At 40.9% G+C, this 288,358-nt stretch overlaps 1 protein-coding gene and 5 pseudogenes across 3 annotated transcripts; 2 read left to right on the top strand and 4 right to left on the bottom strand.

Moving 5' to 3' along the window:
• Positions 1-156,342: 156,342 nt before the first annotated feature.
• Positions 156,343-157,733, bottom strand: LOC101594875 (annotated as a pseudogene).
• An 11,041-nt stretch (positions 157,734-168,774) lies between these two features.
• LOC101609111 lies at positions 168,775-169,066 on the top strand (annotated as a pseudogene).
• A 25,938-nt stretch (positions 169,067-195,004) lies between these two features.
• Positions 195,005-236,136, bottom strand: Snx19 (sorting nexin 19). 3 transcript variants are annotated; one of them, XM_004665458.3, is made up of 11 exons: positions 234,306-236,136; positions 231,146-231,284; positions 229,703-229,803; positions 229,411-229,530; positions 227,427-227,557; positions 226,077-226,173; positions 225,068-225,248; positions 221,835-221,964; positions 198,808-198,992; positions 197,835-197,922; positions 195,007-196,806 (listed from the first exon to the last, which is right to left on the bottom strand). In XM_004665458.3, the coding sequence occupies exons 1-11, from the start codon at positions 235,983-235,985 to the stop codon at positions 196,680-196,682; spliced, it is 2,979 nt and encodes a 992-aa protein (XP_004665515.2). In that variant the 5' UTR covers positions 235,986-236,136; the 3' UTR covers positions 195,007-196,679. The 3 variants fall into 3 exon arrangements, with proteins under 3 accessions (XP_045001495.1, XP_004665515.2, XP_045001494.1); XM_045145559.1 differs by having other exon boundaries at positions 234,510-236,136; XM_045145560.1 differs by lacking the exon at positions 198,808-198,992 and having other exon boundaries at positions 195,005-196,806.
• A 7,564-nt stretch (positions 236,137-243,700) lies between these two features.
• LOC101609406 lies at positions 243,701-244,446 on the bottom strand (annotated as a pseudogene).
• Positions 244,447-248,657: 4,211 nt separating this feature from the next.
• On the top strand, positions 248,658-255,903 carry LOC101595466 (annotated as a pseudogene).
• Positions 255,904-259,599: 3,696 nt separating this feature from the next.
• Positions 259,600-260,013, bottom strand: LOC123459241 (annotated as a pseudogene).
• Positions 260,014-288,358: the final 28,345 nt, after the last annotated feature.

Below are 288,358 nucleotides of genomic sequence, written 5' to 3'. Positions count from 1 at the left end.
TGAGATATGTTCCTTCTATTCCCAGTCTCTGTAGGACTTTTATCATGAAGGGATGTTGGATTTTCTTGAACGCTTTCTCTGCATCTCAAGAGATGATCATGTGATTTTTGTCCTTCAACCCGTTTATGTAATGTATTACATTTATAGATTTGCGTATGTTGAACCATCCCTGCATCTCTGGGATAAAGCCTACATGGTCAGGGTGAATGATCTTTTTTATATGCTCTTGTATTCTGTTTGCCAATATTTTGTTGAGAATTTTTGCATCTATGTTCATGAGGGAGATTGGTCTGTAATTTTCTTGTTTTGTTCTATCTTTGCCTGGTTTTGGTATCAGGGTGATGTTAGCCTCATAGAAGGAGTTTGGTAGAATTCCTTCTTTTTCTATTTCCCGGAAAAGCTTAAGAAGCAATGGTGTTAGCTCTTCCTTAAAAGTCTGGTAAAATTCAGCAGTGAATCCATCTGGGCCTGGGCTTTTTTTAGCTGGGAGATTATTGATAACTGTTCAGATCTCCATGTTTGTTATAGGTCTATTTAAGTGATTAACCTCATTTTGATTTAATTTAGGTACGTCAAATAAAACAAGGAAAACATCCATTTCTTTCAGATTTTCATACTTTGTGGAGTATATGCTTTTATAATATGTCCCTATGATATTTTGAATTTCTCTGGAATCTGTTGTGATGTTACCTTTTTCATCTCTGATTTTATTAATTTGTGTCTCTTCTCTCTTTCTTTTGGTCACATTTGCTAAGGGTTTATCAATCTTGTTTATCCTTTCAAAGAACCAACTCTTTGTTTCATTAATTCTTTGGATTTTTGTTTGTTTGTTTCTATTTCATTAATTTCTGCCCTAATCTTTATTATTTCTTCCTGCCTGCTGATTTTTGGTTTGCCTTGTTCTTCTATTTCCAAGGCTTTAAGGTGAAGCACAATGTCGTTTACTTGCTACCTTTCTAATTTCTTAGTATAGGCATTTATGGCTATAAATTTACCTCTTAGAACTGCCTTAATTGTGTCCCAGAGATTTTGATATGTTGTGTTCACATTATTGTTTGACTTTATAATTTTTTTGATTTCCTTTTTGATTTCTTCATTGACCCATTCATCATTTAGTAGTGTATTGTTTAATTTCCATGATTTTGTGTATGCTTTATAGCCTTTCTTGCTACTGATTTGTAGTTTAATTCCATTGTGGTCAGATAGAATGCAAAGAATTACTTCAATTTTCCTGAATTTGTTAAGATTTGCTTTGTGTCCTAATATATGGTCTATTTTAGAGAATATTCCATGTGCTGCTGAAAAGAATGTATATTTGGCAGCCTTTGGATGAAATGTCCTCTAAATATCTGTTAGGTCCATTCCTTCTATGCCCTCATTTAGTCGAGATACCTCTCTGTTTATTTTTTCCCAGGATGACCTGTCAATTGATGAGAGTGGGGTGTTAAAGTCACCCACCACCACTGTGTTTGGTGTTATCTGTGACCTTAGTTCTAATAGTGTTTGTTTGACGAATTTGGGAGCCCCCATGTTAGGTGCATATATGTTTAGGATTGTAATGTCCTCCTGTTGGAGTGTGCCTTTAATCAATATAAAGTGACCTTCTTTATCTTTCTTGACTAATGTCGGACTCAAGTCTACCTTGTCAGATATTAGGATAGCAACCCCTGCTTGTTTTCTAGGCCCATTTGCTTGAAACACCATCTTCAAACCTTTCACCCTAAGATAATGTCTATCCTTTGTAGAATGGTGAATTTCTTGGAGACAACAAATTGTAGGATCCTTCTTTTTAACCCAGTCTGGAAACCTGTCTTTTCGTTGGGGCATTGAGGCCGTTGATATTAAGAGATATTATTGAAAGGTGTGTATTTATGTTTGCCATTTTTGTGTGTATGTGGTTCCGGTTCTACCTGTGCTCTCTTGTGTTAACTAGTATTTGAGTATTGCTTGTTTTTTCTAGGTTTCTTATATGTGTGCTTTTCCTTTTCTTCAGCATGGAGGATTCTATCCAGTACTTTCTGTAGAGCTGGTTTTGTCTTCAAATACTCCTTTAACCTGCTTTTGTCATAGAATGTCCTTATTTCTCCGTGTATTTGAATGGATAACTTTGCAGGATAAAGTAACCTTGGTTGACAGTTGTTATCTTTCAGAACTTGGAATATATCACTCCAAGCCCTTCTGGCTTTAAAAGTTTGTGTTGAATAATCTGCTGTAATCCTGACGGGCTTGCTTTTTAGGTAACTTGATTTTTCTCTCTAACTGCTTTCAGTATTTTTTCCTTGGTTTTTGTGTTTGGTAGTTGATTATCATATGATGAGGAGAGGTTCTTTCCAGGTTTTGTCTGGCTGGGGTTCTAAAGGCTTCCTGTATCTGCATTGGCACTTCTTCCCCAATTTGGGGGAAATTTTCTTCTATGATTTTGTTGAAGACACCTACTATGCCTTTGGAGTGGAATTCTTCTTCTACTATGCCCTGAATTCTTATATTTGATCTTTTCATAGTGTCCTGAATATCTTGAAATTCCCACTCATACTTTTCTATAAGTTTGTCTTTCTCTTTGTTGGACTGTATTAGATCTGCCACCTGGTCTTCTAGCTTAGATATTCTGTCCTCTCCTTCATCCATTCTACTGGTGAGATTTTCTACAGAGTTTTTATTTTATTAACTGTGTTCTTCATTGCTGGTAATTCTGACTGGTTTTTCTTTATTATTTCTATTTCTTTATTTTTGTCTTGTATTGCCTTCTTTATTTCATTATATTGGTGTCCTGCATATTCTTTGATTCCTTTGATTTCCTCTTTCAGTTCCTCTTTGACTCCTTTGATTTGTTCTCTGACTTCTTTGAACATATTTACAATCATTCTTTTGAAATCTTTCTAGGCATTTCCTCTACCTCATTCTCACTGGAGGTTATTTCTGATGCATTAATACTTTTAGGTGTATTTATATCGTCTTGCTTTTTAGTGTTCCTTGTGTTATAATGTATATATTTTTGCATCTTGGATTAAGTTAATGCTTGCATTTTCTAGCTAGCTGGGTATTCTTAGCTGTATCAGTTGATTTAATGTTATATATTTTCAGGGTAGAAGCTTAAGGTGTTAGGTGTGGCTCTTAAGACTCTCAGAGTAACTACAAAGGTGATCCTAGGGGTTGAGTTTCCTTGCTATGGGAGTATTCAAGTAGGCTGAGTGGAATGAAATACAGGTAGATTCTAAAAGTTAACTAAACACTGTACCCATTCAATCAAAAACAGCCCCAAGTATGTATGCCAGAGTAGTTATTATTACATCCTGATCCTCTATCAACATAGAGGTTAAGATTTCTGGTCTGTTGAGGGATCCAAGTCAGCTTGTGACCAAGTGAGACCCTTCTCTGGTACAATCCCAGTTACCTTGGATGATTTTGGTCTCAGTCAAGTTGCTGCCTGGTCATCCGGCTGCTGTTCTGATTTCTGGAGCTGGGCACTGGCTTTTCCTGTGGGGCAAACCGAGTCTGGCAACTGTGGCCCTGCAAATCAGCACCCCCGGTGCTGGATCTGCTGCTGCTAAAGCTGCCTCTGCTGGGTCTGTCAGCATTTGAAGCTGCTGCTGCTGGGCCCACCACTGCTGCTTCCTCTGCTGCTGCTGCTGCTGCTGCTGTAGCTGCCACTTCTGGAGCCACTGCTGCTGCTGAAGCTGCTGCTGCTGGGTCTGCCACTCCTGGGGCCTCTGTTACCGGTACCGGAGCTGCTAGGTCCCGCTGTTGGCCCAAATTGGCATGGCCGGTCCTGGGACCGTTGCTCTGTTCACTGGAACTGGGCTCAGGCAGTGGGGGAGGGGAGGGAGCTGCAGCTGCTCTGGTTCTCTCGCTGTTCCACGTGTTCTTCTACCTTGTGGTCTGCTCTTGCATTGCTCACTGCCGCTCTCCCTTCACGTTTCCTGAGTTGCGGAGAGCACCGGTGTGAGTGGAAATCCCTGCACCTGGCTTTTCCTGCAGCTGGAGCCGAGTCTGGCGGCTTTCTGGTGCACTGCAGCTGCCATGGCAGTTGCTGCAGCTGCCGGGGCCGCTTTTGCTGGCCTGTGTGGGCTCTGGATCTCTTCTACTTCTCCGCTGCTGCTTCAATTTCCTATATACCTCACTTTTTAGTAAAAGTGTGTATTTTGCTGGGTTTTTTTTGGTCTTTTTTCCCCCCAGGCTGCTTTGGCGTGGTCCCTATGCCACCATCTTAACCAGAAGTCTCATTCACATATATGATGAAAAGAATATTCAACACATCCACAAATTTCAGCCAACTCTAAATAAGATAAGTGTAAAGATCTTCAGCTACATTCATCATAATAAAGCAGCTGAAAACCAAACATAAGCAGCAAAACCTTAAAAACAGTACTGTAAGAACCACATATCCCAATGTGAGGGACAACTCTAATTAATATCTTAATAATATAAATAATATAAATACATAAATACATAAATATAATCGTATCTACAACCACATTCAGCAGACCAATGAGTTAACAGAGCACGATAATGGGAGCACTGATTGTCAGAGGAGAAGAGAGATTCATTTAAATGCTGATTGATGAGCAGAAACACTTTAAATTCTAAGACACAACTAACTAGACTGAACTGTGATAATGAAAGAATATGTTATACAAATTATTACTATAGTAAATGGAGGGGTATATTAATAACAAACACAATAGATTTTTAGAAAATAAGCATTGCCAGAGAATAGCAAGGATGTTTCATAATTATAGAAAGGTTATCACAGCAGGAAGATATGATTTTAACTGCATGTGCACCTAACAACAGATTCTAAAATATTTAATGGAAAAGCTGAGAGAGTAGATAGACAATTTAGTAGTTCAATATAATTGAGAATATTGTGATTTTAATGTTAATATTGAAAGAAAAATCAGACAGTAAAGACATAGAAGACTCAAGAACACTTTCAAGCAACAAGTCCTAACTAATACACATAGGATACTTTACCATATAGCAGCATGCTATTTCTGCAAGTGCATGTGAAACATTCCCAGAATAGAAGATAGAGCATATAGAAGACCTTAAAACAAGTTTTCATAAATGTGAATGAGAGTATTTCAAAGTATATTCTTCAATAACAACAGAAGTAAACAAAGATCAAGAGTAAAAGTTAAAACCTTACAATATCCAGAAATGAGGTAATACATTTCTAAGAAACACAAAGTCAAAAAAGAAATTTCAAGGGAAGTTAGGAAATATTTTGCCTCTAAGTGAAACAAAAAGACAAGGTTTAGACAGATATGTTATGGCTGTAGGCATGTATGTGAAAAGTTGTAAAAATTGCTTTGAAAATTCACTCATAAATCAGAAAAATAATTGTATGACCAAATGTCAGACCTTGTTGGGTCAGTGTTGGTAACTCTGTCAAAGGTTTTAAGGACTCAAAATATATACAAACACATTTACTATGCATGCATGTTCATAAATGCATATAATATAAAATGTTTTATACAGAAAAATTTTGTAGATAATTGCACCATATATTCAGGCTCTAGCCATGTGTGAAACATAGGGCTATGCAAATTGTATGCATGTTCTCACTGAATATTCATAATCACTCTAGGCAGTAGTAGGAAAAAAGTGTATAAAGCTTGTACTTTTCTATATTATATCTCAAATACATTGCAAAGCTGACTTTAAACCCAAGTCTCTTGGAAGACAAAACTAGTGGGTATTCTTTATTTCTGTTTTAAATAAATACCTCCTAGAGCAGTTATATTCTTGTTGTTACATGACCTGAAGCAGTTTATAGGAGGAAACAGCTTTTTTCAGGCTTACAGTTTCAATGAAAACTTCATTGTGGCAGAAACTAGCTCACTTCTTCACACATTTGCAACAGAAAGCAGTAAGAACAAGCTAGCTTTCAACATCCAGTAGGCTAGACTAATCACCCCAAGGCTCACCTCCTTCAACACATTCAACTAGCCAGTCTCTACTGCTCAAAGGCTCAGACAGCTGGGGACTAAGCAGGAAGCTTAGTCACAAACAGTTGAGGCTATGGGGGATTTACATTCAAACCATCATACCTCCTTTTCCAAGCTCAGTGATCTTTGCCTTAATTCTTAAGCCTCTACATTTTATGTGTTCTTCAGCCCTAAAGATTTGCAAAGTCTGGAATAGTTTTAGATATCCTGTAGGTTATTTCCTTGTCAAATTTCCATTCCTCCACATGCATAGATTTGGATTTCTGGCTTAGTATAAAGCAGATAGCTTGCTTAGCCTAGACAATGTGTACTAAGTCACATACCCCTGGCTTTGTGTCTTCCATTCAGATTTTTGTGTGTTCTTTTTGATGTCTAAGTCAGTATACCTGATTTTGTTGTGATCTTCTTGTACTCAGAGACTGAAACAAATTCGTATTTTAGTTTGGAAAAAAGCGAGCACTGTAGGTAAATAGAGATCAGTCTTGGAGGTCTTTGAAGGGTGGACTCCCACCTCTTATTTCCCTGGTAACATTAGAAAGGGAAACATCACAGTCCTTCCACAGGATTTAAAATACCATATGACAGAGAGAAGGATGGCAGTATCAGGGCTTTTGTTGAGGGAAAGCTAATTTGAGTTTTACCTCTGACCCTGGGTGTATACATGTCATTCTAAGCTACCCAAAACAGAAGGTTATGGCCCCTCCCTTAAGAGTTAGTCCTACGGAGCCTGGCTAAGAGACTACTTCTCACCTAAAGACATGCTAAGGAGGTGGGAGGAATATTTATCCCTTAATAAGATAAGATCCTTGAATACACAGAAGCCTCTCCTTTGTGACAGTTACTTTCAGAGCCTCCCTGCTGAGCCTACCCACTTCTCTGAGCTCTAACTCCCAAAGTGTAACTTTTCCTTTGTTCCCCTTTTGTTCTCTTTGGATGCTGGCAAAAATCCTAGGTATGTTTGCCTGACACATTTTTTTTGGGGGGGGGGGGGGCTTTCTCACCTTTTCCTCCTTTGCCTTACTTATTTCTCATTGTCCACATGCCTAATATTTAATGGTTTAGAGACAAGGGATTTGACAGTGAAAATTTGCAACATTTTACCATTCATTACTGCAGGAAACGTTTTTTCCCCACTTCTTTTTATTTTTATTTATTTATTTGCAAGCAGAGAGAGACAGAAAGGAAACAGAGAATGGTAAACCATTCTCCAGTGCTGACCTCTAGTACTGCAAATGAACTCCAGATACACATGCCCCTTTTGTGTATCTGGCGTTATGTGGGTACTGAGGAAATGAACCCAGGTTATTAGGTTTTGTAGGCAAGCACTTTAACTGCTGAGCCATTTCTCCAGCCCCTACTTTCACTTCTTAGTAAAGCTTGCTTCCTTACCTCTTTTCCTGTTTGTCATTCTTCACATTTGTGAGACAATGAACATGGACCCAGAAAGTCATTATCAGTAGTAGAGCCATGTTATTTGTATCGTATAAGAAGAATGTGAATGTTATTAATTAATAATATTTATTAGGTACAAACGTGGGACCAAGAAATACCCTGGGACAACACAATGAAATCAGAGCATTTTTCAGATTTATAGGCTGTTGGTAAGTCAGAAGCTCATGTATATAATAACTTTCAAATGGCAAGTATATACTTCTAAACATTTCCATTTGGTAAGAATAACTAGCAAATAACTGAAACCATGGGTTTTCTTTTCTTTTCAAAAATTTAATTTAATTATTTTTATTTATTTATTTATTTATTTGTGAGTGTGTGTGTATGCGCACACACACTCATGTGCCAGGGTCTCTTGCCACTGTATGTAGGTGTTTAAGGCTGATGGTGGGCATCAGATACCTATGCTATGTCTAGCTTTACATGGGTGGCTGGGGAATTGAATGCAGACCATAATGCTTTGCAAGCGCCTTTAGCCACTGAACCATCTCTCCAGCCCCCTTATTTTCTCTCTGACAAGTGAAAATAGGGACAACAGGAGTACTTATTTCATATTGTCTTCCTGGGCTGGAAAGGTTGGTTTTGGAGCAATTTTGAATGCCTCCTGTCTAGTTCTCTTATCATACATATAAAATGGAGGGTCATAGACACCGAGGTCTCAAAAGCAAGAATAGAGCATCTCATTTACCTTTGAGTTTCCTGCATCAGTAGTGTAACAGCAAAACCGTGCCCCAGGAAGCCGATTTATGGTAAGTAGCAAAACAAGCCAGTTGAGAACCTAAAATAAAAACCCAAGTCTCAGATTTCTCAAGCTGGCTTGAGACTTTCACCTTAATAGAACTGTATACATTTGTATAGAAATAAAATCTTTTCGAGGGCCCAGCAAGGCCTTAGGCACTGTGAACAAAGTACTTGACTAAACCGAGTAGCGATGCTGGTTTTTTTCCACTTGGGTCTTCATTTGAGTTTTAAGTTCCCAGATACAAGGCACAAGAGCAGCTGCAGCCAATACCACAACTGAGCTACAGTGTGTCTCCTCTTCTTTCTCATGTGCAGGATGAACTGAAACAAAGATTTGAAAAGCCCTTCTACTGCCAGCCTGATTTTTCTTTTTACGTTCTCTTGAAAACAGACACTTTCTAAGGGTTACTGTTCCTGAAATAGATAGGTGGGAGGATGCAGTGGAACTAAGAGATATCACATCCCCAAGTGCTATCTCTGGGTTTTCTTCCTTGTTCCCTATGGCTCTTTCTTCCCTGGATCCCAGCTTGCTATTCTTGGTTATACCCAAGGCCCTGTTACTTTGCATTTCTATGGCTTATCTGCACTGAGAATATTCAATTTCTTCCCTTTCTCACCTCTGAGTATCTTTCTCTTCATTCCCTCATCATCTTTCTTTTACACAACTGACCCCCAAAGATGTCTCAGGTTATTCGGGCCTGAGCCAAAATACAAGGCCAGTTGTGTATAGCTGTTGAGTGAAATCCCAGATTGTGTGGGGTGAACGGAAAGGCTGTGAGGGCAAATAGGAGTAAGTACTTGCTGGTCAGGCCCAGTTTCAGAGTGGACATGGGTGTATAGGGCTGTCTATGGTTGCAGTTCCCTACCTCTGTCTACCTACATTGTTTTGCATGGAAACTCTTGAAAAGCCATTAGATCCTGAAGAAAGAGGAAGGCGATTCCCTGAAAACAGCAAAGGAAATAGTCTTTAGGAAAAGGGTACAGTGTGAGTAATATGAATTTGAGAGCATGAAGTCCAGATTCACTGTTGTAAGTAAGGCAGTGCCATTGTGGGTGTGTGGGGGGAGGCTGGCAAAGGCTCCAGGTATCAAAGGCATGGGCAAGACAAGAATGGGGGCAGGAGAAGGTACAGCAAGACCCATGGGTAGGGTCAGAGGCAGCACGGGACACATTCTGAGTCCTGAGCAAAGGTAAAGTTTGGAAACCAGGGTCATAAGCTGGAGGACCTTACCTGTGTCAGGTGTGTACGTCAGTATGGAGGATGTGGCTTTATGGAGGTGACCACACTTTTCTCTCCTTAGTTCCTATACAGGGTGTCATCAAGTAAAGCTGCTCTGAGAAAGGCTTCTCAGGAAGTCACCCTTCCACTGATGGCCAGATATCTCCTCAGTTGGCCTCAGATAGGAAACTGAGCTTGAGGTGGGGAGGTTTAAGATATTTGGTCAATGTGTTATTGTTGCCCACATTGTATACCTATTTTTTTGTGTAAAGGCTTTTGTCTTATCCTATGTTCAAACCACGTATTTTCATTATCTGATCTTTCAGGAAACTTTTAGTCATTAAACAGCTACAAAATCAAGATTAATGGAGACAAAAAGTTAATTTCACTCAAGCATATCCTGATATCATGGTATACATATCATGTATACCATGTAAACAGTGACCAACAAGGGAGATTACAGGCTGTACTCTGCTGTTAGATGGAAGCACTTTGTAACTGGGATTGCCATCCCATTTTGTGTGCGTGTGTGTGTGTTTCTCCCATGACACCAGTATATGCTCAGCAAACTTTGAGAGTTGGATTGCTCCCTAAGGAAAACCGGGGAGCCTTACATGGTCTGTTAGTGTGCCCTACCTGGCCAATTTCTGAACAGTCTGATTATTAAAAAAAAAAAAAATGCAGAAATGCTGAGCAATAGAAAGAGCAAGATAAAAGAAAAGAGTGAAAATGAAGGCGATGGAGAGCAGTTCTGCAGGGGAAATTAACAGAGACCATTCGAACGGTGAGCAGCCAACATCATTGCTTGAGGTACTCCCTCAGCAGAGAACACAAACCAGAGCTGTGGTCCAAGGGGACAGAAAGCTGTCATTGTGCTGTAGGTATATCAACAGCTCTCACATGTCCAGACACCATCTCCTGAAGGTAGCTGTTTGTTTGTATGTATGTTTGCAGTGCTGGTAAACTTTATATCATCTTATTAAGTCTCTACAAAGTCCTGAAGACAGGACACAGACAAAAACATATGATGGTGACTAGAACTATAGTACACTAAGTTCCTGCCCAGGGCCCCAGCAGACCAAGCTAAAAATCAAAAATGGAGTCACTTATTCTAACATTTCATTTCATGCAACTGGAACTAAGCTATTGAGCTGACATTTCAAAAGTAATCATAATTTGAGAGATGCTAGCCATTTTTTCCAAACAGGCCCATTTCAATTGGCCTTACATTGAAAGAAACCTAGAATACCTGATGTTAACCAATCTTTTCTTTCTTTTTTTAAATTTTTAAATTTTTTCTTTATTTTTATTTTTTTGCTATTGTTCTAGTTCTCTGGCTGCCTGTCCTTGATTTATAAGGGAGTAACTTTGAAATGACCAGACTGCTTTCTGGGTTTTGTTTCTGCTTTCTTTAACCTTATTCTATCCAGAAATCCAACCTCCTGTGCTTGACTCACCAGAAAAGTTATTCTATTTTATGGAATAAAGTATTGCCCAATTCTAGAATTAGAAATAAATCAATGAGGGCTGGAGAGATGGCTTGGCAGTTAAGCACTTGCCTGTGAAGCCTAAGGACCCTGGTTTGAGGCTCGATTCCCCAGGACCCACATTAGCCAGATGCACAAGGGGGCGCACGCGTCTGGAGTTTGTGTGCAGTGGCTGGAGGCCCTGGCGCGCCCATTTTCCTGCTCTCTCTGTATCTGCCTCTTTCTCTCTGCCTGTCGCTCTCAAATAAATAAAATAAACAAAAGCTATTTAAAAAACAAATAAATCAATGAAGAGGCTAGAGAGCTGGCTCATCAGTTAAAGGTGCTTGCTTACAAATTCTACTGGCCCTGGTTGAATTCCCCAGTACCCACACAAAGCCAGTGGCACATGTCTGGAGTTTGTTGACAGTGGCAAGAGGCCCAGAAGCACCCACTTTATTTTTTTTCTCTCTCTGTAAAAAGTTTAAAAACTACAATAAATCATGATGTTAAAATTACATTATTATAATTTTTCCTTTGACAACAATTTTTCCAAGCAAAATGAGAGTCACTCAACATATTCCAGGAAGCTGGGCACAGTGGCACATGCATTTGATCCAAGCTCTAGGGATGCATAGGTGGAGGATCACTGTGAGTTTGAAACCACCTTGAAACTACATAGTGAATTCCAGGTAGCCTGGGGTAGAGTAAGACCTTACCTCAGAAAAATAAAACAAAACAAAAAATTTCCAGGTACATGCAAAAAGTCATAGAGGGGCTGGAGAGAGAGCCCAGCCAGTAAAGCGCTTGCTTTGCAAGCATGAGGACCTGAGTTTGAATCCCAGTACTCAAGTAAAAATGCTATTCATGGCAGAATGTGCTTGTATCCCCAGCACAAGGGATATAAAGACAGAAGAATCCCTGGAGCTTGCTAGATAGCTAGTCTAACCTAATTAGGTTTCAGGACAATGAAAAACCCTATTTCAAAAATGATGTAAATATAAATAATGTTAGCAAAGAACTGGAATGACGCTAAGAGAGAGGGGTTGTCCTCTGTCCCCTGCATATACATGTACCCACATATGTATGAACACATACAGACATGAATGCATACAATTCACACATACACATGAGAAAGAAAGAAAGAAACCCATTAAACCATCCCAGAAGATCTGGACATAGAGTTTTTATTATGCATAATGTACTCATGCAAAAATACATGCTTAAGTTCTGATTGGCCCTGCTGCTGTGTACCCATAACCCTATCCTAGGACATTAGAGGAGTTCTGACTTATGGAGTCACCCAAGTGTTGCATGAAATGGAAGATGGGCAGAAGGAAACAAAAGTGCCACCATGATGTCTGCCTTCCTTGTTGAAGGCTTTTGTGATCTGAACCATCTGAGTATAAAAATATGATGGGCTAGGAGGGGCCAAGGCTTTGAATCTTAGCTCCCTTGGATATACACTTTTGGGAGCTAACCATTCTTATTTGTAAAATGGACTAATAAATAGTTCTATATAGTTCATGAAGACAATGGATGGAAAAAGTTGTATAACAAGGTAGAGAAGTATTGGAGGACATGTCTCCCTACTGTCCCTTGACTTGCAGAGGGTCCGGGGTCAGGCAAGAGACTCAAATGATTTGTTCTCTCCTACTTGCCCTGGCACTGTGGTGTCATTAACACCTACCCTGCACCCTGGGACCACCTCGCTCTCAGAAATGAACTCATTGAAGTATCCTGTCTGTGGTTCTGTTTTCACTCCTCCAGATCCTTCCTCTCCAGGGCAACCACACACACAATGCTGCCTTGCAATTTGTTTTCACTTTGCTGAGGAGACCCTTCCCTCTTCTTTCTGGCTGGGCATCCATGGACTGGCCATATTAGTTTTGGATGGCTGTGGGCTGCTTCTGCCTCAGAGCTGGCATGGCCTTGTTATGCCAGCTGGAGAAGGACAACACACCTGTGGGTGTGTGGGCTGGGTCTAGGAGGTGGCTGGGCAAGGGTCCTAATTACTTGAGAGTGACACCAGACTTGCCAGCATGACTTCATCCACTTCCTCTCTCCAGGCTCTCTGAGCTCTGGGGACAAGCTGGGTGTTTGTGCAGCTGCCCCAGCCCCTACTAGAAGGGCTTATCTTACCTATGCATCAACACCTCCAGGTGAGTATTTGGGTTCTAGTTCATGTCACTTTCGGCTGTCTTTTCTTTTATTCCTAAGGTTTGCCAAAGGTGCTGTTTTATACAAGAAAACTTGAAAACAGATGGATTGTGGTTTCCAGATGTCACATCTCCAAGAACATGATAGAAACCAGGAGTCAACCCATCTGAGTCCTTGGGACAAGATTTGACATTTCTGAAATTGGCAAGGCTCACACTTCGATGGAAGTGCTGAAGTTGCCATCTGGGGGAGGGCCATAGCTTCCTGTGAGAAGTGTGCCTCCCTCTTGCTGCTATTGTCACTCCAGAAGAGGACTTGGGACAGAGACTGACTAATTCTCATGTGCTGGCTGCTACAAGAAGATGCTGACCCACTGTCTGGAATATGTCCTTGGTTGTTTTTCTGGGGTGGAGGCAAGAGTGCCGAGTCAGCAGGGGCTTCTTGCTCAGCCTTCCTCTGAGGGAGCCCCAGCCCTTTCCTGGTATGTGAGACTCAGCTGTCTGCCATGTTGAAGTACATCACTCTCTGAGAGAAGTGTCACTTCCAAGACTGGACACTCATCTCAAGCCCAATTACCTCCTTTAATGGAAAGGGATAAAAAGTTTCCCCTTGGGCCCATCAGTTAAACTTGACATAAGGTAACATGCCAACAACATAGCACTGGGAACAGAACCCAAGAGACCAAACTCTGCATCCTCCTCATGTCCAAACAAGAGTTCTGGGTAGGAAGTAAGTCTTGTGACCACATGAAAATATATTTGGACAAAAAATAATGAATATTAGTCATAGACATTCTCATCATAAGGAAAACTTTTCATAATAGCATGGGGTTGCCAAGGGCCTGGATGTCTGGAAGCACTTTGAAGCACTTTCTTCTTAAGGATGCATGAGTGCACTCTGGAATTTTAGCCCCTAGCACAGTGCTCCCCGAAGTATGTTCCATGAGCACTGGTCTTGGAAGTCACTGTCATGAGGAAAAGCTTTGGTAGTCAAGTGAGGTTAAAAACACTGCATTCTCAAATAAATAAAAATAAAATATTTTTCAAAAAATGGGCTGGAGAGATGGCTTAGTGGTGAAGGCACTTGCCTGCAACGACAAAGGGCCTAAGTTCAGTTCCCCAGGACCTATGTAAGTATGCACATTCTCTCCCCCCGCCCCACCTCTTTCTCTCTCTCAAATAATTAAATAAAAACAAAATATTTTAAAAGAACACTGCATTTGAAAATGACTTTGACAAATTATAGCATCTCTTCATGATTAAAATGCTGAAAAGACTTGGGATAGGCAGATCATATCTCAACATAATAAGGGTGATATACAAAGCACCTAAAGTTCAGATCATAATAAATGGAGAGGGCTGGAGAGATGGCTTAGCGGTTAAGCACTTGCCTGTGAAGCCTAAGGACCCCAGTTCGAGGCCCGATTCCCCAGGACCCATGTTAGCCAGATGCACAAGGGGGCGCACGCGTCTGGAGTTTGTTTGCAGTGGCTGGAGGCCCTGGCACACTCATTCTCTCTCTCTATCTCTTTCTCTCTCTGTCTGTCTCTAAAATAAATAAAATAACAACATAATAAATGGGGAAAACTGCAAGCATTCCCATAGTTCTGGAACAATACAGGAATGCCCACTCTCACCACTGCTTTTCAATATAGCACTAGAGGTCTTAGCTCAAGCAATAAGACAAGAGAAAGCAATAAAAGTGATACATATTGAAAGGAAGAAGTAAAATTAGCTCTTTTTGCAGATAACACAACTCTACATATAAGAACTGAAAAAATTCACTAAAAATGTATAAAGGTGGTAAATGCTTTCAGCAAAGTGGTAGGATACAAAATCAATGCACGAAATCAATAGCCTATATGCCAAAGACAAACATGCAAGATAAAAATTAGGGACATTGTCCCATTTACAATAGCCACAAAAAATCAAATATCTTGGAATCTCACTAACTAAAGGAGTAAAATACCTATAAAATGAAAACATAACACTGAAGAAAGAAATTGAGGATGATACAAGAAGATGGAAAGACCTCCCATGCTAAAGGATTGGAACAATTAATATTGTGAAAATGGCCATCCTACAAAAAGTAATATACAGATTCAGTTCAATTTCAATAAAAATTCCAGCACCATCCTTTACAGAGTTAGAAAAACTAGTCTCAAAATCCATATGAAAGCACAAAAGGCCTCAGGTAGCCAAAAGTAACCTCAGCAGAAGAAATACTTCAGGTTGAGTCACCATACCTGTTTTCACTACATACTACAAATCCACAGCAATTACAACAGCATGGTACTAACATCAAAACAGTTTTGTAGACCAGTGGAATAGAATAGTAATTCCATCTCTCAATTCAAGCAACTACAGCTACCTCATGTTGAACAAAGGGGCCAAGAATGCACACTGGAGAAAAAACTGCATCTTCAACAAATGGTGGTAGAGAAATTTAATAAGCACATGCAGAAAACTGAATCTTGACTTACATCTCACCCTGTACAAAAGTCAACTCTAAATGGATTAAGGACCTCATTATAAGACCTGAAACTCAAAAATGTCTAGAAGAAAAGATAGGAAGAACACTCTGCGATAGAGATGTAGGGAAAGACCTTCTGAATATGACCCCAGTAGCACAGGAAATTAGACACACCACTGGGACCTCGTAAAACTAAAAAGCTATTTGCAGACAAACAAACCATCAACAGAGTCAATAGATAACCCACAGAATGGGAGAAAGTCTTCACCAGCTATACCTCCAGCAGAGGTCTAATATTTAGAATCTACAAAGAACTCAAAAAACTAAGCAATATAAAAACCAAACAATCCAATCAAAAAGGGGGTAGAGAACTAAGCAGAGAGTTCTCAAAGAAAGAAAAATAAATGGCTATTATACACTTAAGGATATGTTCAACATCTTAGTCATCAGAGAAATATAAATCAAAACAACTTGGAGATTCCATCTTACTTCAGTAGGGATGACATTCATCAAAAAAACTAATGAAACCAATGCTGGCAAGGAGGTAGGGGAAGAGGAACCCTCATTCACTGCTTGTGGGAGTTCAAACTTGTACAACCATTATGGAGAGTCCTGAAAAAGATGAAAACAGATCTACCATTTGATCCAGCTGCACCACTCCTGATATATACCATAAAGACTCCACTCTTTACTGCAGAGACACTTGCTCAGTGAACACAGCATGCTCTCTCTCATATGTGGTTCCTAACTGAGAGCAACTGGATATGAGTGTAAATGATAATGAGCATAAAACTAGAATAAGACCAGGAGAAAGAAGAAATAGGGCAGGAGGAGAGAAGAAGAGGAAATACTCAATAGACTAGGTGAGGGACAGAATAAGTGGGGAGGGCATTGAAGGAGTAGAGGGTAGGAAGGGTGGAGAAGATAATTACACATAACTGAAGGCAACATGAATCAGTTCCGTGGAAATCCTCCTTCTGCATACTATTCTATAGGACACAACCACCAATAAAGGAGGAGGGTGACAGTTCAGAAAGAAGTGCCCTGTAGAAGGTGGAAAAAGCTCAACCCTAAAACCATGGTCTCTGACTAGTTAATTCCAGGCTCAGAATTGAGCTAACTCTCCACAGTGAGCTATTGGCCAGGGAGACCTGTGAGGTCCCTAAAACAATGCAGGCCTTTGCCATAACACTTGATCACCTGCCAGAGCCAAAAGGTAAGATGACCCTATTGCTGAAGACACCACAGGCTGAAGTCATAGGATATCAAAATACCATGCTGGAACTGAGAAGGAAACAAATTCCCTCTTGACTAGGCCTCATAGTTCTGGAAAATGCTTTGAGAGTTGCTAAGCAACAATGGTCACCAACACCAGGAATAAGCAGGAGACCCTGCCAGCTACAAAATCCATCAGAATGGTAAGAAGTACAAACCTTTGTAATAGTGGCACACAACCTTTGCTGGTAACCACCTGTTCCCCTATTGGACATGAGGTCTACTCAGCAGGAGATAACTCATATCTAGTGCTGGGAACCAAGTCAGAATCCTATGGCCAGGAAACTCATAGCTCCCGCTCTTCTATGAATAAAAAGAGTGGGCTTACACACCAAGAACTCTCTCAAATAATGATGCATATCCCCTTTAGCCCAAGCTTCTCTCACTCTTGGTTGGAGAATCCATTTTATTTTATGTATGATAGAGACAACTGAGGAGATCCAAGATCCATCAATATGACAAGAAAAGATAGGTGACTGCCTACCATAAGATGTGCCACCTCTACCACATCTGCTGGACCCCATGAGAAATTTCAGAGGAAGCAGAGGACCCAGCTCCAGGGGAATGGAAACAGATACTGTGGCCAATAAAAACACATTGAATCAGAAATTCAGGGGCTACAGAGAACTCAACACTAAATCAGACTGCCAACAGGCCTGCCAGTGCTCAGGGACCATTGCAGAAGAGGGGTCAGAAATATTGGAAGAGCCACAGGATAGGTAGAAATATCCTTAGGCACAGTCACTCCAACCCATAGAGACTGACTGAGGCCTTAATTATCCAACAGTGAACACCAACAATCCCACTGAAGAGAGGGAAAGTGGGACTGAGGGAAGAAGGGGTGTAATACTACAACCTTTGTAAACAAAATAAAAACAAACAAACAAATCCACTGTATTCTCTGCTTGCAAATTCAGTGTATAGTAGAGTCTGAGAACATATGTCAAAGAAAATATTTACCCCCATTTCACTGTGTGATTCTGCATTACTCAGCTTTGTGTTACTATAATGAAACAATTGAAGCAAGTATGGTTCACAGGTGTAGTGGCTGCCTGGGCTCAGTTTTGAGCTCAGCACTATTCTGGGGACTGGGCTTTAAGTCACATTGGACCATGTTACCATTATGGTCCTAAACTTATTTGATAGTAGAATGCTAATTTTGTAAATTAGCTGTGAAGCACAATGCTTTCAACTTACACTCTCTTCTCTCTAGGCTGGGAAGTTTCTCCGGAGTTATAACCTTGGGTCATTTAAATGGATGAGTGGCTCATGCACTTAGGGCTGGGAGTCAAAGATCTTTTCTCTTGTCATTCCAAAAGGATTCTAGGCTTGTGCGCATAGTAGCCACTAGATTCTGTATTTGCTATACGGAATCCATTGGGCTTAGTTTCATATATGGTCATAGAAGAGCGAGTGTGTAGTCATTAGTCTGGGTCATTCTGGATTTTTTTTTTATGTCTTGTGTTTTCTAAGCGCGCGCACACACACACACACACACACACACACACACACACAAAATGTATGATGAGGTTTGGAAATGCTTACTCAGAGCCTCAGACTGTAGTCCTTCCAAGCTTCTCAGCCCTGGACTAACCGATGTTTCCTACTCAGCTCGTCACATGGGGTCATGTGGACACTGTTCCTTCTAGCACCTGTCTCAGTAGTCTCACTTCGCTCTTTTGATCATTAGTGTTGTGAACATTTTCAACTTTATCGTTTTATTTCTATCTCCTGCCTGGGTTTTGCTATGTCATATTTGCCCACAGTTAAGGTAGGCCTCCAAACCAGCTTTACAATTCTCATTAAGGATCCTGTCCCTTTTGGTTACACTTGAGAGTGTCTCTTAGTTAGCTTTAGTGTTAATTAAGACATCCTTGGTGTCGGTTCCAGGATATGAGATGTAGCTGGCCCAACCTTTCCTTCCTGTAACCCATTCCCTGCTTTAGTATCTGGTATAGATTTGCTTTCAAAGGGGATCCAGGTGAAAGGGGAGTGCAGATCGCATTCAGTCCTTCAATTGTTTCAATTCCTGAGCCTGGACAAATTTACAACTGTAAGAAAATGTTCCCTTGGAGCCATCTCTGCTGACCCTGCTGTAACCTCTGCAATGTGACAGCCAAATCAATGATGCCCAAGGTCAAAGAAGTTCTGGCTTCAAAGGGAACAAGTTCAGCATTGGTGCTTGTGCTGACTGGCATTCCCTCTCTTGTTACTTTTGATTGATTCTTATGCACAGAAGGAGCCAGAAGGGGGCCAGTCCTCCATGTCACCCATGCACACATGTGTAATCACAGGGTGTGTGTGGCAGATGCTTGAAGCTCCTCCATTACAGCCTCTTCCTGGAAGGCAGGTACAGTATCACATGCCTTGGATTAATTCCATAAAGGCCATTTTACAGGGTCTGCCTTGACATGATGTTAAACAAAGAAATGTTAACTCCATTAATTTTTCTGTGTACTTAAGGTCACTTATATTTAGCTAATCTCCCCTACCACTAAAATTTCCAGTCAGTTGGTACAGTGGAAATCCAATCTGAATTTGAAAGGTTCAGTCTGTTTATGGGAATTGTCCCTGTACTCATTTCTTAGATGAAAATTTTGTAAAGTGCCATTCTTCCAGGGTGCAGAAATGTCTCTAAACATTATGTTGCAAGGCCTGAAATAGGGTTAGATGGTGCTTAAAAGCAATCACCTAACTTCAGACACGTGTGCCACTTTGTATGCATGTGTGGCCTTGCATGCTTGCATCACCTTGTTAGCCTGGCTTATGTGAGACCTGGAGAATCAAACGTGAGTCCTCAGGCTTTGTAGGCAAGTACCTTAAAAACTAAGCCATCTCTCCAGCCCCCTGTTTGGTTTTTCTTTTTTTAAAATTAGTTATGAACATATTCAGTATGTAAACATACTTTCCCTCATCCCTGCGCCCCCTCCAAAGGGGCCCTCCTCATTGTGGATACAGGTCATCCCTATGGGGATTGTGGGTCATGCATTATGGGGGCAGCAGTCAGTTATGGGGAAGAGTCAATGTCTCTGTGCATAATGCCCTAACTTGTGGTTCTAACAAACTTTCTGCCTCCTCTTCTGCAAAGTTCCCTGAGCCATGTTGGGTGTGTTTTAAGTCTACTTCAGTGAAGGGCTCTTAGGAGCCTCTGGGTCTCTGGTTTGGTAGGTGTTGAGTGTCCTCAGTGTTTATCTCCTTCACCTTTGTACTGGTATCAGGTTCACTGAGAAAGCAGCACCCTTGTTCATTTCCCCAGTTCCTCTATGGTTTCAGCTGGGACCCTGGTGAAGTGTGATGGGTCATTTCTCTCCTCAGTCTCTCTCTTTCTCTCTCATGCTTGCCTCAAAAGAAAGAAAGAAATAAAGAAAGAGAGGGAGAGAGAGAAAGAGAGAGAAAAAAAGAAAGAAAGGAAGGAAGGAAGGAAGGAAGAAAGACAGACCAAACAGGGCCTGATAATCCTGTCTGAGCTTTGAAAATCATTCCTATAATGCCTTCTTTCTATAATGGTTTCTTTTCCATTTCCATTTTTTATTTTCCTCAAAAGAAGAAATCAAATGTGGTAAAACTACCATCATTGCTGATTTTGTTTTCAGTGGTAGTTGGGGATTAAATTCAGGACCTTGTGGATGTTAGACTAGTTTTTTTGTTTGTTTGTTTGCTAGTTTTTAATCACTGAGCTGCATCCCCAGTCTCTCCTGTTGACTATGTGTAAGATTTTTAAGATTTAACATTCAGCTTTTTAAAAAAATTATTTATTTATTTGATACAGATAAAGAGGGAGAGGGAGAGAGAGAGAGAGAGAGAGAGAGAATGGGCATGTCACGGCCTTCAGCCACTGTAAACGACCTCCAGATGCATGCGTCTACTTGTGCATCTGTCTTACATGGGTCCTGGAGAATCAAACTGGGATCCTTTGGCTTTGTAGACAAATGCCTTAACCACTAAGCAATCTTTCCAGCCCTCAGCTCTTTTTGGTTATGAAATAAATATTAAATATGATATAAGATTTTCCTTGTAAGAACTTTTTCCTCTTTTGCTTTCAAATAAGTAATTCAAAAAACATTGTTATTTTACAAAGTAGCAGTTGCATTTATAACCTCACAGTGGCTGTCACTACCTGCACAGGCCCTGCATAATATGAGGACGAAAAAAATAAGACATCAAAATATAAGAGAGACTTGTTGAAAAGAAGGAGGGGAGAAAAGAGAGAGGGTACAAGGAGAGTGGTAGGAAGGGATTATGATTAGGACACCTTATGTATACTTGTGGAGATTGTCAATAAAAAAGTTAAGAAATATTTTAAAAAAAGCAATCACCCAAAAGGATCTCTGTTGAAACCACAAAATAATCTGCAAGTTGCATAGAAAAACAGTTGCTTCAGATGTGCCCTAGGCACTCATACCCATTTAAACAGCTTTGAGAGTTTTGTTTCTTCCATGATGAACTCCATATGGTTCTAGCTTTCTGGTCTGTGCAGGCCACTTTGTTCCCTTGGACCCATCCTCTCCTCCTTTGTTTGCCCTGGTTTCATTTGCAGGTCACACATGTGTCTTGACTCTCTGGATGACACCTGAAGAAACAAACAGAAACCCACCCCAAAATAAGCTGGTAATGGAGAAACTAGGGGAAGTGAGCGGCAGAGGAGTGCTAGGGGAACCCAGAGACATTTCTCAATTTTAGAAAGCCTGCCATGCAAACTTAGAAACAAACAGGAAATTTAACTCTGACATTCACACCTTCTTAAAATCTTTTCTCAGGCTGATACTTCAAACTTGAGCATTGCTGTGGTAAGCAGAGTGTAAGCAGAATTTTAAAATAATTGTGTAATCAACCAACTGGATTTCATAACAATATCTAGCTCTAGACTTGTGTAAGAACTTAGGTAACTTTTTAACCTGGGTGGTATGGACTTGGAAGGCATTAAAATAAAGTGTTAGCTGAGCCTCCTGGAAATAAATTCTGACTCCATTTTGGACAGCAGTGATGGCAAGGAATATTGTGTAGTATGGCTTCATTGGACCCAACAGCTCATGGAATGTGATGCTGAAGGAGTGGTGCTGGAAGCTAGTGGATCATAACAGTAACTATCTTCATCTTCTTCAAAAAAAGTCTTTATTATTTTCCAAGCATATATATAGTCTGATGCCATTAGAAAGAAAAAAAAAAAACCAAAACCAAAACCTCATTCTTGGATGGTTTATCTCTCCTGAAGCCAGAACCTCCAGGTCCCTGCTCTGGTATGCCTTCTCCTACCCCAGCCTGACTTGGCTGGTATGCAGTGGAGCAGGTGGGACCCCTACTCCTACGTGGGCTCTCTGCACTACCTGCTCTTAATCTAATAAAATCTCTCTGAACCTTAAAAAACTCAACTCATGAGGAAATTACCATGATGATCATGCCACTAAGAAGCTGCAGAGCTGCTATTTGACCCTAGCTGACACTGAGTCAAGTCTGTCTCACTTGAGCCTTCTGCTAATCTATTTTCTGAATGCAATATATGGCAGGGTGAGAGTGGGACACCTGAGGTTCTTTGCTCTGAATTTGGACACAGAAAAGTAATGGGGTCAGACATCATCTCATTGGGATTGGATCCAGTTCTTTTTGCTAAGGAGAATTACCATGGTTGATCATAGCTGTGACTCTGAAGGTGGTCTGAACAGTTCTCAGATAGTAATGGCTAATGATTACAATGTCAAATGCTCATAAAATCATGACTTCTGTGTAGATTTTTCATTTATGTAAAGTTTTCAGACCATTTCACAAAATTGAGTTCTGGGTATTTGTGATGATAATTCCAAGTATTCGTGGAACAATGATTATGATTATAACAATAATTTCTACACATTTAGTGCTTAGTATGTGTTAATTTTTTGACATGCTTTTACTCTAAAACAATTTCATAAATATTATTTTAAGCACTTTAAATATTAGTAATGTGAACCAATTTCTCTAAGCAGTCATTGTCTGTTTTTTTTCTTGGTCAAAGATCACAGATGCATACCTCAAGTATGGGGATTTTATGGCCTATTCCCCTTCTCTTTTATAAGGGACAGTGTATTTATTGGCAACCATCTCCAAGCCCAGTATCTTCTGACCTTGGGAGGTCTCCTAAAATATTGCCACGTGATAATAACAGTCTTGTATCTGGTTGTCCTTAGACTCCCTCTACTCTCTGTTCTCCATAAAACAGTTCCCAGAATATCCCTCCCTCGACATTTCCTGCCCACTAGTACTGTCTGTCCATGACCTCTCACACTACAAAGCTTGTCCCCAGACAAGTCAGAAAAAAACACAAGAAACCATGGCACATGGTTTTGAAGGGCCAGTTTTGCTCCACAATAAGGCTATTAAAAGAGAAATAATTCCAACCAGTTACTTAACATATACAAAAATTATATCAAAACACTGTATGGAGTAGAAGGAAACATTTAAATATCTTTTTGTGCATCTATTTTGTCAGTGCTAGTGATGGAACCCAGGGCATGGTATATGCTAGGCAAATGCTCTATCTGTGAGCTACATCCCCAGAAACAGTTAGATATATATATTTTTTAAATAACACAATGAAGAATGCATTCTCAGACACCATTCTACACATGTGCTCAAGTACTTCTAGCAGGTCCATTAGTGGAAAAACATTAGGCTCTTGACCTTATTAGCACATTATGTAGTAGTCACATGATTTAGGGTAAAGACTATCTCTGAGTCCTGCCTCAGAGTAACTTTGCCAGTTGGTGTTATAGTGTAAAATGAAAATGAGGTGAATCTATGGGTGTCTGGACTAGTCTGCTGAAGCTACCATAGCAAAATGCCTCAGAGTGGGTAGCCTAATCAACAGAATTTATATTCTCTGTGCTCTGGAGCCTAGGAGTTGACAGGATTGGTTTCTCCTGAGGCTTCTCGCTTTCACTTGCATAAGTTTGCTTCCTTGCTAGTCCCTCACAGGGCCTTCCCTTCCTCTGGGCATGTTGTCCTTGTTGTCTCTTTGTATTTCATATTTCATCATTTAAAAATGTCTTTATTTATTTCAGAGAAAGAAAGATAGAGAGAAAGAGACAGAGAGACAGAGAGAGACAAAATGCGCATCTCAGGGCATCCATCCACTGCAAACAAACTCCAGACACATGCACCACTGTATCTGGCTCTATGTGAGTACTGGAAAATCAAACCTGGGTCATTAGCCTTTGCAGACAAGTGCCTTAACCACTAAGCAATGTCTCCGGATTTCAAATTTCCTCTTTTTATAGATCACCATTCAGACTGGACTAGGGTCCACCTGACTGGCCTTATCTAAGCTTGGTCACTCTTCAATCACACTGTGGATTACTGAGGTTAGGACTTCAACCTGTGAATATTTAGGACCACAATTCAGCCTCTAACAGTATTGAAGGAACCCTCACCAACAAGATGGCACTTCACATGGGTCTGTAAAAATACTATGAACTTACTGATCCCACAGCAATAAGAGGGTCAGGTATATGGGAAAGGAGCCATCCCAGAAAATAGGAGTATTGCCAGCATGAGACACCAGACAACGCTGTGTATGGTAAGGGAGAAGTCAGTATTCCTGGGGTCTGGAAAGTGGGGGAGGTGAAATTGAACCAGAATAGGGATGAACCCAGCAGGGGATTTGAATGTTACACTAGGAGCTGACAGCATGTCTTATAGAGAAATGGGTGGGAGAGGCCTGAAGAAGCCAGTGACAGATCTGCAATTTAGAAAGAAGATCTGGGGCTAGAAAGATTGTTTAGTGGTTAAGGCACTTGCCTGCAAAACCAAAGGACCCGGATTTGATTCTCCAGGACCCACATAAGCAAGTTGCACAAAGTGGCACATGCATCTGGAGTATGTTTGCAATGGCTGAAGGTCCTGGTGTGCCTATTCTCTCTCTCCCTCTCTCACTCCTCTGTCTCTCAACTAAATAAATAAATAAAGTAGAAAGATCTTGGAAATTCTGTGCAATGTGCATTGACTACAGCAAGGCTCCTTTCTCATATACATGACCCTCTTCTTGCCACTATGTACAGATGAGGAAGACAAATGTTTAAGGAATATACTCACATATCTTAGGAGAGATAGGATTTCACTCATTTATTCACTTGTTGATGACTCTCTACTTGTCAGGCAATGTATTAAGTGGTACAAGACTGACAAGTTGAACCATGAGTCAGTAATTTCTCACCTTCCCATGCACAGCCTGTGGTGAACCATTCAGTGTCATTCAGTTTCAGAGAACCTTTCATCTCTTTCTAGTATATAAGCTTGCTCAGAAGAAACCTTTAAACAGACTTGATTTTTACTTTTTGCCCATCAGTCAGTGAACCCTCTTAGTGCTAAATTCACAATAAACTATTTTAAGGAAAGTCTTTTATGGAATAAGGCTAGCACTGTCATTTTGCCTTGTTCCTCTTGTTTGAACAGTGTTGGCAGGAAAAGTGCACAAGAGCCATTGGGAAGGATAATTTCTGACATGCACTGCGGCCACCTTTATGTTATCTGGAGCATAGGAGTTCATTGCTATGGGTTTCATTTACAATCCTCCATCATTGCTATCATCACCAAGAAGCACACCAGTGGTGCTGTTTTTGGTACTCTTACACTCTGTTGACCAGATAATATCTCCCTCCTCTTTGTTTATAAGCTGAAGGAGGGAAACTCTAGGCAGACAGGAAGTGGAGACAATGAAGTGCAAACACTGGATAAACACAAATAGATAAGCATAAACATTGGCTTTGTGTACAAGTCAAGAGAGTAGTGCATTCTGTCATTCTACACAAAAGAACTTTGTTCCCGTAGGTAGAAAGCCACAGATAGTCCCAGCCTCCTGGACTCTGTGGAGACTGGAAGACCCTGAAGAAGCTGAGGTAATCTGGAATATGCCATATTGGAAAGGTTAGCAGGTGTGAAGTGCTTCCGGATCTTTACTCTGAAGTTGTAAAAGGAGGGCAGATAAGTGGGGAGGCAGCTGGGAGAGCTGCTGGTTTCTCCTCTACCCAGAAAGGTGGCTCCTTCCGAGGCCCTGGGCTGGAATTGTCACTTGCAAAATCTCTCCAATCTACAGGTCCACTGAGTCAGCATTTTAACGTATACCTTATGCAATGGAGACAGAAGTCACCAACCTCACTTTCCTCATTGCTCTGTCCTGGTGGAAGGGAAGATTCGGAATAACTGATTCACATTTCCCCAGAGAGAAGGAGGTGCACAGAAAAGCTGCCTCAGCCAAATATTCAGATGTTCACAAAGCAAAACATGCAGATATTTGGAAAGATCTAAATAATCACTGGACTTGATCCAGTTTTAATTTTCATGCCACAAGTGTCTTTTGTACAGAGCACACTAGGTTTGTGTGTTGGGTCACCAAGATTTGGCTAGAGACAAATGTGCATATATATGAGAATGCATGTTTGTGTGAATGCATGTGTGTGTGTACATGAGCAAGTGTATGAACCAATGAATGTATGGATGTGAGTTTGCATTGCAAATGTGTGCATTTATGTAAGTATTTGTGTGTTTGTATCAGTATATATGACACTATATATTATTACATATGTTTATGAATGAATGTCAAGTATGTGAATGTGTGACAGTGTGTGGGGGTATCATACATGTATGTACATAAACTTTTAAGTAAATGTATGTGAGGACTCTTGGATACTGGATTCCAGCTCGTGACAGGAGCAGCATTTCTCTAAACAGCTTCTGACTCACCACCTCTCTTAGACCAGTAAAAATAACACAGAACAATTCAACTCTATAGAAACTTGGGTTTACTTTGCTGGTTAGTTTACATAAGACAAATTGTTGGTGAAGGGATTTACCCAAAGGTTTCCTGAGCATAGTAGAGGCACAGTCTCTGGCCTGACTTGATGTGACCTTTTGCCTTCCTTCCTTCTGAACTCTATCGGGCTATGTTTGTCAGCTGCTGTCATAACTAATTTTGCTCAGAGTTCCAGGTTACAGAGCCATCTGCCTGACCTCACTGTGGGTTTTCATGCCATGGCATGAGCGTCTAATGGAAACCATACTGGGATGGAAGTCAGGAGTGTTCCTGTGATCTTGGAGAGGTCAGTGCAATAGTCAGGGCTGTAATCTGCTCCTGGATCAAGCTGGGATCAGCACCATCAGACTTCCTGCCTCTGAGTCTGGTGATGAAGACGAGACAAAGGTAGGGCATTGAAAGATAAAGGACTAACTTCATTACTTGGTGTCACTCTTTGATCCTAAGCAAGGAAGTCCAGTGCTCTGAAGTCAGCCTCTGTGGGCTCTGATGGCAAGTCCACATTTTTTGATATTTCCACTGCTCCTTCAACTGATGCAAAGAAAATGGATGTTCATTTATTGTCTGTCCCCATTCATCAATTTAATAAAAACCTTTAGGTCCCACAGTTTCTAAGTCAAATCTGATGTTCACAAAGCTTTGAACTTCTCTGTTAGTCCATCAACTCCTACCTCAGCTTCCTGTTGTACCTCAGGCACTAGCTTTGGCTTCTCCAGGGAGCAAGCTGCAGTCTTCCTACAGGAGCAAGAATAGCAACACAGGTCCTCATCCCTGCTACAATCCTTCCTGCCTCAATTCCACAGTCTGGGCAGTTTTCTCCTTTGAAGGGAGGGTGAGGCCTTGATCCCAGTCAGATGTGAGCAGACAGGAATGCCACAATACATGCCAATGAAGATTTCCTTTCTCCAAATGGTGTACACTTGGGCACACACCATTTCTTTGGCAGTTTAAATCAAAGAAATAAAGGTCAAAGATAAAAGTTGTCCTCTCATGTCTGTAATGAGAGCCACCAGAATCCCATTGTGACTTCCCTGATTCTTTGTACTTCAGCTGTGTCTGGGGAACTCTCCCTAATATGCAGTGACTACTAGTGGAGCACCTCTCTTGTCACCTACTGAGTTTGGCACTGGATGATATAGACAGCAAAGGAAATACCTGGGCCTACTTTCATGGGCTTCATGGGAACAGAAAGAGAAACAAGAAACCACTAATTACAGTAAAACATTATGTTACAAAAGTGTGCACAGGTGCTTTGAATAAGAAACACTGGAACTTAGCTGTCTGTAGTGTGTTAGTTTTTGTTATTGTGACAAACACCTAAGAAAAAGAGTTTAATCAGAGGAAGGATTTATTTTAGCCCATTGCTTCAGAGGTTTATTATCCTTGCTGTTCCTGGGTGCGTGGAGAGGAAGGGCGTGGTGGAGACGCTGGCCTCATGGCAGCTAGGAAACAGAAGTGCTAACATCTTTGAGCTCCACATACCATCTTTTGCTGCTGTGATGACACAGATGCACATACAAAAGCTAAATGTCTAATAAGGGCACATGTGCCCTTCCAAGTACCAAAAGTTTTTCTCTCGTTCCTGAGTGAATTTTCTAAAATGGAAGCACAGGACATACTAGACTCAAAGCCACCCCCCCCCCCCAGTGACATATTTCCTTAGGCTATGTCCTCTTTCACAGTCCTACCACTTCCCAATACTCTTTCAAATTTTGAATCCATAAATATATTAAACCATTAATTAAGTCAGAGTCCTCATATATTACTAGTCTCTAGAAATGTCTTCGTAGATGTCCAGAAGTGTGCTTTATTAAACTCCTAGGCATATCTTAATCCAATTAAGTTAATAAAAAATTAAACATCATATCTAGGATAGAGAAACCATCCTTGGTGGGAGAACTCCTAGGAAATGAAACCAGAGAGGGAGGCAGAGACTAGATGGCAGTGCCCTTTGAGTCTTGTTTAGGAGCTTGGGTTTATTCTGAAGTCACAAGGAGGTGATGAGGGCTGGGAGGTGCCATGACGTTCACAGAGGTGCTGTGCGCACTGTCCATCTCAGACTCTGGTGTGTAATGCAATCATGTGGGCATCTTGTTATCAAGACAGATTCTGACTCAGTAGGTGGAGACAGGGATTCTGCACCATCTCCAAGGGGATTGATGCTGCTGGTTCCAGAGATGTTACTGTGGATGGGAAAGGCATACAATGAGTAAGAGCCAACTTTCTGTTACCATAACAACACATATCCCTTTGTGATGAAGTACCTGTAAAGTCTGGTTGTTTATTTGATTGCACAGGATAATTAATTTCCAGAACTGAAACGGAGCATAAATCCAAGACAACTGACCTAAAGAACCTGCATCTCTAGCTAGGCCAGTTACCTGCCCATGTTAGCCCAGTTTAGTTGTAGTAGTGGGTCTGGATGCCATGTTTCTCTGAACATCAGCTCAGGATTCTTCCATTGTATTAAATCATCTCCATTTTTCATGTGGCCTTTTCCCTACTTTGTCCCATCAGGATATGGGTGGAGGCTGGCAGTGCATAGAAACAGGCATTCGGCCCATACTGGAGAGGATTCTGGACACCATCCGAGTCCTGGAGGATTAACTGCAGTGTTCTGTGGCCTTGGAGCTGGGCCAGCCCAGAAAGTTTCCCAAGCCCATATTAGCCCACAGCCAGAGATGTGCTTAGGATAACTGTATTATGGTCTTTCACTTTTCTGGATTTTAATGAGTTCTGGTAATTTGCCTCTGAGGCAGTGCCTCAGATTATGTACCCAGGTGTATGTGTATGCATGTACTTATATGTATGTATGTACCCAGGTACACACACATACACACACACATAGATAGATAGATAGATAGATAGATAGATAGATAGATAGATAGATAGATAGATAGATCCACTCCTATGCATGTACACATGTGATCTTATAGGTTATGTACTCATAGCACTGCTCTTAGCCACAATGTTTGGTTCTAAGAAAACCTATAGGTATCCACATACAAAATCATAGTTTGAGCTCCACAAAATTATGCAACTAAAATTTTAACTAAAAATATACTTTACTTGCTTGTCATTGTTGCTCACAATTAGGACCACTAGTTATTAATTCTCTTAGTTAATCATTCCCTCTTCTCCTACTCTTATAAATAAAATTTGAGAAAGTGTGTTGTTAACTTACCAACATCCACTAGCTTTTTCCCAGACCAAGGAAGTTGTCTTGTTTAATGAAGGCCCCAAGGCTAGCAGCAAGAGTATGGAAAAGCACAGAAAGGAGAAAATGCAGACATTAGACAAACCTGCTCACTTCACCATCGCCCAAGGCCAACTGTGGTCTTGACCTCCAGATGCTTCCTGTTTTTCATGGCTGCTAGTCAGAGCTGGTGGTGATGTAAGGCACTGGAGTAACACCAGACTTTCAGATCCAGGGTGGAGGTTACAATAAAGATATGAGTAAGACCTAAGGCTTGCCTGTGCCTCCCCATCCCACAGACAATATGAATCCTGAAAACTAGGTGTGACTCTAAGGTGGAGAGGGATGAGCTTAAAGTCCAGAAAAAATGGCACAGCATTTTTTACCAGGCATGAATAATGTACTAGGGTAAAATAATATTTACTACAACCCTTTCAAAGCACTATCACATGATGTCTTAACTTTATTGTAGCAACTACACATTTGGAGAGAAGACAAATACCCATCACTGAGAGGCTTCTTTCTCTGGAAACATCTATTTTGGGGCTTCACATTAGAGACTCCTGTGGTGGATTTGGGTGACACTTAGCTCAGATTTGCATGTATTATGACCTAGACAAATGATGGCAAATGCTTAATGGCCAGAAGTGGTGTCTGAGTAGACTGCATCAAAGGAGATAGGTTGGGGCAGGAGACAATCTAGAAAGAACTAAGAAAGGCAAGGACAAGAGATTACAGGAGACAAGAAAGTACACAAAGAACACTAAGAAATCAAACAATCCAATCAAAAATGGGCTATGGAACTGAACAGAAAGTTCTCAAAAGAACAAATACAAATGGCCAATAAAAGATTTCTTTTTAAAGTGTTTTATATACTCAGCCATCAGGGAAATGCAAATGAAAACCTCTCCGAAATTTCATCATATTCCAGTCAAAATGGCTAGCATCAAAAAAAATAAAAATAAGGGCTGGAGAGATGGTTTAGCGGTTAAGCTCTTGCCTGTGAAGCCTAAGGACCCCGGTTCGAGGCTCAATTCCCCAGGACCCACGTTAGCCAGATGCACAAGGGGGCACACGCGTCTGGAGTTTGTTTGCAGTGACTGGAGGCCCTGGTGCGCCCATTCTCGCTCTCTCTATCTCTATCTGCCTCTTTCTATCTCTGTCGCTCTCAAATAAATAAATAAAATAAACAAAAAAAAATTTAAAAAAATAAAAATAAAATAAATAAAATAAATGACAAATTCTGGCAAGAGTGTGGAAAAAAGGAACCCTTATTCACTGTTGATGGGAGTACAAACTAGGTGAGCCATTATGGAAATCAGTGTAGCTGTAAAGCACTATTTATTATCATTGTTTTTTAATATTTTATTTATTTATTTGAGAGATAGAGATAGATAGAGAGAGAGAGAGAATGGGTGTGCTGGGGAATCTAGCCACTGCAAATGACCTGCTAAGTCATGTGTCAGGCTTACATGGGTTCTGGGGAATTGAACCTGGGTCCTTAGGCTTTGCAGGCAAGCTCCTTAACCACTAAGCAAGCTCTCCAACCCTATTGTCAGTGTTTTTAATTAAATTATTGTAATTGTTGATAATAAATAAATGTCTTAAAGAGCTAAGAAAAAAACCTAGCATAAGACCCAGCTATATCTCTCCTGCACATAAATCCTGGTACTATAGAAATACTTGCTAATGCATGTGTATTGCTTCTCTGTTCATGAAAGATAGGATAAGTTAAAGTAAGAGTCAGTAGAGTTTAGAAAGTTAGAAAGGAGCCATGAGGTGGGGTGAGGGGTGAGGGCTTAGGGGGAAGGGACAGTATACTAGAAAGGTTGAAGTGAGGATAGGGTAGGCAGGTGACTGAGGGGAAGAGGGAGTGGGAGGCAAGGTTAACCAAAACTGAAGACATATGCAAAAGTCATAGGGGGGCTGAAGAGATGGCTTATCGGTTAAGCACTTGCCTGTGAAGCCTATGGACCCCGGTTCGAGGCTCAACTCCCCAGGACCCACGTTAGCCAGAAGCATAAGGGGGCTCACGCATCTGGAGTTCATTTGCAGTGGCTGGAGGCCCTGGCGCACCCATTCTCTCTCTCTCTCTCTCTCTCTCTACTTGCCTCTTTCTCTGTCTGTCACTCTCAAATAAATAAATAAAAATAATAAAAAAAAAATTAAAAAAAAAAAGAAAAAGTCATAGGAAAACCCATTTCTTTGTCATCAGTATGATCTTTTCCAGAGTCATCTATTTTTCTGCAAATTTCATAATTTCCTTTTTATTTACTGCTGAATTGAACTCCATTGTATAAAAGTTACATATTGTCATCATCATTATCATTATTAGTTGAGAGACATCTAGGCTGGCTCCATTTCCTAGCTATTGTGAATAGAACGGCAATAAACATGGATGTGCAATCATCTCTAAGGTAGTGAGATGAGTCCTTAGGATATATGCCTAGGAGTATTATAGCTTGGTCATAGGGTAAATCTATTTCCAGTGGTCTCAGGAACCAACACATTGATTTCCATAATGGCTGTGCCAATTTACATTCCCACCAACAGTGTAGAAGGGTTCCTCTTTTTCCATATCCTCACCAGCATTTATTGTCATTTGTTTTCTTGATGGTAGCTATTCTGACAGTAGTGAGATATAATTTCAAAATAGTTTTATTTTGCATTTCCCTGATGGCTAACAATGTAAAGCATTCTTTTAGATGTTTATAGGCCATCTGTATTTCTTTCTTTGAGAACACTCTATTTAGTCTTATCCTTTTTTATTTTACTTATTTTTTAAATTTTTATTTATTTTAGTTTTTGAGAGGGAAAGGGAGAGAGAGAGAATTGGTGTGCCAGGGCCTCAGCCACTGCAATCAAACTCCAGACACTTGCGCCACCTAGTGCACATGTGCAACCTTTCACTTCCTTCACCTTCGCATCGGGCTTACGTGAGATCTGGAGAGTCAAACATGGGCCCTGAGGCTTTGCAGACAAGAGCCTTAACTGCTAAGCCATCTCTCCAGCCCCCATAGCCCATTTTAATTGGTTTATTTGATTTCTATTATTTAGTTAAAGTTTTGAGTTCTTAGATGTATAGTAGGCAAATATTTTCTCCCATTCTTTGCTCTATTCACAGTGTCCTTTGCTATACAAAAACTTTGTAATTTCATGAGGTCCCTGAGATTGAGTAGTGGTTTTATTTCCTGAGCAACTGGGGTTATATTCAGAAAGTCATTGTTTATGATATGTTGAAGAACTGCCCCTACTTTTTTCTCTAGTAGTTTTAGTTTCAGGTCTAATATTAAGGTCTTTGTTCCATTTGGACATGGAAAGAGATAAGGATCTATTTTTATCCTTCTACATATAGATATCCAGTTTTCCCAGCACCATTTGTTGAAGAGGCTGTTTTTTCTCCAATGAGTGTTTTCGGCATTTTTGTTAAAATTCAGACAGCTGTAGCTGGCCAGACTTATATCTAGGTCCTCAACTCTGTTCCACTGATCTATGTGTCTGTCTTTGTGTCAGTACTATCCCATGGTAATTCCCTCCTTCCACTCACTTTCCCCTTTGAAATTCCATTCTCCATCATATCCCCTCCCCATCTAAAGTCTCTCTTGTATTTTGATGTCATGATCTCTTCCTCCTCTTATGATGGTCTTGTGTAGGTAGTGTCAGACACTATGAGGTCATGGATATCAAGGCCATTTTATATCTGGAGGGAACACGTTGTAAGCAGTCCTACCCTTCCTTTGGCTATTACATTCTTTCCACCACCTCTTCCGCATTAGACCCTGAGCCTTGGAAGGTGTGATCAAGATGTTACTCAGTACTCCAGTCACTTCTTTCCAGCACTGTGATACCTTCTGAGTGGTCCCAAGGTCATTGCCTTATGAAAAGAGAAGATTCTCTACCCAAAGTGAGAGTAGCATTAATATAAGGGCATGAATATTAAGGGAAGTGCTTACTGGGCAGTTTGATATGCATAGTATATACATTTATCCAGACATCAGCAGATGTTATATGCCTAGGCTCATGACTACCCCTGTTTTAAGTTTTCAGTATCAGGGATGTAATCCCTTCCATGGAGCTGGCCTCTAGTCCAATTGGAGGGAAGTTGGTTTCTACCATAACAGACATGCCACTATTGCACCCATTGGCTCATTTGGCCTGGCTGGCCAATTATAAGGCTTGCAGTGTCCACTGTTGAATATCTTCAGTGGTGGTATCTCTTTCTCCCATTGAACTGCATGTAGAATGACTTCTTCCAGCTTTCTGATTTCCACAATGGCTGGACCAGATTGCATTCCCACCAACAGTGTAGAAGGGTTCCTCTTTTTCCACATCCCCGCCAGCATTTATGATCATTTGTTTTCATGATGGTAGCCAATCTGACAGGAGTGAGATGGAATCTCAATGTAGTTTTAATCTTCATTTCTCTGATGACTAGGGATGTAGAACATTTTTTAGGTGCTATATGCCATCTGTATTTCATCTTTTGAGAACTCTCTATTTAGCTCCATAGCCCATATTTTAATTGGCTTGTTTGATTTCTTATTATTTAACTTTCTGAGTTCTTTGAATATCCTAGATATTAATCCTCTATCAGATATATACCTGGCAAAGATTTTTTCCCATTTTGTAGGTTGTCTCTTTGCTTTATTCACAGTGTGATTTCCTGTACAAAATCTTTGTAATTTCATGAGGTCCCAGTGGTTAATATGTGGTTGTATTGCCTGAGTAATTGGGGTTATATTCAGAAAGTCTTTGCCAAGACCAATATGTTGAAGGGTTTCCCCTACTTTTTCCTCTAGCAGTTTCAGAGTTTCAGGTCTGATGTTCAGGTCTTTAATACATGTGGACTTAATTCTTGTGCATGGAGAGAGAGAAGAATCTATTATCATCCTTCTCCAGATACATATCCAGTTTTCCCAGCACCATTTGCTGAAGAGGCTGTCTTTCCTCCAGTGAATATTTTTGGCATTTTCATCAAATATCAGGTGCCTATAGCTACCTGGACTTATATCTGGGTCCTCTATTGTGTTCCATCGATCTACATATTTGCTTTTGTGTCAGTACCATGCTATTTTTTTACTATGGCTCTGTAGTATAGGTTAAAATTAGGTATGGTGATGCCACCAGCCTTATTTTTGCTGCTCAGTATTATTTTACATATTTGAGGTTTTTTGTGATTCCAAATGAATTTTTGGATTGTTTTTCATATTTTGGTGAAAAATGCCATTGGAATTTTGATGGGGATTGCATTAAAGGTATAGATTGCTTTTGGTGAGATTGCCATTTTCAGAATATTGATTCTTCCAATCCAGGAACAAGGGATGTTTTTCCAATACCTAGTGTTTTCTGCAATTTGGTGCTTGAATGTTTTATACTTTTCATTGTAGAGATCCTTTACTTCCTTGGTTAGGTTTATTCAAAGGTACTTTATTTTCTTTGATGCAATTGTGAATGGGAGTGATTCTCTGATTTCATCCTCTGTGTGTTTGTTGTTTGCATATAGGAAGGCTACTGATTTCTGTGTAGTTTTTTGTATCCTGCTACATGGCTGTAGGTGTTTATCAGTTTACAACAGTTTAACAGTTTAACAGTTTAACAGTTTAACAGTTTGCTGGTTGAGTCCTTAGGGTCCTTTATATATAGAATTATGTCATCTGCAAATAATGATAACTTGATCTCTTCCTTTCCAATTTGTATCCCTTTTATGTGTGTCTCTTGCCATATGGCTATGGCTAAGACTTCCAATACTATGTTAAATAAAAGTGGGGACAGTGGACACCCTTGTCTTTTTTTCTGATTTCAGTGGAAAAGCTTCCAGTTTTTCCTCATTTACAAATATGTTGGCTGTAGGCTTATCATAAATACCCTTTATGATATTGAGATGTCTCTTCTATTCCCAGTCTCTGTAGGACTTATATCATGAAGGGATGCTTTCTCTGCATCTAATGAGATGATCATGGGTTTTTTGCCCTTCTATTTATATATTATATATTTATATAATGTATTACATTTATCAATTTGCGTGTGTTGAACCATCCCTGCATCTCTGAGATAAAGACTACGGGTCAGGGCAAATGATATTTCTGATATATTCTTGTATGCTGTTTGCCAATATTTTGTTGAGAATTTTTGCATCTATGTTCATGAGGGAGACTAGTCTATAATTTTCTTCTTCTTCTTCTTCTTTTTTTTTTTATCTTTGCCAGGCTTTGGTATCAGGGTGATGCTGACTTCATAGAAGAAGTTTGGTAGGATTTTGTCTTTTTCTATTTTATAGAAAAGCTTAAGAAGAAAAGGTGTTAGTTATTCCCTGAAGGTCTGGTAAAATTCAGTAGTGAATCCATCTGGACCAGGGCTTTTTTTAGTTGGGAGATTTTTGATAACTGCTTGGATCTCTATGCTTGTTATAGGCCCACTTAAGTGATTAATCTCATCTTGATTTAATTTAGGTAGGCCATATAAATCAAGGAAATCATCCATTTATTTCAGATTTTCATACTTTGTGGAGTATATGATTTCATAGTATCTCCCTATGATTTTTTGAATTTCTCTGGCATCAGTTGTGATGTTACCTTTTTCCTCTCTAGTTTTATTAATTTGTGTCTCTTCTCTCTTTCTTTTGGTCAGATTTGGTAAGGGTTTATCAATATTGTTTTATTGTTTTTCCTTTCAAAGAAACAACTCTTTGTTTCATTGATTCTTTGGATTTCTTTTTTTTTTTTTTTTTGGCTTCTATTTCATTAATTTCTGCACTAATCTTCATTATTTCTTCCATCTACTGATTTTTGGATTGCCTTGTTTTTCTTTTACCGAGGCTTTAAGGTGAAGCATTAGGTTGTTTACTTGTGACCTTTCTAATTTCTTAATATAGGCGATTAAAGCTATAAATTTATCTCTTAGGATTGCTTTCATTGTGTCCCAGAGATTTTGGTAAGTTATGTTCTCATTATCATTTGACTCTATAAATATTTTGATTTCCTTTTTGATTTCTTCATTGACCCACACATCATTTAGTAGTGTGTTGTTTAATTTCCATGATTTTGTGTATGCTCTATAGAATTTCTTACTATTGATTTGCAATTTGATTCCATTGTGGGTCAGATAGAATGCAAGGAATTATTTCAATTTTCCTCTATTTGTTAAGATTTGCTTTGTGTCCTAATATATGGTCTATTTTAGAGAATGTTCCATGTGCTGCTGAAAAGAATGTATATTCTGCAGCATTTGGATGAAATATCCTGTATATATCTGTTAGGCCCATTTCTTCTATGACCTCATTTAGTCCAGATGCCTCTCTGTTTATTTTTTCCTGGAATAACCTGTCAATTGTTGATAGTGGGGTGTTGAAGTAACCCACTACCACTCTGTTTGATATTCTCTGTGACCTTAGTTCTTAGCATTTGTTTGATGAATTTGGGGGCCCCCAGATTAGATGCATATATGTTTAGGATGGTAATGTCCTCCTGTTGGAGGGTGCCTTAAATCAATACAAAGTGGCCTTCCTTATCTTTCTTAATTAAGGTTGGACTGAAGTCTATCTTGTCAGATGTTAGGATAGCAACCCCTGTTTGTTTTTTAGGTCCATTTTCTTGAAACACTGTTTTCAAAACTTTCACCCTAAGATAGTGTCCATCCTTTGTAGAAAGGTGGGTTTCTTGGAGGCAACAAATTGAAGGATCCTGCTTTTTAACCCAATCTGCAAACCTATGTCTTTTGGTTGGCATTGAGGCCATTGCTATTAGGAGATATTATTGAAAGGTGTGAATTCATCTTTGCCATTTTTTTTTGGAGTTCTTCCAGTTTTGCCTTTGCTCTCTTGGGTTAAGTAGTATTTGAGTATTGTTTTTCTTTTCCTGATTCCTTATATGTGTGCTTTTCTTTTTCTTCAGCATAGAGGATTATTTCAAATATTTTCTGTAGATCTGGTTTTGTCTTCAAATACTTCTTTTGCTTGCTTTTGTCATGGAATGTCCTGATGTTCCCACCTATTTGAATGGACAGCTTTGCAGGATAAAGTAGCCTTGGTTGACAGTTGTTATCTTTCAGAACTTTCATGCCCTTCTGGCTTTTAAAGTTTGTGTTGAGTAATCTGCTGTAATCCTGAGAGGCTTGTCTTGGTAACTTGATTTTTCTCTCTGACTGCTTTCAATATTTTTTTTTTGGTTTGTGTGTTTCGTAGTTTGATGATAGCGTGGAGAGGAGATGTTTTTTCCAGGTTTTGTCTGGTTGGTGTTCTAAAGGCTTCCTGTATCTGCATTGGCACCTCTTTCCCAATTTGGGAGAAATTTTCTTCTATGATTTTGTTGAAGATGCCTGCTATGCCTTTGGAGTGAAATTCTCCTTCTACTATGCCCTGAATTCTTATGTTTGATATTTTCATAGTGTCCCAAATATCTTGAAATTCCCATTCATACTTTTCTATTAGTTTGTCTTTCTCTTTATTGGACTGTATTAGATCTGCTACCTGGTCTTCTAGCTTAGATATTCTGTCCTCTCCTTCATCCATTCTACTGGTGAGATTTTCTACAGTTTTTTATTTCATTAACTGTGTTTTTCATTGCTAGTAATTCGGACTGTTTTTTCTTTATTATTCCTATTTCTGTATTTATGTCTAGTATTGACCTCTTCATTTCATTAAATTGGTGTCCTGTGTTTTCTTTGATTCCTTTGATTTCCTCTTTCCTTCCTTTGATTTCTTCTTTGAGTTCTTTGAACATATTTATAATCATTCTTTTGAAATCTTTCTCAGGCATTTCCTATAACTTGTTCTCAGAGGTGGTCATTTTGATCCATTAATACTTTTTGGTGGATTTATATTGTCTTGATTTTTGGTGTTTCTTGTGTTATAATGTATGTATTTTTGCATCCTGGATTATTTGGTGATTGGATTTTCAAGTTAGCTGGGTTAGATGTATCAATCAATCTGATGTTATATATCTTCAGGGTAGGAGCTTATGGCGCTAGGTGTGGCTCTCAAGACTCTCAGAGTATGTACAAAAGTGGCCCTAGGTATTGGGTTTGCCTTCCATGAGAGTATTCAAGGAGGCTGAGTAGAACCAAATACAGATAGTTTCTAAAATTTAACTAAACAATGTACACTTTCAATGAAAAACATCACAAAATATTCATCCAAGAGTAGGTATTATGACAACAATATCCTCTGTCTGTCCCTTAGGCTGTGTGCTGTCCCACCCACTCCCTTAATCCTGACAACAATAAGGTTAAGATTTCTTTTCTGTTGAGTGTTTCAAGTCAGCTTGTGACCAGGTGAGACCGTTCCCTAATGTATTAACAGAAGAGGAAACAAAGCCATTATAAATCAAGAAGTAACAAATAACAAGCCCAAAATATAGCTTATTTAAGAATGGCAAATCTGACCATTGATCAGATTTAACATATAATTTATCTTGATATGGAAGGTGCAATTAGCACTTCTGGTTCAGACCTATATACCAGGTTTATTAGGCAGGTACTGACCTGGTGTAATCCCAGTTACTTTTTGGGATGATTTTGGTCTCAGTTATTCTGTTTATGCTTCAGCCCTGCTGTTGGTTCAGGTAGGCATGGCCGGGTTCCTGGACCGCTGTTCTGTTCGCTAGTGCTGGGCACTGGTGGTGGGGGAGGGGAGGCTGCTGATGCTGCTTAGTTCTCTTGCTGTTCACGTGTACTTCTCCCTTGTGATCTGCTCCTCCATTGTTCACTGCTGTTCTCCCTTCACATTTCTTGAGTTCGCGGAGAGTTCCGGTGTGAGTGGAAAATCCCCTCACCTGGCTTTTCCTGCATTTCAAGCCGAGCCTGGCGGCTGGCTGACATGCCACTGCTGTGGTCTGCAGACTTGCTGGAGCCTCGTCTGCCGGCCTATGTGGGCTCTGGATTCTCTGGTCTCTCCTACTTCTCCACTGCCATTTCAGTTTCCTATACACCTCACTTTTTAGTAAAAGTGTATATTTTGCTGTTTTTTTTTTTTTTTTGGCTTTTTCCCCCTAGGCTGCTTTGGTGTGGTACCTATGCTGCCATCTTAACTGGAAGTCCTCTAATTCTTAATATAGTCGCTTAAAGCTCTAAATTTCCCTCTTAGGACTGCTATCACTTTGTCCCAAATATTTTGGTATGTGGTGTTCTCATTATCATGAACTTCTATGAAGTTTTGGATTTCCTTGTTGACCCCTTGACCCATTCATCACTTAGTAGTGTACTGTTTAGTTTCTATGATTTTGTGTATGCTCTACATCTTTTCTTGCTGTTGATTTGTAGTTTAATCCCACTGTGATCAGATAGAGTGCAAGGAATTATTTCAATTTTCCTGTATTTGTTTAAGATTTGCTTTGTATCTTACTATATGGCCTATTTTAGAGAATGTTCCATGTGCAGCTAAAAAGAATGGTACTCTGCAGCATTTGGATGAAATGTTCTGTAGATATCCGTTAGGTCCATTTGTTCTATGACCTCATTTAATCCAGATGCTTCTCTTGTTCGTTTTTTGCCAGAAGTTGATTAGAGTGAGGTACTGAAGTCACCCTCTACAATTGTGTTTGCTGTTATCTGTGACCTTAATTCTATTAGTGTTTATTTGATGAAACTGGGAGAACCCATTAGGTATGTATATGTTTAGACTTATAATGTCCTCCTGTTGGAGTGTTCCTTTAATTGATATAAAGTGACCATCCTTATCTTTTCTAACTAATATTGGTTTTAAGTCTATCCTATCAGATATTAGGAAAGTGACACCTAACTGTTTTCTAGGCCCATTTTCTTGAAATACTGATTTCTATCCTTTCACCCTAAGATAGTATCCATTGTTTATGGAAAGGTGAATTTCTTGGAGGCAACAACAGAAGGATCCTGCTTTTTAACCCAGTCTGCAAGCCTGTGTCTTTTGGTTAGGGCATTGAGGCCATTGCTAGCCAGAATTATTATTGAAAGTTGTGCATTTATTCTTGCCATTCTTCTTCCTTTTTAATATAAATACTTTATTTTTTGTTTTTTATTAGTTATGTACACAGTGTGCATACAGTCATGTTGATATCATCGTTAGCCTCCTCCCTGTCCTCCCCCTCTGCACGGACCCTCCTTGTTGAAGAATATGGGTCGTGCATTTGGGGAATATGGGTCATGCATTGCCATTCTTCTTGTTTTATAGTCCTTCCTATTTTCCTTTACTGTCTTGTATTAACTATTATTTTATTTGAGTATGGTTTATTTTTTCCTGATTCTTTATGTGTGTGCTTTTCTTTCTTTTTAGCATGTAGGATCCTTTTAAGTATTTTATATAGTCCTAGTTTGGTTGTCATTTATTCCTTTAGCCTGTTTTTGTTGTGGAATGTCCTTATTTCTCCATCAATTTGGATGGATAGCTTTGCTGGGTAAAGTAATCTTGGTTGACAGTTGTTATCTTTCAGAACTTAGACTACATCATTCCAACCCTTTCTGGCTTTTAAAGCTTGTGTTGAGTAATCTGCTGTTATCCTGATTGGCTTGCCTTTGCATGTGACTTGATTTTTAACATGATAGCAAGGTTCTTTTCTGATTTTGTCTATTTGGCCTTCTAAAGGCTTCCTGTATCTGTATTGGCATTGCTTTCCCTATGTTAAGGAAATTTTCTTCTATGATTTTGTTGAAAATACTTACTATGCCTTTGGGATAAAATTCTTCTCCTGGTATGCCCTGAATTGTATTATCTGATCTCTTCATAGTGCCCCAAATGTCCATTCATGCCTTCCTATTAGTTTGTCTTTCTCTTTGTTGTACTGTATTAGATCTGTCATTTAGTCTTTTAGTTTAGATATTCTGTCTTCTCCTTGATCTATTCTACTGGTGAGACTTTCTACAGAGTTTTCGATTTGACTTACTCTGCTTTTTATTTCTAGTATTTCTGATTGGTATTTTTTCATTATTTCTATTACCTTAGTCATGTCTTATATTGACCTCCTTATTTCATTAAGTTGGTTTTCTGTGTTCTCTTCATAATCCTTCAGGAATTTTTTTTTCCTTTGATTTCTTTGAGACTAGATATAATCTGTCTTGTTTTTGAAATCTTTTTTCTGGCATTTTAACTAAAACAGTCTCACTGGAGGTCATTTCTGATGGATTTATAATTTTGGGTGGAATTGTATTGTCTTGAATTTTTTGGTTTTCTTGTATTTTTATGTAGAGGTTTTTTCTTTTTTTTTTTGCATCTTGAGTTAATTTGATGCTTGAGTTTTCTAATTATCTGCATTGTTCTTAGCCATTTAAATCTGGCATTATATTTCTTCATGGTAGAAATTTAAGGTGCCAGGTATTGAATTTACCTGCTATTCAAGTATTCTAGTGGGCTGGATAGAGCAAATTACTGGCAAATTTTAAAATTCAACTGAACAATATACACATTAAATCAGAGTATTTATGTAAGAGTGGGGATTAAAACAAACAGATAAGCTAATAAAGTCAAAGTCCCATAGGTTGCCCCACACCCTTAATCCTTTCAACTGGGAAGCTGAGATTTCTGGTCTGGAATCGGTTCCAGGTCAGACTGCGGCCAAGTGAGACCCTGCTCCCAATAATGACAGAAGAAAAAGACAAAGGACCTATAATTCAGGAAACATCAAAGGCAACAATAGCATTACCAAAATACAGCTTATCTGAGAAGGGTAAAGCTGACCAAGAATACATCAATCAAATCTAACCCATAAACTGCCCTGACAGTGTGGTTAGCACTCCCAGTGGAGGCCTATGTACTTTGTATAAGTAGGCACTGTTATCTTTTGGTATGGCTTCCAATGTCACCAATGCTGAGTGCCCTCCTCAGTCCCTCTCTATTGCCCTGTGGATTTGGCTAGGCTGCTTGGGTCCTTGGATGTAGTGTTCTGATTGGCTGGATGCTGTGTGACTGGGGGAGGAGGATAACTTCTCTAGTGGTTTGCAGCACTGGTGGATTGGGGAAGGGAGGCTGTGTAGGAGGTCTGGAGCTGTACTGGAGCTGCTCCGCTGATCAGCTTGGTGATCTCCTTGACCAGCTGCTATGCTAGTCCCTGCTGTCTTCCCCTTCAGGCTTCTTTAGTTTGTAACAAGACTAAGGTGAGTGGAAAATCACTTCACCTGGCTTCTGTTCCCGCTGTTCTACACTGCACCAGGATAGGCAGGTGAGCTTATCAGGGACACCAGCACCTCAGTGCAGCCATTTTTGGCTGGTTTCTTGGGCTGGTTTCTTGCTTGCTAGAAGTTCTAGGTCTGTCCTGGTTCTCTTCTGTAGTTGATAATTCATTATACACCTTCAATTTTTGGTAGAAGAGGTTTTTTTGCTGTCTTTGCTCATTTCCCCCACTTGGCTGCTTTGGCATGGCTACTATACTGCCATCTTACCTGAAAGTCCTCTTTTACCTTTCTTTTTTTTTTTTGAACCTAAGAACTATTTGCTTAGTAAAGGATACATAACAGTATTATCAACTACACTCACCATGCTACTTATGACATCTCCAGAACTTCATTTTGTTTAACTGAAATGTTGTATGTATGACCATCTCCCCATTTCTCTTCCCCTTCTGTGGCTAGCAATCACTCTTCTGCTCTTTACTTCTTTGAGTTTGGCTTTATTCAATGATACACATGAGTGAGATTATACAGTACTTTTATGCACATAAATCATTTCACTTCATGAGATGTTCTCCAGGTTCATCCACTTTCCTACAAACAGCAGAGTTTCCTTCTTTGAAAGGCAAATCTTGAAGAGATTCCCCACTCCTACATTCACTGCAACACTATTAAAATTAGTAAAAATATGACACAACCCAAATCTCCAATGAATGAATGGATAAAGAAAATGTGGGACTTCTAAAAACATTGAATTTGGGCTGGAGAGATGGCTTAGCGGTTAAGCGCTTGCCTGTGAAGCCCAAGGACCCCGGTTCAAGGCTCGGTTCCCCAGGTCCCACGTTAGCCAGATGCACAAGGGGGCGCACGCGTCTGGAGTTCGTTTGCAGAGGCTGGAAGCCCTGGCGCGCCCATTCTCTCTCTTTCCCTCTATCTGTCTTTCTCTCTGTGTCTGTCGCTCTCTAATAAATAAATAAATAAAAATGTTAAAAAAAATAAATAAATAAATAAAAACATTGAATTTACTGTAAGTCAAATCTACAGAAGTTGCTGAACAACATTCTAAAAGAATCGAACCACATGAGACAACAATAAGCTTAACCCTGTAGTGCAGTGACAAGTGAGTCAGGGAGGAGAACCTGAGATCAATTTGTTTTGATGGCTACCCACCTAGCTCCCTACAGGATGATAGCATCAAAGCAGCTGAATTCTGGAAGGAGGTGGCTGCACCTGATGATCTTAAAGCAGCATGAGAGGTCATGTAATATTTCTCTTGGGCCTCCCTCACTCCAATGGGACATTGGTAATCCAGAAATTCCTGTATGCTATAGCAGGGTGCTACAATTTGAATAGGGTTTTTTTCCTACCAAAACTTATGCTGGAGGTTGGTTCCTATTATGAGAGCATTGAGAGGTGTAGGAGCCTTTAGTGGGAACTTGAGAACATGAAGGATTTAGACTCCTGAGTGGATTACTGTTTTTCTTGTGGGAATTACCTATCATGAGATCTCAGCCCCTTATTTGTAAATTCTCATTCATCCTCCTGCAATGGAATGCTATCTGTCATGTTATGATGTATCAAGGGGCCCTTATCAAATGCAGCCAACATATCTTGAACTTTCCTGTCTCCAAAAGTAGGAGTTTAACTAAACATCTTTTTTAAAATATATAGTGTGTTAACTCTTGGGCACATAGTTATAGCAACCATCTAAGACACAGGGTCAGCTGGGTAGAAAAATGGGTGATGTGAGTGAGAATCAGAGGAGCAGCAGAGGCCAAGGTCAAGATGGATGGCAGGGGGAGATGGAGAATCTCTAGGCCCTCACTTTAAGTCAAATGAGTAATGCAGATTGTAGGACAGATGACAATGGCAAAAGGCCTCTGTGTGTGAAGGGGTCAGGTAGGTAAGTGATGCTATTAGAATTCACAGGAACACGGATCAATTCATGGGCAACCTAAACACCTAGACAACTTGCCTGGGAGAGGCAAAGAAATGATGAGGATCCATGAGAAGTTATGCCTTTTCTCAAAGGGTACATTTCCCCAGTGAGGCTGCTGGGGCTGGAACAAATCAAAACACCCTTAGTTGTAGCAGAATACTATTTGGCAGCTAAACGGATAAAGAAAATTTAAAAAAAATTCTCAGTATAAGAAATCAGTCACTGAAAACCATACATTGTATAAGCCCTTTCATATAAAGTGTCCAGAACAGGAAAGTAGGAAGTAGGCTTGGGGAGGGGTGGAAATATAAGGGGAGGATGTGTGAGGTTTTGGCTCATGATAAAAGTGTTGTAAACTGATGGCAGTGATGACTGCACAACTGCAAGACTATATTAAACTGTAATGAGCTGTAAATCTTATGTAACTTGTAAATTATTTTCAATAGTGTTTTCTTTTAAATATGCTTACCTAATAGGTATAGCCATTATGGAAATTAGTGTGGAGGGCTTTTTTGTTTGTTTTTAAAGGTAGGTTCTCAACCTGTCCCAGGCTGAACTGGAACTCACTATGTAGTCTTAAGCTGGCCTTGAATTCACAGCAATTCTTCTACCTCTACCTCTTGAGCACTGTGATCAAAGGCATGCACCATCATGCCTAGCCAGTGTGGAGGTTTTTGAGACAGCTAAAATTATATTGACCTTACAGTCCAGCTATACCACTTCTGGGCATAATACTTTAAGGGCTCTACTCATTACAATAGAGACACTTCTTTAACCATGTTTACTGTTATTCTATTCAATAGCTAGGGAATGGAGCCAGCCTATATGCCCATCAACTAATGAATGGATAATTAAGATGTACATTTATACAATGGAGTTTTATTCAGATGTAAAGAAAATTGAAACTAGCAGGGAAATGGATGGGTCTGGAAAGGATTACCCTGAGGTAACCCAGGCTCAGAAAGTCAAACGCAGCCTGTTTCTCTTATGTGCTTTCTACCTTCAAATGTTTAGATTTCTATGTGAGCTAAAGTAAGAGTCAGTAGTAGAAACAAGGAAGCTAGAACAAAGACCTGAGGGAATGGCCTAAAAGGAAGGGCCTAGGATGTATGTAAGTAGAGGACAGAATGCCAAGGTCAGGGAAAATGATGGGGGAGAAGAAGATGTGGAAAGAGGGTTAATCAGAATTAAAGATGTTATGAATAAGTCATATGTAAAGACAGAGTTTGGGTAGAAATACCCTGTGGAAGTGGAAAATGCTATGCCAAGAAGCCACAGATTGTCACAAGAAAATTTTAGTGTCAGGGTGGAATACATTCCAGCATGTTGTTGGTCAGAGAGGCCTCTGATGCCTCCAAAATATTACAAGCTATTGTTACTGGTATTGCTTGTCCATCAGAACTAAAAGGTATGACCTTATTGCTAAAGACACCATATGCTTGGACTATAGGTCACTGAGAAATCCGGTTGGCACTAAGCTAGAAGCTTCTACCTGCTGACTAGCTGTCATGGTGATAAAAAGAACCATGTAGCCTGTCTGGGAGGAAAAAGTCAACAATTAATTAACCAGCAGTGGACTCTGCAAGCTTTACAGTTAGGCAGCAAGGAAAAATTGTCAACTGATGCAATGTTGGCATGTCTGTTGTGGAGGAAACCAACTGCTCTCTGATTGGGTTGAGTTCCTTTTCATAGGAAGGAATTCATGTCTAGTACTGAAAAACTAATCAAAACCCTATGGTTTGGGGGGGGTCATAAGCCCTAGGAGGGAAACTATACCTGTTGATTGGCTACATGGATATTTTATGTCCATCTAACTGTCCTCTAAATGCTTATGCTTATGTCCATATATTACTAACATTACTATTAATCTTGGTTAGAGAAATTTCTCTTTTCAGATGTCAGTGACCACTAGGGAAACTCAAATTCATCAAAGTGACAGTGAAATGTTCAGCACTGAGACATCTCTATCACACCCTCAAAGCTCAGGAACCATTGAGAAAGAGGTAGTGGAAAGGAAGTAAAAGTCAAAGGAACAGGAGGGCTCTTCCAGACACAAAGGGTTTGTGGCATTCATGACCTCACAGTGGCTGATGCTACCTACACAAGACATGTATCATAGAAGGGGGAAAATGATGACATCAAAATAGAAGAGAGACTAGTTAGAAAGAAGAAGGTCTTCAATGGAGGGGTAGGAGAGGGAGAAAAGAGAGGGTGATAAGAGGGTTTATGATCATGCTATATTGTCTCTATGTATGGAGGTTGTCAATAAAAAACTTTAAAATAAACACCAGAAAAAAACATATAGTTACTTAGCAGTTAAGTGATTTTCTCATCCCCACTGCTGAGATGGAAAAGAACGTGTGAGGAGGATGAAATCAAGACCATGAGTAAGAAGCTGGGCCTTCAATTATGTGTGTGTACTAGCTTTAACTTCTGAGGTCTGACATAGCTCAATTACTACTTTTCTTAAATTTACTATATATGGTAGTTTGGATATATATCCTCTACAGTCTTATGTGTTTTATAAAAGCGTGTAACTAAAGTCTCCAGCTGCCTGGCTGGAGGAGGTGTCACTGGGGGCCAACCTGAATTCCAGACCAAAGGTATGCAGAGAGGTTTGAGCTTTATGGGTGTCATGGTCAGCTTCACTTTGCTGTCAGAAAACACCCAACCAAGAGCAACTTGTGAGGAGGAAGTGTTTTTGTTGTTGTTGTTTTTATTTTATTTTGTTTTGCATATAAAATCAAGGGGAAGCTCCATAATGGCAGAGAAAATGATAGCATGAACAGAGGGTGGACATTACTTCCTGGCCAACATGAGGGGTACAACAGCAGCAGGAGTGTGTGTGTCAAATGCTGGGAAGAGGAAGTTGGCTATAACACCCATAATTCTACCCCTTAACAATCCATTACCTCCAAGAAGCTCCAATTCCCAAACTGCCACCAGCTGGGGACCCAGCATCCAAAGCACATAAATTTACAGGGATACCTAAACTGAACCACCACATCAGGGGTCCTGCTTGTGCTTGTGCTTGGTGCTTTTGTTTTTTGCTGGCTGTTTGGTTAATTCTCTCTGTGTGGATATATGGTGGCAGCTTCTTCCACCACTGATGGAACTTCCCCCTGGTTCTGCACACTTGAAATTAACCCCTTCCTCCAATAAAATATTTCTGGTTTGGATATTCACTCCAGCAATGTGAACTTGCCTGCAATAGAAACTTGGTACCATGAGTGGGGTATTGTCATGTGATGAATCTGATCATGTGGATTTGGGTCTCTTAGAACTTATGTGCTGAAGGAGGAAATTGTATGGACTTGGTACTCGTGATTTCAGAAGGCTCACAGTGTGATAAGCCAAATTTTATGGGCTATTCTAGTGAGAGTTAGAAAATCCTAAGTGCACAGAGAATTATGTTAGTTGTGAACTTTCAAAGAGGAAGGAGAGACTACAGAGAACTTTGTTGGAACTGGGCTACTGACACAATGGCTAGATGTATCCTCCTGCCCATAACCAGAGAGTTTGACCAAAGATGAATTTAGAAGCAATGGACTAATGTGCTTGGTGGAAGATAAAAGGACTTAAAGATGTAAGATTTTAAAGTTGGAAAAATTCAAGGAAGTTTATGATTAGAGACACAGAAATAGGTTTTGTGTTGCTGAAGCTGCTATGTCAGGCAGATTCCATCATTAAGGATGGCCCAGCTATTTTACATTGAAACAATGGAAAGATGCCTGAGGTGATTAACCCAGGAAAGACTGAATGGTAGAAATGCAAATTTTTGAAAGGAGATGACAGAAGGGAAGAAACCTGATCTTCAAGATCAAGATTTATTTCTTCCCTGGATTAACATATTGCTGTGTCACTGCAGATGTGGTATTGGGCCAGAAGCATGAAAATGCATGGAAATGGGTCATGAAGTGCACAAGGATCCAGGAGCCATTGCTGAAATGCAATGACATATGAACAGGGCAATGTCCCTTATTTGAAGCCAGTGAGGCCATTTTAAGATGGACCATGGTTTGCAATGGAGACCCAAAGCTGTTTTGAATATACCAGGATTTTGCAAAGGCTACCATGGAGCACTGTTGGCTTGGGATAGAAGTTTCCCTGGCTACTCAGCCAAGCTGGAGGGATGGACATTGGAAATCCAGAGATTGTCATTACTGGTTATGGATGTTGGATTTGAAATGCAGATCTTTGATGTTTACCTGTTGGTTATTGATTTTGCATTGGTTCAGTCTCTTCTCATTATAATTGTAGCAATGGAAATGTTTAATATTTTCATTATATGCTGGCAGTATGTAACTTGTTGTGATTTTATAGGATTCACAGTTAAGAGACAGTTTTGAATCTCAGATGAGACTTGGGCCTTTGAAACAATCTTAAAATTGGTAAAGACTATGGGGACCTTTGAAATTGGACTGAATACAATTTACAGTGTGAGATAGTCATGAGTCTATTGGTGACCAGATGGGGGAAATGAGGTAGTTTGAATGTATGTCCCCCATATACTCAAGTGTTTTATTAAAGCCTGTAACATGGGTCTCCAGCCATCTGGATGGATGAGGTGTCACTGAGGGCAGACCTGAATTAAAGCCCAAAGACATGCAGAGAGGTGTGAACCCTGCTTGCTGCTGGGTTGTGGTTGCTGCTTTTGGTTTTTGCTGGCTGTTTGGTTGTTTCTTTCTACTTGAATGTATGGAAGCAACTTCTTCCACCCCTGAAGGATCTGTAAGCTTAATAACCAGCATCCCAGCAATGTGAAGCTGACTACAATACTGTCTTAGGTTGAATATTCATGATCACCATTTTAGGTCATTTTTCTTGCCATAAGGATAAACCTATTATGATTATTTACATTCTGTGAGTTGTCATTATGAGGACTCTGGACAGGTGCCTTTGGCTTTAGAGTTAGCTATCATGGTTCTTCCCAGGTATACCAGGCAAGCACTCTACCTCTGAACCATATCCCTAGGTCCTCAACCTCTCTCTTGGCTTTCATATAGTTATTCTCTGTCTTTTTCTTTTGAGGAACTCATTTGTCTAGATCCAGCGCCTCTGTGGACCCTGCTTGGACTCCTTTCTTCTGAAGCTCAAAGGTGTTACCTCTACTTTTCAATGACTGTCATCTTGTCCTCAGTGGCACTTTGGGGAAGGAACATTGCTCTACTCTTAATGTCACTGATGCTTAACAGTGTGTTTAGGTTATACTAGTGATTGTTGAATTAGTTTAAATATGTTATAGTTAGCAGCTTATAAATTATACTGCTTTTTCTGCCTTTATACTAAATTTTCAACAATGATAAACAAAAAAGAATGGGCCACTGTGTCAGCTTATTGCTGATAATGTCTGCAACATGGAGCAACAACAGCTGGCCTAAAGCAGGCTCTTGGTAGCTTTGCCAAAAACCACATGTTGGGATGTGTAGGTGGGGAAAATTTGGATTTATAGAGCACATACATGTTTATGGAGTCATTTCTGTATGCTCCTCAAGGAAAAGATAGCATCCTAGACTTGGGCACTGACCATAGTATCATCCTATGGAAGTTGGAGCCAGGCAGAATACAGAACCAATGTGGACAAAATGACCCCAACTGTAGGTTTTCATTTATAATTCACCCTTCACATACCACTCCTCCACAGGTTAGGCAGATAAAGAAGAGAAAGGATTATTTTCATTAATGTTTTCTATTTTATGGACCAACATGCACAAAGGCAGGGAGGAATCATGTTAAACAGGATCTCATGAGACAATTTCTTGTTGATGTTAGCATTACTGTTCATTCTATTAGATTAAAAAGTGATGATTGCATTAAAAATCCCATTATGAATTAGAAATGTACACTGAGGTCCTTCTAGGTGAAACTGTAAACTTTGGACTTACTTTAAAATACTTCAACTAGGGGCTGAGAAGATGATTTAGTTGTTAAAGGTGCTTGCTTGTAAAAATCTGCTTGCCCAAGTTCAATTACCAAGCCTCCCATGTAAGATGGGTACAAAAAATGGGTGGTCCAAGCACCTGGTGCTCATTTTCAATAGCAATAGACCATGGCATGTGCATGCATGCACATACACACATGTAAATAAGTAAATAAAAGTTTAAGAGTACTTTAATTGTAATAAAAATACAAATAAAGCGAAAATAAGGTGTACAATGGAGACAAAACAGGTGAATTCATTGACTACATGTTGATAACTGTTGAGATGGGTGATGACAGGCACCATGGGGTTCATCATGCTTTTCCCCTCAATGTTTTGTATGTTCAAAATGTTTTCATAATAAAGTTCTATTTATAAGGGTATTATTTAGCTCAAGAATTTCTGAGTTGTCTACAAAGCTGGGCTAAGGGTTAAGGGTGTCAGAAATAGTACCTCAAATCGTTTGGAGCCCAAAGGCATCACTGATACTTGATGCGCTGAACAAGGATGACACCTCTAGATCTGTGACCATCACTGTATCCAGAAACCAGATGTGCTGGGCTTTCTGTCTGCTGGGCATGTGCTGGCAATGAGAAGTGGAATGTGTTTCTTGTTGTAAAAGATTGCTTCAACTAAGGAAGGGCACCCAAGGAATGCTTGAAAAGAGGTACAAATATCCACTTCAAGGAAAAAATATTTTGAAGTGTGTTAATATTTTTCTTAGATTTTCACATTAGTCTGTGGCTATATGCATTCCCATCTAATTTTAATATTTACAACCTGTAAGTTAATTTCATGTGACCTTTCAACAATTTTTTGAGTCAAAATCATCTTTATATCAGAGATGAGAAGATCATGGGAAAGACAGGTTAAGTGACTGACACCCAATTCCCATAGCTTTTTAAGCAGTGACCTCAAAATCCAAACTTGAGGCTCATTTCCTAGTCTTACCCATGTCACTTCCACTAAGATGCTACCAAACTTCATTGTGACTTGCAGTCAGATTTAACATTTATTTTTCCATATCTTAGTCCAATCAAGAACACTTCCTAGATATTTATCCTCCTCTGCTAATGTACCTGGATATTTTTCTTCAGGGTTGTTTTTTTCCTCAAGAATGTTCTAAATGGATAAAAGGGCACAGTAACAGTTAATTTATAATTTCAGAAAGAGTTGTAAGACTTGTGTCCTCAGATTCTTGGGCAATACCCATCATAAGATCACACTAGCAGTACATGGGTGGGGGGGGGGGCAGTGGCTTCAAGAGAAGAGTGGAAAGCACACTGCCAAGGAATCCAAACTATGGAGTAGAGGTAAAGGCATTTAAACCTGGGAGGAATGTTGAGAAGGTTGGTAACACTGTGCACTATTAAGCACCAACTGTTACACACACAAAAGGAGCCATTACTAGAGACAGTTGCCTGGGACTGACTGTAGCCTCCCCCAAGAAATGTTTACACAAAGAAAAGCACCTGGAAAAGGGTGCAGATCTGCAAAGTGTCAGGGAGGAGTAGCTGCCCTGGATGCAAATAACTGGCCTCAGCACATTCCAAGAGCAAAAGTGGGAAAAGAAAAAAAGCAAAACAAAACAAAACACTGTGATGCTATGTCAAAAGAAGGCTCAGGCCCAGCTCTCCCCTGCTGCTTAATACAGGAAATATCTCCCGAACATCTCGGCTAATCTCCACCAATACAATGAGAAATGAGTGCCTCTGGCAGCCAAGCAGTTATTAAGCCAGGACAAAAAATATTCCCGCCCATAGCAACAGAGCCAAAGATAACAGCAGGAAATAACCAAGCTGCAGAGAAATGGCAGATATAGAACATTCAATCCTGGGAGCCCCCCAGAGTAACTGAAGTGTGAGAAAAAGAAAGGGCCTCATTTTTATCCAAGAAACTCAGCAACATATTGTAAACCTCAGGAAACAGTGTAGTGCTGGACCAGGCTGAATACAGCTTCGTGAATGAAAGTCACCGGTTGTGAGAAAGATGGCCATGACTGAAGCTGGGCATCCTGAGGCTTCCAAGCCTAAGCACACGCAAGAGGCAGAACACCAGAGCATCCCTCATTTGCGAAAGTGATTCTTGAACACTGTGCTTGGAAAAAACTTCATATGTAGACAGGGATTTGTTTTTCAGTTAACTATTTCTCCAAAGGACTCTTTCTTATCAAGGGCTCACTCTCCCAGTGTTTCCCCAAGGAGTCTTTTCATGCTAAGGGGGAGCTCTTCCTAGGCAGATAAGCTTTCTCCAGAATCCCATATAGCTATTGGTGGTCTCCATTTGGTGAAGAAGGAGGGTCCTGTTTGCGGCTTTGTAGCCAGCAAAAGCTAGTGAGAGTTAGAACCAAAGCCCTGTCCTCAAAGAAAAATTAACTTGAAGACTTCTTCTACAATCATTTTGTTACTTGACTTGTTTTGTGTATTCTTTGTAATAAACTTGTTGGAACCATAGAATACTACCACTGGAAGGGCCTTAGAGACAATACAAGAAATTATTTCACAGAAGGGAAACTGAGGCTGAAGTTTGGTGACATGACCTTGCCCTGTGCCTTTTGCGTCAGTGTACCTTTTCCTCCCTTACATCACGTGACCTAGGCCCTGCCTTCATCTAGAGAATACAGAATCCAGACTACTTTTTAAGATTTCTTTCAAAATCTTATTTATTTGCAATCCAGGCGGGAGGGGGAAGAATGGCTGTGACAGGGCCTCTTGTTACTGCAAATAAACTCAAGATGCATGTGCCACTTTGTGCATCTGGCTTTATGTGGATACTGGAGAATAGAGCCCAGGCCATCAGGCTTTGCAAGAAAGTTCCTTTAACCACCAAACATCTTTCTAGCCCCAAGATTATTATTATTATTATTTTTAATTTATTTATTTGAGAGCGACAGACACAGAGAGAAGGACAGATAGAGGGAGAGAGAGAGAATGGGCGCGCCAGGGCTTCTAGCCTCTGCAAATGAACTCCAGTCGCGTGCGCCCCCTTGTGCATCTGGCTAACATGGGACCTGGGGAACCGAGCCTCGAACCAGGGTCCTTAGGTTTCACAGGCAAGCGCTTAACCGCTAAGCCATCTCTCCAGCCCCCCAAGATTATTTTATAAAGAAAATTATAATCTTTATTTTGAAAAGTGTCCCCAGTTTGATAGCTTAAGTGGGTCATAGTAAAATTATCTATGCTTCTTTAATTCACCCAATGCAAGATTATTTCATTTTTATGAATTGTTGTTAATAAGAATTAACTCAGTGTACCTCTAGATGGAAGTGGGCAACTGGCCCCATAATGCCAAATCCATCCACTATTAATCCCATGTGAGTATGTTCCCTTCCATTATTCCTTTCTCCCCCTTCCCTAGAAAGGAATTGTCCATATGATGGCAAAGTTACAAAGTAATATAAATTGCTGATCAGCTGACAGATCACAAATGGCTCTCTTCAGACAACCTGACTGTACTCCTTACTTGTAAATGAAGACAAAGCTGACTGACTTGGTACCATGGGAAGGTCATATCAGGTCTTTCTTGGATATGTTGACCAGTACAAGCAGTGGAATCAGAAGGCTCTCAACCATTAGCAAATTCTGAACTTGGGACCTCCGTTTCCCCATTTGTAAAATAAGAGTGAAAAGATAATGAAAGCTAAGTGAAGATATGATGAGATGCATCTAAAAAAGAGGGCTCCGCAGTTAAAGGCACTTGCTTACAAAGCCTGCCGACACAAGTTCAATTGCCAAGAACATAAAGACAGGTACACAAAGTGACACATGCATTGAGAGTTAGTTTTCAGGGCAAAAGCCCTGATACACCCATTCTCTCTCTCTTTTTCTTTCTCTGCTCACAAATAAATACATAAATGTTTTTTAAATAAAGGATTTTAGAGTCAGAGAGATGGCTTAGCAACTAAGGTGTCTGTCAGCAGAGCCAAAGAACCCAGGTTTGATTCCCCAAGACCTACATAAGCCAGATGCACAAGGTAGTGCATGCATCTGGAGCTCATTTGCAGTGGCTGGAGACCCTGCTATGCACATTCTTTCTCCTTTTCTCTATTTGCCTTTCCTTCTCTAATAAATAAATATTTTTTAAAATAAAAAATTTTAGTAGACTGGCACATAGTAAATGCTACTTTTCATTCCTCTGAATATTGAATTGAAAAATCATAGGAAAAAAAGGAGGGCTATTTAACTTTTGCCAATAGCCTCCTGGTCTTTTCTTATCTTTAAGATTGTAAGTTTAGTTCAGATTTCAAATTATTAGGGACAATTTACAAACTTCATCTGTTGCTTTCCCTCAAATCGTGGCTTAAGTTTCATGTGCATGGAACGGGACTGGTATGGGTGCTGAGACAGTTTCTCTCTTGTGTAAGTGGTGCAAACCCCCAGATTTCTCCACCAATCCCTATCATTGTGTGGAAAAATCTCTTGGTCCTTAAATCTATGTTTAGGCAAGATCTCCATTAACATCTAAAAAGAAAACACACACATAGAAATAATCGAGCAAAAGCAGTCCAGGTTTCTTATGTTATAATCACTACTTAGTTATTGCCACCGCTTAGAAAGTACCCCATCCTTACCTTTTGTTCATGGCAAGTCGTGGGTAAATGGCAGTGAAAGGTATACACCTACAACAGGTTTGAGTTGGCTCAGCTCCTGAGTTGTGTAAGAATTCCATCCTGCGGGCACTTTCTCTGCAGCCTCTCACCAGCTGGGAGCTCTCCATCTCACCATCCAGATGGCCTGCCTCAGCTACCTTCTTCTGGTCCCTCAGGCGAGTGGGACAACTGATTGTGTCTGGGCTTTGGGCAAGCCTTTCTCTTTACCATTCTTCGGCAGTCTTCCATGGTTACAGAGCCTACCTCTTCCTTTGATCTTCTCTTCCTTATTTCTGTGAAGCTTTTGTTTGGCTGAAGCATGTATACCAGCCAGAAATGAAAATAGCCTCTACCCTTCTCCATATATATCCTATCTTCATCATCATCCGAATATGGCAGTTGAGTTTGGTCTCTATGACAGCCTTTGTCCAAGGTCCGCCTGCCTTACATCACCTTCTTTCAACCCTGGAACTTCCTGTAGGACCACCCTTTGAGGTCCTGTTTCCTGTGATCTAATTTGTTGTGATCTAACTTGCTGCCAGCTGGTTTGCTGGCAAAAATGATTGACAGTTTTTTTGCTCAATCACTGGTCAGGTTTCTCCTGCTTCAGTTTTTTGCACAGTCCTCTTCTTCAAGTTCCCTTTGTTGACTCATTCCTCTGGAGGCCATAAGGATCATCCCAAATTCTGACATCAGCTTTACAGTTGAATAATTATACATATGCCGTTTCACAGATATTATAGATGGAAAACCGTACTACTTCCAACTAAGGAATCATGGTCCTTGTGCCTTGGTAGAACACTTGACTGGAAAGAGCTGATTTGTTTACTCTTTCCATGTTTTTGGAGGCAATGGATAGGGACTGTCATGTTTTAAGCAATCCCAATCATTTTTTTTTTTCCCTTTTTTGATTCTAGATGTAACTGGCTGTTGAAAGGGCAATAAAAAGCTTCCCATATTGTTTAGGTCATGGCACACAGAGATGCACATGTTAACCCCCAGGGCTCTGCCTTCTGCAAATCCCACTCAGTTGCCCTGATAGCTGTGACATTTACAATCTGAACTTAACATACCCTGCTTAGGCCTAGAACTGGGGGAATCACTGCCCCATGTTCCAGAGGAAGTTCTTAATTTTATATTTATATTCTTGCCTTTCACACATTCTCTAGCCAACCTCATTTCCCAAACTTAGATAAAATATTCAGCAGATCCCTGAGTTCCCAAGCACTTTCAGGCATAGTGTTATCTAATTTAAATAAAAATGCAATCACTCATCCATTTCAAAACTTCTTCCAGTCACAACTTCTCAGAATCTTGGTTCATGTGGATACTTGTGGATACTTTCTCTCGGATTTCATTTTCCTTGCCCTCCTCACCCCACTGCTGCTACCTCCTCATATGAGAGTAAGGGAAGGTGGTGAGCTATAAAGGGAATTTGTTTCTGAGTAGCAGACATTCAATTGCTGTTCTTTGTCTTCTTTTGTCTCCTGGAATAGCAGTGTCCCTCACACAGTCTTTCTCACTTATTGTGAGCCCTACTCCTTCTGTGTGTACATACCCTCATCCAAAAGGAGAAGTTAGTCATAGTACCTCACTGTGGCAGAAATGCAAGTCAATCCCTAACTTTCCATCACAGGACTCCTGGATCTGGACATATAGGACAAGCTTATTAAGATCACTTAGGCCTTTGGTAGCACTGAGTGTGTGATTTCCATTCTCACAACCCCTGAGCCTACTCACAAACAATCTCAAGTGTTGCAATGAAGATGAGAAATTAGGGCTATAAGAAGGCTAACCACTTACAAAAGTCAATGAGCTCTTCTTGGTTTTTGTTTTAAACTTTTAAGGATCAAAACCAAACTCTTAAATTTTTAAAACCATTGACAATGTTTATTGGCAGGTCACAATTAATATTCACTGGTCTGTCATTGAGGAAATTGTATGGCTGCTCTGACATGGCTGTCTAAGTCTGCTTGGAACCTAGTTCATTCTCCCTGAAGTTTTGGGAGTCCCAGTGATTTCTTTCTTATAGAAAATATTTCCCAGAGTCCAGGCAAGGCCTTTCACTACAATATGTGCCCTAGATGCAGAAGTCTGTCTTATAACACATCATCAGAGTCCCTCAAGACTCCCAGATGATTACATTTCAAATGAGAGAATTTTAATGCCTTCCAGAAAATGTAGCTGTTTTTCTTTGACATGCTCAGCAAATCCCATGCACTATGCTGAATGAGTTGCATGAAGATATTGGGACGGGTGCATTTCCTCCAAGGGCAGACTGCCACATTCCTTACCTATGACAGAGCTTTATAGGTAGCAGGGAGGGGTAATGCCTGGCCTTCTGCCTCTGATGCCAAATTTTCTCCTGTTAATGCTCTGTTAACAGATGCTGGGAGTACATGTAGTGGGCCCAACTGACACTGAGGCTCAACTGATACCAATGTGCAGGGCATGGAGGAATAACTGTCATCTTCTCCTTAGCGCCCTGCCATGTGGCCCTTTTGAAAATGTTACAGAACCAGCTGACAATGTATACAGAAGAGAGGTAAAATGTAAAATCATAAAAACAGTGGGCTGGAGACAGAGCTTAGCAGCTAAGGGGTTTGCCTGAGAAGCCCAAGGACCTAGGTTTGATTCCCCAGTACCCATGTAAAACCAGATGCACAAGGTGGTGCATGCATCTGGAGTTTTTTGTTGTTGTTGCAGTGGCTGGAGACCCTGGCACACTCATTCTCTCTCTATATGCCCCCTCAAATAAATAAATAAATATTTTTTAAAACTAAACTAAATCAGGCTAGAGGGATTGCTCAGTGGTTAAGGTGTTTGCCTGCCAAGCCAAAGGTCCCAAGTTCAATTCCCCAAGACCCACATAAGCCAGATGCACAAGGGGGCGCACACATCTGGAGTTCATTTGCAGTGGCTGGAGGCCCTGGAGTGCCCATTCATTCTCTCTCTCCCCCTTTTTTCTGTCAAATAAATAAATAAGTAAATAAAAATAAAATATTTAAAAAACATTTTAAAAACGAAACAAAAACCATGACTCCCTGCAGTCCACACACTCTTGTCAACCATAACTAGTAAAACTCTTCAGCAAGTTCTACACTGAGTGATGTCAGAGTAGAATCATCAACTAGAGGCCATTAGAAACATTGAGACTGTTATAGGAATGGGAGGAGCCATACAACATATATCACTTCTGTTACCTCCAGAAGTGACAAAAGGTGAGGGCAGGTCCCAAGGACAGCTCATTTAGGCACCTTATCCTCTGTGCCATCAGAGCTTAGATCTTGGCCCACTTTAGATGCATGTCACTCTAATGGTGTCTCTCAATTGAATCAAAATGAGTTTCCCATGATTTAAAATATAAGTATTCTGGGCTGGAGAGATGGCTTAGCGGTTAAGCGCTTGCCTGTGAAGCCTAAGGACCCTGGTTCGAGGCTCGGTTCCCCAGGTCCCACGTTAGCCAGATGCACAAGGGGGCGCTCGCGTCTGGAGTTTGTTTGCAGAGGCTGGAAGCCCTGGTGCGCCCATTCTCTCTCTCTCCCTCTATCTGTCTTTCTCTCTGTGTCTGTCGCTCTCAAATAAATAAAAATTAAAAATTTAAAAAAAAATTTAAAAAGAAAATAAAATATAAGTATTCTCTCCATTTACTCTATCTATCCATGTCAGAGTTGCCTTCCTGTTGCCTTTATTGGTTGAGTTTCTAGGATCTCTAGGAATAGTCATGTGCTTTGCAGCTATAGCATAAGACTTCAAAGAGGCCATGTCCATGAGCTTGGGATCTACAAAGGTACTTGTGCCCCTGAATGACCTGTGCATATAGTCTCAAAAGGAGGTGCTAGCCCTGATGAAGAAGGTTTATTCCTGCTTCAGTCTGAGCATGCTTTTCCTTCAAAGAGGCTTCCTGTGGTTTGAATGTAAAATAACCCTCATAGAACCATGTATTTGAGCACTTGGTCCCCAGCTTGTGCAGTTTTGGAAAGTTATGGAACCTTTAGAAGGTGGAGCCTTACTGGAGGAAGTGGGATATTGTGGGTGGACCTTAAGATTTTATAGCCTAGCTTCACATTCTTGTTCATTTTCTGCTTCCTGACTGAATACAATGTGATCAGCTAGCCTCCCACTTCTTCCTACCATGCCTTGCCCTCCATGGTGGAATGTATACTCTCAAAATTAGAAGCCAGAATAAATACTTTTTTTCCTTAAGTTGCTTTTGTTCAGGTATTTGGTCACACACTTAAAAGAGTAACTAATATAGAAATTTGGTACCAAGAACTGGAGTCTTTGGCAGTAACAAATCAGACCATGTGGCTTATCAGCCTTTGGAACTGGTTTGTGAGAAGTATGTGGAAGAGTTTAGAACTGGGAGCAAGAAAAAGCCTTGAATACCATAAACAGAGCTTAAGGGGCCACTATAGTAGAAGTTTGGAAGGCTAGAATTCTGAGAGAAATGCAGACTGTGGAGACCCAACTCAAGGTTTGGGAAGGAACGAGTCTTATTAGAAGCTGGGTTACAAGCAGTTCGTGTGGTATGCTGCCAAAGAATGTGGCTGCATTCTGCCTGTGTCCTAAAGACCCAAATGAGGCTGAATTTAAAAGTAATGGATTGATGACTTTAATTTCCAGCACTTGGGAGGTAGAGATAGGATTGCTATGAGTTGGAGGCTACCCTGGATTCCAAGTCAGTCTGGGATAAAGCAAGTCCTTACCTCAAAAAATTAAAAAGAAAAAGTAATGGACTAATGTGCTTGGCAGAGAAAACTTCAAGCCTGAATAGCATTAAATCTATAGAATGGCTTCTGTTACCTGTTCCTATTCAGAAATACAGTGAAAGAGCAGAACAAAAATATGTAATAAGTATGCTATTTGTAAGGAAAGGAGTAATTTGGAATTTTCCACAATGAGCATGCTAGTGCTGAGAGAACAGCTAAAATTGTTAACATGATTAACAGTATTAAAGAGAAGCCTAATGCCTTGCATTGGATAAATGGAAAGATGCCCCAAAGGCAAGCCCAACCCATCGAAAGTTCTAGCTTTTGCTAACACAGATTCTTCTGAAAGGAGAAGGCTTTACAGAAAAATGCTGAAGAGTTCTCTGCTCCTGGAAAGCAATGGTCTAGGAAAGTGTTTTACCAAGGTCAGCCTGGAAGCCATATAGAGATTGCTGTAACTATGGTTGGAGGGGGCCAGACTCTATCATTAGCTAGAAGAAACAATAGAAGCAATGGCAGGCTGGTTCATGTGGTACTGGTAATTAAAAATGTAAGTAGTGAAAAATGCAAGATTGAGAACAGGAATGGTATCATGAAATTTTTCACTATAGTTCCAGAGAAGAGCTGAAGTGAGGCAATGTATAACAGGGTCAGAATCCTTGCAAATATCTCTACCACAACTGTGTGAAATGGTGAAAGTAATGCCTCAGTTGCCATGGAATTCCCAGAGGCTAAGATAGGACCATGTGACATTAGTTTAAAAAAAAAAAAAGCTGTAGGCTCAGAGTGGATCTGGTCCAATAGATAAACTATGTGTGCTATAGACAGCATAGTTTGAGGGGTAAGCCATCATGAAGTCATCACCAGCCCTGCTGGGAATGGAGCTGCAGGATTTGGTGGTAGCCCTGCTGGGTTTGGGTCATATTTTGTTCCTGTCTTTCCTTGCTATGTCTTCTGTCCTTTTTGGAATGGGGACATTTACTATATGTTGGATTGTGTGGTTTGCTTTTTATATTTTTACAAGGGATCTCAGTTGAGAGCTATAAGGCACTGATGCTTGTGGATGACTAAGTATAAGAATAACATTGTCAGAAACTACTACTGTTCTGATTTTTTTCTTTCCAGGTAACAAAGATGGTATCAGCTGTAGTCCAGTGGGAAAGTCTTGGATGTGACTAGATGCTATAGTGTAAAGATTCTTGGTCTTCCTTTCCTCTGGACCTCCTTAGCATTTATTTCAGTCAGTGATACTAGGAAGAAATATTGACTGTTTTTCTCTTATTGAAATTCCTTATGTTTTTCAGTGGGCTGGGCTGCTCTAGCAGACAGTCATCTAATTAGCAATGGAGACTTTCTTTGGTCAGGTGGGCTTAGTTTAGGGGTTAGAACACCAGGCATTCAAGGGTCACTAAAACTCCCCAAGCCAGTTGCCTTTAGAATTCATTGTCTTCTAATAAGGCATAACATTATACAAACACAGAAGGAGGGAGTGAAGGAAGTAAGTCCAGGCAATAAAGCCTCAAGTCTATCCCCTAATGACCTACTTATTCTAATAAAGCTTCACCTCCTGAAGGTGTTACAATCTTCTGAAATAGCCTCACCAGTTTGGGACCAAGTGTTGAAACACATGAGCCTATGGGAGGAGATTTTACATGGAAACCACAACTCCTACTAAATGCTTAATTAATATGGACAAGCAGAAAAATATTCTAGGGCAAGTGACCAAAAGTCTGGCCCAAATCATGAAAACACAGTCATGACCCCCCAGGCCCCAGACATGAGCCAGTTTACAGTCCCAGAGCCCTTTGGATAAAGAAGAGGTTGGGTCACTTTGAGAAAGGGTACAGTTATAGTACCAAACATTTATTAATCTTTTCCCCAAAGTGTTCTGGAGCTTTTTACAAAGTGACTGTGCATTGAGGGAAAGGAAATATTCAGATCTGTTGGGAATCATTAAACTGTGGCTCTAAAGTGCCATTACTTCAGAACCCAGCAAGTCACTGTAATCTATCAGAGTAGAGCTCATAGAAGTCAGGTGATGGATGGAAGTTTAGCTTCAGTCCATACTCTAATGGGCCAATGGAGCCTCTGAACTAATCCTGTGAAAACTGTTCAGTTTTGCTTTCTTCCTAGCTGGAAGAATGCTCATACTGATTCTTAGACTGCCTGTGGAGGGTATTGTGATGGAAAGTGCCAACTGGAACTGCCTCTAACACACAAGACAATAGACTCAAGAGTCACTGGCTTGGGGAGTTCTAGTGTCCATTGAGTGCCTGGCACTGTAATTTCTAAGCTAAGAACAACCAGAGCAAAGAAAGGCTACATTGCTTTCAAACTCTGTAACCAACCATATGTGTTGGTTTATCAGGAAAAATGCCTCTTTGGGTCCTGCAGAGATTTTTCAGTGGTTATGACACTTGCCTGTGAAGCCTAAGGACCCAGGTTAGGTTCCCTAGTACCCATGTAAGCCAGATGCACAAGGTGGCACATGCATCTGGAGGTTTTTTTTTCCCCCAGTGGCTAGAGGCCCTTGTGCACTCATATTCTCCCTCTCTCTTTCTCTTTCTCATAAATAAATAAATAAATAAAATAATATTTTAAAAAATGCTTCTTTCTCTATTACTGTTCAGAAAACCCATCAGAAATGGTTTGATTTTATCTGAGAAGGCCAGTAATGTGCTTTCACTGTCTTATTTCAGAGGTGTATCAACTATGTAGCACATGTAATGATTTAGTTCATGAAGATATTAATCATCTTCTCCTTCATGCCAGGTGGATGTAGTGAACAAGAAGTAGCAACCACTTTGGATTTTTTGGCAAGAAGAGTCTGGTTATTTTCATTCTAGAGTGTGGAAAAGAAATTTGATGTAATAAATATGATAAAATTTTAGGAACTTCTGTAAGATTTCTGGAGATCCATCAGTGTGAGGCATGTTGATATATTCTTTGTAAGGTGAGCAATATGTCCTTCTATGGGCCTCTCCTAAAACAAAAACAAAGACAGACCATAATTTCTACTGGGATACTTTTAATTTTGGAAGCACCTACCTTTCTCATTGGGGTATTTTATTCCTTCTCATTTACCTAGTAACGAAAAAGCTTTTAGTTTTTAATGGGACCCAGAATAAGAGAAGGAGTGGAACCAGAAAAGAGAGAGAGAAAGGAGTACGACCAGACTAAGAGAAGGGATGGAGTTTATGGCTATACCTCCCTTAACACATACTGTCTTATCTGATCTCAAAAGCTAAACACGATGGGGCCTGGTTAGTACTTAGGTGGGAGAGAAGGAGTAAAACGCAGAAGAAAGGAGAATGGGTAGGACCAGAGTAAGAGAATGAGTGGGACCCTGAGTAGGAGAAGGCTACAGTGGGTTAATGTATAAACAGCAGTGTTCTTGGGTGATATTATCCAGAAACTATAGAATACTTGAAATATTAGTGGCAGATAAAGATACTGTACCCCTAAGATTTTGTAGCCAAGCCCTTCCATCCTCTGCAGATATCTATTGTCTTTTTAAGAAATAGTTGTTGGCCTGCTGTTTGGCCTTAGAGACTTGACTATGGGTTGCCAAGTTACCATGCAGCCTGAACTGCACATCATGAACTGGATGATATCTGATCTGTCATACTATGAGTTGGGCCTACACTTAAAAGCATTGAAACATCAAGAGAAAGTTGATATAAGTAAATAGTATAAATTACTTATATAAATAAGTGGCTCAAATGACTGTGTTCTCACTCCTTCTGTTTACCATCTCTCTTGTAGTCCCCTGGTGAGGCATTGTGGGAAGAGTCCCATGATGGCTTGATAGAGGAATAGAAGACTCAGGCTTGGTTTATAGAGAGTTCTTTGTAAAATTTAGACAGCACTGAAAACTGGAGCACCATAGCCTATAGGTCATATAAAGTGAAGGGAAGTCTTCAGGTGTGTAGAACTCTGAGAATTGCTCTGGGATATTTATTTTGCTTTGAAGGAAAAATAAACAAGAAAGGGCTGTGTCTACTGGTTTGACTATATCGTCCATGATGTAGAAGGAAGAGAACTGAAGAAATGGTGAAAATGAATGCCAGGTGGTAGATGTATGAAAGAAAGCATATGAAAGAGCAAAAGCATGATAACTTTTTGTTGTTGTTTTATTCAAGGTAGAGTCTCACTATAGTCCAGGCTGATCTGGAATTCACTATGTAATTCAGAATGGCCTTGAACTCATGGCAATCCATCCACCTTTGCCTCCTGAGTGCTGGGATTAAAGGCATGTGCCACTGTGATGGTTAAGTTTATGTCAACTTGATCTGTTTAGAAATCCATAGACATTCCTCATATGTGGGATTAACTCAAGGAGGAATCCTTCCCCCAGGGTGAGCCCTTCTCCCAGAGTTGGTAGCCCCTCTCAGGGGGGGGGGGGGGGCTTTATCTAAAGAAGCTCTGGAAAGAAAAGTATTCTCCCCTCCCAACTGGCTGTCAGTGCTGCTTGCTGCTTGCTGTTTGCTGCTTTCCAGTGTGGACTGAAGAGCAGCACCTTTCCAGTATACATCCAGGCTTCCAGTGTCTGATTGGGACTGCTGAGGCATCCAGCCTCATGGACTGAGCAGCTACCAGGTTCCTTGACTCTCAAGCATGCAAAATGCAATTGTTGGACTGTTGTAAACTAATCCAATAAATTCTCTTTTAATACAATTCATTGTATGGTTCTGTTCCTCTAGAGAACCATGGCTAATAATAATTGTGGTACCAGGAGTGATTCAAGAGAAACAGAATTGTAAGGATGGATTTCCCTAGTGGGCTTGGTGCTCTCTGGAGTTGGTTCTCCAACTTCAGTGCTACTAAAGGCTCTACTGGCAATAGGAGAGTGCTTTTACTGGTAATAAGGAAGCTACTAATAATCCTTGGTGTGAACTATTTAAAGAATTCCATGAGATAGAGCTTATTTGGTGATCCTGAGTCATATCTTGTAAAGAGCAAGGAATTTAGTGACTCTGTATCTAGAACTTTTGAATTTTTGTGGAAAAGTAAGATGAATGATGATGCTGGATAGTTACTTTAGCATCTCTAGATAAACTATTGAGAGAAAAACAGAAGCTCAGAAAGGAAATTTCCAAGCTTAAGACCCATATTCATGATCTGAAGGTTTCTAAGAGTGCCTTAGAGTAGAGTCTTCTCTCTAGCCAGAACAAGTCTCAACATGCAGAAAACCAAACCCAAGCTCTCATTGTAAGACTGGCTAACTTGCAACGTAAACTCAAATCCCAGCCTCACAGGCCATCAGAAGTTAAAGTGAGGGCACTGATTGGAAAAGAGTGAGACCCCTTGACTTGGGATGGAGATGTGTGGGAATACCCTGAAGAATCTGGGGACACTGAGCTGTCAGATTCTGAAGAAGTTGTTTTGCATGAGAATGTGGCTTCCCCTCCTTTAGGGGCAGTTGCATCCTTGCCCCCACACTCTGAGGTCACGCCCTCTCCACAGTTTCCTGAGGGAATTAATCTTTATTTGTATGAGAAACTGGCAATGACCCCTCCCTGCAGGAGGTGCTGATGCTTCTCAGTGCCCACCCATCTTTGTTTCTAGGCCTATAACAAGGAAGAAGACTAGGCACGCCCCTAAAGGTGAGCTAGAAAGTGACTCAAGAGGAGGTGAGGTACACCCCTAAGGAACTTCAGGAGTTTTATAACTTGTACAGGGAGAAGCATGGGGAATATGTGTGTGAATGGACTTTAAGGGTGTGGAGTAACGGAGGAAGGAATATAAGACTAAATCAGGCTGAATTTATTGAAATGGGTCCATTGAGCTGAGATTTTAGATTTAACACTGCAGCTCATGCAGTTGGAAGAGGTGCCAAGCCTTCATTTGATTGGTTGGCTGACGTATGGATCCAACGATGGCCTACTGTGAATGAGTTTGAGTTGCCTGATATCCCTTGGCTTAATGTTGATGAAGGGATTAAACCTCTCAGAAAACTTGGAATTCTGGCATGGAATTGCCATGTAAACTCATCTTTGCCCTCACAATAGGAGCATCCAGATCATGTACCCTTCATTAAGAAACAGATTTGTGAGGGGAGCACCAGCATACTTAAAGTGCCCAATCACTGTTCTTTTATGTAAAGAAGACATCACAGTGGGAGCTGCACTTGCTGAATTAGGTGACTTAGATGCAATGGGTTTAACTGGATCTCAGAGTAACAAGATCCAAGTATCGGCACTGAATCGCCAAAGGCAAGGTGAGTGTGTTTACCATAATGGACAGTGGAGGCAAAACAATGCTCATAACAGTATGACTTGTATAGACCTTTGGTACTGGCTTATTAATCATGTTGTTCCCAGAAGTGAAATAAAAAGTCCACTGAGTTCCTGCTTGATCTGTCTAAGCAGAAAGTTCCAGAGCAAATGAACAACAGACCTCTTTGAATTATAGCAACAGAGAATCAAGGCCTCTTAATCAGTCTCCAGACTTGAGCCAGTTTACAGATCCTGAGCCCCATGATTAAAAGGGTGGCTGGGTCCCCTTTAGGAAGGACCCTTCTATAACCCCCAAAAGTTTCAATATTAAGCTTACACCTATCCTTCCTCATAGGGACCTGCAGCCTTTGCTAGAGTAACTACACTAAAAAAAGGGAATAATCAGATCTTTCAGGGCCTACTGGATACTGGCTCTGAACTGACGCTGATTCCAGGAGTCCCCAAACAGCACTGTGGCCCTCCAGTTAAAGTAGGTACTTACGTAGGTCAGGTGATCAATGGAGTTTTGGCAAATGTTATACTGACAGTGAGTCCAGTGGGTCCAAAAACTCACCCTGTGGTTATTTCCCCAGTCTCACAATGTATAATTAGGATAGTTATACTTAGGTGTTGGCAGAAACCCCACGTAGGTTCCCTGACTTGTGGAGTGTGGGATATTATGGTTGGAAAGGCCAAATGGGAGCCATTGAAGCTCCCTCCACCAGGGAAAATAGTGAACCAAAACAAGTATCACATCTGTGTTGGAATTGCAGAAATTAATGCCACTATAAAGGCTTTGAAGGATGCAGGGGTTGTGGTTCCCACCACGTCTCCCTTTAACTCTCCTATTTGGCCTGTTCATAAGGCAGATGGATCCTGCAGAATGATGGTGGATTATTGGAAACTTAATTAGGTGGTGACTCAAATTGCATCTGTTGTACCAGATGTGTTTTCTTTACTTGAGCAGACTAACACATCTCCTGGTACCTGGTATGCAACTATTGATCTTGCAAATGTCTTCTTCTCCATACCTTTCCATAAGAAACAGAAGCAATTTGCCTTCAGCAGGCAAGGCAAGCAGTATACATTCATTGTTTTACCTCAAGGCCCTGTATCATAGCTTAGTTGCAGGGATCTTGATTGCCTGTCCCTTCCACAAGGTGTCATGTTTGTCCATTATATCAATGATATTATGCTGATTGGAGCAAATGAGCAGGAGGTGACAGCCACTCTGTAGTTGCTGGTAGCATATGCATATCAAGGGATGGGAAATAAATCCATGCAAAATTCAAGGACCTTCTACCTCAGTGAAATTTCTAGGAGTTCACTGGTGTGGGAAATACAGAGATATTCCTTCTGAGGTGAAGGATAAATTGTTGCATTTGGCCCCTCCTACCAATAAGAAAGAAGCACAACATCTAGTGGTCCTATTTGGATTTTGGAGACAGCACATTCCTCACTTGGGTGTGTTACTCTGTCCCATATACCAAGTGACTTGGAAAGCTGCTAGTTTTTAGTGGGGTCCAGAATAAGAGATGACTCTTCAACAGAGTCTGTAGGTTACTCTGCCCCTTGGGCCATATGATCCAGCAGATCCTATGGTACTCAAGGTGTTGGTGGCAGATAGGGACACTGTTTGGAGCCTTTGGCAGGCCCCCATAGGTGACTCACAATGGAGGCCCTTGGGATTCTGGAGCAAGGTCTTGATGTCACTACAGACAATTATTCTACCTTTGAGAGACAGCTCTTGGCCTGCTATTGGGCCTTAATACAAACTGAATGCTTGACAATGGGCCATCAAGTTACTACACGACCTGAGCTGCCCCTTATGAGCTGGGTGTTATGTGACCCACCAGGCCATAAAGTTGGATGTGAACAGTAGCAGTCCATCACCATGTGGAAGTGGCATATATGTGATCAGGCTTGAGCAAGCCATGAAGGTACAAGTAAGTTATATGAGGAAGTTGCCCAAATGCCTATGGTTGCTACTCCTGTTACAGTGCTTTCTGTCTCCAAGCATGCACCTATGGCATCATGGGGTGTGCCCTATGATCAACTAAAGAGAAGAAGACTAGGGCATGGTTGACAGATGGTTCAGCATGTTATGCACACAACTCCCAGAAGTGGACAGCTGCAGCATTACAGCTCCTTTCTGGGACAACTCTGAAAGTGAAGGGAATTCTTCACAATGGGCAAAACTTCAGGCAGTACACATGGTTGTGCATTTTGCTTGGAAGGAAAAATGGCCAGATGTGTGGTTATACACTGATTCATGGACTGTGGCCAATGGTTTGGCTGGATGGTCTGGGACTTGGAAGGAGCACAATTGGAAAATTGATGAGAAGAACATTTGGGGAAGGTATATGTGAACAGAGCTCTCTGAATGGGCAAAGGATATAAAGATATTTGTGTTCCATGTTAATATTTATAAGAAGGGGTTTCATCAGAGGATGACTTTAGTAATCAAGTAGATAAGCTGACCCATCCTGTGGATAGTGGTCAACCTCTTTCCTCAGCCATCCCTGTCATTGCCCAATGGGCCCATGAACAAAGTGGCCATGGAGGCAGGGATGCAGGTTATACATGGGCCCAACAACATGGACTTCCACTAAGGCTGACCTGACTATGGCTGCTGCTGAGTGCCAAATCTTCCAGCAGCAGACACTGACTCTGAGCCCCTGATATAGCAGTATTCTTTGGGGTCACCAGCCAGCAACTTGGTGGCAAATGACTACATTGGACCTCTTCCATCATGGAAAGGGCAATGTTTTGTCCTTACTAGAATAGACACTTATTCTGGGTATGCATTTTCTTTTCCAGCACGTAGTGCTTCTGCCAAAACTACCATCTGTGGGCTTATAGAATGCCTTATCCACCATCATAATATTCCACACAGCATTGCTTCTGACCAAGAACTCACTTCACAAGCAAGGAAGTATGGCAGTGGCCTCATGACCAGGGAATTCACTGGTGCCTCACCACCCTGAAGCAGCTGGCTGGATAGAATAGTGGAATGACTTTTTAAAGAAACAGCAACTGTGCCAACTAGGTGGCAATAGCTTGGAGGGCTGGGGGAGTGTCCTCCAGCAGGCTGTATCAGCATCCTATATATGGTGCTATTTCTCCTATAGCCTGGATTCATGGGTCCAGGAATCAAGGGGTGGAAATGGAAATGGCCCAGCTTACCATCACCCCAAGTGACCCATTACCTAAATTTTTGCTTCCTGTTCCTGCAACCTTATTCTCTGCTGGCCTAGAGGACTTGGTTCCAGAGGGGGCAATGCTTTTGCCAGGAGGCACAAATAACATTCCATTGAACTGGAAGTTAAGACTTACCCCTTGCCACTTTGGGCTCCTGATGCCCTTGAGTGAACAGACTGAGAAAGGAGTTACAGTGGTAGCAGGGGTGATTGATCCAGACTACCAGGAGGAAATTGGACTGCTCCTCCACATTAGAGGTAAGGAAAAGTATGTCTAGAGTGCAGGAGATACTTTAGGGTGTCTCTTGGTGTTACCATGCCTTGTTATCAAAGTCAATGGACAATTGCAACAACCCAATCAGGAATGAAGGTATGGGTCACCCCTCCAGGTAAAGAACCAAGACCTGCTGAGGTTCTTGCTGAAGGTGGAGGAAATACAGAATGGGTAGTAGAAGAAGGAAGTTATGAAGGCCAGCTAAGGCCATGTGACAAGTTACAAAAACATGGACTGTAGTTGCCATGAGTGTTTCTGTCTTACCTTGTTAATAGTTTGTACATATCTATACCAGTATTAAGATGCTTCTGTTCTTCCATTATTTCTCTATTAGGTAGTTAATACTGATTAAGATCATCTCACTAGTTAACTGCTGTTAAGTTTATATTTGACTTACTGTATTAGAGACTAAGCATTCCTCAAGGAACCTTGCTTTGTGTTGGGGGGGAAGATTGTGCATTTCTGGGTGTACAAAGGATAGTTATATCATGTTAGGTGGAATTACGACCTTATTACTGTTTTCATTTGGAAATTAAGTATGATGTAAGGAAATATGCTTTGGTGTCAAGTTGACAAGGGGTGGAATTGTGATGGTTAAATTTGTGTCAATTTCCTCTGTTTAGGAATCCACAGGCATTCCTCATAAGAGGGTCTCTGAAGTTGCTTCCAGGAAGGATTAACTAAAAGAGGAATCCTTCTCCCAGGGTAAGCCCTTCCCTCAGAGTGGGCACCCCTCATGGAGGGGAGGCTTTATCTAAAGAAGCTCTGGGAAGAAAAGTATCCCCCCTTCTACCTGGCTGCTTGCTGTTTTCTGCTTTTCAGCATGAACTGAAGAGCAGTGGCTCTCCAGGACATCCACAGTGCCAGATTGGGACTGCTGAGGCATTCAGCCTCGTGGACTAAGCAGCTACCAGTTTCCTTGACTTTCAGGCTTGCAATCTGCTATTGTTGGACTGTCGTAAACTAATCCAATAAATTCTCTCTCTCTCTCTCTCTTTTTTTTTTTTTTTTTTTTTTTTTTTGGTTTTTCGAGGTAGGGTCTCACTCTAGCACAGGCTGACCTGGAATTCACTATGGGGTCTCAGGGTGGCCTCAAACTCATGGCAATCCTCCTACCTCTGCCTCCCAGTGCTGGGATTAAAGGTATGTGCCACCACGCCCGGCAATTCTCTTTTAATATAATTCATTCTATCAGTTCTTTTCCTCTAGAGAACCCTGAATAATACAGCCACCATACCCGACTTTTAATATTTTTGTTCTATAAGAATATTCACCAGTGACCTCAGCAGAGGAGATAGTTTAAAAATATTTTAATCTATTTATTTGAAAGAGAGAGCTATATACATATACACATGCAGAGAAAGCAAGAGAGAGAGAGAGAGAGAGTATGTGTCTGCATGGGCATGCTAGGGCTCCCTGCCATTATAAATGAACTACACACTCATGCACCACTTTGTGCATCTGGCTTCATGTGGGTAGTGGGGAATCAAACCCAGGCTGTCAGACTTTGCAAGCAAGTGCTTTTAACTCTCCAGTCCCCAGAGATGTTTTATAAGCAAGCAAGAGGACTGGCAATCCAGTTTGTAGATATCCATCTTTCCCAGCTACCTTTATCATTGTCCAACAGGTCCACGAACAAAGTGTCAGGGATAAAGGGTACACATGGGCTTAGCAATATAAACTTCTGCTTACCAAAGATTATGTCTGGCTTGTGTGTGTATGTGTGTGTGTGTTTTCTTCCCTCTCCTATTCTCTAACTTATACTATAAGACGTGTTGGCTTTATATGATGATATTTAAGTATTGATAACTTTACATAATGGTACTTAACATAAACATAGTAGTAACGAATGTCACCCTGGACCTTACAATGGGAAGCAGGTTAATGAATTTTCATTTGTATTCATGAGAATTGTATTATGCTAACTGAGAGTTTGCATCTTTATTGTAGATCAATTATAGTTTAATGGGATGTGTCAACTTGGCTGGGACACAGTGTCCAAACATTGGGTCAAGCATTAGTCTGGATTATTTCTGAGTGTGTTTTTGATTAGTTTGACTTTAATTGGAAGGCTTTGAGTAAGTAAGGCAGATTATTCTCCAAAATGTGGGTGTGCCTTGCCCAATCAGTTGAATCTTATTTTAAATATAGACTGAAAGTTTATGTTTCACCAAAATTACATTGAAACTATAATATCCATGTGATGGTATTGGGAAGTTGGCTTATGGGAAGTGATTACATCCAGATCATGGAGGTGGCTTTCCCAGTGCCTTCATAGAAAGGGGGAGATACAGAATTTCTTGTCCTTCTGTGTATTACAGAGCAAGAAAGCAGCTGTCTGCAAGGCAGAAAGAGGGTGCTTTCCAGAAGCTTGCCAGGTTAGCATCCAGATATCCCAGATTTCAGAACTATGAGAAATAATGTCCATTGTTCAAGCTACCCAGGCTGTGATATTGTATTATAGAAGCTTGAGCTGACTAAGATACTTGAGTAAGTAAGAGACTGACCTTCTACAAATGAGAAAGAATTCTACCAGCCTTTGAGCTTGAACTACAACATCAGGTTTAGCTTGGGTCTCTACCTGCATTTTGTCCCCTCTCTCTTTTTTAAAAAAAAATTATTTATTTACTTATTTATTTGACAGAGAAAGAAGGAGAGTGAGAGAATAGGTGTGTCTGGGCCACCAGTTACTGCAAATGAGCTCCAGATGCATGTGCCTCCTTCTGCCTCTGGCTAACGTGGGTCCTGGGGAATCGGACCTGGGTCCTTTGGCTTTTCAGGCAAATGCCTTAACCACTAAGCAATCCCTGCAGCCTCTCACTCTTTCTTTATTGGTTATGGTTCCCTGGAGAGCTGTGGTTAATATCATCATCATTTGGTGGCTCCTTAAAAGGCTTGTTGTAAAACCTGGACATGCTATTTACCCAACAGAAGTAAAGTATATGTTCATACAAAGTCTTGTCCATGCATTTTTCTTGTACCTTTATTTCTAAGTTTCAAACTGGAAATACTGCCGAATCATTCATTAATAAGTAAGTTGTGGAATATGTGCACAATGTGTGGTGCCCAGAAATCCAGAAGGAGATGCACCAAATGGATAATATGATGAATCACATATATGTGCTGAGTGAAAGAAGCTTCTAGGATCCAGAGCATATGGATTAGGAGCTTCTCTGGGTGGTGCACTGACTGGAAAGCAGCAAGGAAACAAAGAAAAGATGTGATTGCAAAAAGAAGTGAGGGAGAAGCTGCAGCACAGCATCTTCTATTTCATGTTGTTTAACCTGGTGCTAAGCCTGAAGTAGTCAAAGGTCACTGTAGGGATTTCCCTTATTTGTGTGCCAGCAGCCACTTCTTATCACCTTTTCCTTTGCAGCCCATGGGCCTGGCAGCTTCTTGCCCCCTCCATTAACTCCCCAGCTTGTACAACCTGGAGTGGCTAATGTTTAAGCCAAGGGGTTCCCCTGAGTGTGTTGGGTACGGAGGAGGCATGTGGAACACTGGCATCTGTTACTAAATGACCCATCTCAGTACTTTCTGACTGTGTTCAGTATCGAATAATGCAGGAGGGAGGAGGCTGTTGGGAGTACCGACCAGACCTGAACTTTGGAGTATTCAATCCTGCAAGTAGTACAGAACTTCATGGCAGGCATGATGCCACAGTTGGAGAGGTCTGCTAACCTCTCCCTCAGTGTTAGCCCACTCATTTTTCTCAGAAACTGCACAGTAGGGATATAGCCATGGAGTTTGAGCTACCCACTAGCCTCTGGCTTAGGGCTATCACTCTCCAAGTTTATTCTGCACCAACCATGGAGTCCTTCACCACCAGAGCCTCCTGCTCCCTGAGACTCTTAGTAAGCCTATGTTCAATCCCTGCCAATCTCATACAACTATCTCCTGCCCAGTAGCTATGACAGTTTAACTACACAGGTCCCCAGAGTATGTCATTCCTTAAATAATTGGTTCCATCTCAAGATGGTGCCCAGCCCTCTGAGATATGGGCAGTGAAAAAAGGGGCCTCCTCACCACTGCTGACCCTTCAGACCCAGGGAACTGCCTCAATGAAACTTGTGAGGATTGTGGGCTTTTATATGAACAGGACTGCCAGTTTCTTTTCACTGTGGTTTCCTGACTTACCTTGTAGATGAATCTTCCCCTTTCTTCTGCTTAGTTTTTCTAAGTTTGTCCACTTTGCTTATTTCTTGTAAAGAAACAACTCATCTCATTCTTTTGTTCTCCATTTCATTAATCTATGCTATGATCTTTATTATTTCCTTGTACTGCTTTTATGTTCGTCTTGTTCTTTTTTGTTGTTTTTTCAGAGCTTAGTATCTTTCCCCCTATCTTTACTTTTTTTTTAATCATTTTTATTTTATTTCTCTCTTTCTTTTTTTTTTTTTTTTTTTTTACTAGTTTCGTACTCAGTGAATACAGTCAAGTTGTTACCATTGTTAGCCTCCTCCCTGTCCTCCCCCATCCACAGTGACCCCTCTTGTTGGGGTATATGGGTCGTGCATTGTGGGGTTAGGCATCAGTTATGGGTAGGAGGAAAGGTCTCTACGTATCCATGACCCAGCGAGTGCCTCTAACATTCTTTCCACCCCCTCTTCCACAAATTTCCCTTAGCCATGTTGGGTTCATTTTAGGTCTGCTTCAGTGAGGAAGTCTTGGGAGCCTCTGTGTCTCTGTACATCTGGTTTGGTAGGAGTTGATTGTTCTCTGTGTCTATCTCCTTCACCCCTTGTGGGGTTACAAGGTTCATAAAGAAAACAGCACTCTTGCTTGTTTCCTCAATTATTCTTAGTTTCAGCTGGGGCCCTTTTGAGGTGTGATGGGGTAGTTCTCTCCTTAGGATCTGCGTGTATCTGAAAAAGAGAAGCAGATTCTCTGATGGAGAGTAAAGTTAGCACAAGATAAATGGGATAACTATTATTTCTTAGAGAGAGTTTAATAGCTGTAGGCCCTCTTCTAGCCCACGATTGGTGGAAGCTTGATAATGGAGAGCAGCCTCATTTATGGATATGGTTCTGACTTGTTTCCCAGCTCCAGCTATGGGTTCCATTCCACTGAACAGATCAGTTCTTGTTCTTACTTACCTAAGACCTTTAAGTACATTAATATCATTTGAGAGAGCCCTGATTTTTCAGACTAAGTTCATGATCTCAGCCAAAAGACTGAGGAGTGATGATTTTTTCAACATCAGCATTTATGTCTATAAACTTTACTCCTAGAACCACTTTTGCTGTATTGCAGAGATTTTGATAAGGTGTATTTTCATTTTCATTTGAGTCTCGATACTTTTAAGTTTCCAGCATAATTTCTTAAATTATCTACTACTCATTCAAGACTATATTGTTCAATTTGTATGCATTTATATATTCTGTCACTGCTCTTACAGAGTGTATTATTTTTGGGACTTTGGGAGCCTCCCTTACTAACCACTCACTGGAAAATATCCCACCCATGTTTCTAGGGTTTTCTTGTAAGAATCTATAGTTTTATAGAGTGACATTGTCCACTTCTACAGGGAGTTTTAAAAATCCTAGGATTAGGAGCTGCTGAGATGTCTTAATGTCTAAAGGTACTAGGTTCCAAGCCTGCCAGCCTGAGTTCAATTCCACAGCACCTATGCAAAATCAGATTCCATATGACACCTATAATCCCACTGTACCTAGAGTGATGGGAGGTGGAGCTAAGAGAATCTAGAAACTCACAGGCCAGTTAGATTGGCAGAGAGGAAGCAGCAGAAAGAAAAGAAAAGAAAAGAAAAGAAAAGAAAAGAAAAGAAAAGGCCAATAAGGAAGAACCTATATCAAAAAATAGTGGAAGGATAGGACAAACACCCCAAGGTTGTCCTCAGACCTGTATGTACATGCTGTGGCATGTGTATACACACACACACACACACACACACACACAAAACATATGATGCTGAATAAACCAGATATCCATATGTAGATGAATGAAACTATGTTCCTATTTCTAACTCTGTTCAAAACTCAATTTAAAATGGATTTAGACCTTAATGTAAGAAACAATGTAAGAAACTTAATGTAAGAGGAGCACATAGGCAAAACACTTCAAGATATAGATAGGCTTAGCAAGGATGTTCTGAAGAGACTTACACTAGCACAGACAATAAGTATAAGAGTTGGCAAATGGAATTTCATGAGATTTAAAGCTTCTGCACAGCAAAGAAATAAAGAGAGAAGCTTACAGGATGAGAGAATATATTCACCCATTATATATTTGACAGGGGTTAATTCTAGAATCTATAAATTTAAAAAATTTGAACACCAAATCTGTGGGTTTGAATGTAAAATGATCTGCAGAGCCTCATGTGTTTGAAAACTTGGTCCCCAGCAAAGTGTTTCTGTTTGGGAAGGCTATGAGTCCTTTAAAAGGTGGAACAGGGCTGGAGGAAGTATGTCACTGAGGGCGGGCCTTGAAGTTATAGCCAGGCCCTGCAAGCTCTTTTCACTTTCTACTTTCTTCCAGCTGATGTGATGATGTGACAGCAACTTCCTGCTCTTGCCATGCTTTCCCCACTGTGGTGGACTCTACCCTCTGGAATTTTAAGCTGAAATAAACTCCTTCTTTTTGTAAACTGCTTCTGGTCAGATATTTTGTCCCAACAATGAGAAAGTCACTGATACAAAATCTCTATTCAGTCAACCAATAAATGTGCAAATGAATTGAACATACAGTTCTCAAAAGAAGAAATCCAGGGCTTGGAGAGATAACTTAGTGATTAAGGCACTTACCTGCAAAGGCAGAGGACCCAGGTTCAATTCCCCAGTACCCAAGTTAAGCCAGAAGCACAAGGGTGATGCATGCATATGAAGTTTGTTTGCAGTGGCTAGAAGCCCTAGAGAGTCCGTTCTCTCTAATAACTAACTAACTAACTAACTAACTAACTAACTAAATAAATAAATAAATAAATAAAATGTTAAGGCTGGAGAGATTTCTCAGTGGTTAAGGCATTTGCCTGCAAGGTCTATCAACCCAAGTTTGATTCCCCAGTACTCACGTAGGGCCAGATGCAAAGGGTGGCACTTTCATCTGGAGTCTGTTTGCAGCAGCTAGAGGTCCTGGCATATCCATTCTCTCTGTCTGTCTTCTATCTCTCTCTATTTACAAATGAATGAATAAAAATAAAATAAATGTTACTAAAGGAAGAAATACAAATGGCAAATAAATATAAGAAGAGATGGTTGACATCCTAAAACAGTAAGGAAATGCTAATTAAAACAACATTGAGGTTCCATCTCACTCCAGTTAGAGAAAATATATGACAGCAAATTCTGGGTAGGATGTAGGGAAAAAGGAACCTTTCTATATTAGTGGTATAATATAAACTGGTGCAGTTGCTATGGAAATTAGTATGGAATTTCCTCAAAAAATTAAAAGTAAAATTACCATATAATACAGGTATGTCATCCTGGGTTTATGCTGAAGGGATCTAGTTCATCATACCACAGAGATACTTGTGCATCCATATCCATGCTTATTGTAGTACTGTTCACAATAGCCAAGCTGCACCACAGGTTAGATGCTCATCAGCAGATTAATAGATAAAGAGAAATGAACCTTTTCATTTGCAAGAAAATAGATGCAGCTGAACACCATGTTAAAGGCAATAAGCCAGACTCAGAGAAAGATCACACATTTTATCTCATATGCAAAATTTATATTTAAATAAGAAACACATACATACATATATTATATTATCTATCTATCTTACATTTTATTTCATATGCAGTATCTAGATTTAGCCATCTTGCATACACACATACATAGGAAATATTAAAGCAGAAGGGGACTACTTGGGTGCTTGGATGGAGAAAGGGATCCAGTAATAATGGGAAGGAAGGGCAAGACAGGTTGGAGGGGCAAATATAATTAAAGTCCATGTATATTGTTTACAACATATATATGCACAAAATATCATAATGACATTATAATAACTCGTTAAGTGTGCTAACTTAAAAATGAAAACCTCTTTAAAACTCCAAATAGTTGAAAAAAAGCCACAGTAAAGTAAATGCTCAGTATTTTTTTTAAAGTCACTAAAAAGCATGTAAAACATTTCTACTGTATAAATTGCAAACTTATCTGTAGGGTTGGAAAACAGATTGATAGCTTCCTAGGGATGTGACTGGGCACAGAGGTTATAAAAGAGAATGAAGAAATGTTTGGAAGTGATAGTGATGTTCATTATGTTGATTATGGCAATAATTTAAATGTGTCAAAATACATCAAGTTACATTTTTGAAATACAGAATTGGGGATTTAACTCAGTGATGAAATGCTTTGCTATCTCAAGACTGTGAATCTTCAACACCAAACCAACCAACCAATACAGATCATTGAAATAAAGCTATAAATACCACACATAACTGGGACAAGAAAGTCAGACCTTATTTCATGGTTCTCACTGTTTAGTGGGATGACTTGCTAATAATGTTCACTTATCAAATACTTCTTATGGTCAGGCAGCACCCTGAACATAGTACAGCCCATTTATTTAAACACATGGGCATAGATTACTACTTTCCTTGTTCTGAGAAAGAAGGTGAAAATAGAGTTTAGGTAAGTTGTCTGAACCCTTCTGATCTCCAGTCTCTAACCAGAGATTTTGACTTTTTTTTCGAGGTAGGGTCTCACTCTAGCCCAAGCTGACCTGGAATTCACTATGTAGTCTCAGGGTGGCCTTGAACTCACAGCAATCCACCTACCTCTGCCTCCTGAGTGCTGGGATTAAAGGCGTGCCCCACCACGCCTGGCTCTAACCAGAGATTTAAGTCTCTGCCCATATTCCATCTCTGACAGGCTCAGTGTAGGAAGAAAGGGAAGCATGAGCAGCAGCAGGAGATAGTGAGGCTGGGATGCAGAGGCTTGTGTTCCATCCTCATAAGCAAGCTGTCACCTTGCACAGCCATGTGTCTGTCAAGGGTTGCCATCCACCAGATAATATGAGAATCAATAAAGCTGATCAAGATAAGAGAAAGCATAAGAAGATGGGGATGTAAAAGAGAAGGAAGAAACAGAACAGTTCCTCCTATCCTGAGCTTTAAATGATGACTTGCACAGAAGAAAGCACAGTCCTGGCTGGGCCAGGGTAGAGTAGGCTGACAAAGCTATCTCAAGGCTCAAGGTCCTGATGGACGAGTCTGCTGGGAAAGGCTTGGACAGCTGGGTTTTGTCCTTTTATGTCTTCTATTTAGCAATTAATCCTTCCTAGTTTTTATGTCTGAGGGACAGTTGGGAAAATTGTAATTACACACTAAGTCAGTATGTAATTCTCATACTGGAGGTGATGGGCAGAGTGGGGGACATAGGAGGAAGCCAGTTCATGTGCCTTTGAACTTCTTTGGAAATACTGAATGATACCTTGGTAAGAAAACTTTGGATTCTATGACTATAACACATTTTCTACTTAGATTACCAATACTTAGCCACAATGGGTAATTCCAGAGATCTGGAGAGAAATTTAGTCATGTAGAGCCAAACAAAAGTATATTAGTCATAACATTTTATGACTTTTAGAGATTATAAATTGGTTTATGTATTAAAGGGTGATACTACAGTCCCCAGAAGTAATTCTTTTGTACTTTTATAATTTTTTGGAAATTTTTATGATTTTTTTCTAAAAAGACCAAGAAATGCAATCTATCATTGACTTAAGACAGAATTCTATGGCCTAAATGATTGTGTCCCCTTTAGATTCATAACTAAGGTCTTAACTTCCAGTGAGATGGTATTTGGATATGGGGCCTTTGGGAGACTATTGGACCATGAAGCTGGGTTCCTCACAGTGCTATTAGTGCCCTTATCAAGAAGATAAAGCAGGGCTGGAGAGATGGTTTAGCAGTTAAGCCACTTGCCTGTGAAGCCTAAGGACTTATGTATGACTTTCCAGGTCCCATGTAAGGCAGATGCACAAGGAGTGCAAGGTTGCATATGCTCACAAAGTGGTACATGTGTTTGGAATTCAACTGAAGTGGCTGAAGGTCCTGGTGCACCAATTCTGTCTCTTTTTCTTTCCCGCTCTCCTGTTCTCTCACATATAAAAGGACAGTCTGTCGGGCTTGCCTCACCAAGGGAAAAAAATAGAAGAGAAAGCAGATGGCTTGCTTACTCTGTCCATCATGTAAGCAAGTTACAAAAGGGATGAGGTAACAAAATCAGGGTTAGCTGCCTTACTAACTAACATAATGTGACCTTAATTGACACTTTATTTTCTGCATTTTATTGCCCTCCACTGAAAACCAAGGGGTTCAGTGTAAATGCCTTGCATTCCTAGGTGATCTACCAGACTTAATTTTATTGCTGATTGGGTTCTGATGAGCTCTATCATTACCCAGCTTAAATGGGTAACAAGGAAATTGAAAAATTGTCAATCTCTGTTTCCTGAAATTTCTCTCTCTGAAGATTTTATGTTATATTTGACTTAAACAACAGATTTTCCTGAACTTGGGTCTGACTAGAAAATGTTTACTTCTTCAGTACCTTAGGACACAATTCAGCACCAGACCTTGAGTTTTCAGTTGGTAAAGAACTGAAATACCAGGACCAGTTCAGCAACATCTGTTATCTGTTCTGTGATTTGGGGGTGTCTGTGGTGAGCTGGTGCCAGCAAAAGAAGTTGAGTCCTTGGTTGTCCTCATAGATAGGTGAGCAAGACCAACAAGGTAGTACAAACTCATTGTTGAGCGTGTGTGTGTGTTTGCACGCAGCTGATGTGAAAAGCAATAGATATCAAGGTTCTGACTGTCTGGGTGGGTGCAGGAAGGAGCGGGTGTTTTGTGGAATTTCACAGTCCCCTTGGCAGGCATAACAGAATCATTAGACTGACCTCATCCATTCTGATGTTATTTCTCTCAGCATGCAATAATAACCTCAGCTTTCCCTGGCTAGTGGTTTCTGAAACTGGGAACAAATTCCCTCACTTAGAGTGAAGGTGTCCAACTGGAAGTAGGAAGAAAAGACTTTAGCCCATAAATGCATTTTGTCATCAGGGAGGGGCCAAAATATAGGAGAGTCCCTTGGATAAAATCCCTTTGGATAGCAACAGGAACCAGAGGAGCTGTTAGTCAATCAGACATTTTCATAACCAACACTTATCAAGCACCTGTTGTATACCACAGCTAGATATTACAGACAATAGCCATGGTATTTATTTTCAAGGTATTCTCTATCAGCAATGTATGAGTACATAACTATGAGAGTTAGTCATATGGCATTATATGTATACAAGCACCCTGACCCATAAAACACAATCTCATATGGTACAAGTATGTGCTATTATATGTTAAGTTTAATTAATTGATTGATTGAAGGATGGGATCAAGTTAGGTGTTGAAAATTTAGAGGACAATCTTTACTGAGGAAATGACATTTAATTTTGGTCTAGAAAGGAGAGATTTTTTTTAAATTAAGAGCTTTGTTATATGAACATATTGCCTTAATAGTTATACTCCTATTGGGTTGTACTTGTGTTTTCTCTCTCCCAACCCCATTCCACTGAGGACCTTTCACAGTGGGGTTATCAGTATTCACTGCAAGGTCATGAATGTACCAGTTAAGGGGTGTGTGTGTGTAGGATAATGCCTCAGAGTAGACCTTACTACCCTGTGGCTCTTATATCCTTTCTATCTCTTTTTCTGAAAAATTTAAAAACATTTTAAAAGTCAATGTGGGGCTAAGGAAATGGCTCAGCAGTTCAAGCCATTTGCTTGCAAAGTCTGCTGACCTGAATTTGATTCCCTAGTGCCAACACAAAGCCAGATATACATGTATGTATGTGTACACACACACACACACACACACACACACACAAATTAACTTCCTTTCACATTAACTATATATAAATGCATTTTGTCATCAGGGAGGGGCCAAAATGTAGGAGAGTCCTTTGGATAAAATCCCTTTGGACAGCAACAGGAACCAGAGGAGCTGTTAGTCAATCAGATATTTTCAGGGCTAGTAAATATTCATTAAGTATCTCCTATGCTAGATGGTAGAAGTGCTTAAGCTACAGTATTCAGCTTATAGGGTTGGTATTTCCATCCTGTAAGTTTCCTTCCAGTCAAAGGAGGCAGATGCTAAAAGGTAAAAACCTGACTAATGACCTAAATACAATTCTTGAGGTGTCTCCAAGAAGTAAGACCTGCCATGACAACAGGTACCAGAGGCCAGACCTGGTCTAGATAGGGTCAGGATAAGTTTCAGCTGAATCCCCCAGAATAAGATGGAATTAAAAGAAAACATTCTCCAGACAACACTTAAGACAAATAAATGAGTGTACTCAAAGGTCCTGCATCAGCTTAAAGGAGCAATATTTTACCTTTTACTCATTAGATCGTGTTTCCAAGGGACCTGCCACTCATTATCCTATGCCTTCTGCTTCAAGGATTAAGCCAAATCACTAACTAGGTAATTTGGGTGTGTATATGTAAACAGAGTAACCATAAGCTGCTGTAAGCAGATCAGCCTTGAAGCAACTCATTGTTTTGATATCTTACTGATAGATATCCAAGAAAAGATTGCTCCGAACACCTAGATTGGAGTTTGCATTTGTCTTGAATGATCATTTTCAGGTCCTGATTGACATGGGTTGCTTTTCTGTGATTTAGTTTGACTCAGCAGGGTACAGCAGCTTCAGGAATGTGTGGGCTAACAAAGTTTGCTTTGGCTAGTGATGTCACTAGTGCTTCTGTGTTGTGCTCCAACATTTCTGCCCTTCACTTGCAGCTGAATGTCAAGTTGCTATCCTCTCAGGGCTCCCACTGTTGACCCTGGATCCTCAAAAGACCTCCAGAAACACTTGCTGGTCAGGAGGAGTGTATTGGCCTCACTTCTGTAAGCCAGAAGACTATTGTCAGCCTCAGCAGTATAACCAAAGGTGAAGTCATGGTGCTTAGCAGGGAAGTACCTGATTGAACAGTAACCACCTTCCCTTTCTTTAATAAACTCATACTTTTGTTGCTGTTCTGAGGAACTCAGGGCCTTGTACATCCTTTGACATGCAAGCACTGAACCATAGTCCTGGTTTGGGACTTCATTGTGATGAGCCAGGGTCTATGATAACATAGTTTTGCTTGCTGAGCTCAGTGATGAGAGATCTGAAGTCTTGAAGTAAGTTTTAATGAGTAAAAAAATTAATCTTAATAAGTAAGCTATTTACTATTTTACAGGTGTCTTGCTTTGTTTTTAGATAAAGTCTTTCTATGTAGCCCTAGGCTGGCCTTGAACTTGCCATGTAGCAAAGGCTAGCTTAGAACTTCTGATTTTTCTGCCTGTACCTCCTGAGTGCTGGTATAGTTTCACAGTCTTATTCACCAGGAACAAATACTACCTGGTGCAAATTGCTAAGTCATTCATGGCTAGACACAGTATTGTTCATCAGTAGAACAAGAAAATATATTTGGGCCTGGAATTGTTTAGCACAGGTGCAAGAAAGTAGGTTGCTTTCAATTTTCACAGTTACTTAGCTAAGGAAAACACACAAATCGCCATGTTAATGATAATAAAATGAAAACTGAACAAAAATGAATGCAGAGTAATTACAACACTGATTTCCTCTGAATGCTTAAGGAAGGTCAGTCTTTTAAGATTCTTGCTGAGTCTCCTTAGGCCTTCATCCAGGAGTTTCACTGAATGCATATTGGAGTTATGCAGGGCTGTGGACACACGTCCTTTGCACATGTATATGTGTACCCCTGTAGATCCATGTGGATCTCCTCTGGAAGTTCAGTGTGGTCTCGAGATGTCACTACCACATCAGTGAGAACACCGAGGATCATCAGTGAGGGCTGAGGCAGGCCTGGGCTGCTGGGAAAAGGGAGACAAGAGTGGTCAGAAGACTGAGGTCTGGGCTGGTATATCTGAAAGTCTCTCTCCCTCTTTCATGGTCTCCTTTCTGCCTCTCCTTTATGTCTAGGAACCTGTGGTGTTTTTTGATGTTGTCACCTTAGACATGAGATGGTTTCCCTCCATGGGTCATGGGAATGAGTCTTTCAAGGTCCAGAACAGTTGTCCTTCATAGATGGGTTATAACTATGAAATCTTTTATTACAAATTCTGTAGATTAGTGCATTGAACACCACTGAACACACTGGCACAGTCATTTACTTGTTAATATATTAATATGTTTTAAGTAACCAACTATGTGTGAGGCACTGGCATATAGCAGCATTCAAGTTATCCCTACTTCATGAATCTTACTGTCTCAAAGGTTACAGACAAGTCTGTAGCTGTGGTGAGAGGGATTGTTAAAATAAGCACAGATGTCAGGAACTCCCTAGAATAGCAATTGCCACAGGTTTAGGGGCCACTTTGAATTGGGATGGATGTTAAGAGTAGGTAATCTGAAGGGTGAGCAGGTGCGAGTACGGTAAAGCGGTAAGAACAGACAGCATGGGAAAAGACTCTGAGGTCTGAAACTAGCCTGGTGTGAGGGCCTGACCAGAGCACAGCTTTGGGTGTTGTTCCTCTCCTTCACCTTGTCTTCAGACAGTGTCTCTCATTGTTTCCTGCTCTGTTTGCCAGGGTGCCTGGTCTTTGAGTTTCCAGTGAGCTGTCCTTTCCCTGCCTCCCTTCTCACTGTGGGTGTGCTGGGACTGCAGATGCTTGCAACACCATCCTGCTTCTGGGTGGGTTCTGGGTTCTACACTCATGGCTTTGTTCACTGAGCTGTCTCTGCAGCTCAAAACATTATATTTTTAAGGTGGCATTTCCTTTTGTTGATGATTCACAAACAAGCTTTTTATTAATAAGTAGGCATTCCACAGAATCCTATTTTCTTCTTGAACTTGGGTTTCTATTAGACTATTCAGGCATAATTTTAATTCTAATTCTTTTCTTTGGTTTGAAAGTCTTTTAATGATCAAGTTTTTATTTATCTTTATAGCAAAAACAAGTAAATTTAAGTTTTCTTTCAAAGTTTTCTAATGCTATGAGATCACTGTTTAGAAAACTTCTTAATTGTTACAGTTGGTAGAACCAGCATTTAATTGATTAAAGCTACATAAATATACTAAACTGTTAATGGGTATTCGTTATTTAATGGGATTGGTGTATTGTTGCTGTGTTTAAAAAATATTTGGATAATACATGTATGATTAAATTTATTTGTTAATGGAATAAAGCAGGGTTTGGTACAAATTTTATTTTATTTTCATTTTTTATAAATTGCTTGTTCAAATAAATGGATAGTAATGGAAGGAAGTTTGACTATAAATGCCTCTCAACTCTAAACATTATCTGAATTGTTTGCAAAAATAGCAGTAATCTATAATTAAAGTGTGTTGCCATAATTTTGATGAGGGTGATATATTTTGTCAGCTGACTTTGGAATTTGTTTTGCATTTTTAAAACATATCTATATGGTATACTTCAGTCTTTCCAGAAATTGTCTTCATACATTTTATTTCTAACATTTTTTTTTTTTGAGGTAGGCTTTCACTCTAGCTCAGGCTGACTTGGATTTCACTAGTTTCAGGGTGGCTTCAAACTCACAGTGATCCTCCTACCTCTGCCTCCTGAGTGCTTGGGTTAAAAGTGTGTGCCACCATGCCCAGCTATTTCTACATGACTTGTAATATTAATTTTGCTTAGAACATTACTTTTTTTCCACTTACTTTCTTTCTTTTTTGGGGGGGGTTCAGGCTAGGGTCTTGCTCTAGCACAGACTGACATGGAATTCACTAAGTAGTCTCAGGGTGGCCTCAACTCAAACTCAAACTCAAGGCAATTCTCCTACCTCTGCCTCCCACATGCTGGGTGTGCACCATCAAGCCCAGCCTTTTTTTTTTTTTTTTTTTTTTTTTTTTGGAGTAGGGTCTTGCTCTAGGCCAGTCTGACCTGGAATTCACTATGTAGTCTCAGGGTGACTTGTAACTCACAGCAATTCTCCTACTTCTGTCTACTGAGTGCTATACATTTTATTGGTAGCTATATATAAACACATTACAAATTCCTATTGGGTTATCCTTTTTTGTCCCCTCTCCCTCCATTCCATTCCCCTGGGTCCCATTTTCAGTCAGGTATTGGTAATTACTGTAGGGTCATGGTTGCACCAGTCAGGTCCTATGGGGAGCTTCACAGTATACCCTCCTCAACCCTGTATTCTTTCTGCCTCATCTTCCATAATATTCTCTGAGCCTTGGAAGTTATGTTAAAGTTTACTTCAGTGTTGAGTTCTCAGATGTCTCTTATTTTCTACTTTGATAGGTTCTGAGTCTCCTCAGTTTCTAATGCCATTTCCTTGGAGAAGTTTCTTTGGCTAGCTATGAGAGCAGCATTCATGTTTAATCTGTCATTTTGTCTGCAATGTTTCCTGGGTCCTGGCAGGCATGCTAAGGGTGACTTATCTTGTACTAGGTACTCTGCTTTCTCTTCTTGTCATTTTGATGGGTCTTGTGTCTCCCCAGTATATGCTACCATCTATAAAAGTAGGTTCACTAACCAAGAGTGAGAGCAACATTGACTCAAGAAGATAAATATATATAATTAAGAGACTTTTTGAGGCATTTATCTCTCTATTTAGCCAGAGTATAGTGCAATCTTCCATTTGTGGTCTATGGCCTTCCAAACCATAGGCTCAGTACCAGGCATCCTACTGAGTGGGCCCCATGTCCAATCAATGAGCAGCTGATTACCCCCATAACTTCTGTGCCACTGTGTAGACTGATAGGAACATCTTGCCTGGCTGATTGATTTTGTAGTCTGCAGGATCTTCTGCTTGTCCATGATATCAGTGACTTTATCCCCTAGCAGCTTTGGTAGTGCCTTCCAGCACTATGACAGTTACCTGACTGGGATCTGGCTTCCATCTCAGTTACAACTTGATTTCTCCATGTCCTGTGATGGCAGCCTGGGGTGTATTCAGCAATAGGATTTTGCCATCTACTTCTGGTAAGTAACCAAAGGCTATGCTAATAGCCTATATTGTTTGTGGGGCTTCAGGGGCCTCCCTGACCCAACATTTCAATGTGGAGAGGTAACCCAATTCTGGCACTGGGATTCATCTACAACAGCCTATGGTTTTAGGATGAAGGCATATCCACCCCAGCAGGGAACTTCCACTTGAATGATCTCAACTATTTCTCTTTCCCACTCTATCTTTCAGAGCCATGTCTTTAATTACCTAATGAAGAAGAAAGCTTCTATAGTACTAATGTATACAGTCTTTAAATTTGTGAATCACCCCTCCCCTGCTTTACTCCTGTCCCTGCCTAAACCCTTCCATCTCCTGTACCCTGTCTCCCTATTGGCATGTCCATGACACCCTGCTCTAATCCTCCTTGCTTCTCCTCACTGTAGCTTCCTAACCAGTACTACTGTTTCTTACTGCTCATAAACAAATCAGACCAACTCTTATAAGTTTGTATCTGCATGAGAGCAGGACTGAGAAAGAGAAAGAGAACATGACATTTGTCTTTCTGAGTCTGAGTAACTGCATTTGGTATAATTTTTTCAGGTCTATCTATTTTCCTGTGAATGTCATTTTTTGGTGGGGGGAGGTTAGAGGTAGGATTTCACTTTAGCTCAGGCTGACCTGAAACTCACTATAGTCTCAGGGTGGCCTGTAACTCGTGACAATCCTACCTCTGCCTCCTGATCGCTGGGGTTAAAGGTGTGCACCACCATGTCTGGCAATTTCAATTTTTCTTACTGCTGATTACCACGTTTTCATTATCCTGTTGATGGGCTGATTCCATTTAGTAGCTATTGTGAATAGAGTAGCAACAAACATGGATGAGCAAGGATCTCTAATTTAAAATGTGGAGTCTTTACAGTATATGCCCAAGGGTGGTATGGCTGGGTCAAATGGTAGAATTATTTTAGGACTGCCTTCACTGTGTCACATAGATTTTGGAATGTAGTATTTTTGTTTACATTTAATTCTAGAATTATAAAAAAATTCTTGATTTCTTTAATGACCCATTCATTATGTGAAAGTGCATTGTTCAATCTCCAGGAATTTATGTATTTTCTGTTGTTTCTTTTATTAATATCTAGCTTTATTGCATTGTGGTCAAATATAATATAAGGAGTTAAGTCAATTATCCTAAAGTCGTGGAGACTGACTTTGTATACTAATATATGTTTTATTTTAGAAAAGGTTCCCTGAGCTTCTAGGAAGAATGTGTATTCTGTAAAGTTTGGGTGGAATGCTCTGTAGATATCTCTTAAGTCCATTTGATTTATGGTGTCATTTATTCTATTGCTTGTTTTTCTGCTTAGATAACCTGTATATTAATGGTAGTGGGGTAATAAAGTCACACACTATTATTATCTTCAAATTAATATCTGATTTACTACATATTAGTAGACTTTGCTTTATAAAATTTGGTTCCCTTTGTTTGGAGTATATATGTTTAGAATTGTAACATTGTCTAGTTGAATTATTCCCTTAATGAGTATAAAGTGACCTTCTTTTTATTTTATTTTATTTATCTGTGTGAGAGAGAGAGAGAGAGGAAGAGAGAGAGAGAGAACACCAGGGCCTCAGCCACTATAAACAAACTCCAGATGCATGTGCCCCCTTGTACATCTGGCTTACGTGGGTACTGAGGAATTGAACCTGGTTCCTTTGGCTTTGCAAGCAAGTGCCTTAATTGCTAAGCCATTTCAACAGACTTAAAGGGGCCTTCTTTGTCTATTTTGATTACTTTTTGTTTAAAGTCAATTTTATCAGATTTAATATAGCCGCACCCACTTGCTTCCTACTTCTGTTTGCTTGGAATATCTTTTTCCTTCCTTTACTCGAAGGTGGTGATTGGCTATAATGGTCAGGTGAGTATCTTGAAGATAGCAAATGGATGGATCTTTTTTTCTGATGTAGCCTTAACTTGTATCTTTTTTTTTTTTTATAATTTTTAAATTATTTATTTATTTATTTATTTGAGAGAGACAGACACAGAGAGAAAGACAGATAGAGGGAGAGAGAGAGAATGGGCGCGCCAGGGCTTCCAGCCTCTGCAAACGAACTCCAGACGTGTGCGCCCCCTTGTGCATCTGGCTAAAGTGGGACCTTGGGAACCAAGCCTTGAACCGGGGTCCTTAGGCTTCACAGGCAAGCACTTAACCGCTAAGCCATCTCTCCAGCCCCAACTTGTATCTTTTGATTAGGTAATCAAGTCCATTGTTATTGAGAGTTATAATTGATAGATGTGAGTTAATCCCTGTCATGTTGAAGATTTTGTGAAGTTTGATGTCATTTTGATCTTCATTTGCTTTAGCAACTGTTCTAATTCTGATTATTATTTTCCCTCTTGTATCCTGTTGAGTATGTTTATTCTTCTAATTGGCATAAAATATTCCATTCAGGATTCTCTTAGGACTTGATTAATGCTCATATACTCATATGAGCCAGGTTTTATCATGGAAACTTTCTTCTATTATGTGGTATAATTTTACTGGGTATAGAAGTTTAGGTTTTTAGCCTTTCTGGCTTTTCATGTTTCCATTGAAAAAGTGGATGTAATTCTGATAGGTTTACCTTTGTAAGTGGCAAACTGTTTCTCTCTTGCAACTTTTAGTGGTATTTCTTTGTTTTCTATGTTCAGTATTTTAGTTCTAATGTGATATGGGGAATTTGTTCTCTGGTTCTATCTGGCATTCTCTATGCCTCTTGTTTCTGGATGGGCTCCTTTTGTAAGGTTTAGAAATTGCTCTATAATTTTATTAAATATAATCTCTGTGCCCTTGGCCTGTAGTTAGTCCCCTTCTTATATGATCATGATTCAAATGTTTGGTCTTTTTAGGATGTACCAAATTTATCTCATTTTCTATTCATATTTCTTTTGCCTTATCCTCATGCCCTGATAGTCTGATAGTCTGTCTCCCACATGATCTATTCTTTTGTAGAGGCATTCTTGGGAGCCTTTTAATTGAGACATATCATGTTTGATTTCCATTTTATTTTTCTTCAAGGTCACCATCTCTTTATTGAGTCCCATTTTCATTTCCTGGTTTAATTTTCTTATTGCATTTAGTTGATCATCTGTACTTTCTTGGAATTCATTCAGGTGTTTGATCATGTCTTTTTTGCATTCTTTGAATTCATTTTTCTGTCTATTGAGTTCTTTTTGTTGATTCTTTTTCATTTCATTTAGCTGTTTATTCATGTTTTCATTAAGTTTGTTGAATATGCTTACCATCATTTTGTTTTGGAATTCTTTGTTATTTACTCTAAGTACTTCTCATTGGAGGTTTCACCTATGGGATCAGGCAATCTTGGTGGGGTATCTTACCTTAGCTTCACAAGATATGTGTTTTACATTGGAGTTTGCCCATCTGGAGTAAATCCCTTTGTCCTTCAGTGAATGCAGCAACAGGGAATCCACTGAGATCTGTGTCACATAGCCTAACGTGCCATGCTTTAGGCAGGTGTGCACAGGCTGTCTACAGATGGGTTTGGACAGGGAATATGTGTTAGTCTATGGCATGTTGCTTACTGGGGACCTGAGGGTCTAGACTTCCCTTCTCAGGGTTGGAGCATGCAAACAGTCTGAGCTAGGTGCACAGGGGTTTGGAGGAACATGAATGATTTGGGGGCAGGAAGTGGCTTACCTTTTGGGAAGAATTTGATATGTAGTAATAAAGCTACCTTGTCAGTTCTGAGGAACTATATCAGAAATATTTTTATGAAGACTAGTTAGGATAATTATTTCTGTTTTCTCTAGCCTCTTGTTTACCCATATATAGTCTGGATATGATTGAGAAAAGAAATCTTAATTACAACATACTTTTGCAAACAAAACATTTTGGAAAATGTTCTTTTATAATGCGCTTTAATATACATTTGTCAAGATTTTTCATCTGTAAATTTAGTGTATTATGGACAGGAGTCCCACATAACCAAATGATAGAACCTTCTCGTACCTACCACCCACATGAGACAACTCCTGTTGGAAAAAAAAATCTCTATATATTTCTGTGATAATGGTCTGACTTCTGAATCCAGATAAGGTAAGTAAGCCTTGTCTGAACTTCTTACCCATATTGAAGTTTGGTGCTTCTATTTCCATTATTTTCTAAAGACACTGTGCTATATCTTTGTCAGAGGATTCCTCCTCAGGGGATATAGTCTAGAACTGTGCTTGTATGGTATTTGGGAAGCTTCATGGAGGAAACAGAGGTCCATCTAAAGGTTTTGCTTTATAATAAAGTAGAAGAATATTGGGGAGGTGGATTTTGGGAAATGTGAATTTTAGAGGCAGGTAAGTAAGACAGGAATAATAGCATCAAAGTTAAAAATATGGAAATTATTTTTTTTAGTTATCCATGCCTGAATTTTCCTGGAAAAAATGCTTAAATAACTTTTGCTTATAAACTTTGCCAGCCAGCCCACAATTCTTCTGTAAATAGATTGTGGAGTCCTTCATGTTCTCAGTTTGTGGACCTCACGTCTTTCATTCTTAAAGATCACATACATTTAGCCAGCGGGTAGCCTGTGAGGAAAATGCCAGAACCCATGGCTGCATTCCTATTTCCCATACAGCTTCCCTCACCTGAGTTGCAGAACTTAGAAACAAGGAACATGGCCTTGAGGCCAGTCCTTTGGGGAAGTCAGCAAGGACTCCATTAGGAGCTTTGTCTGTCTCCTTGGCAACAAAACAAATGGTGTATTTTATAGAACCATGGTTTACAACAACTGAAGAAATTTCAACCTGCTTAACACTTACTTTATAGTTGTAGATATTGAAGCCAGAGAGATGAGTGATTGATATTCCTAAAGTTCACAGCTTATAAGTGGCAATGAATCAAGTTCCCAATTTGTAAACCAGGGCTATACCTGCACATTTGAAACATTGTTTTGCATCACACACAGACAAGAAATGAGTTGGCTGACCAGATTCACTCCTAACTTAGCTGCCCTAGTATCCTTTAGATACAGTTATTATTTCTGCATCTGGAAAGCCAGATGGCCTGACAGCATTCAGACATTTTCCAAGGAGCCATAGTTAGTGAACCTGGAAGCTTTTTATGATGACTGTCTCAAAAATGGGTTTTTCAGAACTTTGAGCACCCCTTTCCAAGAACTTCTAAATGTGGGGGGACAAGGCTTCTAATTGTCCCCATTACAGGGGCTTCAAAATAAAATGTTGAGTAAAGTCAACTTCAACCCGAGGGCTTTTCCCATTTAATTCAAACTTGGCTACTCATTCTCTATTTCACACCTGCTGAAAATTCCAGAGGATGGGAGCAGGCCATCCATGACCAGTTTCAATTCCAGACCCCAGCCAACCTCACTTGACTCAGATATGAAACAGCCTTTCCTGATTTGGGGAGAGACTGACAAAATACCAGTTATCTCAGTCCTTTCAGGCTGGTGTAATGATGACATGCCCTAAACAGGGCCATTTATAAACTATAAATAATTACTCACAACTATGGAAACAGCAAAGCTTAATATCAAGGAACTGGTAACTTCAGTGTCTGGTAATGACTTGGCCTCTTTTTCCAAGACAGCACATTGTTGCTGAATCTTCATAGAAGGGCAAAAAAATTCCCTCTAGCTTTGTATAAACTTAATCCCATTCATGAAAGCTCTGTCCTTATCACTTAATCACTTCCTAAAGGGCCCTACCTATTAATGTAATCACATTGGAGTTTATGTTTAAAAATGCATTTTGGAAGGAACATAAACATGCAAACCATAGAACTTGTGTTAAGTGGAACCCGTTATGATGTAAGTGTACAATGTACCACATACGCTTTTGTGCTTGAATACTTGGTCCCTAGCTGGTGGTGTTGTGTGGAAAGTTGTGCAACCTTTATCAAGTGGATCCTTGTTTGCCAGAAGAGGCAGGCCTTTTAGTTTTGTAGGCTAAGCCCCATTTCTGTTCATTCTCTGGTTCTTGACTCTGGCTATGATGTGGCAAGCTGGCTTCCCAGTCCTTCCTGGCCATGAAGCTTCCTGTCAAAATTGTAAACAACATTAAACCCTTTCTTTCCTTAAATTGCTTCTGGTGAGATTTTGCCTCACAGCGATGAGAAAGTAACAAACACAGGATGAAGAGATCACCATCACACTTAAAATTCTTTTTTGACATATTCCTGAGCTATGTTCACAGAAGTCAACATTGTGATGCATCTGAAACAGTCTATGAGGTATGAAGATGAGTCAGGCATACTGAGCTTGAGAAGGCAGAGCAATGAACAAATGGTGAATTTAGGGAAAACAGACAGATGATAGCTGCTCATATGTTAATGCGCTGTGTTTTATCAGCAACCAAAACTACATGCTGCCATACAAAAGAAAATTTCTTGTTTTTATTTTTATTTTTTTAATTTATTTGAGAGAGAGTGAAGGAAGCAGAGAGAAAGAGAGGGAGGCAGATAAAGGATGGACACACCAGGGCCTCCAGCCACTGCAAACGAACTCCAGATGCATGTGCCACCTTGTGCATCTGGCTTATGTGGATCCTAATAATCAAACCTAGGTCCTTTGGCTTTGCAGGCATGCGCCTTAACCTCTAAGCCATCTCTCCAGGCCAGAAAAGAAAGCTTTACTTATGCTATTTATGGAAAATGTCTTGAAAAGGAGATGAGTTATCACTGAAAATAAAAAAGGAATATAGATCTGCAGTGTAATCAGAAAGAGTTTTAACATCCAAATTAGCAACCTCATTTTCTGAATGCATTTGGTAATTTTGCCTCTTCATTTTAGAATTGCCTCTAAATAAATGCCTTTGGAAAGCAAACTCAAGTAATTTTGCAGAAAAATAGTAATTTAAATGAATGTGAAATAATTATCTAGACTCTAAAAATATTAGGATGAGGAGAGATTTTTTTGAAGTCATCTGTAAAATATGAGCAGTACACTTATGACGGAATGGTGATGATGAAAACTTAGAATGAGTGACATACTTCATCAGAGTCCTGTATACATTAATTACCAAATAGGGTTTAATTGTCTTACAGATATAGAATCTGAAGCTCAGGAAGTCTAACTTGTTTATTATTGTTAGAAAACTGCCAATGAACAGATCCAAGATACATATCTTTTAGATCAGTTGGTTCTCAGTATACAATTTTTTTCTACTTTATATCCTTCCAATACCCAACAAGTTTAACTCAACACAGTTTCATTCAGCCCCAAACTCAAGAAAATGATGACCAAGATTAGATGTTCTTAGTGTCTTTTGCTACATGCTGACTGCCTGAGGATGCTGGAGGCATCCAGAAACCTTCTTACTGGCTGGGGAGCTGTGTAGAACTTCAGAAGGAAAGTCTGATATGAGAGGTAATGATTTTAAAAAGGGAAGCTTTGGGGCCTTTTCTTTTACCTCAAACTTCCGGAAAACTCCCCTACAGTGGATATTTATTTTTGCATCTCAACTTTTGAAGCCTGTTTCATAATCAGAGTTATGAGGATCTGACTGTAGGCAGTGCTGGCTTGTCCTACTCCTTGGGTTTTTTTTTAGCAGAGAGAAGTAGAACTAGGCCCCTGGAATCATGCACCCAATTTTACACTATAAGACACTCATTCTCTGACCTTTCTTAACTTGAAGAAAGTCATTAATTATACTTACTGGGCTGGAGGGATGGCTTAGTGGTTAAGGTGTTTGCCTGCAAAGCCAAAGGAACCAGCTTCTATTCCCCAGGACCCACATTAGCCAGATGCACAAGGGGACACACATGTCTGGAGTTCGTTTACAGTGGCTAGAGGCCCTGGCATGTCCATTCTCTCTCTTTCTGTGTCAATAAATAAATAAATAAATAATTATACTTATTGATCCTCAGTATAATTTAAATATTTGTAAGTGACTTTCAGATTTCTTCCTGTATATACGGTTGCATCTATTGGTCTATAGAAATCCTCCTATTTTTGGTCTTGGCTAGTTTCATTGTTCTAGGACCTTTCTATTCTAGTGAATATTTAGCTCTTTTATTTTTATTAGCTATGTGCATAGTGTGTATATAGCCATGTTGGTACCATCGTTAGCTTCCTCCCTGTCCTCCCCCCCAAAGGAAGGGACCCTCCTCTTTGGGGATTGTGGGTCGTGCCTTGTGGGGTTTTAGCTCATATTTTAAAATGTTCTATTAGTTTTTTTATTTCTTCCTCCATCTGCATTATTAGTCAGGATTTTAAAGGGCATACTTGAGGGTGGTGTGCAGAGGCAAGGCTAAAGCATGGTTTTGTTTGGTCATAATTACCTAGTCATATAGTTATTTCTTCACAACATTCCATTACCCTCTTCTGGTGTGTGTGTGTGTAAGTTGAGCTATATTATAATTTTTTATAAATATATATTTTTTATTGACAACTTCTATATTTACAGACAACAAACCATGACATTTCCCTCTTCTCCCCCACTTTCCCCTTCATAACTCTGCTCTCCATCATATCCCCTCCCTCTCTCCATTAGTCTCTTTTTCAATTTGATGTCATCTTTTTCTCTCATTATGAGGGTCTTGTGTAGGTATTGCTAGGCACTGCGAGGTCTTAGATATTGAGGCCAAATTCTGTCCAGACAATTGTATGTAAGTGGTATCCTTCCTTTGACTCTTATATTCTTTCCACCACCTCTTTTTCAATGGACCCTGAGCCTTGGTGGGTGTGAGGTGTTTCAGTGCTGGACACTCCTCTGTCCCTTCTTCTCAGCACTGTGTTGCCTTTTTGGGTCATACCAGTGTCGTTGCTATCTTAAAAGAGAAGCTTCTCTAACCCTAAGTGGGAGTAGCATTAACATATACAGGGCAATTTGGTGAGAGTAATATATGCATTTATCCAGACAAGAGCATGTTTTATACCCCTAAGGCTCATGACCTCCCCTGCCATAGGCTTTTGATTAGGTTTTCAGTATCAGGCACATATTCCCTCCCATAGAGTGGGCCTTCGGTCCAATTAGAGAGCAGCTGGATTCCCCCTGAGCAGACATGCCACTACTGCACTCGCTCAGTCATTTGGCCTGTCTGGCCAAACTTGAGGCTTCCAGTGTCCACTGTTTACACTGCTGATGACTTCTGTCTCCCATAAGGCTGCATACAGTGCAGCTTTTCCCAGCTTCCAGTTGGCTGGGCTACAGGGAGAAAGTATTCTGCTCAGCACCAGCTTGATTTCTCAGTGACTCTGCTGCTCAGGCATGTGAAGTATTCAGCAATAGGTTCTTACCATCCCTTTCTCATAGGAACCAAGGGCCTTGGCAATAACCTATAACATTTTGGAGGCAACAGGGACTTCCCTGGCCAACAACTCACTGGAAGGTATCCTATCCCAGGCACTGAAAATATTTCTAATAACAATCTATGGATTCTAGATGTGCCATGATTCAAGAAAGTAGATTTTCATATGTCTTATTCAGAATATCTTGACTTTTGATTGACTCCCCCAACACCTTTCTGTTATACAATCTCTTCCCTGACCTCACTTAGGCCTTTCCTCTCCCTGTACTCTGTTCTACTTACATATATACAATACCAACCTCTTCAGGCCATCTCTCTCCTCCCTCCCTTATATTCCTTTTCTAGTCTATGGGCTTCTGCTACCGATTTTTGGTTCCAGATCACACACAAGTCTACACATTTGTAGCTAGAAGAAATGATGGGCAAATGATGAGCACTTATGATTTTCTTTTCTTCTCCATTTTTATTTTCTCTATGTCAGCAGATTTGAAAAAATGAGCAGGGAATTTCCACATACCTTTCAATGGATTTCCAAACTCTGAATTTCTAGGGTAGAGACAGAGTGGAGCTTGTGTGCTTAAGCATCTTCCTGGGTCTTGTTTGTCACTTAGGATCCATTTAAATCCCCCCCCCCACAACTCTACCCATTACATGGGCCAAAACAAACAATGAAACCAAGACGTGTGTGTGTGTGTGTGTGTGTGTGTGTGTGTGTGTGTATAACATACTTTTACTGTGTTGTCCAAAAGTTCATGTATGACACTTAGATTCATACATTAATATATTTGGGTGGTATGTGTGAAGCCCCAAAGATAGCATTAGTGACTTTACCATAGAAGAAAGAGACCCAAGCTATGTGACCACCCCCCCCCGCCACCTGCCCTGTATGATACAGCAGAAGATCTTTACTAGACATAAGCAAGGGCCAGAGTCATGCTCTTGAACTTCCTTGCCTTCAGAACTGAGTGAAATAAATATCCTTACTTCATAAATTGTGTTGTCTTGGGTATTTTGTTGTTGCAAAATAAAATGGACTAAGAAAATATTTCTAAAGTTTGGAAGAAAGGAACAGTATGTGCAATATCCAGGAAGAATAAAAAAATATTTAAGGAATCATTTAAGGAATAGCATCGTTGAAGCACTATAATTAAAGAAAAAAGCAGCCTGGGAGAAGATTGGAATGTGAAGTGGGACCTAACTGTGTAAACTCTTAGAGATAATTCTAAGTAAGGCTTTAACAGGGTCATGATATAATCTCCCCTATAATCTTTGTAATGTTCATTGCTGGAATGGAAATGGACTGTGAAGAGGTAAGAGTGCATATAGACAACAACTGGGATGCTTTTGAAACTGTAGTGGTGAGAAAGATTGTGGCTTGGATTATAGAAATGACTTAAAGTGAGGATCCATTGATGTATCTAAGATGCTTTTTTGGAGGTTAGATTGCTAAGCATCAGTGATAGATGGATATGAGAGGGTTTTGTGAGGGAGAAGGAAAGGTCTTTTGACAATTACTAACAAGCCTCAGGTACCCAGTTTACATGACAGTCATTATCTTTCATTGAGATAGGGTTCGGTTCTAGGCATTCTGTGTTGGTGATTACCCTGAGACATGATGTTTCATCATAATATTGTTGACAACAATCACAGGTTTGCACGTACATTTTGTATCCACATATATAAACTTAATTGAAAATAAATCTTTTTAAGGAGAAATTTTCAATGGGATTTTAAATAAGAAATGACCAATAGTCAATAGAAAGGGCTGGAGAGGGGCTCTATTCAGGAGACTGCATTTGCTCTAGGACTTGAAAGAGGAAATGGGGCAGATAGAACAATGGATATGAGGGATTGAGAACACTGAGGATGTTACAAGGGTGCTAAATGATCCAGGTAGATATATGAAGAGATGTGGCTGGAAAAGTAGGGCTTTGGATTTGCTTAAATATATGGGCAGAGGAGAGGGTCTTCAAGATCTCTGACCAGGGCAGTCATGATTCCTGAAGTCTCATTGAGCATAGGTACTCCAGTGGTGTGAGCATAGCAGCACGCTTACTGTCTCACCACAGAGACTGGTGATGATGAAGAGAGGGAGCAGATCTGGCTTTATTCTTCTAGAAGGAGAACTTCCTTCTAAAAGACCTTCTTCTCAATCATCAAGATTCTTAAAAATTCAAGATTGCTTCTCTCAATGTTATTTCTATGTTCTGCTCATTGCTTCCTTATAAGATTAAAAAAAAAAAAAAAGCTAATACTGGAATAAGCTACTGGCTAGCTGAGGTGACATTGTGAATTTCCCCAAATCTAACCCTTGGGTTGGACAATTCCTAGCTAAATGGGACCAGAAATGAAGATGTGCCATAAAGGAAAAGTGTAGTATGCCAGTTCCTTTACTCATTGCTGTGACCAAACTCATGATAGAGAGCAGCATAAGGAAGGTAAAGGTTTACTGTGGTTTCCAGTTTCTAGGGGAACATTCTCTAACGGTGGAGAAGGTATTGTCACAGGAACAGGAGACTGGCTACTTACATTGCAGCTCCAGTCAGAAAGCAGAGGTGAATAGGAAGTGGACTGGGGCTATAAAACCCCTAGGCCCACACCTAGAGAGCCATTTGCTCCAGCAAGGTTCTACCTCCTAAAGATTCTACAACCATTGCAAACAGTAGTAGCTGGGGAGCAATGAGCTGATGGGGGATGTTTCACATCCAAACCACAACATAAGGGTAGTATTCTCACATTCTCTCCTTTCTCCTTTCTGGAATGTGTACTCTGAAAAGTAATCCTTAACATAACAGTGAGCCAGCTGTCTGGAGTATAAAACTACTTTGGCATTTGAAAATATTTTTAACGTTTTGTATTTAAACTTTAGGATGGGCAGAAAAAAATTGAGTTTTTTATCCCCATATTCTTCATCAAAATATTCACATACTAACCTCTCTGTTAAAGATGTCACAATGAGTCTCTCAGCTATTTGTTTGTTTGTTTATTTTTGAAAGATGAGTGCTTGGTTAAGTAAGGCAAGGTCTTTCTATAGAGCTTAAGCTGGACTGGAACAAACTATATAGGTCAGATTTGCCATGAACCCAAGATCCTCGGCCTGTGCCTCCCAAGTACTCAGATTACCACCACTCCTGGCAGATAACTGTTTAGTTTTTGAATGGAGTTTAGTGTTGCAATGAATTTGGGAATCACACTCTGTTTATGGATATGTAAGACAGCCCTTTTATTACTCTGCAGATTGAGGAGTCCACAGAATGTTACTGTAAAAAAATGCCTAATAAAAATGGTCTTAGTCTGTTTCTGATATCATAACACAATTCCTTAGGCTCAGTAATTTCTAAATAGACGAAATGTATTCATCACTGGTCGGGGTGTTGAGAAGCCCAAGACTGAAGCACTAGCAGACATAGGGTATGGTGAGAACGGCTTCCAAGATGGCGCTTGTAGCTTTATCCTGATATAGTGGGAGGTGGAAGGGGAACGGGGACAAGATGGCTTCCACAAGATAAAAATCACAGATTCTCTCTCATATGTAGACCCTAACTTATAATGTTTGTACATGTTATGCCCAGTTCTCGGCACCCCCAGTGACCACCAAGGAGAACCAAACATGAATGCAAGGGCAAGGAGCTTTATTTTGGGCTTAAGCTCCATCTCTTGACTTCACCAATGCAGTGGATCTGTACCAGAGCCCCTAGTAGTGGGAGGGTAGGGTTTTTATAGGGATTTGAACATAGAAGAAGGGGATGGGTACATGATTGGTTGATTTAAACAGTGTACTCTTCTGGTTGGCTTAGGATTTTGGTGGGCAAAGTTGGTGGGCTGGGACTAGGGGAATTGAACTTATTTATGATTACAGGGCTGTGTGGTGTAATCAGTTTCCAGTAAGTGTTAAACCCAACCTTGCTGTAAGATAAAAACTTAGACCTTGCCAGGAAACAGAAACTTAGGCCTGCTGAGACTCTGAAGCCTGTCATGGTGTCCATCTGGTTCCTGAGTCATTCATTTCCACCTCTCTTTGTACCATGAGGAGCCAATCTTGGATCCTGATTGAGTCAGTGAGCAGAGTCTAGTGGTATATACTGTGTTCTTAAAACCATAAGCTGTACTGTATTAATGTGTTCCCTAACAAAAGCAACTATCTATTAATAATGCAAGGTTCTATTGTGATTAGCAACAAAAATAAAAGTAACAACCCAGCTAAAGCAGACAGCAGAGTTGTTAACCATGGAGAATGACTGAACCATGACTCAAACCATCCTCTATCAGCTTCTCTTTCTTTGGTTTTAACAATTTCTCTGGTACCTTCACCATTGAGTCTCTAATTATACCTGAATGGTTGATATAAAAACAACATTCTTCCCTTAAGGCCACACATAGTCCCCCTTGCTGGAGGAATAATAACTCCAACAACCGTCTTCCATAATACAACCTCAGCTAAGGAATCTACATTTTTCTCTAAGTGAGTAATTCAGCCTCTGAATGTCTAAGTCTATACTTGATGTTTTCCTTGAAGGGTGAGTGCTACAATGCCTGTTCTTGCCCCTACCAGGCCTGCATTGGGAAATGTTGTCACCAAGTGGACAGTAAATAAGGCACTGGGATTATACCCAGTAACATATAGTCTTATTCCCCAGGTCTTTCCATTATCCCTGGACACCTATCTCCCTTTTTCTGTAAACTTGAGAGAAGTGAAATTATAAGTTTCATTTCCTTTCAAGGGAGGGAGGTATCATGGTCCATTTTGGCCCCTGATCTGGTTCAATGTCATGGTGATAAGGTCCCCCCTAGTAGTTGGGTTTCAATATACCCTTCTGGTAGACACATTGCCAGCCAGCACAGTAGAAGGGTTCAGGTCCTATACACACCCCCTTTGATTCTTGCTTTCCCTAAGTGCCCAGGGCATACGTAGAAATAAGAAATTTCCTAATTCACCACAGAGTCCCATGAGTCACCTAGTAGTTGATGGAGGTTGAAGATCAAATCAGGAAACCAGGTTTCCCGTGGGGCAATATGTGATTTGGAGTAAGCAATTTCCCCCGTGTCAGTGTTGGTTATTATCCAGGTCAGATTATAAACTTGGTGGGGAGTAGCTGCCACAACACATACAGTTAGGAGCACAGTCAGGATCAGGAGCGTTTGAGTTGAGGCTTGAGTGGGGTGATGCATTTCCACTGTGGCAGATAGTCCTCAGGTTCAGCCAGTGGATCTGCCAGTCAGATGTGGGTGGGTGTGATGAATCCAAGTGGCAATTCCGTCCATTTTCACAGTGGTAGGTGTGGTCAGGATGAAGATGTAGGGTCCCTTCCAGTGGGGTTCCAGTGTCTCGCTGCACCCAGTCTCCAGGATTATTTACTTATTTTACATATTTACATATTTTAGATTTGAAGATAACTCATTGAACATATTTATTTGCTTTTCTTTATTATAGAATTAAAACTATGGGGAAAAGATGTCTTAATGTTTGTTTCCCCTCTTGAAAAGCTCTTGTGTTACTTAATAGGACATTCATACATATATGTAAGGTATTTTTTATCTTTGGTTATACATTTCTCTCTGAGTGTTTAAGACCATACAGATAACCACATTTAATTAAGGATTAGTTTTGGAGATCACTAATGGCTATGCAAAGAGACTTTAGGGACACAGGAGTAACCCCATAGCTTACTGGTGTCTTTTGTCTGCTAGGATGAGTCAGGGCCATGCTGGCCAAGTAGTTTTCCCTTCTTTGGGAAGTCAGAAGGACTGATTGCTCCTCAATTGTGACTCTCCTGTTTCACACTGTACACCAATTTTGTTTGGGTCTCCATATCCTCCCTGCTCAGAAGACAGGTGACTTACCAGGGGTCCAGTGTAGAAGTGTCCCATCATCTCCAGTGCCTCATGACCTGGGAGCACAGGTCAAAATATGGGCACCTCTTGCTCTGATGATTCCAGTTGGCTTTGGCTTCTACATAGGTAATTAACACACTTAGAAAGGAAGTTACACCAGCCTGGATGTATGTACATATAGGGCACATTTGGTTACTGAAATAGACTTAGTTAAAAAATGGCACAAGGGCTTCTGAAATCATTTTGTTCTATCTTTAAAATTTTAGTTGTACTATAGCAGCATAAGCCTTATATATGAGGTATAGAAAGTAGGCACATCCCATAGTTTAAACATCTAACATTTATAAATATCTCAAATTTTAAATATTTAATGTTTATAAATATTTCACATTTTAAATATTTAATATTTATAAATATCTCACATTTTAAATATCTAATATTTATAAATATAGGCAGAACCTGCTACCAGTCTTGAAAACAGTACCAATTGATTTACAGACTAACTCATTTAACCTAGAAATTGTCAGAAAAGGACAAGTAAGGCAGTATAAAGTCTTAGCACCTGTGTTTGAAAACATCTTTGATTAGTTCAGATACCTGTGTGGGTACAAATTACCCAGAGAACATTGGAAATAGAACCAGAGCTTGAAATTGTTTCTTTTTCTCTCAGATGAGGACCATTGTTTGAGCATGAGGCTGTACCCTAAAGTAGGAAATATGTCTTAAAGGTTAATTTTGTTATAAGCACTGGACTTCCATACAATAGAGCAGAATCTGGTCTTTTTTTAAAAACCGAAACAGCTAGCTAAATTCTAATATAACCCTTGATAAATCTTTTTGAAAGAAAAAACATTGCTTGACAACCAATGATTTTGGCTTAAACTTGATAGCTATTGATTTTATGTACCACAGAAATTTTTATTAACATAAAATAATTTTATTTTTTACCCATGACTTAAATTTGATAAAGCTTAAGGAAACTATCCCAACATATCACAGGAAGATGAAAGTTATCATTACTGAAATTAAATCACTTAAACCTAAGTGATTAAACCTAGTTATGACCATTCAATAGAATTAACATAAATAAGACAGAAGCTATCTTTAAAGTCAAACAATGTCTTTAGGTATGAGTACTTCACCTTTGGAAATTAACCACTTCCATGTGAGCCTTTATGTTAAGAATAGTTAAAACCTTGATGAAAAGAGGAACCTAATTTACTTTACTGAGAGAGTCTTAAAGCCAGTTTTATAACCCTTAAATCATAACAAATTAGCATTAGTAACCTGTTAATGAGTGAGGCCTTATCATAAGACTCAGTTTCTCCACTGATTAAAACCTTGGCATCAGGCAAACATTAGATTTAATCCAATTAAATGTTTCAGTGAAGGGGCCCTTCCCCTGATATACACATTAGGTAAGTCTGATGCTTGTCTTATGTAAGGAGTTTGTAACCTGATCAAATACCTTGACTCAGTTGACCTAGTCTAGTGAGAAATTTTATCTAACAGATGTGACTTTAGGTGTTCAAAAGAGAAGAACTAAAGAGAACCACAGTTATATGCTGTACTCCTTTTTCCTTGTCAGAAACAATTTGCCGTTTTGTCTCTAGTCAGAGTCTGGGGACCACATGACTTAAACTTGCATGGGGTCTGAGATAAAGGGGGTTCCATCCATGTTTTCAGAGTCCAGCTTTCTATGAATTTAAGTAGCATATGTTGGAAAGCAAGAGCAAAATGAAATTACAGAGCAGAGAGATAAGCATCCTGACATTCCTTATCCTATTCTGAAGTTGTTTGTTTTTACATAGCAAATTTACCCATTTGCAAAACACAAGGTGGTAGACTCTTGTCTATGTTTAACCTGGTTAAACCTCCAATTACATCTGTACTTATGACTTTGTGACCCACCTAGCATAGGCATCACTTGTGTCTAATGTAAGATGAATTTAGATTAAGACTGTGTCCCTATATAAAACTTTTAGAGTATCCTTAATAGTCTGTAAACAGTTGAAAAATCTCTAAGTTTAGGCATGGCGTTTAGGTTTAGCCTGAAAGTTCTTTCCTACATGCACACATCTTTATCCATATACTTTAACATTCTCATCTAAGTACCTTCAAAAAGCATTTTTAACAAGCATTCTATGTCCCAACATTTAAAAAATTCCTTCCCAGTTCTTTCAATCAACTCATCTCATCCCATTATTAACCACCTTTTTAATAAGGCTATTATGAAAAACTACACCAAATTAATTAATCCTATTACTCTCTAACAAGTGAGTAGTCTAAAGGCAATTTTATGTCATTAATACCAATAAGACACTAAACTAAGGCAAATATTGTTGTTATCTTGAGGCAGGCTGGCCTAGAAGTCAGGTCAGTTGCTTCCTCCTTTTAAGTACATTACAATATATTTTTTTAATACCTGACAAATTATAAGTTACCACTTTAGAGAGAATTCTGTTGTTTTTAATAATCCTCTATGAAAGTTGAAGTTAACCTAGAACATAAATTCAGTAATTATATTTATGATATCATGTAACAAAATTGACACTTTTTTTTACATAAAGCTTCAGTTCTTTATAGGCTGTAGTTAAACAAAAAACATGACTTTTTTTTCTTTCTTGCCACTTTTTGGTGCACTGTTGTGGCTGGGTGGGGCTTGTATACACCTTAGATGAGCCCTGCCTTACTCCCGGCACTCCCCAGGGGTCCGGTCTAGTACACGTGGAGGTAATGGCCAAGATGACTGCTGGAGAGCCAAGGATTCTGGCTCCCTGAAGGGGAAAGGGGGGCCTCCAGGACTGCCAGGAGGCCTCTGAAGAAGGCGGCCCACTGGGAGGCCACTGAAGAAGGAGTGGGTCTGCATGGGGACAATGGGAGAGGAGGCGGAGACATGGCACCTGCGTGGGCAGAGGCGCCATTGTCTGTCTGCCACCTGACTCTGACCCAAGCTGCTTTGGAGTGCTTGCAAAGCTGGCTTGTAGTTTTGCTGCTTAAAGGGGAGGGGTCAGGATTCCTTCCTGAACTTTTTATTTCCTAGCTAGATAAGGTATGGGGGTCCACGTGGATGCCCAGAAATCCAGAAATGACCTGGAGGACTTCTTCCCAAAAGGAGCCTCCCTCCCTCTGGGAGAGCTAATTCCCTTAACTTTCAGAAGAGCTCTTATTCCATGAATCTGAGATATATACATACATATACATACATACATACATACACACACACACACACACACACACACACACACACACACACATATATATATATATATTGGGGGTGGGTGGGAGGCAATGTTACCCATGACAGAGAAAGATTAGAAACACCAAGACCAGAGGGCAATGTTCCTGAGGGCTGACTAGCACACAGGGGATTCCCCAAAGCTTTGGGCATGAACCTGTCCACAAGTTTAAGAGGCTGGTGACCTGCCCTGCATGCTTTTAAGAGGTCCATGTGTTATTGAGTGTGTGTGTGTGTGTGTGTGTGTGTGTGTGTCAGAGAGAAATAGATAGAGGGTTTTTGCTAACACCCAATGGGCTGTCAGGGTCCAGGCAGAGGACTGCTGGACTTCAGTCAATAAAGAAGAGTGGCCTCAGCCAAGAGACACCAGTTTCCAGTTCATTGTGTCTGGTCCTGTGCGATAGTGTGAACCAAAAATAAAGGAGGAGAAAGAGAAACCTGCCAGCCCTCGAAAACATGGAGGCAAGGCTGCATGGGCCAATGTCTCCCAGTCCCTCTGGGAGAGCACTCACCCACCCTGTCCATCTCATAAGGTCCCTGTTTAGGCACTACTTGTGGGTTTTTGGATTTTTGCTCAGGGGCTGCCACGGTTCACCCCGAAGGCATGCAGGCAACTGGGGTGGGTGAGCTTGTGAAGAGAGAAAGACACTCCCGGGAGAAAGTTGAGCAGCTCTCTCCTTACCTGCTGCTGTGTTGAAATCCCAGTCTGGTCTAGTCAAAGGGAAGAAGGTATCAATGATAGCATGATTACTGGTGGGATTCCCATCAGTGCCCAGAACCAATTTCTGGGATTCAGTCTGGCTTCTCTCTCTTTCCTCTGCAGTAAGGAGAATCTGTGGCAATTGTTGACAATCATCCCAAGTTGATTACCATCTTGGTCTGGGGGCCCCATAACCTGGAGGGGGAATACCGTGACTCCAAGGGGCCCTAATTTTAACATCCTGAAAGTGGTCCATCAGTAAAGAAAGTGGGGTAGTCTGCATTTGTCCCATCTGTCCAAGCACACAAATAGTAATTCCAACAAAGAAAAGGAAAAAGAGACAGCAAAAAAGTTCAGCTGGCCAGCAACTACAAAACTGAGACAACAGCCTCTCCCATTGTCTCTACAAATAGGGGAATAAAATCCCCTCCCAGCAGGCCTGGGGCACCCAGGACCCATCTGAACAAAGTGGCCAGCTACTACAAAACTGAATTTGAGACCACGGCATCTTGCTATTCTGTGGTAGTGACCCGTGTTGCCTCTACAAATGGCGGGGGGGGGGGGGGATGAAGTCCCCTCCCAGTGAGCCTGGGGCACCCAGGACCCACCTTCCAAACAGAGTGGACTCCAAGGGCGCGTCCACCCCAACCACAATTTTCTAATGAATGGAAGAATGAAGGACAGGTTTTCAGAAAAGACAAAACACAGCACAACACAGAAGCACACTTATCAGCCAGTGACCTGAGCTCCACGTGTTGGTGGTCCTCAGCAGTCTCTGATGAGATCTGGGAAGAGCCTCCAAATGTTATGCCCAGTTCTGGGCACCCCCAGGGACCACCAAGGAGAACCAAACACAAACATGTATACAAGGGCAAGGAACTTTATTTCAGGCTTAAGCTCCATCTCTTGACTTCACCAATGCAGTGGATCCATACAAGAGTCCCAAGTTGTGGGAGGGTAGGGTTTTTATAGGGATTTGAACACAGAAGAAGGGGATGGGTACATGACTGGTTGATTTAAACAGTGTACTCTTCTGGTTGGCTTAGGATTTTGGCGGGCAAAGTTGGCAGGCTGGGGCTAGGGGAATTGAACTTATCTATGACTACAGGAATGTATGGCATAATCAGTTTCCAGTAAGTGTTAAACCCACCCTTACCAGAAGATAAAAACTTAGACCTTGCCAGGAAATAGAAACTTAGGCCTACTGAGGACTCTGAAGCTTGTCATGATGTCCATCTGGTTCCTGAGTCCTTCATACATATGTAAATAAGGGGATACAAGAGTGGGTATAGGTATGAAACTGGTTAGAAGACCACAATGGGGAATAAGAGGTGTTGAGAAGGCAGAAGTGGGTAAAATGCATGTGTAACATGGAAGCAGAGAGGAGATTCTGGCTGGGGAGGCCCAAGGGAACATGGGTATACAGGAGAAGAGGAAGGAAGGGAAATGAAAACAAACTCTATTTCAAAATGCCATAATGAAACCTAATTCTTTATATGCAAAAATCAATAAATTAATTTAAGAAAGAAAGAAATTCTTGGCCCATAGTGCCAGTATTGAGCAGGGCGTGGTGGCACACACCTTTAATCCCAACAGTTGGGAGGCAGAGGCAGGAGGACCACTATGAGTTTGAGGCCACCCTGAGACTACATAAGGGATTTCAGGTCAGTCTGGGTTAGAATGAGGCCTTACCTTGAAAAACCACAAAACAAACAAACAAGCAACAACAACAACCAAAAAAAAAAAAAAAAAAAAAACCAACCCAGAGTGCCAGTATTAAGGAATACTGACATGAAAATGAAAAATTATGTAAGATACATCAGTAAGAGAGGGTATCAGTCCCTGGGTACTTCAATGGAGCAAGTCTAATGCAGAGAACAGCTCACAGGGCCTGGGTGGAGTGAGGAGCCAACTTTGTGGTTAGTGTGGTAATGCAGAGATTAACGGCAGCTGTAAACCATAGCCAGCACTGGGGTAGAGGCATGAAGAAGAGGTGGCATACCTGGACCTCAGGGCACAGTCCTCTCATGAAAGCTGGAACCACATAGCCCTGGAGCCAAGGAGAAAACCCAGTTCTGCCAGGGAAGCTGCTTGAGGCAGAAGGGAAAGAGAACTCTACCTCTTCTGCTCCAAAACCTCCTGTCAGTAGCCCTAGGGTGGCCCAGCTAGCACCCTGCTGCCAAGGGACTGTGAGAACTACAGCCTCCACGGGTTGGCGATGAGAAGCAGGACAGATCTGTGAACTAGGAGAAATAAGAAGGATCCGCAAACAGGTCCAAGACTGGCCTAAAAATACACAGCATCATTATTTGATCTAGTTTAGCTTACTTTAACTGAATTTATTTGGCTTTTCGTTTCTTCCATCCTAGGTTTGTATTTTTGTTTCCTTTTCTTTCTAATTCTGCTCCTTCAAGATTTCTTAGTTAACAAGGAAGCTTTACAGTGTGGGCTTGCTTCTCAATTTCAAGAGGGAGATACTTAGTCTGCATCTAGCAAAATATGTGTGTGGGGGGTGGTACCCCTCCGGAAATTGTGAAGTGAATGAGCCTGTCTACATCTGCCTTACTTTCCTACATTCCAGTGCTTCTTATACCTCCCTAGCCCTCTTCTATATATCCCCATGCTAATCTCTTCCCAACAGAAGCCTGAAGCTGGAAACCAAATAAGTACACACACACACACACACACACACACACACACACACACACACACACACACCATTCTCTGCTTTAATAGACATTGTGAGTCATTTAGACCTTGTTATGGGTTTGTTCAGTATTTCTTTCCCATGGGAACTTGTGTTAAGTTTTATTTCAAGTTATGAAATGAAATGTCTCTAGTAAAGAAACATAAAACTAAGGAGTATTCCTCCTCTCAAAAATCTCAAGGCAGATCAGGTGCCCGTCTGCCAATCTTAAGGGCAAGCTCTGATCCTGGCAGGGGTCAACTGAGCCTGGGAGGACACTATGCTAGGGAGGCCAATGTGGGCCATCCTGGAGGAAGGAGTCAGGCAGCGAGGAAAGCTGTGCCCAGTGCTTATGGACCATGTGCTTGGGATGGTGAATTATAGGTGGTTGAATTATCAGACACTCAAGCAGATAAAGCATTATTTCTGAGTAGCCCTATGAGAGTGATTTGAGAAAAAAAAAAAAAAAAAAGATCATTTAACCAGTGGACAAGGAAGTCTTTAAGTGCCATCCAAACAATTGCCAGCTTAGATAGAAGCCTCCCCACGCCCCCCCCCACCCTTGGCCTATCTTGTAGCTAACATAGCCTTCCTTTCCTGGCCTTGAACATCAGAGCTCTAGGTTGTCTGGTTCCCAGATTCTAAGACTTGCTATAGCAGCTAACCAGGCTCTTAGGCTTTTGGCCTTAAACTGAGAGTTTCACCATCAACTTACCTGGACTCAGGCTGAGGCAGACTACTGACCTATGAGCTTTTAGGAGGCATGTCATGGGATTCACCAGCCTCCATCGTCATGTGAACTGATTCACTTAGTACTTCCTCTCTGGCCTGTCCATCCTACCAGTTCGGTTTCTCTGAAGAACTCTGACTAATTCAGTATTCTATTCTCTCTAGCCTCTTGATTTTTAAGTCATGTCTATTGAAATCTTAAAATCTAGATGTAGTAAGATTTCTGCACTGCATTAGGAAATGTGGCCATATGAGATGAGCCCATTGGCACAATAGTAGCTGACTTACGTGGTAACCAACTACTATTTGGTTGAATGTGGGGCCTACTCCATGGGAGGGATTCACACCTGGTACTGAAAACATAGTCAAAACGTCTGCTGAGGAAGTCATGGGCCTTAGGAAAGAAGTTAGTGCTGTTTTTTGAATTAATAGATATGTTGTGCCCATCAAATTGCCTTCTAAATATTTAATGTTTATACCTATAGATGTGCTTCCTTCATCTTTGGTTAGAAAGGCTTCTTTTTTTAGTTGGTGGAGTCTACTCTGGAGCCTAAAAAGTTATCAATGTTGGGCTGGAGAGATGGCTTAGTGGTTAAGTGCTTGCCTATGAAGCCTAAGGACCCCAGATCAAGGCTCGATTCCCCAGGACCCACGTTAGCAAGATGTACTAGGGGACGCACACATCTGGAGTTCGTTTGCAGTGGCTGGAAGCCCTCGCGTGCCCTCTCTCTCTCTCTCTCTCTCTCTCTCTCTCTCTCTCTCTCTGTCACTCTTAAATAAATAAATAAAAATGAGGGCTGGAGAGATGGCTTAGCGGTTAAGCGCTCGCCTGTGAAGCCTAAGGACCCTGGTTCGAGGCTCGGTTCCCCAGGTCCCACGTTAGCCAGATGCACAAGGGGGCGCACGCGTCTGGAGTTCGTTTGCAGAGGCTGGAAGCCCTGGCGCGCCCATTCTCTCTCTCTCCCTCTATCTGCCTTTCTCTCTGTGTCTGTCGCTCTCAAATAAATAAATAAATAAATTAAAAAAAAAAAAATGAACAAAAAATTATTTAAAAAGTTATCAATGTGCTGAGAATAAGTGACTGTGAAGTGCTCGGTGCTAAGTGACACATTACATCAAATCCTCCAAAGCTCAGGGAACACTTCAGAAAAGGAGATGGAAAGATTGTATGAATCACAGGATGGGGAGGGGTGCTGTGGAATGCTATCTTCAAGACATGGTATGATCATTTAAGTCATGAATCACAATGACTGACTGTTGTTAACTGCACAAGACTAGGACAACAGGCCCATTGACATTCTGTCAAGGATGATGTACGTGGGCATGAGGTCCTATTACATGAAACTTGTTCGTTGAGAGATATGAGCAGGTGCCTATTCACCCCAGATATGGCACAGATGACAGACCAATTCACAATTATACCAGATCCAGTTTTGTGAACCAATGAGTTTATTGGGGTTACTTACAGAGCAGTGTTATGAGAAACACAGATGATTTGAAGGCAGCTGCATCACCCAAAAGCCCACCCTACCAACCTACGCATGGCACACTGCATGACTTGCAGGCAGCTCAAACGGTGGTATGAGAGTCCCCCCATCCCCAAGCAGTTTTTCACTCTTTATAACCTTAGGGAAGGGTCTTTAAAGTTTTAGCTCTCCTGAACATCACTTTTCCCCTTAGGAGGTAAGGTTTCAATTCAGAGAAAATTGCTACACAACGTTGGTCAACATTTGACCTTACAGCTATTTAGTACTCATAACCTTGGGGAGCAGTCTTGTGACTTTTTAAGTTTCATCTTTCCAAGACTTGTTGACTTCTTTATTCCCTCCTCCCTTCAAGAGGGACTGTTTCAAGTAGAAGAATTTGCTATAAAGCAGGCTCCCATTCCTCCCTGAGGAGTTACTGGTTGCTAATGGTTGTTGAGGGAGGGAAATTTTCTACATTTGTGTAGCCATTGGTAAGTTGTCTGTGCTCTGGTTAATAACTCCCCACCCATGTTCATGCAGGCAAGCCTGATTAAACTCAGTGGTCACAAAAAAAAAAAAAAAACACCTGGAAAAAAGACATCAAAGTGTAAGAACTATTTGGAAAGTAGAAAGAGTGACAAGAGACCATAAATGGGGAGATTATAATCAGAATATATTATATAAATGTATAAAATTTTCAATAAAAATTTTTAAAAATATTTTTAAAAGTAATGAGGCCATAAAGCCTCTTAACAAGACTTTGATGAGGCTAGAGTAGAAGGAGACTAGAAACCATGAGGCTTACAGCCACCCAGCAAACAGAGTACAGTAGAACTAGGGCATGATTGGGAGCCAAAGAAGGTAGAGGGAAGAGAAATAAAAGAAAACTTAGTGATAAGGTTATGTAAAGAAAAATAGAAGGGAAAAACATTGCCCCATCCAAAAAGAATACACTTACATTTTGATTTCATGTAATAGGCCTGATTCTCAAGGAGAATTCTCCACCTTCCCATGATATGTGATAACAGGCAGGGCAATTCCCAGGGCCCTGGTCCAAACAGTTCAGAAAGCCACCTGCGTGGGTTTGCTGCTTTCCATAGCAGAAGGGCCAGTTCAGTGCCTCCAGGGTTTTGTGCAGCTAAGTTGCTGACAGGCTGTGCAAGTCTTTGCACAAGTAGGTTCTCCTTCTGCTACAAATGGGCTCTGTTCTTCAGCCCTAGGCTGCAGAACAGTGTGTAAGGGTAAAAAACAGTTCAGGCTATGAAGTAAGGGGCTTGAGTGGTAAAGATGTTAAACTGGATGCCACCCTGGAGACAGAGTCCATAAAGTGCTGAGGGCCGATCCTGCTCTTGGCTAAGCTTACAATAGTGGTCCAGGCTGATCTTTCTGTAAAAAGTGGCTGTGAGGGGAAGAGAAGGGCAGAAACCAAACTTGCTCTCCGGGGCACACTTAGACCAAGAAACAAATTCTGCTCAACAGGAATAACAGAAGGGCAATAATGTAAACCAATTACATTTTGAACTTGGGATGCACACAGTGGGAACCTATCAGGCCCAGACTTTATGCTAACATCACCAGCCATTCTTCCCCATTCCATGTAATGAGGTGCTCAGTCCCTTACCCCTATGGATTCATAGAGGGTTGTACGGTCTCTCAGAGCCTGTCTCCTATGCCTTAGTTCCTTCTGTGTCCAGAGGCAATCTGGGCACTAGCTCTTTTGCTGTTCAAAGTCCACTTATGTGAGTTTTGTTTTAAATGTCCACAGTACAGTAGCAATCATATACTATAGTTTCTCAAAATCATTCTCCTTCCTCCATGTGCATATGCCTAACTTGTTCATGTATCCGTATCAAATTCTAAAACGTCATGTTATCTTAGACATTTTCCCATGTAACAGCTATGAAGGTCTGCAGCAGAATTGTGTGAAGCCTACAAATGGGCTTGAAAAATATTCTGTCCAGTCCACAGCACTTTTCAAAGAACTGTATCTTTTCATTATGGAACCTTAACTACTAAATGCTTGGCCCAACCCACTGTTTCTAGTGAGAGGCCAAACAAGGTTCTCTCCTTGGTCTGACATCATCTTTCCCCACGGCAGTGGGTGTGGCATTCAGAGGACCTAGATGTTTTTCATCCTGACCTAAGTTTGCCTTGATACAATTTAGCCACATGTGCTTTGGGGGAAAAAAGTGAGAAAGCCAACAGTGGGAATTGGGGAAATTCTGCCTGAGAACTCATATAATGCTGAGTCCTGTAACTCATCATTCCTCATGCATCTTCCTATTTCCATCAGAGCAGAAAACAGACAAAAAATTGGCCATATTTATTCCACATATAAATCACATTTTAAGAAATAATTCTCAGTCATACAATTGGAAGAGTAATGTTAGCAAAGCAAATGGGCAAGGATAATGGGTATACATGTGATTGGAGGACAGGTTCCTGCTATGTATGACTTCTGAGCGTTTCCCTGACCATACCTGTCCTAGTGGGAAGAGAGAAAATGAGAGACAAGGAAACAGAAAGAAACTGGAAGTAAGCACAGTGCTTTTAAATGACAACCCTTATAATAGAGAATCTAATTTTATGGAAGTCTTATTGGTTGGACTTTAAAGGAAGGATTTATGTATTGTGCAGAAAGGAATTTTAATAACAGAGGCAGTATGAGACAATGTCAGCCGAGGTTATAACTCAGGGACAGAAGCCTTTCCAGAGGGATTAGCATTTGCTCCATACTCTGCCAGTCACAAAAAACCTTTTATCTGTCCTGGAGTTCTGTGGTGAGTATGCTTATAGGCATTTCCTCACAGTCAATAAAGAACCCACCGCAGGCCTCCCATTGATAGAATGGAGACATGGACTGCTGTGGAACTACACCAGGCTGGGGATCCATGGTGTATGGAGCAGAGATTCTCAGCTTCATCCCGCAGCACTGGGAACATTTTGACCTGAGCCATTCATTATTGTGATGGTGGCAGAGGGCTCTTCCTAGGCACCGTCAGATGTCAAGTAGAATTCCTAGCCTCTATCCACAGAATACCACCAGTACCCTCTCTCAGTTATGACAACCAAAACTGCTTCATGGTATGCCAAAAGCATCCTCATGGACAATCCCCTTCTTCTTTCTAAGGCTGAGACCACTGATAGGACAGAATGGTATCTTTCTTTTTCAATGTTTCCAGTTAGTTCTCTCTGGAGCTGTGGAGATGCATGACGTCATCTTCAGGGTTGCTCAGCACCCACTGGAGAGTGGGAGCAGGGAGCTGCTAATCACATGCCTGCCCTCAGCTCATGTGATTGCAGTCAGAGCAGGGGTGGGAGGCCCCTATGATGACGGCAGTCAATCCTTCTTCCACCCCTAGCACCTGGATTTCCCATGAACAACCCTGACCAAGTGCTGAGTTGGCCAAATCATGTGGAAGCTGAGAAAATATGAATTCTGGATTCAAAACATTAAAACAAGTCTTTGGCAACACGCAATGGCTAGAGCAGAGATGAATAATGACATTGCCTCATTAAAAGAACCCCTTTTATTTTTGTAGGAAAGAAGTCTGTATGCTGAGGTGGAGGCATGGGGGAAATGCTATCTATATGTGATATGCTCTCCAAACATTACACTTCCCCTAAGAGCTTTAACCAGAGGCATAGAACATCACAACAAACCAACCAACTCCCCTATACACACTACTGATGATCTACATTTGCAAAAAGGAAAAGAAAAAATGCTCCTGTGGTCAAGAACATCTGAATGCTGTTGGATGAGGTAAGACTGAGGTTGTCATGGAGACATGTTTTCTAGCAGTGCCTGCATCATGAAACTGCACAGAATTGCTTCTCATCTGCAGCTGAACGCTCAGATATTGAGGGAATAGAGTCATGCACAAACCAGAACACACCCATTAGGGGGACACAGCTATTGACCCAGGGAGGCTCCCAACCCCTTTTTATCACCAGGTCTTAAAGATCCATGTGTGCCTAAGAACAGAGTGGGGACAGCCATGGTTTCTGAGCCCACAGCAAAGGAGATACAGAGACAGGGTAGAATGAAATGTGCAAGAAAGCAGCCCCTCCCCTCAGCCACTACTGTTCAGAGCCCAGAGGACAGAGCATCAAGCACTTCCTCTGAAGTGGAAGCTGGCCCCATGCTCTGTCCTACAACCTAGGATTACAAAAGCAGAGACCCTTCCAAGGTCACAGTAGATTAGGAAGTACTTCTGATGGTAATATCTAGCTGCATTTGTGGAGTCTGAGTTCTGCAACAATAAGTTTTGTAGTCATACCATGGTATGAACCCTGTAAATATCAGGTTACCTGTGATGGGAGCCAGCATGGCTGTTTCTCCTAGAAGCAATGTCTCAAGTGGCCCAGGCAGGTGCTTGCATGTTATGAGGTAAAGCTGAGACCTCTTCTCTGTAGGCTTTCCCTCAAGGATGAATTCATACCCAGGAGTCAGTCTTCAATAAGCAATGCCTCGTGGTTGATGTGCCTGTTTCCAATAAGTCAAGTTTATAGTCTGTTGGGTTGACTGCAAAGTTATAAAAGTTGATCTCATAAAAGAGAAACATGAGTGGTTGACGCATCACATTGTAGCTGTGTCATCCTGCACTCTGGCAGCTTGACTGGCATAAAAGTAGATGATCAGATTTTAATTATAATGGGGGTGTTTTCATCCCATGAGGCTCTGGAGGGCTGGGGTAATTGTGTGATTTCTGGCTTCCAGGGAAATATATTTTCCTATGCCATTGCTGTGACACATGTGGCAAATGTGCATTGCCAGAACAGTGCAGGGTAGAATGGGTTTGGCTCCTTTAGCAACCACTGTGGAAACTGATAGAACAGTTGGAAGAAATGTTAACTGAAGAAAATAAACTTCAAATTAACATTTGTTGTGCCCTCAAGACTTCAGTAAGTCACAGAATTTGTTAAACAATGTGATGGTGTCAGTTTCCACCTTATGATAAGTGATTGCTAGGCTATTGACAGAAAGAATTGCACCCACTCCACTTTCAGTCATGTACATCTTGCTGCCTGGTCAAAGTATATTTCTTTCCCTGGTCTCTCCCAACTAATATTCACACCAGGGATGCAAGGGAGATAATTTGCCAACATTTAATACCAGGACAGAGCCATCTCTCACCACATGCTGGGACAGAGGAATCCCTCAACACATGTAAGGAGAGAGCCACCCTTTACCACATGCAGGGACAGAGCCATCATTCACAGTACATGAAGGGACAAAGCCACTGTCTCACCGAATGTAGGGACAGAACTATCCCTCACCACATACAGAACTGTGTTTCATCCAATGCAAGTGACAGAGCCAATCCTTAACTTATACAGGGACAGTTCAGAACATGAGAGTGCCCTCCTTTACTGTTCCTTTCCCTTTACCTACTCCTCCTCTCTCTGCCAGATAGTCTCTCCACACTCAACTCTCTCAGGACCAATTAGAACATGGCTTTGCATGACCCCCAACTGGGACTGACCCTCAGCCTGTCCTTCACTTTCAACTCTCCTGCCAAGCCTCACTCTTCTGATTTCCTGCCCCTGCTTACCACTCTCTAAGTTCACCTTCTAAGAACTGGTCACAGGAGATGGCAGCCTGTGGCTTGGCTACTATAGGTTCTTTGCAAGTTACTGATGTTGCAGTGGCAAAAGCACCTGACCAAAAGCAGCTGATGGGAGAAAAGATTTTTTTTTAAGTTTTATTCTTATTTATTTATTTTTGTGTGTGTGCATGTGTGTATGTGTGTATGTGTGTGTGTGTGTGCGTGTGTGTGTGTGTGTGTGTGTGTGTGTGTGTGAGAGAGAGAGAGAGAGAGAGAGAGAGAGAGAGAGAGAGGGAGAGAATGGGCACACCAGGGCCTCCAGCCACTGCAAATGAACTCCAGATGTGTGTGTCCCCCTTGTACATGGGTGCTGGGGAATTGAACCCAGGTCCTTTGGCTTTGTAGCAAGTGCCTTAAACTCGAAGCCATCTCTCTGGCCCTGAAAAGTTTTTATTTTGACTTACAGTCTCAAAGGAAAGTTTCATGATGGCAGGGGAGAGCATGGCATGAGCAGAGGCTGGACATTGCTTCTGCCACAGGAGGTGGAAAATGCAGCAAGTGAGTGAGCTGTGCTAATAAACCTCAAGGTCTGCTCTCAGTGACATAAACCACCTCCAGAAGGACCATGCCCATGCAGGCTGAGACTAAAATCTTCACATCCTGTTGGCTACTAAAGATAATACCCTATGCCCAATACAACTCAGTTCCTAAATGTCCCTGTTATGGTTTGAGTTGTGAGTATGTCCTGAAGCCTCATACGTTAAATTTCAGCCCTCAGCCTGAGGTGCTATCAGGATGTGGCAGAACCTTTATGAGTTAGGGCCTAGTAGGTATGTCCAACCTTCTTATGCTGTTTCATTTCTTTCCATTTTTCTTTCTTTGTTTCTCTGTTTATTTCCTTCTTTCTTTCTGTGTTTCTTTCCCTTTTTTATGATGCTGGGGATTGAATCCAGGGCCTTGCATATGCTAAGCAACTGCTCAAATACTGTGCTATACCTCCAGTTCAAGTCCAGCCTTTCTTTTTTTTCCTCTTTGGTTTGTTTTGTTTTGAACCTAGGGTCTCAGGCTGATCTGGCACTCACTCTAAAGTCCTAGGCTGGCCTCAAACACATGGCAATCTTTCTACTTCTGCCTCCTCAGTGTTGGGATTAAAGGTGTGTGCCACCATGCCTGGCTTATGTCCAGCCTTTTGACATTGCAATGTAATATTGTCATTTCTCTTTTTCTACAAAGTGCATGTTCAAAAACTGTGCAACTGAGTTAAAAGATTTTGCAAAATAAAAATTCTTGAAAAAACAAAAAAAAAATTCTCTTATGTTTTAAGTAAGTTTACAGTTTTGTGTTGGACCACAATCATAGCTATTCTGGGCAAGATGTGGCCTGAGGGTTGGAGGTAGACACGCCTGGGCTCTAGTGGCAGAAAGTTAGTTCACCGAGGGCAAGCTTTTCAAGCAAGTATTGGGAACCTATGCCCTTCTTTCTCTCTTTATTTTCCAGTAGCCATGAGGTAAGTAACTTTGCTTCATCATGATTTTTTTTTATTATTAGTTATGTATATAGTGAGTATACAGCCATGATGGTACCATTGTTAGCCTTTTCCCTATTGCCTGCCCCATATTGTGGGTGTTGCATTATGGGGATGGTCTTCAGTTATGGGGAAAAGGCAATGTCTCTGTGAAGAATGACCCAACTTATGGCTCTAACCATCTTTCTGGACCCTCTTCCACGAATTTCCCTAAGCCATGTTAGGTTCATTTTAGGTCTATTTCAGTGATGGGAGGTCTCTGTGTGTCTGGATATCTGATTTGGTAGGAGTTGAGTGTTCTCTGTGTCTGTGTCCTTCACCCTTATACTGATACCAGGTTCACTGAGAAAGCATCTCTTGCTCATTTCCCCACTAACTCTATGGCTTCAAGCTGGTGCCCAGGTGGTTCACCATGAATTTTAACCACAATGTTCTACCTTGCCACAGGCCCAAAAACAACAAAGCCAACTACCATGGGCTGAACTTTCTGAAACCCTGGACCAAAATGTATCCTTTAAAGTTAATTACCTCAGATATTTTTCACAATGAAAGAAATCTGACTAACATTTCTCTAGGCTTCTTCATTTCCGGATGAATCTGAAGCTAGTTAGAGAAGTCCCTCAGCTCTCCTTTTCTATTTTTTAAACATGTATATGTGTGTAATGGGTGCACATGCTATGGGACACACGTGGAGGTCCAAGGACCACCTGAGGGTGTTATCTTTTCCTTCCACCTTCTTTTTGAGGCAGAGTCTCTTATTTTGCTGCTGCATGTACATCCAGCTGGCCCACAAGCTTCTGCACCCCTTGGCTCTACTTCTCATTGCTGTAGGTATGCTGGGATCACAGAGTGTGTGACACTTTGCATCTAGTTTTGCGTGAATGCTAGGGAATTGAACTTGGGCCAGTGGGCTTGCAAGCCTGTGCCTTTAACTGCTGAGCCATCTCCCCAGCCTCTCCTGTAGATTTTTCTAAATATGTTAGAAACTTGCTACATGTTCCAGCTGCAGCTATCTTTCAAGGCCCATCCTTTCTATAAAGCTTCTCTGATCCTGACTCAGACAAACACACAAAATAAAACACCAACGTAGCTGTGCCTCCAGCATCTTTTTCATTCCTCTGAGGTCTCTCTGTACTGTGACACTGCAGCTCCCATGAGAAGGTGGGATCTATTTCTGTACCCCTTGAATCTTGAGTTTGACCAGATTGCTGGTTTTGCCCAGTGTAGATTAGTAAATATAACACTGACAGGGTCATAAAAAGTGTTTGTGCCTCAGGCCTTCCCTCGTACTTGCTAATAGGGATCTTCTTCCACCATGTGACTGAGACTAGACTAGATTCTTGAGGATGAGAAGTCATGCAGAGAGAGGTCACAGCTGCTCAAGCTGTCCATGGCACAGGAGTAAGGCCATCCTGGACTATTCAGATCTACAGAGCCAATGCCAGGAGAGCTGTCTCCTACTCCAGAAGTAGGAGTAATAAATGAATGTTGTTTTAAGCTACTAAAGTTTATAGTGTTTTTAATGGAGTAAAAATGAACAGATGTAGCCTCTCTTCCCATTCTTTCAGGTTGAAACCTCTTTCATTTGAAACCCCACTGGATTTTATCACTATCTTTCGTTAAGCTCCTGTCACTGTGTAGTTGCTACGATCACTTGTGGGGGAATAATTACTTGGGAACTGGATCTGTTCTCCATTTATTTCTGTATTTCTCTCAGTCTCTACTTGGATAGCATTCTGATTGAACCCTATCATTGGCCATGGCTCTTGAATTTCTGTGGAGTAAGTTGGTGAATGAGAAACAACATGGAACAATGATTTAAAATGCAGATGTTGGAATTTCTGGATTAAAAGTCCCATTCTGCTATTTACTAACAGTGCCTTCCTGAGAGAAGATTACAAAATCAGGCTGGAGAGATGGCTTAGCAGTTAAGGTGCTTGCCTGGGAAGCCTAAGGACCAGGTTTAATTCCCCAGAGCCCACATAAACCAGGTGCACATGGTGGCACCTATATCTGGAGTTAGTTTTCAGTGGCCTGAGGCCCTGGTGCACCTATTCTCTCTCTCTCCTTCTTTCTCTCTCTCTCAAATCAATAGATTAAAAAAATTTTAAAAATTAAATTACAAAATCATTTTATTTTGTCTCATATATAAAAAATGCTATAATAATGCAGCTTACAAAGTGGAATTTTAGCAAGAATTATACAAATTATTAAATATAAATGAACAAGAAGCACCCAGTGCTGCCTCCAATTCACTGCAGGTCAAGACCACATCCACTGCACACTTCACTGAGTACTATCTTACCTCTTTCACATTGGAAGAATGTAGGTGGCACCAGCTCATTTAATAAGCTGTTATAAACACAGATGCTAGACTTTCCAGAGCTAAACCAACTGTAGATCAGAGAAAAATTTAAAGAGGAATTTCAGGAAACTTTTGGTAAATGAATGGCTTTTGGAGTCATTGGGACTAAGTTGTGGGTGCTTGCTCTGTCCCTGACTACTGGAATGATTTGGGAACAACTGTGATGGCTCCCTAAGTCTCCATTTTTTCCTGTGTAAGATATAGATAACAATATCTACCTCATGGGGTTGATATGGATCATAAATGATATGGCTCAATAAAGCACAGCTCACAACAGTCCTCCTTGCCTTTCCCCATTATTCCATGTATTTCCATCTCCATTACAATGGTCCTGCCTATGTGGTTTTGCCCAAAGGACACACTAATATCGGGAAGGCTTGCCAAAGGCCCATGATAAATTCATCTAAGTTTAGGACTGCCTAGAAATACCTTCATTTCCTGTGAGCTCTGTTTTGCAATGGCTAGTGAGTTCTACATGCATAGATGGTGGCACTTAGCACAGCTATGAAACAGGACTTCAGCGTAAGACCACACCTCTTCCATCTGGGGCTTGCAGTGAGCTATGGACCTGCACTGTGTTGCACTGAACATCAAGAGAAGTGGAAAGAACATGGGGAGCAAAGCTCCAGAGAAATGTTGATTTCACTTCAGTATCTTTCCATGACTCCTGCTCTCACACTCCTATCATTTCTTATCTCAACAACTGCTTCTTTTGCCTCCATCTTACTTTGGGATGCATTCAGAAAGCTGAACCCACTGGGATTTCTACACTGGAGTAATCCCAGGGATCAGAAGATAAGGGCAAATAGAGTGGAAGAAAACTGATTTGAGCTTTTTAATTGGACTTCTCCTTATGAGTACCTTTGGGTACTGGGACTCTTCTGGAACCATCTGAGGTATGTAGAGACTTCTCATCACCACAATTGCTGCATTGTTTATAGGTTCTCACTCTTACTGATCAGGGTTGCTTCTGGAAGTATGAACCACCCTCAATCCCTGCTCTGGCACACCCCTATGCCATTCCTATATACTGGCCAACAAAGGCCACTAGCACTGGTGTGATTGGAATGTATACTACAGATATTAGAGGATGGGGCTGTGGTGTGAGAAGGCATGAAGCCCACCTGGCAGGGTCTATATAAGTATGGCTGGACTCAAAGAGAGGCTGAGTGGGTGTGGGGACTAGCATGGTGACTTCTTATTTAGTCTGCTAACAATGTCACCCTGTTATCAACAGCATTTTGTTCTTCTCTGCACAGAAATTGTTTCTTCATAATTGAAAGTGGAGTGGTCTCATATACATCTGAAGCTGTCAGGATCTGAAGCAGTTCCTTGGTAAAGTTCACAATCTCAGTGCAGCCTGAGAGTACTGACCCAGCCGTTGCTCAGTGCAGCCCTCCTCTGCTGCCTCTGTTCCTCCCACTACTCACCTCACTATCTACAACTGGGTCACTCTACCTCTTTGTCATCTCAAAAAAATGTGGTGCCTGCACTGATAACAGGGCTTTATCCCATGTAACTTCTTCTTCAACTAAGGAGGTCCTGTTTGTCCTTCATTTCAGTTCAAATAACACCTCCATGGAGGAATTGTGTGAGCCTTCCTGCTAGTCTGTCAGGATCCCTGGTAATGACTTTTAGAGAACTATATCCTTTCCCCTAGACACAAGGTATCAGAATTTGTACGGGTGTTGCAGTCAGGTTCACATTGCTGGTAGAAATCATAGGACCAAGAGCTGCTTGTGGGAAAAAAAGGGTTTATTTTGGCTTACAGACTTGAGGGAAAGCTCCATGATGGCAGGGGGAAATGATGGCATAAGCAGAGGGTGGACATCATCCCCTGGCCAACATGAGGTAGACAATAACAACAGGAGAGTGTGCCAAACACTGGCAAGGGGAAACTGGCTATAATACCCATAAGCCCACCCCCAACAATACACTACCTCCAAGAGACATCAATTCTCAAATCTCCATCAGCTGGGACCTAGCATTCAGAACACCTAAGTTTATGGGGGGACACCTGAATCAAACAACCACATTCAGCCCCTAGACCCCATAAACTGATAACCATACATGATATAAAATACAATGCATTCAGTCCAACTTTCAAAGTCCCCATAGTTTTACCAGTCCCAATGTTCAAACATCCCATAGTCCAAAGTCATTTAAATGAGTCATAATACCAAAATAAATAAATAAATACCTCAAAAATCCCATAATGAGGGCTAGAGAGATGGTTTTGTGGTTAAGCACTTGCCTGTGAAGCCTAAGGACCCCAGTTCAAGGTTCAATTCCCCAGGACCCACATTAGCCAGATGCACAAGGGGCGTATGTGTCTAGAGTTCACTTGCAGTGGCTGGAGGCCCTGACACACCCATTCTCTCTCTCTCTATCTGTCTCTTTCTCTCTGTCTGTTGCTCTCAAATAAATAAATAAAAGTAACCAAAAATATCTCATAATGACACAGAATAAACATACTGTAAGAGATGGCATTGGGCATGGCAAAGAAATATTCAGCCAATACAAGATTCAAACAGGGCAAACATCAAACTTTGTAGCTCCAAGTTCAACAACTCTAGCCAGTGACAATCTCCAAGTCCAATAATTCTAACCAGAAACAAGTTTCTGGAGTTCTAATTCCATCCCTGTCGCTCACAGTCCTGGAAATCTTCATCGGGGGCAGGCAATTCTCCTTGGCAACCATCTCGTGGCTTTGGCATCTCTGGTGGGTCTCCACCACAACCCACCATCCATCCTCACAGATGTATTGATTTTCTATGCAAGCATCCAGAAAACCTGTTTTACACTGCCCATGGCCATTTCCAAAACAAAAGACCATGTTGCAAATTCAATAACCCTTTCTTTCCTGCATTTCTATACTCCACAAAACCAGGCAGGGTGCCAATTTGTTAATGGGGTGTGTGGGGGGGAACAGACTTTGAAGAACAGGACAATCCTTGAGCACTAAGGCCCCTTCAAAAGGGTCTGCATTCTTCCTGTTGCCCCAGTGCAGGTCAGATGGCCCAATCTCAAATGTTGTAATCTCTTAATTGCAGCTGAATGGGCAAAAGTTTCAGTCCAAAGATTTCATTTCTGTGCCATATCCCTCCACTCACACCAGTCCATTTCTATGCAAAGCAACCCTGTACAAATTCTCAGGACACAAGCATGACAGCAAGCCTCTCATACAAACTGCTTCTAGCTCAGTCTAAGCAAAGCTCTTTCTCACCCCCAGAAGCCAAACCTCACAGTCCAGCATTCAGGACTTTCAACTCTGACCAGAATACTCCATGAAGCTGTACTTATAGCACTGCAAGGCATCTCATAGGCCAAAGTTTCAAATACTTCCATATTCTTCTTGAAAATCAGCCCCAAAAGGCCAAAGCCACAGTCAGGTGTCTAGCAGCAAATGACACCACTCCTTGGCACTAACTGTACTGTTACAGTGAGGTTCACATTGCTGGCAGAAATCACCTGACCAAGAACAGCTTGTGGGAAAAAGGGCTTATGTTGGTTTACAGACTTGAGGGGAAGCTTTATAATGGCAGGGGAAAACAATGGCATGAGCAGAGGGTAAACATCACCCCCAGGCCAACCTAAGGTGAACAATAGTAACAGGAGAGTGTGCCAAACACTGGCATGGGGAAACTGGCTATAACACCCATAAACCCACCCCCAACAATACACAGCCTCCAGGAGGCATTAATTCCAAAATGTCCATCAGTTGTGAACCTAGCATTAAGAACACTTAAGTTAATGGGGTACACATAAATCAAAACACTGCAATGGGTAACAAGAGAACAGTAGATTGAGGATACCTCTGGAGTCTTTGGACCAAGTAAAAACATTAGACCATAGCAAATACAGTAAGTAAAGTGCAACAGCCTGAAACATTTGATGAAACTTTCTGTTTACTATATGTACCTCTTTTGCAGATCTTTTCTTTCCCTACATCCTTCTTCCCTGCATTGGCATCTCAATTTTTGTGTGAGATAACTTATTCTCCTCCTGAGATGATATGGGCTGCCTCTTTGCCTGTGGGTGTACTTCATTCACATTTGTGGGAGTGAAATTCCATAGTACCAAGTGGGAAAGGCATCTAGGCATACAACTTACAAGAGCTTCTCAAAGTGGCAGAGATAGATGTTTTCTTCCTCATCTTATCCACCTTTCATTCTGTTCATTCTCTTAGTCTCCCTTCTTGTCTAAGTTTCACATATCTTTCACAAATTATCTTTAGACCACTATGACCAAATACCCGAGAGAATCAATTTTAAAATAGGAAAGGCTTATTTTTGACTCAGTTTCAGAGATTTCAGCTTATGGCCACTTTTGACACTGTTGCTTTGGGGCTGTGGTGGTACGGTACACCATGGCAGAAACACATGGCAGAGGAGGTATGCTCAACTCATGATAGCTGGGAAACAAAGAATAGGAGGAAGAGGGATGAGGGTCCAAATATCCCTTCCAACTGAGCCTCAATTTCATTATTTCCTCCCTGTAAGCCCCACCTTTAAAAAGTTCCATGACCTCCCAATAGCTGAGGACCCAGATTTTAATATGTGGACCTTTGAGAACTTTTTGAATACTAAGGATAACGCTGAGCCTATTATTTCTTTAGGTTTATCCACCCCATGCCCTCCCAGCCACTGGAAATACTTGTAAGAGATCTCAGCTGTGGCCCAACATTTCTCCTCCTCCACCATCAGTCCCTCTCTTGGTGGGCTTTAGAATAGTTCAGTCACCATATTTCTATCCCCAAGAGGAGCTTTGCAGAGCAGATTTCTCTGAGGTTGTGGGAAGAAGGGAGGCATAAATCCCTTGTCCACTACTGTTTTCCTGCTGGGCCCAGACAGCCACCTCTGCCTGAGCTTCAGAGACTTGCTGCCTACCTATGGAGAGTATATGATAGGTGGAGCCCCTCCCAGGGAAATCAGATTCATCTTGGGGAGAAGTCACTAATGGCTGCCATTTAACCATCTTTGGCAGCAACAGAGCACAAAGGTCTTTTAAAGACAGCCATTCCCTAGCTGTCAGAAGAGGAGAGCCAGTGGTTAATATTTTATTATGGTTTATTTCGTGGGGGTGAGAAAGGGAGTTATTTTTCATGTGTGACATAGACTCAGCTCCGAGGCTGGTAGAGTTTATAGAATACCAGTTGTTAGAGTTCCCATTTTCTTCTTATTCTACAGGAGAAAAATATAAACTTAAACTTCACACTTACAGATCAACTGTACAGCAACATATATCCATGGAGCAGGAAACCACTGAGCCAGACTTTATTACTAGATATCCCCATGGGAATGGACCATCCAAGGCAGCTCCTTATCCCTGCCACTCAGTGGCAAGGATTTATATCCATAAGCGAGAATAGCTGAGAGCACAAGTTGGGATGTTCCCCAAATCAATTCAGACCACAGTACCATCCGGTGTTCCCACCAGTGTTTCTTCTTGCTTGGTTTTCTATGGCATTTGCATCCCAGAGTCATTATCTGCATTATCTGTGGGATATGATCTTGGGAAGAGATGGGGAAGGAGGAAGAGGAGATGAGAAGAGGTGATGGGTGTGAGGATGAAGAGGAGCATTATTGGTGGTAATGCACTGGAGGAATGAGCAATGGAAGTAGGCACTGAGGACTGTGGCAGGTATTCAAACCGTTGGAGTCCATTGTGCTGGATTTGGAGGGGCTTTGGGATATAAGTCACAGACTTAGTAATCTGAGGTAATGCTTTTTGGTCTGTAGAAATGTCTGTCTCTGCACTTGATTTCAGCTTGTGTTCCTTCTTTCTTTATCCATCCCTTCATTGGGAAAAGTTTATAAGGATTTGCTACCAGGCAGAGGGGTCATGGAGGTATATAGGCAAGCTTCTCCTCTTGGAGCTCCCTGTCTGGCATTAGCCCCACTCCCCCTTGAGTCAATTCACAAACAAAACCAGGCTCACATTCCATCCCCATGGACTGAGGAAAGCTGGGGTCCAGGCTGGCCACGTATCTATCCACATCACTACCAGGGAGTGCAGAGGAAAACAAGGAGGGGTGTGACAGAAAAGGCAGAACAACACAACTGTGGCATGATGGAAACTTCCCTTTGATGGAAACACAGCAGTCTAGGACTTATGAAATGAGGTAGTTTGACAAGCCAAGACATCTGACTGGAGAAGAGCAGGCATTGAGGGGGTAGGACATGCTATATCCATCTTTAAAGACCTGAAGCAGGTCAGAGGGGATAGGAACAGATGGATTTCTTATGACTACAGAATTCAAATTTTCAGCATTGGATGGCAGCTCTGGGAAAGTTAATCTTAATCAAACTGTAGAGCTATTCAGAACTTAACAGAATTGGCTTTCTAGGCAAGAACACCCTGGTCTTGGAAGCTGACAAGTTCCCCTGCACTGACCTCCTATAAGGCTGCACCAAATGGAAGGTGGACCTACCCTATTCCAATGTCCCCTCTGACCTTGAAATTTTGTGCTTCTGTGAAACATGGAACAATTTTACTGTTAAATCTGCATCCATGTTTAACCTAAAGGCTCCTTCTCCCTATGTGTTTAGGTAGAGTGGGGAAAACATTTTGAAAGCCCCTTTCTTCTTTGCTGGATCTGGGTCTAGTCCCTTGAGCAAGCTCTGGCCAACAAGGCTGAGTCCCTTATAAAGACAGGGAAGTTGCATGTGCTCCTGAGCCCCTAGAAGAACCATAGCATCCTTGTCCCCAACTTCATTGTTTATTTTCAGAAGGAAGTCTGAGGTCTTGATTCTTATTCCCCTTTCTCAGTTGGCAGAAGCAAAAATTAAACACCAGTAAGTGTTTTGCAACAGAAATGCCATAATTGTGCACCTGGGGAGGCACATGGATCAGAGGGGAACTATAATTACTCAGGCGATGTGAGGCTGTCCTTCAGAGTCTATCTGGGGCAGTCAGGTAATGCCCAGTTTCTAGCAACAGCAGGTCTGATGTGTCAGTGCTCTTTAATATTCCTTGCCTGCTTTTCTGGAAGGCAGCTGAGTTTGTGTGTGGCCACTGCAGACCACAGTCTCAGAGTTTCCCTGCAGACATGGGTTTGTATTTGATCTTTTGAGTGTCCTGGGAGGGAAGGGTGGCAATGTAGAAAATGCTCCTTGTGCTGGCCAGTCATAGTCTGGTAAGGTACTTGTGTTCAGGTCTGTGACTGGGGATAGATCAGCTCTTTCTTACACACTACACACAGCTGCCACCTCCTGGAACTTGCTGTCACTGGTCACTGAAGCCACTCCTGATTCTAGGCCTTTGCTGTGAATTGCAGGAATCACTACAAGATAGAGGAGGGAAGAACTTTGGGTTACTGTTCTCTGATCAGGAAGCACAAGGCCAGAAATGGTTATACCTACGGGTGACATGAGGGTTCATGCTCGTACAGCCTTACTGTAATGTAGGCTGTCTTCCCTAGTATAGACTTGAATCCCCTCCCATGTTTATACAGCCAAGCTCAATTTCAGGAAAGACTGTTCTTCTGACCTCATGCACTTTGTGACCCAAGGTGCTAATATCACTTCATTTTCTCCAAGCAGAACTCTCTCTGTGTTTTACAGCTTAGATTGCTAGACACTCAGCCCCAATGTGTATGTCATACAGGTACCCAGCATGGCAAAGAAGAGACCCTCAGAGTCATGAGCCCTCAAGGACTCAAAAACCAAAACAGTGAGACTGGCAAATCATTTTCTCCAACTTGTGTCTCTAAAGTGCAACATGTTAATGGTTCCCCTGGGAAAGAGATCAAGCTGCTGGCCAGAATCATGTGATGGTACCTAATAGCCCTTGTTGGCAGCTTAAAAAAATGCTCCAGAAGGAATCCTACCTGTCCTGGGCCCCCTTTGTTTGTGTCTATCACCCTGATGCCAAGTCTTCTAGCAGCCCTGTTTGATACATGAGCACTCATGCTCTTGATGCAATCCTTGTTGACTTTTACTCATTTATAACACTCTAAGCTCCCAGAACCCCACAGTGATCAGGTTCTAGACCAAACACCAAGCACCATCCTCCAAAACCACAGCAAGGGTAAGTCAGGAGTGCCAAGTGACCTACTTACAAATGGGCAGTGGAGGCCAAGGGTGACCCAGCCAGATGGTCTGGGCTGAGAGTTCCAGCAGTGCAGTGTGCTCTGTTATTAAGCTGCTTGACCTGGTCCACATTTAGCTGAGGGCTGGAGACCAGGCAATTGGCCCAACTCAGCTTACCCCATACAGGGTCTTTGTCATGAAGTTCGCCATGACACTGCTTTCTGTGTTGCCTCAGAGTAGCAGCCAGGAAAGGAAGGAGCTCTGGCTGGCTTGTCTGGGAAAATGGGCTTATGATTATAAGGTATTATGTCAGAAGGTGTGGGGCCTAATGTACACAGAAAGAAGAGCAGGGCTGGCATGGCCAGGCTGCAACACTCATGTCCAAACACTCAGAGGCATGTTTAGAAGTTAAGGAATTCAGCCTGAATAGGTATGAGATTTTTTTTCAGGTCAGTCTGGAAAGATTTTTTTTGTTTGTTTGTTTTTACTACTGGGGGTTGAACTCATGACATAATAGGTGAGCACTTTGCACTGAGCAACAGCTCTAGCCCCAGATAGACTTCTTAAATCTTTGATATAGTATATTTCCTAGGGATAGTATTGTGGTTGAGGTAGCTCCCCATAGTCTCATATGTTTGCATAGTTGATTCACAGGTGATGGCACTATTCTGGGTGATTACAGCCTAGCTAAAAGAAGTAGCTACTGCAGATCATGCTATATAGGTTCTAGCATAGCCTAGTTCTAGCCCAAGCTCTGTTTCTTGATCCTCTGAGATGTGAGCAAACTCCCTCATATTTTTGCACCATGCACAAGAGCCTCTTCTGTTGTCATGAATTCTGCCATGACTTCTCTACCATGAAAACATTAGCCAAAATAAGTCCTTCCTTCCTTAAGTTGCTTCCTGTGCCCAGCTCCACTGTGAGGCAGAGCTGGCCTTGAATCTACTATGCCTCATATTCTGGCTTCCCTTGGCTGCCTGCAGAATCCAAGCGGGATGATCACAGGCCCAGCTGTTAGGAATCACTTTGCAGGGGTAAACAAGCTGGGCAAGAAGTCCATCACCAACTCTTGTCCTCTCCTCTGCTCATTGTTCACCTCTATCCTGTTCCCAGTCACCTTTACATCTGCAAACCCTTCCTTCTCCACAGTCTGGCTGAGAACCTCAGCCAATAGTACATCAGCTTAGAAGCACTGGATCAGCCCTGGACTGAAGACCGTGGGTGCTGGGTGGGGGGAGGTTGGAAATGACTCCAAAGCTTCTCCCCCTGAGAGACCAGACCACATTCAGCCCAAGTTCCAGCCATCTGTGCAACATTGCTCAACAGTGAGCTTCCTGGACCTGTCCTCTCAGCACCCTGAGCAGCTGAATTTCCATCACTGGGTGACAGATGAGAAAACTGAGACCCAGCTAAAGAAGGCTGTGAGCATCTTGACTATTTACTGAGCAGCACCTAGGCCATCACAGTCCAAGGAGTCTGGTGATGCATCCAAAGCAATGTCTCAGACCATGTACCCCCTTGCCATTTCATGGACAGGGGTTGCTGAAGGATAACCTGAGATGAGGGCCTGGGACTCTGGACTACAGCTAGAGGAGCAGGTGAGCTGGCTGAGGGGACATCTCACAGCAACATCTTTGATTTCTCTCCATTCTGGAAAGTGCCTGTGGTCCAAAACCTTTTCTCTCCCACCCCCAGCCCCGACTTCTTCACACTGCATCTCATCCATGACTGGTGCACTATGGCTGCTAAACCAATTCTCCTTGTCTGACCACCCAGGGTACCCACTTTCTGTCTGTACTCCTTGGCAGTGGTTTCTAAGTGTTCTAGAGCCCCACTGTGTAAGAACCCCATAGCTATGGTTGACACCTAGGCAGTAAGTGCAGTTCATATCAAGCCTGGGCCACTTCTTTCCTTTCATTCCTGCCCTCTTTCACTCCATAGGCATCCCATCATGACCACCATCTCATGCTGGCCTAGTTCCCTGTCTCCCCATATTCCTTCCTGTTAAGGTATCCACATTTCTTCTTTAACCAGGTTCTTTGCCTCACTCTGAGGCTGGGGAGATAGCTTTGTAGATAAAGCACTTGCCATGCAACCCTGAATACCTGAGTTCAGATCCCCAGACCCATGTAATAGCTGGAATCTGTAGCTGGCTGTTGTAAAACCCTAGTGTGCCAATGGTGAGAAGAGAAGCAGAGACAGGAGAGTTTCCCAAAGTAAGCAATGAGGGACCCTGCCTGAAAATGAGGTGGAAGGTGAATACAGACCAGAAAGTTGTCCTCTGACTTGCACATGTGTGCTATGGTCATGTGTGTCCATACACACACAGGAAAGGAAGGTCCATGTTGGGGTAGGGTCAGCAGTAGATACATACAGGGATGCATTACCCAGCCTTCTAGCCAGCATCACAGCTCCTCCTTATTATCTCTGGGGCACTGGGGAAAATACACAAGCCATGGTATGATTTCTAGCCAAACCTAGACTGAGTGTGAAGACTGATAATAAGTTTGCAGTAGACATGAAAAATTTGTCACACTGTCCTTCATAAGTATGCATAATTACTATCTATCAATTAAACTCTAAAAACAGGGCTGGAGAGATGGCTTAGTGGTTAAGCACTTGCCTGTGAGGCCGAAGGACCCCAGTTGGAGGCTCAATTCCCCAGGACCCACGTAAGCCAGTTGCACAAGGGGGCACATGCACCTGGAGTTTGTTTGCAGTGGCTGGAGGCCCTGGTGCACCCATTCTCTCTCTCTCTCTCTGTGTCTGTCGCTCTCAAATAAACAAATAAAATTTAAAAATTAAAAAAAAAAAAACTCTAAAAACCAGCCTGGAGAGATGGCTCAGCAGTTACAGTGCTTGCCTACAAAGCCTAACAAACAATCTGGCTTTGATTCCCTAGTGCCCACCTAAGCCAGATGCACAGAGTGGCACATGCATCTAGAGTTTGTTTGCAGTGTCTTGGGGCCCTAGTGCACTTATGCTCTCTCTAGCGCTCACTCTCTCTCTCTCTCTCTCTCTCTCTCTCTCTCTCTCTCTGCTTTTAAGTAAGTAAATTTGTTTTTACAAAAATCTAAAAACATACTTAAGGAAATGGAAATATTAACTACCCTAATTTGACCATTATACAGTATTTATAATATATATAATTTGGTACATATATGTAAATATATATATCATATTGAAGCCCACGTGTACAATTAAAATTATGATAAATATGAAACAGAAAAATAAATCCCAGAGCAAATTCCTTCCCAGCATATCACCTTACCACAGCAGTGGTTCCTCCCTCTCTGACAGGGTGGCTGGCCTGGTTGTCCTGCCACCTTCCCAGCTGCCTGGGGTGTGGTTGGGCCTGGGAGACTGGACTAGAAAACAGATGATTTCAATTTAAGGCACCATTTAGGGAGAATAGTATTCCACTAGCTCATTTTTCTTAGACTCCTCCACCCCTGAAACGTGACTCTCTCTGTGGTGGATGAACAAGACCTATTTCCATAAAAAACTCCACTATAAGAGAGAAAAATCAGAAGACACAGCAGGCTTGGATTTTATCTGGAAGATATATTTGTGTGGATGAGGAAATAAAGACCTAGCAAACTGAGCTAACTGGATGCCCCAAGGATTCTGCTGTTCACCCTTGGGTGACACAAAGCATGGGACAGCACGAAAGATGAGTATTCTCAGGGAAACACACCTGCTGCTTGCCTGGTTTCTATTAAACCAGACTAATTTCTCTGGACTCTAGGCCTGTTGGCCTGTGTTTATTTTCATGGCTGATGTAACCCAATCAGACTGATGCATCTTGATCTTACTCTTTTCTGTGCAGTGTGTCATGTTTAGTTGAACATGTTCAATGTTTTGTGTACATTCATTTCCTGTCTGTGCTTCTAAAGATGACTGTGGTCACTATTTCATCATCCAAGGACAAGGATCATAAGCCCAACCATCCAATCAGTTCATACAAATCCTGTTCACAAAGATTTAACCCAAAGGGATGAAATTTTGGGGAAAGATTAAGGGTTTCAGTTCAACTTCTACATCATTTTTACAGTTTTTTGGAGGTTGAGTTTTTAAGGAGAAATGATTGGCTGGACTTGATGGCCCAGCCTATGGCCAGAATGGGATGCTTATATTGAGCCTTGGTGCTTCTAGCATGCTGCTTGAAAAATGACCAAGTCTGAGCTTGAGGTGTTGGAACAGAGTAACCCTTGTTCTTCCTTGAGGGTCTCATCCTGCTAGTTTCCTTGGAGATCCACATACCAACCCAACTCTGGACCTGGCAAGAACTAATGGCCTTGGATATGGAAAAACCCCCAAATGTGATCTTCTCCAAGGGTTTTGCCCTTCACTTTACTCCACTGGGCCTTTTAAAGCTAATTGAATCCATATGTTTCTGATTCATTTACACTTAACCTATCAAGAGTTCCCTTTTTTTCTATGAGTGATTTGTTGTCTTAAGATGCCTTTGCAGTCTTGTTCATAAGTGCCTCTTTCACCCTTATAAAGAGATACCTTGTATCACCAGGGCACATGTTGGAAGGGCAATGGAGTATACCATTTAAGTTAAGATCTTGGTCTTTTTTTATTCACAAAAGTAAAAGCCATGTTTCTGCAGAGCTTCTTGCTAGGATCCTGTGTCAAAAGATACCTGCTCTGAGCATGGGATTGGACCGACATTCCTCTTGAGCTAGAAACCCAGTGAGTGCTGTTTCTAAGAAGCAAAATTAATCTTGGACAAGTACTTTAATCTCTCTGTTCCTCTACCTCTTCCTCTATAAAATAGAGGTGATAATATTCTCCATCTCACAAAACTGTTGTTCTAATTATGGGTTTGAATTGCTGCAACAGTGAGTCCCAGAATTAGCGGAAGTTTCTCAGCTTAGTTTCAAACCCTGCATTGCTCAGTCTTTTCCTTCAGTTCACTTAACTCCAATTAACCCTTTATTCCTCATCTTAAACATTGCCTATTCTGAGACTTCCAGCCAAGTTGGCGACCACCTAGCTGCGCTGCAGATACCAGGGAAAGAAAAGCAAGAAATTAAGGGTTATCAGTGGGTTGCCAGTGGGAGGGCACAGACTGGGGAAAAACAGGGAAGCACGGATCCCCCCTTGGGTGGGTAGTCTACCCCCACACATAGAGTCGCCGCGCCCCGCACCCCGCGTGGCTTTGTTCTGATCACCCACCCACCCGCCCATCACGTGCACGCCAGCCCACTGCGCTGACGCGGGGACCTCCGCCATTGTGCTCTGACCGCTCGCATTGGCCTGCCACGCTGTGCTCGGTTCGCAAGCCCGCGGGGGCCACCTCTGCAGTGATTAGGCGGCTGCCAGACCCCTGCTGCTGTGTTCCCATAGCTTGCCGGCCGGCAAGCCTCTGCTGTGTCCTGATCCCGTACCCGCATCAGCTGCCTCTGCACTACAATTGCACATGCAACAGTCCCACAGCAAGGGCCAGACAAGTCCACACTGTGTCACTAGTGCCAGCTCAGGTGCCATCCCCTACCTGTCCGTTGCCACCCATCCCCCACTCCCCTGAGGCAGGAGAGCGCAGACTGTTTGCAGGTCCCAGTGTTCCCAGCCAGAGTTTGGGCAGCTTCAGGGCTTGCTACCTCAGTCCCCTTTCAAACTCAAAGGCAGGCAGCTTTGGTGCATTACTGGGTGAGAATTCAGGCAACTTTGGTGCCCCTGTCAGGCTATAGATAGGCGGCTTTGGCAAGAGTAAGCAAAAACCCAGGCTGCTTGCAACTGCTAGATCCCAGGCTGCTCCACCCACCTACCTGCCCATACACTGACATGGGTAGACCACAGTGCAAAAGAAATAACACGAAAAATAAAATGGAAGAAAATCCAGACAGATCACCCAGTCCAACAAGGATCACAACTAACCAAAACATAGAAGAGTGTTTAGGATCAGAACATCAAGTGGAAGCATTGAACAATGCAACCCTGGCCAAACTATTGCTAGAACTGACAGGAAAGCTACAAAGGATAGATAATCGTATGGATGCTACCATCACTAAGCTAGAGCAATATGATAAGACACTGGAAGGAATTCAAAGAGAGCTAAGAGAGTTGAGGGAGAGTGAAAAAAAAAAGAGGACCTTAAAAATCAGCTGGCCACACTAAATGAAAATATAAAGAAATGCAAGGATGATTTCCAAGAATCATCAAGAAAATCAGAAAATGAGACAAAAAGGGAGCTGGACAAAGCAATGGAAGTGATACATAGGAAAGTAGTAGAAAATGCAAACTTAATTGAACAAGTCCAAAACTCACTAGAGGCTCTCAAGAATAGTCAGCGAAGTGGAAGATAGAAATTCTGATCTGGAAGACAGGATGGAAGAAACAGTTTGAGAGTCCAAAAATTTCAGTAAGTTCAAAAGTTCCTGTGAACAGAACAGGAGAGAATTGTGGGATACACATAAACGTCCTAATATCAGAATCATTGGAATACCAGAAGGAGAAGAATTTCAGACCAAAGGCATGGAGAACCTATTTAACACAATAATTGAAGAAAACTTCCCCTGTCTCTTAAAAGAAAGGCCCATCAAGATTCAAGAAGCAAACAGAATTCCTAACCGACTTGACCAAAGGAGAAACTCCCCAAGACATATTATCATTAAGACTCTAAACATTGACACCAAGGAAAAAATCCTAAAATCAGCTAGGGAAAAACAGCACACCACTTGCAAAGGAAACCCCATCAGAATTACTTCAGACTTCTCAATGGAAACCCTGAAAGCTAGAAGGGCCTGGAATGAAACTCTCCAAACTCTAAGAAACTATGGCTTCCAATGCAAACTACTCTACCCGGCAAAAGTCTCCCTTATAATAGATGGTGAAAGGAAAACTTTCCATGACAAAACTCAGCTTTACAATTATATGAACACAAAACCAAACCTACAGAAAGTACTCCAGGAAATTCTCCACAGAAAAGAAAAAAATAACCAAACACAAATGCTTACAAGAAGCAGATCACAGCAACCAAACCCAGAGTAGATAGAAAAAAAAAAAAAATTAAATTCCATGGAAATGCCAACACACTTCTACCACCACAACATGACAGGGTTCAAATCAAATCTCACAGTCATCACCCTAAACATTAATGGCCTTAATTCACCCATCAAGAGACACAGGATAACAGGGTGGATCAAAAAATTAGACCACTTAATCTGCTGCCTTCAAGAAACCCTCCTTACCACTAAAGACAGAAACCTCCTCAGGGTGAAAGGGTGGAAAACAATATTCCAGACAAATGGGAATAAGAAACAAGCAGGTGTAGCTATATTAATATCAGATAAAGTTGACTTCAAACCAAAAACAATCAAAAAAGACAAAGAAGGCTACTTCCTACTTATAAAGGGAACAATCCTTCAAGAGGATATTACAATCATAAATCTGTATGCACCAAACACAGGGGCACCACAGTTCATAAAACAAAATGTACTTGACAATAAAACAGAAATAACCACCAACACCATCATAGCTGGGGACTTTAACACCCATTATCAGTAATAGACAGATCATCCAAACAGAAGCTCAACAGGGAAGTAAGAGAGCTCAACAAAACCATAGAGCACTTAGAACTAACAGACATCTACAGAACTTTCCATCCCAAATCCACAGACTACACATTCTTCTCAGCAGCCCATGGAACATTCTCTAAAATAGACCATATACTGGGTCACAAAGACTGCCTCCACATATTTAGGAAAATTGACATAATTCCATGTATGATATCAGATCATAATGCTATATTCCTAGAAATCAACAACACCAAAAAAAAAAAAAAAAAAAAACAAATACAACCCCAATGGCAACTGGAAACTGAATAGCACACTCTTAAACAATAAATGGATAGTGGATGAAATAAAAAACGAAATTGCAAAATTCCTGGAATTTAATGACAATGAGAACACATCATACCAAAACTTATGGGACACAATGAAGGCAGTCCTCAGGGGAAAATTCATGGCATTCAATGCCTTCATAAAAAAGACAGAAAGATCCCAAATAAACAGCCTAACCATCCACCTAAAGGCATTGGAAAAACAAGAAAATCCAACCCAAAGAGCTCCTGAAGGAAAGAAATAATTAAAATCAGAGCAGAAATTATTGAATTGGAAACCAAGGAAACAATTAAGGCAATTGACAAAACAAAGAGCTGGTTCTTTGAAAAAATAAACAAGATTGACAAACCTCTGGCCAATTTGATCAAGCAAAAAAAGGAGAGACTCCAAATTAACAAAATTCAAAGTGAAAAAGGAGAGATCACAACAGACATCAGTGAAATCAGCAGAATCATCAGGTCTTATTTCAAAAACCTCTACTCCACAAAACTGGAAAATGTGGAGGAGATGGATAAATTCCTGGAGGCATATCATCTACCAAAGCTAAACTCAGAGCATAACAACCACCTCAATGAACCCATCACACTCAAGGAGATTGAAAAAGTAATAAAAAACCTCCCAAAAAAGAAGAGTCCAGGACCAGATGGATTCCCAGCTGAATTTTATCAAACCTTCATGGAAGAACTCAAACCAATCTTCCTAAAACTGTGCCACACCATTGAAGAACAGGGAAAGCTACCCAACTCCTTCTATGAAGCTAGTATCACCCTAATCCAAAAACCAGGCAGAGATGCCACAAGAAAAGAAAACTATCAGCCTATTTCCCTAATGAACATAGACGCAAATATCCTCAACAAAATACTCGCAAACCGAATCCAACAACACATCAAAAGCATTATCCACCTTGACCAAGTGGGATTTATCCCAGGAACACAAGGGTGGTTCAACATACAAAAATCTGTCAATGTAATACACCACATAAACAAGCTTAAACATAAAAATCACATGATCATTTTCATAGATGCAGAAAAGGCCTTTGACAAGATACAACATCACTTCATGATCAAAACATTGGAGAGAATCGGCATGGCCAGTTCACATCTTACCATAATAAAGGCAATATACAAAGCTCCAAAGGCCCAAATAATACTTAATGGAGAGAGACTAGAGGAATTCCCATTGACAACAGGAACAAGACAGGGATGTCCTCTCTCACCTCTGCTTTTCAATATAGTTCTGGAAGTCCTAGCTCAAGCAATAAGACAGGAGAAGGAAATAAAAGGGATAAAATTTGGAAAGGAAGAAGTTAAGTTAGCTCTATTCGCTGATGACATGATTGTATATGTAAGAGACCCAAGATACTCCATACCAAAGCTCCTGAAGGTGATTAGCTCCTATAGCAAAGTAGCAGGATACAAAATCAATGCACAAAAATCGGTAGCATTTCTGTATGCAAATGACAAAGATACAGAGAGAGAAATAAAGGACATAGTCTCATTTTCAATAGCAACAACAACAACAAATCCTTGGAATAACGTTAACCAAGGAAGTAAAAGATCTATACAACGAAAATATAAAAACTCTCAAAAAAGAAATTGTGGAGGACTTGAGAAGATGGAAAGACCTCCCATGCTCCTGGATAGGCAGAATTAACATTGTGAAGATGACAATCCTACCAAAGGCAATATATAGATTTAACACAATTCCAATTAAAATCCCTACAGTGTTCTTCACAGAGATAGAAAAAATGATCTCAAATTTCATATGGAAAGGCAGAAGGCCTTGCATATCCAAACATATCCTCAGCAAAAGAAATACCTCTGGTGGCACCACCATACCCGATCTAAAGCTATACTACAAAGCCATAGTAATAAAAACAGCATGGTACTGGCATAAAAACAGGAGTATAGACCAATGGAATATACTTGAGGACCCAGATTTTGGGTCAAGCAACTATAGCTACTTGATATTCGACAAAGGCCCAAACAATATAGGCTGCAAAAAAGATAGCATCTTCAACAAATGGTGCTCGACAAACTGGATAACTACATGCAGGAAACTAAAACTTGATCCACACATTTCACCATGCACAACACTCAAATCCAAATGGATCAAAGACCTCAACATAAGACCAGAAACTCAAAAACTACTGTAAGAAAATTTAGGAAGTACTTTCCATGATATAGGAATGGAAAAGGACTTCCTGAACAAAACCCCAGTGGCTCAAGTTCTTAAACAGTCACTCAACCAATGGGAACATATGAAGCTGAAGAGTTTCTTTACAGACAAGTATATAATAAGCAAAGCCAATAGAATACCCACAGAAAGGGAGAAAATATTTGCAGGTTATCCAACTGATAGAGGCCTAATCTCTAGAATCTACAAAGAACTCAAAAGTCTAAACAATAAGAAGACAAATACCCCACTCACAAAATGGGGCGCAGAGTTGAACAGGCAATTCACAGAGGAAGATATACAAATGGCAAACACACACTTAAGAAAAGGTTCATCGTCCCTAATCATCAGAGAAATGCAAATTAAAACAACTATGAGATTCCACCTTACCCCAATAAGGATAGCCAACATCAAAATATCAAATGAAAATAAATGCTGGTGAGGATGTGGAGAAGCAGGGACACTCATTCACTGTTGGTGGGAATGCAGGATGGTACAACCACTTTGAAAAGCAATATGGAGACTCCTGAAAAAGCTGACTATAGAAATACCAACAGACCCAGTTATTCCCTTACTGGGCATCTACCCTAAAACCTTCAAACCACAGGCCAGAGAGATTTGCTCAATCATGTTTGTAGTGGCTCAATTCCTAATAGCTAAAAGCTGGAATCAACCCAGATGTCCATCATTAGAAGAATGGATAACAAAGATGTGGTATATCTACACAATGGAATTCTATACAGCAGTAAGAAAAAATGACACAAAGAAATTTGAGGAAAAATGGTTGAACCTGGAACAGATCATTCTCAGTGAAGTTACCCAATCACAGAAAAAAAAATAGACACATAGTCTCATTCATCTACAACACCTAACCTGAATCTACCCAAGATACCTTACATACCCAGAAAGCACCTCATGGACTAAATAATAGGATGGATGGGGAGGGCCGGAGGGCATCGAAGGGTGGAAAATAGTAATCTGGACCCAAATGGCAATGGTACCATATAATTCTACTTCCTAAAAGACAGATCAAATGGCTGAACCTTCACTAGACCCTTACAGGAAACACCTGAACCACAAGACACTGGAGAGGGTAGGATCAAGACTAACCTAAATCTTCTACATCTTCCCTCCCTCCCTCCCTCTCCCCCTCTCCCCTCTATCTCTCTCCTCTCTAACTCTTGTATATTAGATATGTTTTTCCTCAATTTCTTAGTGGGCACTGACCTATAACCCCCCACTTCCAGCTTGGGGCTACCATCCACAATGAGCTTTTTATTAGAGAAACCTACAAGGTTTCCCAAAACAATGACAGACTTCTGTCAGAGTACTTGATGACCCACCCAGGGCCAGTGGTAAGACCCTATTGCTGAAGACTCCATATGCAGCTGACATGTAAAATGGAATGGCATGGCTGGAAGCCAGGAGAGAGTCAGTCCCCAGAGAGTCAGAGTGTCTAGTGCCAGAAGGTGCTACATGGGCGACTGGGGGAAATGACCCATATCTGTCCAAGCAACTCGCAGTCTAACCTAATTAGCAACAAATAACCTAATGTGATGCCCACACAAGTGCAAGAGTGGCACACAGCCATGGTGGGGAACCAACTGCTCTTGATTTGGCTAACTGATCCCCTCAGTGGTACTAGACCCATAGCTGGAGCTGGGAAACAAGTCAGAACCATACCCAGACATAAGCCCACTCTCCAATATCAAGCTACCATCAATCATGGGGTACAAGAGGGCCTACACCTATCAAACTCTCTATCAAAAAAGTAAGTGTTATCTCAATTTTCCCAGGTGCTAACTTACTCTCCGTTGGAGAATCTGCTTCTCTTTTTCAGATAGATGCAGATCCTAAGGAGAGAGCTGCCCCAACATACCTCAAAAGGGGCCCGACTGAAACTAAGGACAATTGGCAAAACAAGCAAGGGTGATGTTTTCCTGTGAACCCGATACCAGCACAAAGGGGAAGGAGACCAACACAGAGAAAAATCAACTCCTACCAAATCAGAGAGCCAGAGCCTCAGAGGCCCCCAACACCTCAGCACTGAAGCAGACCAAAAATGAACCCAACATGGCTCAGGGAAATTTTGTGGAAGAGGGGGCGGAAAGAATGTCAGAGTCACATGTTGGGTCATGATATGCAGAGACATTTATCATACCAATAACTGTGGGCCAACTCCACAATGCACGACCCATTTACATGAACTGGGAGGGTCCAATGGGAGGGGGTAGATCATAGATGAGCCTAAACAATGGTACCAAACTGCCTGTATTTGCTGAAAAGAAAACTAATAAATTAAAAATTTTTAAAAAGTAACAAAAAAAAAGCATTTTGAAAAATAAACCCCAGCTGTTTTAAGAAAAAAAAAAACAACAAAAAAAACCAAAAAACATTGCCTATTCTAAGCCTTTCCATAATCTGTGGCTTCAAACCCCTAAAATACATGATAAAAACGATTTAAGGAGGAAGGATTTATCTCAGCATACAGTTCAAGGGGCATAGTTTGTCATGCGGGGGAAGTACAATGGCAGGAACACCATGTGGCTGGTTGCATTTAGTCTGCAACCAAGAAGCAGAGAGATGAATTCTGATGCTTAGCTTGCTCTCTCTTTTTTTTTATTCAGGTCAGGATCCTAAACCCTGAATGCTGCTGCCCACAGTTAGGGTGGAACTTCCCACTTCAATTAATCTAATGTAGAAACTCTCTTCTAAACATGTCTCAAAATTTGTTTCCATGGTGACTCTAAGTCCCATCATGTTGACAATCAATGCTGTCATGGTTTGAATGTGAAATGTCCCACATAGCATCATGTGTTTTGAATACTTGGTCTCCAACTGCTGGCAACTTGGGAAAGTTGTGGAACTTTGGGGAGGTGGAGACTTGGTAGAGGAGGTGTGTTTCTGGGGATGGACTTTGTGGTAATATAGCCCACCTCCACGCTTAGTGATGAGACTACTATCTTCTTGCTGATATGTGATAATGTGAGCCAGCACCTGCTAATGCATGCATTCCCTACCTGATGAAACTTCCCCTTGAAACTGTAAGCTGAAATAAACTTTCTTCCCACAGTGTTTCTGGTCCCAGCAACGAGATGGTAACTACTACAGCTATCACACATTCAATGAAGATCATTCTCTCTCTTCTTCCCCTTCTCTAGTAATAGAGACCTTGTGCTGAACTACAAGCCCACTCTCTTTTTTTTTCTCAATTTTTATTAACATTTTCCATGATTATAAAAAATATCCCATGGTAATATCCTCCCCCCCCACCACTTTCGCCTTTGAAATTCCATTCTCCATCATATCCTCTCTACATCCCTGATACTGAAAACTTAAAAGAGGGGTAGTCATGAGCCCTAGGGGTGTAACATCTGCTGATGTCTGGATAAGCGTATATACTATGCTTATCAAACTGCCCAGTAAGCACTTCTTCCACTCCCTTTTTTAAATGTATGTGTTAACAGCTATGTTTCCGTCTTCTCACTGCCTCCTCAGCATCTCATACATTTTGGCATGCTGCATATTCACCCTGTTTGTCTCAGGTAGGCTTTTTTTTTTTTTTTTTCATTTTCCCCTATAATTCCTACTTGGCTTCAATAGTTTATCAAATGCTGTTTAATTTATACATATTTGTGGATTTTTCAGTTTTCTTCTGCATTGATTTCTAGTTTTATTTCATTGTCATTGAAAAAGATACTTTGATTTCACTCTTTTTAAATTTATTAACACTTGTCTTGTGATCTAACATAAGGTTTATAATGGAGAATATTTCACATGCATTTGACAAAATGAATTTTCTGCTGTTATTGTGGATGGTATAAATATCAGTTAGGTCTAGTTGATTTGTAATATTGCTCAAGCCTTCAATTTCATTATTGATCTTTGATAGTTTTATCAATTACCGAAAGTACAGTATTGAAATATTGCACTATATTGAAGAGATATATTTGTCTTCAAATCTGTCAATGATTGTTTTATATACTTTAGAGCTCTGATTCCTTGTACATATATATTTATACTTGTATATATTACCAAAAAGTTGACCTTCTAATCCATTAAATGTTTTATCATGTTAATTACAGCTTTCAACCTGAAGTATAGTTTATGGTTTTAGTACAGCAGTGTCAGCTCTCTTTCAGTTATTACTTTAATGGAAATCTTAGACCATTCTTATGATTTTAACCTTTGTATATTCCTAAATCCGCTATGAATTTCTCATAGGAAACATATAGTTAGGTCACACATTTTATCCTCCATTCTGACAATCAGTGCACTTACTTTGGGGGAATCTAAGCCAGTTACTTTAAAAATAATTAATAATGTAAAAGACTTTCTTGAGGGATTTTATTGTTTATTTTTCTGTGTACATTTTTTTCTCCCAAGCACTTTAAATACATCATCCCATTGATTTGTGGCCTCTAAAGTTTCTCATGAAAAATTGCCTTATAATATTACTAAAGATCTGTTCTATGTGATAAGTCACTTTTCTCTGGGTATTTTAAAGATTTACACTGTTTTTAAATAGTTTTATTAAAATGGTCTCAGCATGAGTCTTTTTGGTTTTATCTTATTTAGAATTCATGGAGCTTCTTAAATTTGTTCTGTTCTTTTTTCAAGTTAGAATTTTCAGAATTATTTTTTGAGTAATCTCTCTGGTTCTTTTTCTCTTGTCCTTCTTTGACTTTCACAAAGCATAACCTGGTTCTCTTAATGATGTGTCACAAATTCTTTAGGCTCCTTTCACTTTTCCTTATTCTTTTTATCTTCTCATTCACAGAATTGATAATTTCCAAGGTGTGTAATTTTCAGTGTTTCAATTTATAAGCACTCTCCTTTGTCCAGTCAAAGTTTCTGCTGAGTTCTAGCTATATTTTCAATTCAGTTCTTATATTTTTCAGTTCTAGAATTTGTTTAATCCCTCTGTAAGTTTTGTCTCATTGATATTTTCATTTCATTCATTCATGAATTTTTTGGCCTGTTTTCTTTACTTCCTTACCCACGTTTTTCACTGAATCTTCTAGAATGTTTAAGATAGTTGTTTACAGTTTTTAAAAGAAACTCTTTTGAGACAAGGTCTCATTCTGTAACCCACACTAGCCTGGAACCTACTATACAGACTATACTAGTTTCTAACGCATGATAATCCTTCTGTTTCAGTCTCCTGAGTACTATAATTACAGTTACTAGATACTATGCCTGGCTTTAAAGTCTTTTATTAATTTTTATTTAGCCATTTTTGACATTGTCTTACATGTATATAATGTATTTTATCTTATTTCCTACAATTATTCTTTTATGCCTCTCCCACTAATACCATTCTTCTTCCCCAATAATCCCCATCTTACTTTCATACTCTCCTTTTTGTACATATACAATTAAATTAGAATTGCTTATGTGATCATGGGTAGAAAATTATTTAGTGTGGAACTTACCAGGGGCTATACCATGGATGAACCTGACTCCTCTCACAGTAACCATTAGCTGGGGTCTGGGTTCTCATGAACCCTTCTCTCATCAATGAAGAAAATTTGAAAAGCTCAGTCTTGTGTAGGAAACCACTCATGCATATAATGGCCAGTCATATGCAGATGACAGCATTTCACACCCCTCCTTCCTGTCCTCCTGCTCTTATATTATTTTTGCTCCTTCAGTGACTTTCCCTCAGCCTTGGAGAGGGTAGTTAAATGTCATATTTGAGGCTGAGCACACAGTAGTCACTTATCCTTAGCAAATCTTTCAGTCATGAATCTCTGTGCTAACCACTGACTGTTGTAGTAAGAAACTTTTGTAATGGAAGCTTCAAGCAGCCCTAGTCTATGAAAACAAATATTTAGAAGGCAGTATGATAGACTTTCTGTTATCAAACCACAGTCGTAGGTTTACCCTCAGGGCATATGTCCCTAGCCATAGTTATTTGATCAGGTTTATGGCAACAGTGAGCATGTCTTGCTTGGCAAATTGTTATGGAGTACACAGGATTCACAGCTGAGTAGGACTATTGGTGGCTTTTCTCCCCCAGCATAGCATAGAAACTTCTGGTATGAAGAAAGCTAGCCAGTAAGAAGGAAGCTTCCAGCTCAGTTCCAGTTTAGCTTCTCTATGTCCTATAACAGAAATGTGTGGTGTCTTCAGCAATAGAGACTTACCATCTAGTTTTGATGGGCAACCATGAGCAATGGCAATAGCCTCCATTGTTTTAGAGTCTTGTGTAGCCTCCCTGACCAACAACTTACTGGGAAGCACTTGAATTTGCAATTAATAATCTATGCCTTCTGGGAGAAGCTTTATCCACTCACATAGGGGATCTTTGTTCAAAGACTTATTTTGAAAATTTATGTTTTGATAGGCTACCAAGTAGTAGGTTTCCATATGCCTTATTCAGATATCCTTAGTTTTGATTTATTGTGCTACCATCCCTTTTTTTCTTTCATTCTTCTACCCCTATTCCTGCTTAAACCTTTCTCTCCTACAAATACCCCATCTATTCATGTCCAATGTGTTCTGCTATCTCCTCCAAACCTGCCCACATAGCCTCTTTCTAACTTTTGGGCCGCTATAGATACTTTCCTATTTATAGTCCCAAATCTAGAAATTCAAAGCTAATATCTGCATATGAGAGAGAACAAGTGGCATTTGTGTTTCTGAAACTGTGTTACCTCACTCAATATATGACCTTTTGTAGTTCTATCCATTTTCCTGCAAATTTAGAATATTTCATTTTTCCTTACTGCTGAGTAGAATTCCACTGTGTATATGTACCACATCTTCATTATCCATTCATTAGTTGATAGGCATCTGGGCTGACACCAGTTCTTAGCAATTCTGAATAAAATAAAGCAGTAACAAACATTGCTAAACAAGAATCTCTATCGTAAAAAGTAGAATCTTCAGGGTATATACCCAGGAATCATATAGCTGGATCAAATGGTAGATCTATTTTTAAATTTTTGAGAAACCTTCATAAAGATTTCCATAGTTATAGTCCATTTTTTTGACTGGGTGGTTTGATTTCTTATTATTTAGGTTTTTTTTTTTTTTTGAGTGTTTTGTGTGTCCTAGATATTAATCCTTTGTCAGATGTATATCTGCCAGAGATTTTTTCCCATTCTGTAGGCTGCCTCTTTGCTCAACTAACCATGTTCTTGGCTATACAAAACCTTTTTAAGGGCTTGGGAGATGATTCAGTGTTTAACGGCACTTGCTTGCTAAGCCCATCAGCTGGATTCAGTCTCTAGTACCCAGGTAAAACCACACGCACAAAGTCGTGTATGCATCTGGGTTCATTTGTAGTCCTATTGTGATCTCTCTCTCTTTCTCTCTCTCTCTCTCACACACACATATGAAATACATAAAAATATTTTTTAAAAATCCTTTTAATTTCATGTGGTCCTATTTATTGATTATTGGCCTTATTTACTATGTGATTTAAATTCTATTCAGAAAGTTTTTACCTATGCCTGTATGTTGCAGTGTTTCCCCATTTTTTCTACTAGCAATTGTGCATGGAGAGAGATAAGGATCTATTTTCATCCTTCTACATATAACACCCAGCTTTTCAAGCACTATTTGTTTGTGGAAGAGGCTGTCTGTTCTCCAGTATTTTTGTCAAAATATATAGGTTTATATCTGGATCCTCTGTTCTGTTTCCATTGTCTGGTTTTGCCCCAGTACCATGCGGTTTTTCTTACTGTGGCTCTGTAATACACCTTGAATTAGGAACGGGGATACTTCTAACATTGTTGTTGTTTGTTGCTATTATTATTACTCACGAGTGCTTTGGCTATCTATGGTTGGTTTGTGCTTCTATGTGATTTTTAGGATCACTTTTTTTTCAAAATATTTATTTATTTATTTGAGAGCAATAGACAGAAAGAAAAAGAAGCAGATAGATAGAGAGAGAATGGGCACACCAGGGCCTCCAGACACTGCAAACGGACTCCGGATGTGTGCGCCCACTTGTGCATCTGGCTAACGTGGGTCCTGGGTAACTGACCCTTGAACCAGGGTCCTTAGGCTTATTCACAGGCAAGCACTTAACCACTAAGCCATCTCTCCAGCCCAGGATCACTTTTTTTTTTAATTCAAGTGAAGAACAGTGTTGGAATTTTGATGGAGATTGCATTAAATCTGTAGATTATAACCATTTTCACAAAACTGATTCTTCTAACCTATGAGCACAGGATATCTTTCCACTTCCTAGTGTCTTCTTCAATTTCCCTCTTGAGTATTTTAAATTTTTCATTGTAAAAGTCTTTCTCTTCCTTGGTTAGCTTTATTCAAAGATTTTTTTGAGGCAATTGTGAATGGGACTTTTCCCCTAATTTCAATGTCAGCATACTTGTTATTGGAATATAGGAAGGCTTCTGATTTCTGTGTTTTAATTTTGTATCCTGCTATGTTGATGAAAATGTGTATCAGCTCTAACAGTTTTCTATTAGAGTATTTAGGATTTCGTGTGTGTGTGTGTGTGTGTGTGTGTGTGTGTGTGTGTGTGTGTAGATTCATATAACCTGCAAAGAATAATACTTAAATTCATCTTTCCTATTTATTTCCCTTTTATTTTATTTTCTTTTGCTCTAGCTCAGACTTCAAGTACTATATTGAATAGGTGTGGAGAAGTGAAACCCTTGTCTCGAACCTGATCTTAGTGGGAATGCTTTGAGTTTTTCTTCATTTAGCATGATGTTGGCTAGAGGTTTGTATGTTTGAGATGTGTTCTTTCTATCTCTAGTCTTTCCAAGACTTTAATCATGAAGGGATGCTAGATATTGTCAAAGGCCTTTCCTTAATCAAGATGATCGTGTGATTTATGTTTAATTCCATTTATATGATTAATTACATATATTGATTTGCATATATTGAGCCATTCCTGCATCTGTGGAATGAAGCCTGCTTGATTATATAATTTTGATGTGTTCGTGAATTCATTTGGCAACTACTCTATTGAGGATTTTTGTATGTTCTTCAATGAGATTGATCTATACTTTTCTTTTTTTTGTTGTTGTATCTTTATCTGGTTTTCATATAATATACTGGCTTCATAGAAAGAGTTTGAAAGTAATTTTTTTCCCTTTCAACTCTAGGGAATAATAGGCTTTCATTTTCCTTACAGGTCTGATAGAATTCTGCAGTGAGCCCATCTGAAACAGGGCTCTTGTAGTTGTTGTTAAGAGACTTTTTATTACTACTTCCATCTTTTTGTTTGTTATAGTTCTGTTTAAACTATTGATCTCATCTTGGTTTAATTTTGAAAAGTCATGTGCATCTAGAAATTCATCCATTTCCTTTAGATTATCCAGTTTGGTGGAATAGCCTATGACTTTCTGAATTTTGGGGGCATCTGCTATAATGTCTCCCTCTCCATCATTACTTTTATTAATCTGGGTCTTCTCTTTCTCTTTATGGGGTGGTAAATTGGCTGAGGTTTGGTTTGTCAATCTTGTTTATTTTTCAATGAACCAGTTCCTTATTTCATCTATTCTTTGTTTCTATTTAATTAGTTTTGCCCTAATATTAATTATGTCTTCACGTCTACTCTTTTAGGGTATGCTTTGTTCTTATTTTCCCACCAAGCCCTTTAGGAGCACAACTTATAGATTTGGTCATTGACACTGTCCCAAAATCTTATGTATTTTGTCCTCATATTTTTATAAACTTATCATTTTCTTTGATGAACCAATTACTCTACCTTGTCTTCAAGCCCTGATATTCTTTTCTCCTCACAAAGGAGGATAGGAGAAAGCTAGCTTTTTAAAGTCAGTTTCAGATAGGAATTGAGGCTCAAAGAGAACCAGGAGGTGCCAGCTCATATGCCACCTTGCCCTGACACAAGAATGAAACTCTTGGCAAAAATGTCTGATGGAGACTGATCCACAGCACCCCTGCTGCCTATAATCTAGCGTGCTATCCAAATAAAATGTTTCAGGTGGGCTGGCTCTGAAATCCACCCACCAAATTTACTAGCCAATCAGGCCTTCCCTTTACACACCTGAATTTGATGCTATAAAGGCTGTGGCCTTCCAGCTTTCCCTCTCTCTGCACACGACCCTCAGTGTATGTGTGTGTCTCTCCTCTTTGCTTGGGCCACAGGGACACACATAAAGTCTGGCTTCCCCCTCACCCAGCCTGGCTGGGGAAGGGGACACATAAGTGTTTCTTAGTCTGGGAAAACTTTTCTGCTTGCCTCTGCTTTATAGTTTGGGGTAACTTCTCACCTTAATTACATGCTTGATTTTTCTCTGATCTATCAATCTACCACATGGGTGTTCTCACCAATCCTAGACTTGCTATCTGTGTACTTACTCTAATCTCGAGTAACCAAGAGTGTAACCCTCCTAATCACTCTTTTTTCCTCTGAATTTCTCTTCTGCTTTGGTACTTTCACTCATCAGGAAAACACTTGGTGGATGCCATATGTGTTTCCTGAGTCTTTCCACTATACATACATACAGATTCTACTTTCCATATGCCAGCAGCTCTATTCTAACTTCCCTTTAAAAGCCTCAATTACTCTTAAGTCTACATGCTTGCAGCTTTACTCTAACTTCTCTTTAAAAGCCTCACCTCTTAAATCCATGAGCTTGCAGTTTTACTCTAATTTCTCTTTAAAGGCCTCAGTTTCTTCTAAATCCACATGCTTACAGCTTTATTCTAATTTTCTTTTTTTTTAAAAAAAATAAAAGCCCCTGATTTCCTTTCTGCTTTGATATTTTCTTTCTTCTATTCTTAAATCACCCCATTTGCCCATTTAACTTCTCTTAATATATGTCATGAACTATGCTGTGTTTCCACATGAGAGCATGTTTCCTACTTCCCATATGTTTAGCCTCCCCTACTAGGCCCCAATCTCCCTTAAAAAATCCCCACAAACTGTGATTTCACCCTAAATAAACTTAATAATGCATAATTTATCCTTTTTGAGTCCATCTTTATTAAAGGTAGGTCAGAACCCAAAACATGGGATTCATAAATTCTGGGGGACCCCAAAGTCCTGCATCACTCATGATTCATTCTACTGGTGAGGCTTTCCACTGAGCTTTTTTTTTTTTTTTTTAATCTCACTGTATTTTCATTTTAGTTTTTTTCTTCAATATTTCTCTCTCTTTGTCAAATTCCATTTTCATGTCTTCCATGGGCTTTCTTATTTCACTTAGCTAATTATGTATGCTGTTTTGGAGTTTTTTCACATACTTATCATCATTCTTTTGAAGTCTTTGTCTAGAAATCCATCTGCTTCTTGGTCATTGGAGGTATTGTTTATGGATTGGTAAACTTTGGAGGGGATATGGCTTGACTTTCATATCATTATTACTATTATTGTGGTTTGTTCTGATCAATTATTATTATTTTGTGCTGGGGGTTTTCCATCAGAAGGTGTATTATTGGTTGGATTTGTTTTACTTTTAAATTTATGTCACCTTCCTTCTTTCATTGCAAGTGTTTGCTATAGTCAGGAGAGACTGGATTATAGCACAGTTGAGTTGTAGTCTTCAGTTAGACTGGCATTCAGGGAACCATGTTCTCTTACCAGTCTTCCCTTTTAGTAGAGTACTGTCTGTAACTACAGGCACTATCTTGGCATACGTCCATTTTATAAATAGTGATTAGTCAATTATATAGCTATCACCTATTAAAGGCTAATAATTTTAAGGAGTAAGGGAACATTGACAATATTACATGAATGACTATATTAGTTCTTGTGGTTTTGTGAAAAGAAAAAAAGATAAAGTAAAAACCTTGTGGAACAAGTAGTTAGTATTGGGTTGATGCCCAGAGAGTAAGGGGGAAATGAATAAAGTGAAGCTGTAGGAGCTAATGGGACTAGCTGTAAGAATTTGGGTTAAAATACACTAAAGACTTACAGGTGACCACGTGCTTACAGCAGTGTAGAATAGTTCCACATCTCTTGGGGTCTGAGCCTCAGACTTCCCACACACCACAACAGACTGTTCTTGAGCAAAGAAAAATATAGAGGGAAGAATGAAAAGAATAAAAGAAAAGAAAGCTGAACAACACACACACACACACAAAGCAAAAGCAAAGTGCAAACACTCCGTGTCCATGCCCACACACAAAGGAAGCAACAGAGGGCAGAGTAGAGTGGGGTGGGAGCCCAGCTGGTCTGCTAGATTGACAATAGGTGTCAGAAACAGTACAGGTATATGTATATATAGAGAGAAAGAGCAGGGTGGAGGTATACTATCTGCAAAGTGAATGGCCTGATATTTGGCTCTTCTCTGGACTTCCTTAGCTCTGGGAATGGTAACTACCCCAAAAGAACTTTCTCTCTTACCTTGGACAGGCATTCTATTCAGTCTTATTTCTGAGGTCGGGTCACACTGCACAGAGTTGAAACTTGTCCTTCTCAGTAGCAGAGTCTGTGGGTATGGGCAGTTCCATGGTTATTTCTTTCTGGAAAGTTCTCTTGTTGCAGTTTGAACCATTTCTTTGGAGTCTGGGAGCCTGCTGTGACTGGCCCATTTCTCCTTCAGACTGTGGCAGCCTGGCAGAGACAGGTTGTATGCATTGAGAGTCACCTAACTTCAGCTTCCTAATCTGGTGCTTGCCTTGCTCTCCTGGGGACCTTTCAATTTCAGCTTTGGGTTTCCAGTAGCACCAAATGCTGGGGTGCCCAGGCTGCTTCCTCTGTGACTGAGAGCTTGGGAATGTACGCAGGGCATGTGGTGAACTGCCTGGCATGGCTGCAGGTCACAGACCCCCCCACAGACTTGGTGTGCTTTCTTCCTTTTGGTGTTACTACTTCATGGTTTTCTCAGGTCCTCATTCTGTTTCCTTCTTTGGTATAGACTGTTTGGATTTTTTTCCTTCCCTGGCTTGTATGGAAGCTGTTTCTGGTCCTCCATCTTACCCAGAAGTCCTGAAGTCTTTATATTTTGTGTGATATTTGTGTTTTTTCAAGGAGTGTTTTTGTCACTTCATTTTTCCCCTTGAATAGGTCATATTTTTCCATTTCCTTATGTGCCTTGTGCATTTTAAACCGTTGCTACCAATTAAACATTGAAAAGTAGAAAGAGGTAGGGAGATGGCTCAGTGGATAAAGTACATAACGCACAAGCATGAGTAGATGAGTTTGGATCCCTAGACTTCACATAAAATCTGGAAGCTATGGCTGGCCTCTGTAATGCCAGCATGCCTATATGGGAGGTGTAGATAGGACAACTTCTTAGTAGTTTGTGGAGTAGCTATCCTGGTAAATGGAGAGTAAACAGCAGAGAAGGAGCTGCCCTGCCTCCAATGAGGTGGCAGGGAAAGACTGACCCCAAAAGCCACCCTTTAACGTCCACATGTGGGAAGTGTGCCCACATTCACACACTTAAACAGTATACATGCGCACAAACATGCATGTGTGTGCATACACACGTACTAATAAAAAAATGGCTATTTTCGAAGTTTTTGCAGATTGGCTTTGTGCCATAGAAGTTCTTATCTAACTTTCCAAGTTTGTCCTGAGTCTTTAGGTCAGCCTAAAGAGAAAGCCGACAGTCCTCTCAGGTCTTTCTGGCATGTGAGTCTGACTGTACTTGCGGCTAGTTTTCACTTACCCCCAGTACACAATTGTTTATCGATGCTTTGCATCCTAAGAATCTCACCCCAGTCTTCTCTACAGAGCCTTAGATGTCCCATTGTAGGTTCCGTCAGTGATCCCTCACCCCAGGCATCCGGGAGTCTTGTCTACCCTTGCTTTCACAAGCATCTTGGTGACCTGTTTCATATCTGAGGTAGTGAAACAAGGATCAGCTCTCAGACAGTCTCTAAGTATATGAGAACAGGGTTTTTTTTTGCTGTCTCTAATTCAAGAGTGAAGAATGTGAGCTGCCAACCCCCTCCCTAACCAATATAGTACCATATCAGAGCAAAGGTGGGAAAAGAGCAAATAAAAATATAACACAAACTTCCTACTATTTTGAGGTTTTGTTTTCTTCTTTATTTGGTATTTTCTTGGTTGCTTATTTTCTATAGCTCACATAGTGTTACTTTTACCCAATGTTTAAGAAAGTTTCTATGAATTATGAAATTTTTAGGAAAATAAATGGATCTAGAAATATTAGACTGATTGAAGTAACCAAGGCCAAGAAAGAAAAAAATATATGTTCTCTCTTATATGCATATCCTAGCTTCAAACTTTTAGATTTCTGTGTCTAAGTCTCGGTGAGTATCTGTAGAGGCAGAAATCAGGAAAAGGAGTTAAGGCCAAAGCTGGAACTGAGCTGGAAGCTTCTTCCATGCTGGCTGGTTCATAGTACTAAAAAGCGCTATGTGTACTCTTAGTGAAGAAAAGTCATCAACAGTCTTACATGGTTGTGAGCCTTTTATTCTGCATTACTGCCCTGCTGGGTAAGATAAGCCTAATGGAGCCACAGTGGCATGACTTAGGAATAACCCACTACCTTCTGATTGTAGGGAGCAATGATTATTACAGAGATACATAACTGGTCAAACTTTAAAAAATAAGTGACTGTTGAATGCTCAGCCCTTATGGGGAACATCTTTTTCATCCCTCCAAGGCTCAGGGAACATTGTGAGCAGGGAGCGAAGGAGCAGAAAGAATGGGAGATGGGGAGGAGTGCTGTGAAATCTTGTCTTCTGGATATTATGAAGCTATTGTAATCATAACCTCTAAGTAGCTGTGGTTACCTGATAACATCTGTACAGGATTGGGTCCATCAACATTCCAATGGTTTGGGAAGACTCAAGAGGGGCCACCCATCCTTGAGGAACTATTGGTAGTTATAGGATACTGGAGGAGGGAGAGATTCTGCTGAACTCCCAGGAGTGCATACAAAATCATCAAGTCCCAGGAATTGCCTACAGGAAGTAGAGAAAGCCTTTAGTTATGAAGGGTTTTCTTCAGTAGCATTCATTTCGTCTACTACCCTTCTAACTGTGCATGTTTCTAAGTATGGTGAGTTTTTGTCTGCTTCTGAGGTATTATACTGAAGTAATGTGTTGAAGTAGAGCAATGGTAAACTCTGCCATTGGTCAAAAGTGTGTGACTAGTAAAGTGGTATTCTAGGATAACCAATACGCTGGTGTGTGTTGGGTACAGTCAAAAGTGATTATGCTATAGCTTCATAATTAGATGTAGTGTCCTACCAAACAACTCCAGTGTAAATACAGAATCTCAGTTCTCTTTTTCACATTTCCATTTTTTCCTTTTCCTTGCCAAATTCCATCTATTTAAGAATTTTAGGACTGTAAGGATGACTTAGCAGTTAAGGCACTTACTTGCCTGTGAAGCCTAAGGACCCAAGTTTAATTCTCTATACCCACATAAGCCAGGTGCACAAGGCTTGTGCATCTGGAGTTCATTTGCAGTGGCTAGAGGCCCTGGCTCGCCCATTCTCTAACTGCCTCTCTCTCTCTCAAATATGATAAAAGGTTAAAAAAAATGAAAACTAAAAATAATTTCAGTACCATAAAACCATACAAAGATTTTCCAAGGTACTGTTATGCATATTTTCCCTATTGGTTGAATGAATATATATATATATATCCCAGAAAAAAGTATTTAGCATATTCTCAGCTTTTCAGGGTAACAGTCTGTGAGCTAAAAACATGGAATCATGAAATTTCTAAAGTCTGACTGACAAATTGCATGGGGTTGTGTTGGCTTTTGTGAAAATGCAGTACAATGGAAGTGCCCAATGGCCGGGCATGTGACACACAATCATCCATTCTGACTCTTTTCCCCTGAGGATTTATTTTGGCTGAACAGCAAGCTCTCTGGGCTTTGGAGCAAAAGAACATCTCTAACATAACATAAATGCTGGGCAGCAGCTGTTAGCTGGAGAAGGCACAACAGGAACAGCTGTATGAAGTTTGACCTTGGAGAACAACACCAAGTCCCACTACCACAGGCTGGTTTCCATTTGGGGTTACTGCAAATGAAGCATAATAATTAAACAGATACACTTAGGGGAAGGACATTAAAAAGACATTTCATTTGAAGTAGAATGGGTAACAAGAAGAAATGTTATGTGTGGCAGCAAAGAGAATCTTTTCTAAAAGAGAAGTATAAGTTACTAGGAATTGTTAGCTTTATGAGAAAAGGGGATTCCACTTTTCCTTGATGAGATTCTGTACTGCTTAAGTAAATTTACTTACTGCCAACATGTCCCACTTTCCTAGTCCACCTTGTTAGAACATAGGAAGCCCTTGCAGCTTTGTGAGAGAAGAGGGGAGCTTTATTCTAAAGACAACCCTAGATGCTGGGAAGTTTGGGATGCTTGCCCAAGTGGAAATTCAGTGGCAAACATTTCAGCTAAGATGTCTTGAGTAAAGTTGTGAAAACCTGAGGTTTTAAATCTTGGGAGAGAACTTTTGTAAGATCACTTGAAATTCCCTACAAACTGCTTATATCACTATAATAAAAGGAATAAAAATTATGTGAAAATATCAGTCATAGGAGGTTGGAAGGCAGACATTTGTGGCTATGGACAATTGCAAATAAATGTTGGTTGCCTTCTTTAAGCAATGCCAGCTGTGGTTCTGTTTTTGCAAACTAAAGAGGGACTATGCAGGAAAGAGGAGGAAAGGTTTTGCTCAAACACTCAGTGTGTCTGGGCACGAAGTTTTCAATCTCCTCAAATCACTGTTGTAGTTTTTTTTTTTTTTCTTAATATTCATTTATTTGAGTGTATGAGACCTGGAAGTGGTGGTGCACACCTTTAATCCCAGTACTTGGAGGGCAGAGGTAGGAGGATCATCATGAATACAAGGCCACCCTGAGACTACAATAGTGAATTCCAGGTCAGCCTGAGCTGGAATGAAACCCTACCTGGAGGGAAAAAAAAAAAAAAAAAAACTACAGGAGACAAGCATCTTGTTCCCTCTTGTACCAAGTCAAGTCCTCGTGTTGATCAAGGGCAGAAGAGATTAATTCCTGTCACAAGTTGACCATTGAAACTAATTCAAATACAGACCTCTGCCTACTGGAAGGTAAGACTGCCTTTTATTTAACTTTAGGAGAGGCCAAATTCACCTTGAAAGAGGAGGCTTAAACTTGCAGGACTTGACCTGGGCAATGCCTGAAGGTTAGAGGACAGGGAGGTCAGGTGCTGTCCATTTGGTATCCATGGGGCAGTACTGAATGCCATACCCTCTTCCTGGCTGGCCTGGGAGGACTCTTCCTTCCTAAGGGGGCTGATTCAGAAACAAGCATACAAATCTGAAGAGGTCTTTCGAGGAGCTTCTGGAAGTTTCTTTGAGCACAAAAGGGGTTTTCTCCCTTCTCTGAAATGTCCTAGGTTCCTTATATGGTGCTTGTAATTGCCTCCGCCATCTTCCCAGCAGCTGGATGAAGCCAGTGCCAAGAACAGAGCAGGAAGGAGATGGTCCTTGGTGATCACTCTACTGTGTCCCCTGGCCAGGATTTCCTGCTGTGAGATCTTAGGCTTGCTTGTGCTAGGATGGCTATGTGTCATGCCAAGTCACAGGGAAATGCCTCTATATGAACATGTAGGTGAGGCAGCAAAACGAAGGTGCATGGAAAGGCAGTCATGGGTCCTCATACCCGGAAGCGCTCTGCAGCTTTCCATGGAGCTCACGCCTCTTCAGCCGATGAGCACCTTCCTCTGTCACCCCGCAGGCTAGGCTTCCACATGGCTTCCACAGAGGATGCCTGTTCTGGTGACTGCAAAGCAGCACGGATTTGCCATTAGTTTATCTGTACTAATTGCTGCCCTAAATGCCTCGTTCAGTCAATGCAGAAATGCCAAATCAAGCCCAACTCAGGAGGAAAGGCAGCAGCTAGAAAGTCAGGGTAGCCCAGAGAAGCACTGTGTATCAAGGATATTGGGGCACCTAACCGCCTCTGGACCAGGGAAAGAAAGAAAGCTTGCTGTTTCCCACATAGCATTAATTCCATTTTCTAATATTTAGACATGGATAAAGTTTGATCCCTCCATACACTAATCCCCATCAAGTATTTGGGCTCAAAGTCTCTAGAAGGGACTTTTAGGAATGAGCAGTAATGTAGGGCACCTGGTGGCACTTATTGCTAGGTGACTCTGGACAGTTTTATTACTTTATCCCTGAACTTCAGTTGCCACATCTATAAGATGGAGATAAGAATAGCGTCCATTTCATAATCATGATTATTTACACTAATGCAAAGAAAACCCTTCAGTATGTGCTCTGTACATGCTAAAACCCAACAGATGTTAGCTACTATTACTTACACACCAAGCAGGGATTGAACACTTAACACAGAAAATAGAAGTTTTAGCCACACATATTCTAGTCCTGACACACAAGCCATCCTACCTATTAGTCCAAAACCCATCATGAGTTTCCTTATTCTTCTTGTTCAACTCAAGACAACTTTCCAATTGGCTTTTATCTACAAAATCAAACAAGATGAAATTTGGGTTGCTTGGGGAGGCAAGACTCTAGAATTTAATCATCAAACTTGACAGACTTGGAGATGTTCCTATCAATATAGAAGAGTTTGCTTGTGGTGGTGGAGAATCCAAGGCCAGCTCCACGGCTGTATTTCCAGCCCATGGCTCAGTCGAAGTCCTGCTGCAAGTTCTGCTGTAGTGTGTCCGCGGCCTTCTTGCTGAGGGCCATGTTGGGTCTCCCAGTCATGTTGGGGGGTGGGGGGCGGTTGAATGAAGGGGAAAGATGCTTAAAGCCACCCATCAGTTTGAGAAATTTCAGTTTCTGTTCCTCATTTTCAAAACCAGCAGTATCCTACTGACCAAACTGGGTGCCCATCCACTTCCTGGGTTCTGAAGCTTCTGTCTTGCCAGACTCCTGATCAATCTCTTCTTGCAAGGCCTTTCACCTCACCTGGTCTATGTAGGTTTCATCTTATGTTGCCTTTCTTTTCCAGCACCACCTCCAAGTCTGCATCAGACACCTCCTCCTCCTCCAAGGGAACTTCTGCTACTCTGTGCTCTTTCCTCTTCATCTTTTTCTTTCTTTTCACTGCCAGCTCCTCACCAACTGGCTGTTCTTCCTTTTTCTTGGACCTCCCCTTCTTCTTCCCTAGAGATTTCAGGCTGTCTCCTATTGAGATATAGTCTAGAACTCCAGCTTTGACCAGCTGTTTCTTCCTTCCTCTCCTGGGGCTAGTCTCTACAGCCCTACAGTGCCTAGAGTGAACCTGGAGGGTGTCGCTCTTCTGGGGGGCCTTCTTCTTCTTTTTCAAGCTGTGCTTTCTGGGGCTACCTTGCTTGCGTTTCTGCCCCAAGGCCACCTGCCCCTCAGCCTCCCCCTTCTCCACTGAGGCTGCATACAGAGCATCGCCAGCCTCACACAGCCAGGGGTCCTTGGTAGAGAAGGCTATGGCATCTCGTGTCTTTTTCATCTTCTTGTGCTTTTTGAGTTTCTTGCCAGCTCCGCTCACCTCCTTGCCCTGTTTGGGGTCAGGAGAAGTCTTCAACTCTGAGCTTTGGGAAGCAGCCAGAGATAAGGACTTCCTTTTCTTTTTCTTCTCTCCACTAAGACATTCCAGCTGGTCAAGGACCTGGTTTCTAGCACTGAGTGACTCTGTCAGTCTGGTACATACCAGGGGCTCAGGTTCTGAAAACTCCTTACAAGAGGTATGGTGGTCCTTCTTTTCTTTTTCTTGCCCAGAGACATCTTGGAGACCTGCCCCTGACCCACATTATCAGAGGGGGATATGGGCCTTGTAGGAGAAATGTCAGAAAACTAATCGTCACTATTTAACACAGAGTACTGAGTGTCGGGTTCTTTGACCACTACAATCTTCTTTTTTTTTTTTTCTGTTTCTTCTCTGGGACCCCTGGGTCCAGGTCTACTTTGTGGGTCTTGGTGATCATTCCCGGTCCACCCACTAGCCAAGCGCCCCTGCTTCCACGTGAGCACCTGCTCCTCTGAGACCCACTGTGGTAGTTTGAGGCTCATGGTGTGACAGCATGCCAAATGTTTGTAAATATTCCAATGGCACAAAGAGGAGAATTAAAATTTTGTTAAATTTTCCTATTGAATTATGTGACCTTACTTAGTTTTCCTATTGTTTTTTTTTTAAATATTTTTACTTGTTCATTTATTTGACAGAGAAAGAGGAAGAGAGAATGAGAGAATGGGCATGCCAGGGACTCCAGCCACTGCAAATGAACTCTCCAGACACATGCGCCGCCTTGTGCATCTGGCTACTGTGGGTCCTGGGGAACTGAACCGGGGTCCTTTGGCTTTATAGGCAAACAATGTCTTAACCCCTAAGCCATTCCTCCAGCCCAGCTTTCCTATTGTTTTAAAAATGGTTTCTAAGAGCAGTTATTCCACAGGGTTTGAACAACATGCATATTCTTCTATGATGCAGTGTAGTGTACAAGGCATGAGCTTCGGTGCCACAACTGAATTCTTAGATCTACACATACTAGTTGTTTGAGTGTGAGAAATCTGTTCAACCTCTTGAAAGCTTAGTTTCTTCAATTATAAAATGTAAGAACTTTACCTAATCTATGAAATTTTGGGACTAAATGAGAATAGAACACTTAGCATGGTGTTTCTCACAGAGAAAGCAAGCAATGTCCACTGTCGTCAGTCACTAACATCCTCATAATTATATCTATAACATGGATAGTTATATGATAGCCACTGCTCACTTTATAAGTAAAGTTTTATTGTAACACACTCATGTTCATTTATTTACATATTTTCTGTGTTGGCAGAAAATAATAGAGGACAGAACCAAGTGGGTATGACAGAGTATATGCATAGGCCACAAAGCTTAAAATGTCTACCACAGAAAAGCACCACTGCTCCCTGCTATAGAAGCAAAAGGTCCATGGAGGAATTAATTCTTTTCTTAAGGTTAAGTTATGAGAAACTCATGGCTTTGGCTGCAGGAAACAATATGAAGAGTTTGAAAGAACACTTAAAGCAATGGAAGCTTATATTTTTCTTGTAGAATTTCAAAATATATTTACAGGTATAGATGAAAAAGTTCTAAGAAGAAAGGAGATAAGCCTGAATATAGTTCCTAACAAGAAAGAACAGCATGGATTTTCTGTTTTAATAGAAAGGTCATTGAAGCAATTAGAAAATCCTAATAAGTGAGGGAATAACTTTCTTTTTTGTTGTTGTTGATTTGAAGACAGTTCTTCTCATTGTAGTCCAGGCTGTCCTTCAATACTGAAGTGTTGGGACTTTGTATATTCAACACCATACTAGTGGCAGTAAATTTTTATTCACAAAAATTTTGAGTGTGGGTTAAATTATTAAAATATAAATTCTTGTTTCCTAGTACAGAAGAATATTCTGGAGAAGCATTTACAGAAGGCAAGCATTTTCACGAAATAACAGAAATGGTATTTGTTCTAAAAAGCACTTTTCTTTAAGCCTAAATGCTACCTCAGGCGAATATAGACTGCAGTGAAACTTGCAGTTTTTAATTCTTAAAATATCTCTTTACCTCATAATGGAGAAAATAAAGGTCCCCAAGCATCTCTCCCTCACTTCAGCTTGTCCTAAGGCATGTCACAGCATGGAGAACAATGCTTCTGGAGCTATGCATGCAATGCATGGAAAGTACCTGTATGTTATACATGCATATATGAGAGGGTGATACTTATGAGAATAGATTTGCATATTATGGAAGCAGAGAAGAGCCATGATCTGTGAGTGTGCAAGCAGGAGAGTCAGAGAAGCTGGGTATACCATTCAGTCTAAGTATAAAGGCCTTGATACAGAGGGCATGTGGGGAGGGAGGATGGTAAGCCTTAGAGTACAAAAGCCCAAGACTTGGAGTTCTGATAGCCTAAGCTGGAGAAGATGAATTTCCTCATTCCAGAAAAGAAAGGAAATTCACCCTTTTGCCACTTTTTAATTTTTTCCTGACCCTTGACAGGTTGGATGCTGCCTGGTACTGATGAAGACAGACCTTCCCTACTTTGTCTGCTGCTTCCAATGCCAAAGACCTTTGGAGACACCCTCCAGACACACCAAGAACTCATGGTATGCCAACCAAATGGTCACTCCTCAGCTCAATCAGTTTGTCACATAAAATAAACACTCACACAATTATTTTAGTGTGTTTGTTTGAAGCCAAACAAAAAAATTAGTTTTTTAAATTATTGTTGTTTAATGAACCAAATCTTCCTTTAAAATAGACAGAGAGCACTTTGAAAATTCAGTACAGCTTCCACAGCCTCAGCTTAAGAAGATCCTGATCTTAATTACTCCTTTACCTCATGTGATGAATTCATGCTGCAGTGTGCAGACACTGGCTGCTCAGAAGCTTCCATGAGCTAAGCACATGCTGCACACTACCCCAAACTGCTCTTGCTCCTAATTCTCCACTGAGCAGCAACACACCTTCCTCTCTAGCCCCTGCTTTCCCAAGCATTCTATTCTTGCTGTTTTGTACACTTGCAGAATCAAACAAATGTAAACATTTAAATAGTAATGTGTTTTTAAAGGCATGGTGGGGCTAAGATAGGTAAAACAACCATCTCACATCATCTGTAGAAGAAATCTAATGAGTTTGGGGGTTCACTGGGGAGCCAGTGAATATTGAATTTTATGAGAGGATTAAGTTTTTACTGAATTACGTTTTTATTCAAGTCATTTTAGCTCTACAAAGGTGGGATGTTTAACTCAGTGGATTTTGCTAGTAAAATATAAACCAAGATGCAAATATTTCATTGAATCAGCTCTTCTAACAAAGACTGTGTTTGGCCACAGAGCTGCCAGAGGGACAGAGCGAGTGTACTTACCACCCTCCAGTGACTCAGGGCAGGGCTCCGTGGAGGAAGTCTCAGGGAAGGCAGGCTCTGGCTCTAACGCTCACTAATACTTGAGGCACCTAAATTTATTTGGTGTTCAGAGTATAAGAGTATTGATGATTCTAAAAGACTGTGTGTCAAGAAAGCAACTTAAAACTCCCCCAAGAGAAGTTGTTAAGTACATATTTCTTAGCATTCATCTGGAATCAAGTTAACTTTCCATCAGTAGAGGACTGAAGAAGTTATGCTATATTCAATCATACATGCCCTTTAAGAAGCAGGAGATCTGCATGTTCTGCTAAGAAATATTGTTGACTGAAAAAAAATCAAAGAGCAATGTAATGTATATGACAAAACTCCTGTCATAGAAGCTAGACTGCATATGTGTATGCACAGCCTTGTTTTCAGCTTTTGTTTGCTAAAGGATAGTAATGAAACTATAAACAGTGCTAATGTTTACAATGTCTACATACTTAAGGTATTATATAAAAAACAATAGTTATCCATTCAGGGATGACTCATGCCACCTATTCAAGGTTTTCTTTCTTTTGTATACTTTAACATTTGTCTAGCAATATGTTACCAAAATGTGAGGATCTGACATGGATGAAGAGCACTGAGTGGGCAGTAAGTGGATCTGAGTAGGAGTAACCACCTCTCTGCATCTCAGGGTTCTTATCTTTTAAATGGAGTTATAGTCCCAGAAATCAAATTTTGGCGGTTCTATTTTGCTTTGTATATAGTGTTGTTTACAGTCTATCTGGGGAGACACAGACATCAGAAACACACCCATAAGCAACACAGAATAATGAATAAAGAGCATATAAAATGTTCAGCAAATCCTTTAGTGTGCATTCTTTGCTGACACCACAGGGAATGAAGAAGGAATAATCTCTATCCTTGAGAAATTTTATGATCTCATGTGGGAGGCAAAATAAATGTCATGAACCAGCTAGAGAATAATAACTGTGGCAACACATGAATGACCTGGATTACCATTATCCATATGGAGCACTCTTTAAAATATTGCTCACTCCAAACTCAAGAAAACCAGGCTCAGCAGTAAAAGTAGGTTCCCAGGCCTCAGCTACATTTTCACTAATCTGTACAATAAAGGGTAGACAGCCGATCCCTGGGTTCTACTGCAGTAGTAAAGTTCTCTGATTTTAGAAGATCTAAACTAAAGAATGTTTCCCTGTAACCAGAGTCCTCTTTGTTCAGTTGTGTTCATTTCCAAGTTGAGACTTTGACAATTTCATATCATCTCTATGCACAAAATTTCCCAGTGAAAACCCCAAAGAATGGGCCCTACACTCTGTCAATTTCATTGTCTGGGCTTGAGAGCCTCTTTTGGCTCCACCCTGTCTAGGCAATGCAGTAGGAGAGAGGACCTAGCTGGGGGCAACCAGGTGGCTGTCTGGCCTGACTTGTCACAAAGGCCCTAGTGAGCATGGGGACCAGCACATGACAGGGGCTCTGTACAGGTCAGACTTGACGCCCAAGTTGACCCCACTGGCAGCCAGAGTCTGATAAAGACGTCATTGAGTTGGGAATTTCTTCCTGACAACTTAAAGGATGGCTATAATTAGGGGCTGTGCTCTGAGAGTGTGGAAAAACATAGACTCCATTGTAGGGAGGCTAAATGCTATAAAGGTCAAGGCCAAAATGTGGCATGAAAGAAGTTCAACATTTGCCAGCGTGTGCATGCAGGAGCAAGGCTGCAGGGTGATGTGTTCACTCTCTGCGAACAAGCACACCTGCTTCCTGCTTGCTCCTGAGCCCAAGTTAAAATTCCTGGTGACTTTTTGTGTAGGGTTCTATCCCTGGTTGTCAAAGTAGAACACCATAAAGGTCAAGAAGGTAAGTTAAACTTTCAGCCTGAGAGATTGTATGTGCAGGATTCTAGAAAATGAACTGACCCTTGTTTGTCCTAGAACCATCTCTCTAATAATACTGATGGCAATCAGCGACATACATACAGATTTTCTTAGAGACAGTATCTCATATAACCCAGACTGGTCCTGAACTCTCTATGTAGCTGATGGCTGTGAGCACCTGCTCCTTCCACCTCCACTTCCTAAATGCTAGGATTGTAGGTCTGCTCTATCATGCTTGATTTATGTGGTGCTGGGGATTGAACCCAGAACTTCATGCATCCTATGCAAGCACTCTATCCCAACCCCACACATAGATTTCTGATGTTAAAATTAATCAGTATTTGTCACATCTGTTTATGAGTCATTGTCCAAATGATGATTAATGAAAGTGGTTTTTAAACCCAGGATGATTTAGGGGACTTTTAAAAGCCTTTTTCCTAGAAATAAGCAGTCACAATGTGCCAGACATAGTAAGATCCAACTCACAATGATCAAACAATACAGTGAGTCAAGGCAACAGCAGTCTCATCAAGGAACACAACAGCTCACAATTTGGATGGAAACCTAGGGAGTTAGTAAAACTTGCCATGCAAGAGTCATTTGGACTTGGAGGTGTTCTAACCTGGCTACAGAGCCTATGAGTACATTTCCTATCTAAGTTGGTAAACTTGGCATCTTAAAAGATATCTACCAGGCTGGAGAGATGGCTTAGCGGTTAAGCGCTTACCTGTGAAGCCTAAGGACCCCGGTTCAAGGCTCGGTTCCCAGGTCCCACGTTAGCCAGATGCACAAGGGGGCGCACGTGTCTGGAGTTCGTTTGCAGTGGCTGGAGGCCCTGGCGTGCCCATTCTCTCTCTCTCCCTCTATCTGTCTTTCTCTCTATGTCTGTCGCTCTCAAATAAATAAATAAATAATGAACCAAAAAAAATTAAAAAAAAAAGATATCTACCAATCAAAGGTTTAAATAACTCCTGAGTTCCTGGGAACTTTGGGGGTTTAAAGTCTAAAGTATGAATTGTATCTCTAATATTTCTACAGAATAGCTCATCTGCCTCTGCTGTATGGACTCTGGTGATGGAAACTTCATCTGTTTATGCTGCCCACTCCAATTTGGGCAACCATTAATTAAAAAAAAAAAATCATCCTCCTCATGTTGAGCTAAGATCTGTTTCTTACTCCCTCTTGTTAATTTGTCTTATTTTACCTTCTGGGGTCCATAGAAATGGCTAAGTTCATCTATACATGATCAGGAACAGCTAATCATTTTTGAGGTTTATTTTAAGATGAAAATGTGGCATCTCCTGTTTGAAAACAATCAAGATGATGATAGCAGAGCATGAAACCAAGTGGGAGCCATTCTAGAAGAAAGACTCCATGTGGCTGCTCAGACAAGCCTGTGGTTGCCCTCAGCACTGAGCTAACTTTTTGTTTGTTTCTAAATGACTAGACTTGATATAGCACAAAGAGAAAGCAACTTTAGCTCTTTTCTCCTTTGTGTTAAACTCTTTTGCTGTCTTCCTATGGACCCATGGAATATTCTAATCTTTCTTGGGTATTATCAAGTGGAGTGCAGACTTTCACCAAACAGAACTCTGTCCATCACTACTGTTGCACTCTCCTGCCAGCACCTGCTTGGGAGTGGGAGCCTACAGATGCCTCCATTCTCTCCTGGTCCTTCCCAGATGGGTTGCCACATCCTTCCCACTCTCTAGGCCTGGCCAAGGGCAGGAAGGAGAGGGGAAGTGGGCAGAAATGGTTTTTCTTACTTGAAAGTAGAGATGTGGTCTGGGGTAAGTGCTCTAAGAGTTGGGGATCCAAATAGTGCCTCCAACTTTCATGGGCACCTCAAGGGGGATTGCCTGCTGCTATTCCCTGGTGGGGGTGATACCTCCCTTGCCTATATGCTTCTCCCAGCCCATGACTGTCTCCACTGCCACTGCCTTTGGCTACAGTCACCACCCTGCACACTTCACTTTCAGGGCTTAATGGAGGGTTTCCAAACTGCTTCCTGGCTGTCTGTTCTTTAGGGTTTTCCTTTGAACCTAGGAACATGTGCATTTTTGTAAGCCTTTGCTACAACTCATTTCATGCCAGCTAGCTCTTCATTCTGTCAGCAAGGCACTCCAAGCCATGAGCTTTCTCTTTCAGGTTTCCTTCCAAATGTGAGGCAGATACCAGATCCAGAACTGTCCCCAACTCCAAGGAATGCAAGTCAATCTAGCTAGAGTTTCTTCATAACTCATCTTGGTTGGCCCAAGGAGTAGAAGATAAGAAATATGAGAATGTCATTTTCTTTGAGGAGAGGTCTGAACATTGTTGCTCCCTTCAAATAGATGTCTTGTATTTTCTTATTATCTGGAATTGGTGGAATTGGATGGTAGGCTATGGGGAGCCAAACAAATTCTTGTCCTTGCACTTTCTCTTAAACTTGGGTATCAACAGCCATTGAGCTTCATAATTTAGCAGAAATGGAGACAAGGGAAGTCTCATACTCACATTCTGTTACACAAATAACTTGAAGATGTACTTCAATGGACTCAATGTTGCGTCTTTCCAAATTCATATGAAGATAATTAAGTATAAATGGGGTCATAAAGGTGGGGCTCTGATCTGATAGTATTAGTGTCATTATAAAAATAAAAGGAAAAAACACTCTTCTCCCTCGTTCCCTTCCTCTCTCCCTCCTGCCATCCCACCATATTTGAACCAAGAGAAGAAAAGATCACCTACAAAACTGAAAGAGACCCATTAAAAGATCAAAGCTGCCCAGTACTTGATCTTGGTCTTGGAGCCATCCAGACTATGGTATTTTGTTATTGTAGCTGAACTGGTTAAGACTATGACCCTGAACCTTCTTGAGTGACATTTTTTAAACTTGGTATCATGCATTCTTTCCTCTGGCCTTTCCCAGAATCTCCCTCCTCCCATAGTACACTCACACCTTCCACAGAAGTCATCCTCTGTAATAAGTGAAAGTTGGATTGGGTTACCTCACCCTTGAAAACTTTGGTGGTTTATAAAATATGAAATATGAGCTAAATGTGATGAAGATGGGCTGGGTGTATAAACACACAGCCAGTCTCACTCTCTTGTCGACAAGACGGAGGTGGTGGTTCTTCTTCTCCACTGAAGCTGCATGGTAGCATTTGGGTAAGTTATATGGTGTGACTCTATCCAACTTCAAGAGTGGGTCTGAATGAACTGTCAAAGAATGGCTCTAATGGTGATCAGGGTTCTCAGCCCATGCACCAGAAGCTGTGGCTCTGAATGCTTTCTGAAAGCACTGAGGCTGATGACATCATTCATTGTTTCATGTTCCTGTCTTTCTGTGGAGAGAGTGTGTGTGTGTGTGTGTGTGTGTGTGTGTGTGTGTTCATGTGTGTGAGCTCTGGGTACACACATACCATAGTGTTCATGTGGAGGTGAGAATTGGTCCTTGCCTCTCCCTCTTTTGAGGCAGGGTCTCTCATTGTTTTCTCCAGGCTAGCTAGCTCCCTAGTATCTGGTAGATTTCTCTCTCTCTCTCTCTCTCTTCACATAGACATGGCTGGAATTACAACTGCCTGCCACAATGTCCAGCTTTTTATATGGGTGCTTGGGTTCCAAACTGAGGTACTCATGCAAGTACTGTATACACTGAGCCATCTCCCAGCTCCTCATTTCCCAATCTTGTCCCTAACATATATGTTTTAATGCAGGCCCAGAATTTATACTTAAAATACTTTGAATGGTGTTTCCTCCAGATTTATTCCTTTGCTTCAATATTCATTGATTCAAAAGCATTTGTTGATCCTAAGGTGTATCCTCACTTGCCTCTATTAATTGTTAAAGGGAAATAAAAAACTTATTGCACAAAAACCATGCAGAAACCAGCTAACTCATACCAGTGCTATGTGCATCCTGATACAATGTACTGAGAAGGATGAAAGCTATCCTACAGTATTCTTGCCAAAAATGTGTGACTTCAGTCTAGCCTGGAATAAACACCAGGCTCAAATAAATATTTTAAAATGAACAGTTTTCCTCAAAAGTGTCAAAGGGACAACAGGCAAAGAAAAGCAAAAAATCCAAGCTCCAAGTTGGAGGACATTAAGGAGCCATGGCAACTGAATGCCACATGGGAACCTGCACAATATAAAGGTAGTTAGTGGGACAGTTGACGAGACTGAAATAAGGTCCATAGATTACCAAAGAGATCATATCACTTATAACATCTTGATTTTGTCTATTTGACTAAGATGTTAAACTAGAAAAAGAACTTCTGCAACTTTTCTTTGAGTCTATCATAATTTTAAACTAGAAGTTTAAAATATGTATTTCTGTAAGTACTTCTTCTGGGCCATTCCCTGTTCCGGAGGGTAATGGTGAACAGGACATATCCTGCCTTCACAGGCTTGCTTTTGACTAGAAGGACAAGTAACCACACACTACTTGTAACCACAGGACTGATGTCTGCACACAATACAACTAAGAGTACATAAGGGTAGCAGCTGGCTTGGCCCCAAGGGCTGGAGAAAGTTGTGGGTAACATGATCATAATCCCAAAGGTTAGGGAGTAGTTATCCAAACAAAGGGAAGACATCTAGAGGAGGGATGTGGGGAGTCATTCAGATCACACGGAAGGATAAAATGCATAGGTAGAGACATTTGAGCCTATTAGATACCAGAAATTGGGAAAGGAGCATGCTCCAGGCAGTTGGTGAGGAGGGAGCAGCTGGCACAATCCAACCTCAGCTTGTCCTCTTTAGCCCTATGAGGGGGGGAGGGGGCTGGGGACAGGGAGCCACTCTGAAGTGTGCCTATCAGAGACTTGAAGTGACATTTAGGTTTCATTACAAACATGCTTGTCAGTGTCCAGTCTCTGGCTCGAATCAGGGAGCTAGAATGTCTTCAGTATGATGATGCTGGGTTTACCTCTATGAGAAGTATATGAGTGGAAAACCAATGAATGATTCTGCATCTTTGTGAAGCCCACTTCTGACCTCAGTAGAAAGGAATTAACATGTATACCTGCCACTGCTATCCCCATCCTGGATATTTCCCTTTGACGTTCATTGGTCTGCTTATAAAAACTGCATGTGACAGGAGTGGCTGTCCTTGTAGTATTCACGGCTTTCTCCAGGCCAGTGGCTGGACCTTGCAACATAGGAGAAACTGACACATGGAGGTTAGAGTCCTGGTATGTGTGGCTCCCCAGCTCATCATGACTGTCTGCAATTACACCGGCTAGCTTTGTGTCACTGGCAAACTGCCTCCTCTATATTTCTCACTTGAAACCAGCCAAGGACACAAAGTGTAGTAGATTCCTTCACTTCCTCTGGAACCTACTATCCCCTGGCCCAGGCTTGGAGAACACCCTCCATGTCCAGTAAGTAGATCCTGTAGACTAGTTGGAGTTCTGCCCCAAGGCCTTTTCTTTACCAAACTCAGTCCCCAGAACTCCTGTATTCTAAGTCTCTAAGAAAGGTAAAGTTTTAAATTTCTTCTACCTCTTTCTTATAGTGCTCCATGGCTCTACTAAATGATTTTGAAGTTCTTTCTCATTCAGATGAAGGTAGTTATTTTCTTTCATATTCACTACATATCATGTTCAGTTTTGATCCAGGCTCAAGGTACTTGATAAGATAATCTTAGATTATAAGGCAAAAAGACCAAACAGGTAGGAATATTCACAAGCTTTCAGTTTTCAAGCTACACAATTTCAGAGCTAAGTCTACAAACACTTTCTTGTCTCACTTCCCTTGTCTGTTCAAGGCCATTGTAATATCTTCTTGATTCTAGATGTTTGTTCTAAAGCTACTTCTATTTGAGTTCATATGCCTTACCCACCATCCACACAGAAACCACTTTCTCTCTAACCATTTCATTTTCTTCCTTGGCTACACTATTTTCCAGACCTTTCCATTGCTGACACTTCTGTAGGTCTGTAGATGTCTGTCATTAAGATACCTGGTATGGGGCTGGAGAGATGGCTTAGCGGTTAAGCGCTTGCCTGTGAAGCCTAAGGACCCTGGTTCGAGGCTCGGTTCCCCAGGTCCCACGTTAGCCAGATGCACAAGGGGGCGCACGCGTCTGGAGTTCGTTTGCAGAGGCTGGAAGCCCTGGCGCGCCCATTCTCTCTCTCTCCCTCTATCTGTCTTTCTTTCTGTGTCTGTCGCTCTCAAATATATAAATAAAAAAAATTTAAAAAAAAAAGATACCTGGTATGGTGGTGGGGGAGGTTACAGAGGAGGTCCGGGCCGAGTGGCCGGGCATGGAGTGAAGACTTTTAAGTACAAGGTCATGGCAAAACATCTGAAGTTCATTTCCAGGACTGTGATGGTGCAGGAAGGGAACGTGGAAGGTGCATACCAGACTCTGAACAGAATCCTCACCACAGATGGGCTGGTGTAGGACATTAAGCGACAGTGATACTACGAGAAGCCTTGCGGCCGCCGCCAGCACAAAAGCTATGACACGTGCCAGAGGGTCTACAACATGGAAATGGCTCGAAAGATCAACTTTTTGATGTGAAAGAACAGGGCAGACTCTTGGCAGGGCTGCTGAGGCCTGTGGATAAGAGGTCCACATCCAGCTGTCTTCACCTCTTTTCTTTATTCAGTCCTCTTTTATGTTTCTCTCCAATAAACTCAAGAAGACCTGCATAGATGGAAGCACTCTCATACAGTGGACCCTTTCTTTTATTAAGTGAAAGGAAAAACGAATCCAAAAGCTGCTTAGAAGTAGTAACAGTGGTTGCCAAGGTGGAGGGTGGGAGCAATCAGGAGTTACTGTTAAACGATGGATTTTTCCTTTATGAAGATTTGAAAAACTTCTAGAAAACCTTGGTGGGAATGGTGGCACAAAGAAAGAATTAAAAACCTTTCTCTAAGCTGGGCATGGTGGTGCACGCCTTTAATCCCAGCACTGGGAAGGCAGAAGTAGGAGGATTACCATGGGTTCGAGGCTACCCTGAGACTACATAGTGAATTCCAAATCATCCTGGACTAGAATAAAACCCTACCATGAAAAAACAAAAAGAAAGAAAACCATTTTCTAAGTCTGAATCTTATATTTTGGGGGATATTCAAGGAAGAGTCTCACTCTAGCCCAGACTGACCTGGAATTCACTCTGTAGTCCCAGGCAGGCCTTGAACTAACAGCAATCCTCCTAGCTCTGTCTCCCAAGTGCTGGGATTAAAGTATTGCTCCACCATGTCTAGCTGATTTTTGGAAGTAGGGTCTTTCTGTACTTCACGTTGTCTTAGAACTCAGTGTTCACCCAATCTGGCCTAGAACCCACAGCAATCCTACTTCAGCCTCCTGAATGCTGGGATTAAAGATGCGTACCTGGTAACACCTGGCCCTATTTATTTATGTATTTATTCGTAAGCAGAGAGAATGGGCACTCCAGGGCCTCCAGCCACTGCAGATGAAAGTATAGATGCATGCACCACTTTGTGCATGTGGCCCAATTTTTATTAGAGATTATTTTTGCCAAAAAAAGATGCTTTGTATGGCTCCCACCCCTCTGCTTCCACTGACTCCCAGATGAGAACACTCCTCTCACAGAGCTATTTAAGCACAGTCTTTTTATATTTATTTATTTATTTTGGCTTTTCAAGGTAGGTCTCACAAGCTCAGCCTGACCTGGAATTCACTATGTAGTCTCAGGGTGGTCTCAAACTCATGGTGATCCTCCTATCTCTGCCACCCAAGTACTGGGATTAAAGGTGAGTAGGAAGCCACTTTCCTCCTGAAACTCTGCAGAAGCCAGTGCAGTTTACTGGCTCCTGGAAGCATAGTGGCAGGTTTATACCAACTCGAACATCACGAGCAGATGAAACTGTGTCCTCAGAAGTCCAATGACAACAAAGCTTGTACTTGAATTCTTTTGTGATTAATCCACCTATTTTACTTTTGCCTGTGTATGTATGCATATAATGTGTGCTTGTGTACATGTGTGTTTATACACATGTGGGTGCATGTGTACATGTATGTTTGTGTACATGCGTATGGAGATCAGAGTTTGGTGTCTTCCCCTTTTTCTACTATATTTGGTTTTGAATTGGTTTTCTCACTGAACCTAGAGTTCACTGATGGGGCTACACAAGCTAGCCAATGAACATCAGAAATCATCCTATATCTGCCTCTCCAGTGCTGGGATTGCAGTCCATGTATGGTAACACATCCAACATTTAACGTATGCACTTGGGATTTAAACTCAGGTCCCTATGCTTTCACAACAAGCACTTTACTCATTAGCCATCTCCCCAGCCCTTGTTGGTCCACTTCTAAAGAGCATGTCCTGGAAAGCATTTTGATTCAAACAATTGAGGCATTTATACATAGAGACCCAGCCATTCCTCTTTTGTAAGATATTTGGGGATGACTAAGCAATACTTTTATGCTAGGTGACTGTAAGTTCTTGGACCAGTCACTTAGATTAATAACAAAATAAGACTTTATACAAGAGTCCTTGACTGGAGAAGGGATGTATCTTAACCCCTAAAATAAATGGTTTATGTTGAAAAAATTAGGTATCATATTAGCACTAGGTGAAGCATTTTGTGTGGGTAGTCCTTGCTGTGCAATTATTATTTTGTGTGGGCAGTTCTTGCCATGGTACAGGTTGGACTATCTCAAGTGATTTTTGGTATTCAGAAGTGAGTGGAATATGGTTCACTTCAGCTTCCTTGGTCCATTCATTCAAATGATCAGCAAAGATTTGTTGACTTGAGTACTATATATTCAAACATAGAAGATGAGTATTCCCTTCAAGAAGTTCATACTCTATTAGGAAACAATACAATTTGTCAATTAAAAGCAATTTTAGGGCTGGAGGTATGGCTTAGCAGTTAAAGCACTTCCCTGCAAGGCCAAAAGACTGAGGCTCAATTCCCCAGGACCCACATAAGCCAGATGCACAAGGTGGCACATGCTTCTGGAGTTCGTTTGCAGTGGCTGAAGGTCCTGGCACATACATTCTCTTCCTCTATTGTCAGGCATTGCTAAACACAGGCTGGGACTGTGAGAAAGCTGGCCTGGGCTCTTGGACATGGCTGTGGACCTTGGGCTGTGGGGGTTGCAGCCGGCCTTATAGTAGGGAACCCACTCTGGCACTGGAGCTGTCCCCCACCTTCTCACAAGGTCATAGTGTGCCTCATCTTCACCCAAAGGAAACGGACCAGCGGACCCTCCCCCATCCCAAAGAATCTGAGCATTCCATAGGGTTCTGCCCCCCCCACTCCGCAGCTCCTACCTTGTGGCCAGCTGCCCAAGAGACCCTTATATGGTATTAAACAGTCTCCCTGCTGCTGTAGCCATCCAATACGTGAAGTCACGTAGCTTTTCTGTTATCTCCCTTACAATTTCTGCCTTCCAACACTAGCCAATTAGTTAGCGATCCATAAACCTATGTATCTAATCACCTTGTAGTCTATATGTGCCTTCTCAACCTTTCCCAAGTGTTTATAAACCCATTCCCCTTTTGAATAAATGAGACAAAGTGCTACCTATCAGACTGTCTCCCAGGTGGTTCCTTGCTCTTCACACTCACACTGGTCCCCCCAACTCCTCCTGCATTTGGGAGTCAGTGGCCAACGACCCCTGGGGATAGTGAGGACCATCACTCTATCTGCCTCTTTCTCTCTCTCTCTCTCAAATCAATAATATAAATGAAAATTTTAAAAGGCAATGGCATAGTCAGCAATAGGATCTTACCACTGGCCTTTGGTGGGTCATCAAGTACTCTGACAGAAGTCTGTCATTGTTTTGGGAAACTTTGTAGGTTTCTCTGATTAAAAGCTCATTGTGGATGGTAGCCCCAAGCTGGTAGTGGGGGTTACAGGTCAGTGCCCACTAAGAAACTGAGGAAAAACATAACTAATATACAAGAGTTAGATAGGGGAGAGAGAGAGAGGGGGGGGGGGGAGGGAGAGAGGGAGGGAGGGAGGGAGAGGGAAGATGTAGATTTAGGTTAGTCTTGATCCTACCCTCTCCAGTGTCTTATGGTTCAGGTGTTTCCTGTAAGGGTCTAGTGAAGGTTCAGCCATTTGGTCTGTCTTTTAGGAAGTAGAATTTTATGGTACCATTGCTGTTTGGGTCCAGATTACTGTTTTCCACCCCTTCGATGCCCTCCCCGCCCTCTCCATTCAAGCCAGGAGAGAGTCAGTCCCCAGACAGTCAGCGTGTCTAGTGCCAGAAGGTGCTACATGGGCGACTGGGGGAAATGACCAATATCTGTCCAAGCAACTCATTGTCTAACCTAATTAGCAACAAATAACCTAATGTGATGCCCACACAAGTGCAAGAGTGGCACACAGCCATGGTGGGGAACCAACTGCTCTTGATTTGGCTAACTGATCCACTCAATGTTACGAGACCCATAGCTGGAGCTGGGAAACAAGTCAGAACCATACCCAGACATAAGCCCACTCTCCAATATCAAGTTACCATCAATCATGGGGTACAAGAGGGCCTACACCTATCAAACTCTCTATCAAAAAAGTAAGTGTTATCTCAATTTTCCCAGGTGCTAACTTACTCTCCGTTGGAGAATCTGCTTCTCTTTTTCAGATAGATGCAGATCCTAAGGAGAGAGCTGCCCCAACATACCTCAAAAGGGGCCCGACTGAAACTAAGGACAATTGGCAAAACAAGCAAGGGTGATGTTTTCCTGTGAACCCGATACCAGCACAAAGGGGAAGGAGACCAACACAGAGAAAAATCAACTCCTACCAAATCAGAGAGCCAGAGCCTCAGAGGCCCCCAACACCTCAGCACTGAAGCAGACCAAAAATGAACCCAACATGGCTCAGGGAAATTTTGCGAAGAGGGGGCGGAAAGAATGTCAGAGTCACATGTTGGGTCATGATATGCAAAGACAGTTATCGTACCAATAACTGTGGGCCAACTCCACAATGCACAACCCATTTACATCAACAAGGAGGGTCCATTGGGAGGGGTTATATCACGGATGAGCCTAACCAATGGTACCAAACTGCCTGTATTTGCTGAAAAGAAAACTAATAAATTAAATTTTAAAAAATGCAATGGCAGTGCAATCATTTAGAGCTGTTGGTACTTATGTAAAAGATGGTGTGGTGGTTTGAATATGTATGTATGTCCCCATAGCCTTAAGGATTTTTGATTAAGATTGAGTTTGCAACTTAAGTCTACAGGGAGCAGGGCTCTGCTGGGAAAGTGATACTAGGGTTGATCTTCAGTCCAGCCCTAAGATGTAAAGAGCCACTTTTGAGCTCTGGCTGTTTGTATTTGCTGGCTATTGGTGGGGTTTTTCTGATGTGGATGCCTCTATGGGAATGCGCCAGCTTCTTCTGCCATGATGGAAGTTTCCCTGGAATGTCTGAGCTTAAAATAAGCCCTTTCCTCCTGTAAGTGGCTTCTGGTCTGGTGTTTGCCCCAGTAATGAACAGAAACTGCAGCAGATGGCCTGGGAACATGGATCCCAAGAGATCTGCTTGCAGACTCATGGGGCTTTGATGGAGGCAATTGTTTGAAGCAGTAGTTTGATAGCTTTGCCAAGGGACTAGATAACAGGGAAAGCATGGTTGGGTATAGGTAGGGTGACTAGCCATCTTGGTTTGGCTAGAACTGAGTGATTTCAGGAAATCTAAGACTTTCACTGTTCCAAGCAAACTCAGATTGACTGTCATCCTAGAAAGGGAGATATACACAGTGAGCATGAGAATGAATGAGCCCCTACCATCTTTATAGTACTGACCTCTTCCATACAGTGTCTGTTTTTAAAGATTATTTCCTGCTTTATCAATGGTTTTCCTATTATGATGAGTAATCACTGTGAGAATTTCAACATCTGTTTCCTGTGACAAATTATGCCTGTTTATTCTTCTAAACAAATACAATGCTTGAGTCTTCAAGCAGAAGTGATGGATTGGTATGTTATTGCCTTTTCCTCTGATCTCTTCCTTTTCTCCTTTAGTCTCTGTCATATGGATAGAGAAAAGGAGAGAGAAAGGAAGAGAGAGAGGTATATTATATATGCATGTATCTTCTTTTTCTTCAGCATCAGATACCTGTGAATTCTCTCTTTCTTTCTTTCTTTCTTTCTTTCTTTCTTTCTTTCTTTCTTTCTTTCTTTCTTTCTTTCTTTCTTTCTTTCTTTCTTTTTTTTCCTGAGAATTATTTTTCCCAAAGAAGCAGCAGACAGCCAATCTGACACAAAGAACTTGTTCTGGAAACAAAGATGCAGGGACCCGCCAGCCGGATGGTAAACATGTTCATTTAGCTTCTCAGGGGAAACATCTGACACAATAATAATGACATTATTTTGCTCTCTCCAGAAACATCCAAGAGCTTCGACCACATTAGCTAATCTAGTGTAGAGAGGAGGTACAGTTACATCCTGCCCCAAATTAAGTTTCAAAAGTCATTAGGCCCTAGGAATTCTGTTGGCATAGTGGCTCCTTCTCAGTGCTTGCTCCTCACCACTAGTTTTGAAGGAATCTCAGTGTTAGTGGGAAAACATAACTTTCTTTTTAAATATAAATTTAAAAAAATATGCCAGGCATGGTGGTGCACACCTTTAATCCCAGCACTTCAGAGACCGAGGTAGAGTTCGAGGCCATCCTGAGAATACATAGTGAATTACAGGTCTGCCTGAGCTCGAGTGAGACCCTATCTCAGAAAACCTATATATATATTTTAGAGAGATGGGGTCTCTTGGTTCCCATACCCTATTTTCAAAATTAAAAAAGGCACATTTACACATTGTATTTTCTTCATCTCTACACCTACCCAATAAGCATGTGAACAGGTAGATGAGAATTGGAACTATTGAGAAGGGTAAAAAGGCCAAATGATGTCAGCAGTGGGTAGTGGAGCTGCTCCTCTGTCTGGAAGCCACTGACCAATAACCTGCACAGTACACAGCTATTTCTGTGTGGATGACCATCTTCTGTGTGAAAAGTTGAGGAGCATGGCCAATTGAAAGCCTGTTGGTTATCAAGAGAAGAGGTTGTGGGTGCTGGGTTCTTCAAGATAGCCTTGCTGCAGTGTTCCACACCAATAAGACACATATCCAGTTAGATATATATTGTCATGTGCTTGCTGCTGGTGATCATGTTATGAGAAGAGCCGACCCAAGATTGAGGATTCTACTCTCCAACAAGCAAAGACTAACTCATCACTGGCTCACCACACTAGTTTGTCAAGAGCACTCCAAATGCTACATTGCCCTTCCCCAAGGCTTCCAGTATCCTAATGCTTCTGTTTCCTATTTTTCTTTTCTTATTTTCACTCAATTAGATTTAGGCATGTGTACAGACAGGTACAAGTTATAAATTCTATAATCAGACATGCCTTGGATCTACTTCTGTCTCTTATCTTGTACAGATATGTGACCCTGAGCAGGTGTTTCACATTGGGAGCCTGTTGTTTTATGGAGAAAAGGACACAGCATAGACTGCCTCTAAAGGGCACTGTGCAGTTCAGCTGGGGACATGGGTGACACTGGGAACATGCTCATCTTTGTCACTTGAGGATTCATGCTTGTGGAGCAGCCACTATCTCCAAGGTTGCTAGCTGACTGAGCCAAAATGGAAGAGAACACTGAAGGGTGCCTCATTAGCACCCTAGATGGGTACAGGTCTACTTACATTTGATTGGCTAGACCTAGTCATGTGGTACTACCCAACCACAAGGGTCTGGACTGTCCAATTCTCACTGGTGCCAAGAAAGCAGAGTGCTGGGAATATTTGGTGATTCACCCAGCGTGTAAAGTACTTAACACCATGATTGGCATGCTCAATTCACTTTACTGCAGCTCTGTTATCCACAAAGCAGTGAATACCTGTTATTTTAATGTTTAAAAGTGTTTCTGGGGGCTGGAGAGATGGCTCAGCAGTTAAGGCACTTGCCTGCAAAGCTAAAATGACCCAGGTTTGACTCCCCAGGACCCACATAAACCAGATGCACAAGGGGGCACATGCATTTGGAGTTTGCAGTGGCTGGAGGCCCTGGCATGCCCATTCTCTCTTTCTCTCTCTCTCTCTCCCTCTCTCTCTCTCTACCTGCTTATTTCTGTTTCTCTCTCTAAACTAAAGTATTTTTAAAAAGTGTTTCTGGCTAGTAAGTAATTGATGTACTATGTTCCCTCTTTCAGAAGTGCCTAATGCTTAATAGAAGATTCTGGGATATATGCTATTAAATCAAAGAAGGCATCTTGGCCAGAGGCTGGAAAGACTGAGGGGGGTTTCATGAAGGAGGTGCCACCTGAAGTGGATTTGAAAGGTGACATGCAAGGATGTCAGTAACAAGCAGCCAGGGAAGATACAAACACATAGCACATGGGGTTGTCCAGAGTTTGGCATGTAAATGTGTTACCATTGGCTCAATTGTTTATTTCTTCATTTAGTTATTTAGCATGCAGTTACTGAATGCTTGTATATGCTAGGCATTAGGGTATTACCATTTAAGAAGATGAAGATGTTGGCCTCTGTGGGGCTTGCATTTTAGTCAGAGAAGACACTCAACACCTAGGAGTGACTGTGACTTGGCACACACAATTCAAATGGTACCCTCCTCACTCTTTCCACATAGAAAGGAGCCCATAATTTCCTTTTTTTTTTAAAAAAAAATGATTGATTTGAGACAGAGAGACACAAAAAGAGGCAGACAGAGAATAAGAGAGACGATGGGCATGCCAGGGCTTCTTGTTACTGCAGTTGAACTTCCAAAGCATGTGCTACTTTGTGCATCTGGCTTTACATGGATACTGGGGAATCGAACCCAGGCCATCAGGCTTTGCAAGCAAATCTTTCTCTTTCTTACAAAGATGTGTACCACATCAGTGAAGGCCACTTGGTGTTTACACTGGAGTGGCAGGAGGTTGGAAAATGGAAAGGGAGACATTAGATGGCCGTCTTCTGTGAATTGTGACACTGCATATGTGCTGTGCCTACCCTTTATTACAACCTGTGGGCCATGTAACAGAGTCAGTTACTAGTGATACTAGGCTTCCCTTCTCCAGCAGTGTGAGAACTTCTGGATGAACTAGGGAGTGGTGCCCTGTGTGTGGAGGGCATCATGTGATCAGGCTTGACAGCCTAGTAGGGGGCAATGCCACTTCTAATTGGGTGACATCAGGAAGCCACTTACGGTCTCTGGACCTCTATGTTTCTCCACCATAAGACGTGAGCCTGTACCTTAGTTTTGATAATTGATTAATCAATAACAATGTGTGCTTTTATGTGACTGATTTCTGGATGATGACCACTTACCTTACATAAGGAGTATGTGTATGTGTGTTATCTGACTGAGTAAACAGAGGACAGTGCTTCAGTGTTAGAAAATAACAAATCCTTCTCATACTTTTTTTTTTTTTTTGTCAGAGGGGAGGAAGGTGAGGAGAGAGAGAGAGAGAAGAGAAGAGAAGAGAGAGAAAAGGACAGAGAAAAAGGGACAGAGAGGAAGAAAGAGGACAATGTCTAATGATGAAATAGTGCCTAATGATGATGCTAAGTTGCTAAGTCAAGGTCAAACCATCCAAGGGTGGACATGGTTCCATGTCTGTTCAAGTTTCCTTCACCCTCAAGAATTATCTGCACAAAACAGTGATGTGTGTATTGATATGTCATAAACAATATACATGCTCAGGACACTATGGTTGTTTGGACTCCTAGAAAGCACGTTTTCCAGGGCGTCTGTCAGGGGATCTGCATGCTGCCTGCTGTTCCCACCCCTCCTGTCCTTGTGTTCACTAAGGCTGGAACCTGCTCTCCTACCATGCCATCACAGGTCCCAGGAGGGTGAGGCCATTCTACTGGGCGCCTGGTGTCTCTTTATCACTGCATCTCTGTCCTCACATTGGGATTTTTGATTCCAGGTTTCCAGCTAATCCACACAGGGTGAAATCACCGGGCAGGAGTTTGGTCTTTTCCTAAATCGCAAGGCCACCTGGCACTAGAGTGTTGTTAATTTTAGTTGAACGTACGGAACGTGGAGGATCCTAGTTGAAAAGTGTGGAATGACTTCTGATTTCAGTTTGGGCAAAGTAACCGCAAAGCCGAATCCAAGGCCACGAACTGGGTTTCCTCACCCACAGCTTCCCCCTGGACTCACAGTGGCTCTCCTCTTTCCCACACCCTGCAGTTGGAGCTTCGTCTTCCTTTTCCATGTGGGCAGCAATGTCTGTCTGGCACAAATGTAGCATCTCCTGCCGGCTTGCCCTCTCATGGATCCGGACAGGTAGGATACTATGAATTCACAGGTAGAATGTTAAGTGGTCACAACCTCATCCTACTCCATAGCTGAAACAACAGCGCCATCTCCTGGTCCCAGTGCCACAGCGCGTGCTTTGGCTTGGGCGCTGCTCGGCGCCCTCTTGTGGACTTTTGGAAGACGAGACACAGAAGTGACTCAGTTATTCTAGGCAGATGACCCACTATGTTCCACGATGGCTCTTGGGTACTTCTACTTGTGATATTTGATTCTGTGGGCCAGTGCAGGGAAATTAAGCTTAGAAATCAAGGTTTTGAAACAACTTCAATGTAGAGGGTCAGAGACATAGATGCAATGAGTTGAGAGGCATAAGTGAATACAAAGAAAGCAGTGAAAATGTGGTTGGTAGAGAGAATGATTATAGAGGGTGGTAGGAAAGGAAAGTTAGTGCCATTGAAGGCCAGTGAAGAACGGAAGGTTGGAATGCAAAGAGGCAATTCCTCAGGAGGAGTTCCGTAGCAATCCCAGTTCCCCCTGTTTGAACCAGTGAGCCCGCTGTTGTTGGCAATCATTAGCTGTCCCTGGCTGGGGCTCAGCCTCGGCTCCTGTGTCAGCCATACAAGAATCTCAGTGTCTTGGGAACGTGAGCTCGGCTTGAAATACACTTCCCTGAAAGGCTTATTTTGTTTTGGGACAAGTCTCATACCAATCTGTCCTGCCAAGAAATGACTGCTGTTAAACTGTTGGTTTTCATTGCTGTCAAACATGATCTTACTAGGAGAGCACAAGGCAGTTGCCCTTGAGGGCCAACTGGAAGAGCTTTTGCCTTGGTAGGACATTCCTGGACCTTTTGGAGAACTCAAAACAACAAGAACACCTTTGAATGGCTCTTGAAAGCAGGCTGGACTGGACTGGACTGGGCTGAGGTGGGCTGGGCCATTCTCAGAGAATGCAGAGAGAGAGGTACCTTCAAATTGCAGTGCCCCATTCTCATGTCTCAAGTGCCTGGAAAGGCCAAATGGAGACCCGTATCCCTAAGTACTGCTTAGCCTCATGTGTATGCTTTGATGTTCCCTTTTATTGCAAATACAGACAGTCCTTCAACGTCCCACCCAACATACAGAGGTGGGGAAGATTGACAGTGACCCAACAGTATTTGTGTAGCACTAAGTTATTGCAGGGACACTAGACCAAATCAGCACAGACACCATATTTCCATATGCCTCTAAAGACACCTGGAAAGAGGAAGAGGGAAGAGGTGGAATTTTATGTTCTTTTGTTTGTTTTTCATTTTGATTATAGTGAAAAATAAAATTCTACTGCAGACCTGCTGACAGTGCAGGAGCAGAACTTACTCTATGGAGGTATTACTATTAGATATTGAAATAGCAATTTTCCAAGTATTTGTTTCCATTGTTTTACCCTCTCTTGGGAATCAAAGTTGACCCACGTTTAGGACTTTTATTATTGGAATGCCGCTTTAGTTCTTTAAAAGGGAGGCTTTTGAAGTTGGGCTGAGAGAAAGGCTGCAGGGTTAGAGAGATGTTGGTCAAAGGACAAAGACTTTCAGGTTTAAGATGAGTAAGTTCAAGAGAGCTAGTATACAACATGGTAGCTGTGGGAAACAATCACTTACTATATATTTTAAAACTCACACAGGGCACATTTTGTGTTCTCACCAAAAAAGGTAGCATTTGAGATAATACATGGGTATAATACACATACACACACACACAAACACACACACACATACACACACACAATAGCATAATTTAGCCCATTACTAATTCATTCACATATTGCAATGTAATTTTTACCCTATATGTTTTTATCATGTATTTTTACTTTTCAATTAAAATTTACAAAATATGATACCATGTATAAGATAAACATGAAATCAATTGATAATAAGTGCTATGATAAAAAATTAAGCAGGATAGAGAGTTATGGGCTAAAGAACGCTCATTTTTAAATTTTTTTTTTTGAAGTAGGGTCTAACTTTAGCCCAGATTGACTATGTAGTCTCAGGCTGGTCTTGAACTCACAGCAATCCTCCTATACCTGCCTCCAGACTGCTGGGCTTATAGGCACACACCATCATGCCCAGCCAAGCATGCTCATTTTTCTAGGTGTGGTGGCTCCTACCTATAATCCCAACACTCAGGAAGATGAGGTAGGAGGATCACTGTGAGTTTTAGGACAGCCTGGACTATAGAGTGAATTTCACATTAGCCTTGGCTAGAGTGAAATCCTGCCTCAAACAGACAAAAAGAATGCTACATTTTTAGACAGAATGGTTAGGACAGTGGCCTCTGAGAAGGTGGCACTGAGGCAGAACGAATGGGATGGGAAATGAGCCATGTGGACACCCAGGGAAGATCAGATATGGTGGAGGAAAGTGTTAGTGCAAAGGACTGGTTCAGGGATGTATTTGGATGCTTGTAAAAGGTAAGGAGGGAGTAAACAAGTAAGGCCATATTCTGGAGTTTAATTCTAAGAAGCCAATAGAGTTAGTATGTACATAAGCATTCCTAAGTCAGTGTTGTGAGCAAGCTAATGGCCAGGCTCAGGGAACCCCCAAGTCCCTGCCCTATACTGGAGGATGCTCTAGAGGACATGCTCTATGAGATAGAAAGTGATGGTAGGAGGAGGGGTGGGCTAAGTATCAAATGCATGTGCAGGGTCCAGAGGTGTACAGATCAGAGGGAACATTTGTCTAGCACACTGAGCTCGGGGGTTGAATCCTCAGCACTATGTGTGTGCAGTCACTGTGTGTGTGTGTGTGTGTGTGTGTGTGTGTGTATTTGAAGTAGGGTTTTGCAGTAGCCCAGGCTGACCTGGATTTCTCTCTAGTCTCAGGGTGGCCTTGAACCACAGTGATCCTCCTACCTTGGACTCCCAAGGGCTGGAATTAAAGGCATGCACCACCATATGTAGCTTCACTTTTAAAAAAAATAGTATTTATTTGCATGCTTTTGTGCATGTGTGTACCTCTTGCTGCTGCAGACAGACACCAGACATGTGTATCTCACTTAAGTGGGCAGTTTAGGAATTGAACTCACACTTACAGTTGCTTTGTAAGCAAGCAACTTTAACCACTGAGAAATCTGCCAATCTCCTGGAGTCACTAATTTTAAAGGCGCTTTGGAGGTGATAAAAGAGACCGAGACACCCAAAGACAGGCAGAGAGTTTAAGGAAGGCATTGAGAAGAGACCAGCAAACTGAGAATAGATGCGATTTCCAGTTAATAAAGGGTGAGCAAATGGAGAAATGGATATGACTTAATGGGCAGATGGCTCAGAGTCAAACTGTCTCATAGCAGAGCAGTGGGGACTAGTGGTGGGCATGGGCTGATCCAGGAGGAAGCAGCCAGCTCACTCCTCCCAAGGCTGAATAGGAGGTTTCCTTCTTAATCTAAAGAATCTTTCATAAACACAGTGATCAGGACTCTGAAGCTGTATTGTAGTGGAGGTTAAGGCATTCCCCAGTGGTTTCATCCTCTCCAAGTACTGAAAGGGATGGTTACCTCATAGGCAGAAGACCAACCTGCCTTGGGGTAAAGCAATCCTGTCCCCAGCCTGGCTGGAAGGACAGAAGCTTAGCACTGACTGATGCCTGAGTGCGTGTCTTCCATCATGTAAATAACCATTTCTTCATTCTTCCTAAGCCCTAAGGTGATCCAGGGCCTCGCAACCAGGGTTCACCTTTCAGACAACCAATTTATCTTATCCAAAAAAAGCCTGCATCCACTCTGATCTATGTCTCCTTCCTCCACTCCTGGGAGTGACAATGTGCAAGCAGGTCCCTAATGTGTCAAAGAACAAACTGGAGTCTGAGGTGCTGGGTTCTGTTCACTGAAGACTGTGGATGTGGAAGATACCCAGGGCTGAGTGTTGAGCCTGTGCTTGCCAGCAAGCAGCACACTGGTGCCCTCCTGCTGCTACCATCTATGAGATAATGTCTCTCCATTTTGGGATAGTGACATAGTTACATCAGACCTCAATGGCCAGTGCTTACATTCCAGGCTTGAGACCAGTGTTACAGAAGAGAAATCTGAGCTGAGAGGGACATTCTCAGGCTCAAAAATCACAAACCCGACAGGGAAAGGAATTTGATCAGAAAATGACACCATTTGGGTTATTTTAATGCCTGGATTTGAGCTGCCCTTTAAGCAGAGCCCCTTCTGTCACAGGGCTTTGGCACAGTGTGACCCTGGAAGTGACTTTCACTTGTTTTTAACTGGAGAACAAGGTCATGTTTGGTTGTGGCATACTACTAGGAGGTCACAGACTTTGGTGAGAGAGTGAACTGTGGGGCAGGCCTGGTTTTCTGGACCCACAAGTGAGGATGGGTACAGAGTGGCTTCTGGGGCTTTGTGGTAGATGACATTGTATTCATATAGGAAGAATGACCCCTCCTTCAAGTCCAATTCCAGAAACTTCTCTCTATGACCAGGCACTAAGGTACTGAATGCATCTTGTCAAGTTCTCAAATCACCCTTAACTTGCAACAAAGAGAGAGAAGCCTTGTTAATTACTCTGAGAGCTCACTGTCAAGCCATTCAACAATCAACAATACTCAATGCTAGCCACTCATCAAGCATTTTGTTATGTGCAGTGCAGTATAGAACCCACCATCAAGTATCTAGGAGGGAGTGCACATCAAAGGCAAAGAAACAAGACATGTTCAGAAAAAACCACAAATGCTCAAACATTTAAATGCCCTGGCACATTGGTAATTCCCATAGGCACATGTCTCAAAAAAAGGCTTGGGGGCAGTACTAAGTGCACAACTCTGGAAACAAGGACCCCTAATCCTTTATCCCTCCCAAGACTAAGAGTAGAAAGCCCTTTAGCTGGAAGGGTGAGACAGTCTGCCTTTGGCTAATACCCATATTGCAAGAGAGTGCCTGGCTTGCAAATCTAAAAACTGAAAGATACCTTTCCAGAGTCATGATTCAACTGTGTGGAGCCTGAAGACCTTGGTGTTGGCCCAATGGAACAGAAAGCCTGTGGAGTTGCTTTTCACTGGAAGGTGGAAGGCTGGGTTAGCATCTGCATATTGAGGCTAACGCGGGTATAGGACAGCAGAAACCTCTGTCATTGTGCTAGAAGCTAGAAGACTTGGGATCTAGTCTTGACTTTAACAATGGTAATGATGAGCATGTGCTACATAGTGTGGACCAGAGGTTTTTCTCAAGTATACCGCCTCATGTGGGACGCTGGCACACCTAATCTCTGTGAGGAGAGATTGTTCCCATTTCACAGATTAGGAAACTAAGGCACAGAGGTTTTGTATCATTTACTCATGTACCCAGAGATAGCCACTGACAAAATTGGGGTTCTCCCTGGTTGCCTTTTGGTATAACCCATTTATGGCCCCATTCTCTGTGCTATGGCCTTTCCAGGCATTGGGGAGCAAGCCTGTGCCAAAAAAAGCTGTCTCTTAGTTTCTTCTTCAATAAATAAGGTATGGATAACTCCTCAAGTACTTCAGAGGACAGATGCAAATGTAAGTTGGATGATGCATAGGAAATATCTTTAACTTAGAAAGTCCTACACACACGTGAAGAATATTTCTCACAAAAATGAAAAACAGATAAAATGAGATGGGTATTGTGAAAATAAAGGCAAGAATTGTGATAAATCATATACCACGTCCTGGGGAAGGAGGTGAAGATGTCTTTCCATTTCCTGAGAATTTAAGGGTGTGCCTTCTTCAGACCTTTATGGTACCCTGAATCAACTTAACTTTGTCAGATTGAGAGAAGAAGATTAGGCTATGAACTTGTTATCCAAGGAGCCTAGAGAAAGACATGGACATCTCTCTCAGAAAGAATATTTCAATGCAACTTCCTCCCTTCCGTAAGCAACTCCTTTCTTCCTTTCTCCATCCCTAGGCTGAGTACCAAGTGAGCTTGAAGAGGACCACGATGCAATAATGGTCAAGATGAAATAGAACCATCCACTTATTCACCCTCATGACAAACATTCTAGAGTACCATCATTGTTCCAGAAACTGGTCCACATTGAAAAGTTCCTACTATGGATGATGTCACACTAGACAGGGGCTTGTCTTTGGTACTGTCCAACCTCTGTATGTAAGAAATCAAAGTCCTGGATGGAGAGGAGATAGGATCTGTGACCAAAAGTCAGGTCCTTTGATAATGAGGAAAGACATTTCTCCCCATTTCACTACTTCCCTTTTGGGAGGGGCTAGGGTGAGTGGGAATTGAATTAAGACCTGTATTGTGCTTTGTAATGGATATGAAGCCTAAAAAGAGTTTTGTTTCTGTGATTGTTTCTTAGCTTGTCCCTGAAATGGCCTATCTTTCCCTTTATATTGCCTAAGAGTTAAATAACATCTGTTTTCCCGGGGCAAGAAAGAGCTTGCCAAAAGACTGAAATCTGCACCTGCTTACTATGCTGGGTGCTCCTGTGACCTGAAAGAAATAATGATAGCCATCAAGTGGCAACATGTCCACCAGGAAGCTGCATCACAAACCATACAAAATGAAATAAAAATTATAAAAGCTCTTTGCCCAAGAGACTGGGTTGGGAGTTGGAGGATCATCTGGTAATGTAAATAAACAATGCTATTTTTTTAAAAAATTGAGCTCAGAACCCATCAGATTCCCCATGGTGATCAAGAAACACTTTTGCTTTAGCAACCAAGAGGTTGCTCCTGGATATGTGCTTATGAAATGGTCAGAGGTAAGAGCTCTAGTCCTGGGGTCAGCTTCTGGGGATATTTCCATTAGGGATCAGACAGGCACATGCAAGGCACCATGGCAGGCAGGAGCTTACTAGTTACTATAGCAACAATGCAGCACTCCACAAGTTTCAGACAAGAGTCCATTGAAGCTGTGAAACCCACTTTGGACCCCTCCTTCTGGGGAGGGAGAAGTGAAATAACCTTCATTCCTTGGATATATTTTCATAGTAGTTGACAGGTCTGGGGGAAACAAAATCCAGAGGCTTTCCCTTTGATGGCTTGGAACTGGTTGTTTTTGCTATGTCTGCTTAAGGGGTGTTGAGGGTGTGGAAAGATTGCTAGATGACAGGTCCTCATTGTTGCTTACGGCCACATGACTGTCAACGTCATTGCTGCATCGAGCAATGTTGCACAGGCAAAGTATGTCACCAAGTCATTTTCCTAAGTAGAGACAGAGGAACTCCCAAGAATTTGTCAGATGACTGAATACATGAGGAAAACCCTGAAAGCCATGAACCATGGTCAGTGCTGGAGAGACTATACCAAGCTTGTCAGTGTGCCCATGAGCAATTTACAGCCAGTAGGGAAAAGGGACAGACGGAGTATACTAAGGGCAAGCTAGAAGGGAATTCCACTAGCTGACTCCTTTTCAGTGGATGGCTATGCATGTTTCAAGAAATTTATGGTATGCCAGCCTGCTCAAGATAAACACTTAATTACACTTAATTTTTAAAAAAATATTTGTTTGCAAGGGGGAGGGAGAGAGAGAGAGAATGGGTGCACCAGGGCCTTTAGCCACTGCAAATGAGCTCCAGATGCACACACTACTTTGTGCATCTGGCTTTATATGGGGCTTGGGGGATTTCGATCTCAATCATTAAGCATTATAGGCAAGCACCTTAATTGCTGAGACATCTCTCTACTTACCTTATGTATTTTTAATTTTTAAAATTTATTTGCAAGGGAAGGGAGGGAGGGGATAGGAGAGAAAGAGGGAGAGAATGAATGCCAGGGCCTCTTGCCACTGCAAACAAACTCCAGATACACATACCACTCTATCTGGTTTTAGGTTGGTACTGGGGAATCAAACCCTGGTCATCTGGCTTTTCAAGCATGCCTTTAACTGCTAAGCCATCACTCCAATCCTTAGATCTTTTCTTAAACAGAGAAAGAGAGAGACAAAGAGCACTGGTATGCCAGGGCCTTAGCCAATGCACTTGAACTCCAGATGCATGGCCACCTTGTGCATATGTGTGATCTTGTATGTCCGGCTTACATGGGTTCTGGGGAGTCGAACCTGAGTCCTTAGGCTGTGCAGGCAAGCACTTTAACAAGTAAGCCATCTCTCCAGCCTGAGATGTATCTTTTTTTAAGAAGAAGAAGGGAGAGGCACTAGGGCATCTTGCCACTGCAAACAAACCCCAGACACACACACCATTTTGTCTATCTGGGTTTATGTGGGTACCAAGGAACTGAACCCAGATCATGAGGCTTTGTAAGTAAGTGCCTTTAACCATTGAGAAATCTCTATGGCACTACTCTTTATTTTTCAAAAAGAAATCACTGCATACTGTCTCAGTGTAGGTGTGTAAGAGGCATGTAGAACTATGAACAGGTACTGTTAACAATTGTGGTTTTGCTTTTGCATATCGTTTTATCTCATCTGCCCACTAATTACTTGACATTCTAACATTCTGGAAAGTTTCTACAGGAGGCTGAACATGTAGAAGTGATGGAGAGCAGGAGCTTCATCAGTGTTTCTTAAGGCAGTGCTGTGTGGCCCAACATCTGAACAGTTCTCACAGCAGATTTCCCACAGAGAGCTCAGCAAAGCACTAAGGTCCTCAAACCTTGGAACTTGAACTGAAAATCAAGCACAGATATGTACATGGAGAAATTCTAGTCATGTGAATAGTGTGCAAGATGTAAAGTGTTCATCAAAGTGTTTACTCTTATCCTTGGCAGCTGCTCCCATTTCATGGGTGGGGATTTGGCCAACGTTCCCCTAGAATAACAACTGGGAAAGCAAGTGCAAAGACATTTAAGGCTCACATAAATCCTTAAATTGACATCCATGTTGACTATCAAAAAGACAGAGTGGTGGGGTGGTTAGGATACCCATAGAGACTGATAAAGATAAGCTGAGAAAAAATTAGAGATAAAGCCGGGCATGGTGGCACACACCTTTATAAAATTCCAGTACTAGGGAGGCAGAGGTAGGAGGACTGCCAAAAGTTTGAGGCCACCTGAGACTACACAGTGAATTCCAGGTCAGCCTGAGAAAGAGGGAGACCCTACCTTGAAAAACAAAACAACAACAACAACAACAAAAATAGAGATAAAGAGAAAGCAATATGAGTACCGTACAAGGAGAGATACTGAAGAATGATGAGTACTTTAGTTTTCTATTCTGTTGCTATGCTATTTAGTTTTAAGAAAAAGGTTTCAGATATAAACAAAGAGAAGCAAATGGATGAGGACAACTACTGGTTCATTCTGGCTGCTATGACCTTTACATAGATAAGAATAATTTACTAGATAAGAACGGGGCTGGAGAGATGGCTTAGTGGTTAAGCGCTTGCCTGTGAAGCCTAAGGACCCTGGTTCGAGGCTCGGTTCCCCAGGTCCCACGTTAGCCAGATGCACAAGGGGGCACACGTGTCTGGAGTTCGTTTGCAGAGGCTGGAGGCCCTGGCGCGCCCACTCTCTCTCTCCCTCTGTCTTTCTCTCTGTGTCTGTCGCTCTCAAATAAATAAATAAATAATTTAAAAAAATAAAAAAAAGAATAATCTTCATCACATGGAAAAACATTCACAGAAAATTCAATCCCATAAAGCTCTCAGGTCATTTCACCCGAAGAGTAGGCATTTCTCCATACCCCAAGCTTTAAGATGTGGAGATGGCTGAAACACAAGCTCTTGCCTCAGTCTCTCCAGAATGCTGGAAAGAGGGACATGATCTTGCTTCTGGTGGGCAGAAAGGCCACAGAGAATACAGCTGCACTCAATGTGCATCCTCTGCCTAGACCAGCTCTGGCTCTGGATATGCCCTATGCCCCTCACAAGGGCATATCTTTGCCAGCTGCACACTAGCACATGAGGCTAGCTTCACTTTTGAATATAAGAACAATGTATTTCTCTACATCATCCAAACAGGTCAAATGAAACTTTATGGATCCTCACCCATATGCAAGCCATTCAGAGTTGGTTGGGGAATAGGTCTGGTATTAATTATCCAGTGTTCTCCATTGGAATAAGTGGTTAATCCCAAGGAGGTTTTACCCTGGAGGCTAACCAACCTGCCCCAGGGTGGATACTGAACCAGTCTTGGCTGCAGACTATTCCACATCATGTGTTGTGCAAATGTGTCCTGGACTAAGGAATGGGCCTTATTACACAGCAGATGTATTTTCACACACGCCTACTCTAATCTAACATACAACTGAAGCACTGAGTTGTCTAGATTCCTCCTTTTATAAAATGCAACATTGCTTTGATTCTCAGACTGAACTTTCTTTGCTCCTCCACCTGACCTCAGAAACCAGAGGTGATTTTATCCCCACAGGGCCTCCATGGGTGGCCAGATATCTTGGATTCCTTAGTTTTCATTCCTATAGCAGCCATTTCATTTTGATCTATTGGGTTTAGACAAAGAGTTGTAGCAACAAACATGGAGAAAATAGCAAATACTTGTATGGGAGAAATTCGTGCCACCCTTCCTTTTTTCATCACTTCAAATTTATTCAGCTTTGTGTTGTATCTTTAGACATGGCTTAGCTACTGTTAGGAGGTAGGAAAGACAGGATTTAAATTAATCTTTCAGCCAAAGGAACTTAAGGACAGCTTTAAGGAATTCAGATAGTAAGTAGAAGTTGTCCTTATTTTCCTTTAAGAGTAGTTGCATTCATTACATGTGTGTCAGGGTAGGAAGGAGTTGACAATATTTTCTTTCTGCAGATAAATACTTTTGTCTGATCTTACCAATTGAAAAGTTGTACAGGTTGGGGAAATGGGGAAGCAGGGGAGATATTATTCATCTTAATGACTGGATGGTTTTGAAAGCCAATTTCAAATTAGGACCCGTTTTCTTTGAAGAGCTTAGGTTTTGTGGCACATGTATTTTATCCCAGCACTTGGGAGACAAAGGTAGGAGGATCATGAGTAAGGTTGAAGTCAGTCCAGGCTACGGTTTTTGAACTTTCTGTGCTTTTACTATACACAGTACTATTATACAACTTGGGTGGGCTATGGAATAGGAAATAAAATAATAAACTTCTTTCATTTGATATTTACTGCAGAGGAAAAATGTAAGGTCTTAATGAAAATTTGCCTCCCTCCTTCATGTCTTCCTCCACTTTCTGACTCTAGAAAATGACCTCATCATGTTTATTGACATATTTTATCTCTTAGATTCACCAGCATGATCATTAAGTAAATACCAGCATTCATTTGTATCTTCAATGCACTAGGAGTATGTGTGTGTGTGTGTGTGTGTGTGTGTGTGTGTATGTATATACACACAAATATGTGTATATATATATGTATATATGTGTGTGTGTGTGTGCGTATATATATATATAGTAGGAGTGTGTGTATAATATATAGATGGGGAGCCACAGGGAAAGAATGACAATCAAAGGGATACAAGATGTGTTCACTGTTCTCAGTGAATTTCCATCTCTTATGAAGAAGTCATATACTGGATATGCAGAGACAGTATGCATAACCCAGAAGGAAAGACTTTAGGTCGGGATGTTAGTCAGTACCTCATGGTGAAGATGGGACTTGAGTGTGTCCTAACAGGGGAGGGAAGTCACCTGCACACATGGAGGAGGGAAGGGAAGGTAATGTACGTGATGGAAACAAAAGCATGGGCTGCAGGAAAGAGCAAGGTGGTTTGAGACATTATATGAATCCTGTAATTCTGTAGTTTCCTCAACCAACCCTCTACCTTCACCAGCTCCATAATGAATTCTGCCCCCAGGACAAAGTCCTACTGTCAACGTGACTCTTCCTGTGACTCAGGAAGCATCAACAAAAGACTCCTTTACTATTCTTATTTTCTTAGATAATAGGAGGTGATGTTTCAACACAACCATAGACAGAAAGCAGAAAGGAACTGGCCTGCTATCACTTTATTGAATTTGGACTCTGCATAAGATATATTTGTAAGGGATGTGAACTCCAAAAAGGTTTGGCTACCAAAACAAGGGGTCCATTCTCTATAGTGGCAAATATGAAAGCACTTCTTACAAAGAGTCATGGCAAATCCTTTTAGTAACTATGTGATCATGGTGATTTTTTTCAGCAAAGGGTGCAGGAAAGTAGGGGTGGAGATAAAGGTGGTCAATGGCTTAGTACAGAACACCAAACCTAATTAACCCTGTAGACAAATCTATAGCTTTTGTAGACATGTTTCTTTACCTAAGACTTTTGTGCTTGACCAACTTATTAGTCTTCACCTTCATGAGTTAATTAGCATTTCTGGAAGTAACCATAGCCAATTCTCCTTTGCTGATAACAACAGTATGGCAGTGACCAGGAGCAAAGCAGAAGCCTAAAAATGCCAGGTAAGGGTTAGTCACATACATAATCTTAATTACGGTAATGCTTTAGTACTGAAACTAGCTTGTGTTCCTTAAACAAACACTAACTAGTGACAGAAGGATCTACTTTGCGTTAAGTAGATGTCACTTCAAGAAATGCTTTCTGGGTAGGTATGGTGCCTATAATCCCAGCACTTGGGAGATAAGGGTGGGAGGATTGCCAAATTCAGAACTAACTGGGACTACTCATAGACCCTTGTGTCAAAAACAAAAACAGGGCATTGGGGAGATGATGGTTCAGTGCATAATGGTACTTAACTACTTGTCAGCTTGTCACCCTGGGTTCAACTCCCCAGGACCCATGAAAAGCCAGATGCAAAGTAAAGCAAGTATTTGGGGTTCTGTTCGCAGTGGCAAGAGGTCCTGGCACTGACACACACACACACACATGCACACGCACTGTTAAAACAGAACAAGGAAAATATGCTAAGTTTGGGTCTGGATAAGGTCCTTCCTTTTCATTTGTCTCTCATTCTCTTTCAACATACAACATTCCATATCCCAGAATCTGTTCTGGTGACTTCTCCCCATATGTCTGCATCTAAGAACAAAAGAGTAACCTAACTGTGTCACATTTTGCTTTCAAGGCAGCAGAGTTGAAATGGACATTCGGACCACAGACAGGAAAGAATAGGGAGATGGCATGAAGCTCTGGCTTGTCTCAACAGCTCAGTGTATATGTCCACATTTCCTCTGCCACTTCAGAGCTGCACCTGCCCACTCACTGCAGCCACCTCGTCGTGACAAGGAAAAGTTCTCACTTGTTGCTTTCATGACACTTGAGCAATATTTTTAGATCTTTTCTCTTTTGGTTTTGACTGGCAGGTTGCCAGTGCTGCCTCCTTGGAATGAGAAGTTTCAGTAAGGTTCAGAATGTGGAAATGAGGCCTGGGGCAACATCTCCTTGACTGGCCCTCTCCTAGAAACCCTGGTTGGTGTGCAGCAGCCTCTCATCACAAAGGAGATGTAGCGGTGCCAACAGAAGTTCACCCTTTGTGCTTCCATTCTCCTTTCCAAACAAGCAAACAGGCAGTCTGTCTTGATCTCTGGCATTTCCAGTGGGGGTGGCCAAGTTATGGCCAACTGTCCAGCTGCATTATCAACTCCAAAAGCTTCATTTTCCCTCCTTACAACCAACCTGTCCTCTATCCCGGACTGGCTAACCTTCTGCCCTGCATGCTAGGAAAACCCATCTTGCTATTGTGGAAAAGACAAACAGCAGGTGCTGATGAGAATGCAGGGGCCAGGGTGGTGGTGGTGAAGGAAGCATCTCCACCCGCCTCTTCAGACAGCCGAGGGTTGGGATCAGCATGCTTTATTTCCTAGTATAGTGCTTGCAGGTTTATTAGGGCTATCAAATCAAAAGTTGCATTTTTATACAAGTCCAGGTGAATGCAGGCACAATAGGGTTTGATAAATGCTATTCTAATTTGATGGACTGGTATGCAAAAATGTTATGGGTCATATCTGCCTAGCTGCTTTTTTTTTAATTAAAATTTTACTGGAACATAGCCCAATGGCTATTTTCATGCTACAATAGAAAAACTGAATGATTGTAACAGAGAACACATATTCATAAAAAAGCCTGAAATATTCACCTTCTGGTCCTTTACAGAAAAGTTTTCTGGGTCCTACATTAGCCAAGAGATTCCTTAAGGGGAGAGCTTGAACTTGTGCTTTGTAAGCTGAAATGGCAGCTTGGTCTAAGGCTGTATGTGTATGCTTGGAGAGGGATTGCCGAGGTTCGTATCTAGGTGCTGCCATATGCTTGCAAGCAACTGAGTCTCATGTTCTCCATATGAAACAGGAATGGGGATAACTTACCTGACAGTGATGTGTTAATATATGCAAAGTAGTTCAACTGATGCCCTCACCAAATGTCAACTCAAAATTCCATGGGGGATTTGTTGGCAGAATGAACTCCTATCAGTATACATTCTGTGCTTCTTTTATTTCTTCTTCTAGCTATTTGACATCCAGGGAGCACTAATCCATCTTATCTATGGGGCTGGGCCATTATAGGCCACCCACATTAATACTATTCTCAGTGTGTATGGTCTGCTGCCGCCATGTCCAATGAGCCATGAAAAGATTCTTGGAAGGTTTTTGGGAAATAGTTCCCTCTCTCAAGAATATTTATTTATAAGCAGAGAGAAATAGGAGAGACAGAGAATGGGGTACCAGGGCCTCCAGATGCTGCAAATGAACTTCAGATGTGCCACTGCACATCTGGCTTTATATGGGTACTGGGGAATAGAACTTAGGTTGTTAGGCTTTGCAGGCAAACACCTTAGCCTGATGAGCCATCTCTCCAGCCCCAGTTCCTTCATTCTTTATAAGACATTAGGTTTGGATAAGAAGCCAGGATTTGCAGCAACCATGGAGCAGGTAGTCTGAGGATATAGCAAAAATGTTTAGGATAGCAGAAGGGCAAAATGAAAACAATCTGGGTTCTTATGAGACTCCAGAGATGTGAAATGAATCAATCCTTGGGACTCACCTGTGCCCACACTGATTTTATAAAAGAAAATCCACTTTCTTAGTAAAGAGTTTAGTTCCTGACCATAGCATTCTAACTCCTGCAGCCAGGGACTATGTTTACACACAGGACCTACCAACTGCTGCAGGGTGCTGTCAGCAAAAACAGTGGTGTTTGGAAATGAATGGGCTGCTACTCAGGGCACAGGACTCAAGAGGCTCTGGCTGTACAAACCAAACTCACAATGAAACAGCACGTCACATGTAAAGCTATTATTAAATGTGTGTGTACATGTATATATGAGTATCTCTGTGTTGAAGAAATTGGAATCACTCTGTACTGTTGGTGCGGATATAAATGCTATGCAAAACAGTGTGGAGATAAACTAAAAGGACCATGTACTCTAGCAATCTTCTGGGTATTGGTCTAAAAGTACTGGAAACAGGGTCCTGCAGAAGTATGTGCACCACCATGCTCATTGCAGCATTATTCACAATAGCCAAGAAATGAAGACCACCATCCATCAGTGGATGGACAACAATGTGAGACAGATCTGTAAAATGGGATGTTGTAACTGCAACATTGATGGACTTGGGAATAAGTCAATTGTAGGATAAATAATACATGGTTCCACTTATGTGTGGTATCTATCTGAATTCATAGGAGAAAGTGGAATGGATGTTCTTTAACCTATACCCCTCACTCACTGGGAGAAAAGGGGAAATGGGAATTTTCTGGGCATAAAGTTTTAGTTATGCAAGATGATAACCTTCTAGAAATATGCTGTACCACTGTTTATAGCTAACAATGCACTGTACCACCTAATTGTTAACACAGCAGAATGTGTATTTTGTTCCTCTTCAACAATAAAGAAACTATACTATGAACTGAAAACTTCAATATTGGTATCAGAGTAGCTTGTATTAAATTGTAAGTGTGTGCAGGCTCCTGTGTTCAGATTAAGGAATAGTTTCTTTCTTACACAACCATGGAAATAAAAATGTGAATGTCTTTGCTTTCTTGAATTCAAATAAGGACTGGCAAGGATTACATTTAGAATTTAACAAAACAAAATCAGTATGTCTCCCTCACCTTTTTTTAAAAAGATGTTATTAATAAAGGGTTTTGGTATTATTTCAAACATAAAAATTCTGAATTAAATGAATAAAAGTTAGTCACAAGTAAATTCTGGAGTGGGGTAGAGGCAGATAAATAGATAGGGGCCAGTACAGGCCCCTTTATGGCTTTCTGTCACACTTCCAACTCAAGAATATTTTTTACTGATACCTGTGGCTCTCTCCCAAATTTCAATACCTCTTGTTGTCTGAACCTGCCACACAAATTTGGCAGGCCTTTCCCAAACTCAGATGGGTTTAGATTATTTCCTTGGTTTTATCTACTTTTCCCTCCTGGGTTGAAGGAGTCTGAGGATAGCTTATCTTTTGGGGACAGGAAATACAAGAACATGAAATCCAAGGAAATTGTTAGGGCTAGAAATGTGAAAATTCTTTAGAATTTATTGCCACAGGGATCTCAAGGTGTGTCAGGTCATCCATGCCATAACTGATATCAGATTCAGTCACACTGGTGGTTTGATACACTTGAGGAGCAGCAGAAATCAGCACTGCCCACCTCTGCCAACCACAACAGAACAGTCCTCAGCGCAAGACCCAGTGGGTCAGTTTCTAAGGTGTCCAGTTGGAACCATCCTCCTGCAGGCACTTAGAAGGCAGCATGCTGAACTACTACTGCCGATGAAGGCCTAGTGTGGGAGATGTTTTAAAAACTCTGGAACCATCCAGTCAGCTTTTAAGGCCAAAAGGGGCTGTGAGACATCATCTCATTCACCTTGTTACTTTTTGGCAAGAATAGCACACCTAAGCCTTCCAGTTACATCAGAACATAATTTACAGTTGAGTTTCCAGGGGTGGGGGAATAACATGATTTCACAGTTTTTTCTATGAATAACTTTAATTGTGTGCTCATCACCCACTTCAAAGTTTTAATGCTTCAGCACATTCTCATCAATTTCATTTCAGACCCTCTTCCAAGTGACTTTGTAGTTCAGAGAAAGCAGGGACAATAAGATATGCTAACAGGGTGAAGTGGCAGCCATGGTCTTCTGATGGTACCTTGGAGATGTCTATTTATAATTTGCAGTGGATTCTGCTGTCTGGTGGAGTGCCTTTCCTTTCTTCTTAAGGAGTAATTTAGTCCAAAGGAACAGGAAGTAAAATCCATTTCTTGCAAGTCAACTAATACCTGTTCATAATAAATGTTTCCTGCCCAAGACTTGAGAACAGACCTCCCATATTCTATTCCTTTTATATTCTCAGCCATGGAGCAAGCACTCTACTTTCTCTTTTGAAATACTGAAGTTGAATATATAGCTTGCCATGGGATTTTGTTGAAAATAGGTTACAAATCAAAAGCTCACAAGCTCTTGGGTATGGGCTAGGAGGAGAATTAGCAAATAAAATCCATGCTGTGATTCCTCAGGAAAGGGTGGGGTAAAGTTGCCAGAAGCTTGACAGTTTGCTTTGAAGCCTTCTGAACAGGGAAAGTATAGCTAACCAGGGGAACAGCCTTCATGGCATCTTCTACAAGGCTGCTGTGTTAGAAAATGGCCAATGAGTGAGAAGTCCCCTGAGAAATACTTTCCTTCTCTCTTCTGGAATTGTTGGGAAAGTAGGCAGGGCCAGAATCTGGCTTTCAAGAGTGAGCTTCTAGTTTCCAAGTGGGAAAAGAGAGTTCAGAAGAATGTTTTCATCTCCAAGGAAATCTGGCTATACTTTTCCTACTGTTCTATCCATAGTGTATATACTGGATGATTAGGTATCCATATGCACAGGGTCAGACTGCAGACAATCTTGGTGGGAGGAAGGCAAAGAGGCTACTTCATTACTTCAGAGTTTCTTTCCCAAGCAAATGGGACTTACCAGCAACAATCCAAATGCCACAACAAAGCTATGGAAATGGATGTGCAAGCAAATGGAATATATATATGTATATCTCCCTGTCACCTGTTACAAAAGGGGTAAAACTAGTGGAAAATCGAGCCACTGAGACCTATGTCTGCTAAGCTCGCCTGGCTCTAGAGGGCACAGGTGTCCTAACTGGTCCCTGGGTGGCTGAGTAGCTCTCCTTTCCCAATCTTTAAAGAATTTGTAACTCCTCGCTAAGGGGAAACACCCAGCTTCTTGGGGTTACATGGGGTATCCGAGGCAGAGCTGGCAGCCTCCTCTACAGAGGCACTGAGATCCAAGAATTCCAGGATGATGTCTCCAAGGCAGTAAATTAAATGTCTGAAATGAATGGACAGAACAACTTAGAAGAAGATTTCTGGCTGTTCCAAGAAATACATGATGCCTCCCCCACCCCCGTCTTTACCCTAAGCCCCAATAGTGTGGTGAACCCGCCCCTCTGCAATGAATGTGTGCTGCACTACTAAAAGCTAAAGCCCAGCCAAGGAAAGACTAGTACCTGAGACTACACTTTATACAATGCCACTCCTGACACTTGAGGAAAATCCTTGTGTTACTAGATTACTGATAACTGTTGCTTCTCATAGTTAACCACTAACCACTACAGGTTTATAAGCTACCCTACATGCATTGAGACAAAACAAGAATCCTTGAGGACTGGGAGTATGAAAACATAGTTGACTCTGGGGAAAGCTTTGAGAGAGACATGTAAGGGTAGGGATTCTTCCCCACAGCTTTCAGCCTAAGAATCCAGCTCTTCTCAATGTTCCTAAGGATTTTCAGTTGGCATTTCTAGTTCCTTGATCTGATTCCAACCTTATATCTATTTCCCATTAAGCAATGACAACTCCTGATCCCAACACTAATGAAAGCTTTGTTGTTAAGCCTGGAACCAACGTTGAAAATCATTATGCAGCTTGTATTGTACAGATCAGTGAATAGGGGCTGGCGGATGTTGAGAAGGACTATTACACACATTTCTTCAGTATAGTGTTGATGTTCTAATGTAACTATGGAAAGAGAAATGACATTTTATAAAACTGAATCTCAAGGAAACTACCAGGGCATTTTTTAGCAGCCTGTGAGGGGGCCTGAACTGAGTTCTTTTAAATATAAACCGTGGCTAGTCTAATAGCAGCTTATTATTATGAAACTGCTGCTCCGAGGTTGGCAGCCCATGTTATACCTAGTGCGTATGGAACCTGCATGCTGGATTCTAGCCAGCAACCCAGGCAAAGCAAGTCAAGTACACAATCCCATTCCAAAGAGTGTTCTGCTCTTACCAGTCCTATTACTTGCAAGCAGAGATGCTTGACCTATCAGTAGTGGTTCCATGTGTTCCAGCCTACCTGTTGATGAGGGGCTGCTGGAGTGACTCCAGGACTAGACTCCAGCTCAGCCAGCACTTGTTTGTTCCCAGGATCTCTACTAAAAAATCTGAGGAGGAAAACAACAGCTATGACTGTTGTGTTATCCCTGAATCTAAGAAGAGTATATCTGTATATCTCAGTTTGGTTACTTCTGGCATACCTCTGAATCACATAGCCGGGGGGGGGAGGGATCTCATAAAACAGAGAAAACCAAAGAAAAATACAATTCTTAAGTCTGGTGTGCAACTAACAAAGAATAGGCCTTAATTGATAGCTCCCATGAAGATGCAGGTGCCATTTTGAGGTCATAATTCAGGTTGGAAAGAGAGGGCTAATAAAGGTAAATCAAACCACCTAGAGCTGAGCTTACTACTCTTCCCTGGTTAGCTCAGCCACAGGCAAAAAACTGATTCCTTTTCCTTCTAAAAACAATACAAGGGAAGAAAAAAAAGAAACTTCTCAAAAAACACAAACAAACAAAAACCCTTCTCAAACTGTGTTTTACTATTGCCAAGGATCCAGTTTACTGAGTGTGAGCTTTGCAGGATACATCATGTTCTTCCCCTGTCCCAAAATGCCATGAGTTGGCAGAGAACTCGCCATCTTCATCTGGTGGGAATGGCTCTGAGACCTGCCCCTGTAGGCACTGCTTCCTCAGATCTGCCCAAAAGTCTTTAACCCAAATATCTGCAGGATTGTACCTTAGTATCTAGGCTTGGCCAAAGTGATTCACAATTCCCTTACAGTCACTTGAATGCAGGATAAGAGAATCACATCTACCACCACTTTTCAATTAGCCTGAGAATTAGCTCAAGCTCAACAAGTTTGTGACACTAGCCACATTAAGAATCATTTTGAAAGTGGGGAAAGGGGATGGGGAAGTGATGGCAAAACAGGATGGAGGAGAAGAGTACTCACTATTCAGTATCATCTGTCTCATCAGTCCACTTACCAGGCAGGATGTCCATTAAGCTCTGCAATGCCTGCTTCTTGGTAGCCGCCTTCTGCTCCTGAGTCCTTACAGGCCGTGGAAACTTAGGCAAAACTCCTCCAGGCCAGATGGATTCCCGGAGAAGCTGGAGGTACTGTACCCAATGCTTGGGACAGGTTAAATTAGCCACTTGTACCTCTAGCCATCTGTGATAGAAATAGAGAAGAAAGCTCAGGAAAACCAGAAAGTCTTCAAGGCAATGGGATGAATGTTTTGTTTTCTTCTAGATGTATGTGTGAAATCCCAGCCCTCGATTCATGGACTCAGAGATGATTAGGTCATGGGGATAGAGTCCTTATGAATGTGATTATAGTGTCCTTATAAAAGAGTCCTAAGGGTGATCCTTTACTCTTTTACCAATGAAGACACAAGGAAAAGATGACGCCTATAAACCAGGAGGGGACCTACCATACTAAATCTGCCAGTGCATCTTGGACTTCCCAGCCTTCAAAAGCACAAGAAGCAGATTTCTGTTGTTGGTATAGATAGCATGAATCACACGAGCAATCAGAACAGCCTGAAATCAGTATCAACTCTCACAATGGAACCCAAACCAACTCATCAAGTGTGATAATACAATTTCAAGATAAGCAACTGTAGTAATATGGTACTAGGTGTTTGCAGAAAAGATGCTAGCAGGGTTTCCACCCTGGAACAATGTCATATCTAACATTTGTAGTTTTTCTCTAGCAGGAAGCATTATAGCCTCAGAAGCCTGCATACACATTGCCCTTTTGGCATGCCCCGCTGGCTTTCAACGCCTAAAACCCATTTTGAAGATTTCCTATACCCACTCTTTGCTTATAGTCCTGTCAGCCACAAACCCTTCTCTCCTTCTCTGGGAGGCCTGTCTTAAACACCACCTCTTCCACGACAGCCTCCTTCACCAGCCTGAACTGATATGATTGTCTTTTACTTCCTTTGACACTTAGTGCTATTACTCTAACACCTAATATTTTACTCTGGAACATAATTATTTTCTCATGTGTTTATAGCTTTACTTCTTTAACTCAACTATCAGTGTCAGAAGAGTTTTGTGTCTTGTACTTGTTAAAAATTTCCCAACATATCTTGTTAATAAATGTCTATTAGGGCTGGGGAGATGGCTGAGTGGTTAAGGCACTTGCCTACAAAGCCAAAGGACCCAGGTTTAATTACCCAGGACCCATGTAAACCAGCTGCACATGGTGATACATGTGTCTGGAGTTCATTTGCAGTAGCTAGAGGCCCTGGTACATCCATTCTTTATCTCTCTCTCTCTCTCTCTCTACCTTCCCCCCTCTTTTTCAAATAAAAATATAAAAATAAAATATTTAAAAAAATGTCTGTTGATTGACAAGTGTTTTATGATAATGAATATTTCTCCCTCAAGAAGCACATATACCAATTCTGGAGCTCAGTTGAAAAACCTGGAAAAACATTAATTGTCCTCATACCTTTTCAAGCCAACATGGTCAGTACTGAGACCTTACTTTGTATCTTCTTAGAAATTCACATGACTATGCTGATTATGGCTGGACCATCAACCAGTTTTACTCATGTCCTGAGGACTGTCTAGGGCCACACTACATGGCAGCTCATGCCATTGCTCCTACACACGAATTACTTGTCAGCCATCCAAGAACGGAGGGGGCTGCCAAGGCAAACTTTATTTAACCTCCACTCTGCCAGACAGTCTGCATTCCACTCAGGCTAGGCATTCCAGTCCTAGGGGCTGCAATCCCCCAAGCCCAGGACTCACAAATGATTCTAAGAATAGGTAGTCTGAAAGGTAATAGCAGGACAAGAATGGCAGACAACGATGGAGATCAAGAGCGGCACAAAGCTGCTCTTGCTCAGAATAGCCAGTAAGACCATGTCTGTTATTATTAGGGCTGCATCTCCTTTTCACAGGGCTTTTCATTCAGTGAGCCTCTTGATGAGGGGGATCCAGTGGCATGAATTCCTGACCCTGTTTATAGAAGAGCGTTACCAGAGGAAGGTAGCTCCAATGACCTGACTGGATTCTCTGTAGGGGAATCAAGTGACTCTAGGGCCCCCATCTTCACCTCAATCATGGACACTTCTGTACCTTTGGCTGAAGTACACGGTATATATGAAGATCTCATCTAAAACTGAAGGGAGAGGGAAAAAGTGTTGCTAACCAGAATCTTTAAAGTGCCTAGGGAGTTCTAGCCCAAGACACATGTAGCCAGGATAAAGGTTATCTCATCTTTTCATTCACATGTGTAGAAAATAAACCAATTTGCCCTTATTTCTGTCCTGTGGAGCCAGTAATACCTGTGACTCACACTTTTCAAAGCAATATTAGCAGCTATATTATCCTTTCAAGACTATGAAAATTATAAAGTGTATTTCTGGGCATAGCATCCATCTCCTGGGCATATTTTACAGACAGGAGTCAGATGCTTTCTTTTTTTTATTTATCATTTAATTTTTTTACTTATTTGAGAGAAAGAGGAATGGAGGGAGGGACGGAGGGAGAGAGGAGAGAGAATATAGGCTTGTCAGGGCGAATAAGATGCTTGTGAATTAACATTAATTTATCCAATGAGAATGAGAATAGGACCTCACACTGCATTACAGCAAGGATGTCTTCTTTTTTTCTTTTTTAAATTTTTGTTTATTTATTTATTTGAGAGTGACAGAAAGAAGAGAGAGAGAGAGAGAGGGAGAGAAAAGAGAGAGAATGGGCATGCCAGGGCCTCCAGACACTGCAAATGAACTCCAGATGCATGGGCCACCTTGTGCATCTGGATTATATTGGTCTTGGGGAATTGAGCCTTGAACTGTTGTCCTTAGGCTTGACACGCAAGCACTTAATCGCTAAGCCATCTCTCCAGCCCCTCTTTTTTTCTTTTAAAAATATTTTATTTATTTATTTATGGGAGGCAAACAGAGAGGGAGAATAGGCATGCCAGGGCCTTTAGCCACTGCAAATGAACTCCCCTCCAGATGCATGTGTCACCTTGTGCACCTGGCTTACATGGGTCCTGGGAAACAGAACCTACGTCCTTAGGCTTTGCAGGCAAGTGCCATAACAGCTAAGCCAGCTCTCTAGTCCCCTCACTGTTCTCTTCCATGATGATTTAGCACCTCATGCACAGATGTGGTATGCAAAATAAGTATTAGTGTATGGCAAAACATGAATTTATATAAATTGACATACAGCCTACATGTGAATGTTGGGAAGAACCACCAAAGTCTGGAAAGGTAAAACTAAGCTCTGACTGATGAGGCTAATCAATGAGTCAAATTTAGTAGAGCAAATCAGCAGGATGTTCAGTGAGGATTGGAACCTCCAAGCTAATAGAAGAGTCCCTGCAAGCGTGGCAAAGCTGAAACACAGGCAGCACTGGTGAACAGAAAGCCCCAGAAGTCAGCCTGAGGAATGTCTGTAACAAGACTTGTACAAACGGACAGAACTAATACATCAGCTCTACAAAGGATGGACATTCTAGAGTGGGTTCTATGCACAAGGAGCTGCAGAGAGTGAGCCTTCCTTATTCATTCCCACACTCTACAGCCCCAGTGCTTCATCCTGTAACCTATACTTGCTCTTTCTAGAATTCGCTTATTCAGGTGCTTTCCACTACTGTTTGTTTTCCCCAGTCTAGTTTTACTTCCCAGTAGGAGGCAGCCTGTGGAGAATGCTAGTGAACAGATCTTTCTATGCACAGAACTTCTGAGGGTTTGTACCTCGTAATGAATGAAGAACACTTGAGTCTTGCAGAGAAAATGACAAAGTACAAACCAAGAAAACAAGTATCACTGTCCAAAGCCATGCCTTTTGAAGTTGTAAATGACTAGCTTCAGGGAACATGTCTACATAGAAGCAAACAATAGTAGTTTATTGGAAACAATACAGAGGAACAGGATTTCTTTATTCCAAAATCTGTCTGCTAACCATTCCTGTTTTCTTTTTTTTTTTTCCCTTTAAAAAAATTATTTATTTGAGAGAGTGAGAAACAAGGAGGGAGGAAGAGAGGGAGAGGCTTACTCGGAAATTGAGCTATAGAAGGGAAGGCAAGGTGTATGAGTGTGAAAGAAAGCATGACCCCTGTGACCCATTCCTCCCTCTAGACTATGTGTTACTGCATTTTTAACACAAGAGTGAAAAAGTTAAAAACAGACCTGCATCCTTTCAGCTTCCTTAAAGCAAGTTTTGAACAGAGAGTTTTCATCTCACTTTCTCAAATTCGTTGGTACCACTAATCTATGTAGCCCACCATGTGGCCTGGAACCTGGATTCTTCATGTTTCTATCTCCCAAGTGCTGGGAATACAGGCGTGTGCCTCTGCAACCCATTCACTCACTTTTAGGGTAAAAGAATTCTAAAGTTTCAAGGTGGAGACAAACACACATGTTCCTCACTATTTACTATAAGTAACACATTATATCACTTACTAACACAAGTACTATTGTTTATGTAATACAAGATGCATGAGGTAAACATGCTAAAATAAATATGGTAGAGAATAGCCTCAAATAGCACTGGTTTTATTTTTCATCACTATTCCAGTACTGATATTTGATTTAGAGATAGCTTGGTTTTTTTTTTTTTTCATTCTAACTTTATCCTTCAAAAAAGAAAAGGAAAAACCCAAACCAAGCTCAAGCCATCACTTCAAAGCATTACTAGAGGGCCTCAATGCAGTATATGTAATGAAACAAAATAAAATAGGTTGTCCCAGGGCATTTAAGGGCTTCTCTTATACCATTCAAGGAAAGAGGGAGGATATGAAGACTAAGGCTTACATTATAGGGGGAGGACATGCTACTTCATATTCAGGAGACCCTGGTCTGGAATGGCTACAGATAGGGGAATGGAACAGTGGCTAAAAAGGAGATGGTTTATACCAGGGCTTAAGATGATACTTCATGGTTAACAGAAGGTCTCTTCCCATCAAAATAGCAGAATCAAATCTCATGAGTAAGAGAAGACTTTAGAGACTGTGTCTAATCCAGTCGACCAAGTCCTTTTTATTTCTTTTTCTTTTCTTTTTCCAAAATATTTTACTTATTGGGCAGGAGACATGGCTCAGCAGTTAAAGCACTTGCCTGCAGAGCCTAATGACCTGCGTTCAATTCCCTAGTACCCATGTAAAGCCAGAAGCACAATGTGGCACATGTGCCTGGAGGCCCTGGTATACACATTCTTTGTCTCTCTTCTATCTCTCTCTGCTTACAAATAAATAAAAAAACTATTTTATTTATTTATTTAGAAAGAGGCAGGCAGAGAGAGTGAGTATGGGCATGCCAAGGCCTCTGCAAACAATCTTGAGACATATACGCTATTTTGTGCATCTGGCTTTATGTGGCTACTGGAGAATCAAACATGAGCCATCAGCAAGCACCTTTAACCACTGAGCCATCTTTCCAGCCCTCTTTCTTTTCTTTTCTTTTCTTTTCTTTTCTTTTTTTTTTTTTAAGAGAGCTGTACAGCTTAGTGAGGAAGGGACCTGAATCAATGTGGCTTAATGGAGAAGAAACAGACAGAAAGACCATGAAATCATGAAGAAAGAAAATATTCTAAGAGCAATAGCAACATTCTGGCAAAAATGCCTGGTACAATCTATAGAAAAACAATAACAGATCCAAAATTATGGTATACCTCAGATACCTTGAGGACCACTCAAGGGAGGTATACTCCAATTTCATTTCAAGATACCAATTCTAGTTTAAAAAAAGAGAATAAAAGGATGATCATGTTAAAGCTGATGTTTGTTCTTGTATGTAGAAAGTTTTTTATTATTCAAAACAAATCCACAGTAATAGTGTTACTTATTTTATGACCCATAAGGTAGGCTTTTCAAGACATTTTGGACTGCCAATTCTTTGTTGTGTGCTATTCTGTATATTATGAAATGTTCAGCAAACATCTCAGGACTCTACCCTCAACTAGATGGTAGCTGTGACAATCAGAAATGCTGCCCACCTTGTTGTACCTTGCAAAATGATGTCAATGACATGTACCATGGACATTGTGCCTCATAGCCCTGGTCTTTGCATATTGAGTATCAGCTCATCTACTTAGTAGCACCAATATAAGGTGAGAGGGAAAGCAGGTGGGAGGGTGCATAGTGTAGAATCTGGGCATTTCTCATTAAATAAGTTGTTTTTTTCAGATTTTATACTTGATAAAGTAATAGTCCTCTTCCCCCTGATTCTTTTCCCAGGCTGCTCTCTTCCTGCCCGGATTCTTCTTGTGTTTATACATTCCTCCCCCATCAGCTTTCAGTTCTAGGCTTCTCAGTCTCACAACTAACCAGACCCAAGTTACTCAGCTGTGTCTGAGAAAGTTCAACATTGCTGCCCTCTGACTGTGTATCTGGGTCACCATCCTTTCCTGCCCCATGTAGTCAAAGAATTAAAAGGAAATGAACTGAGGACAAGAAAGTCCAGCTTCTTCCTCCCAGTGCCTATTGTGAAATTTAAAATGGCTGACTGAGTATGTGAAACTGCTATGTTTATGTTGTTCTCACGTCTCTAAAGCATGTCCACCACAAGACCCAATTCTGCTTAACACTACAGGTTAGGAATTGAATTTCTTACTTGTTACATGTAGGCCCAGATAATTTTTCTGCTTTTACCAGTAATGTAGAAGTCATTGATGTCAGATAATAATATATTAAGAATTAAGGATTCTTAAGGAAGGAACTTTAAGATCTATGCTGTTGAATTCAGAGGTTATCTTTTTCAGTCAGATCAATTCCATGCAAGTAAATACCAAGAACCAGTAAGGAGCAACTGTAGTTGGTGGTTTGTAGAAACATATAAGTTGACAGTTGGAAGAAATGTAGAGATTATTTCCTCGTGAACTTTGTCATTGATTCTAGTTCTAACTTCTATGTCACAAGATATTAACTCAAATCTATCCCAAAAGATGGAACACAGTATTTTTTCAATTCAGCTTTTATTTCTTCCTTATGCCTCTTCTACAAGCTATACACCCTTGATTTTTACTCAAAGTTGGGTACTATCAGGCAGTGAATGTTTGATAAATGACATAGAGAAATTGACCATTCCTCATCCTGGTTCTGCTGGGTATGGGCTGCTTCATTATTCCTGTCTTAAAATGGAGTGCCCAGAATCAAACACCTGAGATGTGACAGATGTGACTTGATCAGCAGAATGCAGAGGGACTAGAGCCTCCTTTAATCTACATGGCATAAGAATGGTGTTAGCTTTCTGGCATTCCAGTTGCAGTCAACTAAAACCCTAAGTAAACATACATACATCTAAAACACATTCATGGCCCTTAGTAAAACCTGTATTTGTACAACGTAAAGAAATCTAGCAGCCAGGCATGGTTGCATATTCCTGTAAGCTCAGCTCTGGAAGGTGAAGGAAGGAGTATTGGCAGTTACAGGCCAAGTACAGTGAGACCTCGTTTCAAAAAATCAAGCAGAAAAGAATTCTAGATTCTTTATTTTTATCAAATTCCATTTTGTGGTCATAGATGATCATGTTAACCTTTCAAAATCTTTTATTATTATTTATTTACAGAAAGAGAGGGTGAGTGAGAATGGGTATGACAAGGCATCCAGCACTGCAAATGAATGCCAGACACATGTGCCACCTTGGGTACCTGGCTTATGTGGGTCCTGAGGAAGGAATCGAACTTGGGTCCTTTGACTTTGCAGGCAAGTGCCTTTACTGCTAAGCTATCTCTCCAGCCCTCAAAATCTTTTTGAATACTCATTTTTTGTTACCCAGAATATGATTTGTCTAATACTGGAGATGACTGCAACATTATTGATGAAAAAATTGCACAGAATGAGAGCATGAACAATGCTATAGCACTAGAATTTTTTTCAAGGATAACTTCAGTTTATTAATTCTCTTGGGGACAAAATACTTCAATTAGCCATCCATCCATAAAAGTACTATCTAGTCTAGGCCACATGTCCATTTTGTCTAAATGCATATTATAACAAAAGCCTGTTGAAATCAAATTTGGTAACTACCACTGTATTCATTTAGTCTAATTTATAATCTTGTCAAAGTAATTAGTCATGCTAATCCCTCAGAACACGGCCCTACACAACTCACCGCACTTTCTTGGCTCATTTATTTCCTCTTTTTTATGTAAAAGTTTTTATTTTGTTATTATTGTTGTTGTTGTTATTGTTGTCATTTCAGGTAGAGTCCTTCCCTAGCATAGCTGACCTGGAATTTGCTATGTCATTTCAGGCTGGTGTCAGAAGTCACAGTGATCTTCCTACCTTGGCCTCCCTGGTGCTGGGATTAAAGGTGTGCACCACAATACCCAGCTTATTTCCCTCTTCAGTGTTTAGAAAACAGTTTATATGCTGCTTTAGAAACTTCCAGAGATAGATGGTAGGGTCAATATCCTTTACCCATCTTTAATCTACCTCCAAATGATAATTTTTTAAAGATCTTGGATCTATAGTGGTAAATGCAAATTCATTCAGTTCCATGGACTATAATTTATCTTGTCAGTTGTGGCAGGTCATGTAGGAGGCAAATTTCTAAAAGGATGAGGGGGATTAACTGTTACAAGCCAGCCTGGTCTATAACTCTGGCTTGGGGACACAGTACAGTATTAGAGTGCTAGTTTAGCATACATGAGGCTCTGGGCTTAATCACCCCAATATGTGAGCACTAAACAACAAATCAGGTGAAATATTCTATTACTCTTTCCATTCTTATTACAGCCTTCAATTCTACTTTCATTGTGTTTATTCAGTTATTTTCTTTTCAGTTTTTATTAGACTTTTTTCTTTGATGTAAGAAAATACGAATTAATAGCTTAGCACTGATTTGTTTCCAAATAAACATGTTCTTAGTTATTGCACACAATCTACCCCAACTGCATATTTTAGTGATTTTTTAAAAAAGTCTTAATGCCTACTCATTACTTTAGCTTCTCCTGAGTTTAAGTTTACTGGACAATCTTACCAGTTCTATTGCTGCTGCATCTGTATAACTCAATCTGTATCCTCTATTTGTTAATATATGTTCATCTAGATTCTGATCTCAGTATCTACTGGACCTGCTCTCATTTGATGTTATTGTTTTCCTCCACATAATTGGGATCATATGTTTTTTATTTACTTACTAAACCTATATTGTTTGAGCTTCTTGAAAGTACCAAAAAAATAAGCTTGTAAAGACTGGAAGACACTCACTGGGCTATCTCTTTGAACATTTACTCTTAACACTGACAATCCAAATAAGTCATCAAATAGTTATTCAACCAATTCTGTCTCAAAACCTTCAGAGATACCTCAGGGTTAACACTTTAATTTCATTGTTAGCACACAAAGCAGTATGACTTTCAACAATGTTATTCTTATTTATATTCTTCAGTGAATTCTACTCTCTCTCATCCACTGCTTTTTCTGAGTGAAATATTTTCCATAAATCTAGTTTTTACTTTATCTAATTGTTTTTCAACTTCTTCCTCTTCTCTGTGATGGGTCTCCTTCAAAGCATGTACTTTCTGCTTTGTCTGTAGTCAGGATCCATCACAGGCTATAGCACCACACATTTAAAAACTTCCCCTTGCTACTGGCTACATGGTTAACTACTCATTCTACTTATTTCTTCCTCTTCAAAGACAGACTTACAGACAGAAGGCAAAAGTATTGTCTTGGCCTTAGGTTTTTTAAAATCTCATAATTAATTACCAGAAAGAGCTCATGCTTTGTCAGGTATCATCATTAGTTTGTATAGCAATCAAAGCTGCAACAGACTTTCTATCACAATATATTGTTCAGAAAGGCAATATACCAGTCCACTAGTTAGATTTGTCAATCCACAGTGTAGAAAATTAAGTACCAATCTGAGATTTCTCCCTTTCCTTGACTCTAATCCAACACCACATATCATCTAAATACTGTCTATATCTGGTTGACTCTACCACCACAATATCTCATGAACTTGTCACCTTTATCCTTTCTCCAGCAGTGACCTCAGCTAAGCTCTCTCTTACATACCTTCTTTATTAAAACAACTCTTACTAATTTGTTTCCTTGGTTCCAACTCTACTTCCTTTGATTAATCCTATGCAGTCCCATTTAAGTGATTTTTTGCCAAAGTGCCAATGTGATCATGTCATCACTGTATATGTTTTGTAAGTTGCTTCGCAGATGTTATGTTCTTCACGTGACTCATAGGGCTTTTCTTGTACATGGTATAATCTGAATCACATCCAACTTCTGTGAGTACCCAAGACATGCTACAGTGTTTTATTGCTCTGCCCTGAATGCTCCACCCATCGATGTCTGCTGTCAACTTCTCTCATTCTTTAAGTTCTATCTCTGATGTCACCTGCTCTGTATCCCTTTCCTGGGCCTCTCAGAATTGATTGGTTACTTCTTTCTCTGAATCAAATAGAGTTCTTTAAAAAGCCTTTTTATGTGTTTGCAGAGGAAGAGAGGAAAAAAAGAGAAAGAGAGAGAGCGAGAAAGCGAGCGAGCGAGCGAGAGAGAGTGTGTGTGTGTGTGTGTGTGTGTATGGGCACACCAGGGTCTCTTGATGCTGTAAACAAACTCAAGATGCATGATCACTTTGTGCATCTGGCTTTATGTGTATTGGGGAACTAAACCCAGACCAGCTGGCTTTGCAAGCAAGCGTCTTTAACTGCTGAGCCATCTCCCCAGCCCCAACACAATTCTTTTTAAAGTCTCAATTTTACAATAGAACGCCTTATTTATACATTTGTGCTTCAAATTGAATATTTAACTTAAGTAGAAATTTTAGGTCTTATATTTAACTAAAATTGTAGTTTTAATCACTGTGCCTTACAAAGAGTAGATCCCATCAGTTCTTAAGTGAATTAGTGTGTAAGGCAAACCTCTGGTTTTAAAGTATAGCACAGTTCAAAATAAGCACTGCACATCACATATCCTAATATTTTAGGCAGAAAAAAAAAAACAAACAGTGAGCTCTTAATATTTCATTCTTAGAGAGGAGGAAAATTATAAGACTAAAATATTTTAGACAAGGCAGGGTGTGGTGGTGTATGCCTGCAATCCTAGCACTTTCAGGGCTTAGGTAGGAGGATCATAAGGCCCACTTGAGTTTTATAGTAAGTTCAAGGTCAGCGAGGACTACATAGTAAGATGCTGTGTACACACACACACACACACACACACACACACACTCACTCACGCACTCTAACTGTGGTGGCACTTATCCGTAAACCCATACTTAGGAGACCGAGGCAGGAGGATCAAGTGTTTCAAGCCAGCTTAGGATACACGGTGAGAGCCTGTTTGATTCCCCTGACCCACTGCCCAAAATAGACCAACAATCCACTAACCAAACAAAATAAAATAAAACAAAAACAGATTGTGAGCAAGATAGCAATCCTTTATAATTGGCATTTCATATGTATTATATAAATATCAGGCTAAAAACATTAGACTTATTTTCCTAATGATTTCTGTGTAGGCTAATAATAAAATCAAAATGTGGGCCAATACACCAGCTGTAGGGTGGATGTTGTAAGGAGTATGCTGGGTAATAAGTCAGCTAATTTAAAATGAAGAATTTATCATGAGTAATCCATGCAGTGGGCAATTCACACCTACTTATGCATTCCTCTGGAAGGCAAGAGAGGTGGAAAGCAAGGGAGTGGGTTAGCCACTTCCTCTCTGGCACATTATAAATCCTAGAGAAGAAAGACAGCTGCCAGCTGCCTTATCCTTTTGTTGATTTTCCTGGGAAATAGGCCCAGAGGACAGAAGAGAGTGAAAGTCAAACAAAAACAAAAATGGGGTTATGATGACTTTATCATACTTGTGTTTTGGGAAGTGTCTCTGATGGATGGAGCAGCACTAAACTCTTCCAATCCATTATTTGAAACTAGTAAGTACAAAAGAAAGGAATGCAACAGAATGGGGAGGGAGGAGGGGATAATCAAAGCAAAGGGCAGACTAACAAATACAGACTGGAGTTTGTGTTCTTGCGGTAAGTTCGACTGATTGCAAAGAGTCATCTCTAGACATTTATTCCAGATTTGACTACTGGGACACCATTAGGATTCTCATTTCACAGTTTATTACATAAATCTAGTGTGCCTCTGAAGACATTCAAACCAACTTTCTTTCCCCACCCATCCATGCTGCTATTAATGCACAGAATACTCACCTTTGTTCCTGGCTTGGCAACTTATAGTTTGAATGAACTGAGTTTGGCTTCCTTCTTTATAAAACAGGCTTATTCTTGCCTTAACTTCTTCACAAAGTTATCATTAAGATCAAATGAGAAAAATGAAAGCACTTTTTCAAAGTGCTATGTGTTTGTGCCTGTGACAGAGGGAAAGAGACCTTCAAACACTCTTAAATTCTGCCAGGTCCAAGAAGGAAATGATGGCAGGAGTGATAGAGTGAGCTTTGCATTTCAGAATTTCTACTGCCAAACTTACTCACTTCTCAGTAGCTCTGGTAAGCAAATACAGGAGCTAAGTGACTAACAAGGTTAAAGGGGGACCCTATGAAGTTAAGGGTAACATGAAAACTACTTCAGAATACTTCCTAAAACTAGACCTCTATATACTAAATGACACTTTCATTGCAGAGACTACAGGATCCACAGTGTTCCTTCTCTCCATGGCCTCATCTAAACCGCAAGCCTGGCTCACTCACAGTGTTCAGATAGTTAGTTATCCTGAGCCTGTCTTTCTTAGCAGAGGGCAAAGGTAGGGAGGTGGCTGGAGGAGGCCACAGCAACTAAAATGGCCATACATTCAGGAGAAAATTTAGTGCGCTGAAAGGGAAAGGGCAGGAAGGGGATAATGAAGTCCTTAGCACTAGAGCACCAGGAAGAAAAGCAAGACAAAAAGGGAGGAAGAAGGCAGTAATTTAGTAGTTGTCCTGACAACCACAGCCCCTATTGTTCATTATATCTTTACCTCACATGAGAACAACCACTACAGCAAAGGAGAAGGGGGCAGGAAGGAAGAAGTGCTGGGCAATTGTGTGTTTCTCTACTCAGAAGGAACCCACCTCCATATCTCCCCAGATATTACAGGTACTAGGGTGAGTGTGCTCAGCCATTATTTGTTAGAGAATTACCAGGAATTGTTTTAAATAAGCAGACAGCAGGGCTTCAAATATGATGTGAAAATGGCTAGATGAGGCTGGAGAAGTCCAGCTTTGAGAGCAAAGGATAATATCAGAAGCAAGTATCTAAGATAAAGAAGCAGGAAAAACACTGGCAGGGTATGAAGCAGAAAAGCAAGTATAATAAAAAGCATCGTTTGTGGTCTCCAGGCTGATTTTTAAAATCTTCCTAAATTGAAGGCTACACTAAGAACATAAAAACAGAAGAGTGCCAACTTCAAAATCTCTACCATCAGCTATGGTTAGAAAATGCGGAGGTAGCATATAAAATTAGAGGAAAGAGAAGCCATGGGGGAGAACAGAGAGGGTTCTTGGGGACTTATCTTGATGTTGCATTATACAGAAAGCCTCCCCCCAAGAGATGAAATGCTCTGGTGCTGGTATTTCATGGGAGCTGGACTAAAGTCTATTTCCTACTAGCACACCCATGCTTCTGCCCTGCTCCAGCGTCAAATAGTTCTGCTTCACAGAGCAATAGTGATGCTACTAAGAACAGAGTAAAGATCTAAAGGGACCAGAGGTGTAGATCAGTGGCAAACCCTTGCCTGGCATTTAGGAAGCCCTGAGTTTAATCCCTAGCACCCGGGGAAGTGAGTGATCAAAACTGGGTATCAGCATGTGCTTCCTTCTCTAAAAGCAAGCTAGTAGGAAAAAGCCAAATGATCTCAATATATGGCTGAAAAACAGAAAATATCCACGATTACATCATAGATTCATAAGACTCCTAGCAGCAATCTGGTCCTGACTGTCTCTACCTTATTGAAATGTATTATCCCTAAGGCTTTAGAATCCAAGATCCTGAGGATAGGGGTAACTAATCAGAGTTTACCGATAAGACCAAATTCTTCCAACTCACATTCCAACTGACTTTGTTATCACTAAAGACTTGGCTTATTTTTCTCTGAATGAGTCAGTTGCAGTACTGAATTCATAAGGAATGGAATCCACTCAAAAGTGCAACTATGGCAGGGGACACTGATCAGAGAACAATAGTATACTGCAGACACATCATGATAGAGGGAAGAAGTGTGAAAGATGAAGTACATGTGACTTATCCAAGTCACTGTGATTATGGAGTGACCTCTGAATTATGGAGCATAATACAGTGTGGTTTGGATACTGTACCCACCAGGGAAAAAGAACCTATACTTGCAAAGCAGGTCTCTCTCAAAGCAAGTAAATGGCATGGCTTAGTCTCTATCGCCACCTGGTGCCCACAGGAAGAATTATTAGACTTATTTCCCAAGCTACAGGCACACATTTAGAGCCTGGGTAAAAATATTCAAAATTAATTTTAAAGTTACTTTTTTTTTAAAAGAATTTAAGAAACACTCTCTCCCCCACTTAAAAATGCACCAGTGTTTGGGCTGGAAAGATGGCTTAGCAGTTAAGGTACTTGCCTGTGAAGTGTAAGGAACCATATTCAACTCCCCAGATCCCATGTCAGACAGATGCACAAGGTAACACATACACAAGGTTGCACATGTGCACAAAGGGGTGCACAGGATTTGTAGTGGCTAGAGGTCTTGGCATGCCATTTCTCTCTCTCTCTCTATCATAAATGTGTATGCATAACACCCAGAAAAAAAGTGTCAAGTGTTTAAGTACTTTTAAACCTAAATGATACCTGTCTTTCAAGGGCCAGCTCCTGAAGATTTATCTTCAAATTATCTCTTTCCTCTAAACACCTCCATGAGCCAGGCACTGTTATTCCCATTTTATGAGTAACTGAGGCAGACGGGGATCAAGTGACTATTCTAAGTCAGTCAAGTGCAACATGGGAGGATTGAAATTCAAATCTGTCTGACTTCATATCCATGCTTTTTATGTGGAAAGAGAGAGGTCTAGAAGGTTTGCCAGCAGAGAAGCTTCCAAAGAGGACAAACTCACTGGGCCCTCACAATAGGGGACCTAAGATGGCCAATAGCATTGTGCTCTAGGAGAGTGCCACCAAAGTGGTAGATGACCTGAAAGAACACTTTGCTTAGGCCCAAGCATGGTTCTGGGAACTGGAGTTGCCCAGTTTTAAGAGCTGGGGAATTCTCTGGGAAAAGACTGAACAATTCAGTTTCCATTTGAACTTTTTGTCCACCAGCTCCATTGAGGACCCCCCTCAAGTTCTCACTGTTGAAGAGAGAATGACTGATTCAAGTGCAATAGCATGCAAGCTTACACAGTGGTGCATTTGACAAAAGTTGAAGTTACACCCCACATGTTTAAGATATAGTTGTGAATAGGACATAGTCTTTGCCCTCAAGAGTTTATACAATCTACAGCCATTACCAGAGTCAAAAGCTCAAGAGTCTTATTTGTAGATGGGGAACAAAAATCCATGGTTTTAAATGCCTTGATATTCTAGTACTGTATTTATACTTGAGCTTATGACAACTTAAGACATAGAAGTACAAAAGCACAATTCACAGGCAGAAGATATTCAGCTTCTGCCTACCTGTTATAATGTTAAAGGCACATTAAGTGAAGAATGCCAGACATGACAGAAAAGGGCACGGAACCTTTAACCTAACATGGATATAGAACAAGTGACATCTAAGAAAAATGCTAGGCAGGGGCTGGAGAGATAGCTTAGCAGTTAAGGCACTTGCCTGAGAAACCTAAGGACCTATGCTCGACTCTCCAGGTCCTATATAAGCCACATGTACAAGGTGATGCAAGTATGCAGGGTCATGCATGCGCACAAGGTGGCACAAGCATCTGGAGTTCAACTGCAGTGGCTGGAAACCCTGGCGCATCAATTCTCTCTCACACACATTTTAAAAAGGCCAGTCTGTTGGGTTTGCCTCAAAAAAAAAAAAAAAAAAAAAAAAAAAAAACCAGAAAAAAAAGAAAAGAAAAGCTAGGCAGACCATGGATCTGGTAGGCAAAAGACATACAATGCATTTGAACAAAGCCATCAGTACAAAAAATTAACTTCAGTAACTTCTTTCTTTTTTTTTTTTTTTTTTTTTGGTTTTTTGAGGTAGGGTCTCTCTTTAGCCCAGACTGACCTGGAATTCACTATGTAGTCTTAGGGTGGCCTCAAACTCACAGCAGTCCTCCTTCCTCTGCCTCCCTAGTGTTGGGATTAAAGGTGTGCACCACCACACCTGGCTGAGTACTTCTAAAAACAGCTCAAATCAATGTTATCTTTAGGCCAGGAAATAACCTAATAGAAGAAACCTGAAGACTTGTTTGAGTTAATTTTGGATCCCAGGCTCTTGCAAAAGTATGCATTTTTTCTAAAGAAGTTGTATATAGCAAGAGGTCTAGCTGATCAGGAAGAAACAATGTTATAGGTCAATGGAACAAATCAGTGCTCCTTGGGTAACGCTCAATGTTCGTCCTGCTGTTCTTTCTCAAATTGTGTCTAGGATACAGAATAGAAATACTTGGGAAGATCCTAACCCAGCACTGCTTTAAGAATAAAATCAGCATATGCAAATGAAAATGAACTCACATGTTAACATCAGATTCATGTATTCCTGAGACTAGTCTGCTAAAAAGCAGGAGACTAGATAGGAATGACTCAGAAACATTCAAGTGAGGCCAACTGTAGTGGCCATTGCTTGGTGAGAAAGCTTGCATGGAGAGGAGGCAGTGTGGGATGGTAGAAAGTTCTTGGGCATTAAAGCAATGATGACTATGATTTGGGTTACTTAATCTGAATATAACTTTCTACACTTATAAAACATGGAACTATATATCTACCTCATAGAATATACCTCATAAAACATACAATTAGTACATAAATTATATAGTTGCCTACTTGGTAAAATTAGTATGTAATAAATGTCAGCTCTTTTCCTATTATAATGGCTTCTCCTTTTGATGCCAAACTTTAAAGTTTTCCTTAAGAAATAACTACGGTCACAAAGTTCCCTTATCCAGCTGCTACTTACAGTTATCTACTGGAAGTGAAACTCTATTCAGAGACCACCCATGACTCTGGTAGTGACTTATGAGAACAGCAGAGAGAGTTCATGGTCAGCCATTGCCAACGGTCTTCAGGGGAGCACAGCACGTCCCAATGCTCTCACATGGTCACAGTCTTCTCCTGACCTTTCCCAGGAGATGGTTTATTGAGATCTCTTTTCTAAGGGTTCCAAGGCCTAGTGTAAGTTCCATTTAATTTTCTCCTAGGTCCACTGCTTGTTGGATTTCTTAAAACTTCTTTTCTGACTTTATGGATTTTCTACTCTCCTCTACTCACAGACCACAGAGTCTTTCTTTTCCGTATTCTTTCGGTCAGATTCCCACATGGCCCCAATATACACTCTTTCTGTGTCTCTGTGTGGGTATCTTCCTCTGTCTCTCCTCCTCCTTAAGAAATCTTGACAAAGATGCCAAGAAAGTGTCTGTTACTCTCTTGGCATAGTGTTGATGCCATCTTCAGGGCCATGGAGAAGTCAGGGCCACAGACATGGCATTCACATACTCTGGTGCTGGCCTGGCTCCTATTTATATCATAGCACAGTTCTGGGCATCCAGGCATGGAGCTGGTCCAGCTTCTTCTCATTCCTTCACTCTATATCAGGACTCTAAAGTAATCTCAACCCTTACCTTGGCTGGGTCTTCATGCCCCAAGCCTTCTACTATCAATGGGGAATAGTAGATCTTTTCTCTTTCCTTCCAACCCAGACTAGTACTTTTCCAGTTCCCTAACCCCAGTTGTGATACAGGCAGGAATACTGTTAAGTTTCTTCTGTTTTCGGATATGAGCAGTTTGCTCAAGCTGGATTCCTTCCTGGGCTTAGACTGATATCCTTATTTCCCTTCCTCTCCCAAATAAGGAGTTCTCTTCATTACATAATTGGATGTTCCCAGCACAGAAGCTTACATACAAGGTCAGCTACGAATGCGTACAAGGTTTGCCTTTGACTTAACGATGCCTTTTTTGGACATCTAACTTCTCTTGAGCTTTCCTTTCCAGTCTCTCCACACCATCAACAATCAAGGGAGATTTATATGCCTGGCTCAGATCAGAACTCCTCCAGTGTTGGCTTAGAAGGAGGGGTCATGAAGTTGAATTTACTCTTGTCTTTTTTTCCCCCTTGCAGGCTAGAGTGTGCTTACAATTTGGCAGAAATCCCTGGAGTCCAAGGCGGTTCTGTATATAGGTCTTTTAAGGGAGTAGGGAAGAGTAAAGGAAGCTGGAAGCAGAAGAAATAAACTTGTCTGCTTAGAGACAGTAATACTGAAGGGTGAAAAGTGAGGGCATTTTAAAGAGGCAATACACTAAATTTGGGTGGCTGCTCCACCCCTGATATGCAAGCTGTATTTGAAATAAGTAGAGCACTGGCAGCTGCTACCTGGCACCAGTACCAACCATCTTCCTCTCTCTAAAGCCCAAAAGTTAAAGGACAAGGAGCTCAGGTACCCTGCAAAAGGATATGGTTCAGTTACTTGCAATTTCAGAGAGACACCTGGATAATAGTCACGGAAATGCTGAGACCTCATATTAACCCCTTGTACTAGGGTTGAGGTAGGCCCACTAGGAAGGATACTACAGATCCAGGAAAGATCAAATTCCCAGCTTGTTTGTTATAGCAAGTAAGGCAAGAATATGGCACTAAATAAGTCACCTTTATAAAATCAAACTGCAGGGACAGCAATATAGGCTGACATCAGGAGGCTGTGGTCCTTTTTGTTAATATGAGCATATAGACATGGACATGCAATTTGGATTCTATACAGTACTTGATAACCTATTCTTGGGGAATGTTTACAACACAGAAGCAAAGAATTTAGGGTTGGCTATTATCCCTTAAAAATTATAGGACTGGGGGGCTGGAGGGATGGCTTAGCGGTTAAGCGCTTGCCTGTGAAGCCTAAGGACCCCGGTTCGAGGCTTGTTTCCCCAGGTCCCACGTTAGCCAGATGCACAAGGGGGCGCATGCGTCTGGAGTTCGTTTGCAGAGGCTGGAAGCCCTGGCATGCCCATTCTCTCTCTCTCCCTCTATCTGTCTTTCTCTCTGTGTCTGCACTCTCAAATAAAAAAAAAAAAATTAGTTAAAAAAATTATAGGACTGGGGATGGATAAATGGCTCAGTAATGAAGACACTTGCCTGCAAAGCCTAACAACATGGGTTTGATTCACCAGTACCCAAGTAAAACCAGATGCAAAGGGTGGCACATAACCTATGGAGTTCATTTGCAGCGGGTGGAGGCTCTGGTGTGCCCACTTTCTCTCTCCCTATCTATCTATCTTTCTCTCTCTCTCTCTTTCTGCTTGTAGATAAATAAATAAATACTTTGAAAATCATAGGTCTGATTCTGAAAGTTACGAGAATCATTAGCTGAGAAGCAGAAAAACCTGGGCTTAAATTCTGCATGTGATATTTATGAGCTTAATGATTTTGATTTAATAATCTAAATTATTTGTAAACTTTAGACTCCTCATGTTGGTAGTGGAGGTCATACTACCTCTTGCACTGGGATTTCGATAAGATGCTTTAAGTGTTCTTTATAGTGTCTTCATGAAGTAATCTCTCAGCACACATTTGCTGGGCACTAAATATACTGAACCCATTAAGATCATCCATTTCTCTTCTGAATTCTAAGGGAATTCTGTCTTTTCTATGTCTACTATACACATGAGGACATGCTGATGGAAGACAATGGGTCATAGCAGTCAGATCTCTGTTAAGGAAGTTTCTGGAACACTGTAAAGCCAGGAAAAGATTATGAGAACAGAGTCAAGAATAAAATGAAAAGATGAGAATAACAATTTGTGAGAGAAAACATGAAAGGCTTCAGTAGAAAGATAAGATTTTTACTTAATTTTAGCCTGTAGAAAGTTAGGGTAAGGAGAATATAATTGTAAACCTTGTAGCTAACAGAAAACAAAATGGTCAAAGGACAGAATTTGAGTAGATGTTAAGTATGAATTTTTTGGTAGGAAGGAATATGAGAACTGAAAATGCACAAAGTAATACCTGGAAATATCTATGTTGAACAAGAATCACTGACCACTGTTGTAGTCTTTCAAAGGGAGCCACAGAATTGTGTTGAAGCATAACATTCATCAAACACATTCAGAATTTTCCTGCCTTTCCAAATAGTGTTTCTGTACCATAAAACAAAACAAAATGATAATAACAAAATTCAGAAAATAAAAACAATAACAAAAAGTGAAAAGAAAATCAAGGGAAATTTAGTAGTATATCCTTTCTGATTTTACTCATGGCTTGAGCTGCAAATGGATTTTGCTACTCTTCATTCACCAGACAACTGTCTATCCAGCTAACTGGATCAAGTGGAAATATCAAGGGATAGGGACAAAAAGAGGGAAAACTTAGCTTGACTTGGATCTTGGAATGAGTTCCAGCAGCCCTTCCCACTCTTGTTACCAGGAGTACCAGTGATCTGGAAAATACTACTGAACTAAGTACTTATCTTGTTTGTCAGTACTAGATAGGAGGCAAGTGCTCTGCTTTCTGATGTATATCTGGGACTGGTCTGATTGTTGCTTTAACAAATGAATCCATTGGCACACAATCACCTTAAAGGACTCACAAAGCCTTCATTGTTTGGAAACTCAAATCAGTATAGCTCAGAGTCACAGAGATTCAGGCACAAAAGGGATGGTGGCAGCTAGCCATAAGAGATTGGTATGGGGTAGAGATCTTGATGATACTAAAAAGTAGAGCTAACTTGGAGCCATTTACTAAAGGTATTAGAAACTAAAATTTTTATCCTTTCCTTTAACAAAGAACAAATATTAAGATTATACTAGATACCTTGTAATACATATAATAAAAAAAATAGCATTATCAATCCTGCTGTACAGTTGAGGAAACTCAGAGTTTAAATAGAGAATAGTCTGCTGTAGAGAGAACGACCCAGGCTGAATGCTGGCTCCACCACTCCTGAGCTTGTGGAGCAGCAATCAGTGCTCACCCTCATTCAATTTTAAAATATAAAAAATTACCATGTGTTTTATATACTACTGATAAGTCCTTGATAATATCTTTTTTTTTTTAATGTCTAAGGCTATAAGTTCATAATAAACCCCTAGTAGGATAATGAAACAAGTATTTTGGTGAAACAGGATAAATACTGTTAAGACTTTCTTCCAGAAGACACAGCTTAGACTAGAGATGTAATCATTACTTTTTTTCATCCTATCCCTACCCAACTGAGGTTCTGCATCTGGCTATATCCTGAAACGAGCAACGAGCCTGGTCTTCTCCATGCCTATTGTACTGTTGGGGGTTGCTTCTCTTGTATCTGTAACTTCCTTGTCTAGATTTCCAAGGACCATAAGTACATGATATACCAGTTCTTCAGTGTCCCAAGGCCCCTAACATTCTGAGTTATTTGCACTGAAATATGACTCTTAACTCTTTTAACATTTCTTCTGATGCATCTATATACTTTTGCTCCTATTGAATATCTTTTTGTATTCTGAAACCAAATCATCGTGTAAGTGGCTTCAAGGTAGAGGTGGACCTATGATCATATACTAGTTTAGGGATCTTTTCATTTTTAAAAACACTTAGGGGCTGGAGAGATGGCTTAGCAGTTCAAGGCACCTGCTTGCAAAGTCTAATGGTCTGGGTTTTGATTCCCTAGTATGCAGGTAAAGCCAGATGCACAAAGTGGCACATGGATCTGGAGTTCACTTGCAGTGGCTCTTAGAGGTCCTGGCATATTCATTCATTCTCTTTCTCCTTGCAAACACAAATAAATAAATATTTAAATATTTTTTAAAAACAGATCAGGCAATGGGAAGCCCAATACAGGGAGAGAAGAAAAGAAGACCCAATTAGCAACACTTATAGGTGACTAGATAAAATATAAGGGACTACCCTTTCAGTCATAAAGGTACCAAGAAAAGAAATGTTGGGCTGGAGAGATGGCTTAGCGGTTAAATGCTTGCCTGTGAAGCCTAAGGACCCCAGTTCAAGGCTCGATTCCCCAGGACCCACATTAGGCAGATGCACAATGGGGAGTTCGTTTGCAGTGGCTAGAAGCCCTGGTGCATCCATTCTCTCTCTCTCTCTGCCTTTCTCTGTCTGTTGCTCTCAAATAAATAAATAAAAATAAACAAAAAAATTTAAAGAAAGAAATGTTTATTCTTTTATCAACTATTCTAAGAGTCTCTACTAGGCTCTGTGTCTGTATAAAACTTGTGGCCTTTAAAGAACTGACAGTGAAAGACTAGGATTTCTCAATCTCAACAATATAGACCTTTTGAGATGTATGTATGTGATGGTGGGGATAAGAAAGGGTTGTCCTGTGCATAGCACAAGATGGCAGGCAACATCCCTGACCTGCATCCACTTGACTCCAGGGGTCATCCAACCCCCTCTCCCACTTGTGACAAGTGAAAACTTCTCCAATACTGTTAAATGTTTCCTAAGGATAAAAGTGTCCTCTAACTGAGAACCACTAGTTGGAGAAAGTGAATAATTCTTATGATACGCTGTGATAAGTATTATTGTCAAAATGCACAGGGTTGAGAAGAGAGAGACTTAATTCTAAAGGAAAATGAGAGAAGATGCCACACAAATGACATTTGATACTAAATATCTGAAAACTGTTTATTAGTAGACCATGCAGAAGAGAACAGGGAAGGTGCTAAACTGATGCTTAAGTGGGCAGAGCTCAGTGAGAAAGTATTTTAAGATCACAGGTCTTATCTGTAATTTAGTGTGCTATGTTGGAAGTCTTAGAGAACTTGATACATTCAAACTTCAGAAAGTAAGGTGGTCTAAAAAAATCTTCTGATACTCTTTTGCCTTCATCCTTGCATCACTATAACAAAGAACCTAATTCTGCTAGGGTCACACATTTCCTATACTAAACTTATACATTTTAGCCCATATGTGAGTATCATATCTAATTTCTGGATAGTCTGAGAATCTAATGTGAAGAGCATAGCAATCTTACCTTTGAACCAGGGTCCCAAAAATAAGGTGAAGAAATTTCTGCATGTTACCAGTACACAGCCATTTCCACTGCTCCATCATCAGCAAGAGGATCAGATCCAAGGCTGTGTCAGCTAATTCAGTCTCTGTTCCTGGAAGACAAAAATTCATTATGGGTAATGCAGGAGACCTCCTTCTTGGGGAACATCTTTCAAAGCTTTGGGTAGCAACTAAGTCTCCTCCACCTTCATATCAATTAGCTTATACTTTTATGTTTTGTTTGCACTGAAACCAAGAGATGTTTGTATCTACAAAATTTAGTCTCTGTACTTCTTTGCAATTCTTTTGTGCTCCTGATATTCTATTATTCAGTGTTCTTATTTTTTGTGTGTGCACATGCACAAGTGTGCGCATGTGGAGGTCAGAGGTCACGTGACTGTCTACCTCCAGTAGGCTTCTCTTTGCTATGAAGCAGGGTCTTCCATTTGAGCCTAGAGATCACCAATTCAGCTAGTTTAGCTAGCCAGCTTGCCCCAGGGATTCCCTTTGCTGCCTCCCATGTGCAGGAATTATAGGTGGTCACCACCTGACATTAATGTGGGTGCTGGGGATTTCAACTCTGATACTTAAAAAAAAAAAATTATTAATTTGAGAGAGAAACAGACAGACAGAGAGAATTGGCACACCAGTATCTCTATCTGCTGCAAACAAACTCTAGCCGCATGTGCCACCTTGTGCATCTGGCTGGCTTACATGGGTCCTGGGGAATCAAACCTGAGTCCTTCGGCTTTGTAGGCAAGCACCTTAACTGCTAAGCCATCCCTCCAGCCTTGGAACTCTGATTCTTGCTTGCTGCGACAATTGCTTTACTGACTGATCCATCTTCCCAACTCAACTGTTTTTATCTTTTATGTTTGTTTGTTTGTTTTGAGGTAGGGTCTTACTCTGGTCCAGCCTGACCTAGAATTCACTATGTAGTCTCAGGGTGGCCTCAAACTCACGGCGATCTACCTACCTCTGCCTCCTGAGTGATGGGATTAAAGGCATGTGCCACCATGCCTGCCTGTTTTTATCTTTTTAACGGATTTGAAACATAATTGTTTTGCCTGCTTAGCTTGGGTTTTTCCAGTATTTCCCTAGATGCTAGGTTCATTCTACTCCAAGTTAAGAGGTCACAGAACTAGTGACTATCTGATAAGGAGCTATCACTTCCACTCACCTCCACATCTAGGAAATGCGGGCAGATCAGGGGAAAGCTTTGTGTTTGATCTCCTACAAAACCATCTCCATTACAAAGACTTTCTGGTAGTTGGGATCCATGAAGCTCTAGTCTAATTCTGAGATAACATATGGCTCTAGAAGAGGACCATACCTCTGATAAAATGCCATGACATTTACTGACTTCTTTCCTACGTGGAAGACTGGAAGGAAGGATTCCAAATGAGCTCCCACATATGTTAAGCTAGGGTTTCTATATATCTTATAGACAGAAACATTTATGTTCTAAATCTGTGCTAGGAGAGCCATGCCAGTTCTGAATTACTTCAGGAGAAATGCCTTCAGGAGCAGGCTGATGTTCCATGGTGACTCTAGGATACCAGGTTCTTCTGCTGTAACTAATCAACACTGTTAAGTCTAAGATCTGCACCAGATGCCTCAAAGGTGCTTTAGGACACAAATCACTTCAGATTTAGAAGGCTCTGATAGAACTGAAACCCACCTCTCTTGTCTAATACGTTTTTTTTTTTTTCCTGAACTATATTTCAAGGAGGAGGTAAGAGATGATGAAGAGCTTTCTAGATGTTTTGCTAAAAGGCAGGCTAGTCTTTTCCTACAGAAACAGCCTCCTTCTCATGCTGTCATTTTCTCAGGTTTTCTCAGGTTTGCTTGCAGCTGCCACCTTGTGGTGACATTTAGCCATAGCAAAAAAATTTTAATTTTAAAAATTTTTTTAAAAAAGAAAACAAGGTGCCATAAATTTATTTGAAGGAAATGATGATACTTCTTATATTATGAGCATTTTAAGAAGGAAGCGCTCAGGCTAAATTATCTCCTGATTTTTTTCTTTGACTACAGTGGTATTTTATTGTTTTACTGATTTATTTCTTCTTATTCCTAATGCTTTACAGGTCTTTGGTGGTTTTTTTTTTTTTTTTTTTTTTTTTTTTTTTTTTTTTGCTATTATAAAATTTCACTTAACTACGGGATAACATGTAATTGTGGGTAGTAAACTCTCCTTTTTCAGACACTTAAATTAAGGTCCACAGAGTGGTCAGAGGCCAGGTAATCTATTCTTAAGCACCTGAGAGAAAATAGTAAAGTTGGCTTGCCCCCTCCTTCTGATCTGAGGAGTTTGTGATCATTTATTCTTAGCAGAGGTCTTTGTCAGTAAAAGTGATAAACCCTGTGGAAGCAGAGACTATGGAGTCACACACTCAGGTCACAGCTGTCTAGGTCTTGGGCTACCATTGTTCTATCTGGCAAGCAATCATTCACATATCCTTTTAAGTTGTAGTTCTGCAAGCATACTAATATCCTGGCCCTGAACTTTTCCTCTGTAGGATGCATCTGCCCTTCTCCTGGGAAGTAAATCTGTCCTGCTTACAAGTGGGGAGCAGAACCTTTACCTGTTCTACCCTAATTTGCCCTGAAAATGGAGGTGGTATCATCTAAGCAGTAAATAAAGCAGAAGGGTCACATCTGGGGAAAAAGATGAATTCTACTTTGAATGCATTGGATTTCAGTTGCTTCACGATCTATCCAGGAGGGAATGCAAGATATCCAATATTTAAGCATCACTGGTACATGTGTGAAGGGCAGAAGCTGAAAGTAGGAATGGAATTACCCAGGGAAAGTGTAGAATAAGAAAAGAGAGCCAAAATTAATGAGTCAAAGGCTAAAAAGGAAACAACAATAAAATAGATCAAAAAGGTGCCATAAGAAGGATAGAACACCAGGAAAGTGGTACTAGAGACAAGAAGGGAAGGCAGCATTAGATGAAGACAGTAATCCCCATGGCAAGAATAACTCAACAAATTGATATTATGTACAAGATTTTTTTTCTTTCTGCAGCTTGACTCGCTCTGGGAAGTCATCTTTGGGTCCAAGAATCTCTAACTCTGAAGGAGTTCAACACATGGCTCAGCTAAACATAAGAGACACAGGAGTTATAAAGTCCACCTATCCTCAACTCCTATTGGAGGCAAACTTGCTCCCTTCTCTGTGGAAGCTCTGAGAGACTCTGGAGTCACTCACCCAAGTCACTGTTGTCCAGGTCTGGGGCTACCGCAGCTCGATCTGACACACAACCATCCATATATCCTTTGGAGATTTGTTCAGGATCTTTTTCTGAGGCTTCAGCTGGTTGCATTTCCAGTAATTTTGCCTGCTTTTCAATAAAAGACTCCATCCCAGACATGGACAGGATCTGAGACTCCTGAGGAAACAGCCAAGGGAAACAAATGTAGTAGCACTCTAGGTTTTCCCATCTCTTTCCTGCCAGTGTGCCATGGGCACAGAACCCACTGCCCCTATGGTCATTTCAACAGTTTTCGTTCTTTATTATAAGCTGCAAGGAAAATCATCCTGCTGTAAGATCATCACTTTTTTCATTCTGGTGTGTGTGTGTATAAGAGGGGGAACATGCATACCAAACAGCTAGTGTGGATGTGAGAGGACAACTTTTGGGTATTGCTCCTTGCCTTCCATCTTGTTTAAAGCAGGGCCTCTCTTACTCTCTTGGTTGTTCACTACTGTGCTCTCTACAAGCTAGTTGGCTGGGAACTTCTGGGAAATTCTCCGGTCTCTGCTTCCCATCTTGCTGTCAGCATGCTGGAATTACAGAAGGCCACCACGGTTTCCCACTTTTTAGAAGAGGTCTGCAATTCTAAACTCGGATACTCAGGCTTGAGCAGCAAGCGCTTTATCCACCAAGCCACGTCTCCAGCCTGGGATTATTATTTTTGCATATATTCTTGAATCACCTGTTCTCTTCCAGAAACTGGCTTTCTCATACTTTTATTATTATTATCCCAAACTCATTACTTAAGAGGCCAACCTGCTGACTTAGAATTGGTAAAATTATAAAGCACCCATGGAAAATGCTTTTAGCATAAAAATCTGAGATCCAGATATTAACCAAACCCTGCAGCAGGACAGAAAGTCCTTTCTGACTTTAGAAAAGGCTCCATTATCCTATAACTGCAGGAGCCAAACCTCAGATGGTGATTCCTGAAGGTAACATTCTCTGGGCTTTGGTTCTTACCACATTGCCTTCTTGAAAACAATAGAGAACTCTATCATGTGCCTCAGACATACTCAGTGCAGGAGCAATTTTACTGGATGAGAACCTCAGTCTGGACCTGGGAGAGAAACAAAGAACAATGTGATTCATAGTCTTCAACCCCATACAGGGGGCTGCTAAGTAATGACAACACAGTAAAGTAAAAACATCCATACTTGCTCTAGGGGGTTACTGCATTCAGGTCTGCCAGTAAGATGTGGTCCTGAAACCCTCCAAACAATGTGAATTGTGGCAATTCTCTTTTCTTTTGTTCTTTTCCTTTTTTTGAGGCAGGGTTTCTCAGTCTAGCCCAGGCTAGCTTTGAACTCATGGCAAACCACTATCTTAACATCTTGAGTACTGGGATAAAAGGTGTGAGCTACCATGTGCATGGCAATTTTTCATAGTGCCACTATTATACTATGTCTATAGGTCATTTGTGAAAGGGCTTTTGTCAGGTACAATAGTGTTCAATCTGTCATGGTTATATTCCCAGAAGCCAGAAAATAGGCTAGCATGTAATATGCACTCATGAAAATTTTGTTAGAGATTAAACAGGATAAGCAGAATAGACAGAGGCATCTTGTTACTGTTGTTGTTGGTATCTTTTTTGAACAATCATGTATACCCTGGTATTCAAACTAAAGCTGGATAAGCAATTGCAAGTAATCATTTCAAGAAACAGAGGACTCTTAAACACAGGCAACATGGTCACTGTTTACAATATAGACACAGCTAAAAGGACTAAGTACTATGAAGTTCCTCAACATGAACAACGGATAAGAAGTCAGATGTATATTCATATTTTCTCCCATTCTCTCACCAAAATTTCCACTAGGAGTACATGCAGTGCTTCTTCCTCCCACATATTTGTATGGAGTGTTGCCAGGGAGCAGATGGGAGCCTACTGCAGCAGTCAACCAGTTATTAAGACACACCCTGCAGGTTTCCATTCTAGCCTTTTCCTGTTTACTGCTAGTATATGTACTTTTTGAGCCAAGATTTCCAGAAATGATGGCAAGCAGATATCAATTATGGGGCTTAATTCTCAGTAGAAAAGAAATATCTCAATTTTCCCCAAAGGAGAATATCCATATCTAGTTTTCCTTCTGGTCAAAAGTCCCTGGTCAGCTGGCTCTAGGGCTTCCATGGAGAAAACCATTGGCAGTGCTGCTATTGCAGTATGTCAGGCTCTCCTGGTGGAGCACCAAGTGCTGAAAGCTCGGATGTACCACCCACCTCCTCTTTTAGAGCTTGAGAATATAGGAGGGCTTTGGCTGAGGACTGGGGATCAACCTGAGGACTGGGTCCCTGCACCAAAGGGCTTCTCACTTGCCAGCCTTCTTGCCTTCTGTCTGAGGCTTGCTTTCACTTTCAGCCTCACTCAGTTCCTCTGTGGGACTCTGTGGTTCAGAGCGAGGGAATGCTGTCTTCAAGGTATCCATGATAGCACTCATCACCATCTGCAAGGGTTGGAGGTACAGGGTCAGTAAGACTACTCACATCCCTGAAGGGAAGTGTCAGAGCACACAGCAGTTATCTCACTGTGCTTTATGCCATAAAATAAAGAATGCCAGTTAGCCACAGAGCCTTATTCACTGGGAAGGTCAGATACCAGTGATTGATGAGAACAATCCTCCCTTTTCTCTTCGGTCATAACAATATTCTTCCTTGCAGAGTGAGACAAACAGTGCCATGGGGGAAAAGAAGCCAAAATAAAGTGATAAAAACATAGAATTATTTTTTAAAAATATGTTAATTTATTTGAGAGAGACAAAAAAAAAGAGAGTGAATATGGGTGCATGAGGGCCTCTTGCCACTGTAAACAAACTCCAGACACATGTGCCATATGTATCAGACTTTACACAGATAAAAGGGAATCAAAACTAGGTCATCAGGTTTTGCATGCAAGCACCTTTAACTGTTGAGCCATGTCTCCAGCCCCAAATCTAGAATCCTTCAGGTTAATGAATACTTTTCATTTCCTTTCTTTTCTTTTCTTTATTTTTTTTTTTCTTTTTACACAAATATGTGATTTCCATGCACTTGCCTCAACTGACAATACAATCATCAGGATGTGAGTTAGTGCAAATAAGATAGGTAGGAGTGTAAGAAAAAAAGAAAAGTTGAGCTGATTGAAAATAAAAATAGGGCTGGCCAATAGCTCACTTGGTAAAGCCCTTACCTCACAAAGAAGAGAACCTGAGTTTGAGCCCAGAACCCTTAAAAGGATCATCCATTTGAGACCAGACTGGACTATATAGGAAGTTCCAGGCCAGCCTAAGCTATGCAGTGAAAACCTGTTTCAACCACCCCCCCAAACAAAGACACAAATGACAACACCAAAAAAGCAGTATTAAAAAAAAAAAAAAAAAACACATCTGCATATAACTTTTGCAGGTGTGGGGGGAGTTTACCTAGTAGATCCCTGTTTAGTGTTTGTCCCCCTCCATCACAACAGATAGTCATTGATACCTATCATGAACTTCTGCTTTATTTTCTCTCCCAAGTCTAGATGAGAAGAGGGAGTCCAATGAGTCAATGTTTCCCATACTTATAAAACACATCATCTGCTGATGAACCTAGGTTTCTGCCTTGGAGATTCTGATGATTCAGCTGGGATCAGTTTAGGCACCCCAATATATTCCACAAACATCCTTACCTGCATGAAGAAGGTACAATTCTCCGTATAATCTGTTCTCCAGCTGGGAATCACTACACAAATATGCATCTAGTAAGTGTCCTGTCTAGGGCTTTAAAAAAATTTATTTTTTGAGAGAACTGGCATGCTAGGGCCTCATCCTCTGAAATTGAACTCTAGACACTTGTGCTACCTAGTGGGCATGTGTGACCATGCACTTGCCTCATCTTTTTGAGTCTGGCTTGTGTGGTATCTAGGGAGTTGAAGATGTGGGTCCTTCAGTTTCACAGGCAAGTGCCTTAACTGCTAAGCCATCTCTCCAGCCCAGGGCTGTTTCTTGAGTACCCAACACTGGGAAGAACATATCCTCCCTCATTTATGGGGACGTACATCCACTTTTACATGCTTCTACTAGAATAACACTATTATGCTAACTCCTAGACATATGTATACACTTATACAATCAGGACTACTATCTATTAACAGCTGCTCACTGTGAATTGAGCAAATTAATGATTTGTTCAACAACTGGCCACAGGTCTTGAAAATTCAAGTCCCTTCTAAGCTTCCTCTCCCTATGGCCCCCTCTTATTTTCTGAACACTGTCACCATCCTAATGAACACTCCATATTTATACACAACAACAGTAGCTGAGCATGGTGGCTCTGAATTTACCTTGTCTATTCTAGAAACCATAAATGGTTTCTTAACAAAGGCAATGCGAGCATCTGTGTTCAGAGCAAGGAACTCCTGCATCTCCTCACTGTTAGCAATCTCAGGAATGGCACAGAGTTGCTGCAAAAGTAAAACACAAAGATTTTAAAGAGACAGTCCAATTACTAGATCCAATTCCTTTAGATCCTAAAGGATCCTTAGATCCTAGCCCAATTCCTTTCCATTTTGGGTTAGATGGGGGGTGGTGGCAGGGAGTCAGAATGAGAACAAAGCCAAAACAAAAGATGCTGACCTTCAGGAAGGACTCTAGGAGGCTCTTCCGGGCTTCCACTCTATCACTATCCATGTTTCCAAATGGAAGGTCTGGAAAGAGCTTTTTAGGACCCTTCACATCTGTAAAACAAAACAAATTCATGCATTTAACATTCACACAAAACCGTTCCATATAAAACATAAAACAGAATTGTTTAATATGTTGCACTCAGAAGTCATCTTAAATTTCAGGAGTTCCAAATGTATCCCCCATAGCTATCATGCACACATTTCATTAATGTGAAGAGACCATATATATAGCAGTTGTTAGGGCTCTGAAGTCCAATGGGCTAAGTTTAAGTTTAGACTCCAATTCCTACTATAATAATGACTTTGGTAAGTTACATAATCTGGGACTTCATTTCTTTTCTGTAAAAAGGTATGACAGTATATATGTCATAGGCTGTTATGAGGATTAATGAGCAAACCCAAGTTAAAGAACCAGGCACAATTTCCAAGCTGTTTTAGTATTACCTACTGTTATTAAGAAATAAGCATGGTTGGGAGATGGCTTAGCAGTTTAAGTCTTGCCTGCAAAGCCAAAGAACTAAGGCTTGATTCTCCAGGACCCACATAAGCCAGATGCACAAGGTGGTGCATAAGTCTGAAGTTTTGTTGTAGTGGCTGAAGGCCCTGGCATGCCCATTCTCTCTTTCTCTGTCTGCCTCTTTCTCAAATAAATAAGACAAATATTTTTTTTTTAAAAAAAAGAAAGAAGTAGATAATTTATCTTCAAGCTTATTATTATTTTTTTTGACAGGGGGAGAGAATTGGCACGCCAGGGCCTCTAGCCACTGCAATCGAACTCCAGACATCTGTGCCACCTTGTGTGCATGTGCATCCTTGTGCGCTTGCATCACCTTGTGCATCTGACTTACGTGGGATCTGGAGAGTCGAACATGGTCCTTAGGCTTTGCAAGGAAGCGCCTCAACTGCTAAGCCATCTCTCCAGCCCAAGTTTATTGTTTATTTGGGTGATCATTAGTGTTTATTTAAAAAACAAACTGAGTCAGTTGGTAGCTTATTTTTAGTTAAATTGTATTATATTTTCTTATTCTCCTTATGCCTTGGAGGTATCAAGCAAGCACCCCAAAAGCCTGGTTGTTCAAGGAAAGAAAGTGAAAAGGATTTCCAGGTAATATTTTACTACTAAAGATGGGTCACTCATGAAGCTGGATGAACTAGCTTAAGAGTTCACACAACCTCACAGGCCCAGGTAGAATGTAAAGGATTCCTTGCTAAGCTTGAGCAGCAAATGACAGCCTCAGAAAGAATGTGACCTGAGCTGCCTGCCACTGGTCCCCACTGTTTCTGAAGTACATCTGGGACAACAGACCCTCAATGCTGCCTTCTCTTCCCTACAAGTCACAGGCCACCAAGCACTCAGAAGCAAGCAGGCATTTGGGGCTGGGGAACTTCTGACTTTTGATGAACTTGCGAAGATCTGGTTTCTCCTCCAGACGAGTCTGTAGGTTCAAGAACTCTCGGTAGCGGCGGTTCACAGTATGGTAGGCCAGCTGCTGTAGGCCACTGCTATTCTCACCATTAAGAGCTGTTTCATACTGTTGAAGGAACAGATTTATTGACTAATCAGTGAGGCTTAGGCCATCTTCTATTCTACCTTCCATGACTACTTGTTCAATGGCCACACAATTCACAGTAGAGTGTGCATAAAAGGAGGAAGCTGCAGAACCTACTACATCTGACTTCTGCTCTTAGTTGTAATGAATAACTCAAACTGCAAAGTGGATGAATTAAGGAAGCTGCCCTTCCTGTTACATCTAACACAGAAAGTCAGAAATAATTTTATTGTCCCTCATTATTGCTTCTGTCCAAAAGCCCCCTCAGATACCTTATTTATAAAAAATGGCTCCAGGCTGGGCGTGGTGGTACACACCTTTAATCCCAGCTCTCGGGAGGCAGAGGTAGGAGGATTGCCATGAGTTCGAGGCCACCCTGAGACTACAGAGTTAATTATTCCAGGTCAGCCTGGGCCAGAGTGAGACCCTACCTCGAAAAACCAAAAAAAAAAAAAAAAAAAAGGAAAGAAAAGGCTCCAAAACCCTTTCAAATCACAAAGACTGAGTATATAAAACAGAAGGCATAATACCCCATAAAACAAAAACTATTTCTAAGTTACAGGTTAGATCTTAAAAGGGGAAAATCACTTTGCTATTACATTCAGCCACTAATGACTTATACTAATTTTATGAACAAATCCCAAACAGCAGATCATCAAAAATCATTTTTTTCCAGGGATATTGAAGAGACCCATATTTCTGTTTTGCTTCGGGTAGATTAATCTTCCTATTTTTCTTAGAATTATACTGAAATTTGTTTTCCTAAGCATATAACAACTGTATCATTAGAAGTGACATGATTAGAAATGTTGTAAGGAGTCACTCTGCTGCCTTCATATGCTGAGAGGTCCAGTATGTGGAGCAGAACACATACTGCACCTTCCCAGAAGAGTAAGAACTGCACAGAAGACTCTGGCAGAGCAGTTAAGATACAGTGAGTTGCTAAGGGGAAACTATGTATGCGCTTACTCTTACCAGAGACAGACTATTCTTTAGATGAAATTATACTGTCGCAAGTGAAAAAATGATCTATTTGTTAGAAGAACTTGAAGCAGATGTTTGAAAAATTTCTAGAGCTAGTGAGGGAAATGTATTTACTGTGGGCTGAAATGACCAAAGTGCCTCAGCCAGTACTGAGGAGAGACAAGTGGAATTCAGGGCAGGGCTCTCAAACTTGGAGCACCTGGGAGGTACTATGCTTTTGGTGGAATACCAATGTGTTCACTTCAGTGTTTTACTGCCAAAATTACAATGATAGACCTTTGAGACTGCTATAATAGGTCACATAAAAATCTAAACCCAAACTATACACAATTGGATATATTTATTTCATTACTTAGTTTTTACTCTGTCCTTTTCTGATACCTACCTGAAGTAGGTACTTGCTGTTTTCAAAATTTTAAAAATAATGTGAAAAAGACTACAGTCTTCACAATTCTATTAACTTAATTTTCCTGCTAATGAGGAGGAAAAACTGTTATTTAATATCAGTGTTATAAGATGTCATAAATAAAAGATGAAATAACCAGAATCCACTTATATGTGAGGAACATGTCAGAGGGACACCTAGAATTAGGGAACATAAACGCAGGCAAAATGTTAAAGTTATGTCAGGATTTTTCAGGCTAGCTTGTATTACTCAGGAGCAGACATTTATATTTTTTAAATGGCTATTTTGTGATTGTATACATTAATGTGCACATTTATTTTTCTGGTTACTTTCATTGTCTTAATTTGAAAATATGCCACTATTTAAAGTGATAGGCCAGCAGTAGATTAGAGGGACCAGTCCCTCTTTATTGTATTGGGATTTCACCAGAAAGAGCCTACCCTTGTACTGGTGGTAAGTGATAAGACTGACTCTGGATCAGATAAACAAAAGGAGACAAGTATATCCAATAGATAAGGTCTTGTTAAGAAATTTCTTTTCCAAACTCCTCTCCCAATCGCTTTCTACTTGTAAACAAATTACTAATATCTCCTGTACTTTGTTTTGGGAAGGTACAGTATTTACCTCAGAAAGTAGCTACTTCCCTATTCCTGAAGGTGTATAAGTACAGATTTGGAAATCACTATGCTGCAGATATGAATAGGAGCAAAGTACCATCTCTCCAGCAGTGGCCTTAGGACATGCTACCTCCTTGTTAACTAGAACATTCCACTTTGTAAAACATAAATGCAAAATCCTGAGAGCCATTCTTAGAAATTCTCATTCCTAACCTGACATCCAATTAGAATCAGCACATCTAAAACACAGCCCATGACTGAGGTGCAACTAGGTTTTGGAACTACTGAAAATAATGACGCTCAGTATTCTAACAACCCCAAGCTTCGATGGGTGTTTGTGTAGGTACAGGATAAGAGCCTATTCTTCCTTACAGATTAGCTGCAGACCACTCACCCATGCATGCTTGTTGAATTAAACACAGCAAACTAGGGCTGGAGAGATGGCTCAGTGGTTAAGGCACTTGCCAGCAGTACCCATGTAAAGCTAGATGCACAAAGTAGAACTTGTATCTGGAGTTTGCAGTGGCTAGACGTCTTGGTGTGCCCATTCTTTCTGTTTCATATTTTTATTTATTTTTTATTGGCAACTTCCATAATTATAGACAATGAGCTGTGGTAATTCCCTCCCTCTCTTTTAAAAAAAGATTTATTTATTAGAGATGGAGAAAGACAGAATGGGCATGACAGGGTCTCTAGCCACTGCAAACAAACTCCAGATACATGCACCATCATTTGCATCTGGCTTATGTGGGACCTGGAGAATCAAACCTGGGTCCTTAGGCTTCACAAGCAAGTACCTTAGTGGCTAAACCATCTCTGCAGCCCACTGTCTCTTTTCTATTTCCCTCTTCTTGCAAATAAATAAATAAATAATAAACATTTTTTTAAACACAAAAAACTAACTCCTATCACCCCCTCCAAAACATTAGCTTCACTGTCTCTGCTCTCCAGACCCATTCCTAGCTGAGTGGGTGACTGTAGCTCTCATCCTGTTACCTTCACAGTGTAGAGCGTATATGGATGAAATCCAGTGCCACTATGCTCTCGAGCAGTAATTGTGCCAGTGATACGGAGATTCTGGATGACAACTGGGCCATCTGGACTGCTCAAGGGCTCAAAGCTGAAGGTGGCTGAGCTGAGAGGACCAGGTGGAGAGGAGGAAAGCGGAACTGCTGGCAGAGTAGGATCAAGGGAACTCACATTGGTGAGATCCTTCTCTAAGCATGAAGGTCGTTGGGGGCAGATCTTTTCAGGTTCCTCCAGCAATGCTGTAAGAGAGATGTTCTCTTCCTTCACTACCTCCTTGTCTGCTTTGTCAATATGAATTTCAGGGCAGGAGCTGAGCATGGAGACCAGCAAGCCCGTCTCTATTTCTGACCCTGAAACCTCCTCACCCTCTGTATTTTCAGACCCCTCACCATCCTTAGGCTCCAGAGACTGGGAATCCTCTAGTGCACACAGAGCATCCTGGATCCTGTCAGAGAGGAAGTTGCCAGGGGTCATGAGCATGATGGTTTCTTTGCCCAGTTCTGACAGTGGAGACTCCAGCTCTGAGTCTTCACATAAGAACAGGGGCCCCCGAATATCTGGCTGTAGAAAATGGGCTGAGTTGTTTCCTGCTTTCCTTTCTTCAAGCATCCCAGGCAAATCTCCCTCTACAGCTTCATGGCCTTCTTCAACTTCTGGAGAGCAGGCTGGTGCACTGCAGTTTAGGAGGACTGGGGCTACTACTGGAGAAGGGGCTCTTCCTACTGGCAAACTCTCTACTTCAACAGTCAAAGGCAGAGATGTGGGTACTGAGGGCTGTTCTGGAACACTAGCTGGACAGAGTGGTTTAGCCACCCGGGTTGCATCACTTCTGGCCTTGGAAAAGATACTGATGAGTGCAAGGTGGATCCAGTCAGGATCTGACAGTTTGCTAATCAGTGGTAAGATTACATTGCAAGTGATGAGTTCAACCACTACATGGCGTCCAGTCCTAGTCTCCAAGTGGGGCTTGGGCACCAGTCCTTGAAGGAACACATTCACAATGCCACGTGTATAGGTGATTTCAGCACTAGGGCTGTGCACAGCAGGGTGTGCAACCGTACACTGGCAATAAGCCTCCCACAGCTGAGAGGCCTGAACTGGACAGTTCTGTTTCCCTGCAGTGGCCTCCTTTGCCCGAATATAGCTCTGCAGGTGACAACCACAGAGGGTCAGGACCCTCTGGGCAAGAGCATGGCTGCTGACTGTGCCCAACCTCCTCCGAAGTTCCTGAACCAACCCTTTCATGGCTGCCTCCATCTCTTCCTCAAAGGCTGGTTCCTGACTCACTGATCGATACCAGGATAACACAAAGTCACGAATAATCATCTGGATGGTGCGGTTGATCTCCTGCTCCAGTTGCCTTTCTGCCTCGGGGCATGGAGGACAGGTGGCCACCGGGATGAAGCGTTCCAGGTGCAGCCGTCCGGAAGCCCCTACAACGGCACTGGAGCCTAGCCATGCCCCCAGCAGCATGAGCAACGCGCACAGAAGGCACAGAAGCCACACGTTGACCAGAAGGTGGATGACCAGAAGCCAGCCAAGCAAGACCCCCACGGCCATCAGCTTCCGGCTACCGCACGGGATACTAAAGATGCAACTGGCCGCGGGGGCACTCTCCTGGGTCGAGGTCGCCGTGTCCGTCCTCATGGCTACAGGGACGAGGTGACTTTGTAGATGACAGTGTTCTACTTCACTCTGGTGTCAGGGGAGAGGGCATGAACTGCCCTGGGACTCCGCCCTACAGACCCCGCAGCGCGGCTTCTCGTCCGGCTCGCGCCGCTCGGGCTGGCCGCTTCCACAGGACACGCGCGCTCGGAGGCCCGCATCGCGGCCCACGATGAGCTTCCGGCGGCAGGCGGCCGCGGCGCGGCTGGCGCAGCACTCAGGAACGCCGCCGAGGCCGCTCGGGACCGCGTGCGCACACTGAGTCCCCCTGGGGTGGATTCACTGGGACTCCGCGGACCGCGTCGGCCGGCCGCCGCCAGGCGCTGGCGGCGGGAACACGGCGCTCCGCAGCGCCACTTGGGTCGGCATTGCCCGAGGCGACCGCTTCCGGGTCACGACCGGCGGAGCGAGCGCTGTCGGGAGAGCCGCCGCTTCGGCCGGCGCCCCCTGCTGGTCAGGAGCCGTGCTGGCGGCTGCGAGGAGCGCTTCCAGTTGTGGCCACCCGGCGCCAGAATGAGTGCTGGCCAAGGCCGTGTCTTCCACCCAACCATCTTTAGCTCTATGAAAGGTAGTCCCTAAGAACCCCTTACTGGTTAGGCAAACTTTCTACAATCCAGTTTATTTTATGAGGCACATGTTTTTAGAGGCTCAATGGATTTTTTTTTAACGTTCTCCCTGCTTCCCCCAGAAACTCCCCCTCCAAACCCGTTTCCAGTTCACAGCCCACCTTATTTGTTCGCATGAATTGTAAAATGTTAAGTGGTAAGGTTATTTGTGATTTGGGGTGGGTTATTAGTGGTAGTGTAGGTAGGTAGATAACAGATTTAGAGGTCATTGAAGGAAGGAGCCCCCTCCTGTTTCCCTGGTTCCATTAGAGAGAGGAAAGCCACTCCTAACAAAGTCTTCTGGTCCACAGTGAGCCTGTCAGTCACTCACCGGCTCAAGAGAACACCGCTCACTTAGAGACGGGTAGTAAGATGGGATGAACAGTTATCCTCTAGTGAAATAATGTACCATCCCCCTTGAAACCCCTCCTTCTGGACACTTGCTCACAGACTCTCAAAGAACCTGCCCGCTTTTCTGAGTTCTGATTCAAAAAGCATAACTCATCCTCCTTTCTTCTCCTTGGATGCTGGCTGGAGAAGTTCATATCTGGTATGTGTGAAGCTTGTCCTGGAAATTTGGGAACTTTTTCTCCTTAAACATTTTTTTTTGTATTTTATTTTTATTTATTTATTTAAGACATAGAGATAGTGAGAGAGGGAGAGAGAGAATGGGTGTGCCAGAGCCTCCAGCCACTGCAAACGAACTCCAGACACATGCACCACCTTGTGCATCTGGTAACCCCCTTTCTCTTTCTTTTTTTGGGGGGGAGGGTACCTTCCACTCTCTCATGGTTTTTTTTTTTTTTTTGGTCTACATTTTTTCTTAATAAAATCTACTTTTACTTTCTCACCTCTTTGTCCCTATCCTTAACTTTTCTTTGGCCGTTGGTGACCATTGAGTTTTCTGGCATCTTAAGCACTTTAGTCAAGCCCATCTGGACAGAGAAAGGTGCTGTTGCTCTCAAAATCTACAACAGTGGTATTATCCAAGGAGTCAACTGTTTTGAGCATTTGCTATGCTCAGTCACTGTAATGGATAGAATGGAGGAACAGAGCCATCCATGTCTTCAGGACCCTTGTGGATAATTGAGGAAATGAGATTGTTGGACATAAATGAATTTTCAATAAAGCAAGTCAGTATTGAATATAGTAAAGTTCAGAATCTTTTTTTGTTTGTTTGTTTTGTTTTGTTTTTCAAGATAGGGTCTCACTCTAGCCGAGGCTGACCTGGAATTCACCATGTAGTCTCAGGGTGGCCTCGAACTCACAGTGATCCACCTACCTCTGCCTCCCAAGTGCTGAGATTAGAGACATGTGCCACCATGGCCGGCAAGTTCAGAATCTTAAAGGAATTCAGGAATGATATTTGTGAATGGCAATAATTAAGTGGACCTCATTGTGAAGGTACTCTATAGGCTGAATGTTGACCTATGAGGATTTGTACCACCTTCACGTCTTGTTCCCCTCTCATCTCAAATTCATAGGAAAGAACAGTAGAGGTCGAGTTGTAGCTTTCAGTAATCCTCTAATACAGTTGGTGTGAAATATGTCCTAGTTTTTCAGGTGTTCTATACAAATGCAATCAGAAAGATTCACTGTCTAACAGTCATATTTACCACGTGGAGAAGTTAATATCTGGTATGTGTGAAGGCAGCTTCGTCTTCTACCATGATCTTTAGGAATTCTGTATGTGATGTAGTACAGGATGGGTATCATTTACATAGAGCTGTTCATGGATGTCCATCTTCAGCATTCTGTGTTTTGTTAGCAGCTTTTTGTACTGATAGCATTTACTACCTAGGTACTTGAAGGAATCTGCAAACAAATTCCAACTAGAAAATCTGTCAACAGGAAGGATATTTAGCTTCTTCCCTCACCTCCATCTCTACTCTTGATGCAATTATTTCTTTTGAATGCAAAGGGAACTATCATTTCCCTGACGACTCACTTCTAAGGGAAATGGTACAACTTAGGATCAAATTGTCTACCAGGCAGAGTAGTCACACATCTAAAATTCAAAAATGCCACTGCAGGTTTCCATGGTGAACTTTACATCATTTATGGCACCTTTCCAATGAAAATGTAACATGAGAAATGGATGTAGCTCTTTTTCTTCTCCCAGATCATTGTGTTGTTCACAGAAATAGTTAAATGACAATAATGCTATGGAGAAATATCCCTGCCACCCAGCTGAAATCTAATGTAGAGAAGTGAATGATGGAGAAACTAGTGCTGCTGCTAAAAACTTCTCCTGGCAGCCTGGGGAGAAAGTTTACTCTGCAGCCCAATGTGGACTGTACAGTGCAGCAAGGAACTGACCTTGTAAGTGGGCACTATGCCATTTGACCAGATGGTCTGGAGTAGCGAGGTAGCCAAGAATGTCTTCCTGATTTTGAGGCAGATTTGATGGACATGGCAATGTACTTGTCATTTGGATGGGTATGAGCTTCTGCCTGGGGGTTTGGGACAGGCCTAGTCTCCAAACAGATTAATCACTGGGAAGAAGTGAGAATAATGGCTGATGTACAGTGGCATATGTATGTGTGTATGTGATGGAGAAAGGCTGGTTGGCTAGCCATACCATTCACCCCCAAGTCCTCTTCTTTTTATTCCACTTAAAGCCTTAAAAGTCACAGTGCTAGAGTATTATAGATAATATGACAAATGAAATTCATCTCAAGGGGTTTTGGTCTAGTTAAAAGAGACACATGTGAGTGAACATGATTTCATATTTAATGTGATGTGTTATGATAGTTGCAACAGAAGTATGCACAGGAAGATGCAAACACAAAATAGGCATGATCAGCTAGGGAACTGGGTAGCTTACAGATATTCACCTTTAAGATTTTTGGAAGGAGAAAAAGATTAAGTATATTACAGGTAAAAGTGGAGTATAGTAAGAACAGGGGCATGGAGAAAGAAGGCCTTTTAGGTAAAAGCAGGCACATGAGAATGTACAGGGACTACTGTGGTGATTTGATTCAAGTGTCCCCCATAAACTTAGGTGTTCTGAATGCTAGGTTCCCAGCTGATGGATATTTGGGAATTAATGCCTCCTGGAGGGAGTGTATTGTTGGGGATGGGCTTATGGATGTTATAGCCAGTCTCGCCATGACAGTGTTTGGCACACCTTCCTGTTGCTGTGGTCCACCTTATGTTGGCCAGGGGGTGATGTCCACCCTCTGCTCATGCCATCGTTTTCCCCTGCCATTGTGGAGCTTCCCCTCAAGCCTGTAGGCTAAAATAAATCTCTTTTTCCCAGAAGCTGCTCTTGGTTGGGTGATTTCTACCAGCAATGCGAACCGGACTGCAACAACTACAAAAAAGTCAGGCAGGAAGCAGTTTATGCCATACCTCAATTTTCTCTTAAAAACAAAAAAGACAAGACAGGTCTAGTATTCTAGATCTGTAATCCTACTTGTTACAGTCAGATTTACATTGATGGAAGAAATCACCCAACCAAGGGCAGCTTGTGGGGGAAAAAAAGTTTTATGTTGGCTTACAGACTTTAGGGGAAGCTCCACAATGGCAGGGAAAAATGGTGGCATGAGCAGAGGGTGGACATCACCCCCTTGCCATCATTAGATGGACAACAGTAACAGGAGAGAGTGTGCCAAACATTGACAAGGGGACACTGGCTATAATATCCATCCATAAGCCCTCCCCCAACAATACACTACCTCCAAGAGGCATTAATTCCCAAATATCCATCAGCTGGGAACCTAACATTCACAACACCTATGTGTATGGGGGACACCTGAATCAAACCACCACACTAGCTAACTGGTGAGCTTAGGCAGGAGGATTGAAAGTACAATGTCTGCCAGGGGTACAGACTGAATTCAATGCCAGCCTGGGTAATTTAGTGAAACCCTGTTCAAAACAACAAAAGAATACAAAAATGCAGGCCTATAGCTTCTTGGAAGAGTGCCCCCTCTAACTCGTTCAAGTCCTTTTGTTCAATCCCTAGCACCATAAACAAAAACAAAACACTAGAAGACAAGGTAACTTACAAAAGTGAAGTTTGGTTCAAGGGCAGGTAAATAAAGAGGTGATGATATGGAGTTGTTGCTTTGAGAACAGAAGGGGAGTTCATGATGGTCACTTAAGATAAAGAGAGGGACTGGTGAGCTAGCTGAGACTGCCAGTCATGCATTTATAGCTGCAGCAATATATTCGGTTGAGTTGTTTGTTACCAAGATGGTTAGTAACATCCATGTAGCAGAGAAGCAAACAGAATGTTGGTCTGTTGCCATATTTGGACTTTCAGAGTAGATAAAGAGAAATGATAAGTTTTAAGGTCTTTGACTTCTTAAAAACTGACATGTTGAAAGTAAAATTCATGCTGTCGAGTACCTAGGAAAGGAAATGAAAGCAGAAGACAGATAATGAACTGTGAGATCAGGGTTAGGTATAGTAGGAGAAAGAAAGTGTGAAAGTGAGCCAGACAAAGGCTATGGTTAGAGAATGGTCTATTGGAGTTCCCTATTACTGTCCTGCTAAATTGCTACCAACCTAGTGGCTTGCAACAGTGCAAATTCATTTTCTCAGTTCAAAATGAGTTGCCAGAGCAGTGTTTCTCCTGGAAGCCAGAAGACAGCACGTTTTCCACTCCTCTCCAGCACACACTGTTGGCAGTCCCAATCCTTTGAAGGTCTTGTGCAAGGGGCTGCCACAGCTGTGAATTCTTAAGTGCAATGACCATGTCATGTACAGAAGATTGCATTTCATGCACGACTTCCCATTGTCTGCCTCTTAAGTTCTCCCCACCCTCTCTTCCACATGTTCCTTGAGACTTGGAGGGTCTAACATGGAATTCCCATGTAAAGCAGAGCATTCAACACTCCTTTATTCTTAGTACTTTGAGCAAGCATGCATCTCTGCAATAACTGCCACCCACTGCACAAAAAAGCTTCTCTGACCAAAGCAGTGAAATGCACTATTCTATGGTAATAAACAAAAAGTTTAGAAGATAGTTTGACAGGAACAACATGTCCATTTAGCAAAACAGCAATAGTAGCTAGGGCCTATGGCCTGCCCTGCAATAGGCTTTTGACCAGGTATTCAGTACCAAGCATAAATTTCCTCCTTTGGATTGTGATTCAAACACAATCAGAATGTGATTGCTTGTCTCGCTAGCAGTCATGCCATTATTACACCATTGAGTACTATTTTTCTGTAGAATCAGTAGTAGTGTAGAAGGAAGGGTCCACAGCTGAATAAGACTGTGGACACAAGCATGCAATGCTATGCATGCCCACAAGGGGCGCACACATATGGAATTTGTTCACAGTGGCTGAAAGGCCCTGGCATGCTCTCTCTCTCTCTCTCTCTCTCTCTCTCTCTCTCTCTCTCTCTCAAAATAATTTTATAAACTTTGTTTTTTTGAGGTAGGGTCTCATCTAGCCAGGCTAACCTGGAACTCTGTAGCTATAGGCTGGACTCAAACTCACAGTGATTCTCCTACTCTGTCTCTTAAGTGTTGAGATTAAAGGCATGGACCACCATACCTGGCCACATTTATTTTCAAGGGGAGAGCTTGAGAGAGAGAGACAGAGGGAGAGAGAAAGTGAGAGAGTGAACCAGGGCCTCTAGCTGCTGCAAATGAACTTCTGAGGCATGCACCACTTTGTGCATCTGGCTTTCCATGTGTACTAGAAAATCAAACTTGGGTCTCAGCCTTTTTAGGAAAGCACCCTAACCACTGAGAAATGTCTCCAGCCTCCATAACATTTTAAGTTTTTTTTCTTCATAGATAATGTTCTTCATGTTTCAAATAAAACCAATGAATTGAACAATGGGTACAGAGGAAAGGTTCCTATACTACAAGTCTGTGTTGACCCACTAGCAGTCAGAAATGAGCTGTCAGAGGAAGCTAGTACCTGATAATAATTATAAAATGGAACAGAAGATAGTAAATCACAAAATATATGATTGGCTGACATTTGTTCTGGACACGTTTTCATAATAAATAGTAGATTTACAATTGCCTAAATCTTTCTTACTCTTTGCTGGCTTTCCCCAATCACATGGACTCAAGATATGATTTTAGACCCTTAAAGAGCAACAAACTAGGCATTTATTCCAGAGCAGAGAGAAAACTTAAATGTATCATCATGAGTTAGTAAAACTGTGTTATTAAGTTTGAAATGATGTAACAGTGGAGTTACATATAACCATGACTCATTTTCATAGCATCCATACATGGTTTTACCAGATTGTCACATGCTTTTCAAAGACTTGTACTTTAGTATTATAAAGCACATCTAAGGAAAACTTTCCCCATGGTCCAGGGGTGAGTGTCTCTCTTTAGCCTCATTAACTCATTGACTCGTTAAAGGAGTAGTGGGGAAGAGAGGTAAAAGAAAAACCAGTTCTTCAACAATGCAAAGTGATGTTATCTTGAGTTACACTCGTCTGTCTGATACATAGTATCTTCTCTAAGACAATCTGACAGCTTAAAGAATGACATGGTTGACAGATATTTATAAAGATATTTCTAGGCGGAGCTGAATTTAAATCATTCTTCAAAGAATACATTTTGTCCCCTTTATTATAATTACTCATCTGAAGTACAAAAATTAATTCATTACTTTTACTGTATGACTATGAAATATGAATCCTATTGCCTCCATTAAAGAACCAATAATTATTTTTAAACCATTAAGGTAATTAAAATCATTTGGAAAAGGAATTAACAATTGAGAATTTTTGTATTTATGACTAATCCATTATAAACAAAGCCAATCTGAACACAATTCCAAAAAACATACAGTCATGCCAAAAACAGATAAGGCAGTACAAGGTCCTCTCAGGCTATGCTATACCAAACGGATGAAAAGCCAAACTGGTTTTATACTATGGGTATTTACAAATAAATAAAATCGTATCCTTTTTTTTCCCCCTGTATTTATGCTTAAAATACCTTACACAAATAGCAAAATGTTCATTTCCTTCTCTTCAATAGGACAATTTTGTAGAAAAAGACTAAAAAAAGTTCATAATCAATTCCCAAGTTTCAAGCTTGTTTTTTTCTACTTTTTTCAATTTCCTGATATAGTTGATCTAAGGAGGACAGTCTTCCATAGAGTAAGCACACCAATCTACAAATGTCTTGAGAGACTCTGCAATGTTACATATATCCCATGTTGCTTTTGGTTTTCCATCTCTTCTTTGCTTCAAACTCCCATGCCAGTTTCTTCTTTTTTCGAGCAGCCTGTGAGTTTTCAGCCTCCTTTTTGGCTTTAGCAAACTTGTGGCAGGCAATTGCTTTGGCAATTTTCACACCAAGCTCTCAAGTCGCCAGCTGGTTGCTGAGTTCTTCTGCTTTCTCAACATTACACTCATCCACAGCTTGGTCTATACTTTTTTCAAGCCCTGACTTGTCAACTTTTTTCTGTTTAGCAGGGGGTTCAAATCTATCATTAGCTCCAAAATACTGAGTAAGCTCCTTCCACTGGGTTTCATTTGAGGGCTTTTCCCCTTGAGAATCTTTTTCATTCTTCAATTTATCTTTTCTGGAGCGTTTCCTTTTTTTCCCTCTGAATCTTGGCATTGAGGTTTTCTGTTCAGAATGCTTTTTATGTAATTCTTGAAATTTATTCCACATTTCTAAGGGGATTCCAGAAGGACACTTTTCATATGCATTTGTACTGGTCTCTGTTTCAGCTTTTAGCCCATCTACTGGGATTTCTGGATTCTTACTGGTCCCAGCCTCTTCACCTTCTTGTAAATGAAGTTCTGAGTTCCCCAAGGTGGCTTCATCTTCAGAATTCAACTCAACATCACTTTCACTTAGGCCAGGAGGCAGTAGGCCACTCCACATCTTGTCTTCGGTAAGGAAGCAGGCGTGCGGCAACCATCTTAGAGCCCCACCAACCCATTTTAAGTTTTTATTAAGCCTCCTCCTACCCTTTCCTCTCCTCTGTCCCCTCCTTTGATCCCACTTAGACCATTTCATCCCCATTATTCTGTCCCTTCTACTTAACATATCTACTGAATCCTCTCCACAAACCATCCCCTTTCTTTTCTCCCTTAAAGTCTCTTTCTTGCTTCCTGGCCTCTACTACTGACTTTTTCTACAACTCACATATGAATCTAAACATTTGAAGCTAGGACCTACATATGACAGAGAACATGTGGCATTTGACTTTCATTCATTTCCCTGAAAATTTTATTTTTCTTTCCAGCTGAATAAAACTCCATTGTGTAAATATCCTACATCTTCATTATCTAATCATCAGCTGATGGGCATATAGGCTGGTTCCATTTACTAGCCATTGTGAATAGAGTAGCAATAAACATGGGTGAGCAATTATCGCTCAGGGCAGAGTCCTTAGGGTATATGCTAATGAGCAATAAGATCTTAATCACAAGGTGTCTCTTCTGTGCTTGGCATTCTTGGTTTCTCTTCATTTTCTTTTATTTTTTAATAAATTTTTTATAAAAACTTTTATTTATTTGAGAGCGAGAGACAGAAAGAGGCAGATATATATATATATATAGAGAGAGAGAGAGAATGGACATGCCAGGGCCCCCTGTCACTGCAAACGAACTCCAGATGCATGCGCCACATTGTGCATCTGGCTTACATGGGTTCTGGGGAAGCAAGCCTCGAAGCGGGGTCCTTAGGCTTCACAGGCAAGCGCTTAACCACTAAGACATCTCTCCAGCCCTGTCTTTATTTTCTTAGAAGGACTCCAGACATATAGAGATGCACGTTCATGACCTTGTTTACCTTTAATTATTCTCCTTAATTCCTCATCTCCAAGTACAGTCTCATTCTGAGGTATGCTATGTTTCACCATATGAGTTTTGAGGGGACATAGTTTGGTCCATAGCAGCCCTTTTTCATTTGTGGGTTATGTGGATAATTATGTTTGAATCATCAGGATACTGAAAAGGAGACTGGTAACTGTGATGATTTTTAATGTTTCTTTTCATTGCACATAGACATGGAACTGCAAGTTAAAGAGGTCTATGATTAGCCAAATGGAATTTCTTTAAATGAAGCATGATGACAGAAATGTTAAAAAATAATAGATTGCTTAATAGCCAACTATACATACCTACTGAGAGAATTATTGATCTGGCACACTTATTTAAATAAATCACTTAGCTTGCAGCATATAGAGCCAAAGGAAAAATAAATGAAGGAAAAATTAAGAGAAATGGGAGGATAGAATAAAGTGTCCAATATAATCAAGGAGTCCATGGATAGGTAATAGAATTTTTAAAAATTGTGATGAAACTGTAAAGCCTTCATTTCTAGAAGCATTAGTAATTTAAGTAGATCAACAAATCCCAAAGTGGCCTGTTTAAAATTCAATCAATTTCATCAATCAAATCCATCAATTTAAGATCTGAAATGAAAAAGAAATATAATAAACAATATTAAGTCTGAAACAGTATACATAATTATGAATATAGAAGAGATTAAAGATAAAACTTCTTGATAGGAAATTTAAACTCAATGATAAGGTGGAAAATATTAGAAAATATAAATTCCAAAACAATCTTAAGAATAATTAGTATATCTGAATATATCTACATCTATTATAAAATGAAATCACCTTTTGAAAATTACAGCAAAGAAAATACAAAATCAGTTTATCAATCAAACCTCTCAAAATAATTTCCAACAGAATAGATGATTCTAAATTTGTATAATCTTGTAGAATTCTCTAAGAGAATAAACAGAAGGTATTCTGCAATGCATGAATATCAACACAACACAAGAAAGAAATAGAGAAAATACATAGATCACTGTCTCTCATGATTTATATGAAGAATTATCTTCAAGTATTAGCTGACCCAATTCAGTGTTGTATTTATGGAAAAAGATGCTGTGAGGGTGATTTAATATTAAAAATTTTATAAGCATCAGCCACAACATTCAAGCAGGTAATACTTACATTATCACAGCAGATGCAATAAAGGCATATAATGTTGTTCAGTATCAACTCATGATTTCAGGTAAAAATAGAGAAATCTCAGAAGAAATTTTTTTAAGAGAGTATTTCCTCATCTTAAAATATCATTTGAATGAGAAGCATTAAAGGCACCTTTCCCATTCAATTGTTTTTACATTTAAATATTTTAACAGCTTTGTTGAAGCACAAAATTGACATGAGATAAATTGTGACTACTTAAAATGTGCCATTTGATAAGTTTTGACACAGGCTGGCAAGCACACACAGTCATTAAACCAAAATCACAATAAAGCTACAGATCCATCATCTTGATCCACTTTCTGTCAGTTTAGATTAGTCAGTACTTTTCAGAAGTTTATATAAACGGAGTCACAAATAATGCATTTTCTTTGCATTTGACTTCTCTTAGTCAGTGTACATTTTTTTGGGAATTATTCATGTTGCTTAATCAATAAATAGTTTCTTCCTTTTGCATAGCTGAATAGTGTTCCATTTTTGAGATATATGATAATGTATGCATCTTTCACCTGTTGATGGACATTAGACTGCTTTCTGTTTGTGCTATTACAAATAAGTCTGATATAACTATGAAGATACAAGTCTTTGTATTGAGCTATCATTTTCAGAAAAATACTGCTAAAATGTTCATGTTGTATGGTAGTGTACATTAAGCTTTATGAGAGTCCTCTAAACATTTTTCTAAAGAGATTATGCAACTTTATATTCCCAATAAGAATGTGAAAGACTTCCAGAATTACCCTTTGTTTTCTTTTCATTGAATAGTCTTTTGTCTTAAATATTCTAATTGGCATATAGTCCAAAATTGTGATTTACTGTATTTTCCCACTGAGTAACAATGTTGATCATTACAGTGTGCCTATTTGAGATTGGTGTTTGTGTAAATAATTCAGATGATATGTTTTAAAATATTTGCTCAGGTTCATTGGATTATTTGTTTTATTGTTGGATTTTTTAAAAAAATCTTTAAAATATTTTATTCATTATATATATATGTATATATATATGTGTGTATATATACATATATATATATATATATATATTATATATGTATGTATATATATGGAGAGAGAGAGAGAGAGAGCAAGAGGAAGAGCCACAGAGAGAGAGAGAGAGAGAGAGAGAGAATGGGCACGCCAATGTGCTGCAAACAAACTCCAAATGTATCCGCCACTGTGTATTTGGCTTTATGTGGGTTCTGGGTAATAAACCTGGTCATTTGGCTTTGCAGGCCAGTGCCTCAAACACTGAGCCATCTCTCCAATCCAAGGCTAACTTTTTTTTTCCAGGTAGGGTCTTGCTGTAGCCCAGGCTGACCTAGAATTCACAATGTAGTCCCAGGGTGGCCTCGAACACACAACTTTCCTCCCACCTCTGCCTCCCAAGTGCTGGGATTAAAGGTGTGCACCACCACTCTCGGCCAGGCTTTTTTTTGTTTATGAAACACAATGCCTTTATTGATCTCTTACAATCAAATGCTGCTAGCTAGTGTTACTCTCACACGTCATTTAAAATACAGGACACCTCCATAGTTTCAAATGATTCATCATATAACACACAGAGTTAGAACTAATATGCACCCTGATTAATTATGTAAACTGGTAATATTAAAAAATACATAACTAATAATTTGGCTCCTTTCTTCATAAAATGGAATTTTTTTAAATATTTCTCCTGATAGTCTTGAGGTTATCATTATGTTAAGAGTAGTGCAAAGTGTAACACATGTAGTTTCTAGAAAGGTCTCTGACACACCTTTGTTTCAACAAACAAATTGTGCATAGCACAGTCAATGCATGATAGAAAACATGTTCGAGTCCCAGGCACCTGAGTCCTTAGGCTTCACAGGCGAGCGCCTTAACACCTAGGCGATCTCTCCAGCCCAAGATTTGGACTTTTTCCACCTTTGACTGAGGGTCCAGGTCATTGCAGCTAGGTACCTGGGCTGAGAAGCCTTTTCCCAGTGTCACTAAGTTGGCCCTTCACTCCATTTATGTGTTGTTTACAATTGAGGGTGGTGGGGCCACATTCATGAGTGTTGGGAAGACAGAGAAGTCTCCTGCACTTAACCTGTTGTTGAAGGGGACACACAGTTTGCAATGTACAATGATGGCTCAATACAGAAACTCTACCCAGTAGAATTTGTCCTTCACCATGGTCCTTACACAGTGTCCCAGAAAGGGGCTGTGATGCTGTCCCTGTGCCTTTTTGTATGTGCTTGGGTATCATGCAAAAACCATCTGTACCCTGAGGATGGGTTTTCTCTTCCTCCCTCAAGTGATTGGAGGAAACTCCATCTGAGGCCACTGGGGCAGACTGGGAAGCAGAAAGTGATTTAGTAGGAGGGGGACTAGAGGGGCTTAACCTACTTAATGCAGTTTACTTTTGTCTTCAGGGTCTGTTTGGTCCAATATTGGATACTCCATTTTCTGTAATACTGCTGTATTCATACCTTTCAGGAGCAGGTAATTCCCAGTTAGTGGGGAGCTCAAAATAAGACCCAGTTCAAACCGAAAGCTGTTTCTTTGTTGCTGCTGGTGGTGGTGAGGAAACAGCCATAATGTATTAACTTAGGGTAAGCATTTACCCATATAAAAATAGCTCACCCTGAGCTGAGGATACAATGTGAGCTGAGAGGAATCATCAGAGCCTTTCACCTTGGCCTTCCTTAGATGGCACCCAGTTCTGCTCCCTAGGCCTCCTTCTCAGTTTCCAAATCTCCAGGAAAAATCCGATGCCCAAGGGCCAACTGAAGAGTGGCTCTGAGGGAGAGTAAGAGTCCCTCTCTTCATGACATATGGGGTGTTGTAGCTGAGTTCCCACCACTGTGATAAGGTTTGTATAAACAGACGTATGCCTCTTGAAAAGTTGATATCTACATTAGCGTTTCTAAGCCAAGTATTCTGGATCTTACTGAGGGAGTCTGATGGATACATCCTGTGTTTTTCTAGCTAACTAAAACTGATGGGTAGTGGGCTGCAGGGTTGGCTGTGTTGCAGCACTTCCTGTAGTACTCTGAATGTATGACCAGTCTTGCTTGAGGAGTCATATGGAGATAAATGTGTGTCTTTTGGGCTGGAGAGATGGCTTAGCGGTTAAGCGCTTGCCTGTGAAGCCTAAGGACCCCAGTTCAAGGCTCGATTTCCCCAGGACCCGTGTCTGGAGTTCATTTGCAGTGACTGGAAGCCCTGGCGCACCCATTCTCTCTTTCTCTCCTTCTTTGTCTGTCTGTCACTCTCAAAACAACAACAACAACAACAAAAAAAAAAACTGTGTCTTTTTTTGTTTTTTGTTTTTGGTTTTTCGAAGTAGGGTCTCACTCTAGCTCAGGCTAACCTAGAATTCACTATGTAGTCTCAGGGTAGCCTCGAACTTATAGTGATCCTCCTACCTCTGCCTCCCGAGTGCTGGGATTAAAGGCGTGCACCACCACGTCCAGCAAATCTGTGTCTTTTTGAAAGTATTTTAATTTTATTTATGAGAAAGAGACAGAGAGTGGGGGTGTGGAGGGAGGGAATGGGCATGCCAGAGACTCCATCCATTGCAAATGAATTCCAGATGCATGCACCACCATGTGCATATGGCTTACATGGGTCCTGGGGAATTGAACCTGGGTCCTTAGATTTCACATGCAAGTACCTTAACTGCTAAACCATCTGTCCAGCCCAAAGCTTTTTCTTAAGAGGAGAGTAGCTGTCTGCATAGTATGGAGGGGATTTGTTCTAAATCCAAGGGTCTATAACTATGATTTACCTGGAAAGGCCAGCCAGGGGATCTGAATGACACCTTAACTTACCACTGATTCTTTAACAACCATATCATCTAATGAATCATTTAGTACAAGTGGCACAGCAGGTTGGACATCGGTACATCAGTTCAAATCTGTTGCAGTGCCTTCTCAAGAGCTGGCTAAAAAAAAAAAAAAAAGCAGATGTCTAAGGATTCTGTAAATAGGTTGGAGTAACACACAAAAATGAGAAACATGTTTTCTTCTAAATTAAAGAAGGGCCACAAATCATTGTGCCCAGAATAACTAGGGCTATCTTGGCATGTGCCACTACACTAGATTGTAGAAGGCACTTCAATTTTTTGGTCAATGTTTTTCTTTTACCATCTGCTGTGCAGTATAGAGTAGTTACCACTTGCTGCCCACTATGTTCAGTCAAATTAATATCATAATATTATCAATATCATCAGTATAATTGATCTGTGTATGTCAAGTGTAAATGAATATGACCAAAATCCTATGGACAGAATTATGAGATAGGACATGAGAATTGGTATACTAATGAAACAAGACAGGTAAGTTATATTATCAATTGAAAGCAACTGACAGCTATTGGTCTTTAGTCACAAGTATGGAGAGAAAAGTATTTCCAGCTCAATAGCTACATGCCAGGTGGCAGGATATGTGTCAATTCTTCCAGCTATGAAATCACATCTGGAACAGCAGGTGCGATTGGAATCACCACCTGTTTAAGTCTATGATATTTCATTGCATTTTCGAGAGCCATCTGCTTTCAACTTTATAATAAGAGAGCTGAGTGGAAATGTGGTGGACATAGCCACCTTTCCAACTTTCAAGTCTTGACATGGCATCCATCCCTGAAATCCCTCCAGGAATGTGATATTGCTTTTGGTTTCCAATTTTCTAAGTATAAGCAGTGCCAGGGATTTCATTTGGCCTTCCTGTCATAATCAGTTCTCACTTCACTGGTGAGTAAACCAATGAGGGAATTCTATAGTGGTTGAGCATGTCTACTTTAATTATACATTCCAGATTGGGGAAAATACCCACAGCATGGCCCCTCTAAGATGTACCTGAGCTACACCTTCATTGACTACTTGATCTTCATAAATCTCTACTGTGGCTGGTAGACCAAAAACCAAGTTGAGTCTTCTAGAATTAGTGATAGATCAAAATCAGTGTTCAATAGTCCTAAAGATGTCCAATTATTTGCTTTCCCCCAGAGCACAGTCACCTTTGTAACTTCATCAGGGAATTGGTTAAGGGGCTCTGACTCTGTTTTGATGGCTCAAATTAGACTGCACTTGAAAAAGAACTCCCAGTTTTACTTAGTAGACTGCCCATCTATTTCTTCTTTTAAGGACAATGATTTTGTCTTTTTGAGTCTGGCTTGTTTTATTTAACATGATAATGTCCAGCTTTGTCTTTTTTCCAGAAAATGTCATAATTTAATTCTTTATGGCTGAATAAAATCTCCACTCTGTATATATGCACCTTTAAATAACCCTAGTAAGCTAATTTATTTCACCAAACTTGACATGTTGGAATTTTTCTTTTATCAGTGTTCATCTTTCTTATTTGGAATGAATACAGTTTTCCTTTTTCTTTCTATATATTTTTAAAATTTATTTTCATTTATTTATTATAGACAGAGAGAGAGGAAGATGGAGATAGATTGAGTGAGAATTGGAGCGCCAGGGCCTCTAGCCACTGCAAATGAACTCCAGACGCATGTGTCACCATGTGCATCTGGCTAATGTGGGTCCTGGAGAATCAAATCTGAGTCCTGAGGCTTAGCAGGGAAGTGCCTTAACTGCTAAGTCATCTCTCCAGGCCACTATTTTCTTTTATAGCTCCACAAGAAGGGCACACTACAGCTAATGATTTTTGTATGTTAAGTTTGAATTCTACTACTTTGCTACAAGTACTTATCAGCTCCAAAAGTTTCTGGTGGAGTCTAGAGATTTTAGATATAGGATCACATAGTTTATAAATATCAATCATTTGAGTTCATTTATTCCTAATTGTATCTCTCTTATTTCTTTCTTTTGAGTCATTGCTCTTCCTGAGACTGAGTGGGGAGAATGAACACTCTTATCTTTTTTTTTTTTTTTACTATTATTAGTTATGTTCACAGTATGTATAGAGCCATGTTGGTACCATTGTTGGCCTCCTCCCTGTCCCAACATGTGGCTCTAACAATATTTTTCCCCCTCTTCTGTGAAGTTCCCTGAACCATATTGGGTTTGTTTTAGCTCTATTTCAGTGATGAGGTCTTGGGAGCCTCTGTGTCTCTGGATATCTGCTTTGGTAGGAGTTGAGTGTTCTCTGTGCCTATCTCCTTCACCCTTGTGCTGGTCCAGATTCACCAAGAACACAGCACACTTGCTCATTTCCCCAGTTATTCTATAGTTTCAGCTGGGGCCCCAGTGAGGTGTGATTCTGTCCTCAGGATCTGCATCCATCTGAAAAAGAGAAGCAAATTCTACAATGGAGAGTGAAGTCAGCACCAGATAAATGGGATAACCCTTATTATTTTAGAGAAAATTTAATAGGTATAGGCCCTCCTATAGCCCACAGTTGCTTGATAATGGAGAGCAGGCTTGTTTTTTGGATATGGTTCTGACTTGTTTCCCAGAACCAGCTATGGGTTCCATTCCACTGAGTGAATCCATTAGCCAAATCAAGTGCAGTTGGTTACCCATCATGGCTGTGTGTCATTATTGTACTTGGGTGAGCATTTTATCATGTTGTTTGCTGCTGAGTAGCTTAGACCATGAATTGTTTGGACAGATGTTGGTCATTTCCCCCCCCCCAATTGCTCATGTATCCCCTTCTGGCACTAGACAAGCTAACTGTCTGGGGACTGACTCTCTTCCAGATCCCAGCCAGGTCACTCCATGTTCTGTAGCAACAGCATATGGTATCTTCAGCAGTAGGGTCTAACCACTAACCTTTGGTGGGCCATCAATTACTCTGACAGAAGTCTGTATTCTTTTGGGAAACTTTGTAGGTCTCCCTGATCATTATGGATGTTGATTGCAGGCTAGTATTGGGAGTTATAGGCCAGCACCAAGGAAATGAAGGAAGAAAAAGATAGGTAATATAAAAGAGAAAGAGAGAAGAGGGGGAGAGAGAAAGTGAGAGAGAAAGAGAGAGAGAGAGAAACAGGAGAAAATTAAAATTAGACTTCATCATACCCCCTCCAGGACCCTGTGTGGTTCAAGTGGTCCCTCTAAGGACCTGATGAAGACTCAACCATTTAGTCTGTCTTTTAAAATATAGAATTTTAGGGCTGGAGAGATGGCTTAGCGGTTAAGAGCTTGCCTGTGAAGCCTAAGGACCCCGGTTCGAGGCTCGATTCCCCAGGTCCCACGTTAGCCAGATGCACAAGGGGGCGCACGCGTCTGGAGTTCATTTGCAGAGGCTGGAAGCCCTGGCGCGCCCATTCTCTCTCTCCCTCTATCTGTCTTTCTCTCTATGTCTGTCGCTCTCAAATAAATAAATAAAAAATGAACAAAAAAATTTAAAAAAATATAGAATTTTAGGCTGGCCGTGGTGGCACATGCCTTTAAACCCAGCACTCAGGTGGCAGAGTTAGGAGGATTGCCGTGAGTTCAAAGCAACCCTGAGACTCCATAGTGAATTCCAGGTCATCCTTGGCTAGAGTGAGACCCTACCTCGAAAAACCTAAAAATAAAAAATCAAATATAGAATTTTATGGTACCATTGCCATTTGGGTCCAGTTTTGTGTCCCTCCCCCATCCTCTTCTCCCCTCCCACCCCACCCTCCCTATTGTCTGACTCTTGAGATGCCTATTAGATATGTCAGCATCTCAGGCAGATTCAGGTTAGGAGCCACAGATGAGTGAGACCTTGTGAATATTGTCTTTCTGTGATTGGGTGAGTTTGCTGAGAATGATCTGCTCCAAGTTTGACCATTTTTCTTCAAATTTCATTGTGTCATTTTTCCTTACTGCTGTGTAGAATTCTATTGTGTAGATATACCACATCTTAGTTATCCATTCATCTAATGATGGACATCTGGTTGATTCCAGCTCTTAGCTATTATGAATTGAGCAGCTATAAACATGGTTGATCAAATCTCTCTGAACTGAGGGATGGAGCTTTTAGGGTAAATGTCCAGTAAGGGAATAACTGGGTCTGTTGATAACTCTATAGTCAACCTTTATAGGAATCTTCATATTGCCTTCCATAGTGGTTGTACCATCTTACATTCCCACCAACAGTGGTTGAGGGTTCCTATTTCTCCACATCCTCACCAGCACTTGTTTTCATTTTACTTTTAATGTTTATTATCCTTACTGAGGTAAGGTGGAATCTCATAATATTTGCCAGTTATACAACTAACAAAGGCATAATTTCTAGAATCTGCAAAAAACTCAAAAACCTTAACAATAAAAAATCAAACAAGGGCTGGAGAGATGGCTTAGCGGTTAAACGCTTGCCTGTGAAGCCTAAGGACCCCGGTTCGAGGCTCAGTTCCCCAGGTCCCACGTTAGCCAGATGCACAAGGGGGCGCACGCGTCTGGAGTTCGTTTGCAGAGACTGGAAGCCCTGGCACGCCCATTCTCTCTCTCTCCCTCTATCTGTCCTTCTCTCTGTGTCTGTCACTCTCAAATAAATAAATAAAAATTAAAAAAAAAAAGATTAAAAAAAAAATCAAACAAGGCTGGAGAGATGGCTGAGCAGTTAAGCACTTGCCTGTGAAGCCTAAGGGCCTTGGTTTGAGGCTAAATTCCCCAGGACCCACATAAGCCAGATGCACAAGGTGGCACAATCATCTAGAGTTCATTTGCTGTGGCTGGAGACCCTGGCAGGCCCATTCTCTCTCTCATATGAATAAATTTTAAAAAATTGAATCCCTGTGAGGAGGAGGCATGGCTAGAAGTAGAGTTTTAACCCAACATCACAGTTGGCTCTCATCCTGCAATTGTCCTCACCCCTTTCTTCCCCCTGTCAGGTCCAGAACTTGCGTCTTCGGAGTCTGTCAAGGAACCACCTGCACCACCTGTCAATATCACCCTGTACTATGAGTCCCTGTGCGGAGCTTGTCATTACTTCCTAGTCCGAGATCTCTTCCCCACATGGCTGATGGTCATGGAGACTCTCAATGTTACCCTGGTGTCCTATGGAAACACTCAGGAACAAAATGTCAGCGGTACATGGGAATTTTCATGTCAGCACAGTGAGCTGGAGTGCAAGCTGAACAAGGTGGAGGCCTGCGTGTTGGACAAGAACGTGGCCTTCCTAACCATTGTGTGCATGGAGGAGTTGGATGAGATGGAAAAGAATCTGAAGCCATGCCTGGAGCTGTATGCCCCACAGGTGTCACCAGAAAGCATCACGGAGTGTGCACTGGGGGAACGCGGCACACAGCTCCTGCACATCAATGCTGAGCTCACCAATGCCCTGCAGCCGCCCCATGAGTATGTGCCCTGGGTCCTTGTCAATGGGAAACCTCTGAAAGACACCAGCTAGCTCTTGAGCCTCGCCTGCCAGTTGTAACAGGGCAAGAGGAAGCCAGATGTCTGCTCCTCCATGGCTGAACCCCCAGGGAGGTCTGCTTCAAGTGATAACCAGCATTCCAAGAGGGAGTTGAGACAGAAACAGCAAGAGCCCAGCTGTCCGCTTTATCTGATCTGCAGCCCTCAGATAACTGGAAAGCTTTTATGCATCCCACAAAACTCATAGCCAAAATTCCACCCCCAACCAAGAGCCTTGCTTCACTAAAAATGTGCTGAATGTAAATTCATTGGCACATGTATCTAGACTTTGTTTATAGCAGTTGGAGACCTTGGTGCACCCATTCTTTCTCTCTTTCTTTCTCTCTCTCTGCTTGCAACATATATATATATATTACACACATACACACACATGTACATACATACATATATATTTTTAATGTCCTTGAGCCAGGTGTGGTGGCACACACTTTTAATACCAGCATTTGGGAGGCAGAATATTGCTGTGAGTTTGAGGCCACCCTGAGGCTACACAGTGAATTGTAGGTCCCCGGTCAACCTGGGCTAGAGAGAAACCCTATCTCAAAAGACGAAAAACAGAAAAAAAAAAAACAAAAACAAAAACAAAAACAGAAAAGCCTTTATCAGCCTGAGGTAACAGAGTGAATTCAAGGTCAGCTTGGGCAACAGTGAGACCCTGCTAAAATAAATAAATAAATGTCCTGAATATTCATAACCATGCAGTTCCTGATACTACCTAACCAAGACTTTCATTAATAGGAAGAAAATATATCAAAATAAAAGAGAGGTGCATGACTTTAATCCCAGCAAACCGAAGGCAGAAGAAGGGGGATCACTGTGAGTTCGAGACCACCCTGAGACTACTTAGTGAAATCCAGGTCAGCATGAGCTAGAGAGAGACCCTACCTCAAAAAATGGCAGGGGCTGGAGATGGCTTAGTGTTTAAGGCACTTGCCTGCAAAGCCAAAGGACCTTGGTTTGATTGCCCAGGACTCACATAAGCCAGTTGCACAAGGTGGCACATGCATCTGGAGTTGGTTTACAGTGGCTAGAAGCCCTGGTGCGCTCATTCTCTCTCAGCCTCTTTCCCTCTCTCAAACAAATAAAAATATTTTAAAAAATTAAAATGAACTAATCGGAAAAAAAAAAAATTAAGCTGGCTTGGTGGCACATGCCTTTAATCCCAGCACTTGGGAGGCACAGGTAGGAGGATCACTGTGAGTTTGAGGCCACCCTGAGACTCCATAGTGAATTCCAGGTCAGCCTGGGCTAGAGTGAGACCCTACCTAGAAGAACCCCCCCCCCCAAAAAAAAAAATCAAACAACCCACTCACAAAATGGGGCAGAGAACTGAAAAGAGTTCATATCTTGTTCTTGATTTGAGAAGAATAACTTTCAGTTTTTCCTCATTTAGATTAATGTTGACCATAGGTTTGCCATTTATAACCTTGTTATGTGTAGGTATGTTCTTTCTATTCTGCATTTCTTGTCGGCTTTTTTTTTTTTTTTTTATCATTAAGGGATGTTAAACTTTGCCAATCTCCCTTTCTACATCTTATGGTATGATCATATGATTTATATCCCTAAATCTATTTATGCACTGATTTTAATATTATTGATTTATTTACATACATTGACCATTTTTGTATCTCTGAAATGAAGCCAACCTGATCATATATTGAATAATTTCTTTTTCATTTTTAAACACACATCTTTATTGAAAAAATAGACTCCTACTAATTCCATATTTTCAGAAATAAATTTACAGTTCTATTTTTAAAAAAAGTGGGGATGGAAAACTGTTGCCAAAAACAAAGTATCTCTCAGCATCTATGACCTTGGAATTATATCCAAGCAATAAATTAACTTACTTATTTATAAAAATAATATCAAGTACTGTCTTATATTAGAGCTGCCGCAGACCTAATCTCAACTGTGTAGCTTATTTTCTTTCTTACCTGGGGTAAAACTATGTGAAAGAATGTATCATTAAATTAGGGGAACTTTGCTAAAAACCAATAGAAAAAAATCTTAAAAATAAAAAACCCTTCACTTATAAAACACTAGTTAAGGCCTTTGAATGAGAAATCTTTAATGTTTGAGACATCAGCCCTTTCCTAATAATCCCCATTCACCCACTCACCCTAAACTGAACATGCAAAAAATTCTGAAGTGAAAAGTAGTTTGAGTTTACTAATATATGAAATTATATGTAAAAATCATAATGTATGTACTCAAAAGTAGAATTACTTGTGCTAATTTTAGCATGTTATTAATATAAATATAATATGTCTAATCATGTTTGGTACTCAGCCTTCTAATCACTGCCAAATAAGGAAAATTTAGGCTTCAATTGGTGTTAAAGCAGATTTCTGTAACTGGTACCTTTTAAAAACACATGTTAAAAATATGTCATTTTTTTTTAAATTATTTATTTATTTATTTGAGAGCGACAGACACAGAGAGAAAGACAGATAGAGGGAGAGAGAGAGAATGGGTGCGCCAGGGCTTCCAGCCTCTGCAAACGAACTCCAGACGCGTGTGCCCCCTTGTGCATCTGGCTAACGTGGGACCTGGGGAACCAAGCCTCGAACCGGGGTCCTTAGGCTTCACAGGCAAGCTCTTAACCGCTAAGCCATCTCTCCAGCCCAAAAATATGTCATTTTTTAAAACAAAAGAAAACAAACACTTGTAGGTCCAAAGATTTACACCCCCTTTCTGAATGAAAGAGTATAAGAAAAACACCTTACAGGTTATGAGAACCAGAAGGAGCTAAAAATAGACCTCAGACATTTTTTTAATCTTTGAATCTAGTATTTAGGTATTTCAAGAGTTAATTACAAAAAAAAAGGAAAAAAAATCTTTGAGCCAAAGCAATTTGAGATGTGCATACCTATCTTGCTGTATCAAACATTTGAACTGCCAGCTGAATGAACTGTAGTCAGTTCTTAACTATCAGCAAAAAAGGAGTAAAAGCATGTTTTCATTATTAACCAAGAACCAAAACTTATTCTTTCAAGTAGTTTAACCTACTAAATGTGTCTATTATAAGAAATTATAAGATTGTCTTTCTTAGAAAGTAATCTTCCTTCTTTTTCGTTCCTGAACTATTTCATACCCACAAGTCATTGGTAATTGCTGGTAAGTTAGCTGTAACTAAACACCTCTTTTGTTGGGCATATAAAACATTCCTACAGCCTTTAAACCTGAGTTGCCTTTGACAAAGAGTTTAAACAAATGGGAAGGTAGTTGGAGCCTCCTGGTCATAGCTCTCTACTGGCTGACACCAGACAGGAAGGGTAAACCATGGCATGAAGAACTTGCACTCATAAACCACGGCCAAACTCACACTTTAAAATACGGATAATACTAACAAGCGCCTTTAACCTCTGAGCCATCTTCCCAGCCTTTAAATTTGGGCTATTTTAATGCATGCCCTAGACATTATTAGGAGTGTCAAAGCCTGCTTATGGGTAAAAAAAAAAAAAAAAAAAAAAAGAAAGAAAAAAGCTCAGGCACTGCTCAAGGTGTTGCTATGCTGCAGTCATGGAAAGCCTTCCCCTTGTCCACCCTCAGCGGCAGCTCAGCCTCTACATCTCAGGTACCTTTGGGAGTGTACTTTATGACCATTGCTGTTCATTTTCTGTTGTGTATGTTGTATGCACTACAGAGAGGGAAAGGATTGACTGAAACAGTTTTCCGCTCATTCATTCATGCACTGGGGCCAGTCCTGGGGGACCATGTGGAGCAATGCGCAAAGCTAGGAGCGGCATACCCGACAGCCATTCAGCTCTTCCTCAGATTCAGGTCGCTGTTGGTCATTAGCGCTGACAAAGACGTGTTCTCCGAAGCATCATCCTGCCGGAGGCTCAAAAATGATTCTCGAGTTATTTGGAGGATCTCTCTCAAGCCTTTGTTTTTCTGCTCGGAGTGCTGTTCTTTTAGCTTCAATATTACCTGGATCATCTTTCTTGCTACCCATCAGTAGTCTAAACATTTGTTCTCGATACTTGCTCTTTATAAGCTCCAAGGCTGAATGATGCTCTTCCAGGGATGTGCGGAGTTCTGCTTCATGGCTTCCACGCGCTTGCTGGGCGCCGTGGTCTGCTCAATGAGAGACTCTGCTGGGTCGTCACGGCCTCGCAGCCGCTCCACAGGGGCGGTGGCGTCGGCAAGGGCCTTCCCAACTGTGCAGCTCATCCTCGGCTTCCGGCCCTCGCAGGCACCGAGGACGCCCGGCCGTCCGGGGGAAACTGAGACTTTGCGTCCTAGTTCCACCTCTTCGGCGAGCACACGCGGAAACCGGACAGACGGCAGCACTGCGGACCCTCGCTCGTCTAGGCGGAACCATGGCTCCGACACTTTGGGCTGGTGCTCCCCCAAAGTCTCTGAATAATTTTTAATGTATAATTTCATTATTGACCACTTCCATACTTTCAGACAATAAACCATGATAATTCCCTCCCCTTCCCAACTTTCCCCTTGTCCCTTCCTTCTCTCCGTTAGTCTCTGTTTTATTTTAATGCCATCATCTTTTTCTTCTATTATAAAGGTATTGTGAAGGTATTGCTAGGCACTGAGAGGTCATGTATATTGAGGCCAATTTCTGTCTGGACAGTTCCATTGCAAGGAGTTGGCTCTTACATTCTTTCTGCCACCTCTTCCGCAATGGACCTTGAGCCTTGGAGGGTGTGATAGAGATGTTTCCGTGCTGGACAGTCCTCTATCACTTCTTACTATGTTGCTTTTTGCCTCATCCCAGAGGTCACCACCATCTGAAAAGAGAAGCTTCTCTAATCAAAAGTGAGAGTAGCATTAATTTATGACTATAAACATTAAGTGTAGTGCTTACTGGGCAGTTTGGTGAGCATAATACCCCTAAGGCTCATGACCTCCCCTGCCATAGGATTTTGATTAGGTTTTTAGTACCATGCATGTATTTCCTCCCATAGAGCTGGTCTTTAGTCAAGTTAGAGAGCACTTGGTTTCCCCTAGAACAGATATGCCACTATTGCACCTGTTCAGTCATTTCGCCTGCCTGGCAAAACTTGAGGCTTCCAGTGTCCACTGTTTTCACTGCTGATGACTTCTGTCTCCCATAGGGCTGCATGTAGTGCAGCTTTTTCCAGCTTTCAGGTGGCTGGTCTACAGGGAGGAGGTTTTCAGCTCAGCCCCATCTTGATTTCTCAGTGATCTTGCTGCCCAGGCATGTGAAGTCTTCAGCAATAGGGTCTTACCATCTCTTTCTCATGGGAAACCAAAGGCCTTGGCAGTATCCTATAATGTTTTGGAGAAAATAGGGACCTCCCTGACCAATAACTCACTGGAAGGTAGCACATCCCTGGCAATGAATATATTCTACTAACAATCTATGGCTTCTGGATATGCCATTATCCAAAAAGTAGGTTTACATATGTCTTATTCAGAATATCTTGAATTTTGATTGACCCTCCCTCTCCCCATCCTGCTTTTACTCAGTCTCTTACCCTGACCTCATTTAGGCCATTCTGCTCCCTGTAACCTGTTCTTCTGCACACACACACACACACACACACACACACACACACACACACATTTATTCACAGTGTTCTTTGCTGTACAAAAGCTTTGTAATTTCATGATATCTGGTGGTTGATTAGTAGTTTTATTTCCTGAGTAAATGGGTTTATATACAGAAGTCATTGTCTATGTCAATATTTTGAACGGTTCCCTCTACTTTTTCCTGAAGCAGTTTCAGAACTTCATGTCTGACATTAAAGTCCATGATCCATTTGGACTTGATTCTTGTGCATGGAGAAAGACATGGATTTATTTTCATCCTACATATAGATATCCAGTTTTCCTAGCACCACTTGCTGAAGAGGCTGTCCTTTCTCCAATGAATAATTTTGGCATTTTTGTCAAAAATCAGATGGCTGTAGCTGTCTGGATTAATATCTGGGTCTTCTATTTTGTTACATTGATCTGCGTGTCTGTCTTTGTGCCATTACCATGCTGTTTTTTATTACTATGGCTTTGTAATATAGCTTAAAACTAGGTATTGTGAGACTACAAGCCTTACTTTTGTCACTCAAAATTGTTTGGATTATTCAAGGTTTTTTTGTGCTTCCAAATGAACTTTATGTTTGTTTTTTCTATTTCTGTGAATAATGCCATCCGGATTTTAATGGGGATTGCATTAAATGTGTAGACTGCTTTTGGTAAGATTGACATTTTCACAATATTGATTCTTCGAATCCAAGAACATGGGATGTCTTATCATTTCTTAGTGTCTTCTGTACTTTCTCACATGCGTGTTTTAAAGTTTTCATTGTATAGATCTTTCACTTCCTTGGTTAGGTTTATTGCAAGGTACTTTATTTATTTATTTATTTTGTTTATTATTTTTATTTATTTATTTGAGAGTGACAGACAGACAGAGAAAGAGGGAGGGAGGGAGGGAGGGAGGAAGGGAGAGAGAGAGAGAGAGAGAGAGAGAGAGAGAGAGAGAGAGAGAGAGAGAGAGGGAGAGAGAAAGGGTGTTCAGGGCCTCCAGGCACTGCAAATGAACTCCAGATGCCTGCACGCCCTTGTGCATCTGGCTAACATGGGCCCTGGAGAATCAAGCTTTGAACCAGGGTTCTTGGGCTTTACAGGCAAGCACTTAACTGCTAAGCCATCTCCCCAGCCCACTTTATTTATTTATTTGTTTGTTTATTTATTTTGAGTCAATTGTGAATAGGAGAGATTCCCTGATTTCATTCTCTGCATGTTTGTTGTTAGCATATAGGAAAGCTACTGATTTCTCTGTTTATTTTGTATACTGCTACATTGCTAAAAGTGTTTATCAGCTCTAAAAGTTTGCTGGTAGAATCTTTAGAGTCCTTTATGTATAGAATCATATCATCTGCAAGCAATGGTAATTTGATCTCTTCCTTTCCAATTTGTATAACTTTTATGAGTATCTTTTGCCTTATTGCTATAGCTAAGTTTTCCAATACTATATTAAATAAAAGTGGGGGCAGTGGAACCCTTGTCTTCTTCCTAAATTTACTGGAAATGCTTCAAATTTTTCCCTATTTAGTATTATGTTGGTGCAGGTTTGTCATAAATAGCTTTTATTATGTTGAGCTGTGTTCCTTCTGGTTCCAGTTTTTGCAGGACTTTTACCACGAAGGATTGTTGGATTTTGTTGAATTGCTTTACTGCACCTATTGAGATGATCATGTGATTTTTGTCTTTCAGTCCATTTACATAGTGTATTACATTTATTGATTTGCATGGGTTGAACCATCCTTGCACCTCTGGGATAAAGCTTACTTGGTTGGCATGAATAATCTTTCTGATATATTCTTGTATTCTGCTTGCCAATATTTTGTTCAGAATTTTTGCATCCATGTTCATGAGGGAGATTGGTCTGTAATTTTGTTGTTGTTCTGTTTTTGTCTCGTTTTGGTATCAAAGTGATGCTGGCTTTGTTTAAGGAGTTTGATAGAATTCCTTCCTTTTCTATTTTATGGAAAAGTTTGAGAAGCAGTGGTGTTAGTTCTCTAAAGGTCTGGTAAAATTCACCATCCATGTGAATCCATGTGAGCCTGGACTTTTTTTAGTTGGGACACTTTTTTTTTTAATAACTGTTTGGCACTCTGTACTTGTTATAGATCTATTTAAATTGTTTATCTCATTTTAATTTAATTTGGTAAATCATAGCAATCAATGAAATCATCCATTTCCTTCAGATTTTCAAACTTAGTGGCATATGTATTTTTAAAGTATGTCCTTACAACTTTCTGAATTTCGTTGGTATCTGTTGTATGGTGCCTTTTCATCTCTAATTTTATTAGTTTTTGTCTCTTCTCTCTTTCTCCTGGTCAGATTTGCTAAGGGTTCATCAATCTTGTTTATCCTTTCAAAGCACCAACTCTTTGTTTCATTGATTCTTTGGATTTTTTTCTTTCTCTTTCATTAGTTTCTGCCCTAATCTTTATTATTTCTTCACATCTATTAATTTTTTGTTTGCCATGTTCTGCTTTTCCAAAGCCTTATGGTGAAGCAGTAAATTATTTACTTGTGAACTCTAATTTCTTAATATAGGCACTTAGACCTATAAATTTCCCTCTTAAGACTGCCTTCATCATGTCCCAAAGGTTTTTTTGTTGTATTCTTATCATTTGATTCTATGAAGTTATTGATTTCCTTTTTGATTTCTTCAACAACCCATTCATTATTCAACACTGTACTTCTTATTCTCCATAAATTTCTGTGTGCTCTGTAGTTTTTTCTTGTTGATGATTTGTAGTTTAATCTCATTGTGGTCAGATGGAGTGCAAGGGATTATATCAGTTTTCCTGTATTTTGTTTAGATTTACTTTGTGCCTTAATATATGGTGTATTTTGGAGAATGTCCCATGTGCTGCTGTGAAAACTGTATATTTGGATGGAATATTTTATAGAAATCTGTTAGGTCCATTTGTTCTATGACATCATTTAATCCATATGTCTCTTTGTTTATTTTTTCCAGGATGATCTGTTAATCATGAATTTGGTATTGAAATCACCCTCTACAATTGTGTTTGGTGTTATCTATGACCTTAAGTCTACTTATTTCCTAGCCCGTTTACTTGAAATACTGTTTTCCATCCTTTCACCCTAATACAGTATGTATCTTTTATTGAAAGATGAGTTTCCTGGAGGCAACAAGCAGCAGAATCCTGCCTTTTAATCCACTCTGCAAGGCTGTGTCTTTTTGTTGGGGTTTGATGCCATTGAGTTATTATTGAAATTTATGCGTTTATTCTCATCATTCTTCTTGTTTTGTCATGCTTCCTATTTCCCTTTACTGTCTTGTTTTAATGGTTATTTGAGTATAGTTTATTTTTTCCTGTTTCCTCATGTGTGTGCCTTGCTTTCTCTTCAGCATGAAGAATTCCTTCAAGTATTTTCTGTAGAGCTGGCTTAGTTGTCATAAATTCCTTTAGCCTGTTTTTGTTGTGGAATATCCTTATTTTTCCTTCAATTTGGAAAGATATCTTTGCAGGATAAAGTAATCTTTTTGACAGTTGTTCCCTTTCAGAACTTGGAATACATCATTCCAAGCCCTTCTGGCTTTTAAAATTTGTGTAATCTGCTGTGATTCTGATGGGCTTGCCTGTGTAGGTGACTTACTTTTTCTCTCTAACTGCTTTCAATATATTTTCTTTGGTTTGTGTGTTTAGTAGTTTAACTATAGCATGGTAAGGAGAGGTTCTTGGCAGGTGTTGTCTATTTGGTGTTCTAAAAGCTTCCTATATCTGCACTGCCATTATTTTTTCCTGATTTGGGGGAAATTTTCTTGTATGATTTTGTTGAAAAATGCCTACTATGCCTTTGGATTGAAATTCTTCTTCTACTATACCTTGATTTCTTATGTTTGATCTTTTCATAGTGTCCCAAATATCTTAAAATTTCCATTCATACCTTCCTATTAGCTTGTGTTTCTCTTTGTTGGACTATATTAGGTCTGCCACTTGGTCTTCTAGTTTAGATACTCTGTTCTCTCCTTCATCCATTCTACTGGTGAAACTTTCCACAGGGTTTTTTATTTGACTAACTGTGTTTTTCAGTGCAAGAATTTCTGCCTGGTTTTTCTTTGGTATTTCTATTACTTGTGTCTTGTAATGACCTCCTTATTTCATTATGCTGGTTTCCTGTGTTCTCTTGGAATTCCTTCAGGAGTTTGGTTTTTTCCTTACTTCCTTTGTTTTCTTCTTTGATTCCTTTGATTCCTTTGAGTATATATAAAATCAATTTTTTAATTTTTTTGTCAGGCATTTCATTCAAAACAGTCTCATTGGGAGTCATTTCTGACGGATTTATAATTTGGGGTGGGGTTTTATTTTCTTGATGATTTGTGTTTTTTCTATTATAATGTAGCAATTTTTTTAAAAAAATTGTTTATTATTTATTTATTTGAGAGTGATAGAGAAAGTGAGAGGGGGGGGGAGAGAATGGGCATGTCAGGGCTTCCAGCCATTGCAAACGAACTCCAGATGCATATGCCCCCTTGTGCATCTGGCTAACGTGGGTCCTGGGGAATCGCACTTCAAACTGGGGTCCTTAGGCTTCGCAGGCAAGCGCTTAACCGCTAAGCCATTTCTCTAGCCCAATGTAGCAATTTTTAAATCTTGAGTTGATTTGATGCTTGGGTTTTCTATTTATCTGTGGTGCTCTGAGACTTGGAAATCCAAGTTTATGTATCATCAGAGTAGGAGCTTAAGGTGCCAAGTGTACCTCTTGTACTCCAGTCCAACCACAGAAGTAATCCTAGGTGTTGTTTGCCTACTATTCAAGTATTCTAGTAAGCTGGGTGGATCAATTTACTGGCAAAATTCTAAAATTCAAGTGAGCAATCTACACACTCAATAAAAACCAGCACAGTATGTAAGTGTGGGGATTGAAATAAACAGATAACCTTATAAAGCCAAAATCCCTAAGGGTGTGTTTTTCTCCACCCCTAATCTTGTCAGATGGGAGATTGAGATATCTTATGAAATGGGTTCCAGATCAACCTGGGTTTGAATCAGATCCTGCCCCCAATAATGACAGAGGAAAAAGACACAGGCCCTGTGAATCTGAAAGCATCAGAGGCAACAATAGTCAACCCCCAAATTCAGCTTAATTGAAAATGGTAAAGCCAGCCACAAACATGTAGCCCATAACCTGCCCTGACATGGAAAGAGAGATTAGCACTTCCAATGCAGGTGTATGTACCTGGTTTTGTGTGACTTCTATGCAACTATCTTACCTGGAAGTTGGTATTTAATAATTTTTGTCTGTAGTATGTATGGTGTGTGTGTGGGCATAGATGTACAGTATATGCAAGTGTGTGTACAGATGTGTGTATCCTCCTCACATGCACGAGGAGGCCAGAGGAGTGTGCTGGGTGCTCTCTTCTGCCTTGTTTCCCTGAGACAGTGTTTCTTACTGAACCTGGAGTTTCCTCTTTTTTATTATTGTTATTAATTTTTTGGCTAGCCTAGCTGACTGGGGAGCTTCAGTGATCCTCTAGTCTCCAACCCCCCTTAGCAGAGGCATAACATTCATATATGTCTATGCACAGCTTTTTACATGGGGGCTGGGGTGAACTCAGGTCCTCATGCTTATAAAGCAAGTGCTTTTACCTACTAAGCTATTTTCACAGTTTCTAGATAATCTTTTTAGTGCATTGTTGAGTTTGGTTTGTAAAAATGTTATTAAGAAATTTTTGCCTCTGTTCAGTAGGCAAATTGGCATATAGTTTTCTTTTTTTATTTTATTATTACATGTTTATTTGAGAGAGAAAGAATGAAACCAGGACCTCTTGCCACTGCAAATGAACTCCAGTTGCAAGCACCACTTTGAGAAACTGGTTTTCTGTAAGTACTGGTGAATTGAACCTGGTCTAGCAAGTACCTTTAACCACCGAGCACCTCCCCATCCCCAGATTTCTTTTTGTTGTTGTTGTATCTTGTTTTATTATCATGTCAATACCTCATAGTATTAATTTTTATAAAAAAAAATGGAGGAGCATTGGTGTTAGCTCTTCCTTAAAAGTCTGGTAAAACTATGCATCTGTCTAGTTGCAGGATGTTCTTTGTTTCAGATACTCTTCTTCACTGCTTCAATCCCAGGGCTCTTTATAGAACTATGGAAGTCGTTTATATCCACTTGATTTAAGTTTTGTAGGTCAAGTGTGTTTAGAGCCTCCTGTTTGCTTTTTGGAATAGCTTTCTGAAATATTCCTTCACAGTCCTCTGGACATTATTGATATCTATTGTAACATTCCCATTTTCACTTCTGATAGTATTAATTTGGGTCTTATCTCTCCCCTTTTTGTTAATTTGACTAAGAGCTTACAAATTGTAATTTTAAGTTTTTTTTATTATTGAGAATTTTAACATACAAACATACTGTAATTTGGTTGTATTCCCATCCCATTATCTTTACCCCCTCTCTTCTACCCCCATTTCACTGAAGACCCTCCTGTTTCCAAGTAGCCCTTCCTCTATTTTGTTGTCCATTCCTTTTGTCTTTCTCCACTCTGCATGATAAAATGTTGATGGGATCAGAATAATGCAGGTCTTGTGGGGGTTCCAGCAATCAATGTGAGGTCATGTATGTACCAGTTGGTTCATGTTGGGAAGACAATGCCCTTCCTATTCTGTAGCTCTTACATTTTTTCTACTTCCTCTTTTGTAATGTTCCCAGAGCTTTGGAGAGTGTGATAGATAGATAGTTTGCTTACTGTTGATTTTTTTCAAGTAACAATTCATTTTTTTTACTGTATCTTTGCATTATTCTTTGAGTCACCATTTTATTGATTTCTGCCTTGATCTTTATTATTTCTTTCCATGTACTGCTTTGGGGTTTGGATTGCTCTAGTTTTCCTAAGCTCTTAAAGTGCACTTTTTTTTTTTTGTGATTACCCTGATTGTTTAAATGTAAGAACTCATAGCTTCTCAGAAGTACCAAAGTAAAGGATTGATAAGTTGTGCTTACATTTTTATTTGAGCCTAAAGATTTTTAATTTTTTCTTTTATTTATTCAATTATCAGGTGTCCATAAAAGAATATATTATTTATTCTCCATATTTTTGTATACTTTCTCTTGCCATTGATTTAATTTATACCTGTAGTCAATGTGGCTCCCAATTCTGGAGGATTTGAAGTGCAAAATCTGGTGCGGTCCTGCTTGCTGCATCATAATAGTATATAAGGAATCACAAGGAAAGAGGGAGAAAGGAGGGAAGAAGAAAGCAGCAAGAGAAAATGTTGGTGAGAGACTAAGAGAAAAGGAGATGCTGAATTCATCCTTCAGCAGGCTGCCACTTCTGCAATAACGAACTTGCTCCCACAGAAACAGTATTAATCTCTTCATGAGGCAGAGCTCTAAAGAGCTAACCACCTGTTAAAGATCCCACCTTTCTGGAAAAGGGTATGGAGGAGAACCAACAATACGAATTTTGTCTGAAAATGATATAATGAAATCCAGTGCTGTGTATACTAATTTTAAATTGTGACAACAACAACAAATATTGTCAATAGTGTTGCATTGGGAATAAAGCTTCCAGCCCTTGAAAGTTAGGGGACACACTGAAACCATAACTTTGGGAAAGCACTGAGAGTACTGACTGTGGAGTTAGAAGTGTTAGTGAGCAGGTCAATTCACCTGTAGAGAATTGGTGAACCATAAGGGTTGACTATATGTACACATGATGTTCTTTTATATCTGAATTTGCAGACTAAGAGGTTTATTCATTATATGTCCTATGTTCATACTTTTAGAAGCACAAGTCCTATTCTTCAGAGTGGGAAGAGGACCCACTCAAACAGCCACTATCAGCAGTTGCAATCAAAGGTGAATAGATGATGAGATGTATTCAGACAGAAGAGTCATGCAGTTAGTACTTCAGGCTTTTGAAACTTTAGTAGCTATTTCCTTCATGGTTAAGCAAGTGATTAGTGGTTCAGAAATTTATTTCTTAAACCATAGCTTAAACGAATGCATTTTTATACTCACTTTATCTATAAAATATTTTCTTATCTTTTGTCTTATAACTATTTGTATTTTATTATAACCATTATTAAAAGTGGATGCCATCTTTTGCTTTAGCATCTGAGAAGGAGCAATCAATCAATAGATGCAATTAGTCATCAGTTACAGACAAAAGTGGTATTGCCAGAGGAGTGTCTTCTTTCTCTAGAATATCTCCCCATGAGCCCCTCATGTTCCTGAAAAGGGAAGTAATAATTGAGTAGCAGGCAGGACAGGACATTAGAGGACTTTACTCACTTTGTTTTTCCTGGCCTGTGCCTATTTGTTATTTAAGATAGCAAATAAAAAGGCCATTATGGCTTGATATTGATTTCTATTAGTATTCTACTATGATATGATGAGATGTAAGAAATTATTTGCATTCTTTCATATTTTCCAAGGCTTCCTTTATGGGGCTGGGAAGATGGCTGAGGGTTAAGAGTGCTTTCCACATCAGCATGAGGGTCTCTTGCACTACAGACTGCTGAGTTTGACTCCCCAGAACCCACATTAAAAGCACATCTATAATTCCAGCCTATATGTGGGGAGGAGAGGACAGAGAATCAACAGAACTCACTGATGAGCAGAAGCTCCTGGTTGAAGGTAAGACCCAGTCTCAAGCAAGTATGTAGTTTTATAAGAAGAGGACACACAATGTTCTACTCTAATCTCTGCATGCACAGGATATAACCCACATATATGCACGCACATACACACCACAAACATATTCTATGTATACACACACATACTAAAGACTTTCTTTGTGGCCTAAGATGTGCTATATTTTAAAAAAAGTTCATGAGCTGCTGAGAAGAATTTGCATTGGATGGATAGTCTGTAGGCATCTGTCCATTTAATCTATGTTGCAGTTTAACTCTGGAGTTTCTTTCTGTATTGTAGTCTGGATGGTTTATCCTTTGATAACAGTGAGGATTTGCACAGCTACTGTATTAGGACTTATCTGCCATTTGTTGTTCATTAGTGTTGAATGACATTGTGATCCCTAATATTGGTGCATATAAATTTACATTTGTTATATCTTCTTGACAGATTTCTGCCCTTATTAATATGCCTTGGTCTTTATCTCTTATGCTTAATTTTGGCTTGAAGTCTATTTTATCAGATATAAGAATCACTGTGCCAGAGAGCTAGAGGGATGGGTTAGTGATTCCCTTCCCTAGCCACCCAATTAAAGCTTGAGTGGCATTTGTTTGCAGCACTAAGACCCTGACACACACTAGATGTTTGGATCTTGATTTTTAAATATAATTCGTTATTCTGCATCTTTCAATTGGAGAATTAAGAATTAGAATGACTTTTGAGAGAGAGTTTCTGGTTCCTGTAATTTTCTTGGTTGCTTTTCTGGTTGGTTAGATTATTATTTGCTTTTTTCTTCCCTCCATTAGGGGCTTACTGGTTTACCAAGTTGGGCATAATTGATTCTAAGTTCTCAATTGCTCATCTGTTCCTCTTATATATAAAAAAAAATTCTCTGGTTTTTCAAGGTAGAGTCTTGCTGTAGCCAAGGCTGACCTGAAACTCACTCTGTAGTTCAGGGTGGCCTTGAACTGATGGTGATCCTCCTACTTCAGCATCCCAGGTACTGGAATTAAAGTTGTGAGCCACCACACCCAGCCATCTCATGAAATTTATTCATTCCTGTGCTCTTATGATTGAGTATGTATTTCCTTCTCCTCTTTACTTAGGATTCCTTTACGTGTTTCTACAATGCTGGTTTGGTGTTCATAAATTACTTCAGGTTGTACTTGTCTTGATATATCTTATTTCTCCATTGATTTTCAAGATGACTTTGCTGAATATAGCAATCTTGGTTGGCATTTATTTTGGGGCTTGGAATATATCTGTGCCTTTTTAGGTTTTAGGGTTTCTTTTGAGAGATCTGAATGTATTTTGACATGTTTGTCTTTTTAAAAGGATGGGACTGGAGAGATTGCTCAGTGGTTAAGGGTAATTGCTTGCAAAGTCTGATGGCCTGGGTTATATTCCTCAGTGCCCACATAAGGCTAGATTGTCAAGGTGGCACATGCATCTGGAATTCATTTGCAGTGCCTAAAGGCCCTGGTGCACCTATTCTCTCCTGTCTCTCTCTCCTTGAAAAGGAATAGTAAAATATTTTTTAAGTGGCAAATGCCTTTAATCCCAGCACTTGGGAGGCAGAGATAGGAGAATCAGCATGAATTTGAGGCCACCATGAGACTAAATAGTGAATTCAAGATCAGCCTGGGCTAGAGTAAGACCCTATCTTGAAAAACCAAAGGGGAAAAAGAAAAAAGGAACCATGCATTTTCTCTAGTAGTTTTTACTATTGAAATTTTGTATTTTTCTTTGTCTGGCATTTTAGCTATCGTGTTACAGAGAAGGTCTTCTCTGATAATGTCCACTTGGGATTTAAAATGCTTGTAGTGTTTGCATGTCCATTTCGGTCCTTAGATTTGGCTAATTTTCTGCCATAATTTCATTGAATAGATTTTATGTCTTGAGGGTTATTTTGGCTCCTCCTTACAGCCCAAGGTTTCTTAGGCTTGATTGCTATTTATATCCCAGAATTCTTATAACTTATAGAAATGATTATTCTTAATTTTCTTTATTGATATGTGCATGCATTTTTCCTCCATCTGGTATTCTATCCCAAATCTCCTTTTTCTTCTTTGTTCTGTTGCCAATGCTTTCCACTGTGTTTATCCAATTCTTTAATTTTCAACATTTCTATTTGTGTTTCTCAAAATCTCAAGTTGCATTTTTTTGCATGTGTAGGTGATGTATATGCATATGGTGTATATACATATACATACATACATTTGTATGCATGTGGGTGCATAGTTGTGCACACATATGTGTGTGGGTCTATATATAGAGGCCAGAGACTGACATCAAGTGTCATTTTAGATTGCTTTCCATTTTATTTATTGAGGCAGGGTCTCTCACTTGAACCCAGAGCTTTCATATTTGGCTAGTATAGCTAGCAGTCTTGTCCCAGGGATACTCTGTCTCTGCCCTTTGCTGGAATTATAGGCAGGCTATCACACCCACCCAGCATTTATCTGTCCTGTGGCTTCTGCAGCATTTGCAGGGGTATCTCTTCTGGTTTTATTTGAGAATACTCTTGGTGAGCAGTCATCGCCTGGAGGGCTGCTCGACATCCAGCTCCACTTATGGAGATGGAGATAGGCTGCTTTGGCACACAGCATCAGCTACCTGACCCCACTGAGAGCTGTGTGACTAATGCCGTGTATTACTCTGCTCCCTTGTCCTGGGACACTATTCTATTTATCCACATTTTGCAGCTGTTCTATCTTTCTCTCTTTGAGATGTCCTCTACTTTTTGTTATCTTGAATATTCTCTTTCATGGTGTCACACAGAGGCCACCTTACTCTAGAATTATGTGTTCTATTTAATTTTTGACTGCCAGAGAAGAAGCATTGTTTCAGACCATTTCAAGGATACCAAGGCTGACTTTGCCATTTATTTCTGATAGTTGTGGTGAAAGATATCCCTTGAGATACTCTCAGGGTGGGTACATATGTCTGACATGATAAATTCATGGGTACATTATAATCTCCTTAAGCCTTTGGTGAACCTCTAATGCACAGCAAGGCAATCCTACCATTACAACTTACTTTAGTGTTAGTTGACTTTGGTGCTTTAGCTAACCAGTCATCAACCTAATTGTGGGATCATACTGAGGTATAACTTTGAATCTGCTTAGCAAGCCTATATCATGTTTGGCCTGATTAAGCATTAAATAAGATACTCTGAAAGGTTAATAAGTCAATTGCATTATAATTCAACACAAAGATGAATTAGACCCTGAGTTTTGTTTTCAAAACTCTTAGTTCTGTGCATACATATGACAAAGATGCAATCTTTTATTCCTTCCATCTCAATTCCTCTACAAATGCCCTAGATTTCTGCTTGCAAATGCTTGAAAAATCTTCAAGTTCATTTGGTGCATATCAGGCTACTTCATTGGTCACATCTTGTACTTCACCCTTTGAGGTTTGCTAAGACTTGAATCATGATCTAGGTCTAGAAGCAAAGAGAGATAGTAGGAATGTTCCCACAGAGAATTATTAATCCCTCTCAGAGAAACTGCCTCAGACAAGGCTACTTTATCTCCTTTGGGAAGAAGTAGGCTGGCAAAACTGCTTCTAATGGAAAAGAAGACTCAGCAGAATTTCAGTGTTCAATATCCAGATTCATCACTTCTCCCTGTGAGAAGTCCTCATCCAATATTTAGCTTCTATTCTTTCCAAGCATTAAATAGGATACTCTGTGAGGTTCACAAGTCAATTGTATTATAATTCAACCATACAATGAGTTAGTCTCTGAGTTTGGCTTTCAAAACTCTCAGCTCTGTACTTACATATGATAAAAATTTCTTTGAGGGATGACATAGACACTTTCTGTTATTTACACTAAGCTTGAGAGCTGGGAATTTGATCATCAGATATCATACTCACCTTTGTCCCCATTGTCAATTAGTATCATTATACCAGTTAAAATATTCTAAGGAACAAATGCATGAACATCCATAGCCATGCTGCTTATAAACATATTCATGTATGACTTAATGAGGAGGATATAGTCTTAGAAATGTATCATTTGGTGCTTGTTTTTTCTTTTGGTCATCATACAAATATCAACTAAGGCACTATGACATCACTAGGTTATATAATCTTATGAGAATATGGTCAGTCATTCATGTGAACATCACTATGTGACTTGTAGTCAGCTCCACATTGTTAGGATGAACATCCAAACCAAGTAGTTTATATGATGAAGGGATTTATTTCAAGCTTACAGATCCAAAGGAGGGTCCATAAATATCATAAGAAGCTGCTTCCATACATCCAAGCAGAAAGAAACACCCAAAATGCCAGCGAAAACCAAAATCAGTGAGCACAAATCAGCAGCAAGACATCAGAGCTCACACTGCTCTCTTATAGCTATGGACTCAAATTTAGATCCACTCCCTAATACACCTTAGGGCTGGACCCTAGGATCCACCCCTAGTGACAATTCCTCCAGTGAGGTGACTGGAGACCCAAGTTACAAGCTTTAATAAAACACCCAAGTCTATGGGTGACTGTGGTGGTTTGATTCAGATGTTCTCCATAAACTTAAGTGTTCTGAATGCTAGATGATGGAAATTTGTGAATTAACATCTCCTGGAGGCAGTGCATTTTTGGGAGCAGGATTATGTATATTATAGCCAGTTTCCTCTAACCAGTGTTTGGCACACTCTCCTGTTCCTGTTGTCCACCTGATGTTGGCCAGGAAGTGATGTCTACCCTCTGCTCATACCATCGTTTGCCCTGCCGTCCTGGAGCATACCCTTGAGTCGGTAAGCCAAAATAAATCATTTTTTCCAAACAAGCTGCTCTTGGTTGGGTAATTTCTGCCAGCGGTGCAAATCTGACTGCAACAGTGACTTACAGCTTTATTAAGGTTTGAAATGTCCAATGGGAATATTTTAGATATTTATATTTTATAGTATCTTATTATTTATTTTTGCTGAGACAGAGACTTTCTGTATAGCCCAGACTAGACATGAATGCTCTATATGCCATGCTATCCTCACTCAAGCATCTTGTCTCAGCCTTTTTAGTGCTTGCATTACAGGTGCCATTCTGCCTGGCGTATTTTATGTATTTCTGTGCCACAACATCTTACCTTGTGGAATAAGAATCAAAAATCAACAAACTCAAAAAGATTCAGTTTCTCTGGAGCAATTCTTATTCTAAGTCTTATATCAGTCAGTTTTCTCTAGAGGAACAGAACCAAGAATAATTGTCTTATATGTATGCAAAGCAGGTTCATCCACACTAGGTACCACTGAAGTCTCCTGCATCTTTAGCTCCAATTTCTACTACTTCCATAAGTAAAATATAAGGTTGAACCAAACAACTTTATTATCTACACTTAGGCAGCAAGGGACAGTAGAAACCTGGGAATTCAGGAAAGCTATTCCCTCAAGGCTAAGGAAGGCCTCCAGGATAGATGGAATTTTGTCTGGGAATGCTCAACTTCACAGCATAGCTGAAGTATCACAGGCAGTAGTCCATTTAGAGATGTATACCCTGGGGGAACATGAGATGTTGGCCACAGGGTGGTAGGACACTTTGATCTAGGAGGGACAAGAACAGGGTTCAGTTTGTTTTGTTCAGTTCTTCCTTATTTTGTGATTTTTACATGCCTAATGCATTCTATTCCTGAAAACTTCAAGAAAGAAGAGTAGGGAAAGGACTAGAGAATTTGAAGGCCATTAGAACTACAGTTCTGATTTTTTTTAGTGTATCATTGTTGTAATAGGTATATAAAACCTAGAAATAGGGCTGGAGAGATGACATAGTGGTTAAGGCACTTGCCTCAAAGGCTAAGGACAGATGTTTGACTCTCCAAGTCCCATGTAAGCCAGATACACAAGGTGACACAAGTGTGCAAGGTTACACATGTGCACAAGATGGCACACATGTCTGGAGTTCGACTTCAGTGGCTGGAGGCCCTGGCATGCCAATTCTCTCTCTCTCTCTCTCTTTCATAATTACAAAAAAGAAATATTTTATATTTTAATACATACACCTTATCCTTAAGCTACACAGGCAAGTGCCTTAACTGCTATGTAATCTTTACAGCCCAATAATACATATTTTTTTTATAGGGAAAGTAGATCTAACTTATTTTTACTGTCTTTGTCAGGAGTAAAAGTTTTACTTTCTACCTACTTATTGTACATAAACTATTATGTTTTTCTTTTAAAATCTCAGATGAAGATGGCCATTATTCTCATTAACTTTTGCAGTTTGTGCTAGGTAACTTCAGCATAGGTAAGGATGTTTTCTTGTTTTAGTTTTTTATTTTCTCCCCTCTTGGTATTTTGACATCAATTTGCCCCTGATATAATGGGCTACTTCATAAACCTTTGTTTGAGTCTTCAAAGTATGTATGGTTTGATGGTTGCTAATTTTTTATTACTCATTATTTTGAGTGAATGCTTAGTTTTCATTCTATAGTGAGTTAATTGTATGCTGTTTGAATTCTACAAATATATGTGTTGGATATTATTTGGTACACTTTTTATTTTTATTCTTTTAAATTAATTAAATTTTTATTAATTAGTTTTGTACTCAGTGAATATAGTCAAGTTGGTACCATTGTTAGGCTTGTCCATGTCCTACCCCCTCTCCCTGGCTCCTCCTTGTTGAGGTATATGGGTCATACATTGTGGAGTTAGCCCACAGTTATGGGTAGGAGAAATGTCTCTGCGTATCATGACCCAACATGTGGCTCTGACATTCTTTCCACCCCCTCTTCTGCAAAATTTCCCTGAACCATGTTGGCTTCATTTTGGGTCTGTTTCAGTGATGAGGTGTTGGGAACCTCTGTGTCTCTGGATATCTGACTTGGTAGGAGTTGATTGTTCTCTGTGTTGATCTCCTTCACCCTTGTGCTGGTACCTGGTTCACCAAGAAAATAGCACCCTTGCTTGTTTCACCAATGATTCTTAGTTTTAGCTGGGGCCCTTTTGAGGTATGATGTGGTGGTTCTCTCCTTAGTATCTGTGTCTATCTGAAAAAGAGAAGCAGATTCTCCAATGGAGAGTAAAGTTAGCACCAGACAAATTAATAACCTTCATTTTTTTTTTAGAGATAATTTAATAGGTGTAGGCTCTCTTATAGCCCATTATTGGTGGTAGCTTGATATTCGAAAGCAGTCTCATGTTTGGATATGGTTCTGACTTGTTTCCCAGCTCCAGCTATGGATCCCGTTCCACTGAGCAGGTCAGTTAGCCAAATCAAGAGAAGTTGGTTTCCCACCATGGCTGTGCATTACTATTGCACTTGTGTGAGCATCATGACAGGTTATTTGCTTCTTGGACAGATACTGGTCATTTTTCCCCAGTCACCCACATAGCACCTACTGGCACTAGGTGCTCTGACTGTCTGGGGACTGACTCTCTTCCAGCTTCCAGTTTTGTCATTCTATTTTATGTGTCAACCACATATGGTGTCTTCAGCAGTAGGGTCTTACCACTAACCTTTGGTAGGTCATCAAGTACTCTGACAGAAATCTGTCTTGCTCATAGGAAGCCTCTGATCAAAAGCTCATTGTGGATGATAGCCACATGCTGGTAGTGGGAGTTACAGGTCAGTGCCCACTCAGAGAAGAAAGAAAAAGATAACTAATATAAAAGAGTTCGAGAGAAGAGAGAGAGAGAGAAGCTGTAGATTAAGGTCAGTCTTCATCGTACCCTCTTCAGTGTCTTGTGGCTCAGGTGTTCCCTTTAAGGGTCTGGTAAAGCTTCAGCCATTTGGTCTGCCTTTTAGGATATAGAATTTTATGATACCATTGCTGTTTGGGCCTAGGTTTGTGTCCACAACCCCATCCCTGTCCTCCCCTCCCTCCCCACCCACCTTATTGTCTAGTCCTTGAGATGCATGCTGGGTATGTCAGAATCTTGGGCAGATTCAGGTTAGGTGCTGTAGATGAGTGAGACTATGCAGTGATTATCTTTCTGTGGTTGGGTAAGCTTGCTGATAATGATCTATTCCAGCTTCAACCATTTTTCTTCAAAATTTCATTGTGTCAGTTTTTTCTTACTGCTGTGTAGAATTCCATTGTGTAGATATACCACATTTTAGTTATCCATTCTTCTAGTGATAGACATCTGGGTTGATTCCAGCTCTTAGCTATCATGAATTGAGCTGCTATAGACATGGTTGAGCAAATCTCTCTGGACTGAAGTTTAAAGGTTTTAGAGTGCATGCCCAATAAGGGAATAACTGGGTCTCTTGGTAACTCAATAGTCAGATTTTTAAGGAGTCTCCACATTGCTTTCCAAAGTGGTTGTACCATCTTAGATTCCCACCAACAATTGATGAAGGTTCCTAATTCTCCACATTGTCTCCAGTATTTATTTTCATTTTATTTTTTGAAGTTTGCTATCCTTATTATGGTAAGGTGGAATCTCATAGTTGTTTTAATTTGCATTTCCCTGATGATTAGGGATGATGAACCTTTTTTTTTTTTTAAGTGTGTATTTGCCATTTGTATTTATTTCTCTGTGAACTACCTGTCCAGCTCTTTGACCCATTTTGTGAGTGGGTTGTTTGACATTTTATTCTTTAGGTTTTTGAGTTCCTTGTAGATTATAGAGATTAGGCCTTTGTCAGTTGGATATTCAGCAAATATTTTCTCCGATTCTGTGGGTAATCTATTGGCTTTGCTTATTGTATGCTTGTCTGTAAAGAAACTCTTCAGTTTCATGTGATCTCATTGCTTGAGTGACTGTTTAAGATCGTGTGCTACTGGGGTTTTGTTCAGGAAGTCTTTTTTCCATTCCTGTATCATGGAAAGTTCCTCATATATTTTTGTCCAGTGTAGCTGAGTTTCTGGTCTTATATTGAGGTCTTTGATCCATTTGACTTGAGTGTTGTACATGAAAAGATGTGTGGATCAAGTTTCAATTTCCTGCATATGGTTATCCAGTTTTTTGAGCATCATTTGTTGATGCTGCTTTTTTCTCACCTATAGTGTTAGGGCCTTTGTCAAATATCAAGTCACTGTAATTGCTTGACCCAAAGTCTGTGTCCTCAATTCTATTCCACTGGTCTATACTCCTGTTTTATGCCAGTACCATGCTGTTTTTTTTTTTTACTATGCCTTTGTAATATGGCTTTAGATCAGGTATGGTGATGCCTCCAGAGGTATTTCTTTTGCTGAGGATATGCTTGGATATCCAAGGCCTTCTTCCTTTACATATGAAATTAGAGATAATTTTTTCTATCTCTGTGAAGACCAATGCTGGTACTTTAATTGGAATTGCATTAAATTTATATATTGCCTTTTTAGGATTGCCATCTTTACAATATTAATTCTGCCTATCCAGGAGCATGGGAGGTCTTTCTATTTCCTCAAGTCCTCCTCAGTTTCTTTTTTGAGTGTTTTTATGTTTTAATTGTATAGATCTTTCATTTCCTTTGTTAACGTTGTTCCAAGATTTTTGTTGTTGTTGTTGCTATTGAAAATGGGACTATGTCTCTTATTTCTTTTTCTGTATCTTTGTCATTTGCATATAGAAAGGCTACTGACTTTTGTGCATTGATTTTGTATTCTGCTACTTTGCTATAGGAGTTAATCACTTTCAGGATTTTTGGGATGGAGTCTCTTGGGTCTCTTATATAGACAATCATGTCATCAGTGAATACAGCTAACTTACCTTCTTCCTTTCCAAATTTTATGCCTTTTATTTTCTTCTCCTGTCTTATTGCTTGAGCTAGGACTTCCAGTACTATATTGAAAAGCAGAAGTAAGAGAGGACAACCCTGTCTTGTTCCTGATCTTAATGGGAATTCCTCCAGTCTCTCTCTATTAAATATTATTTGGGCCTTCAGAGCTTTGTATATTGCCTTTATTATGTTAAGATATGAACCAACCATGCCAATTGTCTCCAATGTTTTGATCATGAAGTGATTGTTGTATTTTGTCAAAGGCCTTTTCTACATCTTTTGAAATGATCATGAAGTTTTTGCATTTAACCTTGTTTATGTGGTGTATTACATTGACAGATTTCCTTATGTTGAACCACCCCTGCGTTCCTGGGATGAATTCTACTTGATCAAGGTGGATAATGCTTTTGATGGGTTGTTGGATTCGCTTTGCGAGGATTTTGTTCAGGATCTTTTCATCTAAGTTCATCAGGGAAATAGACTGGAAGTTTTCTTGTGGTGTCTCTGTCTGGTTTTGGAATTAGGGTGATACTAGCTTCATAGAAGGAGTTGGGGAGCTTTCCTGTTCTCCAATTGTATAGCACAGTTTGAGAAAGATTGGTTTTAGATATTCCATGAAGGTTTGATAGAATTCAGGTGAGAAGACATCTGGTCCTGGACTCTTCTTTTTGGGGAGGTTTTTTTTTTTATTACTTTTTCAATCTCAATGAGTGTAATAGTTTTCTTTAGGAGATTAATTTGCTCTGAGTTTAGCTTTGATAGATGGCATGTGTCCAGGAATTTATCTGTTTCCTCCATATTATCCAGTTTTGTGGAGTAGAGGTTTTTCAAATAAGTCCTGATGATTCTCCAAATTTCACTTATGTCCGTGGTGATCTCTCTTTTTCATTTCAAATTTTGTTAATTTGAAGAATCTGTTTTTTTTTTTTTTTTTTTTTTTCTTGATCAAATTGGCCAGGGGTTTGTCAAAGTTGCTTATTTTGTAAATGAACCAACTCAGGCTGGAGAGATGGCTTAGGGGTTAGGCACTTGCCTATGAAGCCTAAGGACCCTAGTTCAAGGCTCAATTCCCCAGTACCCATGTTAACCAGATGCACAAGGGGGCGCACGCATGTGGAGTTCATTTGTAGTGGTTGGAGACCCTGGCACGCCCATTCTCTGTCCCCCCCTTTTCACTCTTTGCCTCTTTCTCTCTCTCTCTGTCACTCTCAAATAAATAAAAGTGAACAAAAAAATTAAAAAAAAATAAAAGAACCAATTCTTTGTTTTGTCAATTTTCTCTTGGTTTCCAAGTCATTTATTACTGCTCTGCTCTTAATTATTTCTTTCCTTCTGGAGCCTTTTGGGTTGGATTTTTCTTGCTTTTCCAGTGCCTTTAGGTGGATGGTTAGGTTATTGATTTGGTATCTCTCTGTCTTTATTATGAAGGCATTTAGTGCTATGAATTTTCCTCTGAGGGCTGCCTTCATTGTGTCCCATAAGTTTTGATATGATGTGTTCTCATCGTCACTCATTTCTAGAAATTTTTCTATTTTATTTTTTATTTTTTACACTATAAATTTATTATTTAAAAGTATGCTGTTGAGTTTCCAGGTATGGATGGGATTCTTGGTGGGTCTTTTGTTGTTGATTTCTAGCAATATAGCATTGTGATCTGATATCATGCAGGGAATTATGTCAATCTTCCTAAATATGTGGGGGCAGTCTTTGTGACCCAGCATATGGTCTATTTTAGAGAATGTTCCATGGGCTCCTGAGAAGAATTTGTAGTCTGTGGATTTGGGATGGAATGTTCTGTAGATGTCCATTAGGTCTAAGTGATCTATGGTTTTGTTGATCTCTCTTAATTCCCTGTTGAGTTTCTGTTTGGATGATCTGTCTATTAATGATAATGGTGTTTTGAAGTCCCCAGCTATGATGGTGTTGGTGGTTATTTCTGTTTTATTGTCAAGTAGGCTTTGCTTTATGAACTCTGGTGCCGCTGTGTTTGGTGCATACAGATTTATGATTGTAATGTCCTCTTGATGGCTCATTCCCTTGATAAGTAGGAAGTGACCTTCTTTTTCTTTTTTGATTATTTTTGGTTTGAAGTCTCTTTTATCCAATATTAATATAGCTATGCCTACTTGTTTCTTATTCCCATTTGCTTAGAATATTGTTTTCTACCCTTTCACCCTGAGGAGGTTACGTCTTTAGTGGTTAGATGGGTTTCTTGAAGACAGCAGATTGAGGGTCTAATTTTCTGATCCATCCTGTTAGCTTTCGTCTCTTGATTGGTGAATTAAGGCCATTCACATTTAGGGTAATGATTGTGAGGTCTGATTTGATACCTTCCATATTGTGTTAGTATATGTGGTTTGGTGTTTTCATGGATTTTGAAATTTTTGTGACTTTTCTGAGTTTGGTTATTGTGATCTGCTTCTTGTAGGCATTTGAGGTTGGTTATTTGATTCTTCTGTGTGGAGAATTTCCTGAAAAACTCTCTGTAGGTTTGGTTTTGTGTTCATGTAATTGTAAAGCTGAATTTTGTCATGGAAAGTTTTTCTCTTACCATCTATTATGAGGGATACTTTTGCTGGGTAAAGCAGTTTGGGTTGGAAGCCATAGGTGCTTAGCAGTGTTTCATTGCAGGGCTTTCTGTCTTTTCATTGAGAAGTCTGAAGTAATTCTGATGGTGTTACCTTTGAAAGTGATGTGCTGTTTTTCCCTAGTTGCTTTTAGGATTTTCTCTTTGGTATCACTGTTTAGAGTCTTAATGACAATATGTCTTGGAGAGTTTCTCCTTTGGTCCAATCTGTTTGGAGTTTTATTAGATTCTTGTATCTTGATGGGCCTTTCTTTTGAGAGAGTGGGAAAGTTTTCTTTGATTATTTTGTTAAATAAATTCTCCATGCCTTTGGTCTGAATGTCTTCTCCTTCTGGTATTCCAATAATCCTGATATTAGGGCATTTAAGGGTATTCCACAATTCCTTCATGTTCTGTTCATAGAAATTTTTGAACTTATTGAAACTTTTGAACTCTTGAACTGTTTCTTCCATCTGGTCTTCCAGATCAGAGTTTCTATCCTCCACGTGGCTGACTCTATCTTGAGAGCTTCTAGAGAGTTTTGGACTTGTTTAATTAGGTTTGCATTTTCTACTACTTTTCTATGTATAGTTTTCATCCCCCTGTCAAGCTCTATTTTCACATAATTTTCTGATTTTCTTGATGCTTCTTGGAATTCATCCTTGCATTTCTCTATGTCTTCATTTAGCATCACCATCTGATTATTGAGGTCCTCTTTTTTTTTCACTCTCCTTCATATCTCTTAATTGTCTTTGAACTCCTTCCATTTTCTTGTCTATTAGGTCTACTCTAGTGATGGCAGAATCCACATGATTATCAGTCCCTTGTTGCTTTTCTTCAAGTTCTACCAGTAGCTTGGTCAGGTTTGCATTGCTCATAGCTTCATTTTGGTGTTCTGATCGTAATGTCTCTTCTATGTTTTGATTAGAGACTTTCATTGTAGGACTGGGTGATCTTACTGGATTTACTTTCATTGGATTTTTCATGTTATTTCTTTTGTGCTGTGGTCTGCCCATCACAGTGAATAGGCAGGGAGAATAGGACTGTGGTCTTGATGGGCGGGGGAAGTGGTGTCTTTTGGAGGAGCTGGCCTGAGGTAGCTGGCAGGCAAGCAGATGGGCAGAGTGGTCCTGAGCTAACATGTGGGTGGGTGAATCTGACTGAGCTCAAACACAGTGAGAAGCTGAAGCAGCCTGAAGCCAGATGCTGAAGCAGTCTGAGCTCTCACTTGGCAGAATGACAAAACAGCTTGAGCTCCTGTGTGGCACAGGCACCAAAGTTGCCTGAGCTCTCACGCATTGATGTGCCAAAGCTGTCTGGGCTTGCACTTGGAGGGATGTTGAAGCACCAAGCACCAAAGCAGCTTAAACTCACTTGGTGGGTCACTGGGACACAGAAGCAGCCTGAACTCTTGCACAACAAGACACTGGCAGGTGGCTGGTGCGGCAGACAGGCATAGTGAGCCTGAGCTCTTGTGGGCAAGTGGAATGAGCCTGAGCTGGCACATTGATGGGCAGAGGCTGGAGTAGTAAGTGGGCAAATGGGCAGTGCAGTCTAAGCTTGTACAAGCAGTGAAGGGCAGTGCATGTGTGGCAGGCAGATGGACTGATGGAGCCTGAACTCCAGCGGGCCAGCGGGCTGAGCCTGCCCAAGGTTAGGCATGGGTGGGGGTAGCAGGACGATTGCCTCCATGCAGTGAGGCAAGTGGAACTATGTTGGCCTGGGTCCCCTTTCCTACAGTAAATGAAGGAGTATCCTGAAGCTGGGACTGTGGGTATGGCGGCTGCTTGGGGGGCTGGGGGACTGGTGGGCTACCCATAAGGGAGGGCATCAGCAATTTCCTGCATTTCCTCTCTGTGCTCTCCCACTGGTGAGCTACTAGTGATTGCTCTCCCCAAAAGACCCAGTGGACCCTTATTGCCTTTCCTTTCTTTCCCGGGGATGTGTGGTGCAGTTAGGTGGTCACCATCTTGGCTGGAAGTTCCCCCATTTGGTACAGTTTAAATGTATATAAATGAAGCTGAGACTTTTCCTGGGAAGCCATGAACAAATGTGTAGTCAACCCAGATGGGGTAACAACAGTCAAACAAATAAGGATTCAACTTAATTAATCCACATGCCTTCCAGGGCTACTTGCAGAAGTAAAGGTGAGGGGTTATTCAAAAGATCATGGATGACTCAATGGCATCTGTGAAGAAGGAAAGCATCGGGATAGCCTGGCAACCCAGGGCATCTCCACTAGTCCAGGCCTCTCCTGATAGGGAAACACTCGACAATTGGCCTCCAGGCACATTCTGGTAGAAGGAGAGGACTGTTTAGTATGGTGTTAAGCACAAGTACAATGGTGACCAATCTGTCCTTAATGTGACAAGTCAGAAAAAAATCTATTTATGTGTATGCATTGTAGGGCATACATAAAATTATAAGAGGTACAGTCTGTGAATGCATAGATCATCTAAAATTATATTAACTGCCTGGAAAACAACATAAGGATACATCCTATTCCTTTCCCTGGAGATAAGCTCCTCCATCCACTTGAGCTAATAAAAGAAACCCCAAGAAGGAACCCCAAGAAGGAAAGAAGCCATGTAGTTTGTCAGAACTCAATCACTCTGTAGAGGGCATCCTATGCTTTCACTATCATTTCTAACAGATGTATTCTACAATTTATTCTTTGTGATACAAAGAACCTGGGCATCACATCATGGGACACCCAGAAAGCCCCCTCTGGTAACATCTGCATCACCACAAGGCCCACCCAGCATGGGTGATGACTGAGGAAACCTGCACCCTTCGAGCCCCATGCATGACTTGCAAGCAGCTCCTTGGAGATCAGTCTGCCATTCCTAAAATGGTTACTGCATATAGAACCTTGAGGAGGGGCCTTGTGAATGTTATTAGGAGCTGCCTGAGACTTTTGACTTGTTTACTTCCTGACCATTGTGAGGTTCTTTTACTCCCTCAGTCTTAATAATTCTCCCTCTAGGACAGAATCTTTCAATTTGAAGGAAATTTCTACACAGTAAATGGTATTTAGACATGTGAACCACCCTATCACCAAACAATGCAGTGATACACATCCTAGTGTTTTTTCCTCTAAATGTGATAAAAATTACCAGCTTCCTCCATATCACATCTAAATAACCATGTGTCCTCTCCTTCTCACATAGATAATTTAAAAACCCAAAGTCCCATTCAGTTAATGCATTCCTTCAAAATATAAGTTATCTGGGTAGTGTTTATTCCCTTCCATCATGTCTTACTGCTTTTTTTGTATTGTTTTTATTTTTATTATTTTGAGACAAGGTCTTACTGTGGATTCCTGGCTGGCCTGGAATTCACTATGTATACCAGGCAGGCCTCAAATTTGATTGCCTTTTCCTCCTGAATACTGAGATTATAGGATATCTTCTTGTATATACCAATGAAAAAGTAACAGCCAAAGCAGCTTCACCACAATGCCTTACAATGTATGTGAAACTATGGATTTGTGTAACTGTTAGTTGTTTCTAGGAGTCTATTCTCTATCCTTTTCAGTAGCAAAGTCTCAGATGGGCACATGACTGCTCAGGTACAGAATTTCTAAACTTCCTTTCCTTTTGCATGTAACTCATAACTCTCAGTCAGTTTCATAGCAATTATGTGTGAAAGCTATATACAAATATAGTCTGACTGAAAAGGCACCATCTTTAATTTTTTTTATTAGTTTTGTACTCAGTGAATACAGTCAAGTTGGTAGCATTGTTAGCCTCCTCCCTGTCCTCCCCCTCTGCAGGGACCCTCCTTGTTGGGGAATGTGGGTCATGCATTGTGGGGTTAGCCATCAGTTATGGGTAAGAGGAAATGTCTCTGTGTATCATGACCCAACATGTGGTTCTGACATTCTTTTCACCCCCTCTTCCGCAAATTTTCCTGAACCATGTTGGGTTCATTTTAGGTCTGTTTCAGTGATGAGGTCTTGGGAGCCTCTGTGTCTCTGAATATTTAGTTTGGTAGGACTTGATTGTTCTCTGTGTCTATCTCCTTCACCCTTGTGCTGGTACTATCTTTAATTTTTGCCATTTGATTGTTTCTTTTTAAAAAACATTTAGATGCAGTGTTTATTTTCATCCTATACACAAAGTTGTCCCATAAAGACTATTATACCCTTATTGCAAATGAGCAAATCGGGGCTTTAAAGAGCAATTAATTTTTTTGTATATACTAGTTGCTAAAATAATTAGAGGCAGGATTTGCATCCAGGTCCACTTCATTACAAATGTATTATTTTTTAACTGAAAATATTTTGTACCATTTGGATGTACAGACAACAGCAAACCAAGAGAGGAATCTATCTCTACTTGCACAGGAGATAACTATTTTGCATTGAGTTCTGAGGACCACAATTATTTTGAGCTGCCAAGAGTAACAAGCCCCAAGGATTTAGCTCTCCAAGAGGGTTCTGTTAGTTCTATCTGGTGTGCCCTATTCCTGGCTAATGCTGGAGAGGAAGCTAGCTGAACAGTCAGAGGTCACTAGCAAAAAGAGATTGTGAAGAGAAGCTGAATGTACTCTCCTCTAAGAAAAGCTCCCATCCAAAGATAACCCAGATCCCCTTACTGTAGCATCTCTGCTGTCTCCTGGGATTTCAAACATAACACTCACTCACTTCAATACCATGACTCCAACCAATTTCCTGTATGAGTGCACACAGAAGAGTCAAACTAATTTGACATTACGTTCTTGCTGCCCTTTCCTATGAAGGGCCACTTCTGGCTTCCAATTAAATTTTTTTTTGAGGGGGTTGGGGCCCAATATTTCTCCAACTTTAGTTATTTTACCATTTTTCCTTATTAGTTATGTACATACTCAGTGTGTAAGGAACACATTATGGCACCATCCTTGCCCTCATCCCTGTTTTCCCCCCTCTGCAGGGACCCTCCTCGGTGGGGATGCCAGTTATCCCCATGGGGATTGTGGGTTGTACATTGTGGGGGTAGCCATCAGTTATGAGGAAGAGGCAATGTCTGTGTGTAAATGACCCAATATATGGCTCTAACAATCTTTCTGCCCCTTGTTCTGGAAATTTCCCTGAGCCATGTTGGGTTCATTTTAGGTCTACTTCAGTGATGTGGTTTTGGAAGCCTCTGTGTCTCTGGATCTCTGACTTGGTAGGAGTTGAATGTTCTCTGTGTCTATCTCCTTCACCCTTGTGCTGGTACCAAGTTCACCAAGAACGCATTACTCTTGCTCATTTCCCCAGTTACTCTATGGTTTCTGCTGGGGCCTTGTGAGGTGCAATGGGATGATTCTCTCCTCTGGTTCTGCGTCCATCTGAAAAAGAGAAGCATGTTCTCCAACAGAGAGTGAAGCCAGCACCAGATAAATGTGATATATATTAGTTTAGAGAGCATTTAATGGGTGTAGGCCCTCTTATAGCCCAAGACTGGTGGGAGCCTGATATTGGAGATAAACTTATTATTTTTGATATGATTCTGACTTTTTTTTTTCCCAGTTCCAGTTATGATGTTCCAGTCAGGTTCTCATTGCTGCCAGGAAACACTCTACCAAAAGCAGCTTTTGGGAAGAAGAGTTTATTTTGGCTTACAGGCTCAAGGGGGAAGCTCCATGATGGCAGGGAAAATGATAGCATGAGCAGAGGATGGACATCGCCTCCTGGCAAATATAAGGTGGACAATAGCAACAGGAGAGTATGCCAAACACTGGCATTGGGAAACTGGCTATAACACCCATAAGCCTGCCCCCAACAATACACTCACTCCAGGAGGCTTTAATTTCCAATTGCCATGAGCTAGGGAACCTAGTGTCCAGAACACCTAAATTTATGGGGGACACCTGAATCAAACCACCACATATGGGTTCTGTTTCACTGAACAGATCTGTTAGCCAATCCAAGAGCAGTTGGTTACCCACCGTGACTATGTGATACTAGTGTGGGCATCATGTCATGTTGTTTGCTGCTGAGTCGCTTAGACTACAAGTTGCTTGGACAGATGTTGGCCATTTCCCCCCAGTTGCCCATGTAGCACCTTCTGGCACTAGACCAGCTAACTGTCTGGGGATTGGCTCTTTTTCAGATTCCAGCCAGGTCTCTCCATTTTCCATACTGACAGCATATGGTGTCATCAGCAGTAGGGTCTAACCACTAACTTTTTGTGGGTCATCAAGTACTCTGACAGAAATCTGTCTTCTTTTGAG

This window comes from Jaculus jaculus, chromosome 3 (assembly GCF_020740685.1).
Source record: "Jaculus jaculus isolate mJacJac1 chromosome 3, mJacJac1.mat.Y.cur, whole genome shotgun sequence".
NCBI lineage: Eukaryota > Metazoa > Chordata > Mammalia > Rodentia > Dipodidae > Jaculus > Jaculus jaculus.
The sequence above is the reverse complement of the archived record's forward strand: the minus strand, read 5'-3'. Positions and strand labels throughout refer to the sequence as shown.

Bases quoted from the DNA above. Each gene is read 5' to 3' on its own strand.
- Snx19 (XM_004665458.3), bottom strand. From the start codon at position 235,985: ATGAGGACGGACACGGCGACCTCGACCCAGGAGAGTGCCCCCGCGGCC. The intron at 227,558-229,410 runs GTAAATTCAGAG...CAACCCTTGCAG, and splicing joins TGGTTTCTAGAATAGACAAG to ATGGTGATGAGTGCTATCAT. The intron at 221,965-225,067 runs GTGAGTGACTCC...TTTGTCTTCCAG, and splicing joins CCTGGACAACAGTGACTTGG to GAACAGAGACTGAATTAGCT.